This window comes from Onychostruthus taczanowskii, unplaced genomic scaffold (genome assembly GCF_017590055.1).
Source record: "Onychostruthus taczanowskii isolate IOZ18803 unplaced genomic scaffold, ASM1759005v1 scaffold35, whole genome shotgun sequence".
NCBI classification, from domain to species: domain Eukaryota; kingdom Metazoa; phylum Chordata; class Aves; order Passeriformes; family Passeridae; genus Onychostruthus; species Onychostruthus taczanowskii.
Genome location: NW_024500905.1, coordinates 884,090 through 1,172,447, shown reverse-complemented (window position 1 = coordinate 1,172,447; position 288,358 = coordinate 884,090). Strand labels below are relative to the sequence as shown.

The 288,358-nt window shown below is 39.2% G+C and overlaps 7 protein-coding genes across 12 annotated transcripts; 2 read left to right on the top strand and 5 right to left on the bottom strand.

Moving 5' to 3' along the window:
* Positions 1–87,036: 87,036 nt before the first annotated feature.
* KCNC2 (potassium voltage-gated channel subfamily C member 2) lies at positions 87,037–185,227 on the bottom strand. Of its 5 annotated transcripts, none has more exons than XM_041411277.1 (4): positions 184,595–185,227; positions 95,530–96,460; positions 92,958–93,125; positions 87,037–87,146 (listed from the first exon to the last, which is right to left on the bottom strand). In XM_041411277.1, exons 1-4 carry the CDS (start codon positions 185,225–185,227, stop codon positions 87,037–87,039), a joined length of 1,842 nt encoding a protein of 613 aa, XP_041267211.1. The 5 variants fall into 5 exon arrangements, with proteins under 5 accessions (XP_041267211.1, XP_041267212.1, XP_041267214.1 ...); XM_041411278.1 differs by lacking the exon at positions 87,037–87,146 and adding an exon at positions 88,216–88,277; XM_041411276.1 differs by lacking the exon at positions 87,037–87,146 and adding an exon at positions 88,966–89,102.
* Positions 185,228–203,619: 18,392 nt separating this feature from the next.
* Positions 203,620–226,191, bottom strand: LOC121339509 (calcyphosin-2-like). Its single transcript, XM_041411328.1, is given in 16 exon segments — positions 203,620–204,899; positions 206,155–206,251; positions 207,311–207,430; positions 207,971–208,125; positions 208,572–208,648; positions 210,530–210,581; positions 210,584–210,641; positions 211,879–211,972; positions 213,718–213,792; positions 214,896–215,015; positions 217,351–217,418; positions 220,791–220,910; positions 223,219–223,374; positions 223,823–223,957; positions 224,216–224,333; positions 226,085–226,191. Coding segments are annotated over 14 exon segments (1,404 nt in total). The 5' UTR covers positions 223,859–223,957; positions 224,216–224,333; positions 226,085–226,191; the 3' UTR covers positions 203,620–204,723.
* On the bottom strand, positions 225,882–231,013 carry LOC121339508 (calcyphosin-2-like). The gene is made up of 5 exons (XM_041411327.1): positions 230,917–231,013; positions 230,260–230,371; positions 227,905–227,951; positions 226,320–226,365; positions 225,882–226,195 (listed from the first exon to the last, which is right to left on the bottom strand). Exons 2-5 carry the CDS (start codon positions 230,335–230,337, stop codon positions 226,055–226,057), a joined length of 312 nt encoding a protein of 103 aa, XP_041267261.1. The 5' UTR covers positions 230,338–230,371; positions 230,917–231,013; the 3' UTR covers positions 225,882–226,054.
* Positions 231,014–232,884: 1,871 nt separating this feature from the next.
* Positions 232,885–240,758, bottom strand: CCDC107 (coiled-coil domain containing 107). The gene is made up of 6 exons (XM_041411326.1): positions 240,558–240,758; positions 237,881–238,086; positions 236,639–236,705; positions 235,400–235,490; positions 234,176–234,285; positions 232,885–233,564 (listed from the first exon to the last, which is right to left on the bottom strand). The coding sequence occupies exons 1-6, from the start codon at positions 240,724–240,726 to the stop codon at positions 233,275–233,277; spliced, it is 933 nt and encodes a 310-aa protein (XP_041267260.1). The 5' UTR covers positions 240,727–240,758; the 3' UTR covers positions 232,885–233,274.
* A 5,471-nt stretch (positions 240,759–246,229) lies between these two features.
* LOC121339496 (glioma pathogenesis-related protein 1-like) lies at positions 246,230–252,766 on the top strand. Its single transcript, XM_041411307.1, has 6 exons — positions 246,230–246,480; positions 248,611–248,856; positions 249,291–249,403; positions 250,172–250,254; positions 251,987–252,013; positions 252,098–252,766. Exons 1-6 carry the CDS (start codon positions 246,280–246,282, stop codon positions 252,322–252,324), a joined length of 897 nt encoding a protein of 298 aa, XP_041267241.1. The 5' UTR covers positions 246,230–246,279; the 3' UTR covers positions 252,325–252,766.
* Positions 252,767–254,277: 1,511 nt separating this feature from the next.
* Positions 254,278–263,911, top strand: LOC121339485 (glioma pathogenesis-related protein 1-like). The gene is made up of 6 exons (XM_041411294.1): positions 254,278–254,629; positions 258,584–258,829; positions 259,857–259,966; positions 261,701–261,783; positions 262,906–262,932; positions 263,016–263,911. Exons 1-6 carry the CDS (start codon positions 254,450–254,452, stop codon positions 263,165–263,167), a joined length of 798 nt encoding a protein of 265 aa, XP_041267228.1. The 5' UTR covers positions 254,278–254,449; the 3' UTR covers positions 263,168–263,911.
* A 1,784-nt stretch (positions 263,912–265,695) lies between these two features.
* KRR1 (KRR1 small subunit processome component homolog) lies at positions 265,696–270,390 on the bottom strand. 2 transcript variants are annotated; one of them, XM_041411340.1, is made up of 10 exons: positions 270,275–270,390; positions 269,724–269,902; positions 269,130–269,264; positions 268,735–268,860; positions 268,557–268,640; positions 267,909–267,965; positions 267,257–267,427; positions 267,011–267,088; positions 266,794–266,887; positions 265,696–266,338 (listed from the first exon to the last, which is right to left on the bottom strand). In XM_041411340.1, the coding sequence occupies exons 1-10, from the start codon at positions 270,366–270,368 to the stop codon at positions 266,196–266,198; spliced, it is 1,161 nt and encodes a 386-aa protein (XP_041267274.1). In that variant the 5' UTR covers positions 270,369–270,390; the 3' UTR covers positions 265,696–266,195. The 2 variants fall into 2 exon arrangements, with proteins under 2 accessions (XP_041267274.1, XP_041267275.1); XM_041411341.1 differs by having other exon boundaries at positions 269,724–269,899.
* Positions 270,391–288,358: the final 17,968 nt, after the last annotated feature.

The following is a 288,358-nucleotide window of genomic DNA, read 5'->3' as shown; positions in this document are numbered from 1 at the left end:
ACCTACAGCGATTGGTGCTTTTAGTCCAGATAATTTCTGATCTTATGGTTGGATGTCCCATATGAATCTGGCATTGTTTATTACCAAGTGTTCTTTGTTCATTTGTTCTTTGTTTCTCTCTAAGAGCAAAGTGTCTCTTCTAACTGCAAAGTGACAGTGTACAGGTGGTCTCAAAAAATATGTAAAACTGTATGTAAAAATAATGTGAAAATACTAGTCTTTGGTTCATGGTGGTAGAATCTGTAATTTATTATGATGGGTGAAATTAAAGCATTCCTATATATAAATAATATAATGTCACCGTTTTTAAAACCGATCAAGGTGAAAGAAGAATTAAATAATATATCATGTACATGTGTCACTAACAAAAGTGTTGCAAAATGCAAATCAGCTACTATGTTTGCATTATGTAAGGTCATAAATTTTTCATTTATTTCAGTAACTTCAATTATGCAGTACTTGATGAATGCCTGTAAGGAAAAGTTACTACTAACTAGAACAAAACCAAAACCTTTTAAAGAAATCATAGTTCTTTGTTTCCCGGTAGGGTTCAAAAGCAACAGAATTTGCACAACAAACAAGGATAAAAGTACAGGCCTTTCCCATAGCGTTATTACGCTGATATCTAAAACACCATACAGATTTTAGGAACTGGCAGCTGTGGAGTTTGTGCATGCATGAGAGACAGATGGAGATGATCAGCTGTAACGTCTCCAAAGGGGCTTTTGTGGTGCCTCAGACCAGTGAATCATGAAATGAGAAATGTTTGTGTGACAGAGCCCAGGAGCTCCATATGAGATGAAAGCAAGGACCATCAAGTGAGTATTCTGCAGCCTGACACAGAATAAGAGACATTCACTTGACTGATACTTTTTTAAAAGAGGTTCCAAAGAGCTTGGTAGTTTCACATTTCACAATTTTCTGCACAAAACTGTTTCCGTTCAGTTTCAGTTACTGCAGTGGTAATATTAAATGTGAGTCAAAAGACTGAAGTGATACATCTGTTATGACATATAAAATAAACATTTTTACATTTAACTTTGAGCTATAAAATGATACTATATAATAGCCTCAAAGTAAAAAAAAAATATTACTTACAGGCTGAAAATCAAGATTATACATGCTATTTTATGATCTAAACTGGGCCTGAAAGTTGCATCTAGTTTTGGTCTTAAAAATCTTTTCTGTATGTTTATTTTACACAAACAGTGTGACTGAAGCATTTAATATCTCTCAAGGTCTTCATCTTCCTCCTCTACTAAGCAAGCACCTTCCTGATCTGGTCCTGGTAGTGCCCACAAACATTTCAGTTTCAGTGCAACTCTTCTAACTCTTACAATATTATTTTTGTTCTCAAAGCAGGGCAGACCAATTTATGGTGGATAAATGTGGGAAACATAGTAAAAGCAGGAAGACTTATAGGAAGTTGTAGAAGTAGGCCTCAGAAACAGAGAGAGTAGAGGACTTAGAGCTGTAAAGTCTGAAAGTAGAAAAGTTACAATAGTATAGAAAGTAAGGACTTGGGGCAGAGATGCCATGGTGAGTCATCAGTGGCCCCAGTCTTTTGTTATCAGTATGGCAATGATGATCATTTCCTGCTCATTCCTGGGGTCATTTGGCACTTCTTTTATCTACTTGCTAACATAATATGCACCTTGCTTTTTCTTCATTGGTTTGTAATTCCACATTATATCTACATTTACTATTTATGTTTTCTTTTACGTATATTAACTGCCTGGTTCTGGTTGCCAGCTTTGAAAATGCTTTTGACAGTGTCATCCTATACCATCCCATACCTCTCTACTCTTCTACACAGCATCTTGAGTACCCAGTTTCAATCTTCCCATTTGCATCAAGGCGTATGGGAGAGGCTCTACTGAAGTCACTGTTTTCTGTCTGAGAACCTTCAGCCTTCAAGTTACCCTGAGTTTCCTTGATTTCAGGAAGTTCAGCACTTATTTCCTAACTTCTTATTTCTAACCTCGATATTTCAGAAGCATAATTGAGGAATTCACTGTACAGGGGAAAAGAAGACACAAATTAATCTGTGCAAAAAGCCCATCAGCACCATCTGCAGTTGATTCCTGCCTGATCATTCAGCAATACAACTTACACACTACAGCTGGATGCCCTTATTTGAACCCTCAGAAGGTGTAAGTCACAGTCTTCCCTACTTGAAACCTAATTAATCATAAGAGTTTTGGGGCAATTGCCAGTCAGTCAATATTGTGAGTTTGATTTAGATTTTTTTCCTGTGAATTTGTAAAATAATTCAACTCTTTCAGAACTCTGATTCCTTAGTGCCTCAAGGACAAATCACAGGCACAGGTGAAATTCCTCTCCACTCACAGCTTACATAGCACTTTTGCTTAGAGAAAGGACTCTGTGAGCACTCATAATTTTATTTCAGTGTAATACCAATTTTTTCATTTTACTTTCCCTGGAAGCATGATGTCACCAGCTATTTTATGGGTGTTCAAGGCTGGCCTTTTTTTCTAAAGGAAATGCTTTATCATTTCTTCATTTGCTCTAAGCTCATCATTCTTGTTATGCTAATGTATGTTTCAAAGTATATATATTAATAACCCCTACATTTTCTCTGTCAGATAACATTATTTAAGTTCCATTTCTTAAATTCCCAAAATTATTTTTCTACCATTTTCACGTTTGTGGATTCCATTTGCCTGCTTATTACTCTTCATACAATATCGTGGCTATTTTTTTCCTAAATTACCCTTAACAAAAAAAGTGAAGACAATGTTTAAGTTGATATAATAAAAGGTTGTGATGAACACCAACTGCTTCATGAGCAAAACCTTTTGAGGTAAATTTAAAAAGTCAACAGCTTACATCAAGCTTCTTATGTTATCATATTTGGACATGTCAGCCTGCATTTTTGTCCGAACATCTTTGAAAATCTTCTGCTTCTGTCATGTTGTTCTAAAGATAGGTGCAATAGTAACAAAACCTTATTTGATTAAATAATTAAATTCTTGTCAGCCATAATTAAGCACTAGCTCTTAACAGAACTCTAATTATTTCTGCTTAGATTTCTCAGGTCACATAAAATACTCTTGCTTCTAAAACATGCAGCAACTCTTAATCTAATTTTTAACACTTAATCTAATCCTGTGTTTTTTCACCCTGCTGTTCTAAACCAATTCATCATTATCAATGGCAGCCACAATGCCAAGCATCCTATTCCTGTATCATTTTGGGACCCTTTCCCTACTGCCACAGGAATCTCACAGAACAAAAGAACCAGTTCAACAGGTTGAACTGGTTTTTAGGAGCTTTTTAGCAGCCTTTAGCAGCATTGTCCAAGACAGAAGGTAAGTTTCACCTCCCAACACTGCCACATTTCGTTCCTTCCTTTACAGTATTTTTCATACAGATCTTTTACAGTGACCACTCAGATTCTGAATTCAACGAAAGAGGAAAACTTTGGAAAACATTTTGTTTATTATAATGCAGAACACCAGCTCGATTCACAGACCTTGTATAAAATAATGGAAAACCAGTGTGATCTATACTTCAGTTCAGCCCAGAGAAGTTGTGGACGCCCCATCCCTGGAGGTGTTCAAGGCATAGCTGGTGTTCCTGCAGGTAGCTGGAGCTTGATAATTATTAAGATCTCTTCCAACCCAAACCATTCTATGATTCTATGATATGTTTAAATGAGATATTTTCATGTTCATACATGTAACAAATTCCTCTTAGCTTGAATTAAATTTCCCTTATGGGTAAACCTGCTTTCAGACTGTTCAATAGCATCAGACATAGATAGAGATCCGAAAAAAAACCCAAAAACCCCCGGTTTTTGTGAAAAAAAAAAAAAATAAAGACACACTAAATTTTCATCTACCATTGGAATCTAATTTCTGAAAATACTGAAGATCTCCAAAATGAAAACAAGGTCCAGTTTCATCTTAGTCTGGAAATTACTCAGTTCCAAAATTATGCCAAAAAGCAGTCACTGGTCGCTGAAAAATAATTGTCTGTGAGTAAAACCTTTCTCTTAATAAATTAATATTGTACAGCCTGTACAAAATTAATATATTTATTCCATTTGTGTCTTACTCAAAAAAAAAGTCACAAAATAGAAAGTGGGTTTATTTTATTTATTTGGACTGACTTCAGGTCTCAAAGGATGACTTTGGAGACTTTCAATACCATACAACATCCAAACAAAATAATGTTATTCATGATTGCATTGCATTTTATTTTTTTAAAAAGTGACACACCATTGGCTTACTTCATCAGATTTCTTCTGTTCATCCCTTTATATATAAAAAGGAATGAACTTTAAAAAGATGAAAAGAAAAGCTTTTACACAAGCTACACTGCTTATTTCTGCCCATTGGCCTGATAAGCTATTTCAAGATAGTCTTTCAATCAGTTTTAGAAGTCAAATGGGATAAAGTGCAATTTCACGGATCGTATCCAGATAAAAATAAATACACAGAAGCTAGGATCCCTATCTGACCACATTTTATCAGCTTGAACAGCAAAGAGATTTTGGGTGTAAAGGCACCTTGATAAAGATGACTGATCAATTCAGACTTCATAAAACAGGACTCTTTTCAGAACATGACACTTTCAGTACTACAACCAAAACCAATGCTCCAACAGTTTTTATAATACATCTTCTTTGGGGGAAAAGAAAAAAAACAAGATTGCTTGAGATTTTCAACATCATGAAAAACATTGGCTCATTCTTCAGTAGATGGAATAGATGGAATATAATACAGATGGAATATAAAATTGAAAAGCCAAAGCAGAAAGAATTCTGTAGTTAAAGCACAGATGGATAGAGATAACAAAATGCTGTTCCCTCAACTATGAAACCACTCTTTTGTTGATTGGAAGTGTTACAGTTATGATGAATCATGAGTCAATCCCAGGAAGCAAGCTGAGCAGGCATGAGTTTAAAGTTGGATTTCAAATTCTCCTGTAGCTAAAAAAGCACACATTGCAAAGCTTCACACATCTCCTACTGCATATTATTTTGACTGGGTTGTGAACCTGTAGGCCAGGATCATTTGCTTCTTCTAGAGGTCTGTTTATCTTCACGAACAACTGTCAGTTTTCTTTACAGTGTGCTGTCCTGAACTTATCAGCAAATGACCATGATAACATGACCAGATTATTTACATGTACTATTTCTTCTTCTTCTCTCAGAAACTTAATAAACCATTGTGGTTACTACTTATGAATATTGTATGACTATTACACTAGAAATACTGTTCAGGCTGCTGAATATCTCATACATGTAAAAAAAAAAAAAATAAAAATAAAAAAATAAAAAAAATTAAAGCTCACTATGCTTAGACTTTCAGTCCAGATGGCACAGATTAAATCACATGCTCTTTTACGACACATTAGTCATAAGGCAGAGACATGCAAAATATATGGTGAAAGCCTAATCTTTATGGGTAAGAAATGGCCACCAAAAAGATAACTAAAAATTAGGGCAAATTTCCATAAGCTGAAGTGATGGGTTTTTCTTAAAATTTAACTTCCAATAAAAGAATTCATTTTTGTATGGTCTGCTTTTCGAGTTGTCATTTCTCTAATCTGAGCATGAATGCTGACCCATCCATTTGGAAGAAAGAGTAGAAATTATTGCTGAATTCAATAAGTAGTTGCTTCCCATCATGTATAGGGTAGCTAGGATTGGAGCTTTGCTGAGCTCCTCTTGCAGGCCCTAATCCCAGTACTGTGACTCCAAGAGCTTCAAAGGCAGATCAGTGATTCAGACAAGTTCCTACCCATCATGTGCTAGACCTAAGATGAAAAAATCCTGACACTGGAACAAGCAGCTGATATGTTTCAAGAGTTTCAGAAGAATTTGATTAGCTGGGCTAAAGCACTTACCTTTAGGAAGGAAAACTGGCACTTTGATTCATGTGTGCAGGCTTGGGAGGACTTTGATTATGTTTAATTAGATCAATAAAACAAGATTTAGTCACGAACTACTGCAGAACATTTTTGGTATTTTGGATATTTTGGCTTCATTACCCTTTTTTCCCCCTTCTCTCTTCCACTCCTTATAAATGTTGAATGATTCTCCATTCATTTTGCTAAAATGAAGCTGTGCTGTTTGTTATTCTCCTCTGTCTTTTCTAAATATATTGAAATGCTAAACCTGCAGGAGGAAATGTCATTTGGAAAGAGAAAATTCTTACAGAGGGTGCAAGAAAAACACCATTGTGTTCTCTTTTATTTTGTCATTCCGCTTCATTTTTTATCTTTGTTTTATCTTCTTTTCTTATGGAGATACACACAAAACTTTTGTAAATAGCTTCAGTAAACCATTCATTCCTGGGCTAGACCAGCACCAGAGGTAAATCAGGAGACTGAGAAAGTTGTGAAGGATATCAGAGGGCAGAACCAAACCAGGAACCAGTTGGAAGGAGAAAGATTAAAGTTTCTTTCAGAAACATAGTCTGGATCATGCTGGAGAAGAACCTGGTAGACATGGATATTTTTAATGGAAAAACATGACTTTTTCAGAAGTTAATATTATGATGAGGCACTGGAAAATGTTTTCAAGAAAAGTAATGGATGCCCCATCCTTGGAAGTGTTTAAGGCTAGGTCGGATGAAGCTCTGAGCAACTTGGTATAGTGGAGGGTGTCCCTGTCCTTGACAGGGAGTTTGGAACTATGTGATCTTTAAGGTCTCTTCAATAGAGGCTGTTCTATGACATGTTTCTATGTTATATTTTAAAACTGATGCATGAGTCCAGGCTCATGGGATGGTTTGTCAGGTACTGCCCTGGGAGTGTCTGCAGAAGATTCAAGAGAAGAGTTGCAGAAGAGTTCAAATGGACTTCCTCAGTGACAAGTAATTTTTCTGTTCCTTAGGAAAACCTGTGTTCTAGAAGTAAAATTGCCAGACAAGATACCTAAATTTAAAGAGAAAAATGGTGCATAAAGGTGCTTTTCAGCAGCAGACTCTACCACAGGACTACAAGGACCCAATACTGTAGGAATTCTGTTTGAGCATTAAAAGGATGGGCTGAACCCAGACCTGTGTGAGATGAATGCTGTGATCATAGGCTACTCAGTGCTCAAACCACAGAGATCCATCAGACAGACAGCTGTCCCTCTGTCCGGGAATAGCACTGAACAATTCACTGCAGCAGTGCCAAAGCTGTTTGAAAATAATCTCCTGAGGCAAAGTTTAGGGATAGCTGCACATATTGCCATGTTGGTGGTTATCATCAGGAGCTGAGGAGCTTATGAAAGCTGAGAAACCCTCCTGCCACTCCTCTTCCACAGGCTGTTGGGTAGATATAAAAGCAGAGAAGATGCTTTGTAAAGCCAGAGTAGGTATGAATTTTCTTTTCTGACCAAGTGAGCCACCCTGTGGTATAAAGCTCTAGTACGCATTGTCATTGAAATTATTATTTTCTCATTGAAATGAAATCATTTTATGAACAGTTCTGGGACAAGAGTAGTTTAGAATGAAATAAATGTATTTGCCAGCAAGTTTTTGCAGCAGAAAAAGGCACTTGCCATTTATTATATATATATATATATATATATATATATACATATTTCCCAGGCAGCACAGCTCTCCAGCTATTCCCAAGATATAAACTTGGTGAACCTTTAAGTGTTACATTACCAAAATATGAGAAAGAAAAGACATGTCTCATGTACATAGAGGCTATATTCTATTTTTAGAGTTATATTGAGGTAAATCAAAAGTCAGCCCAGTGAAGAAAATTGCTCTCAGATATACTCGTATTAACCTGAAAACAGAGCACAGCCCTTGAAATGCAGTTATATAATGTCTGGAGAACAGATTCTGGTGGAATAAATCATCTCTGAAATGCTACCAGATAATTAAGCTGGAGTCAAAGCCCAAAACTAGAGCTCATTGCTGCACGTTAATTTAGTAAAAGAGATTATTCATGCTTTGGGTGTTACCTTTTCATTTGGGAAAAGCAGGTATGTCCTTAAGGAAGTTTTGACTGGATTTCACTTGTTTATTTTAAATTGAAAATCCTCAAGAGGAGCCAAGAGAACTTGATAGCTGATAAACATCTGAGACCAAGGGGGAAACATCACAACGTATCATCAATATTTTTAGCTCCCCATGAATGATTTACATTCCCCTGCACTGTCATATATCTTCAAAAGAACATATCAAAACTGGAGAGCAGTGCACTTGGTTCATGTAAAGTTAAATTTGCTGCAAAAAGCCCTATGAATTCAAAGCTCGGAGATCAAGTTCTGATTTCCAATGTTGAGGACAGATTTGCAGTCTGGCTTTGAAAAGTTTCACTGAGTCTGGGGAATTTTAAGGTTCTGTGATGGCACGAGTACAGACAAGTCCCCACTGAGCTCTGGTGCACAAAACATTAAAACAGAGCACAGGTCTCTGCGAGTGACTGGCACAAATATCTGATGCTTTCTGTGGCCTAAGCACAGGGGAGCTAAGCCTCTGCCATCAGGGGACTGGCACGCCATCCCAGATCAAGAGATGGCTAGCACTCAACTCTCCCAAAGAAAGCTGGGGCCACTGGTTTTCAGGTCTGTCTGGGCAATCCCACTTAGTGTATGTTGTAAGCAATAGCAATAGGGGGTTTTTTCCTACTTTTTTTTTCTTTGTAACTTTCCATATAGGAGGAAGTTAAGAATACTGAATGGCAAAATCCTATCTTTTTATAGCAAAAGCTATTCTTAGCTGTTTGGTGAGAGGACAACTGAAATTCAATAATATGCCCAAAATCACGGAGTACATTTCAGAAATTGACTCCAAAGTTCTTAGTAAACAGCATACTGATGACTTGCCCTTGACATGTTCTTACCTATTGCAGTGCAGACTGAATCAAGGCTATTTTCACCAGTGGATCATCATTGCTCATTATAGTTACTGCAAAGTTGTGGGTTTGGAATCTATCAGAGAATATATAAATAGACCAGGAATGCATATTGACGAAGGCATGAGCATGCAATGTTTTACAGAGTCCATGCAGAAAGAGAACTTGATTACAGAAGTGTTTTGAAATTGTTCAATATTTAAGAATTTTTTTGTGGGTTTTCCTTTTACCCGGTCTTGATTCAGTTGCTGAAGTGCTGCAGGTAACTTCCAGTCACTGAGCATTTAAATAAAAAAAACAAGCATCATCATCATCTCTTCTGTCCTGTGAGCTCAGAGACCCTCTGCTTCAATAGATGGCCAGTCAAGGGCGGGCGAGCACTCTCAGACCTGGAAGTAAGAGTTTTCCTTCTGCTAGGTACATGGGGTCCACAGAATATTTTCTATAAATGCATGTTTCCATGTGTGCATGTAAAATCTACAAAGCAAATAGCATAATGTAGTATAATCCTCATCCTGCCTTCATTGTTGCAGGACTTTAGAGAATAACTGCTAAAAATGGAAGGAGAACGAGCAATCATCTGAGAACAAACAAACTATTTATTAAAAATGCAGTGAAAAATAGCTTTAATATTCAGCACAGCTTAATGAATTGAAGACACTTTTCTACTCAGTCCTTACCAAGCTGGAACATTTTTTTCTTTGCAGCTAAATGAAAGTCCTTCATTCTTTTTAGAAAGCTGTTGAATAGAATGACATGGTAATATCAGTATGAGTTACACTGGCTTTTGTTATAATATGGCTGTCATACACAAAGTTACAGTGGCATTTAACAAGATAAATTTACTCTCTATAGAAGGAATTTTGGCTAAATCATATTCAGCAAGGAAGAACTCACAAATGATGCCCCTTTTAATTAAAAGACAAAATGTTCTCAGATCAGGCTGGTCTTAATACGGCTGTGTCAGAGAAAAATAGTCTGGCTATTATTTAGATGACTCATCAAAATGTTTTCTTACTATTTACTTCTGTTTCACGAAATTTTTAAGGAAAAATATTTTCAGAATATTCAATAAATTTGATTAATATATCTGAGATTTTTTTCTCTGATGCTTATCTTCTCTTATAGCCGCTGATACAGCAGTATACAGTTCTGCAGCCCCCTTCACCACTAGGCTTAACCTTCACTGAAGTAACCAGAGAAAGTGGCACCAGGACTAGGACTGGAGATGTGAATCATCATCCAGATATTCAATTTTTTCCCTCATTGTGGTGACTATCAGTAAAAGGTAGTTACTAGCCCATGTCTACAGCATTTAGGTGATGCAAAGCCATGAGTACAGGCATTTGTCCTGAACACACTAGTATGACCACTGAGTTAAGGAAAAAAGTGAAAGAGACTATTTAGATTAGTGTCATTCATGAATATTTTGAAACAATTTTTTTTTCAGGATTTGGTTAATGTCTCATGATGCTATTTAAGACTGATGCGCCTTCTAAACAGGTTTCTCATTACACATTACATGGAAATGACAAAAGATCTCACTACTTTTGGAATAGAGAGTAATTTGTCTCCTTGACATTCCAGAGCTGCAGCCATGCAGAAAACTTTGAACCTCGCTATAAGCCCAAGAACTTCCTTTGTGTTTTTGTGAATGCAAGTGAGCAAATCTATTATATGCTTTTTTTAAACTGCAATCCTCTCCAGAGTTCGGCATTTGCTCCAGCTAGGATTTGTCATCATGTTCCATCAGGTACTTTCCTCTCCTTTAAAAATACCCTCAAATGTTCACTCATCTTTAATCACAATAAATTGGTCTTGTACTTAATTGGTTTTACAACTAAGATGAAAAATGAACTACTGTCCAGAAGGACAATGTCAAAAATAAGCCAAGTTGTGGTTCTCAACTGTTTTGTTAAGGGCTTTGCAAGTTGTGGTTCTCAACAGTTTTGTTAAGGGCATAAATTCTTAGTGTAGGAAGAGAGAAAATTGTATTGAATAATATAAAATTAGGTATGCTTCTATAACAAAATTGGAAAAGCATACAAAATCTTTGCATCAGTAAGTTAAGGCTAAGATTTTCTAACAGCAGGTTTGGTCTGGTGTTTCTTGATGATGGCTACAGAATTTTGTTTCAGAAACAGCACTAAGACATGATGTTCCTCTACCCCTTTATTTTACCAGATTCTGACTGGGCAAACAACAATCCCTGTCAGCTGCAAAGTAAGAAAGTAATATTGTGTTTCCAGTTGAATGATTCAATACTCTGCAGAGTGGAGACCACAGTAATGTCACACATTAACACTTACAGGGAACTAGACAATAGTAATTTGTTTCACTTTTTTACCAAGGACAGTTTGGGACAGTTAGATTTATGAAGCCATAATAAAATATTGACCATGTCAGTGGTGGAATTACATTCATTTCACTTTCTTGCTCTTTCTCCCGTACTTATTTTTAGTGCTGTTCAAAATATCTTCCTATGTATCTGTACAGAGCTGTAAAATAAATATATTGACTTAAATGAATGATTTAAAATGTAATTTATAATTCGCTCATAATTTCAAATGATAATAACATATTTCCTCAGAGACCTTACTCAAGTAAAGAATAAATGATAGAGTTCTTATATTTTCCCTCTCCTTCCAGAAGTTTTCGGTAGCTTACTTCAAAAAGCCTAATTTTGGCATACTGTGGGATATTCTTACTATTGTAGCCCCATTCCTCCCTGAATTCCCTGCCCTTCTGTTTTGCTTCCTTGTTTGTCGCAATGCTCACCCGCTGGAGGTGAGAATTTGCTATCTTCTGACTGAAGAACATTGCTACTAGACAAGGAGAGCAATGGTGGTGTCCTTTCTGCAGGAATGTGTTCATCCTGCCATTTCTGCCAGCACAAAAATGGCAGTCCTGACTTCTCTATTACAGAGCTGCACACACTTTTGATTGTCTTCCATAAGGGAGGGGAAAACAGCAGCTGTGCCCCACAAGGGATGAAGTGTGTATCCCAGCGTGGAACAGCTGTTCCCTGACTATGCCTACTTTCTGTGGCATAAACCTGTGATGGCAGATCTACCCCACGTGAATATAAATCCACAGGGGTAATAAGTGCTCCATCTTGCTGAGCTTGCTGTCTGACCAGGAGTTCTCCTTCAGATGGAGGGAAAGCAATAATGCACAGCCTGTTCCAAGGGAAGGGATGCCTTTGGCCCATAGCTGTGCTACACAGCTGTGCTACTTTGGCCCATAGCTGTGCCACCTGTGCCTCCACCTGAGGAGGGTGAAGAAATTGTCTGCTTTTCACCTGGGGCTCAGTCTTGTGTGCCTCTTTATTCAGGTTCCTGAACTCTCCCACAGCCTGGGATGTCAGCTGGCTGCGGAGCTGGGCTATCACAGGTACCACCATCTTCTCTCCTGGGGTATTGCCAAATCTGGAGGTGATGGAGGTGGCTCTTTCAGCTATGGGGTGCACCTTACTGGAAGAAAGTTCAGATGCACATTAATATCTGAGCCTGACATTAGAGGTGCAAAAGCAGGTATTTTTTACATGATGGGATCTCATGACACTTCTGTAGCATGACAGTGAAATCCATCTTCCTTAATGCAAACCATTAGCAATGTATGTCTTTTTGGCACATTCAGAATGGGGAAGGGTGCTCTGGGCCAGCTACGAGAGTATTTGGTGCCTAAAAGAAGAAAGGCTGAGCAGATTCATCATGGAAAACTCTTGACTTGCTTCTGGCAAGACTGATGATAATTTTTTGCACAAAGAAAAATTAATGGATCTGTCTGAGTTCAGAATGAATTAGAAGAGAGATACAAGCATGCATAGAACTTTTCAAAAGTCTTCAGTAGTTTAGAAGACAACACTTTGTCCACGTCTCAGGCTATTACTCCATCTCTGCTGCTGGACTGTGTGTACTTAATAAAGTAAGTAATTTATTAAGTACAAACATCAAGATGATTGTGTTGTCTGCTTTCCATCAGCGTTGTAGGAAAGAGTTACAGGTTGGTACCTCTATAATAATATGTTGAATAATTTCATTCAGCTTTTCAAGTTATCCCAGATGCTTATCAGAGATGTAAGGGGAGACATTACATGGTTCGTCATCATCCTAGATACCAATTTCTCAGTTTCATACGAATATCTCACTTTGGGAGAGGGAGAAGGTTCCTATTTATTCTGTGCAAACCCTTCAATTTGAAGGAAAACTCTCTCAATTCTGTAACACTTTTTTCATATTTCACCTCCCTGTGAAGCCACTGCCACATAACCTATTTTTTAAATCTACTTTTTAAGTGTTTTGTAACTGTTTCCTTTCATTGCAAACTTCATTTTTTGTCCTTTGCCTCTCAACATTCATGTCACGTTAGAACTGGTGGAACAGCCCACAGGGCAAGCCAGCCACAGGCACTAACTATCTAAAGGAGGCTTCAGTGCTTCTCACCATAAGCTTTCTCACCTCCTTGAAATATCTAATGCAGTAGAGTTCAGCAATAGACAGAGTTAAGAAAGAACTCTGGTGAAAATGGTGTTGAGGCTTTATATAAGTGCTGGGATGAGAAAGAACCATTGGTCTTCATTAAGAGATCAGCTGGGAATGCAGCCTTGGAGTTGTCCTGTCCCTGCCCTTGACAGATCTTTACCCTTGGATGTTGGGGGGGGGGAGGGACACAGAGTAACTTGCTGGGGGCTCCCCCATCTCTGCGAGACCCACAGGAGGTTTCTGTGAACAGAATTTTAAGACTGCTCCTTCCTTTACAACTGGTGCACAGCTCAAAACAAACAAAGCCCAGCTGTTACCTCTTGAAATATTATGTGTTCTAAAAATATATAGATGTGTGATGACAGTGAGATGAAGTTTTGATTGAATATGAATACATTGTCTCTGATTCACCTAACTGAAAAAATTATTTATTAAATTTTAAATGCAAGATGCAGGGATTCAATCTGTTACAGAAACAGTGAAAGTCAGAAAGGAATGACAAATGTCATAACCTCACCTACAGAATGAGGTTGCAGTCCCTTCAAAATGAGGCATCCTACTCTGGAAAATTGTATTCAGACAACATTCATGCTTAAATATGAAACGATTTTATTTTATGGTATTTCTAGGCATAAGTCTTTTTTACATAAAGATCACCTGCATTTTCACTAGTTTCATCTATGCTACCATGATGTCACATTCTGAAGGCTTGAAAAGGTCTCTTCCAATCACACCTGATAGGTTTTGGGCATCTGAGAAAGAGCACTCCAGTCCTGTGGCTTCAGAAAGCTGCACAGCTCCATCCCTCCAGGCAGGTGTTTCTGCTCTTTCCAGATGAACTGAAGACAGATGGAATTTGACAGTGTTTTCCCTTCAGTTGCTTCCAAAGGAAAATTAGCTAGCTTTGTCTTTTGGTTCATGTAGTCACAATGACACAATGACAAACAATTGACAGCCAGAGGTATTTTCCCACACTAAATCCACAGATCTGCCAGAAAACACTACTGAAACAAAAGCAATAATAAGGAAATAAATTCCCAAGGGCCTGTGAAAATAGAGTGTTTTGTAAAAATTACTGCATTTTTTTATCTGTGTCATTAATGGCAAATGCAAAGCTAATCATGGTATTGGTACAAAACACTAAGTTAATAATAGGGAGCCCACAGGGCCTTTTTGCTAATATTGCTGTGCCACAGCTATGTTCAAGCTAGACAAGAAAAGAGATTAATTCCAACTGTACAAATGGTTAGTTAAAAAAGCTGTAGCATGGGGATGAAATGAGTGAGTTCTACAAAGTTCTTCCTACAGCATGTCCAGCTTTTTTTAAGGACTCAATGGATTTATAGTAAGAAGGCCACAAAGGAAAATGTTACAGAAATGAATTTGCAAACTCAGAGAGGAAAGGTATTAGTAATACTACTGTGTCTAAGAAATTCACTACTTGGCATATCTGTATTAAATAGCCTCAGCCTATAGTAGTGTAATGTGATGGAAAAGAAATATTCAGGCTGATGTAAGAGACTGCTAATATAACCTTCATGCTGGCCCTTCCTTTCCCAAGTATACAGTAATACAATTTCTGCTCTCTGCAGCCACAGAATAATGAAACTCTTGCAAACTTTCTCTCTCGACCAAAAACAGTGAAGAAAGCAAATTTTGCATTCTCCTGAGCTTGGGAGCATGTCATATCTATTTACTAGTGTCCCATTGTATTTCTTGCTCTTATTTTAGTCCACATCAAAGGGAAATAGCAGCTCAGTCTTATTATTCCGAATGTCTATTGATCTAAGGTCCTTAGGGGCAAACCTTTCAAGCACAATTGTCGTATGGTTTTGTTTTCTGACGTCTATAGGTAGATATCAGATTTAGGATAGCATGCAGCTGTCCAAGAGTATTTTAATGTGATAATACTAGAGCATCCAACTACTTAGAAGAAAACACTCTAAAAATTACCTCCAAAAAAATAAGACCACTTAAGACTTGCTAGGTTTTTTTCAATCCAACTCACCATATTTATTTTTAAGTTCAAAACAAGACAAGAGAGTGAAAAAACAGATGGATATACAGGAGCATTTTTATTCCTGTGTATACAGGGATTTATGACGTGCTCATCAGTACCTCTGTGGGCATGCATAAAAAAATCCAGTCAGAACAGGACTGACAGTTTACTGCTTGTGTTACTTCACATGTTTCAGAAACTCCACTGAGTCTCCTGAAGTCACAATTTTACAGACCTTCAGCAAAGAAAACTGAACCAACATAAGCACTTACACAGGTTTTTGTCTTTGTCAGAAATCAAGGGGTGAATAAGGTGCAAAAACCTCCATTACCAGCTTTCTGCAGATGTAAATATCATTAGTATTTCACTAAATGGATGGTTTCTTACTGGATTGCATAAAAATAATTCCTTTAAAGACGTTTTTGCCCACTTCTTTTAAATAATGTGCAATACACACTGGCTATGCAGTAAGATCATTACAAAGGTAATTTCTTTCTGCAGCAGTATAAAAATTTTATTGGATCGATAGCTGCTGAAGTATTGAAAGCAGTCATAAATTTTTATGGCATTAACAGAATTCAGTAATTTGTCACTCAAATGGGTCCAAATGAACAAGGTCTATGAAACTCTATTTGACAGTTCAAAAGCTATTGAAATAATGTACGTAATTTTGAAAGAAATAGTTGGGTAGGTTTATCTCAAACCATAATTTCTACATCAATAAAATCAGAAAATAGCTTTCTGCAAAAGACTGACAGACTTGGTTCCTGGCTGCCACATTACCCCATGGCCTGTGTGTCGAGTTCTGGCTAATATGCTTTGCTACTGAATGAAATATAAAAGTCTTTGCTCCCTTGGAAACACAGATTCTTAAGCTCTTTTAGCCTTGCAAAAAATGGAAGTATTGACCATAAAGTAAATTATTTCTCTTTCTCTGGAAAAAGCTATGAGAAAGAAAATATCAAACAGTTCTTCCCTCAGTTTGCTTCATAGGGGTTATTTTGAGCTACCCATTAACTTCTGAGACATTTTCATCTTTATGATTTACCAATCAGCCATGAAACAGAGTAAAATGAGATATCTTTTATTTATCTTAAATTGCATACCTTTGTCTCCACAAGATTTTCATTCAGGTAATTTTGTTCCTTTTTTCAGTTGCTGGGCTTTTTCTGTTTGTTATTGGTTTTTGGAATAACAAAATCTGATATGACAACGAAGAAGGAAGAATAATATTTTTAAAAAACCCTTCACCAAAACTTAATTAAATTATTCAAGTAAAGTTTGTGGTTTGTTTTGGGATTTTTTTTCCTCTACCTAGGTAAATACATTTTTTAATAGAAGACAACTACAACATTTCCTCATCTTTAAAAAAGCCACAAATTATTTCCAGATTATTTAGTATAATTTTTATTAAGACTTTGGAAGCAACTCTATTTTTTAACATGATGATATCTTTTCAGACCTTTGCTACACTTTAAGCCTTTTGTTTCATTGACAGGATAGAAACCAGAAGGAAACAGGTCTGAACACAAAGTGTTTTATGAGGAGGTTTTATGATACTGCCATTTGACTTCCTGCTGCAGCAGGGAAACAGTGCCAGAGCCCATTTTGTACTGTGGTTTCTATTAGCTCTGTTGGTGCTAGCACAACCAAGAGTCAAATTCATTCCTGAAAACACAAACAAAAACAGACACTGTAGCTGTGACTCTCCATCTTAACAAGCCTGATCTGCACCAGCCCTCCAGACATCGCATCAAATTCGTGCATCACACCGCACAAGCTTCTGCGTGAGCTTAGGCATTCCTTGATGCTGGTATGTTATCAATCCTCCTCACCCCCAATAGCCAGAGACCTGGGGGTTAATCAAAGCATTTCTCTATCCTGGTGACCCTGTCTGCAAAAACCACCCTGGAAGTTGCTGATCCATCATTTTGTACCACAGTACTACCAAACTCCACAGAGTTCATGCCACTGTGCACTGCAGAAAGAACAAAGGTTTTCAGCTCATGAGATAAAAGTCAAATGTGCCAACTTTATTTAGGTTGCACTGTTACTTCTACTCTCAAACACATGCAGATGAAAACTAAATCTGGAAGTGCATGCTCCAAAATGTCAGAAAGACAGACACATGGTCAGCAGAAGCTTTGTCAACGTGCACACTGGCATAAGAACTACAAACCAAAGGATGTTCTCTAAATTTATATCTGGTTATCCGAGACCAAACCCCCTGGCTGATCTCAAAAGTCATTTTCTACAGAGTGGATTGAAATGGTATGCTAAATCTTGCGCATGAGATGAATGTGAAATTAGCTGTGAAAGGAGATAAATTACTTTATTATATTATTCTATTTATAGAAATGAAAAGCCACAGAAGGTTTGGTTTGCTTGATTTACTAAACAGCTCTGCATGAACTAAAGCTACTCTGAGGATAATATAAGTAAACAAGTGTACTTAAAGAGAATGACCATCTTTATATACCCTGGCATAAGAAATAATCTCCAGGGAAAAAAACAAAAAAAAAAAAAAAAAAAAAAAAAAACCCACTAAGGGAAAAGGTTTTGTGTCATCTTTTCAGAAAACCTTTTTCCCTTAAGAGAAATTTTTTTCGTCCTCTTTTCTTGAAAGTCCATTTCTAGTGCTCTTGAAAAGCAACTCAATTATCATGAATCAGTTCATTTGTTGAAATGATACTTGCATCAGGTTTTGTATATTTCACTACATCTAGTGGTTTTGAACACCAATTTATTAATCATGTTAAATCTACAGATAAAACTAATTTGAAAACATGAAAAATCAATATTTTAAAGTTTCTAAAATCCATTCTAATCTGTATACTGAGAGAAAACATTCCTATAGAGAATGAGAGGAGGATCTTTAAATCTTTTCAATATATTTAATTATATTCAATTAATTAGGAAGAAAACAATTTAATGGCAGAACATTAGACTAATTCCTAATATAATGCAGTGAAGCATATGAAACTAATATGCTTTACTGAATCTTACATTACATAAGATGCATCATAAAAAAGTCATGTCTAGCCTTTTTTGAACTTTCATTACTTTCTGAAACTCAGAAGAATAGCTGAATTGGGTTAAATTAACTCTGCTTGCTCAAATCAAATACAGATAGACATATAGGACATAGAAATGTCCAGTAATTAATGAAATACTTTTCTATATTTTCTATTTTATTATGATGTTTTCTTCAAATAAGACCTAAATTTATTATAATAAATGTATTTTTACATTTTATCACTTAACATCAGAGGCTTCAGCAGAGATTGTTCTATTCTAAAGAAAGCAATAGAGAGGAACAGCTCTTAGTGAATAGAACTGTAAGCAATATTCAGTCATTTAGTATCTCTCTTTTATCCCCACTGGAGTTGGCCTTAAAAGAACAACAAAAATTTATTTATGAAGCATCAAGAGTTTAACTGAGATTGGGAAACTAATATGTGCCATAAAACTTGTACCTCTATTAATCTCATGACTCCTAGAAGTCCAGAGACTTATTAATTGTATTTCCTAGGAATATATTTTGAAGGTGTTTTGTATTGCTTGAATATCAGGAGTCAGAGAACAATCACCTTTGTGTGGAAATTTTTTACTCAATTTTGCCACTTATGTCTCTTCCTATAAGCTCATGTGTTTCTGTGCTCTGCTTTCATCCTCTTTACAGTATCTTCAAGCTGTTCCTTAACATGCAAAGTCTTCCTCAGCCAAACACACAAGTCTATATTAATAAATATAGATGAATATGAATCTTTCAGTGAACATCTAGCACAGAGCAAACACCTCCATCACTCGAAACATTTTCCCAGTTATTCCCACTACAGACATGGTAATTGCCACTCCATCAGACCATCTCTACTACCCCATTGTTGATCAGGCTGCTACCAGCAGTATCGCAAAAAATACACCCTTGAACAACCATGTAGTTGTAAGTCATATAGATACACAAACATGTCAGTGAATCACAGTATCATCATATCCTCATAAACAAACTCAGGAGGTGCTGGATGAGTGGACAGTGAGGTGGATTGAGAACTGGAAGATCCCATAGGGCTATAATCAGTGACACAAGGTCTAACTGGAGGCCTGTCACTAGTGATGACCCCCAAGGTTCAATACTGGGTCAAACATTGTTTAACTTATTCATCAATGACTTGGATGAAGGACCAGATGCCTCTTCAGCAAGTTTACTGACAACATAGAGCTGGAATGACTGGCCAATACCCCAGAGGGCTGTGAGCTCTTCAGAAGGACCTCGACTTCAGAAGGACAGGTTGAATAGATGGGATGGGCAGAAAAGTACTTTATGAAATTAAAAAATGGCAAACACAGGGTCCTTCCCCTGGGGAAGGATAATTCCATGCACCAGCACAGGCTGTGGACCAATCTGCTGGGACACAGCTCTGAGGAGAGGACCTGTGAGTCCTGGTGGGCAACAAGCTGCCCATAAGCCAGCAGTGCCCTTGTGCCCATGAAGGCCAAGAGCCAGAGACTGCACACTGGAGTGGATTGTCCAGCAAGGTTGTGGATGTTCAAGATATTCAGGATATTCAAGACCCATCTAGATCCAATCCTCTGCAATATGCTCTAGGATGACCCTGCTTGAGCAGGGAGGTTAGACCAGCTGACCCACTGTTCCTTCCAGCCTTACCCATTCTGTGATTCTGTGAAACTAGAAGTTATTTAATGTGCGAGAACCAGGATACTGCATGCAATGCCATTTCCTATGAGAAGAATTGAGATATCAAACAATATCTCCATAATATTTCTCTAGCAAAAAAGAGATCACATTCTCAGCTGAATCTCTTCATTCCTCATATTCAAAGGCAGCACCAATTACTTTCCAAATATAAGTGTAGGAGCTAGGATTCCTAGCCATTTTCCTATAACAATCAAGGACCAGAAAAAATCCTAAACACCAAATTCTTTTTCTCCCAATTCCCAGCTTTAAAATATGTGATATGTAGCATGGCTGTAGACTACTCAAATGTAATGCAAAATACAGAACTTGTGGTTTACCTGGCCCAGACTAACACTTGTTTGTAAGTACAGAATAGCGCATCAAAAACCGATGAGCATTGTGCACAGTTTATTATGTGTCCTGAATATTTTTAGTACAGTTTCAGTTCCAAATCAAATGATCAAGAAAGTGTAGCTATTCATGGGTATGCTTGTTTTCCTTTTCACAGATGACAATTGCTCAGTATGATCAGCTTTTTCCCAATGCAAAGCCTTTGTGGAACAGATTCTTACCCTGGGCCTCTGCTGAAAGATGTGTAACAGCTGCTGAAGAGGTCCCTGCATCTTTAAGTTTTGAGAAACACACATATTTTCATAGAATCATAGAACCACAGAATGGTTTGTATTGGAAGGGATCTTTAAAGATCATCTGGATTCAAGCCACCTGCCATGACTAATGGACCCTCCACTAGAACAGGTTGATCAATAATCATTATTTTCTTGCTGTGAAATAAATTAGACCCACAGGACTCTGACTATAATGGCACTGCCAGCAGGGTATCAGCTCGTGTAGAAAGGACTTATTCTTCTGCTCTACCACCAAGCACAGGATCCCCCTCGAGGCAAGATACCTGCAGTACAGCTGCCTGTGGGCTGCCATCCCTCAGGATATGCCAGGCACCAGCCAGATAAATCTTTGGAATGGTCCAAAACAGTTTCAGAGAGCTCAATATCTACTAAATAATCACAGGCCAGTGCTGACCCATCCTTTATCCCAATTTCATTGCACTAAACACAGCCTATATACCACCCATACCAATGCAACAAAATAATTTGGAGTCTGGTTTAGATAATAAACTTCCCTTCCACCTAATGCTGAGGAGCAGATCTGCTTTACTTCCTACAGATTAGTACAGGAAATTCTTCCAATTGCAAGATGTTTTGAGGACTGAGTGACTAGATGTAACAAGGCCGTGGTGAAGAACAACAGCTTAGTTAGGAGTGAGTAGATTATGACTGACAAGCAAAGGAAGGAAGAAAATGGGACACTGCCTGAGAGGAAGGGTTGAGATGAGTATAAAAAAAAAAAAAGTAAAAGGTCAAAGAAAGAAAAGGAGTAAAGTGAAAAAGGAAATAAAGAGAACCAGAAAATAATAAAAAACACAGGGGAGATGTCAGCTGAAGGGGAATGTGCTGTAAATAAAAAAAGTCTGGAAGCACGTAATGAATAAAATAATGTATTCAAAAGACCAGGACTTGCAGAGCTTCTCTGAGTTGAATTTCGTGTTTCCAGGTCCTAAAATAGGAATAACCTGGGTTAAGAGATGAAGGAAATGATGGTGCTGCTTATCTGTGGTACTATTTAGACACATTTGCTGGCACAATTATCCTCCATTTTAAGATTATGGCTGAGCCCATCATTCATTCCCATAATTTTCACGGATAGCCATAAACAGCCATACAGGTGAAGTGCTTTGTTGCATGCAGGCACCTTACTAGAAATATTGGGCCTGTGTTCAGGGGGGAAGCACTACAGCATGGCCACATAAAACCCACTTAGGAGCAGGACTTCCTATTTGTGCTGCACCCATGGCCAATCTCATCCATGCAAGCTGGTGTTCCTGGTGCACACACCACAAGGACCACAGCCCACCATTTCTCATGGTTTCTACATAAAATTACGTATTACTGTTTCCTGGACTGCCAGAATATTTGGTGGCACAAAGTGAGGCTTTCCTCCTGCTACACCATACACAGCTTTTCAGTCCATGAAGTTCACAGGTAAACCCTATGTGTCAGGACTAAATATAGATTTCATTGCTGCATGCTCTCATCTGCTGCTTTCATTTCTTGCATTGCTCACTTGAGTTTCCTGATTAATTATCAAAATTGGCTTCAGGCATGAGTTGTGCTTTAAAACAACCTGATCAACTCATCAAAAAGGATATAAAGACTTTTCACTAGAGCAAATTTTTCTAATTGGGTCACAGTCTTTTTTTTTTCTCTACATGACATGTCACAAAAAAATGTCCAATTGGTTTAAAACCCTTAATCCTTGAAAAGTGTTTTACCTCCTATGCTGATTTTCATGAAAGTTGTAACATAGAAAAAAAATCAGTGATACAGATGTTTTGCATAAGTCTGTGTTACATGTGTAAGTGCTTTTCCCCGCTCTTGGATGTGACATCACCCCTGAGCTCACATAGGTCTTTGTCATTGCATAACATGCTCTGCAGTCCTGAACTCCTGTGCAGAGAACCTTCTCTTAACTGTTCACATTTGAATAATATACATTTTATATTACATCATATACAACTGAAGATTTTGCTACAGCTATGGGACTAGTGAAAATCAGAAGCTGCAGGACTGTTTCACATAGGTCCCTGGAGCAACTTGAACATTAACTGAGGCAACATCTCCATTCTTGTTACTAGCACCTTGCTACACATAGCATCATCATACTGAGGTTGGGTTAATGAATTATTTAATGAAGCTGCTGTAATTATGATGGAAGGAACCAGACTAGATCTATATTTCTTGAACACCTTGCCTTTGGGCAGGTTTTTGCCCCTTCATGAAGTACTAAGGAAGGAAAGCGCGCAGTTTGTCCTTGGTATAAAGGCCTCAGAAGTGTTTGCCTGGTGTGTCTTGTTTACCATTTAAGATTGGAAGACAATTTTCTCTCAATTACTTGGTATAAAGGCCTCAGAAGTGTTTGCCTGGTGTGTCTTGTTTACCATTTAAGACAATTTTCTCTCAATTCTGTTGTTGTTCATGTAAAACAGCATAGCTGTGGCTTTTAAATTTATACTTAAAGTCTGAGTTTTTCCCAGGCTACTGTGAGCATTTTGTGGCCTGTGCTGAGCAGGGATGTGAGGAAGGGGTGTTCTGCGGAGCGTTCATCTGAGCATCTGCTGCAAATTTGTCTGTGGCAGAAGGACAAATTCAGGGCTTGTGTAGGATGGTTTGTGTTAAATTGCGTTCTTCTGAGTGCCTTATGTAATGCACTTCCATCATAAGGGGAGGAGAGACACAAGACAGTACATGAACATGTGACCAAGAGCAATTACTTTAACAAAAGTGGTATCTGGCTCAATAGAGGTCGCACCTTTGGGATGCATTTGAAGCATTTTCACCATAAAACAGCAAAATATAACTCAGACATCCAGCAGAGCTGACAACACCTGACCTGCATGAAAACTATGATTTGTCAACTATTTTTCTGTCTTGGTCTCTATGACCCTAAGGCAGGTTCAAGCAGAACTCTTTTCTTGGAGTTCATGAACCACACAGTCCCTGGTCCTCAAAGCTGCCCTCACGCCTTTGCAGCAGGAGCTGGCGCAGCAGGCAGTTTTTCGGTGACTGCCTCAAGCGTGCAGGCAAGGCAAATGAAGGAAGGGATGGGAGAGGCCTTGATGAATTCAGAAAGCAGCAAACCACAATAATGTGGCTTTTGCTGTAACATATTATTTCCTTTCCCTTTCTTCCCATTTTCTCAGTGCCACTTACTTCTTCTTGCCTCCCTGCTCACATTATCATCAAAGAATAAGAGCAAATTGGAGGGGAGGCAGAGGAAGGCAGCAATAATGCCAGTAAGCTGTAGGAGTCCTGGGAGGAGTCTCAGTGAATCCTGTTCCCACGGTTGTCCCGTTTGTATAAATGAGAAGGTCCATCAGACCTGCCTCTTTTTTTCTTGGGTTTCTTTTTTTCCTGTTCATTTTAGGTTGAAATTTGAATCTGGAATGATCATGTTGATCAGGAAATACTTCATAATTAATTCAAAAACATAACAGTAGAGGAGAGTGAAAAAGAGCATCTTTTATTAATTGATAACCTGAGGCTACCTGACTCCCTGTAAGATAATACGTGAATCAGTGGAATAAGCCCCAGCAAGCACAACAGAGAGATTCATTAGTCGGGGAAACAGTCATTATCCAGCTGTTGTCCTGCCACTGAATCTTGTAATGAATTGTTCAAACTTCTAAATTAATTGAAAAGAAAGTGTAATACAGAGACCAAGAAGTCAGAGACATTTCTGAATTGTTAAATGTGCAAATGCAAACATAAAATACACAATTGCTCCATCTTTTACCTTTCCTTTGTCACATTATTTTTCCTCTGCCATCTTTGTGATCTTCTCCACTGTCTCAAACCAGTGTCATGGTTACATAGAGGCTGTTGCTTTTCAAGGCCTGCTGATGGATGTCCTTTGAACACCAGGGACCCTGTACCCAGTGAGGTTATACCAAACAGGCTGCACACCCTGCAAGCCAGGCACATGTTGAGGGGCAGGAGAAAGAGTGCCATACCATGGGAAAACCACCATATCATCCTTCAGTGCCCATCCTCTACTCCAACTGAAACTGCCCCATTTCAGAGTAGCATGTTCTAAGACTGTAAATAGACCAATAGCTTTATTTCTCCTTCAGAAAAATTGCATGAATATGTTCAGCCATAGTTTATCCCTAGGCAAAAGGATTACAGTACTAAAAGAGAGTAATTCAAATCAATGTGAACAAACCTCAGTAGAATTTAGTCTCTTATGAGAACATTAACATAACAACAAGCACACTACAAATAATTTAGATTATAATTCAGGCTATTAAGGAAACATGTACAGTATTTAAGCACATCTGTATACTTACACCTACAAGCTGCTGGTTTTCTTATGTCTGTGAGGAATATTACCATTTTCCAATCTTTGCATAACACCTGCTTCTAGAGCTTGTGCAAGGGCAGCCAGGGGCCCAAATGCTGATGATATCTTTGTCCCTAATGGAGAATCAGGAAGCACATTATTCCAGTTTGCTGCTGGCAGGAGAAAGGGCATACCTAGATTTAGATACATATCTTCCAGACAGAACAAAAGCTCCTTGCAAAAACAAAACTTTCTTTTCTAAGTAAATATTATTTCACTTTCTATCTGGCTACAGCACTGTGGAAAATGTTTCATTAAGACAGACAGTGAATTGTTACTCTCCCTCTGTCAACACAAAGACAGTTATGCAGCCTGATTCCACAGAGAAGAGATGTGAGCTAAGCATGATAATGCTGATATAGATACTACATATAAGCTTAAGTAATTTGAGAGGGGAATTTAATAAGCAAGGCCGGTTGCCAGCTTGGTTAGCAGATGTGTGCCTTGAGTGCTAATGGGACAATAATTACTGAATGCAAGCGTAGGGCACAAGGAGGCTGTATCACCACTCAGCAAATGTGAGCGGTATTTACCAGGCATGAAGGCAGTCTTGATGTCTTTGAAATCAGAATATGAAACAGAAAACAGGAATTAACCTGATCTCAATGTGCTGATACTCTGTTCTCCTCCTTTGCTTTGCTAGAGCAAAGCAAACTGGAGAAACATTTACAGTGTTAGTTCACCTCTGTGGATTAGTGGTCCTGCTCCCTGGATTGTGAGAAGGCAGATCTTGAAAACAAAGAAAAATAGGTTTTGACAACTGGAGAAATTACTTTTATACAGCCTTGGTTTCAACGGTGCTACAATAATAACTTCATTTGATGTCCAAATTTGACTGGGGATCAAGAAATATCTGATTTTTTTCCACTGGCCAAAAAAATTTGTAATACTTTCTTGATTTAACTGAAAGGGCTGCTCTAATGGATTGTACTTTATTGTCTAGGGGTGTCCTCAACACTGGTATCAGGGAAATGTGTCCCCTTATATATTCAGACAGCAGGAAAATGCTGATTTCAGGAAGCTGCAAGTTGCTAATGACAAGCCAACTCTGCTTTGCTTTACTACATGGTTACAGTTTGGTCTTCTTCATCATGCCCCTAATTAAATACTTTGGGAGTGCAAAGTGAGAAATCCAGGTAAGCAATATGAGCACCTCCAGGTCAGCAAACAAGTGTTATTTATACCATCAGCACTTGCAGAACTGAACCCAAAATTATCAAAGAACTCCTGCAAGAAAAGCAGATAGCAAACCTGAATTTGTCTCTGTCTCAGAAACTGAGTACATTCCCTTCATAACAATGTGAAAAACAAGATGATCTATCCTGTTGCTCACAGAGACTCAGAACAGTGAGGGCTGCAGGCCCACCCAAAATGACACTCCAGTAGCAAAACAGAGCAGCAGGTGCTGGGTCCTGGCACAATTATGGGGCAGCTAGAAGGAACCTTAGGTCCTGAGGCTGGTAAACAGCAGTGTGAGACTGGGCACTAATGGACAGTTAACACCTCACTACTAAACACAAATATTGACAGTTTTGATTTTATTGGAATTCACTTTATGTATGTGTTTTTTGCTCATGGCATAAGAATGCACAGGACTTAGGACCTAAATTTCCTTGTAGCAGTGATTTCAGCTCTAATTAACTATTATCTCTTAAGCTTTGACGTTGACACAATTTTTGATTCTCAGACTTTCTTTAGAACAACATGTTTTGCTGGCATCACAGTGCAATTTTTGAAAGTTCTGTCTTTTGTAAGAAGTAAAATGCATTTTAACTCACTTCTGAATGTACACATTCAGTGGTTTTTCGCTCGAATCATGAAAATAATTTAAACCATTATCAGTTTTGATGCAGAGAAAGTAAGCAACCTATTCACAATCTTTTCTATACTCATATTAAAATATTAGCACAATTAAATGGTTAATAAAAAAAATATTTTCCAAAATTAATACCAAGCTATATTTACTCATTCTGAGCAGATTTTTTTTAGCAGGAATACAGTAAGTCACTCTTAACTGTTTTTCTAGCCTAGGCAGGTCATCACAGCGCTATTAAAAAAAAAAAAAACACACATGCTCAGAATTCTATTTCTTTCTTTCTTTTTTTTCCTGAGTAGACCTGTAGTAATTGAATTTCTTCATTACTCCTTCTACATTGTTCTAGGTTAAACAAACTAAGGTGGTTAAAATTAAATGGAGCAAGTAATTGTTAAAGCACTAGTATCAGCAGAAATTAACACTTTCACTGTACAGCATATCTCTCCCACCACTGCAGGAGAGCTTGAAGTCTGCTGTTGTACAGAACAGCTATGAAATTTGATGCCTGACACAATTACAATTATGCTTCAAACAGTGGGTGCTTTTGATGTATTCAAAATGGACAACAGCCTCCACAGAACACTAAAGGCCTTTCGGCAAGAAATCAGGTGATGTGCGATGTGTAAACCACTCTGTTTGAAAGGACTTTAATGCGCCAAAAGGTTATTCTTAATTCTCCCTTTACTAAAATGGTGAACACTTTCTCCCTAGGAGAGTGTTCAGACTCTTCATGTGAAAATCTCACTCAGACCTTACATTGGAGAATCTCTCTTGGACAGTCTTTATTTCCTACATTTCAGGCAGAAAATGCCTTCACAAATGCTTTGTCAGAGGTTCATTTATGAACCTCTTACCTCAATGTGTAAGAAAATTTAAAAATCACGGGTTCAGATTATCCATGGAGATTTTGCAGGTTTCTTACAACTTGCATTGGATGCTTTAGAGAAGGGCAGACTGCAGCACCCACATCCAGAGCAAACACCACCACCCTCACAGGCTCTCCAGGGTGCTCCAGCTGCTGTACTCCCCAGCAGTCACAGCCATGAGTCAGTGGATTAAATTTCCATAGTAGCAATCTGGGACTAGCACAGATGTTGCAGGTCCTGCCACTCTGTACACAAATTGGTTTTGGCTCTAATCCTTGTGTTGTGTTCTGCTGCCCTGGTCCTAGAGATAGCCAAGGGAAGGATCAGGTCTGCAGACTTGACGATGTTGGGACAAGAAAGCATAGGAATACTTTGATACAAGGCTTTTCTACTCTTTCTTTCTCATTTTTCCATCTCCATACATCTCCACTGGATACACAAGATAGCATCTATATCTCATTATTTATTGCTGTCTCATCTATTCAAAGAGAAACAAACAAACCAAACAAAAACAAAAAAAAAACAAACAACCCAAGTCTCAATTTACCCCTAATTTCTGAACTGAGGAAAAAGACTGCTTAGGAGTTTAGTCTGTTCTTTTGATCGACTGGACACTGGATCTTTCCAGGACACATGCCAGCTTCTCTTTATCTGTACTCTCCTATTTGTGAGAGCCCTGTGACCTTGGATGCTACAGGACTGAGAGTACTTCTGTGACGGCTTCACCTTTTTCAAGTACTTTACAAGCTATGTATATCAAATAGCATAACAAAGCACCAAAAATAGCACATCCTAAATCAGAGACGGCGTTTACCAAGGACTGAACACAGCGAAGCATTTTTGTTCCTCTGATAAATGATCATTGACTTCCTCTGATCAATTATCTTTTTCTTTTGATCCAGAACCCATAAAATGCACTAAATAACAGTATCATTGGAGAGTCTCTACTGTTTAAAAGGTTTTTTTTTTTTTTCATTTGGTTTTATCCTGCTGGAAAATATATAAACACACATAATGAGGTTGTCAGCTGCAAAAAATTCAAGTTCTGTTCATGGGACAGCAGGTCAAAGGTCATCTCCAAAAGCAAAAATGTTGCTCCTCACTGAAAAGGTACTTGGGAACTTTAGATATCAATCTTAAAAAAAAAAAAAAAAAAAAAAAAAAAAAAAAAAGGGAATATTTAGATACTCAAAGCATTCCTCGGAGCAACTCAGTACTAGATAATTTTGTCTCTGAAGAACTGAAACAATATATTTATTTAGTGATGACTAAATATAAAGATCATAAACATTAGCAGGAGTAGGCAACCGAAGCCCAGGTTTTATCACTTCCAAATGAGTGCCCCAACCACAAATATTAAGAACTGTGCCCCTTGTTATTTGCATCCATTCATATGATGTACTGTAATGAACAACACATGAAGCAATTAAGCAGAAGGAGAGGGGGTTATAATGCTGCTGTTTATATCATGCTTTTGGAAGATGGTAAACATGAAAGTAAATACTAATGCAGAAGGAAAAAACTAATGGAAATTCAATCTCCTGCATCCCACTATCATGCCTGACCTATTAGCTCATAAAGAGGCATCACCAGAAAAAGGCCTAGGACACTCATTTTGTGATGTCTTATGGATCCTGAGTGAGGTGCTAGAATAAAGGCTCTTAGATACAATCTCTTCATGCTTTTCCTCCTTTCTGGCTAATGCAAATCTGCACTCCTGTGATGGCTCCCCTGGGCTCCTCCCTAGCTTGGGAAATGTCCAGCCACACCTGGCTCTGAGGGGCAATGGGTGCTGATGCAGGGCCAAATGCCTAAAATAAAGATGTTACAATAAAAAGTATTGCCTTATCCATTCTTCTTAATGGATAGAGCTCTCAGGCATAGATCCCAGTTCCCCAGATAATTTATCACCTTAAAAATTCAGGTACTTCAGAGTGCAGCAACTGTAAAGGAACTCCTTCCCAGGAAAGAAGGTACTTTGCCTCTTATTTATTTGGGGTGCCACTGAAAAGGGTTGAGGCTACAGTAAGTGATAGTGGGAGCTTGCTACCATAGAGGAACTGGTTTACATCTAAAAGCCTTTATTTTAGGATTTTAAATGGAGATGAAAAAGGCTTAGTCACAGAGTTATTTATTTTCCATTTTCAGGGAAAATGCGCAAAGTGAGAACCTTAAGTGCTGCTACTCCTGTGGCCTAAGACTTCAATCCCAAGAATAAATAACTTTCCAAATTTATTATTGCACAAATTTTTCACATTATTGGCTCCAATGGATCTAGTGGTTTTTTTGAAAGCTCATGGACATTTATCACCTTTCATCATAAGAGAAAGCAAAAAAAAACCCAGATTTTGAGACAATTTTCTCTTTAATATCATATCAAATGACAAAATTCTGTTTTATTTCCATGACCTAATTGTCCACTGCTTTTGTATTATATTCAGCTTTTTAGTATTGTTTTTAATGTGATTTTAGAAGACAACATCGGGAAAAAAAGTATAGAAGAATATTATTTAAAAAGACATCTGGTTTTTCCTGACTTAAGTACATTAATGACTGAAGAGATACAAAGATATATGCATAGACATAATTTGTATACTTTTATATATAATCACACTGTTAATGTTCAAGTAATAAATGCACACAATCACATTGAGCATACTTCAGTTAGTATTTAGAAGCAGAAGAAATTATGCTTGGTCTAAACAATATTCCCTGTCCATCCAATAGCCAGGAGGGTTGTACGTCAGGATAAGCAAACATGTCTCATTAGACTATTTCCAGATTTTTCCAAAATTGGTTTACTAAATACACGTGAAGACGGTGTCACTTGCTCAGATCAATGGAGAATGTGAATATTGTCAGACACCTGGCACGTGGACTCAGTTTTTCACAAGTGCCCAGCTGAGTGCTGATTTGCTGTCCATACCACAGTGGGAATCCCAGCACATCTGTAAAGCTGCCAGCTTCTTCAGCATTCCTGAACAGCTCTGGAGAGGGGCAGAGAGATGCCAAGTATCTGCACATGGGCCCTAGCCAGCAGCCAAGCATAGGGAAGAACTGAGCCCATAATTCAAACAAGTGCACAGTCACAGAAAGGCCTCTCACTGGCAGCAAGCCCAGCACTGCTCACCCTGCAGCAAGAGGGATGTTTCCCAGACAGCTGCAAACCCAGCCTCCATAGGGTCAAGTGTGACACCAGACTCTGTGGGTCCTTCCAACACTCCAGGAGGGAAGGCAAGAAAGGAAAAAAAAACAGAACAATTTTCCATTCTTTCATCTCAGATCCATTTCTCATTTTTTCCCTCTCTTCTTTTTACTTCCCAGACTAGACTTCTATGACATGCAAGGTGGACAGCTTTTATTGCTACATCACTGAAAGGCTTCTGGTTCAGGTTTCTAGAATAAGTGAGCACAGCTCAGCAAAATTTAATTGAATTTTGCTGAAGTTTGTGGACAAAAACTTCAGTGCTGTCTTTGGACCTAATAAAATATCCCAGCATGCCCTCTGTTGTGACCACTGCATCTTAGATCACATCACCATGGGATGCCCCTTCTTCCATCCCTACTCTATATACCACTGGATTTCAGTAACTGATCATGCCTTCAATAGCAGAGTTCAAATATATTCACGTGCTCAAAGTCAGCTGAACCTATTGACACTATAATGGATTTTTTAAGAAGAAAATGATATTTTATGTTCTTCTGTTGCATTAATAAATTCTGGTGTTCTGTGGTTGGTCTGAGATGATACACAGGCAGTAAGTGATCTAGCTAAGCAAATCATATTATGGTGTCTAAATTATTAAAAGGAAAATGTAGCTATTGGCATCATTTAAATAGTTATCTGCTGCTATGTTTCATTTCTATGAGAGGAAGTTATTTTTATGCTCTACTGAAGAAAGTTAGGACAGCTTTCTGTTCCCTTAAAATGTGAAGACACTCCAACATATGATCAACAACCACTGTATGTAGAGGGACATAAAGCAATGAGGGTTTCTGATTACCCCACTTGTACAGTAATTTCTGAGGTCAGCTCAGAGACAGGCCACTGTAAAGGTCCTGGTAGATTTGCTGTTGACCTCTGTGTGCAGCATTGCAATGGGTAGGCATGGGAAGGCAGTACTGGGAACATTTTAGCTCCTAAAGCTCAGATGAGAAAATCAGTCTCCTGCTGCCTGTACCAAGAGCAGTCATCATTCTACAGTTTTGCTCTCTTTTAGGTGTCCTTCCAAATATGTGAAGTTAAGAACCATAAAATACTGTCAGGCACAACTAAGAGAATAACATCTGTGAGCTGAATCCAAAGAAGGAACCTTGGCTGGCTGACCTCAGAGGTGTAAACACAGAGCTCAAATGTTTACAGCACCTCTGCCAGCTTCTGAGAAGCCAGGGAGCTAATAAGGAAAACACCAATTACTTGGTATTGCTAAGGGTCTTCATGTTCCTCACAGCCAACTTTAGGAAGCAAAACTAATTCCTTGTATTTTTTTTTTAAGATAAGGACTTGGATTTATCATTTTCTTGACTCCAGCAGACAGTTCAGCAACATTAGTCCCAAAGGAATGAATAAGATGGGATAATTTTCTGCAAGTGCCTGTGACTTGAAGGACTAATAAGCAAGAAAAGTACTCAAATGCTCTAACATGTCCACAGCACTTCCCAATTGCCTTCTCCAGCAGCTAGATTTCATGAATTCCCGTTTATGGCCCCTCGTAGCTGGGTTTTTAAGGGCTGCATTGTGAGTACTGCTAGGTGGTTACAACTTTAAAAGATGTTGTGATATGTCACATTGCAACACCTAGATCCTCTCTATGGATTGTGTGAAATTTGTGTTACAGCCTTCAAGTGGTTCAACAGCTCTACCTCTGCAATCCAAAATCCCTGTGAAGGAATGTCCTTCTCTCCATGCTTGCTGGCTGAATTCCTTCTACCTGTCCCTGTTCTTTGTGTTGAGCTGCTCCCATCTCCTCTCTATCCTGAACACTTCTTCCACAGGATTAAACTTATTAGAAAACCTAAGATGTGCTTATTGTGAAGAAGTCATGTATGGCATTGTCCTATTAGTTAGTTCAGCTTCAGAGCCTATTTGACTGCAGATTTATAGAAGGGTTGAATAGCCCATACGTCTTGTTAAGAAATGGGATGACTTCTTGTTGATGGAGAGAGAATATAATGAACATGGAAATTACTCTTAATTTCTCCTTTTATTTCTGTGAACTAATTTGTGATGACCATTCCAATATGAATGTAGTAAGAAGTTTCCTGTCAGCTCCATCATGGAAGTAGCTAATATCAGGGGAATGATGCTGGGGCTGTAGGAGCACAAGTACAACCTACTCAATTGTCACAGTGTCTCTTCCATAAGGAACCAAAGCATATAAACGTTATTTCCCAAAAAAGTAATTCAGCTGTCACAAGGTACAAGGGACATTTAAAAGGTCATCATGAGAGCTAAGAAAAGAAAACTGAGGCAGTACTGCATTCAGAATACTTTTAGGCATCCAAGGACAAGTTAGGAGCCTAAATGGATCCTTGGATCTGGGCCTTAGAATGCTGAAAACAAAGGTGAGGAAGAAGATAGGATTGTAACTGGGCAAGTTGAATAAAGAAGCCTTATTTTGACCTAGAATATGCAAGAGCATGCTTGCAGGCAGTGGGACAGGAGCCAGTAGAGTTGAAGGTGAGGCTGAGATAATGAGAACAGAAATAAAGGAGGAAGGAGAGCTTGAAATAGCAGGGAGTGAAGAGATGAGAGGCAGATAATAGTCCACAGACCTCAGAACTGGAGACAAGCTGTGACAGGAAAGGGGAAATTAGTGGTGGGGGAAGGGGAAAAAGGAAGGGGAGAGGCAGAAACTCTAGTGTTAAAGACTCATTTTTTAAGAGATGGTGGAGTTGTGTGAGATGGAGGCAATACAGTCTAGCAGCAATTATGGAAATATTGTCAATGAAAACTATAAGTAACACTTTTCAGACAAGATACTTGCTCATAACACTGTATCAAAACATAATCTCTATCACCATCATTGGAAATAATAGTGGAAGAAAATTCACTCTGAATATCTGACATGTGACACAAAAACGTGTTCAGAGATGTTTACCTACAAAAGGTATTGAAAGCTTTCTTCCTACAGATTATTGATATAGCCTCTTTTACCTACTCCCTATTTCCTTCCTTCCAGACCTTTTTTTCTCTCTCATTCTTTTAAAAGTTGCCCCTCCCTTATTGTCAGAAATCCATGTTATTCCATTCAGTGTTGACACTGTAGTAATTTCCTGTCAAAATACCTCAGGGCCAACTGCGAAGAGCACAGGGGTGACTGCCCAGTGTTGTGTCACACCAGGCAGGTGTCTCAAATCATCGTTCAAATTCAGTGATTCTCACACTTATAATTCACTCAGGCACTTCCAAAAACCTAATGTCCTCATCTTTTTCTATCAGTATTCACGCTGTGAGGATTATAAATGTTTTTGAAAACATTCTGTTCTCTTTTCTTTTTATTCAATGTATTTAAGTTGAGCAATTTGTCCACTGACTTTGAGTACAAATTTTACTTCCTTTCAGCATATAAAGTTACACTGATATGAAAATAGGAGTCTGTTCTTCCCACTTCTCCCAAGGACCACATATTCCCAGGCATGGAGGCATTTGAACTTCTCATTTATATGAATTGGATTTTTTTTTTCTTAACATAAACAAAAACAAAATTTCTTTTTTTTTTCCTTATGAAATATTTACAGTCCTTCTCTGTATCTTTACCAAAAAGGTTGACTAATAAGTATTTCCTTTATTTTTTAAAAAAAAGGTATTTTATATGGAAAACTTGACTATAAACTGATTCCCAGTGAAATTATTCACCATCAAATAGAGCATTAGAAATTTTAAACATAAATTCTATTTTGCCAGATCCTGTTGCAACCTCAGTTGAGACCATGATAGCTAAATGAGCTTCCAGAAGCTAAACAGAAATATAACTCTTGAAGGTCACAAGCCTGATGAAACCAGGGTTTACACACAGAATATCCAACTTACTCCTAGGAAAGACTATGTTAAAAAGCAGGGTTCCTCTGGCTGTGAAAATAAAGTGGAATGAGACAAAAAATAAAAAACCACAAAAAAAACATGTGAAGAATGTAGTACCTCTGACATACACCAGGGATTGAAACAGTGGATGTGGAATCCTGGCTTCTGTCAGATTGGATGTTGACTTCAGTGACTTGAGGCTTTTCTCTGCATCTGTACCACAAGGTAGGGAAAATAAAGCATCTGCCTGATGCTTTGAATTGTTCTCTTTCAAGTTGTGTTTTGTTTGCTACTTCTTTGATCTTTGCATCAATTGCTTGTTCAATTGAAGCTGCTTCTCTTTTGTTTTGTTCCATAATCAACAGTATCCAGTCGCTGGAGGGCTCAGCAGAGAGAGAGAGAGAGCAAGGCCAGCAGCTGGGCACCTGCTCCTCCTGGGCACTGCAGAGGGCTCAGAGAAGCTTGTGAGGCTTCCAAAGTCATGAGGAGTAAAGATAAACATCATGCAACTCTTATGGTAGGGAAAGAGGCTTGAGGACATTATGGAGAACCAACAATATCAGATGGCACTACTTCACAAAATACAGTATGAGAGTGCGGGTCCCAGCACAGTGCCCGTGCAAGAAAGCCTCTCTTATCCCAGGGCAAGGCAGTGTGGGAGCTGTGCTGTTGTCTCAGACCACATTGCATGGAACAAATGCCAGAAATGCAAGCAGCTGCCTTTACCCAGAGCCATGGATAGCTGGCAGGAGGTCACTGCACCCAGGAGGTGCATGGAGCCACGGGCCAGCTCTTCCAGCCTGGACACGTGGGAGCGGTGGGCAGCAGCCACAGGCAGGCACTGCGGCAGGGCTGCCCCTGTCCGACACAGGCAGCAGGATGGGGAGATGTGCAGGAACCCATGCACAGCTGGAGAGTGTTGCACGGCAGACATCAGGAACAGGATAGGGAGAAATGAAATAGCCACCTTGCATTTGAAGGAATGGAATGGAATGGAATGGAATGGAATGGAATGGAATGGAATGGAATGGAATGGAATGAAGCTGAAAAGGTTTGGTTGAGCCTGTACATGAAGAAAAGTCTTTAGACAGTTAAGGACATAGGTACAATGATTTTTCTAGGACAGTAATTGCAGCCTAGTTCCCAGAGACCATTCAAAAGTGGCAGAGGGCCCTTTGTTATGACTTAAGCTAATGGGCAAGATGTTTTAGGAAGGGTTTGTGCCCACATGAGCAGCAGCTTGGACTCTGAAATTCATCAAGAGTTTTCTGTGCCCTTCTACAGATCCCTGCCCTACCACAACAACCTTCTTTAATAACATTGGCTAAAGTGCATCAATCCCTATTTAGTCTTTACATGATAATGAGCCTAAATAGGCAATCTGGTATTTACCTAAAGCTCCCACTGATTTCAGTGGCAGCTGGGATTGCTCAGCAGCTCTGAAAATCAGGCTACTTATATTTAGCTATATAAATATGGAGTTAGAAATATAATTTTAGGTGCTCAAATTTGAAAATTTTGACCCTAATATTCAACACCAATTCATTTTCCATCACTTTCAGCAAAATTTTGAGGAAAAAATTAGAACGTTATGAACAAATGATGAAATTATATTTTGTTCTCAAATGATTGCATATATCACTTTGATGATTTTTAAAAATAGCTGGAGCTTCCAAACCAGTGCATTCAAATTAGCCATATACACTGGTTATATTAAGGAAAAATATCCAGCATGCAAAAGTTTTATTTTCTAGTTTAACTTCAGAAAATTTTAATTTATTTTCTGTAGAATACAAGTTTGACCAGAGCTCCAGGCAGAGCTGGCATATCCATTGCTTTCAAACAGTAAATATATTATTATGATTTATTGCTCCCAGGAATTATGGTACCAATCATAATGTAATACATGTTCTTGGTCTAATGCATCTTTTTTTTTTTCCTCTAGTGACTTAATTGCATTATTGTTCAGAGAATATTTTTTATACAATAATCTAACTGAATAGCTGAGGCCCTCTTCTTCACCCCTACGGCTTCACAGAGATTTCATATAAAGGCCCTGAAACAGGGATAGCCTTCTGTAAATGAGTTAGTTGTGCTGCAGTGCAATTTTCATTTGGTTCTCCCATGCTTCACAAACTGAGGATAAAAAAAACTATGTCTTTTTCCAATTCTTTCTTAATAAATGGGTACAAAGTATGGCAACATCCTAAAAATTGCTCCCAGTGAAGAAACACCTTATTTATTTGATTGGAATACCTCATGTCACCTAACAGACATATGAGTCCCTCAAAAGCCCCTGAATTGTTGTGGCTGCAAAAACAGTTCACTACCAGTCTGCTGCCAGAGGTTCCTTCTGTGCTGTCTGGTGGGACTTTGTACGTGGACCTTATCTGCTGGGCCTGCAGGCTTAGTGATGGTGCATGGACCCTGTCTGTTTATTCTTCATGTTTAAGATTACTGTACGTTTTCGCCATGCAATGAGCACTAAAGGTACCCAACCTGGCTTTCTTTAAAAGTCATACATTTGCAGGCAAGAGTATGCCATTACCTTGCCTTGGTAAGGTAACTTACCCTGGCTGTAAACCCTCGTGTATCACTGTAAACCAAATCCTGATCAGAGCTTTTCATGAAGCCCTGGATACATGCTCAGTCATGCAGTCACAGTCATGAAAGTGGTGCACATATCCAGAAAGGAAGAGCTAAATATGGCTGGGGATGAATGGGAATTGAGGGAGAGAGGGAGAGAGATGGTCTGTATGTTAAGAGCCTTGGTTTTCTGTTCAGAGAGGCAGGATAGCCCAAAGTCTGTCTTGTGAAATGGGAAGAGAGCAAGGCAAAGATGGGATTAGTTTCAGCTATGTATCCAAATACACACAAATCTTTATCCACACCAATCCGAGCTCAAAGACCTTCAGCTGTTCCCTCAGTTACTAACAATTGCCAGGTTCAGATTTCTAAGGTCGCATTTTAAAGAAATACATAATCTATCTTTTGCAGTGGGTGAGGCAGTGAGAGAGGAGTTTATATTTTAGCTTAAACTAAATTAACTCCTTCACATGGAATTTTTTGGCAAAGCTGAGTTTTTTGTTAGCAACCCTGTAATATTTGATGTACAAAATACTTTTCTTTGGGTTTTTCTGTCTTTCTCCTGTTTTCAGTGTTGGAGCTGTACAGAACCTCTAACACTAATTCATTTAACAAATAAAGAGAGCTCTGACCTCTCCACTTAGCATATTTAAGAGGTAATCTCCCTACAAATATGGCACAGGAAATAAATTTATAGAAAACAGGTTTATGCTGAAATCACATTGAAAGAGGTATAGAAATTATGCAAGTGTTTTTCACTGAGAACATACAAAAAAAAAAAAAATGAAATGCATGTATCTGCCTCCCAAACACATTCAGTGTAGGATTACCAACAGCAGAAAAGTGATCCCAGTATGAATATTTCATCTGTGATATCTTCTCTCTTGGAAAGAAATCTCTTATTCTTGATGACATTTTTTTTTTTCAGATGTATATTTAGAGAATAAATATGAACATGTAGTTCTAAATGAGAAAAGTAAAATTTATCTGAATCTGCCCTACTTGCATGGGTGTATATGCTATTTTTATGAGCAGTAGACAAAGTACTTATGCAGTATGAGACTTTTGCTCTGTAGGTCCATATAATCACAATACTCTTGAAAGAGGAATGAACATATTCTTGAAAGAGGCAAGTATTCTGGTGGCCCACAGGAATGAAACAGCAGACTTGCAAATACTGAAGTTATAGGACTGCTCAAAGACCTCAATTTTTCCTTTTCTATTTACAGAGAGACAAAAGTCATGCACTTAACTACTCCTTACAGCTTTTTCTGCCTTCTACAAGCTGCCAGACTGCAGTCAGCTGCCAGTAGTGTAAATGACAAGAGCATTCATGTTACAACCTTAGGCCAAGATTACAAACTCATTTTATGAATTCCCCAGACATGCTGATTACAGCCACAATTCAGTTTCAATTGTTTTCAACACACATGCCGCAAGTGCCGTAAAAACTACATTGCCACTCAATCACCTCTGCACCCCTACTGGCATCAATCAAAGTTTTATTTGTACCCATCTCCAACAACGAGATGAGCAAAGGGGAGACAGCAAACCAATTCCATTTGATGTGGCTGTGCCAGTCATATGTGTGAAGCTGTAGTCTTGCTTCTCCAGCACAGGTACACAGTAAGAAATGCCAGAGTAGGTGAGCCAGTCATTAACTCTCTCAATTCAAGTCTAATTAGATCCTCAAAGAGCATATAGGGTTTTAAGTTAAGGGTTTTATCCCAATGGAAACAAACCTTACTAAGTATATATAGGAAGAAATGTGTGTGCAGAGATGACCAAAATTTATCCTCAAGACATGACCATCAGAAACATTTAGCTCAAGCTCTGTTTCTTAATCAACCTGTAAAATTGTCCATTTACTGAGAAAGCTTTTAAATCAAGACAGCAGAAATGTTAACTGCAACCACAAAAGCTCCAGAAATAATTTTCTCAATGACAAATCATTTTAGACCATTCATCTTTTTACCACCCAGCACGCAACACACAGAAAATTTCAAATTGCAGCCCTCAATGCCAAAGCAGCATAAGGGCTAAGCAGTATCCTGCTTTTCTTTGCTGCCTACCCAGCAGAGTTTCTAACAATTGCTTTAAACATCTTCAGAGGCATTTTGGCACAGCCAGGGCAGAGCTGGGACAGCACAATACTTTCAAAGCTTTCTAGCCAAGAGCAAAGTTTCATTCCATCAGCTGTTCCTCTTTGGAATGAAAAGGGATTTTGCTGACAAGCCAAATGCTGGTTGCAGTGGCTGCTGCTGAATTCCTTACAATGGGATTGATTGTGTGTGTTGAAATACGTTTGAATTTCAGCAGAAAGGAGTAAAGATGTATAAGAATACTAGTGTTAGGCTTTCTGCTATTGAAAGAGCAGCTAGTGAGGAGCAGCTGTGGTTATCTAAAAACACTCATGCATGGAAGAACAATTTTTGTTTCAAAACCTGAAAGAAAATCTAATGATGAATCATAGGCAGGCTATAAATAAAACATGACTATGGATTTGCAGACCCAGAAACCATCTCATTAGAGAATGTTGGGTTTAGGATCAAATTACCTTTTTTTTTTTTTTTTTTTTTTTTTTTTAAATCTATCAGGATCGTTTTGGAATAATTACTTCTATGATGTCAAATCCTTGTAATGCACAGTGAAGTTTGTAGCAAGACATGTGACAAGCATTAAGGTTAAGCAAATGAGCCTGGCTAAATATCTGTTAATCAGCATGACTCACCAGCCTGTTACACATTCCCAAGTTTACATCTTCTTTCTATTATAGATAATAAAGGAGGGAAGAATAGAATTACAAATCCTCAGCCTTCTTTGTGCTGGAAAGATGAACAGTTTCCTGAGCCTCATTTCTAGTCTGAAAAGTCAAATATACTTTTTGTGTCTGAAGAATGGGAAAGATTAGGGAAAAACATAACAGTAGGTTGATGACTAGTTTTAATAATTAATGGCAGTTATAGTTAGCAATAGCACCCATTCTTCGCAGAATCACAGAATCATCAAGACTGGAAGAGACCTTCAAGACCATCTAGTCCAGCCATCAGTCCAGCACACCATAATCATGCCTAAACCATGTTCCCTAGGGCCACATCCAGACACTTCTTGAACACTTCCAGAGCCTTCCAACTCCACCACCTCCCTGGGCATCATATTGCAATGCGTAACTATTCTTTCAGTTAAAAAATGTTTCCTAATATCTAATTTGAACCTTCACTGGTGCAACTTAAGGCCATTTCCTCTCATGCTTTCATCTGAGATGTGACAAGAGAGATTGTCCCCCACCTCACTACAACCTCCTTTACAGTAGTTGTAGAGAGCAGAGGTTCTTCTAAGCCTTCTCATCTCCAGGTGGAACAACCTCAGCTCCCTCCAACTCTTCTAAAAAGATGAGTGATCTAGACCCTTCACCAGCTTCATTGCTCTTCTTTGGACATGCTCCAGAACCTCAATGTCCTTTTTGAAGTGAGGGGCCCAAACTTAAACACAGGATTTGAGTTGTGGCCTCACCAGCGCCAGTCAAGAGAGACAATCACTGCCCTGGTCCTGCTGACCACAGTACTCTTGATACAGGCCAGGATGCCATTGGCTTTTTTTGCCACCTGGGCACACTGCAAGCTCATATGCAGCTGTAAAACAGCACCCTCAGGTCCTTTTTCCCTCAGGCAGCTTTCCAGCCACTCCATCCCCAGACAGTAGTCCTGCGTGGGGTTGTTACAATCCAAGTGCAGGATCTGGCACTTCACCTTCTTGACCCTCATACAATGGTCCTGGGGTGGACAAGCCCTTCAATCCAGCCTGTCCAGATTCCTCTGCAGAGCCTTTCCACCATCCATCAGAACACTCCTGCACAGCATCTGCACTGCAGACTGACTGAGAGTGCCCTAAATCCCCTCACCCAAGTAGCTGATAAAGATATATGAAACAGGACTGCCCCCAGTACTGAACCTTGGGGAACCCAACTGGTGACTGGTCTTCAGCCAGGTTTAGTTCCATTAATTGCCACTCTCTGGGCCTGGCCATCCAGACAGTTTTTCACCGAGCAAAGGGTACACCTTGGGCTTCCAATTTCTCCAGGAAAATATTGTGGGAGACAGTGTCAGGCCTCCATGAAGTTTAGTTAGACAACATCCATAGCCTTTCCCTCATAAGTAGGGCACTTTGTCATAGAAGGAGATCAGGTTGGACAAGGACCTGCCTTTTACAAACTCATGTTGGCTGGACCTGATCTCCTGGTTGTCCTGCATATGCTACACCATGACATTCAGAATGACCATCTCCATGAACTTCCCTGGTACAGAGCTCAGGTTGACAGGCCTATAGTTCCTCAGGTTGTTTTCTGACGCTTCTTGTAGATAGGCATCACAGTTGCCAATTTCCAGTCAACTGGCACTTATCCATTTAACCAGAACTGCTGGTAATTGATTGAAAGTGCCTTGGCAAACTCTTTCACCAGCCTCTTAATTATTCCGGGGTGCCTCTTTCTAGAGAATATAAAGTTATCCTCCATATACTTGTGGAGAATCATAAAAATTGGGATGGGTGGAACCTGAAATTCATCAGACTTTATGGGATTTGGTAGCTGAATGGTAAATGACTGAATTCTCATTCACTGCATGCATTCTAGCTTTGTATGGGACTCAGAAACAAGAGACTCAGAAATAATTTAATGATGTTTTGAAGACAGGCTTTTATTAGTGCTTTCCACCATAATTTGCATAGACACCTTATTGCCCTCAAGATGCCTCCAAAGTCTTCAATATAGTACGCAGGTGCTGCAATCTGTGTATTCAGGCTTTACTGCAGGCACAAGGTAGTTGCAAATAACCAGAAATGTGCTCAGATATCACATTTTATTTGAAAGGAAAAATTTAAGCCAGAAAATAAAGTTTTGTTCTCAATTTCTTTGATAGTCCAGTCTTACTTTAACTGGTACATTCAGTAATGAAGTGTAGCAGTAAAAGCATAACAGGTTGACATCAGCCGGTTTTGGTTTTTTATAGGTGAGTTCAGGTATATTTTCTCCCAAAGAGGTTCCTTACTGTCATATGCAACCTTTTCACTTTTCCTGGTTCTAAAGATGATATTGTCTGTAAAAGAGGACAATAAGTCTTTGTTAAACTGAATTGAAAATGTGGATAACTGCAGAACATTTAATATATAAACTATTTATATTTAATTTGCCATTTTATCAAATGTGCAGACACATGTTTATTCAGCTAAGAAAGATTTCAACTGAGCTCTATTATTATGGGGTTTTTTTTGATAAAAAAGATAAATATTTTTCAGTACTTTGTATGTCAACAAGTGAGGTTGATTGAACTTGTTATCAATTAAATTCCATTAAAATAAAGATATTTCATATTGATACATCCGTTTTCTTTGTTTTCAAACATCATAGCCTTTATATGCTTCCTTTCAAAGGGAATAGAAACTTTCTGGTTTGAAATAAATGGTGGAACTACATTTAAAGATTTCTCTGTAGATAAATTTGGCTTCTTCCCAGTTCTCCTGCACTGTAAGGCTGTCATGTAGGCTTCCTCCTGTGTAAGCAGTGTAATCCCTGTGCCACAGTAGGTAATACATTCTCAGCTACAACCTCTCCTCTGTGCCTGGGGTATCTCCACTGAGAAGAGTTTGCAGCTCAGGAGCAGTAACCAGTGTGTGAGCTGAATGCTTAAGCTCTTGTGAGGGATCAATAGACAAGGGATGCTCTTATTCTGATTCAGAAATCTTCTCTTCCTGGGCACACACCTATTGTATTAGAGAAACTTTATGTCCCCAGCAACCTTACTGAACTGACATGGACTTTTTGGTACTGCAGGACTCTGCTGTCTGTCAGCGCTAATGACTGGGTGGTCAAGCAGCCTCAGTAATGGCATTTTCTCTTAGCCAGCTATTAAATTATTAAACTGTTTATGAAAACTTCTTTAGGGTTTGAATGTCTCCTTTCTCCTGTTGTTCAATTCTGTTTATTCAAACCCTCACTGAGAGAGTTTCCAAATGCACTGATAAGTTGATGTTTCTTCATCTCTTCCTTCTCTCTCTGATTATTTGCAGCTACAACCAGAAGCTGATGGCATAAAACTGCTTATGTTGTCATATGAAGCATAAGTGAGATATATAGCATACACTTTTCAACTAAAAAAAATTCAGGTTTTGCTCCATTGGGATCCTATACAGCATTCAGATTCTATCTACTTGCTTGCCATATGGACAAACCCTGTTTAAAGAGATGCCATCTGTTGAGCTATATGCAGACATGTGCTCATACTTTCTATTTTAAGAATTTTGTCCCAATTTTTAATGTTGTTTTTCCTTTGGTGTTGGATTGGTCACCTGATCAGTTATAGTAGGTTTTATAAATTAGTCAGATGCTGGGTACATTTCACCAGCATCCTGGTGAAACAACCCTTGTCTGAAGCCTGATGCACTTGGCTCCTGGCAAGACTGGGAGGGCTGTGGGCTCTTGTGCCCTGGGCTATTCCCAGAGGTGGGTCTCCACTGACACACGCTGCCTGCTGGCACTCACACACCTCGGATACTGGGACTTGCTGTGGTCACAATAACAAACAAATCTCCTGATTTAGGTAAGCCACGAGAAGACCAGATTAGTGGTCTATGTTCAGAATTTGTTTCGTGTGCCAAGGTGGGTATTATACAGGTGGACCAGTCCCTAAAATTAAAAAAAAAACAAAAGTGACCATGAGTGATCCACAGCATGGATCAGTTCTAGGTCCTGAAGACACAAGGCATAACACTCAATAATGAGTTTTCCCTTGAATAAAAGCTAGCACTGATCTCTGTTGTGAACCTCCCAATTATTTCAAAAGGAGCTGATATTTTACCTGTTATTTCATCAAAACTTACCAGAAAAAAAATACTGGCCTCTTGCTGTTTTAAAAATATCATTCAACTGAGCTCCCAGATGTCCCATGACAGAATTTCTATTAAACTGCAGGCTGAGCAGGACTTAACACAGTTTAGGACAAGCCTTTCATGCTTTTTCATGTTGTTATTTTTGGAAAATAGGCCGTCAACAGGGACATGTCATTTTCTCAGTCAGTCTTAGAGGAGGCAGTCAATGAAACAATTGATGATCACGACACAAATTCAAAGATAATTAAATGCTAAGGGAAAGGATTTTACTTGATAGATATGATTTGCTGCCATCAGCACAAAGACAAAAGTCAGGATATCTGTGTAAAGAAAGAAAGCTAGGTTGGAGGGAGACAGCAGCATTACAAAGATATCTAGGAACAAACACGTCCAGTTAACAAGAATGGCAACCTGTTCAAAAACCTCCAGTCACATTTCTTCAGTGAGAAGAAACAAATAAACAAATGTAAAAGATAAAATACATTAATAGTTCTTTCTAAGTGGAAACTGTATGAAAGCATCCATACTGCAATGAATATTACATTGCTCGATTCTGAATACATTCAGATAATCTGGGGACAGCAATTCTTCTAGAATGATGGTGGGTCAGCAGTAGGATATCACTTATTCTTTTGCATGAACACAAGTTTCTGGGTGGAGTCGCTGAGATATTTAGGAGTCTACATGGATCAGGAACAAAATACCCAAAGGGAAGCTTAAATGCCACAATGCACTTATAACCTCTTGAATAATAAGATGGCTTTCTGGCCCTCCTAAATTGAGTAAAATCTTTGGATGATCTATCAGCTTGAATATTACTAGAAAAAAGAAAAGCAGCAATATGTTCTTTGTTTTGTATTTCAGGTCTATGAATTCTCAGACTCTTTGTATGAAATTTTTTCTGTCCAAATATTTGGACTTTTCAACAATCAATCCATAATTTTGAAGCATTTTAAGGAGTTAAACAATTTCTTAATAATGCTGGAGTTTTACTGTGATTTAGGGGGAAAAAAAAAAAAGAAAATTATGTGCATATATTGACTTTGCCGCCTTTTCTTTTAAATGCCTGTTTTCAGTGTCATGTTAAATCTTTCAAAAGCATATAAACCAGAGATCTAGGATTATAGTGTTCATATGTTTTGAGAAACATGTCTCATCATCTTTATACAAAAAATTCCAAGAAAAATTATTTAGGTCACTAAAAAGTACAGACTTTGTGCTTAGTTCTGATATGTAACTATGTAACATGGTTGCAAAATATTACCGGGAAATAATATTGTGGTGTCATATTTCTGAGAGTAAAAAGTAGCAAGACACTGACAAATGTTATGCACAGCTCCATAAATTAAAACACGATAATTTTGCCCTGCTATAATAATGAGGAAGATGACTAGAGTTAAGTGGCTGATTAAGAATCAATTTCCTTAAACTTGGGAGATCTCAGGCAGGCATTTAAGTTTTCACCCAGTGTCAGCTGCTCCTGGAGTGCAGGAGAAACCAACGTGGGCACAAGCTGGGTGACCATGTGTCCTGTCACACACCAGCATGGCATGGACACATGGACAGGCTTCCCACAGCCGACTGAGAGAAAGGGCTCCCTGACTCTAGAGGCTTCCGTATTCCCCTTTCAGGGTCACATCTGGTATTCTTATGATTGATTAGGATGGAGCTTTGTAAAGCACATTTGGGGCACATTTGCCCCATCTGTAGATCTTCACCCAGTGCAGTTACTCCATGTATATACCTCCTCATAATTACATATCTGAAATCTTTCAAAGAAATTACCCTGTTTCCAAAACACATTTCCACAGTGTGAAGTTTTGCAGGCTGCAGAAGGACAGTTCCCTAGATGACTGGGATTTCATAGAGAAGAGATTAATACATTTTAGTCTTAAAACATGCTCCTGGATTCACTGCTCTTTTGAGATTTCCCCACCTGTTGCCATGGTTTCCAGTGACAGTTAAATCTTTGTCTTCTATTTCTCTTTTTCAAATATATCTTTTTAAAGACAGGTTTATGGTTCCTTGTTCTGGACATTCCTGTGGGGTCCAGAGAGTCTCTTGGACTCCTCTCCAGACACACTTAGCTAACTAAATTTTGTCCTAGTGAGGCTTCTGCACACAACACAAGCATCTATATTTTTAACAGTGGCTATATTTTTAGCACTGCTGTTCGTGCTGAAATACATTGCTGAAAAATAAAATTTTGGATCAGGACAGCTCTGTCTGAAGCAGAATGAAAATTTCATTGACCCTTGCCAAAACCATGTACCTATCCTGGGCCCAGCATGCTACTTCACTCCCTTGTCACGGAATCCAGGAAAACCAGCATAGAACAGAATGGTTTCTCCCCTCTTCAAATTACTTTATCCTGTATCACTCATTATAAACTCACAGTGAGTCAAACTATCTTTTTTGCCTTAAGAATTTTCTGCATTAATTTCACAAAGAATTAGGCAAGATGAATATCAAGGTTTATTGGCAGAGAGAGCTCAGCCTACAGAATTCTCACTGAACAGATAATAAATCTTCCTTCTCATCAGAATGATCTCAAATTCCCTATAGTTACAAACATTCAGTATAAGCAAGGTCAAAATATAGCTGACTCCCTTTGCCAGTTTCTTTTTTGGAAAACATTGCCAATTAGAAACTGGATTGAAAGTTTCATAAAGGTGTTATTTACCCACTGACAGGGGGCCCAGCCATATTGAATTCAGAAATTAGTACTAGAGAAATCACACCAGCTAGAAACTCACAACAGCATCAGATAGTCCCCAGACATATTTCTTTTCCTATTTTAAAAATATATTAATATATGAAAATAGAGAATAAAAATTATCTATATAGAAGTAACAAAAGTTGGGTGAAAAAAGGTAAACTGGTGTTGGTCCACATAATGTGCATTCCCACATCAGTTTCCTGTTCAGGGCACCAAAGTGTAACATCTATTCAAGGGCAGATTGATTTACAACTTTAAATAGGATGTTTTACAGAAGCTAGGAGGTAAAATAAGTACAAATAGACAAGGTTTGTTATCAAAAAGACAGGGAAATGGAAAAGGTAGGGGTGAGGTCAGAACCTGTTGTGAAGACCACATGTCTTCAAGAATAAACACATTTTAAAAAAGGTTCTATAAACAAATGGTTTGAGATCAAACGTTCAGAAATGCAAATATACTTATCTGACCTGTTCACACTTAAAAAAAAACAGAAAAAAAATCACACATGCCTGTCAAAAACAGGCATTTTTTTCAGGGCATGTTAACTTATCCGGTGGAGAGGATATATTTGATTGACAGGACTGAAAGAAGAAGGCTGAAGTGTTGCTGATACTTTTTGCACTCAAACATCTGTATTAAATTAAGTTTTTCTCTCTTTTTGTCAACAAGCTGGCGGGGAGCACACAACATGTCAGCTCTGTAACACCAGCACCACTGTCGGAAAAGCCCAGAATGAATGTTTGTTTCTGTGAATAGGTGTCTCTAACAAGAGAAAATATAATACAGTACAGTTATTGTATTTGCGGGGTGCCTCAGTGTTAGAAGGAAGGAATGATGAATCTGACTCCATGTTCTCAGAAGGCTAATTTATTATTTTATGATACTATATTTTGTTAAAGAATACTAAACTATACTATACTAAAAAATACAGAAAGGATACTTACTGAATGCTAAAAAGGTAATAATGAAAACTCGTGACTCTCTCCAGAGTCCCGACACAGCTTGGTACTGATTGGCCATTGAGACAAAACAACTCCCAGCAAAAACCAATAAAACAATCACCTGTTGGTAAACAATCTCCAAACACATTTCAAAGCAGCAAAACATAGGAGAAGCAAATGAGATAATTATTGTTTTCCCTTTTCTCTGAGGCTTCTCAGCTTCCCAGGAGAAAAATGCTGAGTGAAGGGATTTTTCAGAAAATATTAATGTGACAACCAGTCTTGAAGAGAATCAACAGGTGATGTGTATAATTTTGACACTTAGGCCTTATAATCAGCAATTTCTGGCTCTGTCCAGATATTAGCTGGCAAGAAGGCATATCCACAGTCTCAGTCACAGATGCCTGCACTCCTAGTACCAGGAATCCCATTCCCACAATGTTTTCAAGCAAGTGCTCCGTTCCCTGCCGCCTGGCTGGTTAATGATGGAAACAGCACACGCACCATATGTTTGCTGAAACATTTCAGAATAGCTGTGTTGGTCCTGGCCTAAAACAAGGAATGAAAAGCCATGGCAGAAATGTAAAAGAGCCACCCAAAAAGCTTGTTTTAAAAGAAACCTTACTTTGGATTCTTTACCTTTACAGCAGGTTGTTGAACTAGGTCTTGTGCAATCACCTTGTGTGTCTAATCTGGATGCTTCTGTCCATTTTTACTCTGTCCTAATGCCTACAGAACTACTTTCTGCTCCCAGGAGTACCCAGCTGCAACTAAACCTAGAGAACACCAGGTTTTGAATATTATGTTCTCATAGCACCTGCAAGACTGCATTCTTAGGCTCCAGTCCAGTGCACTGAATACCTTTGCACCTGACAGCAGTCGGTGAACACTTTCGGCAAGGTGTTCCTGTTCTCAAAACATCACACCATGGTCAACACTTAAGAGAAAGTCAGCACAAGGGGTTTTGCTCATTCTCAGTGAGAAATGGATAAAGAAGGATCACAAGGAATGCAGCCCTGTGAGTTTGGTGGGAGTCCTGGCAGAAAATGGAATAGGCACAGCTGAGAGAAGGTTACCACATTTGCTATGTAACCATCGTGACTAGAGAGGAGGAGACTTCTGTGACAACAACCAAGAAGGCTACTGCATCTTGTTTCTGAACAGAAAACTTGCTCTGCCCTCGATGGCAAAGGGGATTAAAAGGATGGCCTGAGATAAATGATCTGTCAGTCAGGATATTTTAAACAGAACCTTTTTTCCTGATGTAGTGTTATATACACCCACCATGACATGTTTTTAATACATATCAGTACTGACAGCCTTTCATTTAGGAAATAAATACAATGATATAGAAAAGCCCAGTTTTAACATTTTTGAAAAGCTGTTTTAATGTAAAAAATTATTATAATATTTCTTGAAAAGATGAAATCAGAAATTAAATGTTTTGTCTCCCCAAACCAAAAGCAAAAATCCAGTTGATTTATTACAGTTTTTGAAAAGGCTGTTGCTCTTCTGTTACTTCAGAGCAAGTGAAAAATCAGAAAACTAGAATTTTGAATGTAAAATACATTCCCAATTCAATTATTCATCTTACAATGCAAATCTGACAGCCAGTTGAGTTCGTGCATACATTAGCATAGGTTTTCACATATTCTGCACATACATCTGGAAATACTTTGATATTGCCAAAGCTGTCTCACCTTCTCATAGACTATTCTAATCTTCCCTCATTAAATATCTGGGAAAAGGAAATATTGAATTTTAGTTATCTCTCCCATGTATTAGATAACATATGTGGAATTTTACTGTATTTTTCAAAGCAACATTGTACACTTGGATTCTTTTTTTCTTTTTCTTCCCTAGAAAAGGCACATGAAGTTAATTTATAATAATAAGGGTAAATGTTCCTTTGGTGGGTTAGCCTTGGCTAACACCCACCAGATGCTTGCTCACACCACCCCCTTGGTGATGTGGGGGAGAAAATAAGAAGAAGAAAAAAAACCTCATCAGTTAAAATGCAGGGAGTTCACTTACCAGTTACTGTCAAAACAGACTCAACTTTGGGAAAATTAACTGAAATATTAAAAAAAAAAAAACCCCAACCCAAAAAGCAAACTACCAAACCCCAAAACCTAATTGCTAATACTAGTAATGGAAAACAAAAATGCAAATATTTAAAAACTTTTCCGTCCCCTTTTCTCAGACTTAGGTTCTCTCCACCCTCGTCTGCATTGCTGCAAGCATCACAGGGCTGGGTTATTTTGGTCAGTACACAGCAGTTGCTCTCTCTGTTCCCTCCTTCTCATATTTTTCCTTTGCTGCAGTATGGATCCTTCACAGGCTGCAAGGGATATCTGCTCTGGCACCTGGAGCATCTCCTCCTCCTCCTCCTGCTCATATGATGTTTTGTGTTCTCTCTGCTTTTTCTCACAATTTTGTTCCTTCCTCCTCTCCCTGTGGCGTTCTGCCCTTTTTTAGACATGTTTTTCCAGAGGAACCAACAGCTTGGCCATGTTTAGTCAGAAGGTCTGTTGGAGTCTGTTGGGATGGGTTGTGTAGCCCCTGATCTCTTCTCACAGAGGCCACCTCTCCAGCCCCCCCACGTTGACACTAACACACAATAATGACTCATTTCAATTTGAGCTGTCATATTCATGAGATTCAGCTCACTTAACTTTCACCATTTAGAGGTTTGAATACAAAAGATGTTTTTCTGTATGATAAGGATGACATCTTCACAAACAATCTACCTCATCTTTCTGAAGCGTTCATTTCGTCCTTTAGAGCTTTCTGTGTCTTGAAATGAGGAAACCACAGACACTGCACCTTTGTTCAGTATTGGTTGAGATGAATCCCCTCCCTCAGCACAGCTAATTATCCAAACTCTCCTTCTCACTAGGAGAGAGCATATAAAGAGCAGTTATGGACTCCAAAGATGGGAATTGTCTCATTTCAGCTGGGGAATGATCTTATTTTTAGTGATCAAAAGCCTAGACACATGGTGAAAGCTTGTCATCTGATCTCCATTACCGCTGATGGAGGAGAGTCAGGCACATTTAAACCCCTGTCTTTACATGGAAGGCATGACCTTCCTGAAGTATGAACTCTTTCCCTTGTCTGTAGAGGGGATCTTGGTGACTGAGATGACTAAAGACGTCTTCATCAGATACGTCATCCTTCAATTTCAAGACCATATGCTGAAATTAATGTGCAGTTCTCATTCTATATCAGTCTTTGTAGTTTATCTGAATGTTATTATTAACAGAAGAGTCTGATAGGTGAAAAATAAAAGCATTTAGTAGAAACAAAATTAGAAATGGAAAGGCAGCTAAAAAGCTGGTATTCTTCAGGCTGTAGGCTCACAGCAAGCCATCATGTCCTTCTGCAAGAAAGATAGATGAGAGCAGCCACTCTTCGAACCACTGAGCAAAAAAACCTCATCCTGAGGAACCAGAATAATTTACAAACTGCAACTCTGTCTTTCCTTAATCACTAGTCTTTACATGCAGCAGCTAAATTGATTTGGCGCTCTAGAATTTAGACATTCTATCATTCTCTCGTAATTAGTTTAATATACCTGACTAATACTTGAATCCCAAAATAGAATTATTGGTGTGTATCTGTGACAAGAGCACCTGGAAGACCTTTTCAAGGGATTCACTACTAAAAAAAGATACCAAATCTGTACCTGAGGCTCTTTCTTCTTCTACGCAGATATTCTACCATCATATTTAATAACCTACCGAGAGTTTTGATGAGGACATGTGTTAAATACTCCAAAGTTTTCTTGTCAGTGAACATTAAGGCCCTCTGTTGAGTTAGCCAATACCTGATGACACAGCTTTCACACTTTCAGAACAAAGTGTTGAGTTGCCCCAATTTCAATTATAGTTGATAATGATAAATGGCAAAGTACTTGTTACCAAATGTTCCTTCTGAAGAGACAAACCCACAAAGCCTGCCATCCCAATGCCTGCTCAGTTGATTTTAACTCTTTTCTTTATGTCAAGCAAGTTTCCATGAACTGGTTTTCAACATGTTTACACTGTATGTTGAACGATGTATTATCTTTTAGTAAAGCTTCTGTTATTCCCCCAGGATTTAATACCACACTTCCTAAATTCTGTCTCTTATTAGCAAGAGCTACAATTTTCACAACTCAGTTTTTTTGTTTTTCTCTACGAACAAATACTCTTCTACCTGTAAGATACAGCAGTGTTTTTCCCTATTGCTCTATGAATGCCTGTCTCACTATACATCTGAGGTAATCTAACATGTTTCAAGTCTAAGATCACACAGCCACTCCAGCTAATGAATTTTTGACATTTCATCTGTGGTGTTATACTAATTAAAGGTGAAGAATATTTTAAACAATAAAAAACCTGAAAGCTACTTCAGCAGGTGTGAAATTTCTAAAGGTTTGTACAATTTATCTCTTACAATTTATTTCTTGGACTCTCCTGTGGTTGATACTGAGTGCACCAAGTGGTGAAATTAGTGTTCATTCCCTCATAGGTATCTGCTTCTGAAAAAAAACATACAGGCTCCACTCCATTTAAAAATATCTTCTATTCCACAGCCAAAGAATGTGTCAAAATCTTGGCTTATGCATTTGTTTTTTCAGGTTATGTAAAATACTGCTCCCTACACAGTGCCCAGGACGGTTCCTATGCCTTAGTGTATGGGGCCTGCCAGTGACCAGCAGGGCTGTGCAAATCATGGGTGGAAACATAGTGAATGGTTTTTTTTCCCCATCTGATTCTCTCTCTACCAGTGACCTTCAAGAATGTACAAATGAAAGTTGGAAGACCAGTGACTGCTTTTTTCCTTCTTTTCTCGTGATGGTTCTCCTTCTTGACTCACTCCATGGTTACAGTTAGATGCACAATCTCTTTTTACTTCTTATTACACAGCATTTCTGTAGGCTGATAAACAGCTGTTGGATATTTTCTATGCCAAAGAAGATCACAGCAGTGATAGGGAGAGTGTAATTCTTACAAAATAAATGAGACATTATGTAAATAAAACACTTTTAAAGCCTCCAGGCTGCAAGGTGCTATCCAAATAAGTATCACCCACACCCTCATGTGCTGCTAAAAAAAATCAGGGTTAAGTGTCAGTTTAGATGTGCATTTCAATGAGGGTTAATAGCTCCACAATAAATGACTCATGCAAAAGCATTTGTTTGGGGGCAAGGCAAGAAACACATGAATTTCATCTCCAAGAGAGAGGTGTTTGGGGGGATTATTTTACACATAAGCCTGATGCTTGAGCAAAAGGACTTAGAATTGTCTGCATGATTGAAAAAGCATATCCAAGTAGCTTAAAGTTATTTTTTTCAAATACTTTTTCCAAAATACAATTTAAATAAGGTGGCAAAGCTGTAGCTCTCCTTAGAGAATGAGGCATAGGATCCAGTATTTTTCCTTTGAACCCGCATGCAGTTATGTGCTCTTTCTTAAATCTTCCAACTTTCCTTTTTTCTTTTTTGGTTCTCCCTGAGTGGCTTTCTCATTCTTATGTAAGGATTTTACTTTTTTGGTGATTGTAAACACTATATACTTCAATAGTAAGTGATCGGGCAGGCAGAACAGAATATCAGTGTTGCAATGGAGGCAGCAATGATTGCCCCCCTTTGAAAATAATTTTGCATGTAATGGCTTACATAGATGCCATGTAAGAATTTAGAGGCATATCCTGGAAACACAGGCCAAGCTGTAAAATATTTTTAAATATGTGGCTGTTGGTCCTGTTTGTTAGATGCCAACAATATGAACAGTTTCAAGGCATAATGAAAAAAACCCGTACTCTGAAGACCTGGTAAGAAGAGATACAGTCAGGAGGAGAATCCAAGTGCTGGGTGTCATCTGAGTAACAACTGCAAAAAAGGCCTTTACTTCCTTTCCTTTTTTGACTAATACAAGCAGGTTATCATGATGATGGAAGACTTAAATATATATAATAATTTACAAAAATATGTCTGTGGTACCTTTGAAGGGCTTTGATAATTCCATCATCTTCAAAGGAAGCAAAATATTATTCATTTCTATGAGTTACACAGAGTGTAACCATGAGGTATAGCAGAAGTGAGATTATGCAACTTGGTGAAAAAGTATAACGGTTCTACTAAGGAAGCAGATTATATTTAAAGCCATCATGAGCTTAAAGGAAAAGCAATCCTGTGTTCAGCATGGTCTAAGGGCTGCTACTGAGCAAAGCACAGGCCAGGAGAAACTCTCACACAGTAGGAATAGGCTGGAACAATTAATCAGCAGGATAAGTTTTTGTTATTGCTATTTTCATGGGAATGTATTGCACAGAGACCTGAAATAGCTCTTCATGGCACTCTGCCCATCAGACATGCTGCCACAGACATCTGCAAGGTTTGCTTTCCAGGAGGGCACTAACATTGAGAGCAGACATTAGTGAGCTGTTAACGTTTTCCCCTGAAATAATATAACCCAGCCACGTCTTTTTGCTAAGGAAGCATTTATGTTTCTGCAAAATGTGCTTCTTATCACCCAGGTGGAAAGCAGCTTTGCCATAAAGGACCTGGGTGACACGGTGGACACCAAGCTGAAGATGAGCCAGCCGCGTGCTGTTTCTGAAAATGTGATTAAGAGTGTCTTGGACTTCATTAGCAGAAGTGCTGCTAGCAGGCTGAGAGAGGTGATTGTTCCCTCCTACAGCACTAGTGAGGCCAAACCTAGAGTTCTCAGTCCAGTTCCTGGCTCCTCAGTACACAAGAAACACGGACCTACTGGAGAGAGCCCAGCAATGAGCTACAAAAACAAGACAAACCTGGAATGACAACTGACAACTGAGTAGCTTTGCCCAAATCCCATCATATTTCATAATAGCAAGAGTGCTATTTTTGGGAATTAAAAATAACTTTTTACTTAACGTTTTATTTAAAAAAAAAAATAGAATTGTCTGACTGAAAAGCCTCCAGACTTGCAGGGAAGAGGCAGGTAGGGGAGGCAGGTATGAATATCTGAAGGAGTTAATAATTTTGACAGGGGTATTAACTATTAAGGCACAGGTTTGAAATAAAAAGGAGAAGTGGGACCATGGTTTGCAGTATGACTGCAGTTTTAGCTTACCAGTCTGGGCTCTGGTCCACCAGCTCCCTGGTGCTCCTGCCTCGGCTCGAAGTCTCGAAGAAAAACACCATAATATTCCAGGTTGCTTGCAGAAGAACAGGAATATCAAAACAAACTTTTAATCTGTTCTGATGTTTGCTACTTCTGGGAGAAGAAAGCACTTCGTTCACAGTTAGAAATATGAGTGGAATCAAACAGCTTACCTCTGAAATCCTTCAGAACAATTACTACTGGGGCTTGTTAGATGGTGACCTTAATTTCCAGGAGGAGGAACAACACTGTAGAAATGTAGAAATGCAACATGCAGTGTTGCATTGATCTGCCTTGCAAATTTGAATTTTCCTTCTCATCCTCATTTATATTGCCATTGTCTGCTGGTGTCATGAGTCCTGATTTAGAATCTTGCTGACTATGCCAAATTGTATTAGGTGAGTGATCTAGATCACTGAAAGAATTCCTTTTAAAGAGACTAGCAAAAAGTGGTTTTAAGATCATGCTGCAATGATTTAACAAATTCTGATGGCAAGGTTCACTCCATTTCCTACTACGTGGAAGAAACACACAATGAAAATCAGTCATAATCAAGCTAGAATGATTTACACAGAGACCAGAGATGTAAAAGCTTCAATGCCCACTGTGTTACTCCACTTCTTTGTGCGTTTACTAGAGAGGTTCTTGGCCCAGCTACAGAACATGGCTTTGCCTCCTTTGGAGCTTGTATCAAAATACACTGGCTTGGTCAAGGGATTGAGTGCATCCATCACAGAAATTGTGCTTCATTAATACTCAGACAGTCCTGTCCATCTTTAAGGAAAGCTGACACTACAGACTGATTTAATTCATTCACTAAAGACAGAAAAAAAGTGATAAATCCTTCGTAACAGCCTTCCTCTTGAGCTTTTAACTCTGTTCTAGCACTGGAAATAAGTACTGCGTGCATCAAATAAGGGGGTTTTTGTATTGGATCATAGTGAGAAACTTGCAATTAAAATAGATTCATGAACATTTAGGAAGTGCAGACAAATCACATGTACAAATTTAATACCTCTTCCTTGGCAATGCAGCTTGGGTTTGTAAACTGGTCCCAAAAACCCGCTTCAAACACTTCAGCAGTACTTTATTGCCTCCTTCCTTTAAATAAAAGAACTAAACCTAAAGTTTTTAATAACATTATCTTCAATGAGACATCACAATTTTTTTCACATTACATTTTATGTACTTAAAACCACTTAAAATTAACCAACCAAAGATTTTTGGCAGTAGAATTCTAATGAGCAATACCAACGACTTGCATGTCAATTATTTTTTAATTTATAGGTTATTTTATATGGTTTTAAAAGCTTGGTTAGCTGGCAAGTTAAATTAAGACCATTTCAAATCAAAGCATTTTATTTCAGTTAGAATTAATTACAGTCAAGACAACATATCTAACATGATAGAGGGAAAAAGCCTAGATCAAGCACTTAAATGGCATTTCTTCATTAAATCAAAATAATTTTATTCCATTCCATTATTTATCCCATAATTTTATTCTATTATTCCAAAAGAAATATTTCCCCCATTTACTCTAGGATCATCTCCTTTATTTAAAAAAAAAAGTGAGTTCCTATCTTGGTAAAGAAATTGAATGCTTCATATGGTCTGCCTGTATAGAGGTGATGTAATTTTGTTCACTCTTCTCTTTTTGGAAAGGAAATATATTTATGAACATGTTTCAAAATATCAAAAGATGCATGTCACATCTAATTTAATAATATTATTTTTTATTGTCAATGGCCAGGTTGCTGAATAGTAAAGCAAATTGACAATGCTGTATTGAATTGCCTTATTTTATCATGAGGAATGTTTTCTATTTTGAAGTATTTACCCTCAGAATAGTTAGAGTCTGACAACACTGCTGGTTATATTAAGTAGAGCATTCCACCAATTAGGGCACCTAAAATATCTGAATCAAGGGTTTGGAATTTGTGAGGCTTTACTTTGGTTGGAACATTTTGACTAAGATGGCCATGTAGGCCATTTTGGAGGTCCTCCAGCCAACCCCAACTCCAAGTACCAAACCAGACATGCATTTGAGGACTGGCCGAACACTGATATCCCCTATTACAAAAGCAGACTATTCTTGCTTTGAATAGGAAAAACCAGAAAGACTAAAAAAAATGTACTAGAAATCACTCATTCACTTTTACTGCTTATTTAAAAGAGCAGGCACCCTGCAGGTCTATTTTTCTACCTTGTGGACGGTTTGGGAAGGCTCAAGAATTTCTGTAGACAACTTCAATTCTTAAAGCAAGGACAAAAGTCTCTCAGCACAGTCCAAGATTAATCCAAACAGAGAGTTCTCTCTGATCCACTTTCTGAGGACTATACCACCCTTGAGCAGTCTAGAGAGAAAAATCAGAAAATATAGACAGCTCAAGAGGAAAAAAAATGCTGGGTGATCTGATTAAGTTGTCCTTCCTCAGTTCTGCTCATCACCTAGCATCCAAAACAAGCATTTGCATTTAGAAGCCCTACAGCCTGTGGCTTTACTTTATGAGTTGCTTTTGCCATTTGTTTCAATACTAGAGTACTTTATTCCCCAAAAGTGCAGCGTTCATATATGCTATTTTGCAAGGGTGGCCTGCAGTCAATTTCCATCCATTAAGACAAGCGCTGTCACTCAGTGTGGAATGCACATTTCCAGCTTGTCATACAAATGAGCCAAGGGTGAAAGGAAAATAGTGGAAAAAATACAGCACCATAACAGAAAATTATGACTTATGACCTGATGAGATCAAAATATGTAGACTAAAATTGAAAAATCCTTTCAGAATAGTCGCAATTAAATGAATTTGATTGATGTATATGAACACCAGTCTTGTGTTAAGAGTCTTGGTTTTCAGTCACCATCAGGAAGGACACGTTTGTTTATTATTTTCCTCAAATGGAAGAATTACGTAGACTAACCCTTTAAATTTGTTTTAGGATATTATCATTAGTATTACAATAATATCTGCAGCCCATTATACGCCATTGGATTGGGTTTGAATGGCCAAGTTTTGGTAGCATGTGGGCTACAGTGGTGCCTCCCATGAGAAGCTACCAGAAGCCTCTTCCATGTCCGTCAGAGCCCATCTCTCACAGCTCCAAACACAGATGTGCCACTGGTCATGGCTGAACCAATTAGAAATGGTGATAACACCTCTGTGATAACAGATTTAAGAAGAAAGAAAAAAGTTATTGCACAGTTGTAGTTGTGGCTAGAGATGAGCAGAGTAAGAACACATGAGAGGAACAACCCTGCAGACACCACAATCAGTGGAGAAGGAGGGGCAGGAGGTGCTCCAGGCACCAGAGCTGAGATTCCTCTGCAGACCCTGGTACAGACCACGGTGATGCAGCTGTGTCCCTGCAGCCCATGGAGACCCACAGGGATGCAGAGATGCACCTGCAGCCCGTGCAGGACACCCACACCAGAGCAGGTGGATGCCTGAGAGGAGGCTGTCACCCTGTGGGAAGCCCATGGAGAGAGGATCCTTAGCTGGAGAAGCCTTTCCTTGCAGAACTGCACCCTGTGGAAGAGTGACCCATGCTGCTGCAGTCTGGAGAGGACTGCTTCCCATGGGATGGACTCCTGTTGCAGCTGTACATGGAGAACTGCCTTCCACGGGAGGTACCCCATAGCGGAACAGGGCAATGACTCCCCTCCCTGAGCAGCAGGAAAAACAACAGGTCATAACCCCCATTCCCTTCTCCCTGTGCTGCTGGGAAAGGAGGTAGAGCTGGGAAGGAGGGACAGGCAGGGGAAAGTGGTATGGTTTTTTTTTTTACTTCTCATTATTCTGCTCTGATTTTGTTAGCAAAAAATTCAGTTTATATATCTAAATCAAGCCTGTTTTGTCCATGACTGTATTTGATAAGTGATCTCTCCTGGCCCTTATCTCAATCCATGAACCCTTATTCCTTCCTATTTTCTCTTCCTTGCCAAGCTGCAGAGGGAAGTGTGAGAGTGGCTTTGGTGGGTGCCTGGCATCCAGCCAGGGTCAACCCACTAAAACCATCTATTCCTCTGTATGAATACTGATAAACCTGGAACACTGTAGGAATTCACTATACCTCGGATTGAGGAAAATCTCATTGGTTCTCAGTTTCACCAGTCCATATGTCACTCAGAAAAAAAAAAATATTATTTGTGTTAGGCCTGCACTGCATTTAAAAATTCTGTGCCTATAGCTTGGTCTTTTACACCACGGCCAAGACCTACCTTTATGAAGATGCCTTTGTACAACCCAGTGAAAGTATTCTCTCAGGTGGTGGTACAGCCAGTACAGAAGTGTTTTGAGCTAAAGGAGTAAGAAAGGAATTTGTACTTATAAGAAGGATTATGCAGTTATGAACGTAGGAAAAACATTAACTTAAATATCATGACTCAATACTTTACGTGTGTATATATGTGTGAGTTTAAAACAGATTCAGTGATGGCTTTTGGAGCGATTCCTCTAGTGACTACTGCTGTGGTTGTCACTCATCTTGTTTGTGACAGATGAGACATATCAGAAACCTCTTATGTTGTTACAAATAATTTTGATGTTGGCTGTGAAGACAGCTCACTTGCTGGAGAGCACTCTGGTTGGATACGTGGGTTCCAGAAGAGATGGAAGCTGAGCCCTGGGGCAGTGACACTCCTGCACTTAGAACAAGCACACAGTGTGAGACAAACTGTTCAAATCTCTTTTTGAGAAAGATGGATTTACCAAGAAATGTTCTTCCACAATCTCAAGATTTTAGATCTCCTTGAAGAAAAGACTAATTTCCCAAAGCGTCTTTCAGAAGCATCTTCAATAAAAGACAAGGCAACCAACAGATAAATATTTGCAGATGCTGGAACTTAATGAGCTACAGGGAAAATACATACAATCCCTGCTGAGTTTTCCTGACTGGAATATAAAAGGTGTGAGAAAATGCTTTATTTCAGGCATCCAAAATCATCTTGTAAGAAAATACACTTCAGCTCAGTCTAAAAAAGTCTGCTATATCATCAAAAACTACTTATTAACTGAAATATATGGATAGAGACCTTCTCTCTGGGTTGCAGCGTAGTACAATGCCTTAATATTTTGGGTGTCTTTTGGTAACTTCTTCTGAAATCATAGACTAAACAGACTGTCTATTTAATACCTACCCCTCTGTCTGTTTAATACCTAGCCGCAAAGAAAAATGGGAAAATCCACAGGTGCATAATAGGGAAGAATTATCACATTTAGTATTTTTAAGACATCATTCAAGTGGTTTGGATTCTGATTAATGAATTCTGAATATTTGGCTAAGTTAACCCCAGGGCTTAGACATTCCTTCATGTAGCAATGGGCAATGACTCCAATTATCATTGCTTCTCTTTATCATGTGTCTTATTCCAGTAGGAGAATAAGCAGTAGAAAAGATATGTGATCACTGCTTTAGCAAAGTCAGACATCTCAGAGTCCAGGTCAGGCCACCAGACTTCACAGAAACGATTGGCAAGTGCTTACATGGACACAGACTGCACTGCAGGCACAAGAAATACCATCAGGGAGACTGGAACAAGCAGCCAGTGTGTGCCAGGCTCAGAAAGCACCTATTCCCCCTGCTGTGTTGATGCAGTTGTAAGCCCAAAGAGAAGCATGCAAAGAAATAAAAGCAGGATACCATAATTTGCATGAGGTTTATTTATCCTGATGCTGACCTCCCTGCCATTAGGCTGAGGAAGGATACAGAAAACAATATTCAGAAGGCAGCTCGTTTGTGAAAATAATCTGGTTACATATGATCCTCCAGTTAATGAAATGCAGAGCATTAATTTAATACTCTGTAGTGTACCATCATAACTACATGGTAGTAAACAAGGCTGCATTTCTTAATGCTGATAAAAAAAGCAGTGGAAATTTTAGCATCTGAATCTGCGCTGAACAATGTCATGTTCCAAGATGCACTTCAGAGCTGGACAAGAAAACTGCTTCTGCTTAAGAAAAATATCGTTCTTTTCTAGTTCCAAACAGCCATTGACTGGATGATTCAAAACCAGTTTATTAGAAAACATTTAACACATCTTTAGGTATTTCTATTATTTTCAGTCAGCTAGGTAAGACTGATTTCCCAGTGCATCAGGACTAGTGAATTATACTCTAGTAACATTCAATGTAAAAGCTGAAAATGAAACACTGAAAGTCATGCAGAGTTCACCAACAGAGAGAGATCGACATCCAAACAGTTGCATATAGTGGGCATGAGAAACTTTTTGCCATTACCTGCATGACTTCAGCACTGCAGTTGTGAAACAGTTGTGAAGTGTTTTCCATGAATGAATTTAACTGTAATGATGGTTGATAAGGTTGGACACCTAGCTGTCACCATCTTAAAGTCAGACATCTGGTCTAAGGTACACATTCCTGTTCTTTAAATGCAATAACATGACATCTGAAAGCAAGTCATCCCATTTAGCTTTCAATTCTTTTCTTAGAGATGGCATGAATAGGAGGTGCCTATGTCTCTCCATCGCCTCTAAGGAGCATCTTGATAAGTGGCCATTCTCATTCTAGTATTATTTAATTAATGATTAAGGACTGTTTTACTTGCTTAGTTTTGAATGTCATCACAAGCTTGATGACTTGTTTTGGGTTTGATTTGGTTTTGTTAATTTGTTTCTTTTTGTGTTTTTTTTGGTTTTGTTTTTTTTTTTTTTTTTTTTCTGAAAGGAACATATATGATGGCCTTTGAAAATTCACAGTTAAATTTTGTTAAAATTGAATATAATTATATCCTTCAGTAATGGGAAGCACTTTTTCTAATAGATAGCAATAAAATATAATTTTCAAGGCTGATGAAGTACATGGACTGAAAGACAGCTATTCGAACTTCATTATTGTGAGAACACTATTATTATCTATGCATGACTAGTATTTTGATTTTAGATCCAGGCTAAATAAAACTTACTAAGGGAATGAGGACATGTAAAATGAATGGTTGGCTACCACAACTAGTTTAACAGTAAGATGAAAAGTAATACAAAAATTAGTGTTATAAGTCCAAAATAAGAATTGCAAACTCTCTTATGTCCTGCCATATAGGAGAATAGGTCTGCAACACATATTTCAAGAACTTAATCAGGAAAAACTGCCCAAGTTTCTGCCTGGGGTTAAAATGCAGAGTCATCGTTTCACAGCATGACTTGAAATTTTGGTAAACCACAGAAGTAATCTGTCATATTTCATCTTGTCACAAATATTTTTGCTATGACCTTATAAGCATGAGGAACGTTTGAAGAGCAACGAAGGGGAAGACTTACTTTGTAGCCAGTCCAATTTAGACTTGACTTAGTACATTCCCCAAACCCATGTATGCAAGTTGGTTGCAAGTATAAACTATAGAAGAGACAGCCCCAACTTCCTCCTCACCTTCTCTTTAGCCTTTGTAAATGCTTCTTTTCAGTCTAGTAAACTTTGGATTTCCTTATGTATGTGTTCAGCAAACATAGCAAAAAGGTCAGCAGCTGGATAAAAAGACTATCATTAATAAATGCCGTGCAAAAGGGAGTGTGAGTTCACTTTACTTTTCAGAAATAAGAGTGAAGATCTTTGTCCATGCCAAGTCTACAATGTGAAGAAGGGTGTGAGAAGGCCCTGCAGACCCCAAGTGGAGAACAGCCCTTCTGGCCAGGGCAGTTCTCCTGTGCAGTGCCCATCACAGGGACTGTGGCTCTCCTTGCCTTGTGGCTCTTCTTGGTGCTCCATCCTGCAAACCTCAGCCCAGACAGGTGATGGCTTAGCTTCTCTCCATGCTGAAAGAGCTCATGATAATGGTACCTAGTTAAAAACTGGGCACACTGGTGGAGTTTGATGCAAGAGAACCAATTCTGTCAACTGGAATGTCACAGTTTCACTGGACAGATAAGCTTGATAGACAAACAACCTCCTGAAATCTCCTGAAATATTGTTTTTGACCTCTCCAACAGCACCCTCTATGATGTGTGCTTGCAAACCAGTAATTGCTTTCAGCTATAGAATAAAATTTGCTGAGTTTTTTAGTTAAGTTAGAAGCTACGCATTTTACTAAGGTTACTTGCCTACTTTATTAATTATGATTCTTTCTTGAAAGGTACAAGCTTTGAAAACTTCAGCTAATTTGTTTACTACCAGATACCACAACTTTTCTTCAAAACATGCTAGCTTGTTGTGACTTACCAAAGAAATAATGTGTGACCCTCCTTCTTCTTAAAAAAATTGTAACATGGACTGTTTACTATTACAGTCTGTCTTCTGCCTAAAAGCACCCAGATGAGTGAGGGATCCTCATCTAGACAGGAAAAAATGAGGCTTTTCTGTGGCTTTGCTTCTTTAAGTGGCCCAAATACTCTCCCTGTAAAACTAGAAACAGTAGATCTAGTAAGAGGCTCAATTTTAAGTCCAACTTCTTCCACTTGAAAGGAAAATCGAACAGCATTGTGCCTTCCTAAATCAACTGGCTACAGAAGTTGTTGTCTAAGGTGTCTCCATGTTGACATCTGGGAAACAGTGAAACTGAGGACTCAGTGGCTTCAAAAAATAGTAGATGACCAACTTTTTGCTGATTTTCTGTAAGTTTACATTTGATCTAGCACTAACTGCTAGATTAGCAGTTAGTTAGATTAGAGCTTTCTTTTGTCTCTGAAATTTATATAAAGGTTTTGCTCATGATACCCTAAAGCAATTTACAAAGAAGACCTGAACCCACATCTCTCTTTTCACAGATATAGCAAATTAAGGCACAAGTTACTTGGACTGTGCAACTGAACAGCTCAATCCTGACACAAGCTTCCTGAGCATTTGAGATGATCTGATTATCCAAACCTGAGAAACAGAGTTAGCAGTGCTACAAGTTATGACCCCGTGTCTGGAAACCAGACCACTCACCTGAGGCACAGTATCTGCCCATAATCTGTGCACAGCCCATTGCCATGCTCAATAAAACAACTTAACTGGCTGGCACTGAGCATGCTGGGGTTGGGAGGGTCAATACTTCCAGCTGAAAGTGCAGAAGCTCAATTAAAGGCAGTAACGTCATGGCTAGGGGCTTCTTGGTCTTCCTCTGCTCCAGATGCACTGTGGTTTCAGCACTCAGAGTACTGCCTGTCCCCATGCTCTGCTCCCACCTCTGCCCTGCCATGGATAGCACAGTGCACCACCAGGTCCCTTTCTTATTATTAACACTGCAAGTTCCGGTGCATATTTTAGGTTGTTGCCAACGTCCTGGATAAGGGCAAACACCCTCCCTTTCCTAGCCAGGCTTTTCTGGCAAGATTCAGCTCTAGACACATAAATGCAGGTAATCTACATTCAAGCTGGGTGCCAATTTATCTTATTTCCCAATATAGCCAGTGAAGAAAAGACAAACAGTGGTGCCTAGGCTGCAGGATACATTTTCAAATGGATTTAACTGCTTCAACTTAGCCTTCTGGTACCATCTGAGATGGCCTTGGGTATCTGCCTTGCCTCCAGCAGTCGCTACAGGTGACCTGAGGTCCCCTGTAGGTCCTGCGACATATCTGACAGCCCAATAGAGATGTCTAGATTCCTCAAAGGCATTGTAAATGACATCTGAATCATGCCTTGTGTTTTCTTTGGAGATAACTGAATCATTCTCTAGGCTCCACTAACTGCTGACTAGTTCTAAATCCACCAGCGTGGGAGTTCCAGCACCCCACTCATATGCAAATGTCACATGAAACCCAGGTTTCTGCTGCCTTGTCTAACTCTCACTGCTCTGTTATCTTTACTGAGACACGTACTTGGACTTTTCTTAATTTATTCTGCTGTTCTGCCAATTAGCAGTCAAGTATGGCTTTATTTTTAAATAAATTTCAGGCTTCTTACAAATATTTCTTCCAAAGATTAATAGGGCCATTGGAGCTATTAGAAGCTGTGCCAATAGCTTGCTAGGATTTCACTTACAAAGCCTCCACATTTTCTTCTCAGATAAAGGCTCTCTCTCGATGTCTTAGTTCAAGAGGTCTGCATGCTCTGGTGAGCTATAAAAGCCTGCTTTTCAGTCCTAATACTCTTACCTCCCACCTCTTCTTTTTCAAATTGAAAGATGAAAAATCTTCATAGTGTCTATAGGGGCCTGGATTTTTTTCTGTTTCACAATCACTAAGTTTGTGTGGCTCCTTTCCATCCCCCGTTCCTGGGTCAGGATGCTACTGTGTACACCAGGGCCTAAGTCCTTGCTTGAAACTGAAGGAAATGCAGCATGGGACCCATATCACCATTTCTGCCCATCCTGACTTGAAGGCTTAGCTCCATGGCAGAGTATTGAATAGAGGACCTGGGACTGTGTCACTGCAGTTGGACATCCAGGGCTGAGGCAGAGCCTGAGCTGTTGATGTTGATGGCCTCTCCCACCTCTGTGCTGTTTTTTTCTTGATAAACTCTGCAAAGGTTAGCAGTTTTTCTGTTTTGTTTTTTCATCTAAGTCATTTGCTTCCCTTAATTTGGAGGCAGTATCTTCCCTGGCTGCTCTTACTGTCTTTTAGCAGTAGAAGATCTGGAAATGGATGACCATGAAAGCAAAATGTGTTATTGGAATGCATGTTATTCCCCAGGTACTCAATGCACAAATCCAAGTGAGGGCAAAGTCAGGTCAAACTTCCAGCTAGAGAGAGCACCAAAAGAAAAGGAAGAGGCACAACCCTGCTTCTACTCCTGCATCCAGCTCCAGCATAAGGGTAGCATTTCTGAAAACAAAAATGGGGTTTTATAATTGGGAAATCATTCTCCTTGCCCAACCCTTTCAGATCCAAAGTGAAAGCTGAGTGAAAATAGCCAGAAACACTAAGGCAGGGAAGAAGTGTTCAAAAAGGGAGAGTAAAATTCTTATCCTATCAACAACAGCAGCAGAGAGAGGAAAACACTAGGTTGAATAAAGGTGTCTTTTTTGAGGATGGTGATGCTTTCCATGCTCAGTAGGTCACAGGACTCTCTCAGTGATGTGGAAGCTGCCATTTCCTTGGCCTTTATCACTCTCTGACCTAGATTTAGGGAAATAGAAAGGCACTGAATGGTGGGCAGCCATTCCAACCATTTCTAAGGGCCCAAACCAACATGGCTCAAGCAGGAAGCAGGAAAGGAGTGTCCTACCAGCATGAAGTAGGTTAGAAGGGAGAAGTTAGGCAGAAGGGAGGTTACAAGGTCAAACACAATTCTTGAGGGTCCTCAAGCACTGTCTCAGCAGAAAGGTCTGTATGTGGAAAGACAAGGACCAGAGATGGGGTTCAGAACTGCAAAGCTGCTCTAGTCTTTCTGCAGTGAGAGGGTCTCTACTACACCTCTCATGGGGAAAGCAGGCACCTTTATCTCTGTAAAGGGCAAGTGACCTCTGTGAGGCTCTGTTACCCAGAGCCCCTAGGGCCACTTAGCACACCCCTGAGCTGAGTTACAGCCTCTGGGGAGGAGCAAAGCTACTTTGTACTCAGAAGGAGATTTTGAAGTTTACTAAGAATTTTGCAGTACTTGCCCTCCAGCATAAGCAAATCTCCCTTTTCCCTCTTGAGTACCAGATGTTGCCTGCTACCATTTCTCCTATTTCCAGGGCACAGGCAGATCTCATTAAAACCATCTCTATACTCCTTACAGGCATGGTGGGTTGATGTGGGCTAAATGTCTGGTGCCCACCAAAGCTGCTCTATCACTGCCCTTCTCAGTTGGACAAGGGAGAGAAAATACAATGAAAGACACTTGAGCTGAGGTAAGGACAGGGAAAGATCACTCACTGATTACTGTAATGGGCAAAGCAGACTCGACTTGGGGAAATTAGTTGAATTTATTACTAATCAAAATCAGAGCAGTATAATAAGAATCAAAACGAATCCCAGGAACACCTTTCTCTGACCCCTCTCCTGCTTCCTGGGTTTAAGTTTGTTCTCGATTCTCAATGTTCTTCCTCACAGCAGCACAGGGACATGGTGAGAATGGGGCTATGGTCAGTTCATCACACGTTCTTTCTGCCACTGCTTCTTCCTCAGGGAAAGGAGTCCTTATTCACTGACCTTGGTGTCTGCACAGTTGTTTCTCTCACCTGTTCTCACGCCACTCTTCTCTGGCCACTATTACTTCTGAGCAACAACTTCTTTTTTCTTTCTTTTTTCCCCTCATAAACATGTAATCACAGAGGTGTTGCTAACACTTCTGGTTGGCTTGGCCTTATTCTGTGGCAGGTCTAGCTTGGAGCAGGTTGGCACTGGCTCTGTCAGAGTCAGTGGAAGTTTCTGGCAGCTTTTCACGGAAGCCACTCCTGTAGCCCCACAACTACCAGTACCCTGCCACGCAAGCCCATTACCACAAGAAAAGGGGCATATGGAAGGTTTGGGGCAAAGGGAGATCTACAGGCTCTGAGGGAAACAGAGCATGTGCTGTTGTGACTATACCCCTTGTCTATCTCTCCTTGCCTTCTAATGGACGAGGAAATCCCTCTGGATGCCACTTGCAACACATCATTCTTGAGGTTAAGCTCAAAAATGAGTATCCAGAAAGCTTCCACTACTTCATTTATTTTTTACAAGATGAGTGGATTCAATTTCTGGGGACAATGTGACTTCAGTTAGAGGTCTTTAATTCCATCAACAGTTTTTCCTTTAAAATCATTGGACATAATCCTAGTGATTTTTGGAGCCCACAGCATATTTTTTATTCTTCCATCACCAAAGAGATTCATAAGATCTGATTCTGAGGCTGGAGGTGGAAGTGCAGAGCTTAGCAGTAAGTTGAGCTCCCTATGACATACCCTGTGTAAGCAGCCCTGTCATTGTTCATAATTTTTTCTCAACACAATTTGCAAGAGAAATGACAGTAATCTACATTTCCTCTAAAACTATTATCATTCTGCTATGGCACTAAAATTCATCTGCCCTCAAGAAATGTTTCAATAGGAACCTCCATGTATAATACATGTTTTGAATTTATTATTAATACACTTCAATCTGAATCGCAAATTCAACATGATGTCTGACTTTTTTCAAACTCGTTCTGTTCCATGTCAGCTCTTATAACATATTCCTCATCATAGCATCTGAACAACAGACAGTGCATTAAGTGATGGACTTAAAAATCAGTCACACGCTGTTTAGCTTCTCAGCTTTGCCCCAGAGGTAGAAGTCTGGACCATGTGGAACATTCTGTTTTGAGGGGATTTTTGGTTTGGCCTGATGAATGTTTTCTTTTAAAATATTCGTATTTGAGCCACCTCAAAGCAATGGTTTTTAACATCAGAGTATGTGATGGTCAAGTTAGTGACAGCCCTTAGTCCCTGCACGAATAGCTTCACAGTCTTGGCTTAGTCAGGCCCACACCCAGGACTGACAGCCTTCACCACTGTGGTAAAGCACCAGCATCCCTCAACAGTTACCAGCTTTGCTCTTGACCCCAGCATGTCAGGACACTTTGTGGATGGGCACAGGCTCAAAATAAAGATTAAAGTCTAACAATTAGCTACAAGCCGTAAGAGCTAACATCCTGTGCATGCAGAGCTGTGGCTGGTACCCCTGTCTGGCTGCAGCACAGCGCCCGTGGAGCTCTGAGTCAGCCGTGTGCAGCTCACAGGTTTGCATTTATCCTCAGGCTACCCCACAGCCACAGAGACTGGAGCAAATCCCCAGGTGAGGGATCCTGCAGTGATGACACACATCACTCCATACACAAGCCCTGGAGAGAGGCAGGGCTTTGTTAGGACATTGCCAGCATCCCTCTTACAGACAGCAGTGCACGGTCTCATGCGCACACAGCCACTGCCAGGCTGCATCAGGTTTTCCCACCACGGAAAATGGTTCCTAAAGCTTCTTTGGTCCCTTCCCAGCACTACCCATTTGCTTCCACGGAGAGGAGTTTTAATAGCCCTGTTACCACCTGGAGAGGATAACAGCTGTGCCACAGAACATGCAGAGCCAGTGGGACTGTTAAGGGATTTCAACAAACCCCTTTGGGAAGCTGAGAAACAGGGGGAAATGAAGCCAAGAAGCAATCACAGTGCCACACATTTCCTTTTGCAGGAAATCTAAGGAGCTATAGGGAATTGTAGACTTTAGAAATGGTTATCCCTCTTCAGGAGCACAGGATATTTTGCTGCTGATGTAAATATTCCATTTATGACTGTAATCTTGATATCCAGCTCCTGTGTGTTGTTCAAAAGGCACCCCTCAGACTACTTCCTCAGGCAGTCAGTAAAATAGTAAAAATCCCACAAGTCACGATTTGCTACAGAAGCACAGACACTACAAGCTATACAGCAGCTGGAAGGAGTCCATAAAATACATCAAAGCATCCCTTTTGAAGTTCTTTAAGAACATGAATGGCAAGCTAGTGCTGAACAACTTTGCATCCAACCATGGCAAATGTGAGATTGCTTTACTTGAAAGGAACAATCTAGCCAAATTTTCTTTCAAACCTCTGAAAAGGAAAAAAAAAATTCATGTGAGTAAGCATTTCAGAAGAATGAGTCTGAGCCAAATAATCATCATCCTGACATTCATAAAACTCACTTTATTATAAAGACATCAGCACATATTACAATACTAATGCAGCTATAATAACTGGGGAACAGATTGAGCCAAACATCTCCCAGCAAGTCAGAAGCAAACCTGGCAAGACAACTCAAGCACTCTAACTTGCAGGCTTCTTGTGTATCACTCTAACTTGCAGGCTACATGTCCCCTTTTAAAGAGCTGTGTTGCCATCTCTGCACTATACAAAGTGTTACAAAACAGGCTGCAAACCCCAGAAACCAAGGAGAGAAAAGCAGTTTGCACCCTAAGAGTCTGATTGCTTTCTGTAGAGGTGGGCCCATCAAAGGGCACCCAGGTTATATCTACCTGCAGGACAGACACCTTCCAGGACCCCCTCCTCATCAGGTCTGTGCAAACTGAGCCAAGAACTCATCTGAGGCAAGGCATCATGAACAGATAGGAAGTCGAACTAAGAAGGAAAGCAAGAAGGAAAAAATACTACCAGTAAGGTAATAGTGCATTTACCACAGTGGACTGTGAAAGGGTATACAGAAAAGCAGATCCTGGGCAACAGATAATTGATAAGTATGGAATACAGAGTAGATTTTAAAAGGCTGCATTCCACTAACAGGGTTAAATTCAGAATTGTACTCTGAACAAGGTAGACAAAGCACAGCACCAGCTCTTACTTAGCTGCTGTAAAACTGTTTCTAAGGAAAGAGATGAACCAGTGATCACAGCAGCAAGCCTGATACCCTGTGAGTTTCCCTTATGACTGTCTGAGTTACGTGCTTTCCATGCCTGTGAATCCCTAATGCCCAGCCAGCCAGCCATTCCCCAAAATAGGCTAGCCTGATCACCTCTTTTCTCCAAGCTAAATTTCTGTTCATGAAAGCCAGCTGTCACTCAGGTGCTCCCATTAAATTTGCAGTTCAAAATGGTGTGAGTGTTTAAAAAATTTACCAATGTTCTATTTGTGGGAAATAGCTCTGTGATATTCTAAGGAATTGTATTTTAGTTTATAAATATTTGATTAATGCAGCTTCTGAAATATTACCTTATCAGCTTTTTCTCTATGATACACATAGATTATCTTAAAATCTTATCAAGATTTTAAGATCAAAATATGTAGAGAGTGCAATGTCTTTCTTTAGAGAGCATAACGTGGGGGCAAGGAAGCTCAGGGAAGTCTGAAAGGATGGATACTCAAGGACAGGGGTCACCCACTTCCATGTGCACAAAGGAAACTTATGGTTCTCAAGATTTGACAACATTTCCTCCATCTACAATTCTGAGCACATGAAGCCCTCATTGCAAAACTGGGGAAGGGTTGCAGCCTCCCAGCTGCTGCTCTACCAAAGACAAAGAAAGCAGCTGGCACACCCAAGTCAGCTGTGCAGGAAGCTGTACAGATTTACTTCTGGTAGTGCTGGAAAACTAGACCCCTTTGGGATTAGGCATCATTAAGTGATGTCTTAGAGGCTCTGGGTGTTGGATGTACATGCTGATGGTGGAGGGGGCAATTCAGGTGAGTACCCAACTCCTTTCATGCCCCTGAGCTACAGGTGAGACCAGAGAGGGGTATGGAACAACACCCTCAGGCAGTGGGTTTCATAAACTGTGGCCAAAGGTATGAGATTTCCCAAAGAAAAATTTTGTTGGACAAAACCTCACCTATAATTATGTAAATGAATAACCCAAAGATGTGCAGTCTCCAGAGTCATTCAATATTTAATGCTGCTATTTTCAGGTTAATTTATGCTGGTTGTTTGGGACTTTGTTCCTGCTCTCTGACTATCACTAAGCAGAGGTGACAGTCACCTTTGAAAGACAGATTCAGTTTGAAGCTGCCAGAATTTTCCTGAACTGGTTAAAGATTTCCAGCAGATATTTGTGAATGATTAGAAGGAGCTGAGTCACCTTACTGAAGAATTAGAAAAGAAAATAATCTTTAAGTAGTTTCTCACAGAAATACCTTACAAGATCTTAATCTGCTCAAAGGGCATTACTTTGAAATCTGGATTTTGATCATAAAGGTGATTCACTAAGACACTCAAAGACATGGTTTAAGCACATCTGAAGTCAATGGATCTTGCATAAGTGCATGCATTCGAGTGTACCTACTTACTCGGCCAGGAAGGGATCATTTCTCAGAATGAATAGCCCTGACATTCATCCCGGTGGTCTGCAGTCATGACCAAGAGTTTCTGGCAGAAACATGCACAGTGAAAAGCACTTACACATTCAATCTCAGAAGCAGGTTGCCTTACATTGGAGACAGTTAAATGATGGATATGCCAAAACTTTACAAAAAATGATAAAGCAGACAGCATCCAGATGGGCTGCAAAAAACTGATAAACTACTTGGGGTCAGGACTGCTGTGCAGAAAAAAAAAATCCATGGTGGAAAAATGCAGAGGTTAAAAGATTAAAATTCTGGTGCCCTCACTAGAAGGTGTGTCACCCAGGAGAGGAAGGATGCCAAAGACTCTAAATATTAGAGAAGTGAGGAGTCTGGGGCTGATTTCCCTGCACGGCTTGCCAGCATTACGAGCAATTACAAGGCAGAGGCTTTAAGTGGACTTGGGATGAAAATCTAAGCAAGAGTTCAAGAAGCTGAAGGAGTCCTGAAGTTTTGTGACAGCAGAACACAGTGACAATGACACAGTAAATGATAGTGAGAGGTTGTAGAAATTCTATCAGGTGCTGGAGAACATGTAATTGCATTATGCCAGTCTCATGAACAGGCTAATCAACCCATGTTGACTGATTTCATTAGATCTTGGGAACGCCACATAATGCTTTAAACACCAAGATGTGCTTTGTAAATAAACTCTCAGCTTTCCATGGAGAACTGGACATCTTTTACAACACTGAGAAGAAAATCTGAGATCAGAATGTTTCTGGATACTTAAACATACCGATAACGAAGACCTTTGCAAATCATATTAAAAATACTGGGGCACTTCCTAGCAGAAAGGTACTACCAGGAAATGACCGAAGCATTCCCACTTCCAAAGGGCAGTACTGCCTCCTGCATTCCAGACAGGGGAGAGTTGAAAGTGCAAGAGGGGCCCAGTGGTCACAGATACCTGTACTTCAAGTGCAGCAAACAAGGACCAGTACAAGATTCTGTACTGTCTGATGAAAATGGAGCCAGAGCTCAGATCAAAAGGGTGAGGCTTGGCAGAAGGAAACTGAAGCAATTAGCATCCTTATTAAATGCTACCTGGGCTGTGTTCTCAGCCCCTTGCACCAGTGAGAGGCAGAGCTTTCAGTAGTGGAATTTCTTTGATTTTTCTTTAGAAAGAGAATGGTGCATCATTTCTAAATGCTTACAGGGGGGAAAAAAGCATTTAGAAGGCTCTGTGAGGGTCATTTAGGGATTGAAAAATTTCAGAAGGGAACCAGACATATTTTAGATTAACCTTAGTTGATCTCAGATGAACTGTAGCATTATGGAATGTCTAAAGGTTTTTCAATGTGGCAAAATACAAGACAAGACAAGTGAAATAACCCATGTTGGTGGTACAGAGAAGGCAAAAATTTTGCTGCCTGGAGCAAAGTAAGCATCAATTTGTTTAATCTGGTGGGAAAAATGCTTCTTGTTTATAAATATTTTTCTAAAATAGCAGACACTCCTTTCTAGTCTGAACACATGCTTTCAAATATTTTGCATGAGTCATCACATATTTTGTAATGCATTTATTAGACTCATACCCATGAGCATTTTTGAATTGACAAATACTTTTGTCATTGAATATTACTGGAGCCTCCATTTAATTTGAGTGAAACCTATCTCTACACAGACTATGATATGAGCTCAACACACTATTTTAATTATTACAAAAGAACAAGCAAGGTTTAGTATTGTGAATATTTACTGCACTGCGCTTTGACAGAAAAAATTGTGTATGTACATGACTGTAGAAAAACTAACTTTCAATTCCCACATAGTAATTTTTATTACAGAAATCCAAGTCTAGTAAGGGATGTGATTGTTATAATCAATCACAGACAGACGAAACATGGATCACTCACAGACACCATGGACTCCACACTCACAATAAGCCATATTCAGATGTGCTTTCACATGTTAGACAGTATTCCCAAATGCTATCAATATGAACATTTTTGGAGGAGGAGTAATCTTACAAGAAGAGAAGAAAAATATTAAGGTCCAGAATTTATGCCTAAGTTTTAATTCATAGACTTTAAATACATTAAAATAATACTTTTTTTTTTCCCCAGGATCCATTCCCAGAAATAATTTTCTGTATCTATTTATATCATCAAAAGCAGTAAAAAAAGACTAAACTTTCTAGTTTAGTCCTGAATTATTGTGTTGCCATTTATTCTTTTACTGTTTTTCACTTTCAGAGTTGGGCAGATAATCTAGATTTCCATTCATAGTTAGATTTCTAGGACATTCATCTTTTCAGGAGCAGACGTTGGATGAGTGGATTACAGCAAAAATTTGAGACTCAGCATGTAATTTTTCTCTTGCATCTTTGCTGTTTTTTCCTGGTCTGCACAAAGACACCTTCATACTTCAAAAATGCCTACTCTTGGCATACTACATATTAACCAGTGGCTTCTGATATCTTTACATGATGGCATTCACTATGACTTTTTCCATGAATTCCATTATTCTTAATCTTAAGGTTCAATCTTCTATTATAACTAATAAATAGTTATTCCATCTTGCATTAGTACTCTTCATACTTGTGCAATTTCAAAAGATAATTTCACAGGATCACTCTGGTTTGAAAATACGAAAGCAGATGCCATTTTGATGCTTTTTTGAGAAAAAGGAAAAAATGTGCTTGAGGCCAATCTGCAAACCAGTGTGCACTTCCATGTGAGTTTTCTGGAAAAGTCATATTTCTAAACTTATCTTGCTGCTGGTGAGGCATACATGAAATGTGGGTAGAAGCTCAAAGGCTGTGTGTAAAGCAATATGGAGCATTCACAGCCCATCAGTCTGACTGATTCTATCAAAACCATTTATATCTTTCCTCTGGTGGCCCAGAGAGCTACATTTGTAAGTGTCTTCCATGCTGAGAGGCAGAGTGAGACATAAAATCACATAAACTGAAGAAAGATTATTGTCCTTGTACTTCTCCTTTTTCTTATTTCTTAGTTGTTCTTTCTGCAATTCAACTTTCCCCTGACCATGAGCATGATTCAACAGTCGGGGTCTTCTCACACCTGCAGTTAGAGGCCAAAGAAGGAAAGGAACCATGGGCATCCCATGTCAAAGGCAGGGATGGACCTTATTCTGACGTATGTTGCAACTGGTCTCCAAGTTTTCTGGTCAGTGGGCTGGGGCCAATTCTCTCCACTGGCCAGGAGTCACCAGGTTTCTCCTTCATCAAACTGCAAATGAAGTCTTGCTGTAGCCAATTTACATGACACAATCTTCATAAAGAACAAGCTGCACTGAGATTTGAGTAAGATCAACAGAAAAGCAAATCTTTCTAACATTTTTCGCAAGTCCCCAGGTGGAGGGCTGGGGTTTACCTTTTTTCTCTTTTGACCCCAGACTACATTGACAGGTTTGTTGATATTATTCCATGGGAACAACCCCACCTATGGTAGATTTGAGGTTTTTGTTCTGCCTTGTCAAGTGCTCCCCTCATCTTTCACCCCACCTGTCACTGAGCAGGGGGCAAACACTGTGTACTCTCATGGTTCTCATACCACTTTCATCTGCAAAGTCAATTCTTTAGTTTGAAACTGTGCTTCCAATCCTACTTGGCAGGAAGAAATATCTCCCCTAAAATGAGATTGGCTATGATATGAATAGAAGAACATAAGAGAAATTCTGTATTCATGTCAATTAGGAGTGTTTGAATAGTCTTTGTAGCATTTGGGTGAGGTTGAATATTTTAATGACTACTGGGGTGTTCTTGTGAACATGTTTGCTTATGTTACACATTTGCAGCAGAATAACTCTCTCTGCAGCACTCACTGGCTTCTCAGATCCATCCTGCGTGGAGGCTCAGTGTGACAAGAGACATTTAACCTCTGCATGCTGAAACAGGACTGATGTGCTGTTCCTCTTCAGAATGTGCACGTGCTTGTAAAGGATACCGTGTCAGAAGCAGCTTACCCAGAAACTAAAGCAGATTCAGCAAATGTGTCTTAAGGACAGCTGAACATGGTCTCAATGAAAAGGACTAATAGATATGGAATCTGAAAGTAACTTTGTTAAAACAGAGATATGACAAAGACTTTTTACACAAGGTACTTCTTTTGGTTTTCCATCATAACTTGTTAAAATTTGTTCATGGTAATACCACCTTACAATGACATTCATTACATGTTTGATACAAAACGGGGGAAGACAAAAGCTTAAGACCCTTAACTCTGAACAGGACCCACACAACACAACTGCTGCCATAATCTCTTTACTATTGTCCAGTAAAAACATTGTGTTTTTACTTCTCCACATGCTAGAAGTACAAAGTTAGTTCTAGAGAATCTGTATCTCTCCAACATGGAGTCTCTGCACTCCACAAGAGAAAATAATATTTTGATAGTGTTAATAAAAAGTTTTAAAAGATTTCTACTTTTTATTGAGATGGGAAAAAACTAACCCACTGTGATGAGGATGAGAAAAACACAGTATCAGTAATTTGAGATTATTATTAAAGAGATTTACTTTTGTTATTACTTTAGTTTAATTGTTTGTAAATAGTTAAACTTTTTGATTAATGACTGAGGAAACAAAATTTAAGGAAGTGCACTAATGGACATTCATTAAACTATATGAATTTTTCCAAAGTATTTTTTTTCTGGGATTTCCTCAACAACATTATTTTAGGACAACTATTATATTAAAGAATTTTTCTACAGATATGCAGTACTGCTTTGTAAGTATAACAGTACTGCTTTGTAAGTATAATTTTTCATCTTTGTTACTTTTTTATCAATCTTTTTTCTTAAGGAAAAAAGAAAAAAGAGAGTGCTGGTAAATAAATTTGTAATCCAGGTCCACAGAAGAGGGCTTCCAAATGCAAAATGAATGTGTCTGAATTAAACCCAGTGGAAGGCTGCAAAGTGCCCTTCCAAATGCAGAATGAATGTGTCTGAATTAAAGCCAGTGGAAGGCTGTAAAGTGCCCGTACACTGAGGGAAAGGAGCCTGTGGGGATGTTGCCCAAGAGACAGCATGGTGAGAGAGCATGTCCTGACCACTAAACACCTTTCCCCACAGGTGAAAGCCAGCCTGCCAGAGCTTTGCTGGCTCGAGGCACAAACCCAGATTCGAACTTCTGACAGAGTTGTGTCTTCTCTGTGCTTTCCAGGCAGCTCTGTATGATGTGATGGTAACCAGTGGCACAACACACTAGCCCAGATAGCCCTGAAAATTCAGTGCTGATCTCCAAAACGTGCAGTCCATCTGCACACATATTGCTCACTGCAAGCAGACTCACAAGCCTTAACTGCAGCAAATCTGATGAAAAAGATAACATTCCCTTTCTTGCAGGGGGAGGAGAGGATGATGACAGGTTTGGGTTTTTTTGCCTGCTAGTATATCATGACTGGGAATTAGTGGTCTCTGGCAGTGCCTCAGCACTCACAGGCTCTGTGTAGATTTCTCACCTGCAGCTCAGTGTGTGGAGCCCCTTCCCAGTTATCAGCCACCCTCCCAAGCCACCTGTGACCAAAGAGATGAGCTGCTTCTTCACAGCACATGTGCCTACAAGGAAGGGCCTTTTCCAAGGCTGTGAGTAATGTTTATCCAAGTCCCAGCTTCTCCCTGCATTGAACCTCATACACAAAGCCCCTTTCAAAAGCTCTTGGGATCCCTCCTTGAATATTTAACAATAAGTCTGTTCTCCATGAAGCTCCAGCATGCCAGTGAAAGGATAGAATTCTCCTTTAGTTTTGCTTAGAATCCTTTGTGGGGGGAAGATGGTAATTAGTATTATTTTGTACTGTAATTTATTGGATGTTATGTAAAATTTATTCGGAAACACTGGTGATCTTGTAATCCAATGAGGCTAAAGACCACATGCAGTTGTGTGAAGCCAGTACTTGCATTTCAATATCAGCTGCTGTGCTTTTGATGTCTCCTTAAAACTGCCTTAAGTTGGTCTTGAAAGAGAAAATAGTGTTGCAAGAAAAGGAAAAAAATTGAGTTCCTACATAGACACTAAATTCAATAATTAAGCCTAATTGGATGTTAAAACATCCAAGCAAAACAAACAAGCCCTCTTATCACCTTAAACACAACCATAAGCAGGTTCTGGGAGTATATGTAAATTGGAAAAACTCATGTGATAAAGACAGTTTAATAAGTAAAATAAAAACTAACAAAATAGAAAAATAAAGCCAAGAAAAAAAAGTCATGGAAAAAAACCCAAAAATATTGCTCATCACCAGCTGACCAATGTTGTCAGACTCCAAGCAACAGTAGCCCTGGAGAGCTCCCTCCCTCACAAGATTTACTGCTGAGCATCATGTCATATCGTAGTCTTGGACATTCCTTTGGCCAGCTGGGGTCCCAGCTGTATCCCCTCACAACCTTTTGTGCACACTCATCCTGGCCACTGGCAAGGTAGTCTGGGAAGCAGAAATGGCTTTGAATCCTGTGTAAGCACTGTTCAGCAAGAGCTAAAACGTGGGTGTGTTATCAGCACTGTTTTGTTTGAAGATCCAAAAAATATCCCACATGAGCTGCTATGAAGAAAATTAACACAATCCCAGCCAAAACCAGTGGAATCCCTTAAGCAAAATGCATGATGACAACTTCATCTCTAACACCCAGGCCTCTAGAGTCCACACCAAGCCCACAGAGCCATCTAGCAAACCCTGACCACACCACGTTGGGCTGGTTGTGGTGACAAACATATTGGCACCACCTTCATTGTGACAATGCAGTACATAGAGCATCAGGAATAAAAGTGCATTAGGACCAGAAATGCTGAGTTGTTTCTCAGTTTCCAGCTGCTGAGGATGCATGGGGTGCAAGATGGCTCAGGAAGAAGAGAACCAGGTGGCTGTAATGATGTCTAGGAAAGGAGGATTTCATAACTAGAGCACCCAAGGAGCAAATGCTTGTCTGTGCATGCATCCTGGGGGATGCTCTGCGCATTCCCTCAGTGTGTAGGAGCCAAGTCAAGCCCTAAAAGAGAAAACAAGAGGACTGGGGAGGAGCGAGATAGAACGTTGTGGCAAAGGGGCCAATGTCTCTGGCTGTGAGCAGGAGAGGACGCGCAGAGGGTGATGCTGCATCCCACCAAGGTGTCCCATTCTTGTGCCTGGGCAGGTCTCCCTACTGACCTGTCCCTCTGCAGTGCCTGCTTCCCTGTGCAGCACAGCTCATCCCCTCCAGCCCACTCACTCCCTGAGCCCCAGCATATGAGGACTAGCAGGATTTGGCCACTGAGACTGATTTAGGGTAGACTGTTTCAAGCTCTCACAGCATGGTCTCCATCCAACAGATCCCTTGGGTCTTGGTGCAGACAGGTCAGTGCATAGACACAGGGACCATCCGGTCCACTTCTGTCCTCCTCCCACCAGGACCTGCATAATCCAAATCTATCCACCTACTCAGTGAGCAAAAACACGAACTCCTCTATCTCTGAAAATAAAATCACCTACAGCTGAGCTCCCAAAGGCACGCTCCCACAGAGAGATTTGGAGCAGATCCCCTGCCTCCCACTGCCTTGTGCCATGTGGTACAATTTGCAGCTTGTACCAAGCACATGATATTGTTAAACACCAAGATGTGCATGATACAAATATTTCTGTGATGATGTGGCTACTCTGCAAAGCCATGGAGGCAAAAGGGAATGCAGAGGGGGCTGTGGCATGTTTGGCACTCACTGCACAGCCCCGCTTCCCTGCCAGTAGCCCAGAGAGTGAAGCCCACCACAAAGGGAGAACACATCCTTGTGAAATCCTCGGGAGAAAGGGACATAGATACATGCTGCAGCACAGCAGCGAGGTGGCTGTCACATAATACTGCCTCTTGGACAGGTAGCATGTTTCATCTGACTAGCTAAAACTTTTGTCAGGAATTGTACAGCTTGGTATCAAGGTTTGGATACTGCTACACTCACCCCACACACCACTGGGTCCCAACCAAGGCAGCTGGCTCCAGGGTTTAAATCAGATCCAGAACCCAAAAGGGTGTTGGCAGTGCTGCTGGCAGTGCAGCTGTAACACCAGAGCTGTGCCCTGCAGAGGACAGCCACACTGCTCAGTGCACTGGGCTGGGCTTTTTAGGAAGGCAGAAAATTAAATTCCAGTGCTGGCCACAGACAGATGCTTGCACCTCTCTGCTCTCTGTGCTGAAACTCCTATGTGGAATCAGACAGCTGCAGTTCCAACCCCTTCCTTTAGCTTAGGCACAGTAGTGACAGCCCCACTGAGACAAAGCCAGACCCACAAATTTCCCCAGGGACCCACTGTGAACTACAGACCATAACCTGGAGCATATCTGTTGCTAAGCATATGCATGCCTGCCCTGCCAACTGTTACAAAACATCTCATCTGAAAACTTGGACAAGCATATAACATAGTTTGTTTAGTATTTTTTAAAAGACACAGGCTATGCAGGAACGATTGAATAAAAAAATTACCTGTTACTGCCTAAACATTTAAACACAGATAAGTGAAACAGGCTTCCTAGTAATAAGGAAAATAGAAGTCTAGAAATTATGCCCTAGTTGAAGGGTACTGAGGATTATGAATAAAACTTATCTCAGAGCTTATGTCTAGGAGTAGAATATAAAAACTTTTAAGTTACTTCTTGTACTCTTGTACCTACCTTTGAGAAATGTTTAATTCCTGATATTAATTTAGCTAATGCACCTATTTTTGTTATATTTATATTTGGATGTGAAGGAAATTCACTATTACAGTAAGTTTTAAAAAGGGGTAGAAAGAATCATGTAATTATTTTTGATAACTTATGATATATATTCAGCACTCCAATCATTCTGCTCAGTACTATCATATTGATTGGTAAATTAATAGTTCAGTGAATATGTGGTTGGAAAATCTAATTTCTGAATTTGGTTTCTAAGCACTCATCTCTTTCTGTTTTTTTGGCATGTTCATCTGCAGTGGCCTAGGCACTGGACATATTCCAGTTGCAAACTGCTTTTCACTGACAGCTGTGCTGCTTTTTAGACAGCATTTTGTGGTTCCAGAATTTAATGTTTCCAACTGTGGCAGCTATATAAAAGATGCTGCAGAGAACTGCTAATTCATTCCAAGCTGGGCTGTACCTATCGGCAAAAGACAACATCTCCAACAAGTTTTAGCTGGCTTAAAAATAAATGTCAGTCCTGTGCTCCTCTGTCCTTGTGATTCGGGTCCAAGTTCACTTACCTTTTCTCTTCCCTGCAGCTCCCATGCAGGCTGCAGCTGCACAGTAATGAGGAGACAGGCAAAGGAGCCATGGGGGTAAGTCTTGAATAAAGGATGGGCAGCGTTGAAGCTAGGAAAACTGCAGAAGAGAGAGCGCAGTGAAGGCACATGCAAAGAAAACAAGGGAATAATCTACACAGTGGGTTCAGTAGCCTGCAGAAGGAAAAAAAATAAAAGCAAACTGGTAATATGAACTCTGCTTAAAGCTTCTAATATAGCCAAATGCTCTTCCACTAAGAGTTCTTGAAGTACACTGGGAGTTCACATGATAGGATGGTTTCACCAGAGATTTCCTGCAACAGTAAAAAATGAGGAGCAAGCTCAGGAGTCAGTGTGGGAACATGCTCATCCCATGTGCACCTGAGCATGAGCTGCCTCCCAGGCAGGCTCTGGTTGGACACTCCTTTCTCAGAAGAACACAAGTGCTGAAAATGAAACTGTTTCTGAGGCAGTGGAGGGGAAATGTCCATGTCTTGGCACTGCACATCTGCAAGAGCAAGCAAAACACTGTGAGAGGCACTGGAGCAGGGCCATTTTACTTCATGTTACAGCCCCTGCATGAGGAGAGAGACAGATCTGGATATTTTTCTGTCAACAGACACTCACAAAGATCAATTTATCAATTTGACCCATAATAAAAGAGGCATGTAAGAGAAAGGTAAAATCAGTTTCCAGACATGAACCATCCATCTTCTTTATCTCTGGAAAAAAAAAAAAAAAACCAAGCAGCTTGCTAAGAGTTTGCACCAGGTGTGCACAGAGCAGAGGTGCTGCCAAACACTCCGCAGTTGTAGATGATGTGTAGATGTGGCACTTAAAGCTAGTCTAGTACTGGACTTGGACTTGCTGTGTAATCAGTTGGATTCAATGATCTTAAGGTCTTTTCCAACCTAAAATATTCTATGATTCTATGATATTGGTGATAAATGTCCTGGAAATGCCCATGCCATAAGCCAGTTCCTTCCCAAGACCTAGTCTTGCTTAAGTAAGCCAAGGGCAGTTTTGCAATGTTAGAGAGGTTATTTGACATTAGGACCTTGTTCAGATAATGTTCTGTATTGAGGAAACACTCTAGTAATTACAAATGAAACTATTAAATTTGTGCACGTGTTCTTCTCTGAGCACAGTTCTCATGCTCTTAAGGTCTCTAATTGCTCCATTACTCAGAGATTTAAAGCATAGTTCTCAAAGTTGAAGTAGAAGTTATAAACAGCAGTAACTATATAAATTTTGTTGCCGTGATTTCCAAACAAAACTAAGAGGAGTTTCAGAAATGTAAGACTTACAGTCAATGTTATGACACTGACATAGGGAAAGCTGTGTATTTTTATTTCTATGTGTTCACTGCTTTACGTGGCAGATTTCATAAGAATTTAAGAAAACCATTTTGTTCAGTGCTCCCTCTGCCCCCCTTTCCAGTATTCCAGTTCAGAAAAAAACCTATTTTTGTGCTAGAAAAATGCAAAAATTGCATGTAAACACTGGCATCATCTGAAGACAATCAGACTGCCAAACTTCATTGTACCAAAAACATTCAAAGGCATGAAGAAAATAAGATTTTCGCAAAACCTTGGTGCTGCATTTAGTCACAAGCAAGGAAATCCCTGTAAGGAACTGAAAATCCTTTCTATATTTAGCATCAGCTTAATAGGATAATGTAGCTACAGTTTAGTATTCTTCAGATTGATGGAGTTTTGCATTGTTTCACTGAAAAGGCCAGGCTTCTTCAATAACTCTGATCTTGCTACTTTTGCAAATAAGCTGTCATAAGGTCAAGGAGAACAACTTCCACTTTCCACTTTTAGTAGTTCATTGTCTTATTCAAGTCTAGTACTGCTCTGAGGAGGCCAACAAAAAATTGTCTGTTTTCCGTGTTTTAAAATAGGTGCCCATACCATTCTGCAAAACAAAGTTGTTAAGCTGCAGTCATCTTTTACAGCTTCAGTATTTCCCAGGGACTATCTCTTTCTGCATAGTGCAATTCATGTTTACAATCCTATGAGTCAGAATTACTACACTTGAAAAAGACCTCTAAGATCATTGAGTCCAGCTGTTAACCCAGCACTGCCTTGTTCACCATATCCACCAGTGCCACATCTATATGTCTTTTAAATACCTCCAGGGATGGTGATCCCACCACTTCCCAGGGAAGCCAGTTCCAAATCCAATTTAGCTCTCTGACTAGCTCTAGTATCTTATCTCAAAATCCCATTTGAGGAGAAAACTGAGAGGTTCATGTGATAGGAAAATGCAGCAATGCTCTAACCAGATGCAGAACATAAAAAGAACACATCCTAAAAGTTTCAGAATAGCCTAGCTGTGCCCTGGGTTTAAACTGATCGCCAGTCTTCCGCCTGCAAATAATACAGGAGATATTAAATTAAATGCATAACATTTTTTGTGCCAAATTTTCAGAAAGTGTCCACCTCCAACTTAATTTTTTTAAAATATGCTAGAATATTGCCATCTGCAAATGTGAAGCTGTGAAAGCATGAATCTGAAATCTGTCAGCTGTTCATCAACATGCTGGTAATAAAAAAATGCAAGTGACAGAGGACTGGGTTTTGGGGAGGAGGTTGTGCAGGGTGAGGGAATCGTGCCTGTTTGCCAGAAGGCAATGAGAAGCTGCACCTAGACCAAACTCGGGATGCTTCTGCAGGCTGTGCTGCAGAGCCAGGAGCTCTGCACCACTCACGCCTGGCTGGAGAGCATCCCAGCCTTCCCAGGAGACAGCATGTGACAGATCCCTGACTCTGGGGCTAGTAATCAGACACCTCTGCAATTTCAATATGTCCCAGGGATATTCACTGAAGTAGGAGAGAAATGCTCATAATGGCACACCAGCTAGGTACCCAACACCCAGCACTAACATGTCAGTACTTGCTCGCAAGCCAACTCTTGAATTTTAAAACCCACCATTGTTAAAATAACTTTTCTCTTAGGAATTTAAATAAATAAAGTTTATTTCCAAGAGGAAGATATGTATTATAAAAATATTAATAATTCTGATAAATTTGACCTGGTAGAAACCTTTCTGCTTTTTTTTGTAATTTCTTCTCACTCAGTCAGTATTCAAAGGCTCTATTATGGAATTGTTCAAGCCATTGCTTGTAATACAGCATATTAATAAATTAATTTTCTCTTTCTAATAGCAGTTTTCCATTCCAATTTCCTTTATCTGACTCCTGCTCTCTTTCATATAGTTAATTCATTCATGACTTTTAAAATTCATATTTCACATAACTATGCTGGCAAGTTTGCTCATATTAGACTGATCCCTCTCCCCTACAGTTTTCAGTTACCCATCTGAAGAGATTCCTGAAACTTCCCTCTCTTTTAGAAGCTTTAATTCAATCCAGACCTTTTATAAGAGAACTTTTATGAATATCAATTTTTTCAAACATGAGAAAGCCCCCTTATTATACAGGATTATATTAATTATCATTAGCTGCATGCTTCTTAGCAATTCTGGCACCAGTTTGCAGTACACACCTAAAAAAACTCATAATGCAATGTCTCAAAATTTGCTGCAACAACACTTTCTCAGTGCTGAATGAGGCTTCATAAGAACAATAGCTGCCTTCAAAGTCCAAACATCCCATAATCTGCTCATCTCCAAAATACATCACAGCTTTTGATCTCTGCACAAACCCTGATGTTGTATTAGCTCATCTTTCAAAAGGATGCTCATTTTTGACATCTTGGCTTCACAATTTTAAAAGACGAATGAGTAACAGTTTCACCTAAATTGTCTTAGCAGATGCATTGCTTGTAAATTCACAGCTGTTTTCTAGTTTTGACTTCTAACCCTTAAGTAATACTTAAACGAGAATTGAATAATTTTTTAGACTCCTAAGTCAAGCCCAGAGATGGCCACGAGCACCCTTTGGTGGGCATTTGATACCCAGAATACCCACACAGCATCTTCCTGCTTGCAACAAAACTCCTCTCTCCTGGTGCAATTTTGCTTCTCATCATTGCATCTACTTTCCTTTAAAAGATGGGCAGAAATGGAAGTGAATGAGAACTTGCATCCCAATCTTTACATTGTATCTGAGACACTGCAGTACCCTGAAGAGTGAGGTTTAGGTTCAAAGCCTTCCTCAGCCTGAGAAAATTAAACCTTGGTGTCCCACCACTCATAAAAATGCCCTTTCACCCCTTTCTGGGCCCAGAAATAGGTGAGGAACAGAAGGGTGCTGGTGGTTAAGTCAACTTTTTCCTCTTAGAATAGTCAGAGTTGGGTTGTAGTTTCAAAACACATCAAGAGTTACCAGACTTACCATCAGCTCGTCCTCCAGGTATGTTTTAAAAGAAAGCACTTAAACATGGGCTTGGTTCTCTAGTAGAAAAATAATACCGAGTCCAGGATATTCTGGACTCAAAGTCCAGTGTTGGTGGAGATCCATCCAGCTCCTTATCATCCAGAGACAGTGGAAGATGTCAGACACCATCTGGCCATCAGAGTTTCCCATAACCTTGACCAACAAAATGTACCCCCTTGCTGCATCCCATTTGGGGATCATCACTGTCCCTGTGTAGCACTGAGGAAAGCCAGGCACCTCTCTCTCGGTGCTTGGGGCAGACATCACCCTGGGTAATGGGCTGGCTGTGAGCCTTGTGCTGGCTAACCACTACACCTCTTCTTCCCTTGGGTACAGCTCACAATCACATTACAGGCAACTCTTAACCCTTGGGCAAACAGCACAGTGAGCTTTACTGACATAACGTTGTAACGCATTTTCTAAAATTGAACACATGTTTTCTTATCCTGTTTTCTGGAACCTCTCTTACATTACAGCACATATGCCAAAACACTGTGTTACAGCCTATCAGATAATTTGTAAAACTGTACTAGCTACCTCACTGCTCTCAGACAATCTGCTTGTGTATTTGGGGATTTCTGGTTGCCACAAATACAGCATATTAGAAGCTTTAAGCAACCATTTATCACCTCCTTTTTTAGGTTTGACTTCACACCAGGATGCAACAAAACTCCCATCAGACTTAAAATACCTAGCCTGACAGAAATTTCTACATGAGGCACAGGTCATTAACAAGCTGATAAATTTTCAATTGTTGCAGAAGCCAGCTCATGCTAGCTTTTGAGTTAGCTCCTCAGGCATTGCAGGAGGCTGGTTTGAGAACTGGGATGGCCAGTAGCAGGCAGGGGACCGATACAGCTAAAGAAAGCTCATGAGCCAGTTCAGAAGATATGTTCCAAGTTCCTCCCCAGGTCTTTTGCCTTTTATTCTCCAATTCAGGTATTACATTTCCACTGGTTTCCACCAGGATTGTGCATGCACCTTGACATGTTCACAGAAGTTCCACGATACAGAGTTTCGCAACTGGGACAGGTCCCTACAATCGGGACACCAGGGTGACAAAACAGATTCTGGAGAATTTCCCACTGAATAGGATGGAGAGAACATAATTACCACATCGTAACACTACAATGTCTCATAAACATAGAATAGACTAGACCCATTTACCACAAAAATCACAGAAAATAACTTATCAAAGAATATATATTTTATGTAAAATATACATTTGTAGAATATAATTTTAATACAATTTTTATATTTAATGATGTTGGGTTTGCAACACTTTGAATTAAAAAAAAAAAAACCACAAAATATTCTTGCTGCCAGAGTTTTATTTCTGATAATACTTATAGTTTGAGGTAACAATGAAAGAAGACTGTGTGCTGTGAACAAAGTCAGTGATGTTTGTCTGCAGTCACATGTATGTTATCAAAGTGAAAAGTAAACTTAGGACTTGGCATGTACACTACAATTCATAACAATTTAGGTCATGGCAAACTGAGAAAGCAAGGACTTATGTAAACCTACTCTGTTCAAATTTGTGACTTTTGCAATATATGCCATTAGTATGACAGAAGTCAAGACAGATGTAGTTTACATCACTATCATTATTAAGTGTGTGTCTTTGTATGATCCACAGCACAGCTTACTGCAGGAACCAGGAATAATAAACACAGGGGTGGGGGTCTTTGCATGGAACCTTAGCAATGATGACATGAATTCAGCTTTCCTTGATATAGATAAAAACTGATTTTCCATGCACACACGTTTTATTTACACTGACTCTTCAACAGTGACTAGTCACCCCTTTCTCTGGCAGCAGTAATTATGAGCGGTCTTTCATCTTCTTTAACAAGCTCTGCTTCGCACGCAAAGTCTCAGTGACCTCCTCAAGGTGTGAGTCGTTTATCAGGGCCCATTCAGCAGCAGCAGTCTCTTTCCAGTACAGTCCTTGGTATGGCTAAATTCCATTGTCCCTTTTTCAGCAGTCAAAAATCCATGATAAATTCTGTACAACACTGTAGTTAATATAACAGCAGCACCAGATATTATATTAATTCATTTGCTAAAAGCTGTTTGCAATTATCTCTCTATTGACAATATTTTACCAAAAGTAAATCAATGTACATCTCTAAATATCAGAAATGTATACTTTGATAACTACATTATTGTACAAGAATTCTGACATGCAGGTCATGCTATTGGGCTTGGCTATATACAGAACATGTTACATGGTCAACAATAAATTTAATTTCTTTTCCTAACAAAAATAAAACACGACAGTCAGGTATTATTCAACAATTTCAAGGATCACTTAAGATTTCAGTCATTATGGTCTTCCCCATGTAGTTCTAAAACTCTACAGTTTAAGGGTAATTTTTCCTCACCAGCCCAGAACCTCAAATTTGCCATTGCATTTGTCCTGTTGCATAAACAGAGGTTAGTATGGAATGAAAAAGCCACTAGAGGAGATACAGTTTCAAAATTGTAATGAATGCTGGTTGCTGGGAGGAAGATTGATGCAATAGGCAACCGGTCAGTGCTGAAAAGCCATTCAAAAAACCTTAGGAGTGCACACGAGTTAGTCTAGATGATACTAACTGCACTTGAAAAATGGGTATATTTCTATCTATACATGGATGTATAGTCCATACAAAAAAAAGAGAAAAGGAGAAAAAGTGTTCTTAGTTCACCTTAAAAGAGGGGGGCATATTAACAGTATCTCTGTGCTTTAATGGAGACAGATGGAGAATACAAGGAGACAGGTTGCAAAACAGACAGACAAACAACACATAGGACAAAGCACCTCAAAAAACATTGAATGAAGAAATTTTTGAAGCCCACTAGCCAGAGGTATAAGGCTGGTCAAAAACCCGACTTGAGAACTACTACCCTCTTACAATGGTAAAAAAAAAAAAAAAAGCCCCCGATAATTGTTTCAATTTTACTTGGTACTCGGCTTCTGAAAATGTTGAAGAACCCTGGAGTAAAGAAAATACTACAGTACCAAGCAGCACTTGCTAGCTTAGAATTGCAAGTCTGGATGGCGTTTACCTTTCTTGCATGTTTTGTGCCTTCCCCAAGCCATTAAGAAAGAGATCTGGCTTCTGCTTGCGTGTAACCAGTAATGACAACCTCTTTGCAGTTATCTGTGTGCAAACAACCGGAGACATCAGAACTCTGATACAGCAATCCAGCACCGAAATAAGTTAATCGCAAAATAAAGTCGTTTATAAACAAGTAGATAGTTAAAAAAATAAAGGAAAAAGTTAAACACAGAAAAACAATCCCACATGCAGACCAGTTTATCAGTGCTTTCATTTCAGCAGGATGGTAACAAAGTGAGAACATACATCCAGAGCCCTCTGTGGTCTCCACGATCCGCAACACTGCTTGTCAGGTGATGGAGACAGGATGGTCCATGCAAATGAGCAGACCCTTCAGAGCAGACATCTTCAGAATGGATTAGAGTCACAAGAAATGGAGGTTCAATGGAGTGACTGATAATTACTTGGAAGCACATTATTTTAAGTAAATCTCCCTGAAAATATGCTTATTTATTGAATATATGGACAAAAGCATCCACTAACTGTCCTTTTATTGCCACAGGAAAGTAGGACAATATAGTAGATAAAAGAAGAAATGCTACCTGAAGTAATCTTTAAAAGCCAAGGCAAAAATCTTCAGGTACCCAAGTGGCTTTTCTTACTACTGAGAGTTGTATCATGCAGGAGTTAGACCATATTGGTGGAGCCTATGCTTAATGCTACATTTATTTCCAGTATGTGGTAAACAGTATTTGATTTAATACTATGTAGCCGATTGATGCCATCTGGTTTACAAGATGGAAGGGATGGGAGACCGAGAGCGCCTTAGAGGACAAGGTGAGCTGTAGGGTGATGTTACTGGAGACAGTCGCAGAGCATTGCCTGTCAAGCCAGCTATGTTGTTTAAACTTCGAGATTTTTCATAGCCTTGTATGAGAAAATGCACAGACATCAGTTGAATTCAGCCAAAAAAATAGACAAAGACAAACAGTACAATGTAATGTAACCCAAGGAGCTATCAGGGACTCAGAGGGAATCTGCCTGCAAAAGAACTCAGTGCTGAGACACATTACTACCAAAAGATACTAATAAATAAAATTATTTACAAATTAATGCATCCACTTTTTCCCAAAAAATTAAACAGACCACCAGACAAGAGGTCTGACCTGCTATTCCACATCCCATCTTGCACTTAGTATCACACTGTGGGCTTCAGCGTGGTTGCACAGAGAGCAAGAGAAGTGATCCCACCAGAGTGACTGAGCTATCTGGCTAAGCATAATCAAAAACCCATTAAGACAGACTACAGAAACTGTCAGAATTACATAAGCTCTGCTGCATTCAATTCCAAATAAAGTAAAATTTTTTTCTTTAAAATAAATAAACCAGAAACCAGATAAATTTTATATAGTATGTGCAAATCAGTTTTGCAGAGGACTGAATGATAATATAGAAGCTTTATCTTCAAAAATATTAACCCTTAGGCTTTGCTTCTAATTTTGAAGTCTAAGAAGACAGCAAAGTTTGACGTACTTGTAAATGCCGCCTCAATGGCAAATGTAAAACATTGAATTTGTGCTTCTTTTCCAGATGATTTGAATAAAAGCAACAGTATTAATCCATATAGGCAAGTAGTAAATTATTAATCATTAAATGAGGCAACCACATGATGATTCACAATTTGAAGGGAACATTGCACTTGCAGATATTTCTGTTCACACACACTGTGAGCTCTAGCTACCTACTTTTTGCTACTGTGGATTGTTTTCACTTTGTAGAGGCTATGCTGTAAACCAACAAAAAACCATTGCTATTCACTGCATCTCTATCTTCATATTCAGCTATTTTCAGCAGCTGCTGAACAACCCCATTTGTTAGGAAACAGACCTGCTTGTTGGCCTGAAGGTACCAGCAAGGAAATACAAAAAAGATTAAGCCAGGCAGGACCTTGCTCCTGAAGTACATGGGTACATGCTTCAGTGCAAGCATCAGAAGTCTCACTGATTTCAGTGGTACTCCTTATTTCCTTGAAGACAAGTATTTGTCAGGTTAAAATATTCAGGTCTAAATTGCTTATAGGGAAATAATGAGACTTTTTTCCCCAGAAACTTTAAAATACCAATGACAGTAAAGCTAAACACCACATGGAATGTCAGCAAACTTTTTTTTTTTTTTTCCTGATTAAAACAGTTACTGGCTCCAATTCCAGGTCTCTAGGTAACAGACAATTAATGACATCTTTAGGAAAAATCATATCTTAGGCTCTCCGCTCACAACAATTAACACTTTTTTTACCCTGGAATCTGCATACCATAAAACTATATTTAAAGCAAATGTACAACCTCATGTCTGCTAAAACATTGTGCAATGTTCTCTCCAGATGGCAAGGGCAGGCTAGACTGTGATGCTACACAGAATTCTGACACATTTCTGAAACAGCCTCCAGTTTCTGAGTTTCTATCAGTATTTACCCAGACTAGAAATAATTATTTTTGAAAAGGGAATTAAAGAGAAGCACAATGCTAGTGTATACATTTAAACTCCCTGTAAACATAAAGCTTATTAAAAATAAATCAAAATAATCAGGTAGCTTTTTCACATAGAAACTAGGAAAGTAGTTTTTAAGATTATTTTCTTGCTACTCTTCTAATGATAAAAGGAAAGAACTGAGAGAGGAAGATGGTAAAGATCATAAATAAAGTAGAAACTCCTAAAAAATGAAAACCAGATACACAAGATGAATAGTGAGAGATGCATGATCCAAAACCAGTACTTTTCAGGTATTTTAGTGGATCAGCTCTGAATCAGTATCATCTTGGAGATGGAGATGCAAAAAAGCTCAGAATAAATTATAATTGAACAACCAAGAATCAACCAAGGAACAAACCAAACAAGAAGAATGTACCAAAAGAAGGAAAGAAAGAAAGGGTAAAATAAAATGTAAAAGTAGTAGACTTGATGTGTGAATGACATTCAAGCATTCAAACCCATTTGTATATTACTTGAAGATATTTTCTGCTTATGGATTAACTTCCCCACTCTGTATAAAATACATTCCAAAGCCAGTGACTAAAACATTTCAGCCTCAACTAAGATTATCATCAGAGCCAGGCAAATAGCATATTTCTCATCAAAAAACTGTCCATTCTGACCTCAAGCCCCAGTTTTCTAGTAAAAACTACAAAACCTACAAAAACTACAAAAAAAATTTATTTTAAATCTAGATTAACAAATCAAAATGTTCCAGGATAAAATAGTCTTTACTGTTATATAAATATGTCTTTAGTAGCTGATGGGTAACTTCTTTTATTATTTCTGATCTGCTCTAATCATGGTTACCACCATAACTTGCTGAGTGAAGTCAAAAAGCTGATCATGCAAGATGCCATGGTACTCTACCTTATCCAGATGTTCTTGACCTCCTCAAAGACTCTTAGCATTAGAGATATTTTAAATAATCCTAGTTGTTGAGAAGACAGTGAAATATATGCTCAGTGAAAAATGCCAGTAAATTTGTGCAAAAACATGCTTGCAATGATTTTTCATTTAAGCTAAACCTTATATACAGGAGTACGTAAAATGCCCGAGCATAGAGTCATACTCCACAAGTGCCATACATGTGGAACTGGTTGCATATCTGCCTTCACAGGTTTAGCCTACTGAGCTTATGCTTTGAAGTGCAAAAAGAGCATTGGCAGAACAACCCAAGAGAATTCCTTTAGATATATGGCTGCTGGGACAGCTATGTTTGCTATACACCAAGAAAGTTTGAAAAAAAAATAATAAAAAAAAAAGGCAGAAAAATCTTGGACAAAAATATTTGTCCAGTGCCACATGGCTACTTCAGATGATCTCTGAGGTGAACAACTACACTTCACTCAGGAATGCAAAATCTGTCTGAATGTTACAAGTCAGAGGAATATAATTTGCTAAGAAACAAAAGCAGTTCTTATCTAAGGAAATGGGAAGACTACCACAGGCATGCTGATCTTAGGGCTGTTTCCTGATGCTAGGTTTGCAGCCACAGGCAGATGTGGCCTACTGGGGTAGAAACAATCAGTCATGTGGGAGATACAAGCACAAAACAGTTTTGCAAACTCCACCTGGGCACTCCCATCCTACTGAGAAGCAAGTAATCAGATTTGAGGAGGCTAAATAACTAGAAAGGCATTTTTAACACCTTGCAAGGTCAAGCATTGTTTTACTACATAGCTGAATTACAGCTGGGGGTAATCTTTTAGTATCAGGCGGTAATCTTTTAGTATCAGTGGTGTACTGCCAAGGAATAAAAATATTTTTTGGCATTATAGGCTCAAAATTTTGTTTGAAAGAAATCTAAATAGCATCTCAGGATATGCCTTTTTGTGTTCAGAAATGTTGCTTACTTCTGACATGTCAACCTTTAAAGTGTATTCAGCTGTCAATTTTATTAAGAGAGGACCACAGTTATAATATGATTAATGTGTCTTTTAGAATGACAAGTTATATTGAGTGATGAGGGGTTGAATGAGCAAGGTCTGAATTGCAGGCTTTTCCACTAGAGATTATGGACAAATGAAGACACAAGTGAAATGAAGGTCCAACATCAAGCACGTTTTTTGAGGACTAAAGGGGATGAGTGTTTCTAAAAGGAAAAGAATGACTAGGAGTAAAAGAAAAAAAGGTACATTGTGAGTACAGTCTTTCCTCTTAGAGCATTGTGCACATCATTTTACTCTAAGATTGTTTTTCACAAGCACATTGCTGAGTAACCTTTTATGATCTAATGAAAGAAGTCCATACCTTTCCTGATCCCTCCATCAGTAGCACACGTGTAATCACCTGTTGTCAGTAGGAAACATGTTCCCCCTCTTCTGTTTTTGTCTCTTGTACTAGAACGTCTGATGGGAGGGAGCCTTTCACCAGGTGAGAGTGGCTGCTCACTTCCTGCACTGTCTTCACCTGATAACACTGGTTAAAGCACCATGCCCATTTACAGACAATAATGAATGAGGAAATGAGACATCACAAAGAGCTTACGCTGAATGCCAGATATTCCCATCACTCAAAAAGTAGATATAAAGTAAATCATTAGAAGAAAACAAGATTGCAATTCATCATTAATCAGTACAAAATGGCAAAAGATATACGTTTTGTTCAAGAATAAATGATCTTTCAACTTTTCTGTTCTTATTCTAAAGATTGTATAAAATTAGATTAAACTAACATGAACTAAGAAATAGTCAAACCAAGGCTCAGTTATTCACCTACTCTGGACTGTAACTTGTCAGAATACAGTCAGCCTTGGATATTTCAAACACTTATTTACTATTTTGGCTATCATTTTTGCTAAAGAAGAGGTTGTGTTAGGCATTTTTGTTTAGAATATATAGTTTAATGTTTTAAAGACAAGCCCTCACCCAGGAGGATTATATTTTCAATATTTGGCACTGTACACTGTTTATTAACACACTTAGCTTTCAATTCCATATTTATTACACTTGCACTGCTTGTCATCATAAGTACCCAACTTTAAACGCTGTCTTGGTCTCTTTACTTTATTTTGTCAAATGGCAAAACTTGTACCTCTCCTGATTTGTCACTCCCAAAGGACTCTCTTTTAAAATTATCTACCATTTCAAATTCACTTTGGCAACACTTCAGGAAAAAAAAATCTCTTCTTACTACAGCACATAATTTCAGCTTTACCTTTGCATATAAACCTGAGCATGTTTTTTTGCTGAACTGGGAATGCAAAGGGCAGAATTCAGCCTTGAAGTTTTGCACATAATTCATAGTGACTCTAATAACATTCTCTACCAGAAATAAAGCTACAGTGTGTGATGTAAGCAGTGGCACTACTGACAAGGAAGATAACACTTTAAAATGGCTCCTTCTTGCATGTCTGCTTTCTCTCTAACTTCAAGGATTATAACCCCTTGTAAATAAGCTGTAGACACAAAAAAAAAAAAAAAGTGTCTCTTAGTGAGAGATATAGTGATCACACTGAGCCATCTCCACTCAGAATACCTTTGGTAGAACCTGATGGCATGAAAAAGCTGTTATCACCCACAATTTAGAGATGCTATCTCAAAGTGGGTATCAGTCAAAGCACTGAAAACCTAACTATATTTTACTGTCAGTCAGAGTCTTTTCAAGCATTTCCATCCTTTTAAATACATTTAAGGTGTTCAAAAAACTGTATTAATTTGTGAACAGTAACTCGGAGTGTGAAACCGAGCTTCTTTGAACATAAAGCTATTCAGTAACAGAGCAAAAGACCGAAGAAGGATATTGTTCAGAGATGGATTTTCCAGACTCTTCTTTTTAAAATCTATATTTCAATTACTGAATTACACCAGTCATTAGTGGTTTTCCTCTTATTATTCTTTAGCAGCTTTACAGCTGGAGTCTCATGACTGGTATGTGAGCTTTTAAATAGATTGTGTTTGGCTTAAGAATAAATACACTTAAGAAACAAAAAAAATATTCTTGCTGCTAAACTATTTAATTATACTGAGATGTAAAATTTACTCTTTAATTGCAACAGATTTGGAACATGGAGCAATGGCTTGGAGGGACTGAGGCTGTCATTTGATATGCAATTTCATTGAGTAAAGCACAAAATACTCCTTATTCATCATTTGGAAATCTAACAAATAAGGTAATAGAAATCACAAAAATCAATTGTAATAGCAATGATGGTGCTAAGGGCTGTCATTTTCTTTTTTCTTGACAAGATTTACATCAGCTATGCTAGTATAATTTAATGAATAGTAAATATCATGCAATGTCTCATCTAACACAGATGAAGGAGATTCTTTTAGCCAGGGAAGCAGAATGCCAAATGGAAAGAAAACTAGAAAGAAAATTTCTTCCTATTTCCTTTGAGTGCTGGGCTTTGGATGTAAAGCACCTGCTCCTTTTAAATGACTGCTTCTTTGTAGGATCTTGCTTAACAGGCCACGATGTGGCACAGGCAAAGCTGACACAAGAGACAGACACTGAGGCAAAACACCATGGAGTCCAACAGGGTGGGACACGGTGGCTGCTCAAATAGTCACAGTCATGCAGAAAAACAAGAAACATCCATACAACGCAACAAACAACAGGCAAAAGAAAAGGTTGATATCATCAGCAGGAAAGCATTCTCAACAGAGCAAGCAAAACTGTATAGACCAGCTACATAGAGGTTTGGGAACATCACTATACCTATTTTTGTCCTCTATGAGACTGACACACGCAAATGTTGGAGGGGAGAAGGGTGGGAGCTACATCTTCTCCTGGCAGAAAGACTGGCTGCTTTCTGACCCCTACCAAACATACTGGTCTATAAAGTGTTTTCAGAGGACATGCATTTCCAGTGGGGTCCTACCTGATGATCTGTTGTGTTCCATCAGCTGGTTGTCCTTGCCCAGGCAGATGTCTCCCTGTGTGCTATTGCAGGCCATGTTCAAGTCTGTCTTGCAGAAGGTGGGTGAGCTGGCTTGAGGAGCAGGAGGGATGTGCTTCTTTCGCTTCCTTGGCAGTTTCTGCTTTGCCATGGCCAGGGAGTAGTACATCCCAAAATTGTTAACTATCACAGGCACGGGCATGGCTATGGTGAGCACTCCCGCCAGCGCACACAGGGCTCCCACCAGCATGCCTGACCAAGTCCGTGGATACATATCCCCATATCCCAGGGTGGTCATGGTGACTACAGCCCACCAGAAGCCGATAGGGATGTTTTTGAACTGTGTGTGTTCACTCGCTGACGGGTCATTAGGCTGGGCTCCCACCCGCTCTGCGTAGTAGATCATAGTGGCAAATATCAAAACACCAAGTGCCAGGAATATTATCAGCAGCAGAAATTCATTGGTGCTGGCTCGCAGAGTGTGGCCCAGCACCCTGAGGCCCACGAAGTGCCGGGTGAGCTTGAAAATCCGGAGGATCCTGACGAACCTTACCACCCTGAGGAAACCAAGCACGTCCTTAGCAGCTTTGGAGGAGAGCCCACTCAGGCCCACTTCTAGGTAAAAGGGCAGGATGGCCACAAAGTCAATGATATTCAAGAGGTTTTTGACGAATTCAAGTTTGTTGGGAGAAAAAATAACACGTACTAAAAATTCAAATGTAAACCATACCACGCAGACTCCTTCCACGTATGTCAGTGCAGGATCTGTCTCAATCTCATACTGTAACACAGCTTCTGTCCCGTTGATGACCTGCTCAGTTTTGTTTATAATAGTGTTGAAAGCCTCATGTGTTTCCAGGCAGAAGGTTGTGATTGAAACTAAGATGAAGAATAAAGAGGCAAAAGCGATGAACTGAAACACAAAGAGATAAAAGAGACATCAGAACCACACAGGTCTTCACATTAATACAAATGATGTCTGCGTTGATAGTAAAACTTTTACTCATTCTTCCCCAAATGGCTGACAAATTCATACACATAAAAATTTCACCTAGACCAGAGAAGAGCAGCAGGTTAGGAGTCCAGGAGCAGGAAAAGTCTTGGCAAGGGATTTGACAATCAATGACAAAAATCCAACTCATTAAGAAAGTGGCAACAAACTCTTTCATCTGTACTAAACTGTCTGAATTTGATTCAGTGGTCAAGATTCCTTTCAAGCAGTCCCCATACACACCAACCACAGCAGTACTTACACATGTCCAGCTCTCACACAGTGGAATGTGTGGCCCCACCCTAACAGTCTTGAGATTATGGTTCAGAACTCACACCTGTCCTGAACAGCACCTCACAGGGATCTAGGAGCAGATCCAAACTCTAAGTTTCCTTTAGATTTTCAATGATTTACAAATACAGGATATTTACTGATAGAAAATGCCTTCTGTGTTACAGGTAGAGTTGGTTGCATAGCCTATTATGTTTGTAGTCATCCATCACTGATTCTCTCGGGCATCACTAAAAGTAAGCTTTGCAGAACCTCACACACTATGGTGGCAGATTTGTCCCATTCTTAGGATCCACAATCCTGCTAACCAGGTTACAAATTCAGGGCAATCCAAACAAAAAGGGAAATACAAATTCAGTTCTAATAGAGGCACATGAATTGATAAAATACAGGTAAATTCCCTGAAAACAGCCATCACAAAAGATTATTTAGGACTTAAAAAGTACAGACTGACTGATCTTCAACTCAGCCATCACAGTCAAGCATTGAATAACAGAGATCATCCAGGACAGGATCTCAAAAATTAACACTGAGCCAAACAGCTAGAGCAGGAGACAGATTTTCTTACACTGAGGAATATACACCAAATGAAAAGGTGTTTTGAGGTCAGCTGCTCCTTTGCTACAATAGTCAACTTCTTTTCAATGACATTACAACCATATTAGCTAGCATTGAAACAGCAGTGGTGTGGTACATAAATAAGAATAGCTTTTATGTTGAATTTGCGTCTTAATAAACATTTTATATCCAATATTATCCTGGGGTAAAAAAGCCTTTCGGAGACATGAAGATTTTTGAAAGTGTTAGGGGCCCAAGGAGCAAAAAGATGCCGAAACAGGTTAAAAATATGTGGTATCTAGCTGCCACACTGAAACCTTGAATGCCACTGGAGAAATTCTAGTTCAAGGCAGAAAAAATAGCAGCCATAAGCCACTTTAATCCAGGATACACCATTGTGGAAAAACTAGTTTTGTGTACTTCAAATATCAATGACTGAATTTAGTATTAGCATTCATATTTAGTGTTTTGTGCCACAGGAACTTATTTGGGCTCATACAATACGGAATGCTGGTATTTTTCTAACATGGAACACTTGTTAGACAATAAAATATTGTCTCCACAACCTGTAAAGAGAATTCCTTTTATTCTGGAAACAAGCTTAAATTTGCAGTGCAGGTCGGCAAATTTATTACATTCAGATTCACGAGATGGATCTATGAAAAATACCATATAACTACCGATATCAGATATTTGCAGGTTATTTATGGCTTCCTTTCCCCAGTCAAGGAAAGAAAAGTTATTACACCATACCCTACAATTGCAAACACTCTAAATCTGTTACTTTTCAAAAAGTACTGACTCAGAGACTGAACTGAACACTTATCATCCAGTCTGGACTTCTAGCCACAAGCTAAGCTAGCAATCTTACACTCTCTGATTTTTACTGAACAGGCTTTTCTGCCTTTGCCTTAACTACAAAACTGCTGCATGCTCATAGCTCACAGCACCTGACACCAACATACACAAAAGAGCCTCAGTCTTGTGTGAAACAACTAGAGTCAGCAAATAAAACCACATTTATAAAACCTAAGTGAACTAATCTCAGCAGATCTTTGCAAAACTTCTCCACAAGAAGGATAGAGAATGTATCATACTCTAAGCCACTGCTGGGCTAAGAATGACCCTTGGGTGATCTCCTAGAGCATCCTCCAGAATCGTTCTACATAGTCAAGGACGGAAAAAGCAAACAAATCTTTGGAGGCTGTCACTGAAGCTAGGTCAGCACTGTAGTTTGTAATTTGGGAGGGAACTTTTGACAGACAAAATACTGGGCAACTTTTTCAACAGCAACACTGGTGATTTCAGACAACAGTGGTTTTTTTTTTTTTGTCTGAAAATAAAAGAAAACTACATTCAGCTAACCAAAGTAAGATTTACCAACAACTAAATAATTTGCCAACAACTCAGATATAACAAGGATTAACTGTGCATTAAGCAGTGCAATGAACCCAACAGTATGTAAATAATTACCACTTTTTCTGGACTGTATTTCAGAGTCCATTCAGGTTCAGAAACCTTCTAAAAATGCCAAATACCAAGAGAATAACTATAGGTAGAACTGCCTGACAAGCTATTTATTACTGCTTTGCTTAACATTGACACTGCATTGACATTGGACTTGGTAAGGCAGACTGAAATTTTTAGCTGTGCACCTACATTCAGTGTTTTATTATCCCTAAAGGAAGAAGACATTCAGTCATGCCCAAAATCTGTCCTAAAGAAAATCATGTTTCAGAGGTTAGAACAAAGACAAGAAAACACTATCAATCTGGTGACAGATTTCTTGGTAACCCTGCAAAAAGCACTCATAGAAATGTAAGACAATAAGATGTACACATTTCGCTATGCATATGCATGCCATCACTGATTTTGAGCAAAGACACACATTCCTTTTATCTCTCATTGCATTTGGTCTTAAACTGCCAGCTCCTTGGATCAGGACAGAGCTTGCACAGCACCTAGCAAGATGAAGCTTCACACAAAGAGACCTACAAAGTTATTGCAAAAATCAGAGGATTCAGAGAACATGCAAGAAGCAAATGCAAAGGCAGGAACATTCTATCAGTCAAACAAAAAATGCTTAGGGATTAACCTTATATTAATAAAGGTGCTTTGTTAGTATTGTGTTACATATCAGGCAATGTGTTGAAAAGTTTTTCATACACAACTGTAATGAAGTCATGTGTTAGCCATATTTTATGCTTTCCTTCTTCTTCATCCTAATTCCAGCTTCTCTAAACTAATTAGCCTCTAAAATACATAAATTTTTGTCATGTGGGCAAGCACAACATTTCAGAAAAAGAACAGATTCGAACTCATAGATTCTCTGGTGGATGTGACCAACCAAGTCCTCTTCCTCAGTCCTGCAAACTTTCTGTTTGTTTCCTTTTTACTTTTATGAAGCATGAAAATCTAAAAGGAGTTAGCCTGATCATTATTTCAGAAAGGTTATAGCAAGAGGCAATTTTCTGTTTGAATCATTAGCAACCTTTTACTGTGAAAAGTTTTGAAAACTTTGGTTTTGACTAGCTGCAAGACAAGCTCAGCCTTGGTATAGAGCAAAACATCTTATTCACCCCCTTTTTCAGACCAAAGATTGCAGCCCTAAAGCATTTTTTGAGAGTCTTCAAAAAAAAAAAAAAACAACTGGAGAAAACTTTTCAAATAATATTCAAGTGATATTCAGTCATTGATATTGACATCATTGATATTCATCAATATTCAATCATGATCTTTTCTTCATTTCTTAAAAAGGGTTGGTTTTTTTGTTTTTTTTAAAAGTAATTGCTTTTTGTATGTTTCAATGGACATTTTAAAAAAATTAACTTTCTTCATTTAGATTTTCTTTTTTTTTCCTGAAGGAACCATCTTTCTAACTGACAGAATCATTGTAGACACACTCTGGGGCCACCATTTTTTGTATCGTGTATTTGTTGTATTGTGTATTTGGGGCCACCATTCATTAGTAGGTTTATGGTTTGATTTGTGATTTGGTGGTTTTCCTTGGTGCTGTTTTTCCTTTTGTCTCCGCCTTTTCCCAGTTATTTCGTCATCTAGTTTCTATTTCTCCAAACTTTACCCGTTTATTGAAACTGTTTTTCCTCCCTTGGAAGTTTATTGGTTCACTACTGTTATTCCCGCCTAGGTTTTTCACTCCCAACTCTCCCGATTTGTTGAAAGATGTGACTTTCCCTGACTTTCTCCCGAGATACAAGTCTTTGTTTGCCCCTTGAACGGGGCCCAGGAGAGGAAAAAGGGGAAGTTTGCCATCAAATAAAGTTTCCCTGGGACCCATGTGCGCTGTGTGTGTTTTATATTGTGCCGAAACAATTGACAACTGGGATTCAATGGAGCTCCAGAGGGAAAAACTGCCGCCCCCCTCTCTTGTCATCAGCTAGCCGGGGAAAGAGAAGCGGCAACCATTTTTGAAATTGCAATTAACATAAATTGAATTAATAAAAAGTTCAGTCCATTTCTGCCAGAAGAGAGCAGTTAAAAGTTACAAATATATTCAGTATGTAATATACAGCACGTAGAGCATTCCTCATGAAGCGGTTAAAGCTCTCAGCAGGCTGCTGATTCCCTCTGCTCACAGTCTGAAGGCAGTGTGCACCCAATTTTGTTCTTGTGTGTCAGCATCACATGTTCAGACAGTAGAGATTCCATCTCTCAGCTTGTCTAGCTGACAGGACCACCAGCCAAGCTCTGTTGCTAAGTTCTACTAATGTTCACAGTAAGTGGATTAATCATCTAGAACTCAATTTTCAATGAAGCACATAAATCTAGAGGGTGAGGTGCCTGCAGATAACTTCTTGGAAGTAGAAAACTTTATGATTCTTACTTTGAATACAGTGTTTCACGGGGGACTGAGTAGCTCAGAGTTTAAAGCAATTTCAAAATTGACAACCAATTCTAGAACACCAAATTGAGCAGTCTGTGGATTAGCTGAACTTTTGTGAGTCCAAAGTCATGTTTTACCTTGCACATAGCTTCTTAAGCACCTGGAAAAATTAAGATCACAAAAAATTGTGGTGCAAATGACCTGACAACAGTCTTAGCTCATACGCCATGTCTGGATTTCCCAGTATAGGAAAAGGCACAAGGTCAGAGGATGCTGTGGCTCACATCTGACCCACACATACACATTTCCTTTCCAAGCAAACCCAGACACGGGACTGGTTGTTGTCCCGGGATGGAGCCAGAGCCTTTCTGAGCCATTCTAAGGCTCAACAGCTTAGACAGAGCCCGAACAAAGCAATAGCAGAGCTGGAAATTGACCCTCACACTCAGGGGTATTATACATATTCATAAAATCAGACCAACCCTAGTCCATATTTAAAATAAGCTTCTTCTGTCCATCCCATGCCCTTAAATAGGGAAATATTTCTACACAATTATTTAGTGCTCCAAGATGGACAGGTCATAGTCAGTGAAGAGGTTAATGCACAGAAGTGTTAATAGCCATAGTCATCCTTACTTCTTGCTTCACATTTAAGTTTTGAATAACATCTCTCACCACATTTCAGTGTTTTCCCAAAAAATGTTTGTGTCTTGTGTGGATACAACTTGTTCTGGGGTTTGAGCTCAACACTTCCTCTTTCAACTCCCCTCACTGTGTAATGTATATTTTCTATCATGAGCACTTAAAAGCAGGTTTTAAAATCATTTAGTTTGAGTTACATTCCAGGACACAGAAGGTTTGCCCTTGACATACTTGACAATGGAAAAAGAAAATGACTGAATATTTAATAAGCCCTTGAAAATCAAACACTTAATATTCTCTAATGAAGGTACAGAATTGCCTTTAAAGAACTAAGATTAAAACGCCGCTTTAAATAAATTTCTTCACAGGCACATTATGAGATTTAATACATGTGTGTTGCTAGAACTTAAAACAATTTTTAAAAATCAATATTCCTCCCCACCACACTCACAGACTAAAAATACAACTATAAAGCATCCAAGAAAAGAGACTGTGATTTGTTTTTTTTTAAAGAAATTAACTCTGATGGCTTGCTCACTATTATAACCAAAATCCTGCTTTCATTACAAAAGGTAACAGTTTACTGAACAACTTAATTTTTTTCTGACCAAAACAAGCATAGAGAAGTTTCCACTCATGGATTCTTTGCTTTCCCAGATCTTTCATGTTAACCAGAATCTTCAAAACTGGGTAACTGGGTAACTTCTGTGGAATAAATAAAAGGAAAGCAGTATTTTTTATAGTATTATACTCATTTTGATAAATTAAAAAAGTCCAAACTTTGGAGATTTAAAAATTATTCCCAGTGATGTCTGTTCACATCTGTTAGTTTAAGCCTTGTCTTTTCATATTTCAGAATATAAAACAAATTATTTGAAAAAAATAACTGATTCAGTTTCTTCCTCATACTAACCCTCTGACCACAGAAAGTAAGTTGATCTATGCATTACATGCACCCACCCTCACTGGCTGCAAGAATTTAGTCATATATATGCATTGCAAAATTTTATTTCACAAATTTTCTTCATGTATTTTAAGATTCATAGAGCTATTTCTTAGGCTAAAACGGTTAATAGTTGTTATACCAAAATTGTATACTCCTATCATAAACATCATAAACTGAATTTTTTTTTTTTTTTTTTTTTTTTTTTTTTTTTGTCTCTCTCAAAGTTCAGAAAAGAAAAGTACTTTTTCCTGTAAATGTTCCATAATTTTTTCCTGTAATATTCTCCAGAAGCCTTTTTTATTCTTTCAGGAATTCAAACTGTCAGTTCTTGAAATCCCCCTAGCTCTGCATGGGGATTGAATGAGACCCAGTCAAACAGGGAACAGAGCCAAAATCACATACTGTTTCTAATCAGTCCTAACTAACTTGCAATGCTGATTTTTTTAATCTAGTTTTATAGCTGCTTAGTCATATAAAACCAAAGTCTCAAAAAATCCCATAAAAAATCCAATAAATTTGAGGTATTTGGGCATTCATGAGAATATGACTCAACTGTGAATGTTACTTAGGCAGAACAAGAAGCTGCATTTGAAAGCACATAGCATGCTTCACTCAAAGTAGCAACTAACCTTGGCAATGAAATCACAGAATTAGATACCACTTCCAGCTTTAAAGAGAGTTCTTTTTGTTTAGATTTGACAGATTGTCCTCATTTCTGATTTCAACATGATAGATTTTTTTCCCTCTGTTTAAATTCCATCTGGCTATCAGGAGACTGTTAAAATCATAATGTGATTTCAGAACAAGCTCTTGTGATAAACTTATCTCTCTATATGGTTCTGTGTGGCAGAACTTGAACATTAATGTGCATTTTACATAAACCCAAATACCTCACCAAACATACCATCAGTCTCTTCACGACTCTTTTTCTCAAAGCTGCTATTCTTCCTTAGCTGTAAGTTGCCTTTGGAAAACTATCATTTCAAGAAAAACTAAAAAAAAAAGGCAAAAGTCACAAGTTTTTATGGCATGATGCATTTTCAGTGCACTGTATCTGGATATACTTAGTAAGAAAACAAATACCATCAAAAACTACTAACCAAACTGTTGACATTTAAACCACAAACTCAAGTCAAACATACTATCAACTTCACCACTCATAAATCATAATCTCTCACATTATTTCTCTCCAAAGATTAAGGAACTCATACAGACATAGCATTTTAAATAAACCATCAAAGGACAAACAAAAACAGTACATAAAGTATCAGGCACTAAGACCAATTTTATGTCTAAAAATCTGTAAAGCATTCTCCTTCTGGGGAATAATGTGGAATGTCAGAATTAAAGTGGGGTTTTTTTAATGTTTATATGAAGATTTAACATCCATAACTTAGCATCCTAATTGGGAAAATCTGGCCATCATAATATCTCAACCAACATCAAGCCACAGTTAGAACAGTTCCTGCCAATATTTTTGTTTTCATCCCACAAAAGATAGGTCTACTCCTCAAATCCCCAGTACAGCTCTACCTCATTTGTACCCTCTCCTGCTAACAACATTTGGCATTCAATTTAGCAGTTAAACTGCTGCTGTTACAATTCTACACAATGTCATAATTGATTGAAGAAAAACCTGCATGTCAATACATTTTTATTGGTACACTGTCTAAGAACAGCCTATAGCTAATGTCCAATGTGTAGGCTACTATCTGTATGTAGTAGTGAGAACACAAATGTTTTCTTTCTTGCTCGTTCTTTTCTCATTTGTTATAGTTTTAAAAAAACTCTTGTTTTTCATTACCAGCTGGAGCACAAATAAAAAGGTTATTAATGCATCCTTTCATATTTAGAAATCCAGGCACAAAAGTAAGTCACTCTAACTAAGCTGTTGGGTAAATCAGCAGTCTAACACCAGTTTGACCCAGATACATGTCTGACTCAATAAACCTTAGTCACATCTACATTTTAAAGCAGATCATAAACAAAATAAGAGTTACAAATCATTCTGCATTTTAATTGATATATATCTTTCTAAAGAATTCAAAACAATTTACAAAGCTACCCTGATTTAGACATATGTTCTCCTGCTCAGCATGGAAATTTTTTTCCTCTGCCAAGTAGCTGGAAAGAAGACTTGAGAAAGAATTTCAGTGGCAGGACCACACCTCATGCAGTGGGATTCCCGGGGACAGGACTGATCTGCTGCCCAGGACACTCCCTCGTACTCCATCCCTCAATGCCTGCCATCCAAGAAGATTACTAATTTCCTAAGTGACCACTGTTGTTTCCCACTAGGCAAATCAAAATCATCTGACTTTGTTGTCCCATGGAGCAGCTAAGTAAAATATGACATACCAACACACAACACACATTCCACTGCATGCTGTTGCCTCTTGGAGACTCAGCAGAAATCCTTGAACAGCAATTACACTGCCTCCAGAAGCTTCCGTTTCCATTCACTTGAATTTATGAAGCTTCCTTCACTTGTGATTTTTCTGAGCTGTGACTGTTGCAGCAATGGTTTTGGTTTAACAGCTAGCTGTGTGCATTATTTTAACTAGACTTGGCATTTATATTCTAGCAATCATTTTTTAAAAAGGCACAACAAGGCTCACTTTGCCCTTGCCTAACTGAAAAGGTCTGCATGGCTATGTGGCTTGATAAGCAAACCACTGCCACTCATTCATTAAACATTGCTGTAAATCAAACAGGCAAAATATTTAGAGCAGCTGCAAAAATGCAATGGATGTTCTTCCCAGAGTCAAAGCAAAGGTGAGAAAAAGAGGAATTCACAGCTTGTATTCTGGCCTGGTATGACATTCAGAGGTTTCTTATTACTAAAAGAGCACATTGCAAAATGTGCTAAAATTGTCTGAAGGGAAGAAGAATGCAGATTTTGAAGCGTGCATTTCAGCCAATCCCAAATTTACATAATGTGTCAAATTAGCCTCTCTGTTTGCTTTGTTGCCCTTCTCCAGGCTACCCGCTGTTCACATCATTACAGGAAAGATTAGGCTCTGGGACCTGGCAACTTGAAATACTACACAGGCAGTATCTCTCTTTCTGCACTTGATTTATCATGAGATGTTCTCGTTTGACTCAATGGGTCAAAACTGGAAAAAAATCTTCAGTATAATACTATTTATTATTAATAGACTTTTACACCCATACAGACAAATGGAGAAAAGAGAGACATTCTTAATATAAATTAATGAAAATTCTATTATAATGTAGTTTGCCTAGTACATAAATGTCACATCCATTAAAATCACAGAAACATTTTCATCTATATCACCTCCATCTCACTTAAGCACTCAGGCTCATTTATGTCTATGTTTCCTCTCCCTGAAAACAAGTCTGATGGCCTAATTTAAAATTACACTTGGGCGAATTCAGAAGAGATTTTGAGGCTCGACGTCCATTAAGATTTGTCATAGACCCCATCCCAGCTTTCATCAGAGAAGCCTTTTAACCAACTCATGTAACCTCTTTTTTTATCCTGAAGCTAATCAAAACAGTCTGGAATTACTTACCAGTTTTCCAGGCCTGTATCTCTCCTGTACAACATAAAAGACTTCTACTTCCACTGCTGGAATGAAAACTACTAAACTACTTAAAAATTGAAGGGATAGCCATTTCTCAGCTACTCAAAAGTGTATGCAAAGTCCTCAAACCACTGATTAACAGGTCTCATCTGACTGTAAGCTTTTCCTTCCATAAACTATTCAAGTAGCACTGGGTTAGTTTTTCATACCTGCACCACAGCAAAAAAAATGGATTTTATAGTAACTAGTACCTTTGCTTCATGACTGCAACTTAGTTATGGGAAAGCAAAACTATAAGGAATAGGATACCCAGACTGTGGTATTGCCTAACCCTTAGTTGCTTGGTGGGACAGTCCTAATGATGAGCTTCCAAGAGAGCAGGCTTTGTGGAGTAATCCAGGCTTAATAAAAGCAAATCATGAACACAGAAACTTCAGCCTGTGGCTTGCTACAGGAACTGCCACAGTTGCAATGCTGTACAGAAAACCTCTCTGCCATTTGCACAGGCAGGGTAGCCAGCAGCAGGAGCAGTTTAACTGACTCGTGGCAGAGCACACAGTTCCAAGACTCAGCAGCCTCCAGCTACCTGGTTCTACTTTGAAAATCCTCTAGGAAGTACAGATTTTTTTTTTTTTCCCCTCATATGTCAAGATTTTGACCCTTTCTGCATTTCCAACTCCAATATATCCCTGCCCTGGTACTTTCTCTTCCTGTCCTTCCTTCTCTTTCTCAGCCCCGGTTCTGTTCCTCAGGTTCACTGCTGGATCCCAGACTTCCTTCCTCTCTTCTTCTGAACAACCTGCTCTTACCTTATTTGTATATCCATATCCTATACCTCTAATCATTCTTTACTTCCATATGCAGCTCTCTTTCCAGAGCAGATGTGCCTCTGCTCTTCCAGGCCCCAGACTCAGCCTTCACCTCACACACTACCTGGCTATTTGTCCCAGGCTGTTTGCTCAGTTACTTAGTTTGCTCAGCTTGTTAGTCTCAATCTCTTTATCTTTCTACCTTGCTCCACATTTCTGGACCTTCAAGCCCTTGCCCTTTGACATAAGTAACAACCACTTGCCTATTTTTCCATCTCCAAAAGTAAGAGAGCTTCCTTCTGCTCCAGTGATGATACCACTCCGTGGTCCCCTGGTCCAGCCACCCACTGTTATGTATCTTTTCTCCTCATCTCGCAACCTCATCAGGATTTTTATGCCAGCCTACATTCCCTGTGCAGTTTCTGTGACTTTTATATTTGTATCTGAAGGGCACATGTGCCTGGAAACTCATCTGATTTTTCCAACTGAATTACTGGTCTAATGAAAGGTATTTTTTCTTTCAAACCTGCTTTGACTTTGAGATCAAGACTTCCTCCCCGGCATCAACTAAATTCCAGGAAAATGGAAAGGAGCATATATGCTAACCCTAATTTTAAAAATCTACCTTCTAATAAAATTAGAACACCTCCTTTTCAGAGAAATATTTATATATATCTATAGTTAAATCACTGGACAATGTATAAAATAGGAACAGTGTCTCATCTTTACCCTTTTCCTAGGCCAGACAGGACAGCGTACTTGCAACTCCTCCATGATCTCACATGACCCTCTGAAAAGTCTCAATATTTTTTTTAAATAAATATTTGAGATACCTAAATCAATGCACCTTAACACTCTGATACAGCTGAAAGAGTACCAGAAGTACTTGGAGAAGAATTTCAGGTCAGAAGGGTGTTTTTATGAGAGAGGGAAGGGTAAGACTGCTGAAACTCCTGAGCTTGATGTATGTGAGTATGTTTCAAGTTCACAACACAATCACATAGATCAAAGCTAAATTTAGAGACCATGAATTATTCATTGCAACTGTAGTCTGCTAGGCTTATCTGAACCCTGAAGAACCAAGCATATCACCCCAGACAACAGTAGTTCACATGTTTTTTTCAGACCTACCTTTTGGCTCCACAGTGCAAAAAATTGCATCGGTCAACCAGTTATCCAGAATCTTGTTGAAGGTTTTTTGAAAGATAGGTAAATAACTATATGTAGCTTACTTCCCCTTTTTAATATATTAAAATTCCATTTAAACTTGTTTCCAGGAATGCAGAAGTGACAGCTCAATTGAGCAGAGAAAGCAAATGTAAGAAAGAGAAAAGCCATAAGTGCAACAGTTATTAGGGTACTCAGACAATTGTGACATTCAGATTTCATTCTCTGTTCAAAGCAGACACTTGAACTGAGATGAATGATAGTTCAAGTCTCTCCTCTAAGAACCTGGGAAAAGCATATGAAAGAGATTACACAAGTTTATGAGAGGGATTATATGACACTGGGCCTGTGATAAGAGAGGATTGGACTCAGAGGCCCAAGAGGGTCCCCCAGCCCCTTGCCCCCATGAATATTTCCAAATCCAATTTACACATCTATTTAATACATAGATTATATTCTAAGCTATTGCCATTGCAAGTATTAGCAACGACTCTGTGAATAGCACTATTTCAAATGTGTTCCTGTTATTTAGCTTAAGCATTCTCTTAGAGCTTCATCACCAGTTTGCCCAAGGAACTGACATTAATACTTATACTCAGGGCTGGACTAATCAGCACAAGGACAAATACCAGCAACGCTGTGCATCATCCTGCTGAAGACGCCTCTATTCAAGAGCGTGTTGTTGATGAGCAGAAACTTGCTAGCAGCAGTGGGGGACCATACAGGACTTACTTTGTGACCTCAGGAAAACCCAGGAATGAATTCCTGTGTCAGACCTGTCAAGCCACCATGGCATATATATTTCTTCACAACCACTTTCTGATATGGACAAGAGTATTTATCCCAATCCAGTAGGGTTCAGAAGAAGCCTTCCCAAAATGCCAGGGAAAGCTACTGTCTGTCTACTGCTTATGACAACTCATGTCTTTCAGAGGTATAACAGCTATTCAGAAAGTAAATATCTTTAGCCTTATCCTTCTGATTAGAAATGCCACTTATTTTTTAACTTACATTATTAGTTTACTTAGGAAAAAATCAATACTGACATACACACAGCGGACCCATTCCAGGATCTTTTAATTATATTCTCTACGCAAAGGAGTGTGGGAAGTAATATAAACGTAATATAATAAAAAATTTGGATGTTCTGGATGTCCAAAATTCACATACAGTAAAGCAGTCAGCATTAAGAAGTACTCCAATTACCATGTATGTGTCACAGTGAACACACCTTTGAGTTGGCTGGGGGAGATGTTTTTCTGTGCAACTATGGTTCTGGGAAAGCTAAAGGCAAAGAACTCTGCACTGGTTATCTTTACAATGGGCTGGTATTTTCATTTATTTATTTATTTATTTACTTATTTTATTTATCATTTGGGCTGGTGTCTTTCCAATGATTATCACAGCAATGAAAGGCAACATTTGCAGCATTCAGTGGAAACTTTGCATTAAGGGAACTCTCTAGAGAGCATTTCTGTGGTGAAACCAGAATTAAGAGATCAGGCAGTGGAGGAGATCTTTGACATGTCTGGAGATCTTGCTGATGGTTATGCACAAAGGGGACTATGGGAGAATGAATTGCCACTGCTGCCTCTACCAGGCAGATTATGCTCACTAGAGACCTTTTGTGAATGTAATCTGCAGAAAGGGGTGGCACGCAATGCTGTACTGAGGCACACTTTGCATTTCTATTTCCAATTTAAGCTCTACATGCGATACTTACTACTGGCACTTTCCTTTCAAGACTAGTTACATCTGCCTGCATACTTCTCTTTAAAAAAAGAGCAGGTTACTTGTACATGGAATTAGAAGTGTTGTCCCTGGTGAAATATGCATGTGACATACCAGCAGAAGTTGGTCACTGGTGGTGTTTATAAGGCAAACCAAAAAATTAGCAGGATGCCAGTGTACTTACCAGCCTCCTAAATCCACTTCTTGACCATTAACACTCTTGGTTCCTTAAGATGTCCTTTCAGAACTATAAAAAAACTGCATTAAAACATTAGCTGTGGAGTTTTTCGGGAGGGGGGGGAGGTGTTTTTTGATTTCTTGGGCAGTTGATGATCATTAAAATAGTTTAAAGCTTATCACTTGCAGTGCTCAGGATTACTTTGCCAAGCAAGAGCAGAGACACATTAATAGACTATGTAACAAACCAGGAAGACTGGGAAACAGAAGAAAACTTAAATTCATCAAAGGATTCTTTCTAGTTTGCAGCACATAGCAGAGAGTATTCCATTTTAGGAACAAAAGGCTGATTCTTCGGTTACTAAAGGAGATGCTATAATATAAATGTTAGCCCAGGTAGTCAGAAATTTCCCCTGCCCTGACAGATGAATAGTTCAGAACAAAATCATTCAAGATTTTGTGTGCAAGATTTACCAAGTATTCTATGTTTACAATTATATTTGCAGTACAGGTTACTTATACACCACTGTGTTTGACCTGCAGTTTTACATCAGGCTGCTCTGGGGCATGTCTCTCAGTGCAATTATTAATTTGGCCCCTGGGGAGAGACAGGGGTTGTGCCAGGTGAGCAAGGTACCAAGGTTGAGAGTAACATCTCCACCCAACAAATGGAAGAATCTTGTGACTAAGGGAATTTTTAGCACTGCAATAAATACATTCATCTGATTTCACAGCAGTAGTGACTCCCATGTGTGAACCCAGTCTTCTCTGGAGGAAAACAATGAAAATAGAAGTTACTTTCTAAACCAGTAAATAAAGTCACCTATACTGAATATTTTTCATCCCTAGCTCAAGTACTCCAGAAAGATCCATGATGCCACTTGTACTGTGTGGTCTCGGATTTTGAATCCCATGTGTCCATAATGCCTCCTGATCCTGAGCTCAATTCCATCCCACCACAGCAAGAGCAGCCAGCTCTCAGGCCACAACACTGTTATAGATTGTCCCAGTACCAAAAAAAGGACTATTTCTAGCTTCCTCATATAGAACAGAGACGAAAACCATCAAAGTTCAGATAAAAATAATCTGTCTCCCACATCTATGCAGTCTGGTTGCTTCCAAGACCTTCAGGCCTCTCACTTCTCTGTCACTGCATTCATTTAATCTAGAAATGAAAACTCCATAAACTGTGAATGACATCCACTTATAAGTGAGGGTGTTTGGGTAAGTCACTGTGCTTCGGTTTGATTTTTTTTTGCCTTGGTCCTTCACCATCATTCATGTGAAGTTGAACCCTCGATTTCTGCATCAGTACCACCCCAAGTGGACATAAAAGCAGTGTCTGGTGAAAGCCAATAGCAATTCCAGTACATTTCCAGCTTACTGTGAACGTTTGGAAGGACAGCACTCGGCATGGCATGCAGGACCTTTCACTGCCAAGCTCTTGTGTGGAGACAAAGCTTCTGTCTCAGGCAATACAATAGATGCCCTCCAAACCTACAGACATGAATAACACTCTTCTAGTAATATCTTTCTTTATGCTGAATGTGGACATTGATACAGACTTAATGCATGAATAAGGCACTTAAATTTCAAAACTTTCTGTGGCAGTGGATCTTCCAAGAACACTGAAAACTGTCAAACTTCTTCCTCCCATAAGTCTCAATATATTTCTGGGTGGGAGGACATAAAGAAGTGTTATACAATATCTGGAAATTTTCCAGTTTGAAAAATCATAATGTCTGGTCAACTCCCTTAGTTCTAACACATCATCTGCACATTGCTACTTCAATTTCTAGAATAATGTAATCCAAGAGATGAAAAGCTGTTATCATTAAGACAAGAACTGCTCATGACATTTTCATTGGGGATTCCAGTCTCATCAGGAGAGAATTTAATTTCTTCTCTCCCCTGTCTCACCCCCCACAAAAGAGGTGTCCCACAAAAAAAAACCCAGTATCCAGGAATCCAGATGATCATGAGGGTGATGAAAGACCATGTTAAAATCAATGTGTGCCCAAACTGCAGCCTTTCAAAGTGAGAAGTCCACCCAGATGAGAAGTCCACCCTTCCCTGCTTTCCAAAGGGCTAAACAAACTTCAAACCCCAAAACTTATTAAAAAAAGTTTTTGTTTTCCAGGCAGCCAGAAGCATTATTTTATCCCAATTCCCAGTGAGTTAAAGTTTTCTCACTGTAACACCCCAACAACATGTTCTCTCTCATTCTTTTCCTCTCCATCTCTTCTTTCTGCACCAAGCACCATCTGAAGTGACAGACAGGCAGACAATGCACCAGCCTTTTCAAATCCTACTGGGAAGCACATGTGAAAGAGAAGAATCAGAACCATCCAAAACCACACACAAAATATAATAGCAAGCAATTAATTAACCTGTCAAGAGAGAAGCAGACATTATTGTTCTGATGAGCTTTTTAGATTGTGGGTTGTTTCCTCTTGCCAGGTGCAGATGCAGTGATAGCAGGGGGGAACTCAAAAAATACTATACTGCCAGTCCAGAATAAAATCTGGCCTTCAGACAAATGGCCTGGCCAGGCACTCAACTCAACTCAATACCAGAGCTTTGCTCCAGAAGAAATCAGACAAAGCAAGGGTGAGCTTTTTGTATGGGTTTGGGGATTTTATTTTCAATTTTGCACTGCTGATACTATTTCTATTGAAAAAAAAAAAAAAAAAAAAAAGCTATCTGGAACTCAAATGGAACCAAATATATGTAGCTATTTAGGCTCAACCCTATGAAATACTGAGCACCTCCTGCAGTGGAAACAGCTCTCACTTTTACCCACATTAACATACACAGTTTTCTCTTTTGGTCCAATCTGTAAAAGCTTTCTGAGATTCAGAAAATTCTCTATGTTACAGGAGGTACATCAGTACCAAGATTAAGAGGGTTTGTTGAATGTGGCCATTACACAAGTCTCTTTATTGTGAGGCCCTTCTTGTTCATAAGTTCACTGTAGTTTTTTCATAAGGTAAATGAGTAGGAAACAGCTAATCTTTCAGGTACAGATAATTGTGGTACAAAGTGCAGATTCAGTGGTTGGGGGAGGGTTGATTTTGGTTTTGGTTTTTTTTAGATTTCAGCCATAAAATTTCAGCTGAATCTCAATATCAATAGGCATCCTGAGGAAGAGATACACAATATAGCCTCATAAAATATCCCAAAAGCTAGAAAATTATGGATATCAAGAGCTTGGGAAGCAATAAATATTGCTTCTTTTAGCAGACTACCAATATGGAACAGATTATGAGAGTACTTTTGGAAAAACAGGGTTATGACCCAACTAAAATATATGTCAGGACAACTAAGATGGAGTTTTGATCACTGAATATAGATCTACATTTTGAAATACAGGAAGTTTTATTTCCCATGTCACACGTAGGGATTTCATCAACATTTTGGCTATCAAATCCTATCAAGTCTTGTAATGCTTCAGATATGAAGTCTGAAAATGCATGCTTCAAAACTTCATATTAATAGTTTATTTCAAATGTATGAAAAATTAGGCAAGATATGACCAGAAAAAGCATTCAAATGTCTATTTCTAAGTCCCTTTCCATCTACCACTGGCTAACAATCCAAATACTCAGATGTTAGAAACTGAGGATGAAGCCTGGGAAGGCTTTTGTGTGCTTGAAGATAGACCTGCCCACTCTAGATGAACCGACCACCAGTATATTGCCTTATCCACTGTCACAAATCCATGACCACACTGAACAACTAGAAGAAGAAAACATAAAGTCACTACCTATACTGGTTGAGTTAAAGTATTTTTTATTTTATTTTACTTAATCTGATAATAGTACTGTCTGAAGACAGGATTATATTTGTTTTCTGCTGCTCTCTGTTACTGAAATATGCACATTGCAAGAGGTTAAAGAGGCCACGGTGTGACATTACTATAACTGATTTGACTGTGAGATTCTTGAACTTTCCAAGGAAAGAATATAAGGTAGGTGGAAAATTTCCAAGCAAAATGAGTCAAATTCTGTGTAGATAGAGCCAAATATTAAAACATTTTGGTGGTTTCTTGGCTGCAAAAATGACAAAGCAAAAAATTGGCTCATGCAATACAGGGTCGACTTCCATTTATGAACAGATGTACACAGACATCAGAAACAGCCCATGTGAAAACTTGGGTCCATGAAAGAACATAGAAGGTAATAAGGCAAGTCACATGCCGGAGCAAAAGAACTTTTACCAGTTGAATGTGCATTTACAAGGCACACAAGGGAGGCAGGAGGCCATTAGGTGAGACAGTGTGGTATACATGCATCCACATTATAGCACAGCAAGAGCATGAACAGGCAAGGACACCTTTCCTAGTTTCCTTCAAATCCAGGCTGCCTGTAATGCTCCCAGTATCAATGACACTCTTCCAAATATATAAGCTGATTCAGGCTTGTAGTTCTTTAGTGCCCGATCATCACCATACAAGACGTGATTGCAAATGCAGCTGCACTGGTGAAATAACAAAATAGTACAACACAATGAAGTTTCATGCTGTTGGAATGGAGAACACAAACAAACCAAATCTCATAGAAATGCGGAAATGAGAGAGTAAGCCAAAAAAATTAACCTAGGCTGGCAATGTCAGACCACATGGGACAGTGACTGCAATTCAGAGTTTGCAATGAGGCACATGCTTAAGAATCTTGCTAAGACAGCAATAAGGACATCGATTTTGGTAATGTGATGCTGACTCCATGTGCCCATGTATGCATAAGTTGTGCAATGTGCACAGACTGCTGCTGTACTAATCGGCAGCTACGAGGTGCAATGAAGTTATAGAGAAGCTATAAAACAAAACCTGACATCCATTGCTCAGAACAGGGACTTTAGGGTCTTTATTTTACTCCAAATAAATTTGGAAAAGCATGCAATTTCAAAGTACCCAACAAATATATTCAGTATAGGCTTGTAAGATAGGCAGACACACAGCAAGATCCTGATCTCTGTGACAGGGTATGTGAGAAAGCTCCAATTCTCCCAGGTCCCATTAAATATCTCCACTAAGCTAATGGCATGGTAGAAGTGTTCATTGAACTAAATCTGGATGATATGTATGCATCAAGCCTTTGGAATCTTTACATACCAAGCAGCCAAGTTTAAAGTACTCAGTTGTCACTGTAAACCAGGCATGAGTGGATAGATTGGTGCAACAGAAAACATCAGTAAAAAAAAACTTACCCATCTGTCCCGAAGGCACTTCTGAGACTATGGCACTGCCTTTTTAAAGATTACTAGCTGGAATGACTTGTAGGAGACAAAGAGCTGATGCTATTTCCAAACATTATTTTCAAAAAGTGAGTCCTAATTTCTAAGAATAGTGCTAATAATTATGCCACATAATGTAACTCAGTACAAATGAAAAAATAAACACAGCCTTATTCAACCTCTGGTGATATTCTTATCTTAGATGCAACAGAAGTTGACAAAATGCCAGCAGAAATGTTTTGAATTAAAGGCTGATTAGAAGCCTCATTTTGATCTTCAGCATGAATTTACTCTAAACCTCAGGCTAGACTTGAGAGCTGTTATCATATGTGGGCTAACTAGTTCATGGAGGAGACAGAAGGAATTCCCAAGTTAGGAGTGAAAGGAAGGCTCACATACTCGATACAGAAATTTTTTTTTTTCAGTTCAATGTCCTCTTATTTATTTTTTTATTAAGTTATGTGCAAATAGGGTAATTTATTTTGGAGGCTTGCTGCCACCATGCAGTACTGAAGGAGCACTTCTTCAGAATTTCCTGTTTCTCAGATACATGTAATTTGGACAGTTGGTCTAAATCACAGATAAAAAACACAGTGAGGCAAAGGTTTAAATTTTCTGAAGGTCTTCCTGTTCTGCATGTGTAAGTATTCTTGTGTGTGTTTGAATATTCTGTGCAGTTCTAACATATCTTAGATTTTCAGCCTACATTCCTACTAAGGAGAAAATTCTAAGAAATTAAGAAAATGTAAGAACCAAGAAAAGGTAATAACACATTTCACATTCTGACTCTTGTAACAGAGATTTTCTTATCACAGAAAGACAAAATAAACCCTAGCCTTCAAAAGTTTATTTTCTCAACCTGGTGGATTCAAGGAAAAAGTAAAGAAGAAGGAAGAACCCACCAGTCTCTCCAAAAGCAACACTAGATATTGGAATGAAACATTAAAATAGGAGTCAGTCTACATGAGGGAACATGTCAACAAGTGGGAACTGGAGGGTACCTTTAAATGAGCTGTTCTTAACCCAGCAGTGTAGAAGTACACCACAAATAACTGTAATTATTTTTCTTAGAGCTGGCCTTCAGTCAGATGATTATTTAGTTTTACCCCTGGGAGAAGTATCCTGATTCCTCAAGTAGACAGCCTGGTTAAGGAAAAATGGGACATGGACCGAACATATGTTCTGATCACTAGTACCTATTTAACATAATTAGTCCTTCACACATGTTTTGGCAGTCACTTGTGCCACAATCAAAACCAAGCTTTCCTTAAACATCAACCACCTTCCACAGAAAGACTGGGTTTAGATGTGTAGTTTAGACTCAGACTACTAACTGTGTGTCGATGAGATCAGACACTTTTAGCATTGCACAGGCATGTCTGCAGGTGGTGAATTAACACTGAAAATCCATGAGGAAGGAGCTGATCACAATTACCATAACTGGAAAACACTGAATACAAGAAGTGTTTCCTTCTGTCGGTGTAACAGTTTTGGGAATTGCTCTTGAACCTTTGGTAACAAAGGACAGAGAGAAAGAGCTGCTTATTAGAAGACAGGATCTCTCCCTGGCAAATATACATAACTGAAAATATGCCATAGCTACAGGCTGCTCTCTAACTTCGTCAGCATGCTAGATCCTCAATTCAGGATGGTTTTAGAGTACATCTAAAGAAAGACCATATTTTCACCAGGAACATTAAAAAATCATCTTGTCATTAACCTGATCATGCAATAGGCAATTAATTTGTTTGCTTTCCTAATGAAAAGGTAAATAAATATGCCATAAACATTCAATCTGCAATCTTTCTCACTTGCCAGTACATAGCTGGTTTCTCATAGCAACAACAGCTGTGCCATTGTCAGCAACAGGCCACTTGAGTTACTGCAAGCCTGGACTAGTTCCACTGAGTGTAACAGTCCTGTATCTTCAGTTCTTCATCATAGCTGTGCCCCTGGTGCCAGCTGGAAAGGCTGGTTCATGGTGGTTCAGCAAGCCAAAGGGCAGCCCTGGGCATAAGGTCCTAGTCCCTAGTGGGACATCCCAGTCCCTCTCACCTTCTCTGGCTCACCTCCCTTGGATGCTGCTTCTGCAGCATCCCTATGCAGCAAGTGGAGACAAAAACAGATAGCTACACGTGCTCCAGAAACCACTGAGCAGAAATAGCTATGCAATAAAAAACAAGGGCAACAGAAACCCAGGCTGGTTCAGCAATTTCAGAAGTCCAGATTCAAAGTGGTGTGTCAGGAGCAGCATCTGACCCACCATCAGCTCACTGTGATGATATTAAATCTTTTATCTTTGTAGCCCCTACTACATTCTTCTTTTTGGCTATCAGTCATGTAAGGTACCTGATTTCATTCTGCAGATTATCAGGCCATTTATTGGTAAAACAACTTTCTGCCCATGACCTTTTCCTTAATATCTAGTTGACCTTGGTCAAACACCCAATTAAAGATTCATCCTTCCTTCATCAGAAAACTGTTTCTATACCATGTTTTCAGCATAATAGCACATCAGTCAAGATGCCAGAAGTCACTAAATGCAGGTTTCATGCTCCACACTAGGTAGCTGTTTATAGCTGCCTACAAATTTCACAGCAACTAATAATGCATGACAGCAGCTAAATAGGAGGAAAACTATAACAATATGAACTATAATGAACATTTTATTGCAGCTTACATTGCCAGTGTCTGGAATTCTGGAAATATTACTGATCAAAACACTATTATTCCAAATAATTGCACACAACACAGCGAATTATTCCCTCGTAATATTTGACTGTAAAAGAAACTGTCTAGACAAACTACACACAGCATTCCAGAAGACACGGATTTAATCAGAAATCAATCAGAATATATATCCTTTGAATTTAATAGTGAAGAACTGTCAGTGCAAGCTGAAAATTTCCCAAGTTAGATTTCACCATAGTTACTAGCCTGTTAGAAGAATACAAAATATGATCTTAAAAATCCCTGTAACCAATTGACTACATGTGTCAACTTGCCTTGAAAGATTAACTTAATTATGTAGAAAGGGGGAACCAGAGCTTGTAGGATTGTCGGGATTTAAAACTCTTTGATGCATGTTTCTTAAGTGCTGAAATAGGGCAGTTGAAACCACATATAATACTATGAAAATGTGCTTTGAAATTCTTTGAAAATATGAAGTGCTACATAGCTGCTATTACAATTACTGTATCTAAAATGTCCATGCACAAACTATCTTTGAATGGCAAATGCCACAAAATCCTTAACCAGGCTGGAAGTTATCTCAAAGGGGTGTTTTTAAGGATGTTTTCTAACATCTTGTAAGTTCCTGCTATTATAGAAATAATAAATCTCATCAAACTTAGTGGAAAATACACTTGCATTGCAAATCTAGCACTTGCCTATTTTTCTCAATTGGCATCTATGTGCCAATTCCTTCCAAGCTAAAAACCTCTACCTTTCTCAGGTTCCTAAGTTAATAAGGCCAAATTCAGAGGTAATAGTCACATGTGAGGTAATGTGACCATGTGACTTACAGTCCTCAAAACTATCAAAAAACTATGATATAAAAGAATCTCCTTGTCTGTCCTCTGAGCCTAGAGGTGCACAAAACTACCAGCTGACTCCTTGTTGTGCCTTCATAATTTTCTAGGAAACATACACGTTCTCCTTATTCAGAGCTGCCCCACTTGGGGAATTTTAAGGTCAATGTTCTCCTTAAGCTCACTGGGGCTCCAGAAAATAGACATTCTCTGACATTTACAATGAGTCTGCACAGAATTCCTACCTTCTAGCCTCTTTTTATAGTCAACAGAGAGAGTGGGGCAATTCTAAGTTACCATTCATCTGGCCCATGAAGAGGTCTCCTTTAGAACAGAAGCCCAGGGCATGAGAGTGGACATTTGACTGTGGATTATGGAAGTAGATCAGTCTGAACAACTCTGTGCACACCAACACTTAAGAAAATGCCTCCCATTTTCACTTCTAATGCACTTGGGATACAAATACCACTGAAACAACCTGAGGTTACTTCATATTACAACAGACAGAGAGCAGATTTCTTAAGACAAAGACTGACAGTGACAGCAATTGTACTTAGAACTGTTAGGCTTCAGTTACTCTAGTTTTGAGGAGAGGGTGAGTACAGATGTAAAGTATACATAACATGAGGAGAATCTGATACAGAGAATATGAGATTTTATATTGGAGAGAAGATTCAAAATGTTTACAGACTTGTAAAATTTCATTAAAAAAAAAAAATCAGTGAGATTACTTTACCTCTGAAATAATTTCATTATGACCAGACAGCATCACATTCTTCAGATATCTTTAAAAGTCCATTATTTTTTTTAATTTCAAATCAAAATGTTTGCCTCAGATCCTGAAACATAACAGAATAATTTCTCTTTGTTGCATCTCAGACTATAGTTATACAGAAGCTATAAGAGTATGTCCCATGAAATTTCTGCTAAATTAGGCATTAAAGGAAACTGTAATAGAGCAGATTTTCAAATACTTTTTAAGAGCAGATTTTCAAATACTTTTCCCCAATGTATTGTTAAAGCCTGATCAGAAGAAATTTTTAGCAAGAGAATGACATTGCAATTTCATCAGGAAACAAAGTGTAACATCTTATTTTGATCTTGAGATACAGTCTATTTGGTTGAATGACTAGCCAGTTCTTTCTGTTTAAAAGCAGGTATACAACCTAGGGTAGAGAAACAATCAGTTATTAATAAGTCTACAAATGAACTTTTATCTTAGGGCAACAATGCACTGTAATGAACAAACCCTCTTATTTTAAATACAAATTGAGAAATATTTTGCTCTAGAGAAACAGTGCATAGGAAAGTGTAAGAGAAAAATATCTTTGATACAGTATGATTTAAAGAGTGCTTATAACCCCAGGGACCAGCGATATTTCCTGTTACACCAGCAAAATTCTATTTAACAGAGGCAAACCCATTAAACCAGGGGTTTCCTGGCTATTGTTCAAGCTAGATATCATGACTAGAAGAACATGAGTTCTGAAGGTCTCCCCAGAGACCTACCAACAAGACTGGATTTTCAGAGATCACTTCATTGGAAATTCAAAGGTGTCTTAACACACACACTCATGTGAAACCTCTCAGAAGACGTCAGGGCTGAGAGTGGGCTCTTCAGAGGCACTGAGCGCTGCTGAGAGCAAGAGTGAGTGCACCACAACACACCTTTTCCACAAACATTAGCAAACCATCACAGCACACCTCTTTTGCATCTTTGCTTTAAAAATTAAGGAACTGACACTTGATAAGGTGAAATGAGTTTACTAACAGGAGGTTGGAGTGAGTTTCCCTCCCATCCCATGCTACACGGACAGGTGTAGTCCCCTCGCTAGTCACATCAATTTTCAGAAAATGTCTCTAATTCACTAAAACTGCCATTACATTTTCTGGTTTACCCAAATCCAGTCTAATCTGGTTATTTCCCACTATGACTACAGAACTACTAACAAAGTAATTCTCCCTCATGTTCCCAAGGTAGAATGCCACTAATTCAAAGATAAGAAAAGTAATTATAGACCAAGCAATTTCTTTTATGAGAAAAAAACAAAAAAAAAACCACTTTATTTTTCAAAAAGATTCTTCATGTTTTCTCCATTGTATCAATGCTTTGAAGATATACAAGGCTACATAGCTGCTATTGCAATAATTGTATCTAAAAATAAGCTATTAGGGTATCATAGGAAAACTAATTTAGAAAATAATAATATACCACCATACTCTAGCTCTATAAAAAATGCACTCTTGAATGTTTTTATGAATTTGTTTCACAAAATACACATACATAGCCAGGACACAGAGAGGCTCCCTTCAAAATATCTCATAAATGAGTCAATAATATTCACAACCAAGGTCCTGTTTCCTAGATGTGGTATCATTACTACATTTCCCTAAGTTAGATATATTTTACTGTAACATATTTTCAATTTCTTGTTTCAGAACTTTATATGAATGTAACAACAGCAAAAATAAAGAGATTAATAGAAAAGAGTAACCACTTTAATATACTCACAACAGGTGGATGATTATTCTGTTGCTTGGTGAATTTTCCTGTGTAAGAAATAGCAACAGGTATAAACTAACATAAGCAGATTTATAAGCACTGAGTGCAAGCATTAACTGAAATAATTTCTGGATTGAAAACTTAAGTTTTCAGATTGCTGATTTTTGGAATTGCTGATAAATGCATCTATTTATACTCTTAGGTTTTCAGCATATGACAGAAAACTTTGACTTGTTGCCTGGCAGATGCACCTTTAGCCTCTATGTTCTCTTTTTTGTTCTGGAACATATGAAAAAATAATAATAATGAAAGTTCAAAAGAAGCAAAAATGCACTCTTTAAATCTTCAAAGCTTAGAAATTATTAGCAACAAGGAATTAGAAGCATTTAAATTAATGAAATTCAAGTAAAAATAAAAAAATATTGACAGCCTTTGAAGACAATATTTAACTTCATTCTCTAACAAATAAATATGGTTTTCATATAATCAAAAAGTATCTGTGATACTTTCCTTTTTATTTTTACATCCTTAGCCTACACATATAAACACTGCATCTTCCTATGGAATTATGAACGCAAGACAAAGCAAGGCAAAACAAAAATCTAATCCTCCTTGGTCAAAGAGGAAAATCAAAGCAAAATTCAGTACCTGATTAATTCCTTTCCCTATTGCTTCAGAAGTAATAATGAAAAAGAAAGCAAGCACTCTGTTCTCTCGTTTGATTCTACCAGTGAGCCTCCCAAGTGGAAAGGACATTTGACTCATGAACCAATGCCTTGGGAGTTCTCAGAATTCTTAAAGTATTTAGTTGCCTTACTCTCCTTGTCCTTCATCCCTAGACATCACATAATGTTAAAAAACTGCCTGAGTCCTAACAGATAGGTTTACATGGGAGTTGAACTGCTACAGTTTTCATTTTTTTGCCATTCACATACCAAACAGGGATTAATTATCAATATGCTGTAGAGACCTAGAAGCAACTTCAGTTTAGGGAAGGAAATGGTGGTGCAACATTGTTTGGTTTCACTTTTAAATTTGCTTTCAGATAATGAAAATTTCTTCAGTGGCATTCTCATTTCAACTGTAAAGTTAAGTTCCCATACATTTAAAATTCCATTATTTTTTTTTCTCTCCAAGAAGGCTTATCTTTACCTCCCTTGTATGGACTGTGTCCACCTGCTTACAAATATTTAACAGTAATTAATTCCATATAAAACCAGGTGCCTTCCTTCGGCAGATCAAAAAATTATCAAACTGTGGTTGCCCTTGAGATATTATACATCAAAGAGGCTCTTCAAGCATGCTAAATGAATAAAGATCAGAATGTTCAGCTCACATTTCACATGAAGAGTTATGATATTTGCAGCATGCTTCATTGGCCTACTTATTATTACCATTCTCAGGGTTTGTGGAGTTGAAGGTGGCATTTCTGACTCACCACCAGAACCAGCAGGAAGCCAATGGAAAGGAAGAATTCCATTAAACATGCTATCATACAACGTAAAACAGCATTCCTCCCCTTGTTTCATCTGCCACCACTCAGTTAGAGGGCTATACTTCCCTGTTCAAAGCTCAGAAGATGATCATGACAAAGCCCTCCCTGAACCTTTTCAGTATTTTCCACCTCTGCAAGTCAAAAGGGCAAATTTATTTGTTGCTCCACAGGCAATTTCTCCTCACCTTCAGGCACCTCCCTCTTAAAACATGGAGGCGGGGAGAGAGTAGAGGAGATTGAAACAATAAATTTCCCTAACATTCAACAGAAACCTGTTCTTTATACAGTCCTCTCCAGAACTGTATTTTCCTTGCAGGTCTTCTCAATGAAACACTGGGACTAGATAGTCAAGGAGCTGTGAAGAGTTAAAAGAAGGTCAGAGAAGCCAGTAAGAAGGAAAAATGCAGCAAAAGAGGCACTGTCATGGAGCCGGAGGGTGTAACTATTAGTACAAGTCCAGGACTGACATTTTGAAAGTTCGTGCCATGAGCAGTCAGCAGCTTGGGTAGTGAAAAGCACGTCCCATGAGACAAGGACACAGGAGGTGAGGCACACTTCAGCCCACAGAACACCCACATGATTGCCCATGATGCGTCAGCATCTGGCCTTCAGAGTGGGTGAATAAGATAATTTAGCAGCAAGGTTTACACTTTACAGTGGGTGTTTCACAGCATGAGAACAACATGGGCATGACACCAACTGGAATCCCTTATACAAGACATGACGAAAGTCAGGACATTGCCACTCTGAGAATGTCCATTTGACTAAGGGGCTGAAACTGAAGATGTTATATGGGCAAAAGAAGTGAAAGAAAAAATTAAAAGGAGGAAGGGAAATGTTTTTGCCATTGACTATGAAGGTTACATATAAGAATACCATTTAGAAAGAGTTTCAAAGGACAACAGATGTTTTTTGCACAATTTCAATTCTACTGGACTCTATTGTGGATATATCATTTAATTATTGTCCCATTTGTCATGTAAACAAGGAATAAAAGAAGATATTCGAATACTTGCTTTGATTGCATTTCCTTTTTGGTATTGAAATGGTTGCTTTACATAATTTCATACTCCAGTTGACTCACTATGATACTCATTATGAAAACTATGAAATAATGAGTTATAGAAAACACACATTTCTGCAACAGTCTCCTAGGACACATGCTTGGGGCTAGCCATAAAATCACCTTTCTGTTTAGAAGGCTTTGGCCTTGAATACTTTCTTCTAAATTATTTAAGGCATTGACATACACACAGCCACAAGGATTAGAAAGTTATGTCTCCATTCTTTCCCCATACCCTCTCTGTGTAAAAATACATAATATGTATTTGAAGTGACAGTATGTATAGCATCTCAAACTAAATCATTGCAAATTACCATCTTTGTATAGACATGCATAAAGGCATATTTCTCACTTCCAAATAAACTTCTTCTGAATGTTCCAATACAATATTTGCAATCCTAAAACAGCATCCCTTTCTATATGAAACAATTTTCTCTCTATGCCTCTACTGCATTAAGACTACTCCTACAGTTAAAAAAGGAGAAAGCAAAGAAGAAATGCTGCTGGCTGATCTGAGTTATCAAAGAATATTAACCAGTATGGAGTCATAATTTCACCTATTAAGTAGCTCCTATGTACCCTCTGCAAACCACAGAGTCAAAAGCAGTCTTCCTTCCTAGCAACATATATCATAATATGCAAAGAAGTCTGATATTGGATATGGAGAAGAAAAGAGGAAGCGGCATAGTTTTCTTCACCTCCTTCTGACTATGTGGGAAAAGTTGAATCTGCTGGCTCTCCGCTGTGCTTGAGCAGGGAAGGGCGCATTGACCATCCCCTCACCTTGGACAGCATCTGAAAGCCACAGTTTATTTTTAAACACTTTAATAATAGAAGGCTGAAATAACCTTCTGAGGTCTGAGCCGGATCCAGCATGCACATCTGATGGCACGATAACTCACACAGCCTGCACAGCTAGTCAGAGACACTTTGAAATAAACTTGATTGAAGTCACCAGCCAAGTGCTAGGTGCATTTTGAAGGCAAACCCCTCAGGCTGTGTTTTCTCACTTCTCCTCTGCCCAAAGCACCGGCTCAGTGAGCAGGCTCTGAAGCAGCTGCAGCCAAAGCACAGTGACTATTAATTATGAACACCAAAAGCCATCACAACAGCCAGGGGACGAGAAAAACCTCAGAAGTCTCACGCAAGAGGAGCTGCTAAAGAAGAAACACAAAATAGCTTTAGGTTACATTATTTCCTCTCAAAAACCATACCGAGAGCAGATACCACTGAACCACTGAAGGTAAAACAAATAAAAGCAAGAAAAAGATCCCATCTGTGCTCAGGTCATTGGTAGCAACTTGGTTCGCACAAGATACATGACACTACACATTTTGTGAGCAAAGGAAGGCTTGTTAAAAAAAAAAATTCCATAATTACAGCCACAAAGCAGGGAAATTCATACTTGGGGCTCCTTTGCTGTTTTATAAAACATGTGGTCACCAGTTAACTTTCAGCCAATTCCTTCTGTACAGAAAAGAGAATTATCAAGGAATCACTCATTCCCTTCACATACAGCATAAGGTTCCTCAGATGATCCTTTGAATTTGACAGTGTTTTCATCACAAACACTGCTTTTCTGACTTAAATTTTCCCAGCTCACGCACTTCTAAAGTCATTCATTTGCAAAACCAAATCACAGCACAGCTGCACAAAGCTTTGTGGCAAAACTGCAAAGGGAGCAAAGTCAGAGGGAAAATGATGGGTCCATGACAAAGCAGGAGTGCCATAGGCCAATATCGCATATGGCTTTCTCTGATAAACCCTTGGCTGTGGCTGGTTATTGAAATGCCTCAATTTGGGTGATGAAATCTCCTCTCTTCCCCCACAACTTTGTGATTAAAGGTGGAAAATAACAGCAACCTAAGGGCAAATAAGAGTTGCTGCATTAAGAAGCAGCTCCTCTCTCACTGAAGCCAGCCTGGGCCTTTCCACTGCAACAAGCATCCTCAAACACCCAGTGATCAACAAAAAAATGATCCATTTTCAGCAATAAAACTTCCAGCAATATTTACCAGAATAATCAATCTGCCACAGAATGAACCATAATAGCTTTGCAAAATACTGAGCATGTTATATTCCCTATATTGACAAGGATGCTAAACACTGTGTTACCCCCTACAACAAGCACTTAAAGCCAGTGAGAAATTATAACTGTCAAAAGGAATATGACAGAACAGCATTAATGAACAAACAAATGTAACCAGACTCTTCTTCCCTCCAGGATAAACCTGATATCATTGTGACCAGGAGTCACGGAGGTCTTAGTCCTGATTTAATGCAGTAAAAAAATCATTATCTTACCAGGCTCTAGTCAGAAGAGATGGAAGGACAGAAAGCCACAAACAAAATCACCCTGAAAACTGCACAGGACATCATACAGCGATCTACAAAGGACAATTATCTTTCCCACTGCTTCATGAAAGGTATCTTTCCTTAGGTCTACATGTGGGGAGATAATGCAAACTCACACAGCTCCTTTGGGTTTCAGTGCTAGTTGTTAACACTCAACACACTCAAACCGGAGGCCTTCAAATGGGAGATGGACAGCAAAAGCTGCATCTTTTTAATTTTACTTCACACCGCTTCCAGCATCTAAGGCAACACCTTAAAGGTTGTTGATTTGCCTTAGCTGTACAACTGAAGATGGGACAGAGGAAATACTTTTTTCCCTTGCTAATGAAATTCAGTAAAGACTTCATTTGCATCAAACTGACTTTTCATTGATGAATAAAGAGGGAATATTTTAAAAATCCAGCTCAAACAGCTTATTCCAGCAATGGAAAGTGACAGCATATGCACACATATAATCACATGGGAAATAATAATAGTACATCCCAGTGCACTGCAGAGCATAAGAAAGCCAACTGCCTAAGGGATATGTCAAGAATGATTTATTTGTATACAGGGCTCTCTTTCCATGTGTCACTGCCTGATTTCTTCAACAGAATCGCCAAACTTTGGTAGAAAACAGCTATAGTTTCTTCCCCTTATAATTTTAAAATAATTTAAATAGTCCTTTAAGAGAAATATAGGATCTTCTTCAGCAGCTGAAGAACTGGAGGGAGCTGTTTAAACTACTTTGTTTCTAACTTACATTCACATATGTAATACAATAAAATGTTTTGATTCTATTAAAAATACCAGTATTTTTATTTGAAAAACACATTGCAAATTCAGAAATTGATGGAGGGCTTTTCTTTTCTCTCCTGTACTTGTTATCTCATGTGACTTACTGTCTCAATATTTTCCAGCTTTTGCAATGTGATTGTTTTGCTTCTGTATATTTATTATATCATTTCAAACCAATCAGATGAATGGGTAATGTATCCATGCATAATAGTTAAAAAATTAATATCTTCTCACAAGACTACTCTCTCATTACTATCTTCTTTTACTTCTTTGTTTCCCTCATCCTCCATTGCAATTTCCCTGAAAAGTTTAAAGGAACCAGAATCTACTGGACAAGGAATTGAAAAACAGGCAACATGAGGAGTGGTAACATCTGGCTTTCCCTGTAATAATTCCTTCTGGAAGTGGGTGGTTAGTCAGAACTTTGACAAAGATTTAGCAACACTATCTGCAGAATGAATTTTATGCAATGCACAGGAGCGAGGTGCTTATGAAATAATGGTACCTCATTCAGTCATCTGACAGATGAGAGAATATTGTTTTCAAATGTCCAGTAGCATTAATACCTGAAATTGTCAGAATTCCTCCAAAGGCAAAGGCATTGCTCCTGAAAACGGTCGTAAGTGTTCCCATTACATCTTCCTGTGCTCTACCAGTCACCAAAGCCCTTAAAAACACAATCAATTTCTAGACTTACTGAAATTTTCTTGTTACTTTTGGGAAAATGAGGACAGAAATTATATATACACAGACTCATAAAATGACATAACGTTGATCACATGTTGATCTAGTCAATATAGATTAATAGAAGTGTTCAATTCTTAACAGCACACAGCATTTTTAAACAGACTGCATTTAGTATTCTCATTGATGATCTGCCTACATTGTGCCAGAGATACAAGCAAACTATTGCTATTGTTTCCTTGACAGCATCAAAATTGTCATCCAAGGAGTTTGTGGTCAATAGGAAAGAGAAAATTTGATGAGGTGAGACTCACATGTGTCTGAGTCCAAGGGAAGGAGCACTAGTGCTCCTCTGTGAAGTGAGTCAGGTAATCACACAAGGAATTACAGTCCAAGTACATGCAGTGAGCACACAAGGTATATGCTGCAGCACTGAGCATAGTTTATCCATGTGGAAGCTGCAGAGTTCCCAGATCAGAATTTAAAGGCTTGATCAGCAAGGGAGGAGGTGTGACTTACCTAAAAGAACATCTAAAGGCCAAAGAAGTGCAGCAGAGGAGGGCACCATCATGGCACTGTTCAGAGAGGCAGTGCCAGGACATTGTTCCCTGGATGTGAAATGTATTGAAAGGTAGAAGTGGGAATCTCTGCATGAACACCCACATCCAAAGTACTTCTAACTTGCCTTCAACATATATGATGCAGTGTGATTAGGCAGTGACATATTCATTAAAGCAGTAACTATCATTGCCATTCTCCACGCTACACCACAGAAAAGAAACTAAAGATATAAACAGTCATTCAGGTTTACTGATGAGCTAGAGTTGTGCAGGGCAAATGATTTCAGTTTCCCTACAGAAAAAAATATACTGCATTCATTTTTCATCAGACAATTTGCATAAAGAACAACAAAAGTATAAACAATAATAATGTATTTTATTTTCAGAATGTTGTGGCCACAAGCTTTCCTTGCAAATTTCATAACCTGAGTTATTTTCCACCCATATCAGATAAATGAGACAGGGATGACTATGCATTGCACAAATTGCTCTAGATAAACCTCTAGAACAAACTATATGTTCTGAGCTAATGCTTTTTAATCACAGGCCTGCATCAGCAGCTAGGAAAAGTCACTCAGCTGCAGATAATGACTGGGATAGGTGTCAGGAGACAGTCCCCAAAAGTCACCTTGCTTCTTGGACTGCAGAGGCTGAGCTGAAGACAGTGAGAAAACCTTCCCCAAGCCCCTTAACAATGTGTGAGATACTGAAACCAGCAGCAATTTATTTCTGCCAGGTTCCTGATGCTCTGCAGCCTCACAACAGTCAGGATGGGGTATGTTTTGCCTCCTTTCCATATGCCCAAATAACCTGAAAATGTTAACTGAAAGCTTGAAAATAAAATAGATGCATGCAGCTGTCCTAAACATGAAAACATCACAGAGATTATGCCAAGGGTTAGCACTATAAATGTACCACAGTCAGGATGCAATCAGGCACAGGTTTGCTTTATTCATAACTGAAATGTCACCACACCATGCAAATTTGAATATATGATGAAGAGAGAGGTAGTGTGTGCAGCATTAGTTATGCTTAATAAGTCATATCCCACTCTTCTTAAGCTGTTTTTAAGAAGCTAGGGAGACAAATCTGTTCATCTTGATATTTGACTGCTACTAAGCAGACATTAAGGATTTGTAAATACTCATAAATACTGCAGTTAACAGTTTCTCTAAATATTTTCATGAATTGCCGCCAATTCAGCAGAGAAGGGTTCAGAACCTACAATTCAATTACTACTAAATTCTTTATCTCTGTAACTACCACAACTCATTCAAAAGTTAAGATGTGCACATCCAGATCATTACCTAAATGACTTCTAGGCTTTACATTCAGTTTCTCTGTTTTTTAATTTGCACTGTCCTTGTACTTTTAAGGGCTTTTTATTTCCCTGATAAATATGAAATATTTCAGATAAGAAAGAAAAGCCTGTATAAAAGAGACATTTCTTCAGAGACAAGCAAATGTACAAATCTCACCATTTTATGACTTCTACTACATAGGAAGATGCAAATTAACATATCATTTTCATAAAGTACTTGTGAAAATAAAAAGAGGAAATGGCCAATTTTTAAGAAAGTCCTTGTAAAATTTGCCTTATTCAGAAAAAGCAAAGTAAAAACCTCAATAAATTGCTTAATACACATCTTAAATATATGAACTCCAAGGATTCCTACCTTCTGCTATTAAAACATTTGTGGTAGTACTGAGCTTTAATTGCAATGACAGCAGAATTTCACAAAGTCTGAAGTGACAAGTCCCTGCCCCAAGAGTTTTTAACATAATTCAAATCCAAGAAATTAGTAATGGCTTAATTGCTTCAAAATTTTAGATGAATATATCCATTTGATGTAAGCATGTGACAAATTTCTGAAAAAGCTTAGAGAAAGTGCTATTTAGTTAATTCATTATAAAAATGTGTGTGCAGTTATTGCTACTTGCATCAAGTTGGATAGCCAACAAGCCTTAATTAGTTGCAATTTTCACAGAGCATGATCTGCAGGGACATTGGAGTCATTTTACATTACAGCAATTAATCTGTTAAGCCCTGTAGCTTTATGCTTAAAAGGTACACTGTATCTACTACTCAAGCAGAATGGAAGGAGATTGCATGGATTATGTGAAATTAAAACAGTTAGAGTAGCTGATCCTTTCTCTCTCTTTAAAATATACCAAAATTACATATAAGTATATACATATTATAATTTGTGTATTATAAATAAATATTATAAATAAATATATGTATTACATAGAATTTATATACACACAACCACTCACTCATTGACAAAGACAACATTCCTTGCACTTTCAATGAAGAAGAATGTGGGTTCTCCATGCTCATTCTGAAAAGATATTCCTAGAACCTGTTTACATGAAGGTTGGCACTATGGAAACTTGCCTTCCTCCAAGGTACTTAAAAGTAGGCTTTCTCTGCAGTCAGGTAAAGCAAGGCTTTGACAGTGCTCTAACACAGCATTTAACCAACAGGTCCTGCCAACCAGTTTTTTCCTTCTCATTCTTAGACCTCATCACTGAAATGATACTAGAAGAGTAAATCTGGAATGATTACTCTCTCCTTTATTCTTATAACTAATTTTATGTGGAATCCAAAGAGAGGACAATTAGCACACACAGCATACGGTAGTCATTAATGATTAATTTTAGATGCCTAATCCGTAGATATTTAAATCTAGGTTGTCTTTATAGACAGTGGAGAGAAAAAAGCATTCTTGGAAGATGCAGTATCTCAGCCCAAAGATTTTTCTATGCCATTGCAGCAGGGTCACAGTACATGTAAACTGTTTGACATACTCAGTTCTACAGAGAAAAGCTGGGAGAAGTGGGAAGCTTTGATGGAGACATCCTTTGTGTGTGAAAGGTACACAAAGACAAGTGCAAGAAGAAGCTGATGTGAAGGAACAAACTAAAGCAATTCCAGGAGAAATTTTACACCTTATTCAGCATGAAGTCCTCAAAATCAGTAGGTAACCATGGAATTGTTCCCACACTGATTTATTTTCGTCTGAAAACAAAGGACAGGAGGTCAGTGATAGTTTTCTTAGGCGATTAAGAAGAGGGAGAGTACACCTGGAAGCTCAGCAACCCAGTTTAGTTTCTGGTTGGATACACCACATGGCTATTTCACAAAGAAATAGAAAATACTTGTTGTTAAAACATGGAAGTGCTCACAGTCCCATTTTTTTCCACAGCACTTGGGCAAGGAGAGGAAATTATTCCTTAATTCCTGCAGTATTTTTCCTACAGAGTAAAAACATTGTCACTAAGTTCAATTAAGTTTACTCAGACTATGTGTATTTTCTTAGTCTTTTTTGCCCCTGGATAATGAAATAGTTGGACCCCTACAAACTCATGTTCCTAATGATTCTTACCAAAAATATCAGCAGAGTCAAAACAGACATTTTCATGGGCTATGAAAAAATCATCATTGAACCATTTTCCCAAATTGATTGTATATATTTTTGTACATCAACTCCTACATCTCTTTAGGCTGTCTGACTGATACTTGGCTTTGCACTAGCACTTCACTCCAAAACACCACTAATTTTTCAAAAGACTTGAGATTGTATGAGCCTGCACAGAGATGGACACATATTCTAATAAATACTCATTGAAATAATTCCTATAAATTTGTCTTTAAAGTGTTTCTTAGGAACAAAAGCAGCTGAAATGAAAATTATGAAGTCTACATTTATACATCTTTAACAGGTCTTTAATTCAGTTTCAATGTTTAGATATTTAGATGTGAAATCTGTCATGTAATCTGCATAGTCTATAGGCTTATCTGAACTAAGTATTTGGCATGGCAGACAGCCTCAGAAATATTAAGATGGTTATTCGCACATAACATTTACAGCTCATTAAATAAAATTTACAGAAGAGACAGAAAGTCACAGCTTCCATGCATAGTCCAAGCTTGAGCCTTGGAGCAGAATTTCTGCTAAAAGTAGCACTACCCTGCCTGTCCTTGTTTTCTTATTAGAAAGATTTTCTAGCTAGCAGAAATCCCCAACCATCATGTGTTTTCACTTTAAGCTCAGATTTTCACAGGCAACATCTCACTTTGAGTCTAACTTTAGCCAAGGGTTACCTTCTCTGTGTTCCAGGCAATCTTTGATTATTTACCACAAGGTTTCAGGCAGCATCTTTCCTCCAGCACTTACTGTCCTTATGTAGTGTAGACAATTAACATTTGCTTAAGGGACTTCAAGAGAGCACTCAGTTGTCCCCTTTTGCAGTAGACAACAGTTCAACTAAATATCAGCCCTCAGGAAAGCTTCATAAAAGTAAATCCTAACTAAAACTTTTTTCAAAAGAAAAAAAAAAAACATCCAGTTTGGTTTATAGGCTTAACAGTGTTTTAAAGGAGTCTTTCCTGTCTGCATAGAAGGCTCCTTCACACCATGTGGCTGAAGGTGGAGCTGGGAATTTTTCTGAAAATGGATCCAGGAATTTGCTTTAACATTTCCTGAAACTGTAATTTCCGGACACAAAATGGTTCTCCCTTTTTCCTCCCCCATAAGGTTTCCTCAAGAAGGAAAGCCAGTGTTAAACAAAGAAGGGAAGTGACTGCAGAGAGGGTTAGCAGCAGCTGGAATGACTAGCATGCAAAAGGCTGCTGAGAAGCCATGGGGAAAAGCCTAATTGCTGCAAATAGGTTTTAATTTGAATGAACAGGGTCTAAACCTCAAGTGTAAAACATGGCAGGTTCTTCCAGCTAAGGAGTCATGCACACACCCAAGTGACTGACCTTCTAGCCGGGATAGGTAGGACTATACTAAGGAACAGGATGACTTCAGGTCAAAGTAGTAGCACAACAGCCAAGCTCAAACCAGGAGTAGGAAAGTAGATACTAAAGTCTGCATTTTTCATGGTATAAATCCAGGTAGGCTAATATATATCCTTGGCTGTTTGAATATAAATCTGGTTGCACATAATACAAGGGAAAAAACCCAGTATGTTAGGAGAAACACAAATACTTTTGTCAAACATCATTCTGAAGTAGGGATGCCTTCAGGAAAGCAATATGCTGGATGAGGAATGCTGGATGAGGAACCAAGAGCAGAATTACTCTTTCACAGGCTTTGGAGAGAGACAGCATTTCAAGAAGGAGATTCTTATCCTTTGGAAACTCTTGGAAACTCTTTCCATGGACTGTGGTGAGAGTGCAAATACTAACTAAATACAGAGAGATAATGTTTAGATGGATTAGGCCAGGCAAAGAGAATGGTTTACTCATTGACCATTTCTACCACCAGTACAAAGAGTAGCACATGTCACTGACCCACATACACAACACTGGACAATTTATGCCACTGCAGGAAAGAAATTGTGGATAGCCCCCAGCTACAAGCCATGTAATATGAGAAATTAGGAATTAAATATCTACAAGAGAAATTTCCACTTAGTTTTATTTTGAACCTGTGTGTATGTGCATCATCATGACATCATCATCATCATCACCACTGTCCCAAAGAGATTTACAAGAGGTTTATGCATGTGACATTCCAATGAACATACCTGCCTCTGCCAAATAAACGAGCGTAGAGCATCAGGAATAGCTCCTGGAAGTTGTAATGAGGGTAGAACATGAACTATCAGAAGGTCTACAGGACAAAAGTCAGCGCTATTTTTTTTTTTTTTCTGGGAAGCACAATTAAAATTAGTAAGTTCTTTAGAGTTCCATCTACCTAACTAAGCACTGTTTCCCACTCGTGTACAGACTCTAATACAAAGCCTGTTTATGCTTGGCCTACTGGTTAGGTACAACTACACCACATTGTATACAGAACTCCACTGGGACCTACTCAAAGTGAGCAGAGGACTTTCTCAGGGAAGTTCTTTCTGAAAGGTTTCATAGGTTTAGAAGTACCATGAACAATTCAGTTTGTTTCCTAATCTTCACCCTAGAGAATCCAGGAGACCTGGTAACTCCCTTCAGAAGCCAAGCTGCTGGAACTTCAAAAAAACCAGACACATCCTGATTCCCCATGAGGTTAACAGAAACATGGTGAAATCACTGGCTCTCCAGCATAGGTAACACCCTGAGATAGCACCAAATGTTGTTCAATCCATTAGGAACAAAAAGGAAGAAAGATAATTGAAAGCCCAGATGTCTTTCAAGCTCAGTGTGAATCTGTTACTGTAATTCTGAAAGAGTAGGCGAAAGATGTTTTACAAGCCTGACATAAATTGCTCAGAATAATCCTACTCCCATTCATAAAAAATTCTTGTTTTCTATTTCCAATAGCTGTCACCCAGATATCTGCCTCCTAATTTTTGCATTTAAATAATGGGGGGGAAAGAGCTTTATGAGAAAGCTGAAAATCTTCCCCTGATGGATTTCTTCTAATTTTCTCTAGAGATACATCAAAAAATGTAACTAGAGGCAACTGCCTATGAGTTTAGATTATCATTCAGTTAATTTTCCATGCATATTCATACTAGATCATGCATATGGTGTTTCAAATTTTTCTGCCTTCTAAAGGCTATGTTTATGTAACACAATATAAAATCAGTATGGTTTAACCTACACTTTATAACTACCATTTTTAAGGACAGGGTCTCTAGAAAGCATTTTAACTTGTATGATTTTCCATTTAAGTCATTGTTTTCAAAAGAAAATTCATATAAGAAACCACATATAACTAGCTAATAAAAACTATTCTAATCAGACAAAGACTTTTATGTGAAAACAAAGATTTTCATGTGCAAATAATCCTTTTTTTCTTTTTTTCAGGAACTATAGCTTTTCAAATTTCCATTTTGAAAAGCCAACTTGAAGCTCACTTGTTATGGTTCTTTTCCAAAGTCACAGGACAAAAATAAAAATTTTTAAAGCCAAAGTTTGAGGAATTTAATTTTTTCTTGTCTCGATATTTAACACATTCCTGCACAGTTAGATTTAAGTAAGAATAAAGTAAATAATTTATTTCTAATAATTTTTACATAATTGAAACAAATGTCCACAGTTCTAAGAGTGGAAGGAACAGAGACAATTAAATATTGTAATTTATTAAGTCATAGACCTTCAAAACACCATCTTTAGCCTATTACCTACACCATAATTCTTTACTTGATTCTGATTTAGTTGCAGTGAGCAACTTAGCTCTGATGAGACAGCTTTTTGCATCTATGAAGCAACCACTTTTATCTGGGCAGGACTGTGGAATAGCTTTTGAGGTTGCCCTTCAAAAAGTGTAAGAACAAACAAGTAAAGCAGGTAAGACAAGTAGCTAGGGAAAAGCCTGAGATACATTTGATCAATTTTTTCTTTAAGAGTTGACAATGTGGAAATATACAAAGCTACAGATATGTAGGGATGCCTTGTGAAGGACTGAGATTAGTGTGTCAACAGATCTAATAATCAACATCACAGCTTCTTTCCTCAAATTAAAAAAAAAAAAAAAAAAAAAAAAAAAAAGATTGGCATATTCACTTTGATTACGCCATGAGGCTGGGCCAAGTCACTTGACTGAATAATTCCTATCATTCCTATTCTATACATTGTAACAGATGTGGACTGTATAACCTAAAACTCATTCAAAGTCACAGCCAGGCACGAGGGAGGCATCCTTTCTGGCATAAAGGTACAATATAGAATCATGGAAACATTTAGGTTGGAAGATACCTCTAAGATCATTGAGTCAAACCATTAACCCAGTACAGCCCAAGTCCTCCAACAAACCATGTCCTCAAGTGCCACACCTACACCTCTTTTAAAAGCCTCCAGGGATGGTGACAATCACCTCACTGGGCCACCTGTTCTGGTGCTTGACAATCCATTCATGGAAAAAAAATTCCTGGTATCCAATCTAAACCTCCTCTGCCACCACTTGAGGCCATTTCCTCTTGTTGTATCATCAGTTGCCTAGAGAGGAGACCAACTCCGGCTCGGCTACAACTTCCTTTCAAGTAGTTACAGAGAGCTATAAGGTCTCCCCTGATCCTCCTTTTGTCCAGGCTAAACAACCCCAGTTCCCTCAGCCACTCCTCATCAGATTTGTGCTCCAGACCCCTCCCCAGCTCTGTTGCCCTTCTATGGACTTGCTCCAGCACCTCAATGGTTTTCTCGTACAGAGGGGCCCAAAACTGAGCACAGGACTCGAGATGCAGCCTCACCAGTGCTGAGTACAGGAGAAAAAGGTGGAATGAATTTGGTTACTGCTTGGTACACTGATTTTGTGCTAGGAAGGCCTGCACTTTCAAAGGTTGCTCATTCCTCTCTCTTATATAATACCTTGCAAACAAGTCTCTTGAGTTCTTGCAAACTTGGAAAGAAACATCAGAAGAGTTTTCTTTCTGGATCCCAAATAACATTCTCCTTTCACCTGTTTTATGTATCCCTATTTCTTAGCACAGCAAAATTAGTAACTACAATAATATGTTAGGGATAAAATTTTCAAACATAAGGTGCTTGTCTACCTTGATAAAAGCCTATCATTTGATTAAAAGAAGGTTGATCCTGGTACTTTCAGTATTTTTTCCTGGATGAAAAACTAATCTGGTTTCAGATTTTTCTTGTCTGTATTTGTTCCCAGAGAGGTTACTCACGGCAAAGACAGTATCTTCCTGATGACTGATTTTCCACCAGAAAAATACACATGGTATTTAATTTTCTTTTCACTAAGGCAATAAATCCTTAGAGACATTTTAGTAAGTAACATGCATCTGATTAATTCAGTATTCACTTATTTTTATCTGTTTGTTTCATTTGCACAGACTGGCTCTTAAATATTTTACCATGGGACAATAAATGTTCTAATCCAGAATAAATAAAAACCAATGGTATGCTCAATCCTAACGGGATAGTTATTTTATTAAATATAGTGTTTCTTTCCAGTAGAAAAATATTACTAACTTAAGACAGTTGTATTGAAGGATATTTACTTTTCACCATCTGCTCTAATGTGAAATTAAACCAGATCCAAATTTCAAAGCCAAACACTTTTTTCAATCATCTTAACCAAAGAACTTCAGCTCCCTATTAACCCAAACAAATGATCTCTGAAGAACTCTGAAAGCATTTCTAAAATCAAACAGGTAGGATAGCCAAGAAGGACAGACCATCCATAAAAAATCAGTGAAAATTAGTTAATTCAGGGGTTTCCAAATAAGCTTTTTTAGTTCAAACTATCAGCATTTCTAAGTTTTACTTTCTTTGAAAATCTAAAATAGTTTGTATTTTTAGATAATGTCTGAAAATTATTGCTATTACACATTTCTGATAGGAATTCCACATTCTTTCAGTGTTGGAATTAACTAAATATAGACTTTGCAAGTGGTCTCTCTTATGTGATATGAAAATTACATTAATTTCTATTTTTTTCCACTATTTTTTATGACTTATAAAAGTTATTACTTACAAAAATGAGGCACTCAATAGCATTTTGCTCTAGATATAAAAGTAAGTGGCATGGTAATCAAGTAATTTAAATAAGGTAAATTCTCAGGTTGAAAGAAATTGCAGTAGTTTTCATCTGACATATCCACTGCTCTCTAAAAACTCTGTGGGCTTGAATTAGCTAAGCTTTCCTGTACACGTTTATCATGCCATTTTACAGACCTGGAAACAAAAACATACAAAAATATTAAATGATTTCTAAAATCTTCTGCTAGAGCTGCAAATAAATCATTCCTGATTCTTATTTCTGTGTCTCAGTTATAAGCAATTTCCTTTTCCTTCTAAAATATTTTTTCATTAATATAAATACCAGGTTTTTTTAAATGTTCTGCCTTGCTTCTCTTTCACTGTTAACATCCCAGTTCACCACTAGCTTTATCATTTCTCTGTTTAGGGAGACAGGAGTAAAAAACAACAGAACTATTTGATTTTTAAAAATGAGCCTGAATTGCATTAGCCTCACCAAAACCTCACAATTCAGTGATTGGAAGTAAATTGTCTCAGAGTGCAGGGGAATAGAATATTTTATGAACATAAAGCCGAATATTTTAATATAGCTTGTATTTGAAGATTTGGCATTACTGCATATCTTTACTAACTAGTAAGTCAGCAACAGCTAGATCTAGAGGTCATTAGTACATGCCAAATTTATCAAACTTCACCTACCACTTCTGTCTAAAGAATAATTAGTCAATATACATCTATTTAGACTATTTTGCCTTACCATAAAAATCCTTTACAGTGATATTTGTAACCCATTTATTGCCTTTATCTATATGGAAGGTGCTTTTGAAGAAATGAAAATGTCAAAAAGCACTTATTTGAAGCCATTACATTGAAACTACTTGATTCTATAGGGATAAAGACAGTGTAGTGCAGTCATGGATTTTTTTGAGGTCACATTTAAGAATGGATTAATTTTATTTTACTAAAGACAAGACCAGATCCAGAACACTTCTACATGTGGCCTGACACCACTGAAACCAAAGGCAAAGACTGGTCTGTCTGTTAAAGAAGGCTGGGTGTTCTCACTGAAAACACAAAAGCAATAGTAGTAGCAGTTGTATCATCATCATTATTATCATTTTTGCTGGTTTTTTACTGTTATTTACACTATAAATCTGTAACACTGATCAGTATATTTTCACCTTCCTTTATACATTCCAGAGAGGGCTTAAACTATGCCAGGCTTAAACCTTATGTGTCTGCATCTCGTTAGAGTCATTTTTCTGGACACGTGAAGTTAAGACTAGCCTTACAAATTAGTCTTATGTTTTTCAAAGAAATATGTTTCTTTTCTGTATGGAAATAAAATCTTTTTCATAGATGAGATTAAATATTGGTAGACAAGGTACTGTTCATGTGTAATTTTTCTTTCAGCTATAGGAGCATATAAAAATGCTATCCACAGATCAAAAAAAAACCTAGTAAATTATGCACCATACAGACATTTGAGAACAGCATCTTGCTTTGATACACAGGAGGGATCTTTAATAGACCAGATCACAGTAAAAAAAATTGATTGTAAAGGTAAAGCAGCAGTAATGAAACAAAAAGTCTGCATTTCTCCTTGGCCAAAAATCTCAATACCAAAAGTATAATTTAAGAACTCCATTCATACTTAGATCATCAAATCTCTTAATTGCTAAAGGAGATGCTCCAAAGAAATGCAACTGATTGAGCAATTATATGCACTATAATGAGCAAGCAGAAGGGAGGAGGAGAATTTGCTTGGGCTGCTTGAACTTCTGCATGCCCTGACTTTTGAAGTGTGCAAGCCTCATGACTTTCTTCTGCAATCGCACACAGCAGTAGCTCTGAGCATCCCTCTAGGGCTTGTGGAGCCCTTTGAAGCATCGGTGTGGGTTACCTGCTCAAGCCTCGTCAACGGGTACAAAAAATCTCTGTTAAAGCATCACCACCAGGACTGCTGAATCTTTAGGTGCTCCACCTTCCCAGGTCAGTTTTTAATGTAAAGGCATAGTTGTGGACAGGAGTACCATATATATAATGAAGGTATCTGCTTTTCTGCTCCTGAAAATTACAGAGGGATGTCATCGCAGGGTGGCAGGAGCCCCTGCTGCTATACACAACACAAGCTCTGGGAGAAGAGTGTGTCCAGCCACTGGCCATCTCATGAGCTTTATTCCCATTTCATTGGCTGCTGGAGCTCCCCTGCAAGGAGCAGCACCTCCAACAAGGAGGTGACACAGCCATGCCTAGTTGGACACGCTCTTCTCCCAGAGCTTGTGTTGTGTGTAGCAGCAGGGATGTGATGGCATCCCGCTGTGATTTTCAGAAGCAGAAAAGCAGATCCCTTCAGCTCCTTGATTTTTAGAAACCTGTTGGTGCATGGCACTATTAATAATTATTTCTGAACAATCTTACAAATCACAGTGTATCTCCAAAATTGGCAACTGAAAATAAGTTATCTGCTGCTACGCACAGACTTTACCAGAACAACTTAACAAATTTCATCTTGCAGATCGAGATGACAGGAGCTTACCCTTTTACTCATCTGATCTTGTTAAGAGTTGCTGGTCAGGTCTTCCCCTCCAGCTCAGCACCTGTACTGGGGAAGCTCTCCTCAGAAACACCTGTGAAAATATTCTCACAAAAGATAACTAAAGCTGAAGCAGGAGTAGATTTTTTGTTTTAGGTAAGTGTTCCTCACAGTCGAGATCTTAAGCTGTGCAGTATTTCATGGTATTAACTTCGTCATTTTTCCTGTTGCTACGAAAAACACATTTTTTTACCTCTATATCTGACCATATACCATGAATTTTCACAGTCCAAGCTCACAGGTAAATTTTCTATATGGACTCAGGAGACAGGCCAGAAAGTCACCCTTCCCCTCACCTGAAAGGATTTCAGTTTAGCCTGCACACCTGGTGTCAAAGGTTTTCAAACTTAATATGAGATATCACTTATCTACTTAAGCAGTTTTTAAAAGACACTTTGAAGACGTTATATGCTTTTCATAGCTGGAAACCCTGACCCTACACCAGCAAAGAAAACTAAAAATAGCATTTGTTACTCTTGCTGTCTAAAAATAGAAACCTCTTACTATCACAAAACTCACACTTATTCAAAAAAAAAAGTCTAGATTCCTCAAATATTTATATTTCCATCTTTGTAACTACTGTGTATTTTTGTATGTATATATGAAATTTTTTACATTTCATGCATATAACCTGGCTTCCTCGTGTAAGCATAAACCTTTTACAGCACTCTCCTTTGCCAGGGAAATTAATGTGCTTGATAAAATTTGCCTTCTGTGCAGTGCAAATTAGTTTAGTACTTACCAGTATGGAGTGATTTTGACAAAAATATAAGCAACTAAAAAAAATGGAATTGCAATGAAAAAATAACAGACATAACTGTAGTCTACAGCTATGAGTTGTTTTGGTTCTCATTGTGTTCAAAGAACCTGAAATGATTCTTTGTGCTCCAAAAAACTATAGTGTTTGCTGGTAAATGAAAAGAAGGCATTAAAAAAGCTGCAATAAGAAAATACTGAAAAGAAAGTGAGGCACTGTAGACCAGAACGAGGGGAAGAGCTAATTATTGAACATGTCTGAGTAAGTCATAAATTCTTCAATATTTTGTCTGTCTATTCTATATTTTTTTCCTAAATGGAGAAACATATATTGCTGGCTTTAAAAGAGGGACGGAAATGTGAAAATGAGAACTGACATCTAATTGACTTACTGGAACTGAATTGTAAAACAAAGACAGAAGAGAGCAATTCTTCTTTCCAATTAGAAAAAAAAAGGTCTGATCTCATGGCTATTTCAGCTCAATAGTAAATATGGCTGAGATGGGAGCAAGTCATATCCTTTTTTTTAAATTATTTTTCCCAAAAAATTCCAAATGGAAAGTTTCCAGGTGGTACAGTTACAGGTGCAACATAAGAACTAGCCAGCTATATCTACTTTGGGTTTTTTTTCTTTGTATGCTCCCTTTCCACTTTTGCTCTGGCAAAGTAAATCATTCATCATTAAAAAATATCATATATACTGATGTCATAACCCAAACTCTGGTTTTATGGCTCTTCACAGAATTATAGGAACATCCATGGAAACAATATATATAGAGTTTGGGACAAAACAGGAAGTCAAAGCCAGCTTCCAAGTTACTTTCTACAAAAGTCCACCCAAGTTTAAATATGCACAGAAATACTCTATTTTCTCTCGCAGAATTAAGTGCAAATTCTCTCCACAAACTGTCCATTAAAGAGGATCAACATGATAAATTATCACAACATTATTTTCAACATGCTATGTGCAGCTGAAGAGAAGGGATTTGAATAAAATATCTGTCTCAGCTTTAATTACAGTGTCATTTCCTGAAAGCTGTAATAAGGTTCATTTCTGCAAAGCAGTTTTCCATTTTTCCCCTTACTTATTTTATCTCAACAGCAAATGCACAATTAAAATTTTCCTAGAATCAGACCGAATGTTTCATGTTACAGAAAGATTTAACAAATCCTATTAATCATTTCCTAGGTGAAAATTAAAAGGGAAAAGAATAAGAAGAAAACAAACAAATTCAACATAAAAGAAGAAGCTGTTCCACTGTAACTGTTGGAAGAGAACAGGTTTATTTTAAATATTCTGAAAGTACTGGAAATATAAATTTTTTCTAACTATAAATGTTGCAAAATCACTTGGAATTAAGGTACTTCTGTATCTGGCACCCAAGGAGAGCTAACTACGTTAGCAGAATGGTTCGCATGACTATATCGGATGTTTCATCCACCTTTTTATCCTAAACCCCTTGCAAATAGCAAGTGAAAAAGGCTTTGAAATATTCCACTCATTTTAGGAAGATCTAAGTCTGAATCACCAAGCTTATGTTTTGGTTGAAGGTCCTCCTTCAACCAGTACCAACCAGAGAAAACCACTAGAATTTTGGCTCTTTTCTCATGTCAAGATTAGAGGGCTACATCCCTTGAAACAAACTGAATAAACAAAGACAATACAGAATTTGAGGCTGAGCATGAACTTAAGCCCCAGGCTAACATGACTAAAGAGAATTCAAAACTTAGGCATTACAGTATAGACTGCCACAGACTACTGAAAAATGTATCACACCCAATAAGATGGTGTGGATATATTTAGTATTAAATTCAAGGCACCAATAGAAGAATACAGGTGGTCTTGATGCCTGAAGCTGATTTACTGAGTTTGGAAAGCAGTAAAAGAGATTTGCATTATATACAGAAAAAGAAAACATAGCTGACTTGTAGCTTTCTGCCTCCTAGCAAAGCCAAAAGAGGAGGGAAAAAACTAGATTTTTCAAGGTGGATTAAAAAGAGCCAGAAGAAAGGCTTGGCAGCAAAACATAAATAATGCAAGCATGAGCAAAGAAGACTTTGTGTCACTGTTAGAAACAGAGAGGAGGTTAAGGAGGAGTCTAGGCTTGGGGGAAATTCTGTAGCTGTTTGCTGAAGTGTGTACAGAATTGTTTATAGTGTACAGACTGTATTGGATGTTGATACTGGGTGCTATCTGACTGTGTGGTCCATAGTTCTGCTCCAGAGGGCCAACTCTGCAGACCCTGAACTGGTGTCCTTGTACTCCCAAACTCCTTAACACAAAATCTGCTCTCTCAGGTAAGGGAGATCAAGTGTAAACTGTAATGGAAAACATTTTTATTTCTGATGCATTAAGCATTTGATGAAGCAAAGTTAAACTAAAAATTAAATTTACTGTTCCCTGCACCCATCATCTGGGACACGTAGTCACAAACTGTTCAAATAAAAGTTCTTCTACTGCTTCATCAAATTGAATAGAGGTTTTTTTCCCTAAAGCACAATGTGGCACAGTAACTAATAAACATCACAAAACTGCACAAAACCTCTTACTAGCTAATTTATTGCTCCTGGGGAAAATCTACATGCAACAAACATTTTTATATGCATGGTTATTTTCTATTTATATTTAGGTTTTGACTAAATACAATAATCACATTTTAAATGGCCTGTTATGAAAAGAAGGATTTACCATATTGTGTCACTGTCAACACAGAGCAGTAAACCTCTTAAGTACCCAAAATTCAGCCCTTGTCTCCTGCCCTGTTGAAGCACTGTTCTGCAGCACTCTTGAGGCAGGCATCATTGCTCTCTGATGACTCTCACCCACAGGATGTGAGAAATATCAAAGTTTCAATAATATTTTTTAATCAAGACAAAGTCAATCAGTAATTATGACTGAAAATTTTGAACACTACAGCAACCTAATGCTTGTGAACAAAACAAAATCCTCTTGCTGTAGGAAATATCTTAGCTGTTGATAACTACAGTACTACTGTATAATGGCCAATGTGGAATATTATCCTGCTGGGTTTAGATTACTGCTAACATAGCTGCAACTTGAAAATAAGGAGATAACTTGCAAAAGAGCAGCAAAGAGGTTAGAATCATTTAGGTTAGAACCATTTAGGTTGGAAAAGACCTCTAAGATCATTGAATCCAACCATTAGCCTAACACTGGAGTTCATCACTAAACCATGTCCCTAAATGCCACATCTACACCTGTTTTAAATGCCTCCAGGGATGGTGACTCAACCACTTCCTCAGGCAGCTGTTTCCAATGCTTAACAACCCTTCTGGTGAAGAAATTTTTCCTAACATCCAATCTAAATCTCCCCTGGCACAACTTGAGGCCATTTCCTCTCGTTCTATCATTGGCTGCCTAGAGGAGAGACTGACTCCCACTTGGCTACAACCTCCTTTCAGGTAGTTGCAGAGAGCAGTAAGATCTCTCCTGAATATCCTTTTCTTCAGGTTAAACAGCCCCAGCTTTCTCAGTTGCTCCTCATCAAACTTGTGTTCCAGACCCTCCCCAACTCCACTGCCCTCCTCTGGATTCGCTCCAACACCTCAGTGTCTTATAGTGAGCAGCCCAAAACTGGACACAGACTCAAGGTGTGGCTTCAACCATGTTGGCACTGTAACAAGGAGAAAACTGCCATGACCCTGCTGGCCACACTATTTCTGACACAAGCCCCAATACCACTGGACTTCTTGATTACATGCGCACACACTGGCTCACGTTCAGCTGCTGTTGACCCACACCCCCCAGGTCCTTTTCCACCAGGCTGGTTTCCAGCCACTTTGTCCCAGGCCTGTTTGCTGCATGCAGTTGTTGTGACCCAAGAGCAAGACTTGCTACTTCCCCTGCTCAAGCCTCATGCAGCTGGCCTTGCCCCATCTGCTGACCCTACCCTGCAGCAGATCAACACTCCCATTCAACTTGGTATCATCTGCAAAGTAACTGAGGGTGCACTTGATCCATCCCCTCATTCAGACCATCAGTAAAGATATTAAACAGGTCTGACCCCAACATTGAGCTCTGGGCAGCCCCACTAGTGACTGGTTACCAGCTGGAGGTATCTCCATTCACCACCACTCCCTGAGCTTGGCCATCCAGCCAGTTTTTTATCCAGCAAACAGTGCACCTGTCCAAGCCCTTAGCAATCCATTTCTCCAGAAAGATGCTGTGAGAAATGCTGTCAAAGACTTTAGCAAAGTCCAAGTTGACAACATCCACAACCTTTCCCTCATCCATTCAGTGGGTCACTTTTTCATAGAAGGAGATTGGGTTGGCCAAGCAGGACCTTGCCTTTCATTCACCCATGCTGGCTGGGCCTGACCCCATTTGTCCTGCACATGCTGTGTGATGGCACTCAAGAGGATCTGCTCCATGACCTTCCCTGGCACTGGGGTCAGGCTGACAGGCCTGTCATTCCTCAGATCATCCTTAAAGCCCTTCTTGTAGATGGGCAACACAGTTGCCGACTTGTGCTGGTTCTACAACAGTTCGTAGGGATTTCTTAATATATATTTAACTGGAGTATTGGGAACATTGGGAATATTGGGAATATTGGGATTTTTTAAAATATATTTAACTGGAATTTTCTCATGCATAATCTCTTACTAACTGGACAAAAATGGATCCATCTTGGTTCCAATCTATGCTATATTGCAAAGTAAACAACAGTTCTATTGTCCTGTTTCAGATCAGTCATTACTTTTCCTTCTGTTCTGGCCACAGAATGCTTTCATTACTTATTTGCAGAGTTTCAGAGCTCTATTGTTGGAAAAGCAATAACCAGGTCATCCAACATTTCTCCCAAATATAGCACTGACGTACACAGTGAACATGGTATAAAGGCCACCATGGTCAGTGGCAATGTTGGAAACAATTTAGATCATCAGCTTTGTTCTTCACTGCTGAATGTTCATTTGGGAGCACAGCATCAGGAGCAAGGCATGCAAATTACCCAAACAAGGTGCACCAACTTTGTCTGAAAGCCAGCCACAGGGAGAGGAAGCTGTGACTATGACCAGACAATCTTTCAAACCCTGCTGAAGCTCAGCCCAGCCTGGTGGTTGATATTCAGCTGAGCTCCTCTGCTTTTTATTCGGACAGTGCCCATTTCTGGCAGATGGCAGTTTACATAATGATGACAAATGTGAGTGAGCAGCTGTCATCAGTGCTCATCATTTATGCATCCTGCAGTATCAGCAGTAAAATACTCTCCTTCTGAAGGGGGGAAAATATTTCAAATCCCCAAAATCAACACCTAAAGTCACTCTCTCTGGCATAAAAATAGCAACAGGAAATAGTAATCACCAGAAAGTAGTCACTGGAGAACCAGGAAAAAGATATCCTTGACTATTTTGGGACCACTTGTCCTCTCCCATGGCTTATCAATCCCATAGAAAAAAAAAAAAAATGTAAGTATCTTCATTTCATTTCAAAGCAAAGCTTTTCATCTTAGCTCTAAATACCTTCCTAAATCATTTTGCAAGATGTGGATGACAAATAGACAAATTATTCTTCCTTGCAACTATTATTTTTCAGTCATAATAACATCTCTCCTGGTGGTAATACACAGGTAACTGTGAACATTGTCTTTGATGCCTGCAGGAAAGGGCATCTGCCTTTGCCCTCAGCAGTGGAGGAAATGGTTTTTCATTCAGGCTCCCTCCTAACAGCCACATTTCAGCATTTGCTACAGCTTTGCAATCACACCAAGGTCAATGAACTGGCACTAGTGTATATAAAAGCTAATCTTTGTTCATCTTTTCATTTCTGACTCTCCTGCACCATGAAGAAGAGGATCTATAAAACTAACCACTAAACATTAATTTGCTAATACCTACCTCTCCTGTTTCTCTTTGTGTACTGGTTCTCTTCATTAAGTTTACATGGCTGTTAACTCTTCATGTTTACAAGAAAACTCACAGTAATTTAACAGATTCATTCTGCCATCTTAATTACTGCCTTTTACTACACTACCAGAGAATCTGTAATACAGTTCCTCATACTTTAAGGTAACTACTTTAAAATTGGGTTGTGCAGTGTCCTTCAAAACCAAAACTGAATATGATTTTTAAAAGAATCTTGCCTCAAAATTTGTCCAGCTACAAAAAAGATACACATTTCCTGTCTGTATGCAAAGTAAATAAAGTTAGGCAACGCCCAAATAACACACCTGTCATCTGCTGCCTCCTATCTTTTCCAGTTCGTTCCTTTAAAATAAAATTTTTAAAAAAGGCATTGAATCTTCATGGGAAGATATTCTGTCTCTCAGAACATTAAAATATGGAATTTCCACAAACTTCAAGCCAAAATGGGTTCTGACTCAATACAATCTGCAAAATTTAAAGTGGTGCCAATACACTTCACATATTTCTCTCATTTTCTTCTTTCATCATCCATTAGCATGCAATATGAAACTCTGCTTTCTAATTATATTTCTCAACAAAGAGTTGCTTCTGATATCAAATTCCATGAAAAAGTGCTTTCTTTCAGCTGAGAAAAAAGGTTTTAGACCTAAATTTATGACCATTCTTTTTTGGTTTGGGTGTTTTTTGTTTTCATTCCAAACCTAGTCTGATTCTAGATTTTCCAGCTGAAAGCCACAATGAAGAACAGGTGAACTTGAAAGCACAGTTAGCAAATTGAAACAATTGCAGTCCATCTACACACTGTCTACTACCCAGCTAAACCACAAAAGACACTGGCTCATTTGTCCATTAAAATGCAGGAACTTGATAAACTATAATTTTGCGTAATTCATAAGCAAACAAATTCCATCTGTCTTACCTTCAGAGACAGTGTTGATTAGGGGGCATGAATGCAATGAAGTAATACCCAGTGGTACTCTGCTGGTATAAACATATGCTGAGGAAAAAGCCTAAAGGCTTTGAAGAGTTGCAAAGTTTCAAACTTATGTGCAAAAAGAAAAGCAATCAGGACTTGAAAGTCAAGGAGTTCCTGTCCAGCTTGAAATACCATTACAGAACATTTAATCCTCATGACCACCCTTGCATGAAAGGTAGGCACACATGCATAGGGGAAAAAAAAAAAAACAAGAAAAGGCAAGACTGCAAATGGGAAAACGTAGTCACTTTGTGTCTTTCTAATTGCAATTCTCATCTTTCCTGATAGATCTGCAAAGCTTAGGTCCCTTCAAGGGAGGCAGGTGCGGCCCATTTGCGCAGCCTTCTTTAGACTATGCAAATTGGAAGAAAGGCAGCAGGTTCACTGAGTTTCCTGTTCCAAATTCAGTTCAATAGGCTGTCACAAAACCTTCTCTTCTCTCCTCCAAGTGCTCTCTGTGTAAACAAACACATTTATTACACACAAGGCACAGGCACAAGCTATCCTGAACTGTTCTCAAGCATACACTAACCAGTGTTTCAAATCCTCAGTTTCAAATGGGGAGCTATGGATATTGTAGGTATTTTCTGTGTGTTTTGGCTTACTCCTTTTAAGGGATAACACAATTAGAATACTATTAAATTAGAATACTCCAGCTGGTATAAACTCTCTCTTCCACTGATTTCTGCCTCCTTCAACAGCCATCAATTGTGCAGGTGCTCTTGGCTGTGCTACTGCACGTGTTCTGCTCCAAGGGACAACTTTGGAATTTGACACCAGTTGTTAGCTCTTCCATTCTTTTTAAAAGACATATGATAGCCCCTTACAGAAGATGTCCTGGCCACCTCAGAACTACACCTGCAGACTGATAGCCTGGTTTCAGCACCTGCACTAAATAAATGTTGGCAGCTGCTGAAAGGTTTCCTTTACTCTGCCTCCAACAACGCTGCATACAGATAATTTCTTTATTATTTCTGAGCAATCATTCCATTCTAGATACCATGCATGTGACTTGACATCTCGGGAACTTGTACTAGCATGTTCAGTTACCTTCCCTGATATCTTGCCACAGAAAAGAGAACTCTGATTAACAAAGAGAAATGAGAGTGAGATGTAAGCTAGGCAGAATGATGGGTGGGGGGAGGGAGGGAGACAGAGGGAAGAAATAAAACATTTTTTTAAAAAAATTGGGGCAGAGTGCAACATAATCAATAGTCCTTGGAAAGCAAAAGAAGACATAAAACAGTATTTTAAAACTGCATTACAATAATATGAACAGACCTCTGTCAACAAATGGAAAAATAAATTCTAGCATAGTGACAAAGTAATTTCCCAGACAAAAATTAGTATGTATTTCCCCTATCATGCCTATACACTTGAAGGAAAATCTGTATGTCAGCAAATTTTACCAGCCTAAAACTTTCTTCCTCCAGATCAAACAATATGATCCATCACAGCAGCACTCTGCACCACAGGTAGGAAGAAGTCTTTTCTCTGACTTGTCTAGATGATCTACATAATTAAATTCATAGCAATTGATATCAACCTACTATCTCTGTTGTTACTGTTTCTCATCTGACAAGGGCTTACACAGCCAAAGCCTTTCCTATTTCTTCCTTCTGTGCCTTCTGATCTCACATAAGATATTATTTCTACCTGTAAATCATGTTTCTCTTCAATCTGTATTCTAGCTGAACTACAACAGCCTGAACACCAGAACTAGGACAAACAGCTTATATAGGGCAGCTCACTTCTCTCCAGCTAGTTGCTGTCAAAAAAACCATTTGCCAGCATCCCAGGTTTCTGCTTCCCCCCTCAGTTCAGAATGTTACAGAACATTACAGTCCGCAGCAGCAAAAAAGGTTCAAACTGTATCTTCATATTGAAATTCAGCATTATAGTTTCAGAACTCCCTTTGTTTTTATTTGTCACAAACTGCCCCAAGACTAAAGAAACAGTCATGCTCTGCATCTTAGCTCTCATCTTCACAAAGGGAAACACCAGCTGGTGAGGTCTGCCTCAGCAGCAAGTACTACTAAGTTGATGGGAATAATTTTAGAAGCGTTTTGGGAGATAAATGCTGATTCATCCATATGAAAACAAAGCACACACTAATAAAAGCAATAAACAACAACCACAACAACAACAAAAAGTTTTATATGTTTGCTACATAGTTACTTTTCATCTCACAGAATTAAATATTCATGGACTTTCCAAAGCTAGCTGCCTACTACTTGGAAAAACTGTTAAATATGTAGCAGGATGATACGCTGTGTGAGCTTCATACACTTACATATTCAATTTTTTATATGATGGCTTTAGGATTTTCATGTATTTCACAGTTTTCTGCACCTTGGTTCTTTGCCAATGACTGTCACAAAAGGCATTATATCACATGGAAAACAGACAAAGAAGGCTGGTGAATTTCCTCTGTCTTTCCAACTCAAGCAGAAACACTGCTAAAAGCATCAGAATTTATGTAAGACAGCAGGGCAAAATGCAACTAAGGAAAGCATTTCTTTGGAAGGGAATAAATATTGTAAAGTAAAAAATAAAAACCACATGAGGAAATGTAAGCTGAGATTAAAATTTTAGCAAACATTTAGCTTGAAAAACTTACAGAATTAAATATCTTCATCCTAATTCCGATGTGAATTTCAATTGTATGAGGAATACAGGAGAAGTCTGTGCTTCTCCCATTACTATCTGTTATCTACCCATACGTGAAGTCCATGGAAAGTACTTTAAATAAACTGGTTATCCTATCAGTGTCCAGACTGACCTCTGGCCCCAAGGAAGGCCCAAGAAGACCTGGCCCCACCTCTGACCCCAGTGAAGGACCAGCCTCGGGGCGCTTCCCACGACATCTGCGTGTGCAGCCCCTGCAAGCTCACACCAGCTCACAGCACACTTCTGCTCCAGCCCAGGAGCCACTGCCATGCTGCCTCCTACACCCCAAACAGAGCAAGAGGTGACAGCTCCCAGGAGTTTTACAGTCAGATGGCATGGTGGCAAATTGCAAACCTTCTGAAGGCAGCAGCTTTATTTCTAAACAGAGCCAGGACCGGTGCTCCATTCAGAAGGTTTTGAAGCAGTATTTTATTTCTCTTGACAAAAGAAAATTTCTATAATAAACCCTCCCATAGCGTTTATTATAGAAATATCCATCACAGACAGGTGATCAATACCATTTAGGTAAACAATTCCTTCACTCATGTACATAAAAGAGCAATCATTAGTCAACTCTTTTAACAGCTGCAGCCTAAGTAATGGCAAGAGAAATTTAAATAACTCATTAAACATGGGAACCTGACAATATGTTTGAATAAAACACCTACTGAAAGAAAAGGTACAATATTTGTGGACTATATCAACATGAAGTAAATTAGCAAATTCTTAAAGGGACTGAATATGAAATCAATTAAAAAACCAAATACTCCACACTGATGGAAAAAGTATCTTGAATCACTTTTGTAGGTACTTCCTACACATGAAAGTTGCAGCTTTTTAGAACTGAAAAGAATGAGATCTTTTTCTGGTTGTACTTTTCCATAAATAAAGTTTTGCACAAAGCAATGTTCTGCATTGTACTCTCCACTCACAAAAAAAGACATTAACAATATTAATGAGATCATAAAAATCAAATACTCAGAAGACAGAAATGCCAGACTCACTTGCTCCAGCTCCATTCACAGGAACAGAACATGTTACCTCCACCATCAAACCTAAACCCAGAGGTCAAGTGGGCAAGTGTCACTATTGCAGGCAAGTAAACAGATATTTTAATATTTTTTTTAAGATGTGATCCCATGCTGCTGCTAACAAACATTTTACCATACTATTTAAAAGAAAACAAACCCTTTACAAACCAAAAACCTCCCACTTCTGTCCTAGAAGAGACCTAAAAATCAAAGGAACTGACCCAGACCCCATTCTACAGTGGAATTAAGATGACAACACACCAACCAACCAACTCTTGACTTTCAAACCTGGGTGAAAATGCTCCCCTACCTTTAATAGTGCTGACATGTCTGAGCATGTGAACGTGACACGGTTCAGGGATCAATGACATCTTGGTACTTCTCATAGCATCAACACATACCACCAGTTTTTCCTACCTACCTACTTGCAGACACTTGTATGCTTAAAAAAGGAAAAAATAAAAAAAGAAAAATGAGAAAAAAAGAAAAAATAAAAAAAGAGAAAAAACAAAAGAAAGAAAAAGAAAAAGAAAAAGAAAAAGAAAAAGAAAAAGAAAAAGAAAAAGAAAAAGAAAAAGAAAAAGAAAAAGAAAAAGAAAAAGAAAGAAAAAAGAGAAAAAGGGAAAAAGGGAAAAAAGAGAAAACCCCTGAGAAGACAGGATATACACCAGAAGGCCCAGAGACAATTCCAGTAAGCTGTGGGCAATGACTCATACACAAAGGATAGAAATAAGCACTGTCAATAGCAGTCATATCTCCTTTGGGGGTATCATCAAGCTGGACACCCATGAACTCAGACTAGCTGGCTCCATTTCTAGCAATGTTATCACCCAAGTCCATCCATAAATTTACCAAGTTCTACGTTAAATAATTTTTTTCTTTGTTGTTGGACAGAATGAGTTCTAGTTTCAGCAAAGCCTCAACTAGCCTAAATGAACACTGATTTTGCCACTAGAGTCCGCAAAAAAAGCTGTAATGCATAAAGACAGTGACCAAAAAAAGGAAGACAAAGATATATAGTTTCTCCTGGCATCTGAGCATTTCTCCCTTTTAAGCACTGCAACCCATGGCTGTCCTCTTCATGAAAGATTCCCAGCTACCCCCAGATGAGCAGATATTCAGGAAGGCCTAGTCTTGCTGACTTCCTCATAAACAGAAAGTCTTCACTCTCCTCTCAGCATTTACACACATGCATGTACAGTCCTGACCTGCCACAAGGGAATATGTTGAAGTGTAAGGGCTGTTTTCAATCTGCTTCTGGTACCTCTGCTCTTTGGAGTCATTTGCTGTAATCCCAAATCCTGACACAGTTATAATCAAACAGCAGGCAGTTTAAAGGACCAGATTTTCAGGCTCAGCAATCAGACTGGTTATAATCCAAGGCAATGCTTCATGATATCTAATCACATATTCTGCAGCTTCTGAAGAGAGGGAATTTTTATTTCCCAAAAGAACTGTAATTATCCTTCACAAAGCCAGCAGAGTTCTTACAGTACAACAGCTGCAGTGTCCTGCTGCCTTAACTCTTGGACAGTCTGAGTGTATACATTCTTTTCAGGGAAGAATTATCTCAAAGCATGTATGTCCCACTAGAGCACCAAAAATTATTTATATGAAGGCTCATGCCCCTATACAAATCTGCAGGCTTAAAACAAGCAGACCATGATATTTCTACCTAATTCTGCTATTTCCTCTTTAAGTAATTATCAAACCATGATTTCTATTTATCTGAAAAGCAAGTACACAAATTTTATTCATAATGCTGTTGGAGATGCAGAACAATTTCGTGAATAAATATTTTTCTTTTAGCAGAGAACATGAACTAGTTAAATCAGCAAACCATGCATTTGAATGTCTTAATAACAGAACTATTTGTTTTACACTAAACTGGCCTCAAATTTAATATTTAGTAGGAATGAAACTGTGGCTGTTTCTCTTAACTTAAGCACTTAGAGGAGAAAAGCCCTCACACCAGCCTTTTATCCTTTCACCATAATGCAAAGCCTTCCAGAGGAAAGCCAGTGTAGGGAAAGCTGGGGCTGCATGTTGGGGTGAGGCAACACAGCAACCCACAGGACTCACACAAGCTTTGAACCCAAGCCAAAGTCATCAAGAGCTTTCTGTCAGAACAAATCAATTAAAACCAAACCTTGTTATTAATACACCTTGTCCACGATACTTCTGGGCAGAAAGAATGTAGTGACATCCTGAAAAACATGACTTATAAAGAGAAGCTCTGACATATCTTAAATTGTTTGAGGACACAAGTAGCAATATGATTGCTAAATAAGCTTTGAAGAACTGTTGTAGCAGCTTAGGAACAAGGGTAGAGAGTAGTGGTAGAGTGATTAATGCCACCAAAAAAAAGTTGTCCAGACTTGATTTTTTTCTGACGATCACAGGTGACCAAAAGATCATACAAGAGATCAAAAGGCCTGAGCTTTGGGAACAGACACTTGCAGTCTCTGAGCCCAGTCTGCTTCAAATTGTTAAAATTTTCTACATTACAGGGAAATGGCTCAGCAGCAGAAACTATAAACAAAAACATTTCTTATTAATCCAAGAGGGGTTTTTATTGCTAGTGTGCTCATGGTTCAAGCAGATTTATTAAAATGTTTGCCACTATAAAACAGGAGATTTCACATGCATTGCTCAGAGTAGGCAATTATAAACTCATGAAGGCTAAACAAGCTTTAACAGAGAAAAATGCTCTCACCCTTTGGTATAGCAGACAAGATTAGTAAGATTCTTCCCCATGTTGTGAAGTAAACATCTGGACTTTTTCTTTTCCGTGCTGTATTTCTTCCTTGCTGAAAGTAAAATACCCCAGTATTCCACCAGCTGAAAACTATAACCAGCTGCTTGTGCAATAAGATAGTGCTGCTTCCTCTGAAACAGAATTTTACCTTTCTTCTAATATACCCAGTGTTTGTTTATTTTTAATCAAATGAGTGATAATTTATTTTAAACAGTGAAAAATCACCAAAATGCAACACTAGTAAATCACACCAAATGGAACATTAAGAATACTGATTTCCCATATGGTCTTAGAAAAAAACTAGATCTTTATCTTAGTACTTTAAACCTCTCCATACAAAAAAACTTGATGCAGTTAATCACAATGATTCAAGGCAAGTTTAGGGAGGTCCCAGCTCAGTCATGCATCAGTGAAAATGAATGATGACAAAAGCCTGACTCTTCTCATGTCTGCCCAGAGACAGGACAAAAGAAGCTGGCACAAACTGGACTATAGGAAATTATGTTTAATGCAAGAAAAATGCATTTTACTGCAAGAATGGTCAAGCACTGGCACAGGGTGCCCAGAGAGGTTCTAGAGTCCTTTGATATACTCCATCAGGATACATTACTGAGCAACAAGTTCCAGGCTGCCCTGCTTTAAGCATGGTTTGGGATTAGACAATTTCCAGAAACCCCTTCCAACCTCAACCGTTCTGTGATTTGATTGGAATTTATTTGGATCATTGATTACTGTAGTATGTGTGCCATGACCCCAGCCCTCCTGCTAGCCTAAACAGTGAAGCCAATAAGCAAGCTTATTGGCTCAACTCTGACTTAAAAGCACCTTCATGACCTTAACTGGGCCAGAACTGTAAATTCTGTGTTACAGAAGAGCTGTGTTACATGAGGAAAATGAAAAAAAAATGTGTGGCTCGAACTCCTAGAAATGTTAGAAGAAAATAAATACATAACCAGTATTGCAAAAATACTTATTTTATCATCAAATTATATAAGTAACTATCAAGACAAGAAGTAAGAGCATGCAATCAAAATCCTAATCACGTCTAGGAAATACCTCCATCACTGTGACAGGGACATTTAACAAGAAGTTCATACTACACCTAGAATTGTTCAGAGTCTCATAAACAGCATCCATCCATATTTTGGCTTCCATCCCACACTAAATTAATTTCTAAAGGTTTGCAGATATACCCAGCAGAACTCCATGCCAAACTCTTAAGCAAGTGCCCCTCATGCACTTTATTTTGGACTAGTATAAAATAATCAGTTCATGACCCGTAAAATTGACAAAATTAAAATATTCTCCCAAGCCTATTTTCCACAGAATAGTCAAAAGAATAAATATTTTTCAACATCATGATCCATAAGCAAAAACCTAAGAACATGAATGTCTATCAAAAGTTTAGCCTTGGAATTCTTGCATACAAAATTGAGACTTTTTTACTGCTTAATAAAGGATAATGATACTGAGGGGGAAAAAATCCTGAAAAAAAAGTAATAAGAGCTTTCTGATGCATTCAGTAAATAAAAAAGAGAGATTCTATTATGTGAAAACAGAGTTTCTCCACTAAACTAACAACTATCTATTACATCCAATTTACAGCCATTTATAAGATGAGTGATAAATGACTATTGACCTCTGTCAAGCAGAAATGACAGAGCAGTTTAATAAGCTGAAACATTATTGGCATTCAATACAATTTGGCACAAATTCTGTGTTTTCTCCTTTGAAAACCACAACTCTGAATCATGGAGAACATCAGCAAAAAGAAGCTGTAATATCATTTAATTCTTCTTTTGGAATAAAATAAGTCACATGTGACAGCAGTTTTATTCGTTGCATGCAAGAAAAGGACAATCAGGCAACACTTCTCTTAACTCCAGAACTGTGGATGCAATAGATCCATGACTTCCCTTCTCAAATATTTCATTCTCAAACATTTCAGTGCTGAAAAATTCAAACCTATTCCCAATATTTGCATCTGATCCAGACCCAAAAAAATACAACTACCACAAATCAGAAACTCATGCTGCATTCAGAACATAAGCAAATAAAACATGAATAATAATGTGATCCCTCCTGCAATTTCACTGGAGGTAGTACTCTTTTAACATGTTTCACAGGCCTAAAAATAATCTAAAAAATGGGCCAAGAGGAATCTCATGCAGTTCAACAAAACCAAGGTCTAGATGATGCATTTGGGATGGAGCATCCCTCCTATTAAGAAAGGCTAAGAGAATTGAGTTTGTTCAGCCTGGAAAACAAAGACTTCCAGGCGACCTAAATGCAGCCTTCCAGTACCTAAAGGGAGCCCACATGAAAGATGGAGATTATTTACAACTGCAAGGACTGACACGAAAAAGTGCAATGGTTTTAAACAGGAAGAGATGTTTAGGCTGGAAATCACATAAAAATTCTTGACTGTAAGAGTGGTGAGGCCCCAGAACAAGTAGCCCAGAGAAGTTGTGAATGCCCCATCCCTGAAAGTGTTTCAGCTGGATGACACTCTGAGCAACCTGGTCCATGGCAGGAGCACTGGTACTAGATTATCTTTAAGATCCCTTCCAACACAAACCCTTCTATCACTGTGATATTGGGAAGACCACACCATTTGCCTCTACACCAACAGAGGACATTCAGTACTCCCTATGTTTGGACCTAACCTCAGCTTTGTCTGCTAATGAAAACCTAACAGGCTCTAGGCTTGAAGATCATGATTAATAACACTAACTTACAAAAAGGGCTTCTCCAAGACTTTTACCAATTCCAATAATCCCATCAGCTTCAACACGTCAGACGTTCTTACTTTGCCTTATAAAAGCTCTGTGGCATCCCAACTGACATTCAAATGTGACAGTTTTCATTTTCTGTTGTGTCTTGACACACTTGGCACTTTGCATTTAACATTTCCACCACACGGGAAAAGGACTCTGGCATGGCTGATCAAATATATCATGGCACAGCAATTTGCCCTTTCTCTCTCTCTCTCTCTACTCCCTTGGCACTTCATCTGCTATTAAAAAAAAAGATACTTTGGAAAACCCCAAATACCTGATCTGTTATGGTGGAAGTTTAATTAGAGCTAAACTAATTTGAAAATGCCAGCAGTATCTTTTTTTGAAGAGTATTTAGGTATACTCAATTTAATAATAACATGACATGAAGTAAGTAATGAAATTATGACCGTGGGAGTAAAAATTGTTTTAAAAGAAAGACTATTACTCATACTAAATACCACATGTTTAAGTGACTGGCATTGCGCTAATAATTATAGTAGTTATCACTCTTCATTGAAGAGAAAATATATTCAGATTACTAGCTCTATTTAACACAGCAAAAAGAAAGACGGATTTAACAAATGTTATTGTGGAGTTGGGGTAGTCATCTGCCAGCCTCTATTCCCATCATTAGTAGCCAACTTGTCTTGAAGTCACTAAAAATATGGCTAAGTAAATTGTTATTCACCCTAACACACTTGATAAAACCCCCAATAGATATAAACAGAGACAATTTAAGAAAAATGCATTTTTCATTTCTTTTTGTTCTTCTCACCTTATTCTATCTGTTCCAAATTAAGAAAAATTAAACATTTATTCTAGTTTCCATTGTTTTATGACAAGTAGAGTTTCCATATAGAATAGATGGACATAAAAAACCCTGCTGTTTGAAGTTCTATTTATTATCAGTAATAGGTAAGCTATAAGTGCCTTTACCTTGGCAGACTTCTTCAAATAATCATTTACCATGATTAACCTGGTTTCCTCTGGATTGAAAGATCTCTCTAGTGCTTTTCCCACTTTCCCATTAGACTGCTTGGTACTCTTTAAATGCCAAAAACTCATGATCAAAAGGATGACTGCCTTGGATGTATCCTGAAACTATACAGAGAGCAAAATACCCATTTCTACTAAGAAAATTAATTCAAGTCTGTTGTAAAGAAAAACCCTATTGATTGCAGCCAATGCAATCTTGTATTCACTGGTGCAAGATTAGATTCTTCCAAAAAGAGTGTCAGTTTATAATCATACTAGAAATGCTATGAAGCAGATTCTGTCTAGTACTCCTAGAAAATTGGCCTGGAACTGCCTGTTACTTCTGGGATGGCCAGAAGGAAGAGCAGAGGTGCTGCATTTGGCCCTCTCAACTACACAGACATTTTCCAACTACTCTTTATGCTCTTTCCATACCTCAGCTACTACTGCTTCTCCTTCTCTGAATAAGTCTCCTTAACACAGAACAACCATGAGGTTAATTTTGCTCCATGATGTATACTCTGGAGAGTCAGTTCAAAAAGATCCTTATGTGGGTCATTGCTCACCCCTCTCTCTACTGTTGGTTCAATGGTATACAATATCCAGATTTACCTGGCCAATTAATAATTTTTAAGGCAGCCGAATCAGCCAGTAAAACAGGACATAAAGGTCATGTTTCAAAGCCCCAGGCAGAAGACCACAAGCTGAATTATCACACTATCCATTTCTGCATAGCTGTCAAAACAATCCTGGCACTACTCAAACTCTGGGCTCATTTGAGAAATCCACATATCTGGTCGTACAGGTATCAGGGGCTACCTGGTCTTTTCAGGGCTTCTTTCCTCCCCCTTCCCTTTTAATTGAATTATTTGCAGCTTTGATCATTCAAAGACCTCGTTAACCTTAAATATCCAAGACATGTGCATTCATTAGTTTAGCATTTCTTTCTCCTTTTAGCAGAATTGCTCTGAAAGGAATATTTCTACAACACTGTGAGTACCAAGGAAACATGCTGTTGTATCTCTCCAACGAAAACCTTTCAGTAACATCAAGAATGTAGCACTCCTGGTAAAACATCTGCTGAAGACAGTTAACCTTGACAGTGCTGTGAGTAAAAATATTAGTAACAAAGTGAGCCTACATGGTGGGCATATGTGTCTGTTGATGTCCCTGCACAGGAGGCCTTCTCCTCAGACTCTGTCCATCTTCTTTACTTTGTCAAACAGATCACTGAACTGAGTTAACTCATATTTCAAAGCATACTACAGTGACTGAGAAACAGCACTCAGTATAGCAAACATAAGGACTGGGAAAAAATCTGTTAATAATAATAAAAAATTAAAATACTTCAGGATTAGGATTTTTTTAGTAGTTATTCCTTCACACAACACAGCTCTTATGTCATGCTATTGCAAAAGGCTCCTTGCACAGGGAACACATAGCAGTACAATCCTCTTGTACGAAACTGCCAGCAAGTTGTACAAACCCTTTCTCCTCAAAAGCTTATTTACGTGCAACCAGTAACTACTCTTGCAAAGAACAGTTCTGGTCTAAATTTCTGACTCAATCAGAACTTTTTCACCTTGGTGAAAAATTACCATTTATTTGAAATAGTAGTTCTCCTGCTTTGAGTTTTAAAGTGAAACAGTCATTCAACCTTTGGAAACGGGATTGGGACTGATGAGCTTCACCAACGAAGCCAAGTCAAAACTGAGTATTGTGTAAAAGACTCCATAACACTTGTAAAGAGAGAGCACACAGGCTGGAGTTCCTAGTTTTCCCATGTACAGGAAAGGAAAATTCCCCACTGTAGGTCTACAAAGTTCTCTAGGAGAGAAAGATTCACCCAGGTCTGCAAGCTGCCAAAACACCAGCCAGGTGGGACTCGGCAGCAGAATCTCACACCACTGGCCCAGATAACTCAGCCCCCGCAGGACAGCTGCCATTGACAGGGCAGGGACAAGCCTACACACTTGTACAACAGCTCAGTGACACCTGGACAACAGCACTAACACAAACTCTTCGCGTAAAGAACATCCATCATGGCACACATTACAGGAGCATGTAAGATTAAATTTTGGATAGGCATTCTAGATAGCAGAGATGCCCTCTAAAGCTGGGGATTTTTTTGGATTGCAGTGGGGTTTTCTCCCAGGGGTGTCTGTAAGGATAACACTTACTTCTTGAAGAGGAAAAGCCCTTCCCTTGCCTGCACGCAGTCATACTCCATTAATTCAGCATTGCTGCTGTAACAGCGACGTTGTGATTTCTCATATTGAAACTTCTGTCATTCTCCTCCACTGAGAAGACTCTGAATTGATAACATTTATTTGTATCATATTTATACCCAGGAATTCCATTCCCTTTCTGTTGGCAATTGGGCTATTTTGTTAAAATTCACTTATTAATTCAGCAGAACAAAGCTTACCTTAGTAAGTTATGCACATTAATAGCAGTCTATTATCCATGTCGCCTTCTTATGAATCAATTAAGTTTAATGTCCAAACTTCAAAATGAGCAGAAGAGACATATTTCTGCATAATGAACTCTGAGAAAAATTCAACAGATGTTCATAAATTCTCACTACGTCTATCTACACAAGCTTTTAATGAAATATATTCATGTTTATATAAAACATCTCATCTATATTTTTCTAAAATTTGCCTCTACTTGAGCCTGAGATTTAATGAACTCATCAAGACCACCAACCATACCAGGTTTTGAGCTCTTTTTTAAATGCTTTGCACATCTCTTACTTCTATTGAAATTCTTAGCCCAGATTTCCACTTTTCCTTTTCCAGGACAACTATTATTCTGAAATTAATGAACCTTCTCCTGACAGCTATGCAGAAGTTGTCTGAAGTGCACGTGGCTCAGATGTCCTGGTACACGTTTTGGGCAGCCTGAACCCACACCACCAACTTCTGTGACCCGAGCAATCTGTTGGTTTGGCTTTGGGTGTTTGACATCCAAGCTTGGTTTGCCCTTTAATGCTGCTACTGTAGAAGTCCTCCAGAGAGCTCTAAATTCTGCCTGCTTTCTTCTTGGTTCCCCAGAAAGCCTAAACGCCTACCCAGAGACAGTCACTTCAACAACAAAAATAATGGACTTTTCAGTTTGAGGAACACAGAAAAAGTAAACATTGAAAGAGATCAGTCCATAATGGATATTTTTCTGGTTTTATTTGGGGTTTAGTTTTTTGGGGTTTTTTTTTTGGTTTTTTTTGGTTTTTTTTTCTCAATATCAAAGTATTAAAACCTGTCTTATCTTTTTTTCTGATTTTTAGTGAGATTTCTACTGAATATGACATTTCAGGATTAGTAGCTGATTAAAAAAAAATAAAAAATGCTGCCCCTTCCCATTATTTCTCCTTCCCCAGATCTAAATTATCTAACAACAACACAAAATTTATTAATATATTCTATCTCCTCTAACCTGCAGTTTGGACAAACTTATTACTAGCCAAGTAATAATAATTACCCAGCATTTCAGCTGCCTTTCATGCATTTGAATGTACTTCCACCTATAAAAGACACTCACTACTGGTAACATTACAGCCCTGATTCAGGAAAGTATTTAAGAGCATAAAAAAGGCATTGTTGTGCATAAGCACTAACAACAAAAGGCACAACATAAGAAGGCATGACAAATTCGGAAGAAGAAACAGTTGAACAAATATAAAATATATGGGTGATAAAGTCTGGTTGATGTCAAGGTTTTGGAAGGTATTTCAGAAGGTTTCTGTTATTATTTTCAAGTCTTTCAGAACCTATTTTCAGATCTTATTTCAGGTAAAAATCATGCTACCATTTTCCATAAGAAGACAGATCTCAATTAAGATGAAGTATTGTTGGCACAGGCACAGACTATAAAGGTTTATATTTTCCCTGCACTTATTTAGATCCCTTACTGGATTATTTATAAACTCGTGCAAGTCTTTCATATGGATTCTAGATACAGAGGTACAAATTGGCTGGCATCTTCTCTTTTGCTGAACAGGCTTATAAATCTTTATTTGTGTGACAGAAATCATAAATTATGACTCTGAATTTGATGTGGCCAAAACAATAGGATGCTGCACCTCCTTAGTCACCTTTCAGACTCATAAAAAAGCCTAAAGCTTGCTTTGTGACTAGAAACCCCGGAGCAGGAATTCATGACTGCCCATAGAGACTGCAGAGCAAAAATGTTCCAACCTCCCAGCCAGCTCTTCCTGGTGAGCTATTGCTCTCTTCAACATCACTATTTTTACACAGTTATTTAAATATGAACACAAATAACTTCAGTCTCCATTCTGATTCTATAACTCTCTTAGCTCACAACACTTCTCTCACAGGAGTCATAGGGAACTGCTTTTGCCACTTTGTGCTTTTAGCAGCTATACAGATCGACAACATGGAGTAAGAACGCATTAAAAAAATTATTCAAAACAACACAAAACCCTAACCTATAATTTGAGACCACTCTCTTATTCTACATACCACTGGCAAATGCACATTTCTCAGATTTATGTGTCTAGAAATATATAATCTCCTAATTATTAACATTTTTTACCATTTTTAAAACTCTAACAAAATACTCTTGCAATTAAGAATAAAATATGAAACAAATGTGGATGGGAATGAAATATGGTTTTTCTCATCCAAAACAATTATTCATTTATTCTATAACTGTCCAGCTACAGAACTGCAATTTGAACTTTAAATCCTAAAGTGTGTTGGTAACTCCATAGAATGTGGAAAGTTGCAAGGAGACAAGAGCAAATCCTTGGTGTTTCTTGCTTATGGCTTCAGCTCAGTATCATCAGAATCTGTTCTGATTAAAATAAAGCACTGAACTACAATTAAAATAAACCTATACTAAATCCTTCCAGCTCCAATTTAATCCTACTATATTTTGCTCTCCTTGGTATGGGCACAGGAAAAGCTATGATGAAAAGATATTATACAGGAATTCAGGCAATGATCAAATTATTTATGCGGAAGATGCAATGAGCCTGGCCCACCCAATGTCACAAACATCCTGGGAAGAAAAGCAGCATCACTAAACTATTCCTGTTCCTGGATGACAGCCACTAAGTCCTTGTGAGGTGGAACTTTGCTGTTGGCCCTGAAGAACCACTCAGAAGGGGCTCACCAGAAGGAGGAGCGCACTAATGCACTGGCAAAGCTCAAGGGACAGAGCTTTCTGTAACCTCAGGAGAGAGGAATACCTCCCTCCTGTGGGAGGTGTTTTTACAGCCCAGGGTAATATAAACAGGTATTTTTTTATTCTTCTCTTGTTTTGTTTTTTTTTTCTTTTTCTTTTTTTTTTGTCTGTCAGCTATTGCTGAAAGGGAGTCATCAAGAAATATTTATACAGCTATTCAATTAAAGACACAGTTTTTGTGCCTACTAAGACAATTCTATCTTACAGAAAAACAACAAAACCTTGTAGACTACATGCAAAAGTGTTCTACAGTGTTGTCTTCACAATACTAGAATTTCACAATTTAATTAATGAAAGCATTACTTTTTATTATATCAGTCTATCTGAATATTTAGTTTTAATCTAAGTCCTTAAGTTACAATCTTTTGAAGTTAATGGACTTACATTTTTTATAAGATTACATAACGAGCAAAGTAAGTTTTTCTTTTAATGTGTTAATCAGTTAAAGGATTAATCATGTTGATACTTATTTGGTCAAATCAGGGCTTCAGCATCCACTGAAGCAAATGAGATAGTTCATGCCTCTTGACATTAATGTTTACCTTGCCTGACTCCTGACTAAACAAAATATTACTATGGACCCAGAATTAAATATAAGCTCTGCAACAGCCAAACCTTGGAATTTTGCATGTCCTCAGGTCAAAATCATGAAACAGTAATTTCTCAAAGTCAGATCTTGCAGTAAGCATAAACATTTAAAAATGTAATAATTCTTACTTTACTTGGGAACAAACTTAATTAAAGAAATACATCAGTATGAAGTTAATGTACCACGTAAGCACTCACCATCCAGTAAAGCAGCAAACCTGGTTCTCACAACTCATCTAATTTGCTAGAAACTATAATACAAATAGGAAACAAAAGATGTTCAACTGCTGCTGAGCAGCTACCAATTACATGAACAGGTTAGGGACCCACTGGCAACAACTGTTGCTTTGAAATCTAAATCAAGGATTTTTTTTTTCATATTTATGACATTTACAATGACATGTAGACAAGCAATCTCTTTCTAGTAAACTAGGAGACAGTCTTCTCTGAAATGGATGAAGTCATAAACTGCAGTTAAAAAAATAAATGTCGGCTTCCAGCTTCTGGAAAAACAAAGCTGCAACAGGGAGCTGTTCTTCAGAAGCAGTTTTTACATGATAGTTTGTTTATTTATTCTGGCAGCATTTGGAGGGCAGTTCTTGGTCTTTGACAGAAAGTCTGCATTTGTACTCTACTCTGACACTGCTGAACACTACACAGGAAACTGTCCATACAGACCAGTGTGCACATTAGTAAACCTCAATAAAAAGTCAGCTTGGATGGATGCAAATCATTCCGATGCTCACAGCAGTGTAGAGAAAGCAGCTTAATATGTGTAATGAGAAAACCAAGATCATCTTTACAGCACCACCTTGTTATTCTTCATTTAATTGCTGAATCTGTTCCTTTCATCTACTCAATGAAAGATACAAGAATATTTTCACTTCCCACAGAGGTAGAATAGATATAATCTAATGAAAGGGAAACCCTTTTAGCACAAAATAATACACAGTATTCCCAAATGAAAACAAGTCCCAGTGCACATTGGGATCCTTGCTTTTCACACCAGATACTGAATCCATTGCAAAGTTTTCAAGAAAATATAGGGACATGAGAAACTAGTAACTACTTACCAATATGTCTTTACCATGCAATGGAGTTTGGTGAACAAACTGTAAAGGCAACAACAGCCCTTACAGTCTTAGTGAATAGTATCACCCAGCAGTACAATCTTGAGTCTTAAATATACACATAGGATGGTTTAACTGCTAAACAGAGAATTTTAGCATTCCCTAATTCAGGATGATAACTGTACAATTTTAATAGGTACCTTTTACTGCAATTTCTACATTCAAAGGCTATATATTGTGAGTATGCATATGACCCACAAGAAAGTATGTGTCCATTACCTACAACGACAAGAAGATCTTCTGAAGATTTTGGTGTTTCTGTTCCCCATGGAGAAAAATAGAGGAAATTATATAAAAGCTGCAATTGTATAACCTACTAGCCCACTCAACAAAGAGGGCCACATTCATTTCTTCAAAATGAACAGGGATACACTGCAGTGCAAATGAGACAGCTAATGAAGAAGAGGGCAATAGGCAAAAATATAGTTTATTGTATCAAAAAGTTACCCAATAGTTTCTTGTATCAAAAATTAAAAGAGCAGAATGAGAATTTACAGTCAGGGGATTATTCCAGCTTCATAAAATAAAACGAAACTAAACTGAGCTACCATGATGCTGCATAAGCACATAGTGCCTTCCACTTGAACATCACTCCAGCACTGCTGAGCAGGTGTGTGCCTACTGCAGCCTCCTCTCAGGCTTCCTGCTGAGCCCCTGCTTTACTTTCCTTTGAACAGAGACTATTTACATACCTTTTAGAGTCAAAACATGCTCTTGTCCATTTTGATTGTGACTGCCATTCTTTCATGTAGAAAAACAACTTTTATGGTTGCTGGTGTTTTGGTCTGTCTCTTACTCTGTCACCAAAAAAGGCCTGGAAAACAAAACCATGGACTCCACAGGTCTATCCCAGCAGCTGTCCATGGCAGCCCTCTCAGTACTGCTCTCACTGTCCCACAAATCACAGGGAAACAGACCTCACCCTGTGATCCTCCTGGATGCAATCCACCACAAAAACACAAGCCTGATACTTACTACAAGAATTTCCCTGCTGATTCTGAACAAATCCCAGCCTCGTGTAAATCCTCCCACGTGATGCAGCCATCCCAGCCTCTGCTCCCTGGCTTGGAAACGCAGAAGTTGGAGTGCGCCGAGGGGAATGGAAATCACTAATATTGAAGTAGTAGATTTAGAGGTCTGCCCCAACAGGGGTCATTCAGCCAAAGCACATCCCAAGATAATTCAATGGCTCTGTTGTGCATTTGGGGGGGCATGGCAAACAAGGAGGGAATTCAGCATGAATGTGAAGAGTGAAAAAAAATCAATTGGTGGTTATGTGATGTTATAAATTGCAATAAAGTGTGCTGGCAGCTGTCACAGTTCCTCCACATTAACATTAAGAAGAAATGCTAGCTAGAATGGAATAAAGATGATTTTACTGACTTGATGAAAAAAGATCATCCAAGCTCTCTAAAATACACTAGACTTTGATGAGGTCACAAACTCGACAGTGAATTGCATTAGGAACTCATTACTCTCCCTACCAGGGCTCATGCTGTGCAATCCAAAACACACAGAAGCCAAATATGTGCAGACATATGGCAACAACAGCCTGCATATATATGGAATCTACAGCTGGAAGAGGCTACAGCAAGGACTGGAAAAATAAAAGTACTAAACATAAGCAGTGAGTATCTCAGAAGCAGCTAAGAGTCAGTTCAACCTGATTTCAGTCAAATACTTTAATTTCAAGAAAACCATTTCTGGTTACATGTCTGTATTTCAGACATCTCAGGCAGTCAGAACCAGAACTGATAGTTCAAGGCACACAACAGTAGTTTCCTAGAATATCTTATGAGGGTCAGAACACCTTAATATCGCAAGTGACCTTTACAGAAATCACAGAGAAATTTCACCAGTTTAGCTAAACTGATTTGCAAAGTAACTTATTTACATCAGAGACAGCCTCCAGTACATTCTGTTACGTGTAGGAAAGTGGATTTGGAAGCCAAACTAAGCTGAATGAGTACTGGGCACTCTTTAACTTATTGAAGCATAGTCATAGAAGCTTGCTACATGGATTTAGGCAAATCGGCTTTAGCTAACAATTGAGTTAGATCAGTGCCAATTCTACATTTAGGCCACAAATACAATTTTCACTTTGCACATTGCTTAGCTCAAACTAGTAGAGCTTATGGGGAAAAAATGCAGTCCAATGAAGTAGAGAGCACAATTGCCTATTTCAGTCACACAAACAGCAGGATTATATCTAAAACACTCAAAAGAGAGTTCACTGTGTCCAAATGAATGTATCTCAGCTATTTTCAATCGCCTAGGCCTGTACCTCAAATTATTAAAAAGATGGGGAACTTAGATTCCTAATGTTATATGCACTGAATTACATCTCCAGACCATGAAACTGAGAAATTATATACCACAATATTTGAGAGCTTTTCAGGCAGACTTTGTGTAGAGGATTCTGTAACAGGGATACAACACATATGCAGACAGGATTAAAAACTAGATGCAGTTGTCTCTGCAGTTTTAAGATTGTTAAGTCTAACTGTGTTTGAAAAGAAAATAATATAGTTCATTATACTTAACAGTGAGCCTATCTATAGAGATTTATGGCTTTTTTTAACAATCCTCAATAAAATAGAAAAAGAAGGAGTATGGACTTTGCCCATTTATTCTGTATTACAGAATCAGATATCTGAACTCATGAGATATACCACTACTCCACAGATATAAAACCCACACTTACACGAAGAAACCTTGCTGATGAGTCTTTCTACAGAGGAGCAAAGAGTTACCTAAATTTAGAGAGTCCTCAAATAATAAGGAGAAACAAAGGGAAAAAGCAAGTAGAAAAATAAGTGAATTAGAAAAAGTACAAAATAGCCTAAAGAAAATCAGTTTGTTCCAAAATGTAACAAATTCATGAAATAAGGATGATGACGATGATTCATACATGTTAATTACAAAAAAAAAAAAAAAAAAAAAAAAACTAAGAAAAATCTAAATTTAGTGGAGAAGTAGAGTTGTCTCTAACTCTGCACATCTATGCAGAGTTTTCCTTTCCACACAATTATCAGTAAGGTATTCTAAAGTGAACCTCTGATGAAAGGTGTCATAAAATCATCATTCACACAACCAGTTTTCATATGTTTCATTGTTCCACTTCTTCCTGTTTGTTCCAAAATAATTCAAATTTTCATGAAGTAGTCTGATTATAAACACAGATAAAGCAAATTACCAAGACTGTCTGACTCTTTAATCGCCATCACTTATAATTCAGGAAAAGGGCTATTACAAATCTCCAAGCTTTGTTTTTGATTTTTAAAGTTCTTCCTCTCCCTGGGTCTTCATCTTAATTGAATGGACATATAAGTCTAATAACCTAGTAATAAAAATTATAAAAATGTAGTCTTTTTGGTTTTGGGGTTTTTTTTTTGGTAAACTTAAAATGTGGCAGTAAGAAATTTTTTTCTATACAGTGTTTGTGATTTTTAATGTATTTTTATATTCACAGCGACATAGAAGAGGCGATTTGCTTCATCGTTCACTAGGCACACATCTCTAATTCGGATACTGTGTAAAGAAGCCATGCTTCTTAGTGGAAGTCCTTTGTTTGGCTGTAGGAGTCTCACTTTATTTTCAAGGGGAATTTCAGAGTGAACTGCTTCTGCTATGTGCCACAAAAAGTGGAATCATCATTCTTAGCATCAATGTTCTTTCAACAAAAGCCGTAAAATAGGTTGTGAGATTGAGAAAAAGCCTTCATTTGAGTATATCAGCTCAGAATGTATAAGACAGTTCCTTTAGGATAATTTTATTCAAGGTCATTTTGTAAAAACTAATGAGTTTGAAATTAAAAATAAAACTCTATGCCACTTAGTGGTTTTCCTGAGTTTAAAATATTAAACATTTATCTTATTAGCCTCTCTTCTTCCTACATGACCCATTTTTTACTTTGCTGTGAACTGAAATAAAAAACAACTCTGTGTTCAGTTTTCTTGAAATTCACCATTTAGATAATAATCTTAATATTGCTACATACAAGTACTTAACTCAGATAGTTTATCTAACACAGTTAGACCTCAATGCCACATAGGTTATATATTTAACTTCAAAATCTCTTATGTAAAAAGTAAAGTGACAGATACTGCACAACAGGCACCATGTTTAATAGAGAGTTATTAAGCACAGCATCAGGATTGTGAGCTATGGACTCTCCAGAAAATAAAAAGCAAATGCATATACAAGATCCCATTCTAAAGCTTACAGAGGTACACAGAAGCTTTGCCATTCAGATAAATCTTTAGAGAGATACATGGTAAACACAGAGATTTAATATATGGCTTTTCAAAAGTAAAAAACCAACTGTTTAATTAAACCTAAGACTGTAGCTTTGTACAAATGGACACTGAGGTTTCTCCCTGCCCTTCTCCTTTCTCTTCCCCTGCCAATACTTTAATCAGCTGACGAATTCCCAAGGACTGTGATAAATGCAAATATTCCACCCTACAAAACTGTTAACATGTATTATTTCTTCCCTAGGCAGCAGAATAAAACAAATCCAGAAGCAACTATAACCAACACAAGCTACGTTTCAGGGCATCACCAGTTCCTAATTTCGGGAGCTTTACTTAATTTATAGTCTTCAAACAAAACACCCCTCCCCAACAGGCCTTTTCTTTTCTCACTCTTGACCTTTATTTTTATTTAACTGCCATTTCAAATGCACCACTTTTCTTTAGAATCCCCCAATTAGATTTCTCCTCTAAGATCCTCTCTCCTCAAGATCTTTATGTACTTTTTGCAGATTGGTTTCCTATTTATAGACACACTTCCATCCTCTAGCACATTTAATTTACCAGTCTGACAACACTCACTTTGTCCAGTATTCCCTGCACATTCCAGGAAATCCTTTCCTGACTCAGAGATTGCCAGACTAATGCAGGAAGCAGTGTACTTCTTTTAAGCACAAAAAGCCTTGACTCAACAGAACAGTACTATGATCTCCAATCTTCACTAAAAGCAAGGTGAGTATTTATCTAGGTAAGTCTTGAAAATTTGTCCATTTATTAGGGTTTTCACTCTAATAAATACCACAGGAGTGAAGGAGAGCCTTCTTAACAACTAAGTTTAAAATGCACTGCAAATCATTATCATGGCTACCAGCCAGTAGCTTTTTCAGGGTCAAACTAGTCACTCCTGCCAGCAATTTGCAACGACAACTAGAAACACACAGAACTATTTTTGCATATTAAACTCCTATTATGGAAGGTTTGGGGATTTTTAAGATATGCAGTGAACAGGAAACCAGATCTGTCCTTAACCTCCTGGCTCAGAACCAGCCTTGCCAAACTCAGAACACACACCATCAGCACAGTATATGAACAAAAGAGAAAGTGCTTGTGACAGACATGAAGTTACAGTGCTATAAATTTTCTTTTGACAAATACTTTACAGTTGGTTTACTGACTGGGAATGTGCACTGAATTCTAAGTGAAATGTCACATGTTGGTTAAAATTTTGGCATTACTCTGTATTAGGCATCAATGCTGAAATCCAGCCCTGTATTACACAGACATTACCAACACACTAGAAAAGAGTTTTCAAACCTCAAAAGCCTCAGGAGAAATCCCCACAATACAGCCATTCTGTCAAAAATACAGGCAGCCATCATTTCAGGTAGGAAAAGAAACTGGGCTCACTTGTTTATCCTGCATCTTGTTTGTTCCAAAGCAATTAACTGAATGAAGAAATCACTTGCCTGCCCACGATCACAGCAGACTTAGGGCTTGCCAACTGCCGTCTTCTGGAACTCATTCAGCCAACACTGTCACACGCTTTAAGCACATCCTCAAATCTTGGCCAGATACAACTGAATGTTAGTTTTGTTTTGCTTTGTTACTCCCCAACCGAAAAAACCACAGTTAAACTATTAATGAATTTCCTGTAATAATAGCTTCCTTAAAATGTATTTCCTGATATAGTAACTCAGTATAGCTTCTTCTTGTGAGGGAAAAGAGAAAAAAAATCAAAATATTAGTGTCCCCCAGGAGTGTTCAAAACAACACTTCAATTTTGATGGCAATGCTCTTCCTCTTCATGACTTTCACATTAGATAATTTCCATTTCTGATCAATAAGCAAAATGATTGTCATTGTTTCACAATAAACTGGTAAATAACATGTTACACATATAGCTCATGAAAATGCATTCACCATATATAGGACAAATTCATCCATCTCTACAGAGAGAACTTACAGCTCTTGTGCATGAAAAGCAGGACACAAAGATGGATGTTATTTCAGAATTAAGGATTAATTTCTGTTGAAAAACTCTCATACCAAAATTTACAGTAATTCAACACTGCTGTAAGCTTAGCCAATACTGAGCTATATAATTAAGTACAAACTATTAACCTATTAAAATGCACCAAAGAATAGCAACTAGCTTTCAGTAACCAATGCAAATGCTCCTGAAATACAAAATTAGGTGCTACTGTAAGTACTGATGACACTGACCATGCCCTTGGAATCTTACCCTCTTTTTTTTTAAAGCCTGATGAAATGCATCCCCTAGAAAGCAGCTGCAGAACACAATCAACAATCAACATGAGCTCATTCAATATATTTATCATTCTAATATACTGCAACACATTTATCATTCTAATATACTGCAGATCAAATTGACAGCAGAGCCAACTGTAAAGACTGAGTAACATTTTTCACTTTGAGCCTTTACATTCTGTTGTGCTAGAACTTAACTGCGGGGGCCAAATACCAAAGGTCTTCGCAGACATTCAGTGAACAATATCAAATTCTGCAAACATTTTATTTACTAAAATTGTGGAAGAAAAATTATAGCAGACCAGTATGTGTCAACCTTCTCCTTAACTCATGATTTTAAAGGTCTTTTGCACTGTTCTATGATTTTAATTCAATCTCCTTGGGTTTACATCCAACTAAGCAACTAACATGACTGAAGAGTTTTTTCTCCATGTAGACTTTGCCTCAAAATTGCCACTGTTTTCTTACTGAAATCAAAATCGGGTTTTTCCTGTATTCTTCAGGTGTAGGATATAAGCCTTCTTCTCTGAATACACTCTTCCAACTCTGCTCTGCAAACACTATTATCAATACATTGAGCATTTCCTCTCATACTCATTACTGCACACATTCAAATTACTACACAGTCCCCTTTTACTTCTACCATAGAGCCACTGAAAGAAAAAAAAAAAAAAACAACAGAAAAATAAAAAAGAAAAGAGGGGCTGGTAAATGATTATGTATGCTTACATTTTCAGGCACAGAAACCAGCAAACAATCCCCAACCTTCTTTAAAAATTACCTTAACTCTCATTTACACTATATTTTACAGTCACAAACAAAAATTCAATTCCTTCTTTTTTAGAAACTCTGTTATTTGAGCACTAATTGTTTTTTAATTTATTTGTTTTTATTTTGTAAGGTAAGAGAGCAGTTGTATCTTCTCAGTTTTCAGTGAAGGGTGAAACACAGCAGACATAAACCTGGATTTCCGGAACTCCCTAGCTAGCACTTTAGTTCCTGATCCCTCTTCCATCTCAATATCCATCCAAGCCTGACCAATGAGTTCATTGTCACATAATCCCTACACCATTCCCAGATTTCACTGTATTATGACATTCTGCATCTTCTGCTTAAATGTTGGTTTCGTAGTTTTATGCTTCTCATTGGTCAATAATCCTCATAAGAAGCAAAGATGTATGAACTTAACTTGAACTGATCCTCTATTCCTTTCAAAAAAAAAAAAAAAAACCTAAGTGAAAAAAAGATTAATAATAAAACAGACTGTAATACTTCAAAGATGAAAAATCACTGTGTGTGTTATCAGCATGACCTGATGTAATCACTGCCAAATCTGATTTTATTTAATATATCCCCTTACTAAAGCTGAAGGAGGGAAAACTGCATCCCTGGGAGACATGGCTTTCTTAAATTGTCTTATAAAATATCGTAAAGAATGTATGTTTTGACAAAGAAGAATAACTTTATTCCGCCCTGAGAGTCACTAATGAGATGGCAGTTCACAGAAAATAAGATGTCTCAAGTTACGTAACTCCAGGTTTCTCCCACGTTCAGTGAGATAAAATTTATAACAAATGGAACACTACTCCTTTTATCAAACATGATTTATTACTGTATGGCAATATTGTAATATAGATGCATATCTAGTAAGATTGATCCCTCACAGCCTAAAAAAGCAAAATACTCATACAATCCACAAAACTCTACTCAAACTTATAGCCAGGAATTAAACATGTAAAAGCAAGAACACTGAATTAATAATGAAATAGAGGATGCAGCCTTGTTCATTAAAATCTTCAAGGACAAATTGGGAAATAAAAAAAAATGGAAAGAAAATCTTACTGGCTATCATAATTACAGGTTAGAAACACTTATGTATTAGTTTGTTTATAAATGTATGGGTGTGTCTGTGCACATACACACATCTATACATACACCAAATACTTGCATCCACATTTGTATATATATGGATAAGAACACCTGAAGTCTGAAAGCATTAGGATCCCAAACATCCTTCCGCCCGTCTCATACTCACATTTCACTCCATTTTCACATTTCTTCAGTGCACACAATTGTCACACTACTTGCCTGAACAGTAGAATTGCAGTGAAAAATTTAGGTCACACACTTTCCTTTAGCCTCCACTTTTTTGAAGACTTTTCCAACCACAGACAAGGCTTGGGTTTCTGGAGGCAACATATTACGCACCCTGTGATTACAAAACTGTAACAATTACCTTGTTATTCTAAAATTGCTTTGCCAGTAAACAAACAAAATACGATGTGCAAAGTTTGTTCACTATAATTACTAACAGACACCTCCTGATCCTTATTTGCAAGGAGCATACAACGAGCAGCAGTACAAAACAGGACTTTAATATTTCTTCATATTTTAGAAAATTAGCTTTTCATATTTGAAGAAAGCAGGTATCTTTTTAAAGAGTAATGCCTTCATCTGACAAATCTGTCAGGACTGCATTGCAAGAGAGGTTGCTCTAATGAAATACAAACCAAACTACATCTTCACTTCTATACAGACTAATGGGTACATTTCTGCTACCAAATACTAAATTTAAATGTATTTCAATTGTTGAGAATACAAAGTCATTGAAATTTTGCAGAGCTTTCATTTCAGTAAGTGAGGCAAGCTATCACACTTTCAAAGAAAAACTGCTAACACAGCTACTAAAGTAGTAGCTGCAATAGATAGCTATCCACAGCTATCATTGCACTTCAAGCCATAGCAAAATGGTAAATTTTAATGCAAAAACATTGGAAAGGGCATTGATTCAGAAGTACCAGAATAGCTAGTCATTGGCTCAGTGACAGTGCAAGATGCTGAATGCAATGCAGGCAGCAGAAGAGTGAAAAAGCAAGTAAGAAACAGTTCTGAGAGCCTTCAATGATAGTACTAAGGGACACTTACTGCTGTCACAGTTCCTGGATAGCGGTGCAGACAGTACCTACTTACCATAGCTGTTTCCAAAATGTCATGATCTAGTCATTAGACAAGTAATTTTGAAAAGATCGAAAGATCAAAGCTCCCATCTCAATAAAAGACTAAGGAAATGGCAATTGAAGCAAGAAGTTTAGGTAGACAAACCCACAGTTCATAAAAACCCAGCATCATTCATCCTTAAAACAGTGAACATAGCCAAAATAAACACACATACAACCTGAAATATCTTTGTCAGTTTTGAGGTTTGGCTGGCAACATGTGACAAACCAAGATAATGAAAACACGTTCTTTGCTTCAGTCCATAACAGCTCTTTTTTTTTCCTCCAAGACATAATTTTCCCTATTATTAAATATTTGTTTTCATTTTTAATTCCCCCATTTCATTTTTTCTGCTATCAAAGCACCAACTTTAAAAATGCAATGACTAACCAAGGAGACCTTGTAGCTGCAATGCATCAAACTAGTTTTGTTGACCATTCACAGGTCACTGCACTATTAGCTTCACATGCCTGTTTTGGAGACAAATGACAACCACAGGCCATTTCTTTTCCAAGCTGTACAGGTATATCACCTAGGCAATCAGGAAAATAGCTCTGTCTTGCTGTCAAGAGTCTCAATTCTCAAATTTGAAACTATATTCAAACAGTCTCTAATACAGCCAGCAATAAAATTCACTGGCCAAAGGATTAAGATGCCTAAAGAATTTAAATCAATTTAGCATACAGTATTACATGATAATGAAGAGATAATGAGTTATACAGCAAAGGTGATGTTCAACACTACAGTGAAATCCTACCCTGTTTGATTTTTACCCTAAAAAAAAGTTGATGTCATTTATTATATGTCTTTTACTATATATGCTTTTGTTTTTAAACGATGAAAATATGAAACACCATCATTACTAAATAAAAGGACTTGATTTTCCATTGTAAGGGAAAGAAGGTAAGGTTGGAAAACCAGAACTTACTTCTTTAGAATAGGATGGATTCTTTCAGTTGGAAGGGTCCTACAACAATCATCAAGTCCAACTGCTTGACCACTTCACAGCTGAATCCACAGTTAAAACATGGTTTTAAGGGCATTGCCCAAATTTCTCTTAAACACTGACAGTCTTGCGACATTGACCACTTCTCTAGGAAGCCCGTTCCAGTGCGTGACCACCCTCTCAGTAAAGAAATGGTTCCTAGCATCCAGCCTAAACTTCTGACACAGCTTTGAACCATTCCCACATCCTATTACTGGGTACCAGGAGATCAGCACCTCCCTCTCCACCTTCCCTTCTCAGAAAGCTGTAGAAAGTCCTAACTCCATCTCAACCGAGTTATTTACAATTTTTTACAATAATTTTGCAGACCAAGGGAAGAATGTCCAAGGTGAAATTCAGATGTGCTTGTGCATCAATTACATCCTAAAATTCAAATGAAAATCTGATGGTAGGTATCAGATCTAGAACTACAAATGCAAGAAAATTTATTTCCCAAATGAGATCAGAAACGAGGAAGACAAATAAGGTTCTTCTCCAAACCATATCTGGATTAAACTTAGACTACTTAGAAAAATTCCTGTCACAAAAAAGACCTGTGTAATACTTTTGATGATACTAATACAAATATGAAAATTATCTCTTTCAGCTTTTAACAATTATCCTGTGAAAATGATAATACTCCTGAAACCAATTATTAAACATAATTGTCATTCATATTAGTAGGATTACCAATTACAACCAATAAAGACTACTGATCACTTGAAAAGTTCAGAGAATTTTTAAATACAAGTAAAAACAAGGACTATTGAGGACATCTCCTTTGATATTGTTACTGCACAGGCTTTATATAAAATAATAATTACTACATATTTTATTATCCTCAATCTTATAGTTCAGAGCATAAAAAAGCCTAATATATTTTGTGAATGTTCACAATCTGAGAAATTACTTAGGCCAAGAGGAATGTGACTAGAAGGCACTGTTATTCCCCCACCCCTTAAGAGTGCCCAGCAGCAGCAGGGTGCTGCTGGGGATGGTTAAACTCTTGCTCAGGGCTGAGCAGGCACCAACACAGTTCCCTTGCAAAACTGTCAGGGAATCAGCCTGTGCTCTGCATTATAGCTACAACATGTACCCAGCACTTCACAGCACTGTTCCGTAGCCCCCTCTTTCAACTCTACTACATTTCATCTTCTCCAATGCAATTGTCTCTGCCATTAACTGAGTTTCACCATTTGATTTCTGTTGCTCTGAAATCCCAGGTACTATCAGATCCCTAATATTGGAATAGCCTTGTGCTTTTATCAAAGCAAGCACTTTTATGGGGTGAAAGTCATTGCAAAAGAAGAATTATTTCTCTTAGGATAATAATTAAACAGTTTAAAAGAAGTTTACTGCTATATATCTACTATATCTTTAGTACTCTAAAAATTATCCAAACCAAATGCACAATCTTCAAGGGATATTTACCCTTTTATAAAAAATAGGCAGAGTGGAAAAATGTAATTCTCTATGCTATACACTAATGAAAATGTAAACACTTTAAACTATACTTATTTAAAACTACGCTTATTTCAGAAACAAGCTTAGATCACATTGCGTGTCATACTTCATGCATATTAATAAACTCTACCACACTATTCTGCATTGGGCTAAGAGATTGTACTCTGTTTACAGCCTTTTGCTGGAATATATCAAAGAACCAATATCTAAGTTTCACCTAGAAACACTAAGAAACTACAAAAGGCTGTCTGTAACAAGACAGAACTGAATTATCACAGTACTGTAATACCTAAACCTACTGGTAAAAAGACCAAAACCACAGCAACACCTCAGAATTTTCAACTTAAAAGCAGCAGGGGGAATAAGAATACACTACTATAATACATAATTATATGATTTGATTTTTAAGCTTCAAGCTACCACTTCAGTCAGGAAATCTGTAAAGCAAATCACGAATCACAAGACATTGTATTTCATGTGATTAGACGGCATTCTATTTCTAACACTTCCGATTAACAGATGGAAGTGGAGTTTTTCTTAGTTTTTCTTTCAAAACTGCTTTAGTCATCATACAGTACCAACAAAGATGCTAATTAAACAAATTAGTAGAACAAAACAAAAAACATGTGATTCATGTTCATTCTCTACAGCTATTTCTATAGCATCTGATAAAATTACCATTTAGTTATACCAACATATACATGTTATATGCATACCGCTACAGGGGAAAACATGTACCAGGTCATCAGTACAACTCTGATCATGTTGATAAATATCACCAAGCTAAATTTATACTACTATGTCCTTGCACATTACCCCAGCTGAATATTTCGTTCACCAGAAGAAATTATTTCTGACGTGTGAAATATCCTCATGTTTCAGCCCTCGCGTCAGGGAGAAAGCTCTTTGGAAGTTAGAGCACACGTAAGACTGAACATAGCTCCCCTATTTCCTCACTGCATAAAATCATTGAATAGCCTTGCTTAGAATTTCTTTAAAATAAAATTTTTATTCCTATGCAATTACTGATTTATACTGGAAAAGTGCTTGTGAAAGAAAAGGAGTATGTAAAGGAACTGTATAACTACAAGAAATACACTAAGTAGACTGACAGCTGATAGCTTGATAACTTGATATTCTGAATATTACTACACCCATATTTTATTTGCCTAACTAATTTACTCACAATATCAAAAAAAAAAAAAAAAACCTGCAGAAATCCCCACAACTTTTTACACTGAATCGGAACGCTTATGTCAACCACGCTAACAGAAGTGAGGTCTAAAGAAAAGTTTAGTAAAGAGAATTAAAAGTTAACAAACTACCTCCATTGGGTGCTAAATATAGAGAGCATAAACCCTCTCCTTCCAGTCATGGCTGAAGGAAACTTTCCTTCCCTAAGATGAGCCACGAATCTGAATCACAGGACGAGCAGGAACTATCTCCGGAAAAACAAACAGCGCTGAAACAGCACTTAATCATGAGAAGAACTTGTTTCTTCCATCTTAAAACTACTGGAAATAACTTTTATAAGAGATTATTAAAACATTATTTATAGAGGGAGCCTTTCCTCTTCTCTTATTCTTGTACCCCAGCTGCAAGGCACCTTCATAAGAAGAGAAATATCACGTTCTGCCAATGATCACTAAGGGAGAGAAGGATAGGCAAATTTTGCACCAACTTCTCCTATAGTATATTAAAGTCCCTGCAGTGAAGGATATTAATCCAGGATATGGAATTTGTCTGAGTTCTGAACTTTTTTGGTTATGGCTTAACACAAATTCACCAAATAAAGAAGAAATGCTGATTTCTTCACAGGGTATTGATTGATATATGTACTTTGGACTAAATACCAAACACTTAAGAATAAATGGACCTTGAAGATACCAGTTTTCTTGCATCACTTATTTCGTATTCTGACTGCATCACATGATGTGCATGATAACGTGATTCCTCATCTGACAGTAGCACTGAAACCTATACAATATTCATCCCAAGTTGTGAGCTATTCCTCCCACCACCATCTTAATCAGTTTGAGAATAAATTCTCATCCTCAAAGTAAAGCATTTAAGAATTTTATCACTGTAAACAAACATGACAAATACTACATTCTATATTAACTACATAAAAAAGAGAACATTGTCTGCCAGATTTCTCAATTTGAAATATTTCTCACACTGTTACTATATTTAGCTGTGTCTAATTAGCTGATTTCCACTTCCAGTTACACCAAAGCAAATTCAACCTAAGTCCATTAACCAAATTATTTTAGAGCCACTGAAGGACAATCTGGCTGTATGCACATGCACATACCTAATAGCATCTATTTCTGAAATGATAGGGCAGATCATCTCTGGGTCATTTATGTCAGAGCCATGACAAAATCCTTTTCCCAGATGAATAAGTGACAGTGAGAAGGCTGTTTTTAATGGGAAGAGGAAGCGAAGAGCTGGCTTGTTTCCATGGAAACACTAGCAGCATCAGGCAGAACAGCTGTAGAGGAAGAGGCAGAAGTTAGGAAGGAAGAAATCTTGCTGATTTTACCTCACTGATGTCAGTACCATCAGAAACCATCTACACTTAAGGTAGATCAAGCTAGTTGATTATACATCATGTATTAAGCTAGAATTTCCAATAAGGACCTTTATAAGCCAGCATGCCAGAAGTAAATTAATAAAAATTACTTACAATGCGATTTAGGCAGCCCATGTATGCATGAAGCTACAGAGTGTATGAATATCTGTAATAGTTATGCACTATGACTTTTGTCATTAGAAACACATCTTGGTGTGTCTTTAAAAAAGACACCTCCCATGGCATAAATGCTTCAAGCAGAATGACTGCTTCTCACTAATTCAATGTAATTGACTATTTCTCACATATAATTAAATCCAGTGCTTTGATTACCAACAAAAGGAATACCCTCTTTGAAGCATCAACCTTAACTATTTTCTTTGTGCCGTTTTCACACAGATGTCTGCCTAACTAATAATTGAATGGTAAAATCTGAAGTATGCCTGCTTTCCTTGTTGAATAAAAGACAGAGTAAAGATTTACATTTATGTGTTAAAGGGCTTCCTATCAGTTAAGAAAGCTAACCTTTGCTATTCACTATTAATCTACAAACATATATTCTGACATCAATGTACCTCCACCACTCCATTCACAGTATTTCAGACTGATGCAGCAGTGTTATTTCCACCAAAAATAAAACCTGTCTTGCATCAGAACAGGCAAAGCCCTAAAAATATAACTCACTTCAGTCATTCACCGTAGTACATGACAGGCTTCCTAAATCAAGGCTTTCTTGACAGGTATCAAAACAGATATCTAGGTACCTGGAGAAAACATAAGCAAGCCACCAAATAAAGACCTAAGTTATCTTTGTTAAGAATGCTCTCCAACATAATTTCTGCATCTTTAGCCTCTCGAGGGAATCTATAAAATCATATTTTTCCCCTCTCCCATCCCACTCATTTCAGCTGATTCTTTACCTCACTGAATGCCCAAAGCTAGATGCAACGGGTCACTGAAAGGAATCTCTGACAATTTAACATCATATAAAGCAGTAGAGGGGAGTGATATTTTTTTCCCTCCAAAAATATTACCCACTGCTCAAATACAGCTCCCCATATCACTATGAAGCAGCATCAGTATTTTTAAGAATACTTGCAGGATGTATCTTGATGCCTCGACTGCAAGGTTTTTGTGCAGTTTGCATTTTGTGCAAGGTTTATTTGCATTGCAGTGAATATTTACTTACAGCAAACTTGACAAATACCTGCTAATTAGGATTTATATTTCCTTGTAAACCAAGTAATGATGATCTTTCCTAGAGATAAAAACCATAGCAAAGGGGCTGTGTAAGTTGCCTTCAGCTGCTACAAACAGCAGTGCCAGCTCAAGTGTCCTGGGCCATGCTGACTCCTGCACTGCTTAACTACCCCACGTGGCAGGTGGTGCCCCTTACTCACGAACAAATTTACAGTCTTCCCAAAACATTAAGGATATATAGCTATGGACTTGATGAATTTCAGGGTCATTTTTGCATTCCTGCACTCAGTACAGGAGTAATCCATAATCCTTAGGAAAAATCAATGACAAATACTAATTACTTCTTTAAACAGCATCATTTTTCAACTATTGTTCAAAAGTAAAAAGGCTTTAGAGGTAATTACTTTGAAATATGATATCTGGGATGAGCACTGGCATTCCAGGTCCTGCTGGACATCTGCAGACACTTTTTGAACTCAGCACTTAATATTGCCTCTTGTGCTTTCTTACAAACTACTTAGATCTATTTTTGCACTTTACTAAAGCAAACAAATACCTGGCACTTAGGAGCCACTGGACACCAAAATCACTTACAGACATTAACCAACAAAACAGCGCACAGGTTTTAGTCAGATAAGAATTAGGTGTCTGTTTCAGAGAGGTTTAAACCAATGCACAAAGATTCAGTCGCCCAGCGCTCCTCCTCCTATGACAGCACCTTATGCCAGTAGATTTCCATATCTACATTAACAGCATTGTGTCAAACAGCCTTTTGTGAATGATCATTCTATTATGCGTGGAGTGAAAGGAGTACGGCTGCACTCTTTAATTTCATTTCACGGTCTATGAAATCCAAAATGGTAATATGAAGACAGAAATGACATTCAGACCTAACTCCTGAACTTGGGAAACAAAGGGAAGTGTTGCAGATTTCAAAGCAATCAAATATACATGGACTATATTTCATATTTAGAAGCCCCATGTTTAGTAGATGTCGCTATCTGACTATCAAATTGCATGTACGAAAAGTTGCATTTTTTAGAATCTCAGCTAAAGTAAACCTTCTTGTCAACAAACTAGTTCCACTATTTATATAACATCACTGAATGGTCTTGCTAGAATAATCTTGTATGTGCACTATCCCCAAAGAGGTTACCATGGCAACTTATATTTGAATTTCTATAAATTTCTATTTTTAGAGATCACAGTTTCAAATAAAGAAAATCACAGATATTAAGTACCATTTCATTAACAGAAAATATCCCATTTTTATCAGCATCATAATTCCCAAAAAAGACACTAGTGAACCTAAATCAGTAATGCTATAAGAAAATAATTACCACAGTTCTTAGGAAAGTTTATCACTAAGCAGCCCCACCATAATCTCGGTGTATGAGTCAGTAACTAACACTGTGAGGCAAAGACTGATGTTCGCAGAGTTTTGTCTTCATTTCACTCAAATGTTTTTAGAGTTAGTCATCGTCATAAAACAAGAGTGCATTTGCCAGAATACTGAGAAAATAAGGGTTCTTGTTTCAGGTGTGGAAAAACATAATGTCTCGGTTCCAAACTAAGGCTACCATCACCTTAAATTACTGTGTTCAAGAGTGCTTACTCAGTGCATGCGACTCCTTAAATACAAATTCACTTTAATGCTTTAAAACTCACCAGAAATTCTTGAAGTTGCCTCCCTACCTGAAAGATCAAGTATAGCTCTTCAGAAAATGAAAATACAGATTTAGACACTGCCTTATTCTGGCTGCCTGGGTTTGAAATCAGAATAAAGTCTTTAAAACCAGTTAAGTTATTAAAAGGTAAATACTCTATCTTCTAAGAGATTAATATTGCCATGCTGCAATTTCCTACTACAGTGTTAATTACAGTATTCATTTTGCAAACTTGAAATATCTTCACCCAAGCCACTAATGGTTCAGGATGACCCAGTACAGATGGAAAATTTGCAATGCAAGTGCCTACAGCTTCTGTCAAAGACTGGACTGAAAATCCAACTTCAACTCCAAGGCACAACAGCATGCCTACCTTCCTACTTCTCCTGGTATCTTCCATTTAACATTTACTCAGTACTCCTCAGTTCCCCAGCAAAGTTGAGCATGAAGATTCTCTGTCATAAAAGCTGCAGTTTTGACACTGTCAGCAACTTTCCACAAGACAGTCAGGGAAAGAAAACCTGCAGGGCAATCACCACACACACTACAGTCTGTCAGGTAACTGACAGCCAAATTTCCTTTAGGATCCCAACAGCTGAGATGCGAGATGCGGGTATGTCACTGAGGAGCAAAGATAGACACTTCTGGTAGCTTTTCTTCAGAACCCATTCTTTATTAAAAACATACTTTAAGAATCAACTGGAGCCAGGTGTTGAGGGAAAACATACTGGTAGGCAACCTTCAAAAACATAAACAATGTTGGCACTCAGTAAGTGACAGTAATAAGTGTGATTTACTTCATTTTGTATGTTTTACTTTCTGTTTAACTTACTTCAATAAGCTCATAGGGTGAGCGGGCAGAAACTGCATCATGCCATGGGGTACAATCCCAGAAGTCACTAAACTATACACTTAAGTGCACATCTGTGAGACTGCCAGCAGAATCAGTGGAACTGATTAGGAGATTACACCCACCATAACCTCACTTTCTGCAGAATGAAGTTCAGCTCTGAATACTTTGTGGAAATCCTGATAAAGATGCCACAAAATACTTATTGCCATTTTATAATCAAGCATTTCCTGTTACAAGTCCTTTGTCTTGTATTGCAGGGAGGAATTGCTGGTGGTTGCTGTTCTGGTTAAATTAGAGACACCACTGCATATTTCTCTCAAAGGAATTACAACCATTTGTTTGCTCCAAAGCCCTGAGTTAGAAAGCAAACCCTCATCACCACTGACAACTGCAATGAAAAAACAGAACTAAAATCCAACTCATCAAAGTATAAAGTAGTGAGCATAAAAACCTAAAATCCCTATGTAAGTAAAAGGAAGTCGGTCTGATAACTTACTGTCTTGTCCCCAGTCCCTCAGTCAATGAGCCAGCCAGGGTCACCCTGAGAAATCAACGGAGGATGAGCCAGGGTGACCCCCTGTCACATTTACTTTGTTGAACAGGGATCACCTACCAGTGCAGACAGAGCAAAGCCCAGAACGGACTGAGGTCGCTCTTCTGTGTCACTGTCACCACCTGACCCCAAACCTGAGACCTCAGACCAGCTGCCCTGGCCCCAAATACACATTCATGCAGGTGCTCAGGGAGTATGAGGGTGCCTTGGGGCTGTTCCTGCTCACACCCACACACAAAGAGGTCCACCAGTGAGTCACCCCCTCCACACACAGTCCAGGGGGTGATTATGGCTCCCTTGCAGGCTTTTCGGGGCACAACTCCCACCTCACCCCCGTACACTCCCACGGGAAGGATGGCAGCGGGACCCCCGTGCTGCCTGGCATTGCCTGCAGATGTGCAGGGGACAAGCACCCGCCACCCCCCGTGGACCGATGTCGCCCCTTGCAGTGGCCCACCAAAGCATCACTTCTTCAGGCACACCCCAAGCGGGACTTGCTTCCCCGTGATGCCGGCTCCCGCTCGGGGGCCCCAGCAGCCCCTCGGCGTCCCAAGCGCCCGCTGGGAGCGCCGGCCGGCGGCGCTTACCCTGGCGGCACGGGAGGAGTAAGGGTCCTCGAAGAGCGCCCAGACACGGGGCTGCAGCCGCCGCCAGCGCCCGCCCTTGCCCTCGGCGGCCGCCCCCACGTCCTCGATGCCCAGTCTCTTGGCGGCCAAGTCGTCGTCGTCGCCGTCGGGGGGCGGCTCGCCCGTCAGCAGGTCGGGTGCCTCGAAGATGTCGAGGGCCTCCTCGGCGTCGCGGTGCTGGCGGTAGGTCATCCAGCAGCAGGGCTCCACGTCGGTCTCGTCGATGCCCCAAAAGGCCAGCTCCTCCTCGAAGAGCGGCCCGCAGACGTCGGCGGGGCAGTGCAGCTTGCCGGTGCGGTAGTAGTTGAGTACATAGGCGAAGACCCCCGGGTGCCGGTCGAAGAAAAACTCGCTGGCGCCGCCGCTGCCCCGGGGGCTGCAGCCGCTGCCGGGCTCGGGGCAGCCGCCCGCAGGAGGCGGCGGCGGGTTGGGGGGCGGCGGCGGCTCCTCGCCGCCCGGGGACTCGCTCTGGGACTCGCAGGCGAGCAGAGCCAGGCGGGTCCCCGGCAGGGTCTTCAGGGTGCTGCGGTAGGTCTCGTGCCGCGTGCCCCCCACGTTGAGGATCACCCTCTCGTTGTCCTCGAGCTTCCCCATCGCTCCGGGTGGGACATGACTGGGGAGAGCGCGGGAGGCGGCGGCGGGGATCGGGAGGGGGGCGCGCCGGTCGCTGGGCGGGGGGCAGCCGGTCGCCGGGAGGTCCGTGGGGAACGAGCTTCTGCCTTAAACGCAAACAGAAGACATCGAGGAGAATCCCCACAAGCACCACCGTAGGAGGACCGTTCCCCGCGGTCACGGCCTGTCCCGGACCCCTCCCAAGATCTCCCGCGGACCCGCACTCCGGGGAGAGCCCTCCCGGCCCGCCCCGCCACGCACCGCCGGCCAGCTCCGCACGCTCCTCCGCAAAGGGCTGTGCCGCCTGCCCGCTCCGGGCACAGCTCCGGGCTGTCTCCCGCTTCCCCTGGAAGCAGGCTACCGAAATGGCACTGCTGCCGCTTCGACCCCGTATGGATCCTCCACCGTCCCCACCCCCTTCTCCTTCGCGGAGCTGTGTGAACCGAGCTGATGGAACATAAAGTGTACGGTTAATTATTTAATGGGCATCTATCTTTTATTGTCCTAACAGCTTAACGAGGGGGAAAAAAAAGAAGGCTTCGATATTTTTTCTCTTCCTCCCCACCCCCACTGTGGCAGGGAGGAAAGGGTTGCTTTTTGGGAAGAAATACAGAGCACCCCACCAGCGCAGGCAGCAGTCATACTCTAGGAAAAGCTATCTGTGTGGAGCTCGGCTCTCTACTTTCTCAGACAAATCAGGAAGGCGAGCGCGCATCTCGCGGAAGGGCAGGTGGGATCAGCGCCGCCGCGGGTGCCTCCCGCTCCCCGCCAGCCCCGCGCTCCCTCCCGCCGCCCCGCCGCTACCTTTGCCGGAGAAGCGACAGCGGCTTCTGCTCCCGGGCGGGCTCCGGCCCCAGCCGCGCTCCGTGCCGCCCTGCCTGGCGAGACTACTTGTTGTCGCTTCGGGTGTTTCTCCGCCTTCAGGTGGCTGTTTCACCTCCCTCCATGCTCAACTCCGACAGGCGTAACAGCGGCTCCCGCCGCCCGCGCGGAGATCCCGCTCTCCTCATTTTACAGGAGGGATGCGGCCGTTCCACGTCGGGGCTGGGAGCGGGGACCACCGGCGGAGCGCAGAGCCATGAGCGGGGACGGGCACGGCCGTAATTCCAGCGGTGCTCCAGGAAGACGAACCCCCAAGGTGAAATCGTACCTCATTTGGGGCCGCAGCTCCGCCCCGGGGCGGGGGCAGGGGCCGCCGAGCCAGCCCTATACACCCCTCCGGTCCCGCGCTACCAGCCTGGGGGGCGCGGGGAGGCGACAGGAAAAACAGGCGCTGCATCTTTCCGAAAAAGACACCACCTCCGCTCCTGATGCATGGACACTTGGTTCACTTAAGTAAAACACGCGGGAAGGGAGCCGGGCTGAGAATAGCTCTTTTTCGGAGAAATGCAGAAAAATCAGCCGTAGCTACAGGTGGCTGCGGAGAGGAGCTGCTCGGCGCCCAGGCGAGGGTCACGGAGCGCCCGCAGAGCCCCGGCGGGCGGGGAAGGGAAGGCGAGGAGCCGGGGCACCGCGGCAGCGGCGGGGTTTGGGGGAACCCCCGACTCGGGGGAGCCCCAGAGCCAGCTCTTGCGCCGGCCGGCAGCTCGGTTTGGGGATCTGGCTTAAGGAGAGGGCATCCAGTTTCCATGTCGGCTAAGAAAAATAAAGAGCAGTGGGTGCACTTCAGACTTCGTGCGCTGCATAGGTGTGAGGTTGGGTGTGGCAGAGGGGATGGAACTTGAGAGTCCCCAATAATATGGGGAAAACCAGTGCCCGTGCACTGTAATATATGAGAGAGTCCCAGATCTCTGCCTCCAAGCCAGCTGAGTTGTTTTCTACAGCCTACACTGCTGCCTGGTTTCATCTGAGTTGGTCAAAGGGAAAGAAGCTTCCAGTCCCAAAGAGAAGATAAACAACATGAGAAGTGATCCCTCTTCCCGCTTTCTCAAAAGAAAAAAAAAAGTTCCTCCACGCAAAGGGTATTCCCTGGCCTGAAGGAGGGCAATGAGTGGAATAATGGTATCTGAAACATCCTCTTTCCGCATCAGAGCCTTCGGCTGGGCACTTGCTGGCGTCTGGAGGGCAAAGCTGTGCTGGAAGCAATGCTCTGAGGACACTCTGCTTAGACCAGATTGCTTTAACCCAGATCTGTCTATATGTGGCATCCATGATGTAAACACAGGCTCCCAATGCAGCAGCAACTTTAAGAAATGGGTTTTGGAAGCTTTCTCCAGATGTACGTTTTGAAGTTCCTAAAAAAAAAAAGGAGTAAAATCTATCCTGCCAAAGCAGATGTAATCAGTTAGTGAAAATCCTTGGAACCAAAGTTAATATTCAATTACATAGTTGTAAATGCAGTGGAAAAGATTCTACTATCCTAATGCCACCTATGGCCTCTCGTGCCATCCTTGATTTTCTTTGTAGTTAGGATTTTTCTGAAAAGGGGACAGAGAAGGAGTGAGTAAGACAAAAGGAATATTCATTGTCTTCTCTCTGACCTATAAGAGGTTTTTGGAGAAATGCAATACATTAAAGCTCTGCAGCATTCATCCATTATGGAAAACCATAGGGTGGCAGTAGCTGCCAAAACACTACACAAACTGTATCATCACAGAGTACCAGGACTTCCTTCTGAACTGTCAACATCTGCTCAAGTCCCGCATCTGTGCCCAAGTTAAGAAGATTACCCCTCCAAAAAAAAAAAAAAAAAAAAAACAAAAAAAACAAAAAGCAAAAAAAAAACCAGCACAGAAAACAAAAAGCAAAAGTCCCAACAATAACCAAATCAACAAACCCCCCAAACCCAGCCCTGCTAACCACCCCCCCAAAAAATCCCTCACAACCCACCCAAAATCCTAAGAAACCTGAGACTAACAAGGATGGCATCTCATAAACAAAATCTTTACAGTCATTCCTGTAATGCCATTGCCATGAAAAAGGCATTTATTATGAGCAACCGGTTGAGACTTCAGACTTATGAAGCACGTAGGGGGTTTTATTGCATGGTAGAAATAAGCAACAGAAAGAATTTTTCTAATTGGTAAGAAAAGGAATGGTCTCTTCCGGAATAAAATAGTCCTTCAGTCATATTAAAAAAATTCACATTCTACAACTTGCCTGTTACTAAATATAATGCTGTTAATTTCTCTGTGTGTCATTCTTCCTTGTAATTTCATCATGTGGCAGACTTCTCAATGAAGGATGAAATTATGTTAGATGTTGACTTTCCAGAGCTGAAATTTTCTTGAATCACAATATCTTACATAGACATAGTGGCATTTTTGAATTAATTTCCTCCTTACAAGAGTCTGACCTGAATTTTTGCACTCCTCACTGCTTCCAGTAAGAGTGAAAGCATGAGACATATGTAAGAGAGAGAAATGCTTCTGCTGAGTGAGCCTTACCATGAAATATGTCTGCAAAGGAGAAAAAAGAAATCCCAAAACCCAAAAACTATTTACATACATGCTCAAACATACTCATTTAAAAGACAAGTGAAAACATTTCTGTAGCTCAAAATTTGGGGCCTTATTTGAGGAGCTGAGTGATCCTGAGCAATGCACAACTGATTTTTCCTGCTGGCTAATAATTCATTTACAAAGGGAAAGGTCCTATGCTACGGTTTTCACCAGCAAAGCAATAAAATTAGATACAATGATCACTGTGAGAAAACCAGGGCAAATGAGCATTTCATTTACTAGGAGCAATCATTCTTTGTGCAAGCTTGAGTACTGCAATGCAAACTAACTCATTGGGTTACCAGCTGTCTAACAACAGGAGTAAATGGAAGTAGGGACTTGCGCAAAAGAAAAGCAAATTTGAGGAAAAGTGCAGTGTACCTCAGCTAAAGTCATTCTCTGAATCACCTTCTGGAGGAGGTCTGTCCCTGTTAACTAGTGGGTCCCTGGGAAGGAGAACCTGGCCAGACAACATCTGCCATCCTGAGGAGGACTTGGAGGGTTGAAGCCACCAAGTTTTTCTAGTGCAGATCACTATTTAATATTGTTCATATGGTGTTGAAGTGGTAAACAAAAAATAATCAATTTTATAATAGAAAATTATAACTGAAGACAGTGCAAGGATAAAATATTATCTATTTATATCAATTTATATAAATAATTAAGTAAATTAATTATTTTAATTATCCATTGTCATTAACATTTTATTAAGCCTCTACTTGTTTTTTATTGTATTTTGTTATTTTCCATTATTTTTTATAATCATTTCTACTAATTACAATTACATGTACTAATTCGTTCCACATCTTGCAGAACATGGCAGCCACATTATACTGAAGTACACTGATGATTAGTCAGAATCTTACTCTGGAATTGCAAAAAACCCTGAATTAATAGATTAAATAAATATCTCTGAAATAGAACTGTAAGGAGACATGGCATAGTTAAGTTGGACGAAGCTCAAAATAAAGCTAGCAGAAAGATGTCATTATTTTTAAATTCCAGTGCTGGATTGCATTTTTTAAGGCAGTTGAGATATAAGCTTGGTTTGATCAATAACATAGAATTATTGAAAAATGTCTTATTGCAGAAAAATATGAATAAAAATAAGATTGGACAAGACAGACGTACAAAATGCGAAAGCTGTGATGAAGTCAGCCTACTCTTAGTCCCACACTAGCACACAGGATCTCTCCATATGAGAGGCTTTATACAGACAGGTGTGCTTCATATGCTTTCTCCTAAATTTCAGCTCCCTGTGAAATTCTGGGGAATGTGGTATCTCTCATTAAAAAAGGAAAACCTGGCAAAAGTTATTGTATATTACACTTATTGAGGAAATTAAAAATAGTGAACACAAGACTGGGGTCTCCTGAGAAGAGTTGATGACACAATAGAAAAAAGTACAGGTGAGCACTAATTGCATTGCCTAATTAGGAATTCCCAGTATGATCCAGGCTATATGGTTAAATCTTTGCCTTCCCTAGTGGTGGGGATGGAATTCTAAAATGTATGTACATTAAAAATAGCTTTGGGCTTCTCTCTTCAAAAGAAAGGCAGAGGTTGGTGTGTTCAAGGGTGAAAATCCTCTGCCTCAGGATTGTTTTGCCTGGGATGCTACAAGAACACACATAGGCAAGTGCAGCTTTTCCAATAGATCGCCTCCTCCAGGCTCATAGGCGTTCAGATCCAAGGTACCTGTTCTCACAGGTACCTGCTCTCACCTGGTGAAACTCTCCCTTAGAAACTGTCACCATTCCACTGTTCCTTTAGATCAGGGTAAATAGCATGGCCTTTGTCCAGTGTCAACCTCACCAGAATCTTCAAGTCACTGCCTTTTTCCTTCATGACCCTAGGGTGTCCTTTGCCCCCCCAGTACTAATGCCAGAGGTATTAGCAATGCAAGATGGTGGAAGGCAAGATTACTCACCTGTTTCTGCTGTGATTCAAGTGCCTTTGTCAGTGCTGATTCACATTTGTGGGATGCAGATTTTCTCAAGAGCTTTAGGATATTACATTCTGCTTATAAAAGGAGATATTGCCTCAGGCTCTGTCCACACTTACACTTTTTAATGTCCAGTGCTAAAATAGTTGAAATTAATTTTTTATCTATCCTGAAAATTTCCTTCGATTTCAGGGAAAGGTCAGTGATGTGTTTTTCTCATTCGTAACTAGCCAGCACATGAAGCCACTTCTAAGGGCCTGGCACCTCTCAGCAAGACAGTGTCTTTGTAAAGACTCATTAGGCAGTGAGAGCAGTACTGAGCTCCTCCACAGCCATTTACTCCTCAGTTCAAGTGTAAATACATGGACTGAGCTTCTTCCAGGTGCTCTTAGTACTTAAAGAGACTGAAAGAAACGGGTTTTGGAATGTCCTCATCAAGCATACAGAGACCCAAGAGACAGGAAAATGAGTGCACTACCTCCAACAGCTCTTGGGTACAAGCTTTCCTCATTCAAAAGGAATAAAGTTTTCAGTTTCTTTTTGGAGAACGCAGAGAGATGGAAAATGGGGAAATGCCAAAGCCATGTATCTTGTCTTACAACATGGCCAGCAGAGCCAAGGTAGCCTCCACGAGCTTGGAGGAGTTTCTGTTTCCTGGCAGTGTAATGAAAATTTTGGGAAATTCTACTCTAAAATTTCTGTGATTTTCTATTTTTTATCCCTCTCATTAATTTTAACTGAAGTTTTTGGGCAACACATAAATAATAAAACTTTGTGTCGGTATAATGAGGGCCTCATCTGGTTGCAAGTGTTAAGCATTCATATAGTATAAATAATAAACAATCACCTAGATTTCAGGACAATTAGGTTTCTTCAGCTACAGAAGTGCATGCTCTGAAAGAACTAAACTTATCCAAACAGAAGTGCCTTATAATCTAATTTTAGAAGTCTCTTGAGAACAAAGACCAAAAAATCCCAAACCAACCACAACCACAACAACCCTAAACATAAAAACATCTGTAACACACTTTGCCCTGACACATCTGGCAGTTTCATTTCATTGGCGAAGACTGTATTAAGAAACAGCCAGTTTATAGAGGACTGTGTATGTACCACTAAACAACCTTGTAAAGAAATTTAAAGTGATATTTAGTTTCTAAGCCTTTGAAGTGATCAAACTGACTTGGACATATTTTGACTTGTAGGGAAAAAATTGGAAAAGAGACCTTTACACTTTTATTTTGGTAAATTAAATTATCTATCATCCAGCATACACTCTATCCCCTACCTAATTAATATTCAGTTATTGAACAGCTAGTCTGTGTTTTTAAAAGATTAGGTCTATTCAATAAAATATTCTGGAAGCAGTCATGTTTCAGTTAATGCTAACTTTTACTAACCTTCTAAAATCAGTTCAAATCTGATACATAATCTATATATGACAGTCATTTATTTGAGGAAGTCAGCACACCCTCCCTCGCATGCTACCAAAAGCAATGGAAGCACACTATAAGGACTACAGAGGTTTTCAGGTGACTGGCATTGTTACACCTAGTTTCTGTGTTTCACCGAAGTTCAACTGGAAACCTCATCTATCATCTTCCTCCATCCATGACTAGCAATCTCCATTCTTTTCATCAATATTTAGGAAGAGACCATAAACAAATGCCTCAAGAATGCAGGCATATGCTTTAATAGATCATCTTCTGAAGATGCTAGCACTGATGATCATTGAGGCAACCCTGAAGCAGCAGCAATTTAATTGATTATCAGTGTATAGAAGATACTTTGTAATAATAATTTTCTACTATTGATTCAAAGTTTAATAATTTTGTTTTGCAACACTTTTTTCTTCTCAATGTGAATAGCTATACTTTATAGCTATTCACGTATAGTGAATAGCCCTGAACTCCAAGAGTTCAAGGCACAGAAGTGTCCCACAGAGCATCACTGACTGAGGCAGGCAGATTTTAAATCAGATGCCTGAGCAGTGTGGGAAGCAAGGAGGTTTCTTCTTAGTTTCTGCAGTCTCATATGGCAGACCCAATCTCAGTGCATGCAAGCTTGATTAATTTTGACTGCCTCCATTCAGCTGCAGTCAAGTTTTTCCTCTCCTAATTTTTTTTTGTGCTGCTTTGCAGACAAGATTGCCCAAATCTGGACTGAGCTGTCTACTGCCATGGAAACAGAACAGCATTCTCAGGAGATAAACACTGCATCTCCTCTGCTTGTGCTTTGGTCTTGCTTGCCAAAGTTAGAGGTGCTGCCACAGATTTCTGCTATGACCCATAAACTGGAACCATTACCCCACCAGATGGGGGAGAGCCAGATAGGAATCACCAGATCCACTGCAGGTAGCATCATCAGCATTTCCTCCTCAGAGACGAGGTGCCAGTGAGACTTAAAGAGCTGTGCAAGGTCATGCTGAGGTGGGAAGCCTTGGCAGAAACAGCCTAACTAACTGTGAGTTAGTAGCCCTTCTTAGTATTAGGAAAATAATACCAGGTTGTAAAGCTGCAGGTTTCTCTATGTCTTTGAACAAGTCAGGTTATATACTTAGTCACAGAGTAAAACCACATTGGTCACAATTACTGTTACACTTAGCTGTCACAGAACATGCCATGTCCATGCTGATCTGGTAAACTTTTTAGCAATATTCAATTCCCTTGAAATCTTTTCTCAATTTATTTCGAACTGCAATGAAGAAGTATGCCTTCCTAAAAAGAAAAAAAAAAAAATAAAAAAGAGCTGGTTTGGACCAAGGTGGGGTAGGTGCAGGCTCAGGGGCTGCTGTTACAGCAAATACTGCTGAGCACACTACCTGGGTCTGGGACAGGAGGTACAACACAACCAACAAAACACCAGCCACAGCCACCTATCTGTCCTGGGCACGTGGGTGTGAGTGGAGATGTGGAGAGATGGGCCTGGACTGAAGGAATGGGGCCATCAGGGCATAAGCAGTCTTATCTGAGGCCCTGCACACCTCCTGCAGTAGGAACCCAGAACACAGACAGGTGTTAGGTCCTGGACTGATCTGATCTGTCCATAGAAATGGGAAATGGGGATCAACCTCTAACATCTGTGTCCAGGAAGAGTGAATACCCATTTCACTTTTGCTGGTCACTATAGCTGTGGTAATTTCCATAAACTTTTACATATTCAAAAAGAGAATGATATATGCCTTAAAGCTCTGGAAGGCTCTGCTTTTTCTTTGGAATAAGCACACAACATAAAGAGTATGACAACACAACAGAGGTACCCTAAAGCAGCACACACCTGTCAGAGAATAACCAAGACTCTGCCACAACTCTCATGACACCTTTTCTTGAGAATGGGCTGCTGTAAAACCTCCATTTCCCTACAACTTGAAAGCACACAGGCTAAAATGTTCTGAAAGTTTGATATCCCTTTTTAAGAAGACATTTTCACTAGAAGATCCCCGCTCATGTGCAGCAGCATGGGTACAAAATTCCTACCAGCTTCTTGTGGGAATTTAAGGTGCCAGTTTTGTAACTTTCACCCTTCTACTTAGCTTGCAATTTGGCCTTTAAGAGGACTGGCAGAGAAGTAAATCAGCTGTAGTTGGGAAAACCATTTAAATGTGCAAGACAGCTGCTAGCAAGGTGTGCACAGGGAAGCCCCTTGCAGTCATTGTGTTCCACTCAGGTTCTCATCTGCTTTTTCTCAAGATCAAGGTTCACAACAGCACACAAACAAAGCCAACAAAATCCTCCCTATTAGATTTTTTGCAAATGTTGACTGTCAAAATGGAAGAAGTACTCTCATATCATGAAATAATTGTTTTTTTTATAAAACTATGCAGCCAGGAAATATCACATGGGAGATTCAAAGGCCCTCCCTAAAAAATAATAGCTTCTAAAGATCCACTTGCAAATTGCCTAAACAAATAAAATCCTTGTAATATTTTTAATCCCTACCTGTCTAGGGACCTATCTTAGTTTTCCTGCTAGACTATGCAGAGTTGAAGATTTGCTATGACTTTTCAGTAGTCTTTTCATACCATAAATTGCTGCCATAGGTACTTGTTAAGCAAGATGCAATTTGAGATGCTTGCTATTACATTAAAAGTGAGCTGTTTGTATCATTAACAGTATTCCCTGTCTCCCATCCTCATGTCTTCCTGGTCTCATATTTTTTCCAACTCATATTTTACATTTTCTGAGGCAAGGATTATATCCCAATGTAGTAGTGTGCATTGTGTCTTGCTCAGGCCATGACACATCTTTTAGGTTCTTCAAAGCTAGAAAGCACATTAACGAAACAGTCACTGGCATGTCCCAGCTCAAAGAGATTCAGCAGCAAAGGGGAGGCAGAGTAGAAGAAAAAATGCAAAAAGAGATGCTTTGAAAGCAGAGCTGCTGACTTAAATATACCTTTAAATTTCTCCCACTACTGTGACTAAAAGATTGGTACTCCTCCTCCATAAAAGGAAGCTCTAATTTAAAATCTAGCAGTATCATAATTAATATGAATATTATGCTAATCTTGGGGGGGGGGGGGGGAAGGACTACTGCTTATCAGGTTCATTTACGTGTTCTAATAACTCCTTGGCTTAGGCTTTTAATATTAATTTTTAAAATTTCTTAGGAGGTTCCATGTGCCAGCTCCCACCCTACAGGCACCCAGCCCTTCCCTTAGGCAAAATGCATTCAAGACGGGCAAGAAGTCCTATGGTTCATCATCTCTCCTAAAGGGCAAATCATCTCCATCATCCTGTTTTGGTGACAGGGCAATCAGCTGCAGGTATAGAGTGGACATAAAGCATTTCCAGAAGCACAGATATGACACCAGCCTCCATTTACATTTTATTAGATCACCAAACTGACACCTACCATGCCAATTCTTGTTTGATGCTTCTGAAGACTTTTTATCAAGATGGATATTAGAAACCAACAATTAAAACTCAATCTAAACTGATGTTGTCCTCATTCTGGGTTGATTTTTTTAAAAACCATCTTATTTCTATCTTTAAATTGCTCATAGATATGTTAAGAATTCACAGCCTACATTCATGCTGCTATCAAATAGTCTCTACAGTCCAAGATTACAATTCAATATAACAAATTATCAAAAAGAAGTTGAAATGCAAAGGAACAGTTTGTAGTCCGTGTTTATTTGGAACTAATACAGCTGCAGTTTTTAGTACTCCTTTCATTTTAGTGAGAGAAAAATGCAATTAAGCAAAGAATACTAAAAAGTTAGTAATCTTGACATAATCCTGACTAGCATCTAAAGCTACCTTGTGGACTGCTCCTTCAAGGTGAAAGGCAGTTCACAGTTTTATGTATTATTTATGGTAGCAACTTCCCAGGGGAGGAGGAGGAAGGCACTGCAGACATTAATACAGTAGCAAGTTGACAAGGGGGCTGAAGAAAAATCTCACCTGGAAACAGCAGTCCTCCGCTATGTTTACTGAACAAAAACTTTCACTTCACCTGGTTAGAGGCAGCCTAACTTAAGCAAAAGAAGAAAAGAGAGGAGAAGGAAATAATAGACACCCTACATCTTGAACATTGTTGTAGAGAAACAGCCTTTGGCTCGTCGTACCTGCATTTCTGTGCATCGGACTGCAACAAGGATTACTACACATCTCAATATCTAATAAAGATATTTCAGTGGACACAAAGTATTTTCCACAGATTCCATTTCCATATGGTATCAAAAATAAGCAATGGTAAAACCTACCCTAATAAATACCTGCACACATAATCATATTACATGTATTAAATGCATAAGAGACTATTTACATACGGTGCATGACAAAAGCTGCTGTTAAACACCTTACATTTTGGTTTGGTTTCCTTTTACCTTTACCCCTGCTCTTAAAAAAAAAAAAAGATTAAAAAAATAAAATTGTACAGTACTTCTTTATTTTCCATTAAATATTCCATATTTATGCTGTGGATTTCACTAACAGGTTTCCTATGAAGCTAACCTGGGAAGGAGAAATAATACTTCTAGTCAGGTAAAGTTGATGCAAACCTGTTAGGAGCCTGAAAAAAAAACATAAGCACAAAGCTCCCACAAAACTGAAACACTCACACCAGATTTTCCAGCAAGAACATCTCCCCATATCTCAAAGCATGGTAGCATTCACCGTTTCACTTCAAGTGAAATGACACAAGAAAAATCAGTTCTTGAGAAGAAAATTTGTGAGTTAAAACCACAATGTCAGCAAGACTTAATAAAATCAGGTTGTGAAAGGAAGGAGAGAGGGAGGAAAGACATCTGATATAAAAGTAAGATCTATAATGCAAGTACCTCACTGGCAAGACCTTAGCCAGAGCACTCTGCCTCATGTAGAACATTGAATTCAACACAAGCAAAGTACCCATTGGCACTTATGGAAGAAAAATGAGAATGGTCTTCAATCTGTCCTGTTAATGCAATTTTCCTAAACAGCCATATTTAGCAGACTTCAGATCAAAGGGGATGTAATACCAGTTTTCAAAGCTGTTACATAAGGGAAGGACGGGCTAGCAGAAACTGTAATCAGCTTAAACTATAGCAAGAAATATTCAGGTCAATCAGCAGGCAACTTGTACCAGCAATAGAACAGATTACCTGGGAATGTGGTGGAGTCTCCTTCACAAGTGAGGAAGCAGCACAACTGGGTTTTTTTTTCAGATAATACAGAATAATGGAGTAGACAACCTTGTAAAATCTCTTCCAGACAGATCTCGTCCTTCTTTATGTGAAGGAAGAGTATTTACATGGACCAATACTACAAGGCAAGCTTTGCTTTATGACTGGTGCTCCAGAAGGAAGAGGGAAGTCAAAAGAATGAATGAACAAAAAATATTAAAGACTAGGAATGCCATTGCAGGTACTATTTGCTTTTATCTGCCCTGTCTCCTATCCTTTTCCCCAGAGAATTTTCTTGCTGGATGTTAGTTCATATTTTGATTTATTTCTGAACATATTTTAGCATTATGGCTGTTACTGAAGAAGCTAATTTCCAAGAAGGATCCTCCCAAAAGAAAAGTTTGGAGGCATACCAAGATAAAACTAGAAAAAGAACTTAGAAATCACATAGTCTTAAACAAGGGGGAAAGTATCAAAAAATAAACACTAAAACACTAAGAATATGGAAAATTAATTATCTGGCACTGGCAACTGATTCCCTTCTAACTGCACTGGTTTTAATAAATAAATAACTGAATTTTTGGAGTGCCTATTTCCTGTGGTTATGTGGATCTATGTAACAGTAATAACTAGAACAGATACCTCTCAAAAGCACATTAAACCTGTAAAAAGCAGGATATCTTGGTTTAAACTGTGCTGCTACATCAGGCACTTGAAAAATGATTGTTCTAAGGGAAAAATAAAAGCACTGGTTTAACTTTTGTTGCTGTTTCCTTTGGTCATGAAACATTGAGAATGGAGAATTCAAGAATGTCTAGAAGATGAAAACAACTGCAGTATTCACAACTGAAGCCTGCAGTTAATCACTGCATCTGCAAGGCAAATGCTATTGTCAAAAGAAATTACTTCAGGGGAATAATTTTACCACTGTGAGTGCAGGATTTAATTCATGCCAAGACAAATCATAGGATCCCAGAATTAGACACAGGACTGCTTAAATGTTCACTTACTCAACACAAGTTGTAAGGAAAAAGGAATGTTCCTTCAAGATACATCTCCGAAGCTGATTATTTTAGCTTCCACTGATATTAACCTGTGCTTTACTATAGCAGAAGGGGGTTCCCCTGTGTGAAGTGTACAGCAGTGTAAAGCAGTTATCACCCAAGGCATGCTCGTCCCAAAGCAAGTTTTGTGACTCCTCATCTGGGCCACCCAGGGTGCTGAGGATCTCACCTCAGCCCCCAGCCACCATTAAGGTTAGTGCTAGGGTTTACAGAGTTACAAAGCCTACAGCTCCAGGGATACCTGGGCTGGAAAAGGCATGCCAAGGGGAGCACAGCTTAGCACGAGCATTGCTCCTTTCACATCTTTCTAATTTGGGCCTCCCACATTCCTGAGGTCCTCAGGCTCAAGCCCAAGCTGCCGCTACGATTAGGGTTGACTGTGGTTGACTGCACTGGAACAGACTGCTAGAGAGGCTATGGAGTCTTCCTCAATGGAGAGATTCGTATAAGGTGTGGCATAAACCAGAAATATGTGGAAAAATAGAGGATAGAGTGTTCAAGGCCAGGCTGGATTGGGCTTTGAGCAGCCTGGTCTGGTGGAAAGTGTCCCTGCCCAAGGCAGAGGGTGTGAGAGACTGAATGTTACGGCTGATGTGTGATGTGATTCAACATTGTTATGAAGGACTTTTTGCCCATTCTGGCAAAAATGTAAAAAGAAGCTCTGACCACTGAAGCCCACCCCTCCCCAATGTCCCCTGACAGGAACTTGCACTGTGAGTTAAGCAACCTTAGGGAACTTGGGATAAGGTAAAGATGACATTATTGTCCAATAATCTCAGGTCTAGGCAGAAGTAAACAAGGCTGAGGGAGAAGAATGCATCCACAAAGAAAGGCAGCTCCACCTCTGCCACCCACCAGGGCAGCCCTTCTCACAGTGCTGGTGCCTGCTGACCTCAGCTGTCCCAGAGGAGAACCTCTCAGGTTTTTGCCTACTGGGAAGGAGTCCACCAAAGAGATTCTTTGAGATGACTCAAAAGGGCAGTTTGAAAGCTGTGTTGAGTGTCTAGAGGGAGAATTCTCATTAGTTAGATACCTAGAGAGCACGCCTTCTTAAAAACCATTTTTCCTTCCTTTTTCAGAATTCTTCAGGTTCCTTTTTTCTCCTAAAACTGGGAGTGGAATTTACAGAAAAAGGTCAGAAGACAGGAGTTAAAAAAAAACCAAAAACATACACAAGCCAGCAAAAGCTGTTAAAATATTAAACATCTTTCATTAAAATGGAGCAAAATATTAAACCACAAAGAAATGGCTATTACTTTTCTTATCTCGGAGCTGCTTCTCTGGAGAGACTGGACACACTAAAGTCTGACATTGGCAGCAAATACTGATGCTGAAGTTTCAGTACACATATCCAATTAATTCCACCCAATATGTAACACATGAGAGAGGAGGAAAAAAATACCCAGAAAAGAGGTCATCAGATACTACAAATTCCAGGTAAACACAACAGATGCTCTAATAAACATTAAGAAACCTGTGATAAACATCTATTTTTTTTTCAAAGCTATTTTTCATCGACATAAGGTCTCAAGTTTCTCACAGTCAAAAAGGGACACCACAAGAGTACAGGAGTCACAAAAATATTTCATAGTCATCATGCAAGTAATGTCTTACCACATTTCTTTACTAAGTACCTTCCAATCTGGTTAGTATTTTGAAATGTCCCCTGTGAAACAAATAGCCTAAGTAGACATCTCACTGGAGATGTCTGATGGTTACAACAGAGTAGTTCTTACTCAGCTTCTCAAAGACAAGATGGTTAAAAACATGAAAAGCAAGTACTGAATTGTCTCAGTTTCTGAATTGCTAAGTATGAAGAAGGATAAACTATTAGAGTAATAGCAAGGAAAAGAAAAAGATTTTTCTGCCTTCTTTTTTTCTGCCACAGAAACTCACCTGTTTTCTTCAACACGTCAGAAATCAGTTCTAGGCTTTTTACTATGTAGAGATAGCATGCTCAAAACCAAACCAAACCAAAAATAAAACTACAAAAAGAAACAAAAACAAACAAATAAAACACAAAAAACCCGTCACACAATAAAAAAAAAAAATGCACAAACAAAAACCAAAATAACCAATAACCAAAAACCAAATAACCAATGGCCAGAAAAACAAAAACCCAAACTCCAAAAGTAAACAGCACATCCCTACAAACACGCAGTGGTTGACACATTTTTAATATTTTTGTTTTTCTGGACACAAAGATGCACACAATTTGATCACCTTGGAAGAGAAGTGAGTTTTTGAGGGTGAATCAGTAAAAATGCATCCTCTCAGCAACAAAGCCAAGCCTGATGTGAGAATGCTGTGTTTCCATTAGCAGACAAAGTGAAGCTACTGCGGGTTTGCTCTTTGTGTGCCTATGCTTCGATTTTTCAAAGTGCTCTTAAACATTCCAGCTTACAGTGTCAGTGCATATTCATTTAATGAAGTAGCTACAGACCTTAAGAACAAGGAGTTAAATCACTTAGCTAATTTCTACTTGTCCTCTGAGAGACTGCACATCTAATAGGACAAAATACATTCACACCATAATGCACTTCTGATGTTCTCAACTACAGCAAATTGCTATATCTTTTTAGCAGAAGTGTAAATCATGGTGGCATGAAGACAACTAGTTTATTAAGCAGTGAGTTTCAGTGAAGAATCTTCTTTGAGAACGCCACTTAAACTAAGAACACACTCTAATTTGGAAAACATGGGCAATTCTTAAAACGATAGCAAATGTAGAAAGTTTATTTGAAATGCATTTAAAGGCAGTAAACCCAGTAGATACTTCCAGATAGTTTTAAAGCTACAAAGCATTGATTAAAGAAAAGGATTCAGGTTCATTAAATGTTCACAAGTAAATAAGAGCAAGTCAGAACACAATTAATCAGGCCATTGAGACAACTCTTAATGAAAAATCAGATACCACAGACTTTGGTTTGAATAGTTATTGTGTTTTTCTACTCACAGTAAGCATGGTGGGCAAATCTTGGGAAGAATTTGGTTTGAATTCTTTGCCACCATCTGAAGTTTAGACAATGAGAAACTGTGGGCAGATAAGATTGACTTTTATGAATGACATTAAAAATTCATCATAGACATCACATCTGATGAGGCAACAACTGACCACAGGATCAGTAAGGCTGGAAAAGACAGTCAAGATCTGAGTCCAACCTTTGACCAAACACTACCATGTGCTGCTAAGTCATTTATTGAACACTTACAGGGATGGTTACTCCACCACCTCTCTGTGTAGCCTGTTCCAATGCTTGATCACCCTTGCAGTGAAAATTTTTCCTGATGTGTAATCTTAACCTCCCCTCATTGCAGCTTGAGGCCATTTCTTCTTGTCCTGTTGCTGGTTACCTGGGAGAAGAGGCCAATCCTCACCTGCTACAGCCTCCTTTGAGGTGGTTATAGAGAGCAGTAAGGTCTCTTCTGAGCCTCCTTTTCTCCAGGCTAAACAACCAGAGTTCCCTCAGCTGCCCCTCATATGACTTATTCTTTAGACCCTTCATCAGCGCTGTTGCCCATCTCTGGACATGCTCCAGCTCCTTCTCGTAGTGAGGGACCCAGAACTGGTGAGGTGTGGCCTCACCAGTGCCCAGTACAAGGGAACAGTGGCTGCTCTGGTCCTGTCAGCCACACTATGGCTGATACAGGCCAGGATGCCACTGACCTTCTTGGCCACCTGGGCACACGCTGGCTCATGTTTGTTTGCTGCCAACCAGCACCCCCAGGCCCTTTTCCAGCAGGCCACTTTCCAGTATCTCTGTCCCCAGCCTGTAGTGCTGCATGGAGCTGTTGTGACCCAAATGTAGGACCTGGCATTCAGCCTTGGTGCCCAAGTGTAGGATCTCACAGAACTGACCTCAGCCCATCGATCCAGCCCAGATCCTTCTGCAGAGCTTTCCTACCCTCCAGTGGATCAATACTCCCACACAGTCTGCAAACTTACGAAGGGGGCACTTGATTCTCTCTTCTCATAAAGGTATTAAAAGGACTATCCCCACTGCTGAGCCCTGGGGAAAACCACCAGTGACCGGTCACCAGCTGGATGTAGCTCCGTTCACCACCACTCTCTTGGACCCAGCCATCCAGCCAGTTTTTTACCCAGCAAACAGTGCACCTGTCCAAGCCATGAGCAGCCAGTCTCTCCAGGAAAATGCTGTGGAAAATGGTGTCAAAGATTTACTGAAGTCCAGGTAGACAACTCCCAAAGCCTTTCCCTCATCCACTAGGCAGGTCACTTGATCATAAAAGGAGATCAAGCTGGTCAAGCAGGACCTGTGTAAATGACCTTATAGTTAATAGAAATTACATAGCTAGCAGGTTTCACATAATTAACACAGTATTGCTTTCATTTTCAGGAAAATTTTGACCTTTAGAATTTATCTTAGATTATCCTGTTAGGGATCAGTCTTCAGATAAAAAAAAACAATGCAGGACTACCAAAGCTATGTTCTTATAACAGCACCCGATTTCCATGATAACAACAAAATAAATTTGCAGTAGATATGACTTATACAGCTTCTTCTGACAAGCAGACCCACTTAGGATACATCTATTTGTCTTGAATTCTTCCATTCCATAGGAAAATGTGGAACTATTTTCCTAAAAGCTTCACAATAAATTTAAACATTGCATAAAGAAATATGTCAATACCTCATTTCACAATCACATTCATTCATTAAATTGAGCTACAGTTTTATCTGTTGGTACAATTCTCCTAAGTGAAAAAGTCTAAATAGAGCATGATTCTTTAAAAAACTAACAAAAATGTGACTTGGCATTTTTCAGCTATTTGAGTGGACACGTTAATGAGCAGATCCCTCTACAACCAGCTAAAGTTCCCCTCCTCAGAATCACCTGCCCTTCTCAGAATCACCAGTTCCAAGAATACTAATTAACAAAACCTTTCCAGTGAGAGAAATTCCAGCAGGAATGGGGAACAAGAAAATCATAATGAGTCAGAATTTTTGCTTAGAATACACATTGACAAAATCTGCTTTTCCCTGTAAAAAACATACAGACTTATGCAGCCCCAAAAAACCCCCCAAGATCTCTCATTTGAGGATTTAGAATAGACCCTCCAATACTTGTTACATTTGAGACCACAGTCAAACAATCCAGACATAAAAACACACAACTTATTAGAACAAGGAAGTATTACATCTAGACTATGCTAGTCAGCCACAGGGGACCAGAGTCCCTCATTTCAGCATCCGTTCCAGCACTGCCCTTTAATTCTTATGAACACAAATTCTGTCTCAGAGGAAGATTGTTTTAACAATAGAATATAAATTCAAAATTAGGAACACAAGCTTAGAGGAAAATTATATTTTTTAATTGCATAGGCTTAAGCAATGCAGTTCAACATACAGTTAATTTCAGTGACAGGTATATGAAAATCAAAGTCTCTCATTAACTGTGTATTTTTATTTCTTAACACAAAGAATTTTACAGAATTGGCAAGATGTATTACATTGAAAAGTGTACCTGTCAGAACATCTGAAATAGCAAAGAATATTTTAATTTATAATTTAATTTTTGTGGTGGCAGAGGTGGATGTTTTGGGCCTTTTTTAAATACTTTTCCGTTTTATACTTTCCTTACTATAGAAAATGCTATATATCAGTTTGGCAAAATATATAATTGCTATGTTTTAGTCAAAAAATCCCAGCAATATAAAGACAACAGATATTTAAATATAAATTATTTGTTTTGAAAACCATTTAGCAAAATACAGGAAAGGATGATATGCATTACAAAATACATGTGTGATTACTAAAACCTTTGAGATTCAATGCTCTGCTTTGGATGCGTGATCAAAATGACAAAGCAAGATCAGTCAAGAGGGTGCACAGGCCAAGGGGCTAAATGCTGTGAACATCTCTGCACTTTCAGTACAGCAGACACCCTCAAAATTGGAAAACGATGACCTGCTCTCTTTCAAGCTAAGTACCAGCATAAGAAAAAATAAGTGAGATGAAGAATGTTAAAAGAAAAGTTCTGAAGAAAAGCTACCATTCACACTTATGCAGTCAAATCTGAAGATTTTCACAATGCATCATAAAACAAAATTGTCTCTTGCACATACCCCTTCAGGCATTTTAGTATTCTAATTCACTCTTATTTTAAAATAGGAGACTTTATTTTAATATAAAAAATATGGCTTTTGGTATGGGAAACAGCCTTAATAATTTCCAGTGAAAAGACATGAACAGCATTTTTATTAGAAGAGTGGCTAGCATAACTCAACAGACACTCCATGAAATTTGCCATATATTATTCTGAAAGCATCTAAAGTTTTCTGTCCCTGAAATCAGTTTAAGACTCTAATTATAAAGTAATGTACATCAAGACTAAGTCCTCTCTTACTTAGTCACTCCTTGTTTAGAAAATGTCCCTTCTTCTTTTTTGTCATCTTCCACTCTAAATTCCCCATGAATTCCTTAAAATATTAACAAAATCATCATCACCCACAATTCCAAAACTTAATCCTTCATAGTAATCTTCAAACTCAGAATAGGACGCTTCATTGGGGTTGCTGCAGGACTCTCCTAATGCTTCTAGAAATGATGATTTAATTTCTTCTTCTGCAATTTTGCCTGTGAAAGTATATTTTTCTATTAAATACATTCTAAAGAAGATGAATATGTAGCATTTAATATACTTCAGGCAAGAAACTTTCAAATTTTAGCTTGCAAATATTTTTTTCATGAACAAATCCAATATTCTGATTTCAGAATTAAGTCATTGGCTCACTTATTACCACCTGTAGAAATTACTTTACTTTTATAGCATGGTAGAATTAAGTATCAGAAAACATGGGGTCAGCCAATTGCAATGAATTATGAGAACAGGAATTTTTTTTTCAAATGACTGCAAAAGCTGCATAATGCATTTGTAAACTAAAATTCTGAAGTTATCTTGTAAGAAAGTGTATGCGTACTCTAATAAAACTTTAAAGTTCTGGGAAAACTTTAAGATGGAAACTGGCATTTGAAAAGTGTTCTGCAATTTACATCTTTGTCCTAGCAATTTTATAAAGATAATACTTGTGAGGAAAAAAGTACAAAAAATATGTCATTACAGCATTGGAAAAAAAATCATATATTGTATCCCTAACCCACATGTGACTTCATGTGTTACCGCTAAAATCCCTGGCAATATTAAAAAAAACCTCTCTTCTACAGAAGAAAAAGAAAGGGTCATGACATCATGGAGACTTTCACAGTGACTAGTTTGTTACATGGAGGTATTGATTTTTAAAACTGAATACAAATATTTAAATTCCTATTTTTTCAATAGCAGACTTTAAACATTTCTGAAACTCCTGAAAAAATAATGAAGAAACCAGCATTTCCTCTGTACAGGATGACAAACCTGTCCCAGATATAAATTAGAGTTCCTTCTGAATAAATTATTCAAGTGCTGAATACATTCCGTGTCAGTTGGAATCCTTGCATATTTTGATGGAAAACAGTAAAGTGAAAATGAGAGTACCCTACTAAGTGAAAATCATTAATATCATATTTGCCACTGATAACTTACAGATGAAAGCTGTGAAATAACTGCTTACAGAGGTAGGGAAAAGAACTACTCTGCATACCGGCAGCTTGAAAAAGGGCACGTATTAAAATTGTGTTTATGAACTCCATTACTACTTATAGTTACGTTCTGGAGAGACTCATTTTAAGTCCTCAGATGAAGAAAGTTCCCCTTTAACAGCTCAAGCCTAAGTAAATATGAAAACAGTTTGTATTTCCAACCAGTTTCTGGATGTGCTATCTCTGCTGATAGAGATAGCAGATCCAGATTTCCGTAGTTAAGAATTTTCGTTAGTTTGTTAATGTGAATCACCTGCCAATACTAGAGGATGTTTCTTTGCACAGTAACATTTTCTGACATCTACCATAGACACAGTCCCAGTTTTGTTGAAATCTAGTTTCATGTAAGCCTATAGGGGAAAAAAAGAGTTTCATATTAGCATCTCAGGAAAAAAAAAAAAAAAGTGGAAAAAGATCAAATACACTTAACTACCTAGCACATACTTTTGGATCTTGTGCAATGGATGATGTCAATTTACCTATTTTATGTAGAGCACCACATACTAGAAAATCATTCCAGATCATGCAGTTTCATTATAATTTTACCTCAACAGTTTTCACATCAAATGTATGTCCCCTGGTCAACACAAAAAAAATTGTTTCTCTCCCTAATTTCTAGCTCATTCTTGGCATCAGAAGTTCAGCTGCTTCCCTTCTGCCTCCTCCAATTATTAAGATTCCCCATCATTCTGGCAGAAGCCTCCCCACAGCCTCTCCAGCACTGCTACAGCAGCTTCATTTGCATTTCAGTTTACTCAAAAACACATGCTCCATACATAAAGCTAGGAGAGTCAGATCCTCCATGACTGAAAACATGAAAGTATATGTCATTTTTCTTGATCTTGATATCCAGTTGCTACTCCTTTGGCTGGATTGTGATCAGTGTCTGATACTGCAAACAGCTCTACATTACAGTATAGACAAATAACAAGTGGCATTTCACATGTAACATGTCTCACAAATATGACTCTCACTGTTGGTTCAAAGGAGACAAGTATTACTGCATCCTATTTCAGGCACTGCAGGAAGAAAGTCTATACATGCAGATTTGCCAAAATTTGTCATTTGCCAGAATAAGGAAACAGGCTTCTGGAAGAGATCGTCTCAGGGTGCCAGACACTTCTTACATGGGACTGAACTATAAGAACAGCACATATGCATGAAAACTCAAAATAATAAAGGAATTAATTCTAGAATTTAAAATGAACTAATTTAACAATGGAACAGCATGCAGTCCACTAATTTACCTTTCTGTTGATAAACTGATCTGAAACTTCAAGAAGTCAATTTCCAGGTACAGAATTTAAGAAAAATAACCACAAAACCCAACAACTAAAATATGATGAGTGACTAACTGCAAAATTAGACTGCAAAATATTCACACTTAAAATATCTGCAATAAAACTTACTTTTCTTACAAATGTTTTCCTATATTCATTCATTTCTCCAAATATGGCATGAGTAAATTCTCCATAGTCGACTTTATCATTCTTGCTATCATCAAGAATAAGCCATAAGGATTCAAAGTCCTGCAATTTAAAAATATTTTGCCAAAGTTCTTCACTATATCCTGAAATAGAACAATTGCTATAATGGGAAATTATGGTATTCTCACAAAACCCCCCTAAACTTCTAGATCCAAACTCACTGAAAGATTTGTTAAAATAACACATCACTGATGGCCATAATTCACATTATTCAGTTCTGATAGCTGTGAGCTGCTTTTACAACATAATATATAAAACAAAGAAAAAAACCTAAGTAAAGAGCATAAACAAAATTATTTTTTTAAAGCCTAAAGAGAAAAAATGGGTTGCAGTCATACTTGCTTCTTCATGTCATGACGTAAAAAAAAAAGATTGCATGTTTTAAAATATATTTTTTTTTTTATTTTTAAGAACTTTACATAGAACTGAGTGCAGAAATGCCAACATACCATAGGGAAAAAAAAACCACCAAAAGAAAACATGCACAACCCAGGTATTAAACAATAGATTTAAGCATGGAAAGAAGCAATTCCATAAATTAAGAAAGATAATACCCACGTTTACAGTTTCAGCTAGACTCACCCCTTCAGGCATTTCCAAATTGAATAATTTTAGAGCTTCTTTCAAGGCTGCCTGAGACAGAAAACCATTTCTGTTCTTGTCTATTTGTCGGAAATACTTCCCTAAGCCTGTTATAACCCGAACTCCTCTTTTACTTAGTGTTTCTCTGAATATACCTGAGGATTTAGAGAAAAAAAAAGACACAGCATTTACCTGAAGTTGTCCACTTACTATGGAGACAATACAGAAGTAAAGAACACTATCTACATATGATAGCCATGCATTCAGACTCCCTTGTCTTTGATGAAAAAATGCCAGTCCAAAAGGAAATCATCAGCTATTTAACATCTGAGTGAAAATCATATAAAGTATGTCTAACAAGCAATATCTAATAAACTTTTTTCAAAGAGACCACATAAGGAAAGAAAAAAATGGCTACTGCCCTCAAACTGTAAAACTGCCTACTTCTGTGAGAACTGATTACATGCCATGATTTAACATACAAAGCAACTTTGGAACTACTTCAGAACAATACAAAAATTCCATTACGAGACACAGAATTGTTTCTTTATTCTACAAAGACAGAGAAACTAAAATTGAATGGGTTCTGGTAGATACAAACCTTGAATCTTCTTGAAAACTTCACTGTCATCCACCACTTGCCTGGAACACTCTTCCTTGAGTTCCACAGAGGAAGCTCTAAAGAAGTCACAATTAATGTTGATTGGTAAAATTACATGTAATATGACTGTATTCAAAAGAGATGTAGTAAAAAATGCCAACATACTCAACTTTATCTTCCATTCATATACTACTCTTGCAAACAAAATATCCAATTGCTTGAGCTTGATAGGGCACTCACAAAAGTCTTTGCTGACCAGCTGCAGATACACAGAAATTCTTTTCTAACAATATTAACTGGAATTGCCTCTACTAATTCATTAACCATGGATAATTTCTCCCATGCATAAACTCTCCAGAAGTTTAGTTCAATCCTAATCTCATACCACTGGAAGTGTTTGTTAAAGCAACCACATTTAACCACCAACAGGAAAATAACATGTAATACTTTTCAAATAAGTCTTACAATTATTTTAATCAGAATATTTTAAAAAATGGAAAACCATTACTGTCAAGTCTGAGCTGCTTGCCCACCAGTGTTTTGCAATGACATACTCCTGCTCCTGCTTTCTGAGGCCAAAGACTTATCTCTCTGCTATCTAGTAGGACTTTTCATCTCCACTTTGGGTACCTTCCATTATGAAGTCCCTAAAAGATCACCTAAACTGGAAAGTCAACAGGCACCTGCAGAGGACAATGTACCCCCTCTAGAACATATGTAAACCAAAAGATTCATGGTTTGTGACAGAAGGGCATAGCTGCTCCTGGGAACCTGCAGTAGACCTTTTGGACTGTAGCTGAACAGGATTTTCTGTCAGTAGAGTAATGAAGGTAAGAGAATTCAATTCAAGAGTTATGCACCAGGGAATAAACGTCATCATACAGAAGAAAAAGATAGACTGAAACTTAGTCACTAATGGAAAGAATACAGAGAGAGTATAAAAAGGAAATAATCTATTCCACCACAGGTAGTATAAAATCCAAAATTACAACTCATTGAGCAGCTCTTCTTTATGGTTCTCCTATTCAGAGATAACATTGGTTCAACTCCAAATTTCACAGGTATAAGATTAGCCACAAATGATAGAAAAAGCTGCTTTACTTGAATGATAGGGTTCTGAGATGTAAAATGTCTTACATAAACTAGCTGAAATTAAACTGTTTTGTGTTTTATTTCACTGAAACCTTGCCGAGAGGGAACAATTAGCACTAAGCATCATACAACTATACAGTTCTGGAACCAATTAAATTTGAATTTACTGTTCTATGCACTGTTAGCTTACTATAGCTCCTTTGCAAAGCTTTCAGTCTAAAGGGACTTTTAAGTGAATATTACCATATCTGAGAACAAGCTTCATGTGACTGAACAATTGCAGAAAGAAAATAATAGTCAAGTTCTGCTAACAAAGTAGTCTTTATATACTGAGCATATTTAATTGAGATTAAAATTATTCTCTTCCTAATCAAGAAGGGATCAAAGTACAAAATCTATGAAGAGAGCCCGGGAGAGCTGGAACTGTTTAGCCTGGAGAATAGAAGCCTTGAGGATCTTACCCTCAAGTACATATGAATACCTGACAGAAAGGAGTAAAGAAAACTGAGACAGGCTCTGCTCAGTGGTGCCTGTTGACAAGAGGCAATGTGCACAAACTGAAACAAAGGAGGTATATGATTTGTATATAAAAACATGTGACCTCAAACAAAGCAAAAGAACAGCTTCACATTTCAATTCTTTCTTTAAAATTACTCCTTACCATTCTAGGAAGTTACTGAACTACACAAAATCTTCTAATATCAATTACTAATTTCTCCTAACAACGACCTAAATAATATGGATTCTGCTTTTAGCAGTATAAGTAATAAGGTATTAGAAGCTGGATTTTTTCTTTCTTTTTTTTTTTTTTTTTTTTTTTGCTTCAGGAATGAAAGGTAATTTGCAAAGCAGTTATCAGCACTTACTTCAGATAATCCATAGCTGCTTCATCAATACTTATCACACGAAGGGTGAAGGGTTCTGCTTAACACTTTCTGGAAGGTTATGATCGACACTTCAGAAAGTCAGATTGGCTCCCTGTTGGTAAAGCACACAATGATTTAAAAATAGGTTGCGTATTTTATACATAGAGGGCAAGGGGAAATAAAGAAAAGCAGCAAACTAAAAGCAAAGAATGCTGAGAAGATTTAAAATATGCAGTAGCTCTAACTACTAATATCTGGGCAGGCTCGGTTTAAAACGTCTCCAAAACTCATGGATTTGGAAGGAGGAGACAGAGACACTGTTACTGTGCAAGGGTCTCAACCACTTGGACTTTGTGAGAGATCTGCATGTCTTAATGTCAGCCCAGAAAGCATGATTGCAGATGTGGAGATTCACAGACACAGCATCATTCCAAAGAGATACTGAACTCAGTGCAATACATTTTCTGGGTGACTTAATGATGCATATTTATTCACAACACATTTCTATCTGTAGGCTGCAAAAATACACATGACAATAAAATATGAAAATCTCAACAAGTAGCTTTATCTTCCATATCATAAACTAATCTATTTCATCTTCTGAATTCTTAGGTGGTTGTATAAGCAGTTAGGATAGGCATGTGATTAGACAAAACACACTAAAAATTCATGTCAACATCTTTTACTTTCTACATTTCTCACAAACATAGTTTTTCCTCTAAACTTCAGATTTGCAGGAGCATTTGAAGAATTTGGTGAAAACAGTCTGTACTTGAAAACTTGCTCAAGTATTTATACTTGAGCCAGTACAGCAGTACAGCAAGGTGCATTATGATTTTTAATCAGTCATCAGATTAGTTGATAGACAAAGCTTAACATTGTTTCATACACTTGCTCGAAAGAGCTGGTCATTTACATTTCAAACTGTAGAGTAAAAACAACCTGCAATTTCTTCATGTTTAAAAAAAATTTAATCATTGCTTCGAGTTAAAAAGGCCAGCAGACCTTGCAAAGATTATTTACTTTTCACAAGTACTTTGGTCTGCTTCAGGACTCCCTCCCGAGTGGATCACTTCGTCCAAAAAAGGTCTACACTGTCAGCAGTCTTGTGCCCTCTAGGGGGACAACTGCAAAGTACAGCTTCATCTGAAACCTACATTTGGAACCTCTAAAACGCAGGACAATAAAACAATCCAAACCTCTGAAAATCTTTAATTCAAAAATGTCACTTAAGGGGAATACTTTTGGTCTTCCCGGAAGGCTAGATTACAATTTACAATTCAAATATCCAAATATTACCTCAAAAAAGAAAAAAAAAAAAGTATTACATTCAGCAAAAGAATACTTGCAACGTAGAAGTCACTAAGATCATAAGCTTTTCCCCTTCTTTGTCCACGTTGATGTTGATAAACTCCCTTCTGAATGAAAGGCAAGGCATTTGTCCTGTGAAATAATTCAAAACTGAATTACTAAAACAATTACATTAATTTAAGCTTCTTGGATACAGTGAAATATGTTTTCTAAAACCCTTTTATAAGGTAATTCATCCCACCTGTTTTTTTCCAAACTGTCGAAATTCATACACAGTAAGGGATTTGTCACAGGCAAAGAAAAATCCAATTAACTCCCTGCAAGCATCATGACCATTTCTAGAAGGAAAATTGAAAAGCACTTTTATGTTTTTTATCTATATAAATCCAACTGAACCCAAACATAAGTAACATTTATTTTGGAATCAGAATGGTTTGAGTTGGAAAGGACCTTAAAGATCATTCAGTTCCAAAACCCCTGGCATAGGCTAGAACACCTTTCACTAGATCACTCTGCTCAGAGCTCCATCCAGTCTGGCTTTGAACACTTGCAGGCATGGGGCATCCACAGCTTCTCTGTGCAACCTGTTCCAGTGCCTCACCACACCAACAGTAAAGAATTTCTTCCTATATCTAATCTAAACCTGCCTGCTTTTACTTTGAAGCCATTCCTCCTTGTCCTATTACTGCACACCCTTTAAAAAACCCTCTCCAACTTCCCTGCAGCCTTCTGTAGGCACTGGGAGGCTGCAAGAGGGTCTCCCTGGAGCTTTTCTTTCTCCTGACTGGACAATTCCACTCTCTCAAGCTGTCTTCCTAAGAGAGGTGGACCCTCCCTCTGATGATCTTTGTGACCTTCCTGTGGGTCACTCCTAACGGATCCTTCTCAGGCTGGGGACCCCAGAGGGGGACAGAGCACTGCAGGTGGGGTCTGACGGGAGAGAAGCAGAGCGGCAAATCCCCTCCCTCGCCTTGCTGGCCTTGTTTCTCTTGGTGCAGCCCAGGACATGGCTGGTTTACTGGGTGCAAGCACACACTGCCAGATCACGATGAGCTTTTCATCCACCAGCACTCCCAAGTTCTTCTCCTCAAGGCTGCTCTCAGTATCCATTTTATTTCCAATGTTGCATGCTGTACAATTTATTTTTTTAAAGAGCTCTTTGACTATTTTCTCTAACCCACCATGAAATTCAAGTTATGGACTTGGTCACGTGTTTTAATTCAATATTCCATTCTCCATAATGCTAAAAAAAACACCTCCTGAGGCTTCATGTTTTAGTATGCCAGTGTAATTTTCACTGATTAACTAAGGATTACATACACCAGGACTACTGCATTCACTGAGGTATATGAAAGTATGTTGCTGAATATTCAGCTGTGTCTAACAAGTATACAGCTCACAGCTGCAGAAAAGCATCACTTTCAAAACTGAAAAATATGTTTATGCTACCACTACTCAAATCAGAAGAGTTTCAAAGACATTCCAAAATTTAATACATAAGGAGCTATGAACAGGTTGCAAAGCCATTACTACTTATAGTAATTGCCACATCTAAGATGAGGCCAAAATAATTTTAATCAACTGAGATGCAACAGCTAAAAGCAGTATTTCACACAGCCCCTGTGGTAACTATCCTGAGTAGAGCTATGGGTATAATGGTAACATAGCACTGCTTACAGATCTTAACATTGCACAGTGGGACTGTAAAGCCACTATCCATTAGCCACATCAAAATTTGTACTACACCTGGACACCCACACACACTTTTTTCTTTCAACATAGGGAGGAGAAACATTCAGTGCAATTAATCAGTTCAAGACAGTAATCCTCATTCACAAATTCAGAGTATTGAAAAGCCTCACAAAATTTGTGATTACCTTGATATAATCCTACTATCAAAGCATAGTTTTTTGGAGAGCATGTTCTCAGTTAGTCCTGATTTGGTCCTTATTCTGTGAAAATAATGCAACATGTTAATGATACCTATATGCTCCCAGATAAATGTTACATAAAACTCAACCATTTTCAAACAGCAAAAACCATGAAATACAGTATCCTTGGCAACTGGCTGAGGAGATGATCCTTTGTAGTTGAATTAGAAAGCAACTTAGAGCTGTACAGTGTTCTGTTATTATATAATATGAGAGTACATTCACAGAGAACATAGATATGAATGAGAAATTTTGTTTACATACACTTATGTAAAGAATTAACCTTTACCTCTACCACCCACCACACCTCCATGAACCAATGCATTCTCTTGCAAAAATACCCAGGTGGGGGCATTTTTATCCACATAAATATTTTATATTGGCTCTATTACTAGTTCCAGAAATGAAGATTTGTCTGTGTGAGGAAGGTAAGAAATTGAGACTGTTTTTTAATTTTTTTTTTCCTTTTTTTTTTTTAAATACAAAGATGACATTTGATGAGAAAGACTTAAGAACGGGATGTTAAAATGCACAAAGCAGAAATGCTTGCCTGAATGTTGACAAAAACAGAACAAAACTCAGACCTGCAGATTCATTTAATTTTACGGATCACAGTGTTTCCTCAGGTATTTTTTAAGTCCTTGGAGCGACTAGTTCAATGCTGACAGTCCAGGTAGGTAATTTAAATGCCAATAGGGTTAATTATTGCAGCAGAAATGAAAACATGAAAGAAAAGTATGATTATTGTGAAGATCTACATTAGCCTTTACAGATGCATATTTATGCAATTTATGAACCTAAGGATAGGAATCTCTGAAAGGATTGCAAGCATCCAGCCACTTGGAAAAGGCTGGCAAATCTTTGTGATGAATAATGTCAACATAAGCTTAACAATGTTCTCCCAGTTTTTATAAATTCTATTGATCAATCATAATTCACAGAGAATTCACATAAAGAGGTCCCTGTAATCTCACCAGGCAATAAAAATCACAGAAAAGCTACAAAAAAGGCCTCACGTGAAGCTCGTGGATCCAAGCCAAAAACAGAACATTTGGAAAAGCAAACAGAATTCACAGAGCTATAAAAAAATATATATAGCAGAAAATTTATTTTTATAAACTTACTTTGTTTCATGGAGGGTCCTTTTTCTAAAACGCATTGGTGCCATCCCAGCTCCCAGAAGTCCTTGAGCTTCCTTGCAAGAATCAGAACGTGTGGACTGCTCTGGATCACTTATAACAGCTCTGACCACAAAGAGCAGGGAGAATCCCTGTTACTGTCAGTATGGCTGGATTTCAGGTCTTACATGTTTTTATGCAGGAAAGAAAACACCCAAGAATAATATAGTAATACAATCTTAGAGTGATCCATTAAGCTTGCATAAATTTGTGGGCCTAATTTTTTGTTTATTTTTACAAATTCTTAAGTCTATTTCATAAAATCAAACATATGCAATAATATTCTGGCAGTGCACTGCTATGTAGTTATGTTAAATGCAGACAGATATTATTTAAAGTATATTTTATATATCTTCTATAAAATAAATCTTAGTATTATGAAGGCTTGTGGGGTCTTTCATAATTTCTATTATTTCTGTAAATATTCCATCAGTGATATTCTTTAACCATGGCTCTCCCTCCAATATCAGTGATATCAGCTACTAGCACTGGCCAGTGACATCAACTCAGAATCACAGAGTAGCCTAGGTTGGAAGGGACCTTAAAGATCATCTAGTTCCAACCCCTTGCTGTGGGCAGGACACCTTTCACTCGACCAGGTTGCTCAGAGCCCCATCCAATCTGTCATCCAACAAAACCTTTGGCAGTTCCTCCCTCAAAGTGCTAACTGCACAGCTGAGAAAAAAGGAACAGATTAACTGGGTTTTGAACATTTTGAAATTCTCTGTATCAGTTCAACAAGTAAACAAAAGAAGAGAACATTTATAAATAAATGAGATGCTTGTTATGCTATTGAAATGGTTATCAGGAGGGAAAAAAATAATTTTGCATGGCTATTATAGTTTTCTAAACTTGCTCTCTGATCCTTACAGATACATCTTTGTACACATCAGTTACACTGATTTAATTGCAAGATTTGCTCTACTAAAAAAATATTCAAAATACCTTTGTATTTCCTTAAATAGCTTTTTTTCATGCAACAGTTTTGAACTAATCTTTTCCAATTAACATCCTATTATCTGATTCCAAATTGTTTAGAAGTACTGGCAGAGTTATATTTGGAACATAAACAGAGAGATTTTTTAAATTAAAACTTCATCCTGATGCAGCTGCAGCACTACTGAATATTGTTTTGACATTATCAACAGAGGGGTTCAGAGTAGGAGAAGGAAGACATGGAAAAAATAAGGCAAAGCAGCAGAAGGAGGATAAACACAGAATGGCCATCCATGATCCAAGATGCACAAAGCTGTACATTTAATGCAACACCAGTAGTACTAAAACACTTCAACATAACCAGCATATTTTTAAGATCACCTCTGTAATAATCTTTAAAGGGATATGACACAAGCCAAGCACTTGTCTGAAAACTGGGGGTTTCAACCTTGTATAGTTCCATAATTTTAATCCTCAGGATTAAAACCGGAATTTAACATTGTGTTTCATGACAGTCTTACTTCCCCCGGGCAACCTTCTTGTCATGTCAGCTTTTAAATAGTGTAAAAGTGCTAATAGACTTTCAGACAATATAGGTAATTTAAACTGCCATTGTAACAGACACAAATAAAACCTAAAATGGTGAAGTGCAACAAAATTTCAGCCTCAAAATCTTAGGATTTGATGGGCTGGAACACCAGTGCAGATGACTCCAGAGACTGTAAACTATGCACAGAATGCAAAATAATCTAGACATAACCAGAGATAATGTCTTGTAAGTATAAAGTAACATGAAACTATATTAAACTAGCTTGCATCTTCTTATATTGTCATAACCAGGCAGCTTGCATAAAGCCCTGAATTATTAAAGCATGCTTAAAATAGAGGGATCTTTCTGCAGAGAAGCAATGCTCTCTTGAAGCTAAAGGGATAGCAATGAAGGCAGGAGACCTTACTGTACAACCTGGACCAACTCAGCTTATAATAGTGCCTTTTTCCTACATGCCAAGCATTGGTATAATACTCCTTTATGCCTGAGAGGTGTTGCTTCAGTATTAATAAAGGATTAATAAATATTAATAAAGCTAAGATTTTTAGAAAGGACAATAAATATTGAGGACAAGTAATTTATAAGATCAGGCATCCATGTATTTTCTTGAGGTGCAACAGGGCTGTTTTTGAGAGCTAATGCTATTGTACAGACCTTAAAAGAGGTTCAAGCATAAAATTAGGAATTATTTCCAGAAAAAAAAATAACATACACTTGGCACTTGGAACTGATTTTTTAAGTTGCATTAAAAAGCCTTTCACTTAAAGAATTTTTGCAAATAATACTACTACATAAGACTTCATATGATTTGAAACAAAATGATCAAAACACCTCTTAAGCAAGAAAAGACAAACACGAATGGATCTAAATTATTCTGTAGGGAAAATTGAAATTTTACATTATAAATTCATTTACCTACATAATTGATCCACCATAACTTGTTCTACAACAGCCTGTTTTCTCCTCTCTGCAGCAACATCTTCCTGCAATGAAAAACTGGCTGAGAACAAGTGAAATATATAATAGCAGGCACTTCAAATCACAAGTTACCCTTTAAGACAGCATTCAGAGGTCACAAATTTACCCATGTCACAATTAATATTTTTTTACATTTTAATAGAGTCTATTTGCATAAAAAATAGACATATAATATTCTCTGCTACACACTCAATTTGTCTGTGCATATTAGTTGTAATAAATATGAGAATTCTAGCATTTAGGTTTACAGACAAAATTCTTATTTCTGTACTGTTTCCAATACGTTCTGTAAGTACAATAGAGCCTTTGGAGAAAGGCTCTATTGTAAAAAAATTTTACACCTTAAATTTCAATTGAATATTAGGTCACTGAATGACCTAATTCTTCCATTCTGCTCTTAGACAACAGCTCTACTATGAAATTACAAAAATGCCTAGGGCAGAGGCAAACATTGAATTTGTAGCAGCTCTCACTGCAGAAGTAGTTGCTGTTGGTCCCTAAATATGAACATTCAGAGGAAACCAATCTTCTTCAGAGGTTATACATGAAACCTATTGGCAATGGGCTGTGAATCAAAAAGTCATGGAACAAACTGAACTGGAAAGGACCTACAAAGAACATCAGGTCGAAGTCCTGGCACCACACAGGACCATCCCTGAGTCACACCATGTACCCAAGAGCATTGTCCAAACTCTTCTTGAACTGTCAGGTTTGGTGCTGTGTGCACTGCCCTGGGGAGCCTGTTCTGGTGCCCAGCCACCCTCTGGGTGAAGAACCTTTTCTTAATACCCAGCCTAAATCTCTCTTGACACAACTTCAGGCCATTCCATCCTGTCCTGTCACTGGTCATGAGAGTGAAGAGATTGGTACCTGCCCCTCCTCTTCCCCTCATGAGGATGTTGAAGACCTCAGTCTCCTCCAAGCTGAACAGAACAAGTGAGGCGATCATCTGCTCCTCATACGGCTTCCCCTCAAGACCCTTCACCATCTTTGATGCCCTCCTTTGGACACTCTCTAATAGTTTAACACCTTTTTTATATTTTGGCACCCAGCACTTGAGGTGAGGCTGCCCCAGTGCAGAGCAGAGCAAGACAATCCCCTCCCTTGCCCCGCTGGGATGCTGTGCCTGATGCACCCCAGGGCAGGGCTGCCCCTCCTGGCTGCCAGGGCACTGCTGGCTCTGTTCAACTTGCCATGGACCAGGATCCCTTTCCATGGCACTGCTCTCCAACATCTCATTCCCCAGTCTGCCCTCACATCCAGGGTTGTCCCGTCCCAGGTGCAGAATTTGGCACTTTCCCTTGTTTAACTTCATGTGTTTGGTGATTGCCCAGCCCTCTGATTTGTGAAGGTCTCTCTGCAGGGCCTCCTTGCCTTCGAGAAGTCAGCAGCTCCTCCCAGTTTTATATCATATGTGAACTTATGTATCCCTTGTTCAGTATCCCTTCCAGTCCTGTGCCCAATTATTTATGAAGATTTTGGAGAGCACAGGGCCTAAGATGGAGCCCTGCAGAACCCCACTAGCAAATGTTCATCCCAAATTAGAGAAAAATCAAGAGAATTTCTACTTTAACATTTGACTTTTCAGTAATGACTATAGTAAAAGGACATATTAACTTTGTGTATTCTTGAGCAAAATTTTCACGTAGATAAAATGAAATGCCAGCAATTGAGGCAATATATACAAAATGGAATTAATACACATGCAGTTACTACTGCCAATTTTTTCCTGTATTCTACCACTATCAGAAGCTGGACCTAGGAGAACCTGAGATGGTCCTCAAAAGACAGAATGAGTCAGCCTGTGCTGACCATGAGTGCTAATGAATAAAAAAAGGGTTCTGAAGAGCTTCAGTAACACCTTGCTCAGACACCTGCTGGCTCTATTTTAAAGCATGGCAGCTATAGAATATCTTCTATTTTGTAGTTCTGCACACCTCCCTTTCTCAGGGCTTTCACTGTATTTGCTTTAGCATTGAGTAGTTACTCTAGGGATACTTCAAGACTTTTTTCCATTATCTTTAGCCAATAGTATAGATTTTTTAATTTATTCTAAAAATAAAAGCTTAAGTACTTCCACAAAAGATTTTCTTGACATGAAAATTAACACTGACCTCAGTAGAGCAACATCTGCATTCATTTCAACAAGACTAGAAATCAAATAAATCGTTGCAATGATGCAAAATTCAATGCATAGTGATGAGCAAATAAAATTAATTCAAATTACTATTTACTTTAAAACATCATAAAATTTATCATGGCTTATTATTCCATGAGAAAGTTAGAATACATAACCCTTTTCAGCAATCCCTTCAAAAACCAGTTATAAAAGCCATCACTCTACATATGGAAATACTGAATCATGCAATATCAAATCAAGGTTCTTCATCCCTGTAAATGATCCTAAATTCAAGGCCTCAGATGGGCAAGACCCCTATTGTTCAGTCCCAAAAACAGTAAAATTCACATCTATATAATAAATTAAAGAAGTGTATTGGGTACATCCATGTAAGGAAAGTTTTAATTCCCCTCTCTGCATGCTACTGAGTCCATGGTGATTTCCAGACTTTAGGGCTTCCTTCTTCCTTCAGAAAGGATCTGACTAAAGACCAGAGCAAAAGCAATTGAAAGGAGCAGCTAAGGGAGCTTGGGTTTGTTTAGTTTGCAGAACCAGCAGCTATGAGGCATTCTGAAGAGAAGTTATAAAGAAAAGAGAACCAAACTTTCTTGACAAAAGCCAAGAGTATAACAGGAGGTAAAGGTTACACACTGGGCCTTGGGAGGATTGGTGTGGACAATAGGAAGAACTTCCTCACACAGAGAATAGCATGTCACATGAAGATGTTGCTTAGAGACACTGTAGAAGCTCCATCCCTAGAGTTTAAAGACACAGGCACAGTTGTTGCTGACTTAATATAATACTAGCTGATGGAATTATGGAATCCGTGGACCACTGAATACAGGCTCAGCTAAAAGCTACAGATCAGAAGAAATCATAGAATATCCTGAGCAGGGAGAGATCCACCGGGATCATCAAAGTCCAACTTCTGACATTGAATGTATTATGTTTAGGTTCACTCAACTACCTCAGTCATTCGTAGTTGTATGAATGTATCTGTATATATTACTCATAATTCGTGTTCTCATTTATATCAGTTACTGCATAAAATACAAACACTGCAGATAAGATTTAAAAAATGCTCACTGGATTGCTCAGTTCAACTCCCATTGAGAGAAATGTTTAAACTCACATGATTTCAATGGGTGCAATTGCATACTAGACCCAAATCTCCGAAGGTATAACTTCTGTGGAACATCTGGGAAGCCATTCTCCACATCGAGGTGGTTAGCAGCACAATACCAGTCCAAATACTTACAGCTTCTGATTTCCTTATGTTGTGCTGCATATTATATGGTTTGTTTGTATAGCATTGTTGCAGGAGAGCTTTCTTATCGAGGGTTACAAAATCATAGTGTCCATCTTCAAGCTGTGTACCCTACAAAAAAATACATTCTTTTGGTAACTCAAATGTAATGAATTGTAATAAAAACAAACTAAAAAACCCACACATGTTTTCCTCAACAATTTATTTTAAAATACTACTTTCTTTTTTACTTTTTAAAATGTCTACTTCTTCTACTTCATGCTAACTAAAAGATTTTAAGTCTAGCTTTCTACAGAAACTGAACTTACAAGGAAAGATTAGAGAGCAAGATTTGTACCTTTTGAATACTTACCAGTTTTAATTTATACTGCAATAAATAATAAATTTTAAAAATCTCAAAATACTGTATTCCTACAGGCTTTGTGAAAAAAACAGCAGCAAGTCAGAGAAAGCAGACTTTAGTATCTCTGAGGATAAGACAAGAACTTGTCTGTTTTCTGTCCTGCACAGGAACAGCCAAGTGGAAGCAGAGGATTTGCTGTTAGGTATAAAGCTCAAAGCTCACTGTAGAGATACTGCTTTGTGACCAGTGAAGAAGCTAAATATAGCCTAGACAGGGAAAAGCCAAAGCATGCTACTGGTCCTAACAGACTTGTAAACCAGTCCCAGAGCATTACAGAAATGTTTTGTACATGGATAATATTAAAAAAAAGGATACAGGAAGTTTTGACAGAAACAGTTTTAGCAATCTCCTCTATGAGCACCTTTATGGAAAAGAGAAGTTGTTACAAGTTCCATGAATCAAGCAAAACAAGTGTATTGAAATATTTTTTTATTTATAAATCTAATCAGGTAGTGATGATATCTAACACACAAAAAAATGTTCTCATAGACATTATATTAAAATCTGTGAGAAGAATAACACACATGCTTCTAGTGCTTAGCAAGTATCTGGAACCCAAAATCACCAGTCCTGCTTTTTCTCTCCCAGCATACATTTGCCATCTAGTTCTTCATTTTCAGATAACTTGGCTCCTCCTGTAAGTACCCTTTAGATGGGCTTGCAGTAGTGCATATAAAGAAGTCACTCCTTGAAAAACGGATTATATGAGTGTCAGACCAGTACATCAGAGTGGAATCATTAGAAAAGGAAAAAAAAAAAAAAAAACCCACAAAAAACACAAAACACCAAACTATAACAAATCTCCAAAAGAGAAAATCTTATCTGCCACTAAACATAAAACCAAACCTCAAAATAAACTCAACTTTTTTTTCATTCACCTCTTATTCACAGAATGTTTATTAATAGGTTTTTTCAGGTGCTCCTTTATCTGATCACTAGAAGCACAACTATGAAGAGAAAGCTCTTTTAAAGCTGTCTGTGATATGTGAAACAATCTTTCTTTTGAAAAACCTTCCCTTTTCATTCTACTGAATATTAAGAAAGTAAATTCAGTAAACTCATTGTTATTCATAATTTTCTCTGAAAAGCAATGAGCACAATATGTTCTATCAACATTTGCATACTTAACTTTCCATTAGGATTCTTAAATGGTCATCTACCCTCAGCAGAATTTAGCATTCAACCAGTCCTCACAGCTGTTGCTTACTTAGGTTTCCTGCTTTCTTTTACCTACAACGATGCACCTTTCCCTGTTCAACCACTCTCCTCCACTATCTCTTCCAAACAAGATGAAAGTTGGGGTTTTTTACCCCTTTGTTTTCCAGTTTCTCTCCACTGATCTACCCTTCTTTCCACCTTAATTTGAAAACACAAAGGAAAACTGGCAGAATTAGTACCGCTTGCAGTCCAACTGTACTGAATCTGAACTGTACAACATCAAAGCAAAAAGTACAGATAATACCTTTTGTTATTTTAACCCCATATTCCTTTCCATTTTCAGTGTTAATAGTTCTCTAAGGAACAGGTTAAATCTTTCATTTCTCCTTCTTCAAGTCCTATATACAGTCCCAATTTACAGAATAGCAATTAAAGTACTTCTAGATTTAAAAAAATAAAAAAGCTTGAGTGAATTTCTGGTTTTGGAAATAACACTTTACCAAGATCTTCCTGCTGTCTCTCCTCTTCTTATAGGCTTTAAGTTCTCCCTTATCAATCATGCTAATCTTCAGGCTCAGACTAGAGGTGCACTAGGAAGGCCAGTGTTACTTTCTTTACCAGGGAACACAACCATACATAAATTCTCAGAGCACTTCAGTTTCTCTCTCTGCAACAACTGAAACAACGTTCCTACAGATTATTTCCTCCTCAACATTAGATGCTTAAATTACATGGTTTTATTTCTTTAAATAAAAACATGAAATAAATTACATACATGTGCAAACCTTTCCAAACAGTATAATTAAATAGAGATGTACATTTGCTATTTAAAAATGCAATTTCTACTTTGCCAGCTACCTTTATTGAAGTGTCTGGACACTGGAGGTGGTCTTTTTTCTTTCCTGCAATTCTCTGAGGATGTTGCTTATATTCTTCCTTCGTATCTGCTTCATACAGACCGTGCTTCGGTTTGGGTCTGTCTGTGAGGGATGACAGCTTTTCTGGTCTTGTCTTCTGCTCCAAAACAGGATGTTAAAGCAATGAGTAATCAACATAAAAGCCTCTGTCTGGTCTATTGAATGCAAATAGCGTTTTTTTAGTTCCTTTCCAGTATAATGTCTGAAACTTCTTGACACGATGCTTCAAATTAAGAAAAAATGCAAACAGGACTGCACATTCAGGCTTAATTTTCATTGAGTTCTTCAAATTCTACCATTTTTAAATCTAAAACACACTCTCAAATGGTTTTACATTACTTTTAAAAAAGAAGTCAGATTCAGTGGTTCTGCCTTATAACATCACTAAAATGGAAATTTTGACATTTGATTTTTGGATGGCTGAAAATAGACGGATGGATGTTTTTTGGTCAGGAGTTCTAATACTCTTGTATGGCCGATGAGAACTGGCACACTGTTCCTTAGAACAACATCAGCTGCACAGCTGAGTACCTTTCTAAACTTACACCCGTTTCAGAGCTCCGCACAACAGAGGCTGGCATCAGTAGAAAGGGCAGTAATGACAGAAGTCCAAGATTCCATTCTCTTCTGTCTCCCTGAATGACTAACACCTTCAATATTTAAGTTATATTCCTTCAATGCTAACAAAAAAAAAAAAAAAAAGTAAGATGGCCTTCTCTAGCATCTCTACTCAACACTTGCAACTTATCTTGCAACAACATGTTACAGTCTTGCTCTAGAAAACCATTTCTCAAAACCCAAAAAGATTTATGTTTTTGAAGAGCCAACTTTCTCCTTCAAAACAGGATTCACATCCCTTCCCTGGTTAATTCCTGAATTATAAGAGTATATTTAAATTTTTCTTCCAAAAGTGGCCTATTTTAGGAAAATTTACTTACACAGTTACTGAAGAAGCGGGAATCTATCTGGCTCAGGGAAAGCTTGGTCAGAGCCCCAGAAGCAAGAAATGCAGAAGTAAAGGCCTCTCAGAGAATGCATTAAAATATTTTAAAACAGCTAAAAAAAAAAAAAAAAAAAAGAAGATGGGGAGCAAGTCAGGCAAAAAAAAGGGAGAGAGGAAGAGAGAGAAAGGGTAAGGAAACAGAAGCTACATTCCAATACTTTAAGCGCTCAGAATTTAAGACATAATGAAGGCAGAAAGGAAGCAACAAGAGATAAAGGAAAGCAGAAAAGGGAGACAGACCCTGAGAAACAAAGCCCTACCAAACTTCTACTAGCACTCCTGCAGTTTGACAGTGTTATACACAGGAACTTTGTTTAAAAAAATGCAAAGCAAGCAGTGTAATCATAAGCATCCAGACCCGAAAAGGCCATAACAACAGAAGCATGTTTGCACTGCACATTTACAAGGCAGTAGAAAGGAAAATAACCTATCTGTACTTACATGTTTACAATTACATCTTGAGACATGTATAAACACCTAGGTATTCTAAAAACTTCTTAGTACATTATTTTAAAAAGACCATAAAAACATTTACCATTTCAGTTTTTACTTAAATGAAATTGTTTTTCAAGTACAGAAACCATTTGCTTATATAGGGAAACACAAAATAGTGATCTTGGCAGATTCACCTTGAGCTCCAGCCAATCTGGAGTTCTGCCTTTCAAGTTACTATATTATTTGTTTCAAGGAGCACAGGTTATGTACAAATTAATTTAAAATTCGTTTTCCTTCTACTTAAAATCCTGGGGGTTTTTTTAACACTCATTTGGATATTTCTTAGGTTTACATAAGTTAAATATTTTTGAAATAATGGACTTTTAATCAGTGTAATTTTAATAATTTCCCCAATAAGCTAGTTCCTGTCACATAAAAAATTATAATATATTATATTTTCAGACCATATACCATAGTACTGAACTGATAAGACTTTTTGTCAGTCTGTATTTTTTCAACTTCTTTACCTCCATTTTGTTCTGACACAATTTTCTAGACACCTATTTAAAGAAAAGCAGGAAATAAGATGTATCATGATCAAAAAAAATTTGTGACATTTAATTTGTTCACAATTAATTCAGATATAAGAATTCAAAAGAACTCTTTCCCTGCATTCAGGAAAGTGTAATAACTGAGTAATTAAATTAACTCTAAAAACTTTTATAGTGGATATTGATCCTGAACAATGTTGCACTGTACTGTAAATCAGAATATTAGCATCTAGGCTCCTGATTTTCCTTAAAAAGCATGTAAGACTAGTGGTGATTAAGTTTCTTAGTCATCCATGAGGGGAAAGATAACATGATGAGGAAATTCTAACAATAAAAAGACCATCAACAAATTAGACGTAATTCTAAAGTTTATGTCACAGATCTGTTTTAAAGAAAACAGCCCTAAGAAAAAACAAAAACATTAAATGGCTGCAAGTAACTACAAAAGTTTTCTTTTCACCAGAAGTAACTACTGTGCCACAGAAATAATACTGTTCATAAACATGTATTTTGTCTTCAGTCACACACTCACTACTACTAATCTTTGTTATTTCTATTAATATAGTTCTTAAAAAATAAGTACAACAAAAGGGTAAGTGTATCAATCAACAAAAAGCTAAGCTATGTAATAAAATATTTTTTTCTAAATATTCTAAAGAATCTCAGTAAAAAAACTTTGCTAAAAATATTTTGGACCAACAGCACCTGGAGATATGAGCTTAACCAAAAGAACTTACATAAAAAGAAAATATATGCATGCTTTTCTAAATTACTGCTAAAGGGGTATATTATGAAGATATTTGTAGTGACAGACTGACATGTTGATGCTGTGCATATGGAGTCTGTAATGACGTTCTCCACCCTGAAGATGAATCTAGCTGGCACCTATGAGAAGACCTTCCAGTGTACGGTATGTAAGAGTCCCCGTCCTAAAATCACAGGAAAAAAAGGACAAGCAATCATAATTGTTTTCTATTCAGAGTGATACTTTTATAAATTCCTGAAAAATGTGAATTCTAAAAATTTATTGAGACAAAAGTAATTTACAATTACCTCTTCATCAGAATCTCCCAGCCTCCCTAGATCTAGGCATGGCACCCTGCAGGGAGTTAAAACAATTTTAACAGCAATACATTCCCTTATGTTTTAACTACAATAAAAGCACTGCCTATTAGTTATTATTAGGTCTTTCACAAAAATTTCCACGAAACTGGATATGGCCTACTCAGCAAATCTCTATTAGCCCCTCTTGCTTCAGCTCAGCAAGGGGCCACAGAGCTTCTCTTCCCCAGCAGCAGAGTACCCTGGCAGCTGAAAAGGATCCCTCTTTACTCCCACATTGGCTTCTCTTGCCTGCCCAACAGGAGCTACCGCAACATGATCATAAATGAGGGGTGCCTTACTCTTGTCTTCTGCAGCACATCCATGTCAACATTCCTCAATAATCAGTCAACAGAGAGGCAAAAGGGAAGCAATCTCTACTTGGGATGCAAATCTTCTGACCTTTCCATAGGAGATTAACACAGTAGAAGACAACCATACCTCAGTATTTTGTTCTGCTTAAAGAAATGAAAACATCTCCAATTCACGAAAGCATCTCTGTGCCTTCTGCCTGTACTCCAGGTATATTGCAGAGCACCATGAATACATTTTTTTTTTATATTTTACCACCAATATATGCAAGCAACTCTGTTATATCTTCTTGGAATAAAAGAGTTCTTTATCTTACAGTCTTTTTTATTAGATAATGACAGACAGTACACAGAAATTGGAATGTTTTGACTTTGGTTGGAAGAATCAAAGGTCATAGTCACAGACACTTATAAAATAATTACATACATTAGCTCTAAGGCATTTCAGTAAATAAAACTGACTAAACTATCAATCATGGTCCTTGGAAGAGCAGATATTCCTCAAGTGCCAAAGTCATTATAAGGTTTTAAATTTTAAAAGCACAAACAAAATTTCCCATTACTCATAAAAACCCTTCACAACAGTTTTTCTGTAGTTTTTACTGTAATACTTCAAAAAGCAGTCAATAGCTAAAATACCATTTTTCTCTTTTGCAGATACATTAAAATATTCAAGAAAAACAATATATAAATATGTAGCTCTGAGTAACACCCTCTGAAGAGGATGGAGCCAGGTTCTTCTTGGTGGTGCCCAGCAATAGGACAAGAGGCAAAGTACAGAAACTGATGCACAGGAAGTTCCACCCAAAAAAAACTTCTTCAGCACAGGTGACTGAGCACCGGAACAGGTTGCCCAGAGAGGTTGTGGAGTCTCCCTCAGTGGAACTACTCAAAAACCATCTGTATGCAATCCTGAGCAATGTGGTCTGGGATGACCCTGCTTGAGCAGGGAGGTTGGACCAGATGGACCAGTGGGTTAGACCCAATGTGGTCTCTTCCATCTTTACCCATTCTGTAATTAAACCTCCACTCAGCCAAACATAAATCAACTTGATTCCAAAGTAAATAATACATCAAATATTCTGCTCCAAATATAAATCACAGAAAACAAACCTATGATGATAAATTTCATGGAATGTTAAGTTGCACGTCACTACAAATGCAAATGCATTGAATTAATAATATACACAATTAAACAAGCTGATCAGAAATAGAAGCAGACTTACTCTGGTGGGCGAGGACTGTGTGTAGCCTGTCTATTTGGTCTCCAACTCTAAAAGAATGACACATTATTACATACCTATGAGATCCAAATTAAAATACATAGTTCTTCATTTTCAATTTCTCCTTAAATATTTAAAATTAGAGGCTTAAAGTATCTGTCCAACATACTTGACTAAGACATTACTAACAAAGGGAAAGAAGCAAAAACTTCTCATTGAAAGCTAATTCTTACACATCATGAGACTAGCAGACTGAATATTCATCATGACAGGAAGACTTCCAGCCATTAAGAATCTAGACAGCATCCACATCAGCTATTAATAATACATTAAAAACAATGTGTGCTCCTGAGGCTTTTTACCATCACTGCTCACAAGGCTTCAGGTCACATTGTCCTTGTTGGGTGGGAACCAACCCTTAAACCAAAACCACAAGACTGACAGCCAGCTGGCTCACAAGGAGCTAGCTCAGATCCCAAAGAAACCCTGATATTTGCTGTAACTGCTTCAGCTCAGCTTTACTATAGCAGTTGTGATGACGATTAGGTAGTTCGCTTTATTTATTTTGCAAGGCTGAATAGCACACAGATCTCCAAACTCAACTGAGCAAGAACACAGCAAGAAAAGAGACTCGAGCTAAAGCATCACCTATCCCCCTATGGCATTTGAAAACAGCTAGCAGCAAATCCATAGGGCAGGCTGCTTGGGGCAAGCACAAAGTAACAATTCACCCAACTGGCCTCCCACTCTGAAAAAAAAAATTTGTTTGGGAACGTTCAGAACCAGGGCTAACATTTTTGCTTTCACACTTCTCAGCTCATAAATCTCAGCATCACAGCCTAAACTGAGCAGAATCCTATTTCCAGCAGCGCTCGAACATCCTTCACCATCTGAGAGCGAGCACAAAACTGTAACTCCTTTCCTGCCATACAGCCTTGCAGCTGCTCCCGAAGCAAAGTTCGGCAACACTACCCTCTAGTGACTCCAGAACGAGCCCGGGTAGCCAGGTTTGAGAGCCCTCCCCACGTAAGGAGCACCGCCACCCTGTGGTCACCTACCTAAGAGCATCAAGGTGTCAAAAACAAGGCATTACATCCCACATTTATCTTTTTTCTGTACTATTTTAACTGTGGTGAGGCAAAGAACACAGCTAATTCTAGATGTTAAAGCCTTAATATAATTTCTAGAAGTCAACAAATTAGGAAGAAAGCAAACAAAAAACATTGTGAACACTGGGGTGAAGCACATGATTTCAGCATAATTTTAAATTAAGATTTACTTTTGCAAACTACCAAAAATTATGTGGACTAGAGTCAAAATTTGTAGACTTAGTTGCACAAGAAAGAAAGAAAAAAGGAATGAGAGATTAGAGGGAAAAATGACATTTCTTTTCTCTTACAACCTACACTAAATGCCCCAAATGTTCTTGTTGTCCACAGAAATTTAATTTTCAAAACTTTGGTTAAAACATTAACAGTAACATTATAACATTGATGTATTAACGTTTACAAAAGGTCTTTTTTCATTCCAAATCAAACTGAAAAGAAGACCAGCAACTTGGCAGTCAAACTCCAAAAATTCCTAATAGGGTTATGCAACAAATAAGGAAGTAAAACAGGTGCTTGGGGACTGAGGGAGGATTAGCAATTAACTTTTGTTCATGGACATAAAGTACACAGTACCTGTGAGAAAAATCAACTGTTACTAACAATATTAATATTTACCTTAGCAGTAAGGAAAATAATGGCCCTCAGAATCCAAGATCATACTTGTAGGGGCTATCAAAAGCTAGCCTTAACGTTTCTACTACACTGAACCTGTGAGGGTTGCACACCTACCCTATTTTGAAGTGTAGACTACTAGGAATACCTGGAAAATATAATTTCCCTCCATACTGAACACAGAGCAGTGAGATTCATTTTTCATGTAATCTTAAAATCATGCCTTTTCAAATTATATTTTGGAGGCTGTTTTACTTTACCGCTGTCTTGCAAAACAAAAACACAGACACACCTGTTGCCAGTTTCACTAACAGCCAGAGACAGCACACAGTATATGTTCAAGCCTCTGTTGCTCTTAACTGCAAGTACTAGTTCATTCTTAAATCCCACACATTCCAATTAAGTACTGAGAGCAGCAGTTATTCTTGGATAACTATTTATATTGGAATTTCTCACCCTCCTTTGAGAAACTGTCATACTAAACTATCCCATTCCGACAAAAATAATTTCTTTAAAAGGTGTCTCCTCTATAGAATGCATTTTAACCTCAAACTAAGAACCTTCTGAAGTATGATTAAAATATTTTTCAAATGTCAAAGTAAGGAAGAAAAACAATCACAAGCCTTCCATTGACTACCTGACATTTCTTCCCCCTCAATGACAATTCAATCTTCTTTTGAGGGGATGCAGCAACTCCTCTAACTTCCAAATCCATGCAAGTTCAATGGCTGGCAGCTTTCAGAAAAAAACTGAAAACCAGAAAATACTATTGAGAAAAATGTGCAATTTTTTATCTAAGTACTTCTCGGGGGGGGGGGAAGTTACTGCATTAGAAGGAATTTTGGTATTGTCTTCAGCCAGCTATGAAATACTGTTGGTTTCTCTTTTTCACAGCCTCTTAATTTCAGACTTTTACTACTAATGCTTAACCAGATTCCCGTTCAAATTTATGTTTTTGCCTGAAGCTTAACTCCCTCTTTCCCTTACACTTATCGATACATTCTCATTCCAGTATTACTAATTTGTTACCCCTTGGCAACATCAAACCTTTTGTACTCCCCACTCACAACCGCCGCCTGGCACTCCAGCGCCCTGGGAACATTTCAGGAGGGCGGACGGGCCGTCCCGGCACGCTGCCAGCCTCCCAGAGCTCCAGGGCGACATGCCACCAAGCATTCCTGCTCTGCTGGCTTCTCCTTCCACGCAGCCAGTTTTGAACCAAGACCCCATCAACCAGACACTCCATTTTCTAACGAAAGGCTGACGGCACTGAGCAGTTACCACTCCCAGGCACCTTTTCCTTTCCCGAGCAGGAGCGGGGCTGCGGGGCGTGCTCGGAGCCCCGCACAGCGCTCCCAGGGTACGGAGGATGCCCGCGCCCGGCCAGGAGGCTCTCCCGGAATGGAGCATCCTCCCACCTGGGGGCGCGGAGGGGAGACAGCGTTCTTAATGGTTCACACGCTGAGACTGCTTTTATCAAACAGCAATGCCGTAAAAGGCGGAATAAACACTATGAGCTCAGCAGCTCCACGGAAATGATGCATTTTCCCAAGAGAGGCGCGGGACGCCGGCGGCGGGGGCTGTGTCTCCCCGGAGCGGTCCCAGGGCTCACGGCCCGCGGCCCCGCGCCGCCCCTGCCGCTACAGCAGCGCGGAGGGGCCAACCCGAGCCGGGCCTCGCACCAGAGCTGGCGGAGAGGGGATGCACAATTCCCGATTGCTCCTGCGGAAATACCCTGCCCGGGGCACGGCCGTCCCTCCCTCTGCCCGCCCTGCGGCCCCCGCGGCCCCGCAGGACAGGCGGGCGCTTACACATCACTCGGGTCCTGCTCCCGGCAAACCCCGGCAGCTGGAATCGGGACCTCGAAACTGCGGCGAGAGAGCGCACGCTGCCTGTTCGTAGCCTGGTCAGAAATACAGTGACCCCCCGAAGTAGCTCAGAGCCTTTCGGACAAGGGCTTCAAGTGCCAGCAGCATCCGAAGGCTCGCGGAGGTGAAAGGCACAGCAGTGAAGATTCAAACACTGGCCCGGCCCGAGGACACCGGCAGCCGTGCCTGCAAGGAGCAGGGCTGCCCTGCACCCTGCACACCTGGCTGCCCATCCGTGTTTCCGCAGATCAATGGCTTTGACATCAGTTCACTTTAATGTATTAGATATTTCAAAGAAAAGCCGCAATGAAACTGATTTTTTTAAGTTTCATTTGTCCTGAATGGCCAGAGCATCAGTAATTTTTTTAAATCAAATTGTATCTAAGTACCAGTTCTGACTCATCCATTCTGTCTTGGGGAGAAAAATCTGCCACCTCTTGAGAAACCCCGGCTCTGTAGTCAATCAGTTTTCCAAAGTTAGGCAAAATCTCACTTAGTGCAAAACTACTAACACACTGATGCTAAGGATGTATTTCTGGATGCTGCTACTTCCAAGCCTGTTTGATTCAATTTTAGAACAAAATGCATACCATGTGTCTACATCAGAATAAACAATTCTTTCCATTTCAGTGAGTGACAAGATAATAAATTTAGTACGTTTCCTCCCTAAAAATGAATTCACATGCTATTTTCCTGTAAGAATAAGGATGCCAGAAGAGTTCAGGCATTATAACTGGCCTACTTAAAAGCAATGCAATTATAAAACAGAAAATGTAACAGTGCCATACTATCAGACCGACCTCTAAGGTAATTCCTGTCATTAAAGGCTGTCAGTACCATAGGTGTGTGCATTAAGTGAACAAAAAAATTATTAAATATTGAAAGGGTGGACAAAAATTATTCTGGCAAAGAAAAATAATGCTTTTCCTAATACTGACCTAAAAAGGCAGCTATCAAGTTGGCATAATGTATTGAAAAAAGATCCCATGCCTCACAGTTCTTGAATGGTACATAGCAACACATCTGTTAATTCTGATGTAAAAAAAAAAAGGGTATTAAAATCAATCAAAAGGTCACATTCTATGGTATTAAAATAAATGTGAAACAGAGATACAGTACTAATGCGTATCAATCAGTTATTAGACAGCTGCTGAGTTTAACAAGTGACAAGTGGGGAAAAAAATTAAGTGATTCAGTGTAATACATTTGGGATTATGTTGACACACAAAACTAATCATTACTCAGGAGACTGAAAATTCAGACATCATTATTTTCATATAGTGTCCATGGTTAAGTTTCTCTCTCCAAATAAAGAAACTTAACTATGAATGAGTATCAAAAACTTAATGTAAACTGCTTTTCACACGCCCACAGAAAATTTTTCCACAAAGAGCTGAATTTATCAGCGCATGCTCTTTAATGAACTCAAGAAAGTCACAGTTCAAGTGGTATAATGCTTTCTAGTTACAAAACATCTATGAAACACCTATTCTTTATAGTCTCAATTAGAAGGTATTTTAATATTTTAGTGAAGCATCAGATATAATTACAGTGCATTATATACAGAGTACAGAAATATTTTTATAGGGAAAAATAAATAGAAAAAATATGTAAACATCCTGAGTAAAATTCTGCTGCCACTGAAGTCAGTTACAGAATTGTCACAGATAAGATCAAAGGCAGTATTTCACTCCTCTTTTAAAGCATATAGCAGTGCACATAACTTCATTTCAGTTTAAAGTGCATACAACATCATAAAAAGAATTCATAAGCTTTTGGAAGCTTTACATATGCAGATTCCATTCATATCTATTGCGTCTCCTCAGTCCCATCTCTTCTGATTCAATGGCATCTTTGCTTATCATTTCTTCTTCTTCTACAACATCTGGCTCCAAGTGATGTATTTCACATTCACCGCATAATTCATGCTCTTCTATTTTGTAATCATTATCAATATCCTCAAGCAAATCTTCATTACAGTCATCTTCTCTGTTGTCCGTTTCTTTCTCTTGAGAATGTTCGGCAAATGACTGAATAAGATCTTCAAGTTTCTCATCACAAATGTGCCCAAGATCTTAAAATTCCCAACAAATAATCAAAATTAAAGTTTATTGGTAAGGCTCTGAATTTCAGGGTCAGTTTAGAAGTAAAGTATTTTTTATTTTTTTTTTCTCTTTTATTAAGACTTGAATAATGCAAAAATTCCCCAAATTTCTAATGGACCAGTCTTAAAATTTAAGATTTCTTTTGGGCTACTATGCAGCTCTTGTGAGTCTCCAGCTGAAACTAAAATACAATTTGCTGTTTAGTGTTTTACACAAGCACTTCTCACAGCCTCAGATGTTCCCATTTGGAAATCCTTTGCGTAAAGTTAGTACAGTATTAACAGACTTCTTAGGAACTGATGTTCCTAAGTAGTCTGTTAGTAGTCTGTTCCTTTATCAAACCAGAATGTGACTGTGTGGTCCATCCCAGTCTTGAGCACCTATTCTTAAATAAATCATAATGTATCAAAAATTTGAAATTGGATACATCTCAAATAAGAAGAATGGTATTCCTCCAGAATAAAACTAATTCCACACAAATTACCTAAGACTCAGAAGCTGAACATTACTATAGTAAGATCTATTTATTCTTTTAAAATATAAACTACTTAATTATCTATCTCTCTGAAAATTAAATTACCTTTCATCTTGTTTTCTGATTTATCCAATCCACTTTCTTTCATCAGTCGTCTAATTGATTGGAGCTGTGTCATTATTTCATCTTTCTGCTCACAAGCTAAAGCATTGACACTAGAAAAATAAGACAAATGTTAACAGCTGAAAGATTATCTTGGAAGGGAGTGCTTGATAATAATACACTTATTGCAGTATTTCTTTCTGCATGAAGAAAATTATGGTGCACAAATACCACAGTGAAGTTTGTGAAATGTTTAGGTCAAGCTTTCCTTTGAGAACTGTCTCTTGAGAAGTGGGGAGGCCATTACATCACACAACTACTGAATGTCACTGAACTCTGACTTTGGAGTCCCAATGGCCAAGGTCGAGTAATGACTGCTGAAAGTAACAATTATCCAAAGTACTGTTATTAGTAGTACAACACTGCCCAATACAGAACTTTAGAGTTTGAAAGCTTTTGTCATTCAAGGTTTTTTAACTTCCCACCACTACTAGAAATTTGTTAGGCAAACTGGCCGGTGAATTTGCTGCTTAAGAGTTTCAGCACATATCCAGTTCAGAAGTACACTGCAAAACAATCAGAAAATTCTGCATGTTTTAACCTGTGTTTCATGAAGGATGTCAGTCTAGAAAATTAACAGCATGGATACTTTTATTTCTAGTAGATAAGTAAGGCTCTAGCTTCTTAAGAAGAGAACTCTAAAGCTACAAAGAGTTTTTATATTACTGATTCCCTTGTCATACTAAAATAGGCAAGTTCTATTTCACTGCAATACACACACTTCACAGATTCATTTCAAAACACAAAAATAAGCAGCTATACCTTGATAACTATTTTTTTCTTATAATTACATCTAAAAGAAGAAACTCATTCTGCTACCAAAATCTATTTCCCACAAGGGCTTTCAAATGCTACTGAGTTTAAGTATATTTTCATTATTAGTCTCCTTGGTCAATATTAAGGTTCATCTTGTTAAGCCACAGTAACATGATCATGTCTTCTGCATTTATGTTTGGTGAACAAGAGAAGGGAGGTGTCTGTGAAGAAATTCACAAATGGCAGAATTGGTATCACCTGCAAAAGGCTACAAAAACAGTAAGTAATCAAAGAAGGTTCCTAAAACTGTTCCTTATCAATATATAAGGATCATTTTAAAAATCTTCATTAACATTTTGGTGAATTTCAATATACAGGAAACAACAGAGAGATTTTTTTAGAAACACTCACCAGTTTGAAAGTGGATCCAACTGAGTCAATAAAGAATTTAACATTTTCTCTGTCTGTGCTAGATGTTGCTCCAGTTCTAAAAGCTGATGCTCTAACAGAAAAAAACAGAAACAAAAGCAATATAACAAAAAAAAAAAGACAGAGGTGTGGGGAAAGGGAGAGGGGGATGAGGAGAGAAAGAACATTGTAAAAAATGTCTTTACAATATCATTAGGATATTAATTTATATTTTTCGTTGGACAGATTCAAAACCAGAAAGGTTCTTTCATCTAAAAAATTTGACAATATGAAAAGGGAGTGGTGGGGTAAGAACAGAAGCCTTATTATGTGTGAACAGAAGTCCTTTCCACCCAGTAACCTATCTCCAGTAGTCACCTAACAGAGGACACGTTTGTAGAAATTGAGCAAGAATGTGGAGCTCACCTTCCCAGTCTCAAAAACTATACAGCTGCAAGACTTCCTGAGATGTAAGTACCGTATCTATACATAATATTCTTGAATGTGTTTGTCTATTCACACCTTACAAATGTATTTAATGCTTAATGCACTAGAATCAAGAGGAGTCATTCATCCTAAAATACAATTAAACTTTGAAGAAAGAAGGATGCAACACCCAAGGATGATGAGTAGGCAGTGTAGCAAAGCACTGCTAAACCTCATTACAAACATGGTGTACACAGACACCAAAAGATGCTGCCAGTTGTTTAATTCACTAAAAACGTGTCTATACAAGGGAGGAAAAGGTATGAAAACAGCATCAACTTTGAATGTTTGTGACATGTTTGTGACTTTGAATGCTGGTTTCTCATTTGGCCTAAAAATTGTAAATGGTCTCTGTAATTGTTTAGCCACACTGTTTCATTATCAAAACAGTTCAGTTCTAAACCAGATCATTATATTATTTTTAAATACTCTATTTATTTAATTATATTAAATTTAAACTGAAGAAAACTGAACAGATCTTAAGTGAAAAAAACATCAGACATTTTAGAGGCAGAGAATCATACTGCATTACTACAGCTGTTTTAAAGAGCATTACATCTGGAGAATTAAAACAAACCTCAAGCAAGCATTTTAAACATATAGAATAACAAAGTGGGTATTTGTAGATTCCTAACTGCTCTCAATAACTTGAGAGATTGTCTTCATTTAGCTAGATTGCATCAATGAAAACACATTTTGCTCCAGTAGGAAATAAGCATTTTTGTTGAATGTATGCATTCTGAATGGGTATCTTACCTGTTTCCTTTGCCTTGTCTTCTGTACTTTTTTCCTTTTTGGAGTGATTTTCTTCATGTGACTTCATCTTTAAAAAATACAACCAAGGTAAACAACTTCATCACTATTTGTGTACTAAAAACAAAACTGCATTTAGAACTTTAGTGAAAGTAAGCAGCAACCATGAAAATGTGCTACATTAATGAAACTTTTCTTCTGTGATGCCTCATACTGTGTTAAACTAACATTTCTGATTTTAAGCAAACACAACGTGACTGGCAAAAGTTCTAAAAGAAAGCAGTTGCTATTTCAAAAAGAAACAGAAGAAACCTTCTAGGTTACTGGATCCAGTCTCCTATCATTAATTACAATATAGAATTTATTTCTTTAAGTAATAAAGATACTATCATAAAAATATTTACATTTTAATCCCACAGGCCAAGTGTAAAGAATTGCAACACCCAAAATATTATTTTCATGATTTTTAAATCTTGTACTAAACTGGGTAGCTTCTATACTCATTTTGCTAAGCTGTGATATTTTTCTCATACACACAATTAACACGAACTGACTCCAGAAATGAGCATGGTGTCTCCAGTATTACTCCTGTTCATTTTTATTTTCCCTGAGGGCAAGTAACAATATTCCAGGTGCACTCTCAGCTTTGTAAGTACTGTAGTATCTCTTACTATAAATAATACATTTCAAGACTGGTTCCTTTAAAAAAAAACCCGATCATGTGCTCTCCTTTTTGAATTTACAAATGATAGAAAAGGTATCCCATAACACTAATAAAGCTGCATGTTGCAACTGCATGAGGAAATTACAAGTCCAAACAAAAGGTCAAGTCTACACACTGTTCTACCTAACTGCTAATCTAAGATCACTGCTCTGCAGGAATTGTCCGCCTCCTTCCCATACTCAGTCTCATTCTGAAGAATGAAAAGGCAGTGAAACACTGATGAGGTTACAGACTCAGGTAGCAGCACTGTTCAGGTTCTCAGATTCTCATTTGAGGCTGCAGGGTGAGTAAAATTCTCACTTCTTCAAGCATCTAAAAATACCTAAGCCAGAAGCCTTCATACAGAAGAATTAGATACGCTAAAATTTTAACTTTGGACTTCACATCCAAAGTCAAACAGAACAAGAAATGGCTTTTGGACAACCCTGTACATGGGTTCAGAATTAGAAAAACAAATAGAAAAGCCAAGAATTTACATTTGCTCCTCACTACAATAATTTAATGCTTTTCCTATGGCTTACCTTAATAAGTTTGTATGCTGCAAACATTCCCACTCCAAGAGCATACAATGGCATGAGGGTGAATGCTAACTCTCGGCCGTTTCCTCTCATTCTCTCACTTTTTATCTCTTTTTCCATTGCATTTCTCATCTGTTGAAAACTCTGGTAAGTATTACTGTCAGAATTTCCTGGATTCCGCTGAACTTGATAAACTGTCTGAGGACTACCTTAAAAATGAAATTGAGGGAAAGACAACAAAGTAAGAAATAAAACCAGGAGTCCACAACAGGAATTTAATTGTTTCCTTCTTGTGTAATCATCTTTGTTCATCACTCTTCTAAGACAGTGTGGGCAACCTTGTTTCCATTTAAAAAATTAAGAATTGTTCTTATATTAACGGAATTCACAGTTAAATCTAGGCAGCAAAAACTCTCAAGCCAAGCTTGGTTTCTTCAATGTACAATTTTTAAGCTTCTTCACAGCGACATTGGCAAACCCTCAGCAAATCACAGAAAGATAGATATAACAAGAAAAAATTTAAATTTTGAAATTAAAGCATACTCAGAGAAACTATTGATAATGCAGAAAACAGTAATCAATATTTTTTCCTTTGCACCAAAGGAACTGAGTTAATTACAAATTGAATTGTCTGGCCCCAGAAAAAAAAAAAAGTTTTATTGAAATACACTGTGCTGATGCTTTCATTATTTTGACAGTAAACTGAGGTTTACATGGATATTCCCACAGGCTGAGAAATACTGTACCTCTGCAAACCAAATATTTAGCAGGAGAAGATTATACAATAGCAAAGAACAACCTTGGAAGTCAGAAGTATTTTTGCATGTAATTTGCCTACCAGAACAGGGAGCAGATGAGAAAACAGCCAATGTCATTGTTCAACTTAGGAAACAGGTTATTTGGTAGTTAAATCAAGGGCTCATGGGACATGCACATATGGAACAGTACCATCAGCTAAAGAATGCAGATGCCTGCAGAGACAGACAGCAGGGGATTGGGGGATTGTGAAGTTTTACACTGATGTCTCAACTGAGTGCCTGGACCTAAAACTTAATGTATCAGAACTGAGTATGGGTATGGCAAGGTTCACATTCTATAAAAACTCCCAAACAAAAGAACATTATGCAAATCACTGCTTACCAATTAATACTGTAACAGTGGCATTTCAGGAACTCACAGTAACATAACTCAAGTGTGCAAACTACAGCCACAATCAGATAGAGAAAAATTAATGTTACACAAAACCTCAATGTTCTAGCTGACAGAATCAGAACTCAAGCTACCTTCATCATTCAGTGCAAATTCAGGCAGGCATTGTCCTTTCAGGACAAGTAGATTTAGACTTGCTAAACTAACTAAACTTGCACTAACTAATCTGGAAAACACAGTTTATATTAGATATATTTTTTTCCACCTTTCAGAATGTTTCATATTAATTCCTAGCTTTACGTTTACACTCACCTTTCTCCCTATTTTAAGTTCTATTTGTTTTTAAAGTAAATGAATAGTTTTACTAAAATAATTACTACCACAGATGAACAAGATTTCTACACATCATACAAGTAAGAATGTGGCAAGTGAAACACCTTCAGGGTGGAGAGGAGGAATGTTGAATCCTAGTGGAGTCCAGTGTCCTGCACCAAGTTTATCCCACAGAAGAAATGGCAAAGTGAGTTACTAGCCAACCAGGAAAAAAGAACCACCCAGAGAGGTGAGAATAGGAGATCTATTTGAAATTTATTTTATTCAGTGCTGGGCCAGTATTTCATTCCTTTCACAGGCATGTGAAGTGTTTGTTTGTTTTTTTTTTTAATTAGGATTTGGTTTTAAAATAATTTGATCTATAGGGAATATACAGCTGCCTTATAAATAAAAAATAATCAGGCAGAACAGGCCAGGCAAGAGCTTATGAAGCACAGTAAGTTTGACATCAGGTAGGAAGAACATGGCAACAGCTCAAGCCTCCATTTTTTTGCCAGCAGGGAAAAGCACAGACACATTTGGAGGACTGCACTAGCTGTCTCTTGGTTTGAGACACCTCGGAAGGCATCATCACAGAGCTACCTCACAAAAGAGGGCTTTTAGCGATTGTCAAAAACAAAGGTGTACCCTTCGACCTTCAGCTAAATCGTGACATGGCTTTACATGGCTACCACTATAGCTCCTACGAGTAGTAAACTCTGTTACCCATTCATTGATACCTTTTCTAAACAAGCATCTTGGACCCTTTTTTAATACTGCCGGAAAGATTGTGTATGACTCTGTGCATATATTTACTAACAGTAACACGCGGCTTCCTTATTGCAATTTATTTTTCGCTGTGACACCTCTCGGCTCACGTGTTCGATTGTGCCCCTGCGGGCATTGCTCGTCACACCGTTCCGCACTTCCAATTACCGGGCGCTTCCTGCACTCAGGAGTAGTTTGGTAAGACAGCAGACAGAACCAGAAGCACTGGCGAACCCGAACAGCAGAACACCGCAGGAGGTGCGGGTGTTTCAGGCGCACACAGGCCGGCTGGAAGCGGTCCGAGCAGGCCTCTCCGTCCAGACCCCGTGTACGCGCCGGACGGCTTGTAATGAATACATCCCTCTCGGCTCCCGGGGCTCCCTTCGAGCCCGCCCGAGCCCGCAGCGGCTCCCGCACGGAACCCCGGCCGCGCCATCGCCCCGGCTCCTACCTCTGCCGCGCTGACGGGGATCGTAATGGCCGGGGCCGGCCTTGCCGCCCCGCGGGGACCGGCCGGGCCGCCCGCCGCCTCCTCCCCCGAACATCCTGGGCATGACGACGAAGACGCAGAGCACCAGCACGGCCGAGACCAGCACCTGCTGCACGGCCGACAGCGCCATGGCCGCCGCCTGCCCGCCGCCCTCCCGAGGCCGGGCCGTGAGCTGTACTCCTAGCGCTGAAGGGCGTTTCCGCTGGCAAATGAAAATTTTTGCTGGAAAGGGTTAAAGAAAAGGGAAGAAGATGCAGAAAAAGCAGATGTTTGATGTTTAGTCCGCCTAGTGCCCCAAGAGGAACATGTTAGCAATGGGCAGCTAAATGATGAGCATCCTGAGCACACTTGGAGCACGCATTTATAACCAGCAAACATGTGCTTTGCTTGGGTGGGTTTTAAGCTGGATTGGCAGAAAAGGGGAGGGGTGGTGATGTGGGAAGTGATGAAGTTTGCAAAAGACACCACACACGGTTTTAAATGCTCAGGAATAGGAAACCCAGGAAAAGTTATGACTGAAAGTATGGCTTGAAACAAACCAAATTAGGGAGGAAAGAGTATCAGCAGCCAATGGAGTAAATTGTAAAGTTCAAAAAGAAACTAAGAGTGATGTGAAATGTATGAGCAGTGGTAAACCTATGCAATAAATCACAGCATCTTCTACTAGGATATAAAACTGGATGTTTTAATGGTAAACTTTTTGAAACAGTCATGACTGGAAGACAAATACAGAAGATCATTCATGTTCAGGAATCAATTGCAAAGAAGGAAGAGGCAGTAGAATGAGTTACTGGCCAGGAATTGGCACTTTTACCTCATGAAGCTGTCCTTGTACAATGCCCTGATGCATATTTACAGCCATACCATAGGAGGAGTAAATATTTGTTTCCAGAGGCTCACTTTAAAATACTTAAAATATTTGTACTATTGAATCTACAATATCTGTGCATTTTTACTTTGAATTAATTTTTATGTATCAAATCAAGATCCTTAATGACCTGTTCAACAATAAAACCCAAAAAGTTTTGTGTTTATTTAATATGCCAGTGATTCCTTGCCTGAAGACAAAACTGCATTTCAACTGTTTTCAGTTGCTAGCAAGTGCTGTTACAAAGTTAATCTTCAACAGTGAAGGGAGGAAAAACTTCTCTAATTAAATTAGTTCGTATTTCTGTGCTGCAATAGGAAACGTCAATTAAAATAAACCACAGGTACTTGCCTAAATGAGGGAAAGTATTTCTTTATGAAACTCCAGTGTTTGATATTTATCTGCTTATTGCTGACTGGTTTTATCTGATTAAGATTTTGTTGTAACACAGCATTGCACAACTATTTCACCTTCCATGCTTTGTAGACTTGGGATGCAGCTTTGGCACAAACTACAAGGGAATAGACAAATGAATGCATTTTTGAACATAGCATATACTTTAGTAAGAAGCATCTGTACCATCCTAATTTCACATCTGTTGGAGAGAATATTTGGATTGGAGATCATGAAGGTCTTGATGTTGCTGATGCCATTAAATTGGTATGGTGAGGTCAGATTTTTAATTTCCATAATGCAGAACCGTACTAAGGTTTGTGGTTGTTACATTCAAGTCAGAGTTGTCTGTGGTAAAACATCCTGGTTAGAGCCGACCATGTAAATCAGTACCATCTGTAAATAACACATGGGTGTCCATATGGGTGCAGTTGGCAGCTCACTGTCTTGTTTAACACCAAGCAGTGACTGTACTGCATTACCCTTCACTGGCTCACCTCAGTACCTTGTACAATAACTCGCTCTTCTTGTCCACAAATCAACCTCACTGAAAGCCTCACTTCTCATTTCACTGCGTGTTTACAACATTAACTTTATAAAATAATAATTTCCAGTTCTCTAGTTACCAAGCCACACAGTTCAGTATTCCATATGTCTGAAAATGCTATTCAAAGTAATAACAGTAATTGCAGAATGTCTGTGGGTATTACTTAGTAAAAATGTCGATTGAAGGATAAAATCCAGCCAATGTAACTTTTTTTCCTTACAATTCTCATAAAAAAGAAAAGAAAAAAAATCAAAACCACAATTTATTATATTCTGATTTCCCAGTGGTAATTCAGAGAAACTGAATGCTGCTGAGAAAGTAAAGGTTTCTTTTGAACACTTAATATTTTAAGTGTAATTATTCATTCCCATCTTGAAAAAATAAGCTTTGCAGTAGAATCAGTTTTATCTATGAGCAAATACATGATATTTCACTCATCTAAAACAGATGATAATTTTAATGTCAAGTAGATCTTATCTAGTAAAAGCAGCTCTTAAATTTCTTATTTCAGTGTTCAAAGATGATTCGACTGCTCTCAGTGTAAATTACAGATGAAAATACTGTATCTGTGACTTTTTTTTAAAGTAAGTTTTGAATTGTGAAATGAAAATACCAAAAGTTACCAGAATAATTTATGGAGCATTTTCCTTTCAGTTCTTTTTGTCTTTTCTCACTTATTTCTCTTAAAGTGTTAATTCTTGTTTTCTGACCCTGGTTCTGCATATAACAAAACCAAAAGCAAGGCTGGAGGATTTAAGTTTTGATGTTCATTTGGCAGTAGATTTTTTTTAGAAGGCTAGAAGCAGACAGTGTCATAGGAAAGTATTTTCCATTTTTTCTGTGGCACAATAAATTATGAAAAGTTACCTAGCAAGGTAGTTTTTACATTTAAATAATTGCAATTCAACCTTGTCTGCACAGAATTCTGGAGGGTTTTGCACATTTCTCTTAGAGTGATGTTCACATCTAAATTTTCTTTCCCTTGATTGTTTGCTCCTTTCCTGTTATACATAGTTAAGTCATATCAAAACACTTATGCATTTCAGGCAACATTTCAGAGAAAATTACAAAGGAAACTAATCACTGGAAAAAACAAGCAGTGTACATGGTTTAAACACTATGTCCATCAGAACTGATAATCTAAGACCATGCACAATCCAGGAGCAGTCATGTTCTTGAATGCTCAGACACAAAATTGAAAATGGGTAAAATTTATGAATCATAAATGGATGGGCTGTGTAGACCTGGAATATCAAAATGGTAGAAATCTCAAAAATGCATGTGAGGCTGTTACATAAAGGCCTCTGAAATGCTTAATCCTTAACCCAGTATTCAGGTAACACCATTTTAAATATTAAGATCCTTTTCCAAAAAAATGGTTATGTTTGATAAACACAACAGCTTATTTCATTTATAATTGAAGAGATGAAACTTTTGGGAATTTTTGAATCAGTTTGTCTGCCTGAGGCCTGTACCCTTCCTATTGGAGAGATACTCCAATAGTGACTAAAACAACTGTGTCTGCTTGGCTTCCAGAAATGTAATGTATGACCATCCAGGTGTTCAAGGTATAGAATTAAACATTTTTACCTGAATTCAATACAGTTTGGTTAGTCATGTCCAGAAGGTATTGGAAGAATCTCCTAAGAAAAAGCAGATGCCTAAACTGTAATGCCTGTCTTCTCTTAAGTTTGTCAGGTAAAATTTTTTGGTCTAAAAATATGCACTGCCAAAGCTTTCGCACTTAAGTTTACAGGAGTAACATCCAGATCACTTCAAAATTACAGTAAAACTATCTGCAGTCCAGCCACATACTAATGGCCGCCTCTGTTAACTGTGAAACTGTTTACAGCCTTATTAGTACAAAATAATTTTAGGATTGTTTAGCTTTTTATGAATACAAAATGGTTTCTTACAGAATAATTCTTGTGGAAATTTAATACCACCACCGTCCTGTCCTGTAATCTGTTTTCCACCCTGAGGTGCCATTGTGTAATAGCTGCAGCAATGCATGTCAGAATATTAGTTTATTCACAGCTCTGGAAGGCCAAGTGGTCTTGCAGCTGCCTAATCCTATGACTAGAATAAGAAAACCCAGCAGATCCACCCCATTTGTCCAACTGAATGTAGTAAATCAAGGTCACACCTTCTCTCCCCAACACAAAGAACAATACTCTGTGGGGAAGTTGATGATTTGAGAACAAAATTAAATGTATTTTCACAGATTCCCAGGCATCGTGGATATCTGTAATAGGTTGTAATTCACCAGTTTTTAGTCCTCTTGACTAAATAGAACATTAGGAAAAATTTTAAAATCTGAGGTTTTCTTTTTCCAGCCATTTTGAACTAAAAGCAGGCCAGAAGTGCAAAAGTGGGATGTAAACATGGGGAACTTTTCAAAATCATGAGGCTATAAACCTTCTTGCATGTACCCAGCTCATGGTGCCAAATTTCACTTGAGATCTATGGATAGGCAATGGTTTGTATTGTCCCGACTGTGCTATCCAAATGTGCTATAATGCTATAATGTGCTATCCAAATCCCAAAACTTAATTGTCGAGATCCACTGCTTAATGCTGGCAAAAGTCTAAAATTCTCTTATTGGGAAAATATAAATGCTCAAAGGCAGGCTGAACTTCTGCTTTAATTATAGATAGAGTCACTAGATGGAGCCAGAAATGCAAGAAAGCATTTTATAACCTGGACTATCCTGGACCCATCAAAATTTCCTTCTGCATAAAATCTCTGTTTTTTCCAAACACAGAATTTCAACTGCATGCATATATGAGTGCAAGATCTTTGTACTGTTAAACGGTGCAGTTTTAGTGTGATTAAGTTATTTTTTTTTTGTGCAAACTGCATGTAGTTGTAGTATAATCATGGTTTTACATTAGGTCTGACCAGGAAAACTGAGCAGGGAATGAGACCCATTAACATATTTTGCAATCTATTTGCAACAAATTTTCTCTGTAAACCTACCTAAAACTGGGTTACAAGACCTTAGCTCTTAAAACATATGTTTCTTCTTATGCTCTTGCATATTTGTACAATTTGGCTTAGGTTTAAAAAAAAAAAATTCAACCAGCTTGTAGAACAGTTGGGGAGACAATACAAATGCCAACATATACCATCCTACTGCCCTGAGAAGTGATCAGACTTGGAATGTTTTACCAGGAGTGCTAATCCTGTAGCTGCTCTCCAGGAGCACAGGAAGCTGCTCCAGTGATTTCAGGCTAGCAGGTAATTGCAAATAACAGAGAAGAGAATAAATACATACTCAAGCATAGGATTTCCAAATTTTGGTTTTTGTTACACACCAAACCAGGCCAGAATGTCTGTTCTGCAGCAGGGTGCTGTTCAGGAACCTTTTTTTTTCTTCCTGCTGAAGCACAGATTTCCTAATTTTGCTTATTTCTTGAGTAATTCTGATATGGAAGAAAATGTCCTGCAACATAATTGTAACTAAGCTGGTACGACTAAGCAATACTATTGGAAAATCAGCTGAATAGCAGATTTCTGTTTTGTCAAAGCTGCATTTTTTATGATTGATGCAGGTTTTAAGAAAGCTGTTCAGCAGCATCTCTTCAGATAAGACCAAAAATCACAGAATGGTTTGGCAGTCACCCAGGATGAAGCACACTCAAAGAAAAGGCAGAAGTATACTTGGATTGTTGCTCCTTGCTGATATGCATGGCAGGTTTCACACTTTACCTTTTGACTGCCAGCTGTGATGTCAGATAGAGTTGGACCTGATTAAGCAATTGCTCTTCACTTCCTGTTTGACACTTTCAAGTGCTTCTACACCCAGAGGACAACCTCTGAAAAACTGCTCGCTGGTATCATCTCCACCTAAGAGATTTTTCATTTTAAAAGTTATGAAAAAACACTGGAGAATTATGAAAATCACATTTTTCTTTGCTGCATTGTTCTTACTGGATTTCTTCAGTTGCTTTCATGCTTATCCACAATATCCCTTGCCTGACATAGAAGATGCAAAGTTCATTGAGGATTGTGTGAGAGCTCACAACACATTTCGATCCAAAGTGAATCCACCAGCCAGCAATATGTTTCGCATGGTAAGGTGGTCTTTGTGACCTTTTTGAAATTGTTATAGGCTGGGCTGCTGATTTAGCCCATCTTATTCTTCATTTGTACTGTGCTACTCTTTCCATTTCAGTTAATGATTTCTGTAACATATATATTGGTTCTTTGTATGAAATAGAAAATACATTAATTTGCACAGAATTGTTCAATTTTAATAATTTGAAGGGAATTTCTTTTTTTAGTACAAGATTTAGCTACTCTCAACTTCAGCCAGAGCAAAGGGCTGTATTGCAAAAAATAGTGTTCAGTTCTCGGTATGTCAACTACCTCTTTCTAAGAGATATAGTGATATATCAGGTCAGGTTTCATACATGGAAGCTGTTTGACTTTTTAAAAGTTTCTGAGTAGGCAGTCTGCAACAGGAGTTGTTGAAAATCTATCATCTCTTCTTGTTTCTTCTAATCTAGAACATGTATTGAAAAAAGGGATTTTCCAGGACATCCATTTAGATACCTAATCTTATTTGCTGTAGCAGGGTTTGAAGAGTAGGGATAGTGATACCTAGGCTGAAAAGCAGAGCTTGCTACAAATACAGTGGATATCAGAAAAGGTTATGGATAGGTCACATGTTGTTCAGTGGAATACATAAGGAAAAACGTGTATAGCTAGCTGAGGGAGGTAACTCCAGCCAGTGCATGTCACTTCTCTGAGCTCTCCAGCAGTGCTGCATAGCTGGAAAGGAAGTTAAATGCATAACCACATGCAGAGTATGAATCATTTCTACAAATGGAAACTCACGGTAAAGGAATGAGATTCAGAGTACCAGTGACTTTAATTTCTTGCCATGTTAAAAACTATGTTTAATTTAAAAAGTTAATGCACAAGAGCAAACTTACCTGCTCAGACCAAAGACGCAGCAATTCTGGAATAACAGCAGAAGAAATATATTTAAACCTCTTGAATCAAAGGTGTACTTGCAAGGTATACCAATCATGGTACTTACAGGCTATTAATGGATTTTTAATTTTTTTTTCACCCTTGAGGTCATAAAAGTTTTTATAATTTCTATTATCTCATGGCAAAGGGCTGCACAGCCTAACCACAGGTTGTGTGAAGCTATTTCCTTGTGTTTGATTTGGGCCTGTTAATGCCTACCTTCATTTAATAGTGTCTGGTAGTTGTATTGGAAGAGGGAAATTAATGTGGGTTATTTACCTATTTCACACAAGATGTCCAGATGTCTCTGATTGAAGGTGCAGAGCACTCTCTGTTGCTAAAGGAAAGTTCAAAGTTCTCTGAACTTGAAGATGATCATCATGCTCCAGGCTCTCTCTGGCCTTTCTGGTTCTAATGTACCTTTCCTGAGGTGGGGTGTTGTGCTGCACACAGCATTTAATAGGACTTCTGCAGAAGTGTGATTATATTTATGGTTTTATTCTCCATTCCTTTGCAAAGAGTTTCTAATACTTTGTTTGCTTCTTAGTCTACACTACTTTCAAGTGGTAATAGCCATCTCCAAATCTGTTATTAGGAACACAAACTCAATTTTTTCTCACATCTCTTAACTTGAATTTCCCTGTGCTGAACTTTACCTGTCAGCTTAAAATCTGCAAGTCTGCCAGACTGGTTTGTTAAATTATCACTTGTGCCCTGTTTCCTTCTCAGCCCAGCAGAGATGAGTGAGTCTTTTATTTGCTTCATCCATCTGCTGAGGAGGGAAAAGAGAAAAGAGGCAGAAGGAGCTGAAGAAGGGAGCAGCTGTGACTCTTCCTTCTGTCCTGGCCAGCAGAACAGAATTCCTATCTGGTCTGGTAATACTTGCCAAGCACAAATCCATTGACAGCCAACATCTCCCAGGCACAAATTCCCCCAAGCCCCTCCAGGTGTAGCAGCTTAAAGATTGCACTCCAGCTGTAAATGTATTAACAAGTCAGATGCAACAGGACAGAGGATAGATTGTGCACATCCTGTAATAGCTAAGGGAGAAAAAAGACAAAATGTGTTATGGGAGTAGAAATGTCAAGTGAGAGAATGAAACTGAAGGCAGGGGTGGGAAGCAGAAAAGGGGGAAAGAACTCTTAACAAGTTTCTGTTTAAAAATGTCTGAATTCAGCTAAGTCACTGCAGTGCAGGTTGTAGTAGGTTTTCTTCCTTTTCTACAGTCCTGGGATGCTGCTTTAGCTAAGACTGCCAAAGCATGGGCAAAGAAGTGCAAGTTTAACCACAATACCTACCTTGAAATGCCAGGAAAAATGCACCCCACCTTTCGCTTTGTTGGAGAAAACATCTGGACTGGCACAGCCCACATCTTCTCTGTGGAGGCAGCTCTCAGGTCCTGGTTCAATGAAGTCAGCAGCTATGATTTCAGCACCAACACATGTACTGACAAGTGTGGCCACTACACTCAGGTGAGTCTTACATGCCTGGTGCTTTATAGTCTAACATATAGTCTAATATATAGATATAGTCTAATTTCACTGAAGATCTGAGTACAGGCTTGGAACAGATTGCTTTGGAACAGGAATCACAGCAGGACTTTGCAGGCCCCAGTTTATTGTTGCGTGAGACTGGAAATTAATATTATGGGCCTCAGGGATGTCAAGTTCTACTTCCAGCGATGGTGGAAAGGGATTATCCCCTGGCAATTTCACATTTAAAGGGCATAAGATAATAAGTGCAAAAACGGCTATCAATCTGTCATTTGTCCCAACTGCCCGTCAGGTTAAGTTGCTCCTGTGTCAGCTGATTTAAGTCTCCCTGAGCTACTTCCCTTCTCCTTCTTCTCTTAATGCTGTTGCTTTGGCAGTATTTGAACAGTGCATTACTTCCCTTTGTCCTGCAGGTCGTCTGGGCAGAGAGTTACAAGGTTGGCTGTGCAGTCCACTTCTGCAGTACAGTTGAAAATTTTCCAGGACTGTTCAAAGCAGCACATTTTGTTTGTGACTATGGGCCAGCGTAAGTTAATTGTGACATTAGGTTTTTGGGGTTTTTGTGTTTGTTTGGTTTGGTTTTTGGGGTTTTGTGTTTTTTTTTTTTTTCTTGTTGTTCTTTAAATATCCCAACTGATCTGGTATCAGATGCCAACAATGATGGGTGCAGTTGTAACAAATTTCAGAATAAGCTACATCCTCATGTCACTTGTACAAGGGAAACTTCCCCTGGCCATTGGGAACAGAACCTACTGGACATAGCTGGGACTGCAGAAAATCCCATTCTAAAAAAAAGCAGGAGAGCAGATCATAGCTGACACCGCTCACCATAATGCAGATGGTGGAAAAAAAAAAATCTATTTTGACGTCAGTCTCTGCAGGAAAAGTAGGAAAGGTGTAATCTTCCCACTTCAGAAAGATTACATCTTTCTCTGGCCCTACAAGAATTTCAGACAAGACATTGCAATTTAAGAAATTAGAGGAAGACAGCCCTCTAGTTTATCTTGTACTTTGCAGTATTTCTACTTACTTTTTACAGGTCTGTTTTTTAGAATCCAGGTGATTAATGATGGGCTAGAGGCAAATTCTTGTATGCTTACAATAATACAGTATTGCCTGAGAAGTCCCATTAATTTCCAGTGGCAGGAGTCAACTGCTCCCCCTGCCATAGAGAGCTCTAATGTGATCTAAAAGGACTTTCAAACAATTGCAATGACCAGTTTTTTATTAGAGTATTCCTTCCCCTTGACAACTTTTCAATGACAGCTAACAAAGCACTATTCCTGTTTTGCAGGGGGAATTACCCAAGAAAACCATATAAAGAAGGACAACCATGCAGTAGATGCAGTAATGAGAAGTGTGTAGACAAGCTCTGTGGTAAGACCAAAGTGATCATGTAAGAAAACTGCACAGAAACAAACGTGGCATAAATAGCAATGGAAAGACAACAAGTCAATTTGCACTAAGTGCATACTGGGTCTGTAGCACACCACACAACAGTACCAGACTCTGGAAGGAATACTGTAAGAAGGAAATAATTGAAATACTTTGCAGTTGATGGCTCTCAGATGAAGAACCCAGAGTTTCTGATGCAGGGAAGTATCAGTTAGACTGTTTTCTCCCTTCTATCTGGTCAGGAAGTCAAATCCAAAATTTTAGCCCCAACAAATATTCACTGTCTAGTCCTTCCCTCTCACCAGAAATAGGAAATGTTTCTTCTGCTTTTCTGTTTGTTGGCATGTCCTAACGCATTTTCCAGACAACTGTATTTCTGAACTAATAAAAAGACTGTACCAAAAAGCACAGCTATTTCTAACTTCCACAGTTTTCTGATAAACAGCAGTGACAGCTTGTTTGTAAATCTTTTCCCTACTATGCTTGGTGTTATCAGAGTGCTGGTGGGAAATAATTAAATGAACAGTTGTAACAGAGCTCGTAAGGCTCAGTGTATGAGGGGATTTTAATTAAATCTCAAGGAGCAATTAATAAAGGACTGGTAACCCCCTTGGAGCAGGCCTGTGGCAGCTGTGGGATGTTTGGCTGGTGCTGGGAGCCAGTGCAGAGCTGAGCCAGCACAGCCCACTCCCAAACCCTGCAAAGATGCAACAATGAAAGGAGTGTGGTTGGAGTAAAAACCTCTCTGGGGAAGAGGTGTTACCTGCAAACGTGCTGCCTGGGTCTGGGAGAGAAGTGGGTGATGGTGAGGGGCTCAGCCTGCTCCCTCCTTCCTGCCTCTCCTGTAATGAGCCAGAGTGACTCTGTTCTGGGTCTGTCTCTTTGGTGTCAGTGTGTGGGCGCAGCAGGGAAACACACAGCCCATACCCTGTCACTCTGAGTCTGCTCCAAACAGCAGCAGACCTTTATGTCAATTCACCTAGCCCCAAACTGGGCAATGTTTTTAATAAACAGAGATTAAAGGGGATGCAGCAATGTCTTAAATCAAATATTAATTTTATACAGAGGTTTAATGGGGATGGTCTTTACTAGCCAGGCTCTAGACAGCTTCAGCTGTAGAAATTATTGAGCATTTGGTACTCTTATTTCCTTCTGTAATATCCTGTCTGACTCATCTTAAAGTCTCAGACTGACACATCACAGGGAAACTAGAAATATCTCAACAACTAGGGGGAGGGACAGGAGGAACAGAGAATTTAAAAGCTAAGTGCTAGATTCTACCACCAGCTTTTACCATTTTCTTCTATAGGGCAAATGAGGAATTTCAATAGGATGCACACAGGCAATCCTGGAAATGCATTGAAATTTAACAAAAAGTTCTGTGATAAATTAGTAGTTATATTTGTCTATCTGTAACTACTTAAATTTGATATATGTAACTATTTTAAATAAATTCCATGTTTTGTTGTTATTTTTTATTCCCTCATCTCCATGACACAAATTTTTCCTGATACAGCTGGTTTTTTTCTGTTTCTTTGTCAATTCAATAAAAAATATGAACTCCACACCAGCTGGGAGCCTGCTCTTGCTGGCCTGCTTCCCCAGGATGTTCTAGGCATTAACTGGCATTATGAGTGCAAAGGCTTACCTCTTTACATCAAGAACCGCCATTGAATGGTACTCACATTACTTTTCTCTTCTGATCTCTTTGCAGAAAATGCAAAACGTGAGAAGCTGATAAGTACGTATCAAATTGTTCTCAATGGCTTTCCTGTAAGTATGGCTAAGACTAAGTCTTAACACCTTTTTCTTCACTGACTTTTAGGTTATGCCAGCTGGTATCCAGACTGGGATAGACAGCCCCAGCCTCCGCAGCCCCGTCCCCCCAGGCCTCCTGTGCCATCACACGTCCCACCTGCTGAGCATCCACGACCCTCTTGTGACCAATACTGTCTCACTGTTCTAATTTTAAGGCCACTGTTTCTTGTATTGAGTGCTGGTGCTGTACTTCTAGTACAACAGCAATTTCCAAACACTTTTTTTTATGAGTAATGGTCAATTAAGAGACTGATTGTGCTCCTACTGCTGTATTACTCTCACGCAACTGGTACACCTTTAAAAAAAAACATTTGGTCGTCTTTCATTATCCCTGCAATGCTTATCCAGCATGGGAAAGGCTGCTTCTTCACTCGAGGCAAAATATAAGTGGCTGTGCATAGAAGTAATGTAATTTATTGGCAGTAGCTGCAACATGCTCCTATGAGCCTGTATGAGTCTCTTAGCTCTAGGGGTAGCTTGCTACAGGAACCACAGAGACTAGATATTACTCCATGTGCTAACAATCTTCCTGGAAGCCTGGGGCATCACGAAGACATGTCTGAAATGGCACACTGTATCCAAAAGAAGCAATAATTCATCTTCATTAACCTTCAGTTGTCCTGGACACAATTTCCCCTAGATAATGGAGATTTAACTGTATCTATTACCTTTTATGAACAGGAGTAAAGCTTGCCCTTTGCTTTATTTAGCCTATGTGTGTCAGTGTTCATTACTCTATTGTCAGTTGTACTATTCCATTCTTCTCCTCTCAGAGCTAATCCTTGTTCTCCATAAGTAGAAGAATACCAGGGAAAGTTGACAGAGTAAGGATTAAGGTGGGATGTAATGGGGAAAGCTTAATTTTAGGATGTGAGATAGTGAAAATATCTAAAATGCAGAGTAGATGTCAGCCATTGTGAGTTTTCAGATAGCAGGAAACAGAGACGGAAAATTAAATGGGCCCAGGACAGATTCTGGTTTAGAAATGGAATAGCTCAGCCTGATTTAAAAAGCCCAGACCTCTGATGGATTTAGTGTGTTTTAAGAGACATTTAGCCCTCAACCTGACCCCCACTGTTCCAGTATATGTTTGTTAGTGAGGGGAAGCCAGGAGATACTGACTGACACTAGCAATGCAGTACTATCAATATTTAAAGCTGTTTTTTTCCTCTTTTGTCTTTGCTCTAATGTTTTAAGAGCACAGTGACTCCAATTCTGAGCCACATTGCAGCATGTCATCCCACAGAATAAAAATGGGCCCCAACTGAGGTTTTTGTTAATAGATCCCTTGGGGTGGATTAGAGTGAAATGACACTGAATGACCAGTATATAAATAAATAAACAAACAAATAAGGCAGCTTTATTTTATAACAGTTTGGTTGTAGTGGAAAGGAAGAAAATGTATAAGGAAAAGAAAGAGGAAAAGCAACAGCTTTAACAGCATCTAGTTTCATCAAAAGAAAATTTATCCAAAACTTTTCTGCAATACATAGTGATTGCTATGAATAGGATTACAGGGGCCAAACAAATAGCAACAAAGAATCGTAAAGGACAGGAGAGACATTTGCCCACCATAATTAAAGAAAGAAGACAAGAAAAAAAAAAAAAAAAAAAAAAAAAAAAAAAAAGGCTGCTACAGCTCTAATGGGAACTTGTAGCTCAATTTCCTTGTTCTCATAGCACTCTTCTTGAAATATGACTTGTTTCCTGTGACTAACTTTGTATTCAATTACCATGGTTAAGGTAAGCCTAGCCCACACATCTTCCAAGCAAAATGCTGCTGGTAGAGCTAAAACCACTTTATACGGCAGAAACAGTCTGCTTTTAAAGCTGGGAGGCCAGATGTTGAGAAGCATGACTCTAAGGAAAGGGCTAATGACATTTGCAGTGCATGCCTTAAGCAAGTGCTCGGTGACGGAACTGGCTGAAGAAAACTTCCTTGATGCCTGTGGCACAAACCGCAGAAACGAACCGACTTTCAGCGCCGGCCCTGCGGGGGCAGGACCGACACTGATGCTTTCCCCGGCGGCGTTCCACTGCGGTGTGTTGCACAGAGAGTGAGCAGCAGCACAAGCACGGGCAGCGGGGTCTCCAAAAGGACACTCGAGTTCGGGCCGCTCGGCCCGCCCGCCCCGCAGCAGCCGCGACCCGCGCCCCGCTACCCCGGGCGTGCGCAGCGCCCGCCCCGAGGGCCAGGCCACGCCCCGCTGCCCTCAGGCTGCCCGGGGCTCTATAAGTAAAGGCAACCGGGCACGGAGCCTGGCGGATTTCAGTACCACCGGCTCGGGACATCTAGGGATGCCCCTAGATCCACCGTGGTGACTTTCTGCTTGAACCATCTCTTCTTCTCCCATTCTCAATGACAGGCAAATTTTCTGCTTGTTTGCTGGCTTTACTACTCTTTTGTTATTCCTCTGATTCTTATGATTCATCGACATTGCCTGATCCTCGGGATCCAAAGTTTATTCAGGAATGTGTGCAAACCCACAACTCATTGCGGTCCAAAGTGGATCCACCAGCCAGCAACATGCTCTACATGGTAAGGGAATCTTCATGACTTATATACAAATTTGTAGCATTGCGATGCTGTTTATGATTCTCAAAGATTGCTTTTGTGATCAAATGCAAAAAAAAATCAGAAAACAACCCTACAAAAACCTGGAGTCATAAGGCTCACCGCTTTTCAAAACAGAGAAGAAGGCTCTAATTATCAGGCGGCTTTATGCAATCGGATATGTGCGGTTTTGCTCTGAAATTCCCCATTCGAAGGCGCAGAAGCCCCCAGCCCAGCGGTGCTGTGTTGCGTGAGAAGCCTCCTGGTTGCGCGGCAGCTCGGCAGCCGGAGGTGTGGGGTTTGTGCCCATCTAAGCACAGCTTTCCTGCTCGAGTATCGGCGTGGGCAGATCCTGTTGCCAGACAGCGCTGCAGAGCTTTCCCTGAGCGCTCTCTGCAGGGCTCTCACCGACTGAGCCAGCAGGGCGGCAGCTCCGAGGGGCTGGGCCTGCGGGGAAAGCCAGAAGGCACCGAGCTCAGTTTCCGTTTCTGGTTGTCAGACACTAAAAGATAAGTGCCCCATTTTAGGAGGGGTAACTGCACAGTAATCAAACTTGAATTGCAAACACGACAGGAAACTTATTTAGTTTCTCTTCTAGATGCATCTTTTAGATAGCTCTCCTCAGCTGTGCATCCTGGCCTTCAGAACATGTTGCTTGAACTCTGTATTTTCTGCATTGCTTTACTGGCCCTAAACAAAAAAATATTGTTAGGATGTGTTGAAAGCGCAGTGTTCATATTTTTAAATTGTGCTTCATTTCTTCTTTTGAAAAATAAAGTACTGAAATCGGGGGAAAAAAAATAGGCAGCATAAGAAAGAGACAAATAAATTGCATCTAAACCAGAAACTGAATCATGGCAAGTTTCTTTCAAAATCCTGCAAAACTCCTAGTCTGAAATATTACCTCTTCCAGGAACTATTTGATGTGGAGATAGCAGTGCAATACATGATAAAATCTATTACAAAACTAAAAGCATTGGAATTGAAAACAGTATTTCGAGTGGCCCTTGGCACTTCAAAAAGGCAGAAAAGAAGATGGTGCTTTTATTTCACAAGGAACTTCTTTTTTGCCAAAAGTAACTGTCCATCTAGATACGTAAAAATTAAGATTGAATTCAGGGCATTCTCATATTTTGGAAAAGTAGTCTTTAAAAGAAAATGCAAAATGAAAACTCCTTTAATTGCAAGTAACAAAGCTCAGCCATTGGTATTTGTAATCCATGTATTATAAAATTAGAATGTTGATCTAAAATTTTTTTTACCTGACAAATGTGAACTCTTTTCATCCACCCAAAGCACTACTTAGTTCTGTTCTAAGGCTCCTCAAAAACAGCAGTCTCACCAGTTTCATCAGAGCTTCATAACAGTCCCCTTTGAATTAGTGCTGCCTTCCATCACTTTTCACATATTATGCATTAAATTTTTCCTCCTTAAGTCACCAAGCAACTTGTTATAAAATAAAAACTGAGAAGCAGTTCATGGGGGGAGGGGCAGAAAAAGTAAGTATTGTTTCCTTAAACAGCAGTGATATCTTTATGCAAATCTCCCTATCCTGTGCATTTTCTTCACATGCCATTTAGTCTAATCTTTCTGTTTAAGTGAAGTATTATAAGGAAATATGGAGTGTAACTGCAATTAAACTAAAAACCATTGTGAACATTTCTGTACACTGCTTTTCATCTCTCAGCCAGATTAAGCATTCACACAAAATGGAAAGTATATTTAAACTTACTATGCAACTTTAAACTTAGCATTATTCATACCTTTATCAAAGTTTAAACCTATTACTACTATAGGATGAAGGAGAGGACGGGCATGGACTCTTAAAAAGCAGAATGTGGAAAAAAAAGAGACCATGAAATGCTAAGGTGCATCCCCCACTGTTGTACTTCTTTCATGATGATCATCTCAGAGCCTTGACAGGATGTAAAATGAAGCTTCTGTCTTAACTGGCAGAGTTACCTTCCAGGACTGGAAGGTACGTTCTGTACCTTGCCAGATTTTATCCATTGTCCTTAAAAGTATCTAAGAAAATACCAACTGCTTACTTGAAAAAAGACTCCCTGCCCCAAATTTAATACTTATGTGCTGAGTTCCTATCTAAATTATTTATGTCCTAGTTTTGTGGGTGTATTTGGTTTGCACAAACAGGTTTTGAAAGCAGAGGGGTCATACAGGGATGGCTTCTCTTGAGAAGCTGCCAGAAGCTCCTTGCGTATCCCAAAGAGCCATTTCCCCACTGCTGGCCAAGGCCAAGTCCTTCAGCCTCTGTGGCAGTGCCTCTAGGATAATTCATTCAAGAAGGGGAAAGGTGCACAAGAAATTGCAGCCAGAGAAGAGTAAGCACATGTGGAAGGAGCAGCTCCGCAGACATGAAGATCAGGGCAGAAAGGGTGGGAGGGAGCGCTCCAGGCACTGGAGCAGATATTCCCCTGCAGCCCCCTGCGCAGGCCATGGTGAGGCAGGATGTGACCCTCCAGTCCATGGAGGTCCATGGAGGAACAGAGATCCACCTGCAGCCTGTGCAGGACCCCACAGTGGGGCAGGTGGAGGCCTGAAGGGGGCTGTGACCCTGTGGGAAAGCTGTGCTGGAGCAGGGTCCTGGCAGGAGCTGTGGCCCCATGGAGAGAGGAGCCCGCACTGAGCAGGTTTGCTGGCAGGACTGGTGACCCCATGGAGGACCCACTCTGGAGCAGTGTGCTCCTGCAGGACTGCACCCTGAGGGAGGGACCGTGCTGGAGCAGTTTGTGAAGAGCTATACCCCATGAGAAGGAAGAAGGAAGATAAGTTTGTGAAGGACTGTTTCGGCATGATCTTGTGGTTTTAATTATTGCTCGGTAGCATAAACAATACACATTGTTTCAGACTTAGCTATCGTACAAAAAAAGTTGCTTAGGTAGAACACAGACATAAAATCCAACAACCTACCCTTGTTAGATTCTACCAAAAAATCTACAAAAAAGTGGATTGTAAAAGACACCTTTTCCTTCATCTTTTCTGATCCATTCAAAACAATTTCCTTGGCATTTCCATCATTTGCAGAAGGAAGTAAACTATTTTAATTAATTCAGACGAGGACAAATAAAATGTTTATTTAAAACAAAAAAAACCCAAAAAAAACCCCCAAAAAACTTCAGTACAAAATAGTTCAGTGCTGGACAACTTCATTTGCATAACACAAAGTATAACTAGGACTCAAGCATACATTTGTGGTACTGTGTCTGCCAGGAGGTACAATGTTGTAATCGCTCAATCAAGGTGTGTGCACAAGAAAACCCAGCAAGAGCAGACACCACCTCCAGTGCAAACAAAAGACATTTACATAACTCAGTTGCTTAAATAGCCACTTTCTCTAAAATTGAATAGCAAGTGAATGAGTCATTGTACAAATACAAATTCAGCACTCAGGTTTCAAGCCACCAAACACAATGATGCTTACCAAAGGGTTGAGTTTAAACTGTCCCCAATATCGCAGTGTGCTTGTGAACAGACCTGTAAGCCATGGCCTTAAGCAAATATGAGGCTACACAAGACTTTTGCATTATTGGTATGGTAAGCATAACCCTCATTTTCCAGATTCCATGTAAATTCATTTTAATTTACATTAATGTTCTGTTATAGCCAGCATAGCCTTGAAAAGCTCATTATGCCACAAACACTGTATTTGGCTGATGTACAGCTCTTGATGTCCAACAAGCCAGTCAGACAAGATCATACACCACCCCAAAAATTTCCTCAAACTTAATCAGCAATTTAATTTCAAATCAGAAACAAACCTACAAGATGATCAACTATGTAGCTCTGTAAGTCTCCACAGAAGTGAAAAATGAATGAAGCAAAAGCATCTACACAATTGAGACACAGCTTTTCCTGAGAGCTGCTTTGAATTACTGCACTGCCAATATAAAAAAGTGATTTTTAAATGTCTTTATTTTGCAGAGTTGGGATCCAGATTTGGCAAAGACTGCAAAAGCTTGGGCAAAGAAATGCTTATTTAAACATAATATACACCTCAAAGAGCGAGGGAAAGTTCACCCCAAATTTGCTACTGCTGGAGAAAACATCTGGACTGGCACAGTTTCTGTCTTTACTGTGAAAGCAGCCCTCAATTCTTGGTTCCACGAGGTCGAATCCTACGATTATGACTCCAATAGCTGCAGTAGAGTATGTGGCCACTATACTCAGGTAGGCATTGCATTTCTCCATCTAAACCATGAACCAGCTTTGCCATTTTGATACAAAACCTCTACATTTCTGTTGAAGATTCAGTGAATCTTTCCAGGTTCTGTAGTCTTACTATATGTCTATGTGCACAAGATGTTCTTATGTTCCAAATTATGGAAGGAAAAGAGTCACTATGTTATTACTTTAAATGTGACAGTTTGTGGGGGTTTTTTTTGGAAGAAAACAGTGCAGCTATCAAGCAGTCAGATTAGCCAAGCAGTTGGTAAAAAACAGGCAACAGCAGTGTCTGTGGGCTGCAGTGCATGAGTGGAATGAGGTCCCAGCTCTGTCAGGCAGACTTCAAATGCCAAGGGCTGGAGAAGTACCATCATGAAAAGAGATGTCTGCAGTTCTGCAAACATCATGTGCACACTTTGTCCAGATGCTATTCCCAAAGGAAACAGGCAAAGGGAGGAGAGAGAGGATCAGTAAGTGAAGTAATGACCTTGCCGCTAGATTACCTTAGTCACGGCCATGATGTTAAAAGGCAGGAGTGCAGCCTAAACACAATCCTCCTTCTAAAGCACCAGTGCCTTCTGGCAATTTGCTTTACGTCCCCACAGGATTTAGTGAAGGGGCAGCCAGCCCTCATAAGAGCTGTAGCAGATCATGCGGCCTTTTCTGCACCGGTGTGAACTCAGCTCCCACAGCAGGAAAGACAGAAAGCTAATGGATTAGGTTGAAACAAAAGACATGAACTTCACCTTTCTTCTTTACCAGAAAGGAAAACAACCTGTTACAGCCAGTTGTGTCTTCTTTCTGCACAGTTTTAACAAATATATGGTGAATTGGGTAAAATAATCAGTCTTTTTTCAGAACAAACTATGATTTTGTGATCCATTATTGCTGCTTTTCCCTGTGAAACCTGCCAGAAGAGTCCTCCTCATCCCATTAGTATGTGATAAAACAGGGGAGAGCATTTCTTCTCCTAACTTTTCAGGTGCTGAATCAAAGCCTTTGTCACCAGTGTGTCGGTCTGTCTTTGCAGGTAGTCTGGGCTACAAGCTACAAGGTTGGTTGTGCTGTCCACTTCTGTCCCACGGTGCAACACATCTCCATACGCAACGCAGCGCACTTCGTCTGCAACTATGGGCCGCCGTAAGGTTTTTTGTTGTGAATATTTCAAAGGGTTTGGGTCCTACCCCTTCCCTTCCACAACATACAACTTTATTAGGTCAGTCCATTTAGTCCTGTTTTTTGTGGCAGGAAATAGTATCCAAAATAGAAAAGAGGTACACCTTTGTCCAATCACCTTTTTTTAATTTGCTAGATGGGGGCTATATATTCAAGACAAAAAGCAGTGGGACTGGAAGAAAGGATTAAATATAAGATGTTGACATGAAGATACTGAAGTGATCATCTGAAAGTTAATCCCTTGCTCCTAAATGCCAAGATGACCCCAGACAGTTGCCAAGGTGCAAACCCAAAGTCTGAAGATATTCCCACACGTGCCTGAGGAATTAAGCCCTTAAGTCAATGGCTTGGATAAACATTGAAATGTGCAGTGCTGGCAGCCTGCAGTCTTAGCAGCTGAGGGCTGCTTAGGAGGCTGGGGCTGCTCAAGACAAAATTTGATCCAGAGGTCCTTCATGTGCATAGTCAGTAGGATATCTGGCTAGGATGGATGTATTACTCTCTTCTCCAGCTAGTTAATGCCACCTCAATATAAATGCAGCTTTAAAAGCCTTACATGCATACCATGTTGGACCAAGGCCAGGCAGCCCCTGAACTCAAGCAAGTTTGGCATTCCTTTTGCCCATGCCTCATCCTTGGAAGAATATGTGCCCCTGACTAGATACCTTGAAATGACACAGCTACTGCTCTCCCCAGAAGCCCCACACCCAAATGTTCAGAGGGCCAAAATCCCACTGGATTTCTTGCCCTGTGTTGGCATGGGGAAGAGGAGTGGTCCCTTCACCAGCACTCAGCAAAGCAGGCAGGGGCCTCTCTGGAGAAGCAAGGCACTCTAGAGAGGGCTTTAAAGCTGGGCCCTTCTCTGCTGGGTGAGGATCACAAATGGTCAGTTGCATGCTAACAAGTGGAGTAATGTCACATCCAGCTGTTGATTTTGAGAAGCAGTAGCTTCATTGCTTTGTTTCAGCTCTGTCAAGGGCCCAGGCAAGATGCATACACAGTTTTCTCAAGTAAATGTACTCTTCAGCTTAAACCAAGCAATGAAAGCCTTGCTTTGCTGAAACTAATGAGGCTTTACCATTAAGTTTCATCTCACTGCTGAGATTTCATGCTTACCAAATCCCTCTCTGTGTTCATGGGCAGTTTGAGGCATTTGGCTATTCTTTGAGCAAAGCACTGAAGCTGTGTTTGGTGCAGTATCAGCCTGGGCAGAGATAGTTGGTCCCACTCACACCACTGGCAGAGGAGGGAGCAGAAGAGAATCCTACATCACTCCTAAAATATTAAACAACAAATGGATGAAATCACCACCTATGATTTTCCAACACCAAAGCATTCCTCTTCAAGGCTGAACACACACATACATACACAGTAACTGAACCTGCTCTTGCTTCCCTAGCCAGAGCCAGCTATGAGGTTCCAGAGTCTCCATGTACACAAATTACCCAACTCTGAGACTGCTTTAATTCCCAGGTTTGCAATACTGCTGTCTCCAAGTTCCTAAACAGGGTGTCTCATTACACCCAATCTCTTCTGTTTCACTGCATGTCTTGGGCACAGGGGACTCAGACGGTACTCTTGAAAAAACCGTCATTCTGTCAACACAAGTGAAGCAGAACTCAGGTTAAAACCCAGTTAGCAGTAGGTATTACCACCTTCCCAAGTGCTGTTTGAGAGCAGTGGTGTTTTCCTTCGCAGTGGGAATTACCCAGTGCGCCCATACAAGACGGGAGCAGCGTGCAGCGAGTGCGGTGGTGAGGAGTGTAACAATCAGCTGTGTCGTAAGTAGAAGACAACCAGACATCCTCCACAAGCACATGTAGAAAGGGAAAGAGCACACAAAAGATAGCGGCAGGAAGCAGGCACAGCACTCTCCTGTTCCTAAAAATAGGCTGAAAAACTGCAGTCAGAAGCCAAGTGGGTAGTGATGCACAAAGAGAGGGGATAAGGGCAGAAGGAGCCTGTTTTCCACCCTGGGGAGTGATGGGATGGGGTCTGCTCTTCAGGTGCTGGAGGGTGTGTTACAGGAGATATGGTGGCTGAAGTTTAGGGTGTTATTACCCCTGTCAGAAGTTACTACTTGCAGAAACAGAAAGCAGAGAATGGGATACCTGTCCTGGGGACTCCAGGTTATCCACATCTGATGTGTGAGCTGTGGCTTGAGCTGGTGCAGGTCCAAGCTAGCTTTGCCCCTGCCATGCCACTGCGGGTGGGGAGAGCAGCCATGGCACTGCCAAAGCTGCTCACTCCAATGACCATCAGCCAGGCCATCTTGCTTTCCCCTAAGCACTAGGAGAGAACAAGGCTGACATGCAAGAGCATTCATGGAGATGCAGTGCTCAACCCAAGTCTGACAGCCTTTCTTATATGCCTGTACTTAGCTTTGTAATGGCTGCATGCAGCCAGGAGGAAGGAGACCTGAAATTTCCATAAAGACAAGGCACTGTCCTGTGGCCATTGGCCTGCAGGGAGCTGAGGGTATGGTCACACCAGCACTCAACCATTAGTGAACTAAAAGGAGTGGAAAGATGCTGTTAAAACACCAGTACCTAAGGAATTTAAGGGAGTCCTGGATTCACAGAGCTGTTTTATGTTAGTTGCAGGCTCTCAAAACACAGGGCACAGGGTAATCTTGGGAAGCACACCCAGGGGGGAGTTCTCTCTACACCAGCCACTGGTGGTAGGAGTCAAATATGTGTGATAAAGCTCTCCTCACCAGAGTCCTGAGAAGGGACTTTCCAGGGCTTTCCCAGAGTCAGCAGGTCTTTTCTTTTTCCTGAGAAGAAACACATCAGCTATATTTATAAGCCCCTTGTGATGCTCACATTTCATTCCCTTTTGGTTAGAGTCAAATTGTTTCTAAATTATAAGTGTGCTTCTGTTTACTTCTTTTCTCTCTCCAGAAAATGCAGAGCGTGACAAAGTCATTGGTAAGTACCACTGGAATTACTGCTTCCTTTTCTTGCCCTTGTCACAGTTATACTTGAAAACAAGTGAATTGTTTTGTTTACAGAGAATTCCAGGTGGTATCCAGAGTGGGACCGGCCTGCGTGTGATGAGTTCTGCATCTCCATTATTGCTTTAAGATTACTACTCCTTATACTGACAATTGTGGCCACCTGGCTCTTACCAAAATATTGGTCTCTAGTACCTGCCAGTGGGTAACACACATGTAGAAGACCACAAGAGCACTTGGCTCAACTAATCTCTTCCATTCACCTAAGTTACAGGCAGCATAAACATTGTTTACATTCATAGGTGATTTAAAAGTACAGAAATAACATCTTCATTGCAGGTCATAGTTACAAGCACTAATAAGCAGCTTTCTCATTGTTCAGAACCAGTTAAAAGTTTAAATGGATTTAGATGTTAAAATTGCTTTAAAAGTTAAAAAGTTAAAATATTTTTAAAGTGGAGCAGTGTGCATGTGATCTGGTGGGTACAGGGGCACATTGTCCAGGCAGCACACTGAAGTACAGGCAGCTGCCCAACACACTTTAGGAAGGGTGCAGTGTCCAGCCCAGGAGCCAGGCTCCAGCCCACAGCCAAGGCACAGGCAGAGCATGCACCTGTCTCATTCCTATTGCACTCTTACCTTGGGCACTCCTACAGCAAGATGCAGAATGGACTGTATAATTTAAATTTTTTAAAGGAATTTTTGGATCCCTGTGAGCTCTGGCATTTTCATCCTGTGGCAGGCAGCACACTTCTCAGTCTCACGGAGCACTTGTTATTGGTACTTTGCTTTGCTTAGAATTTGTTTTTAAACTCATGGCATCTGTGCCTAAACAGTTTCAACTGCGTTTACATGGTTATGTATCACTGCAATCATTCCTGTTGTGGTTATATATATTTTTTTGAGTATAGGGGTTTTACTGCTGTTTCAAACAATAAATTGTTGTTTCTTGCTTCCTGTGTATGGCAATCATGAATTTGCAACATGACCTAAAGCTTAACTGCTGGTGCACAAAATACCCCCAGATTCAGCTCCAACTTGCGCAACACTAGAAACAATACTGGGAAAGATAGAACTCCAAATAAAGTCACACTGTGCCCATAGTTACAAGTTTGGTTCAACAGCTGCCAAAGAACAAATCTCCTGGAACCTGCACATCTGGAGCAGGCAGAAGGGAGTGGGGACAGCTGCTGTGTTCAGCTCAGTATGTCCTTTACCCGCCACAGTCACCCAGCTCAAGCAGAGTCTGGAAGCAGCAGAGCTGCCCAAACTCACAGCTGGACCACAGCAATCCCAGTCTATACTTTTGGAAGCTTCTGCACCTGTCCCTCTACACACACTGCTGTGGGGGAAATTGGGAAGTTCTCCTCACCCCTTCATTTCTGCAGTACTGTCACCACAATACCTGTCAATATTTCTGCATGCCCACTCCTGACCCTGACTCCTGATCTTACTACTGGCATGGATTTTAACAGAAAACAGTGGAACTGCGGCCCAGCATTTCTCACATTACACTTCCAGATCATTATCTGCTAGTACTGCTTATACTAGAATAATTTCAATATCACAGCATTCCTTGAATAAATAATTTTTCAAAATGCAAATATGTTTGGGGACAAAATTATGAATTTCATGCTTGATATATCTTTATATATATACATCTTTGGTGACTGCTGGAGCCTCCATAGCCAAGACAGCACACTGACAGACACTCCTGTGTGAAACCCAAGCCTCAAGTTCCATGTACTGCGAAGTCCCAACTAAAAATCAGCTGGCAACTAGCACATGGACAGCAGGACTTCATGTATGGGCACTCTCCTGCACAGGGATCTACAGCAACCATCCAGCATGGTCTCTGCCCCCCACATGGGTAATATCCTACTACTGGAAAGAGGAATGCAGGGAAAGGAACCAGATTCACTGCTGCATGTCCACGGAGCTTAAAATGAGCTCAGTAGGAGTTCTCTCCTGCTTTGTTTAATTAATGTGTGGTCTCCAGAAGAAACAGAAGCAATGCAGAGACCTTAAAGTTCAAAATGTTAACAGTTTCATTTACTTCAGCAGCTGTTAGGAAATCCTAAGACCTTCCCTTAAAAACCTGTAGGCATACCAAAATGATACGTGGGGTACAATGTGGCATCTTTCAAACAAAAAAAAGATGTGTTTTCACCTACTACATTCAAATAAAAGGCCACTAATGTAAAAGGCATTGAGCTGCATCCTTCTAGGAGAATCATTTCCACTGCATGTGTAGTGATCAAAATTCCAAACCCCAGCAAAAGCACTCAAAATCATTACATTAGTATGGCTCAATCTCCTCCTCCATACCTTTGTTTCTTTAATCTCAGATGTATGAAATAAGCAACAGCGGCTCTGCTCGTGCATTTTATTTCATCACATATCAGTTTCAGGAAACTGAAAAACCTCTAAACTTCCTTTAAAATAGGGCAAGTGCCAAAAAAAATAGGAACACATTTTTTTAAGACATTCTTGCAAGAAGGAACTAAACTAAGACTATGTGCTGCAGGGAAAGCAAAAAAAGCAGCACAATCTCTATATAAAGACACTTACTTTGCACCATTCTGTGTAAAAACCCATCAGGATAATGCTAATAAATGACAGTTTATCAATGGTATGCAATGAAGATTATGGTTTGTCTGATTTTCAGATGAAACTGTGAGTTTGTTTCCTGGACAATACATTGGAAGTTGTGCCGTAAATTAATGATTTAAGAACATTGTATTAAAATAGTTTATTAGCATCGAGACAAGACACACACAAAAAAATCAGCTTTTACAAAAATAAAAGCATTATACAGTAACAAATCTTGCCTGTTTAGCAAAAGTTATCACCACAACTTGAGGCTACTGTCTAGTAGTCTTTCACAGAATTAGACTGAGCTTTCACCTTCCCAGAGTATCTGGCCCAAATGTTTAACACTCCACATCAAACTCCTCAATGTTTCTATTCTGAAATCTTCCCTTCAGACAGGGATATTATCCAAATACATTCTCTTACTATATGAAACAACACAGTAGCACAGATTTTCTTCACCAACCTTGCCAAGCCTGTACAGCTATTGTAGGTCCACTAATTAAACTGTACTTAGGAAAAGAGAATGATCATTTACTTAAGTCTTTTCTTGTCCACATTATACTGACAGCAAAAAATCTCCCATCTTCAGAGTGCAAAAATGTTCATTATCAGAGGTGACAAGTAAACATCTTGGGTGGTGAATTACTTCTTTTTCTTTTTTTTCTTTTCATCTGTTGCCATTTTTAACTTTACTTCTTCCTCAGGGAGTGCTCCTAATTTCTTCTTCTTTGCATTCTTCACCTTTTCTTTGATCGCTTCAACATCAATCTTCTTCTCAGTGGAGGCTACACAGTAAGAAAGACAAAGATTGTTGTTTCTCCAGTGCATTACAAAAATACAACATTTGAGAACATAAGCTCTCACTCTATACATAGTGTGGTTTTACTTTAACCTTTAGAAAATGTTAGAACTATTTATCTTGAACCAAAGTTGTGATGTAAGTTTTTCAAGTAAGTACTGGTTTCTGTTTACTTGAATGTAAAAGTCATGGCAGCTTCACTGTAAAACTGAAAGGCAAAAATTTATGAAGCTGGAACAACCAAGTGAGATTGACTCTTCAACAGAGAATTGCCATTTTATAGGTATAGATGATCTTTCTACTGTCCCCGGCAAGCTCTGGGCAAGGATCCTACCATCAGGATTTTTTGCATGTGCTTTCTTTTTCCTAGGGTGTATTTGCAAAATCACTCAGCTTAGAAATTGACAACAGAAGATTTTACAACAGGAAAAAGATGGTTACCTTTCTTTGTTTTCACAGCTGGCTTTTCCTTTGGTGGGATAAAAGCTTTATTTCTTTCTTCTTGTCTTTTCTTGACTGCATCGGCTTGCTTTGCCTGAAGTTACCAATAAAAAGGTCCAACAGCAATAGAGGGCAAAAAAGGGAAAAAAAAAAAAATCAGATTCCAAGTCAAAAATCAAATGCCTTTTAACTGGACCCTGGGTTAGTACAACTTTACCTTTATCTCTTCCATTTGCTTGCGTTTCTTCTGTCTTTCTTTCAAGAAGTATTCGCCACTTGCCAATTCTTTATCAATCTGTGGAAGACAAGCAGCAAGAAGCCTTAGTTAATTAAGCATTATAAGCCAGACGTGTAGTATCAGGGAATCAGAACATGACAGAAAAAGCCTCCCCAACTCTTTCTACAAAGAACACAATTTCAGGTGTGCTATATTCCTGCATAACCAAATAAAGTTTCAACTGACCTGGCTTTCTGGCTGTGGAGGTGGGAACGGTGTGTACTCCTTCTTAGTATTTTTCTTCTTGGGCTCCTTGCGTTTCTTCAAGTTCTTCCGCTTGAATTTAGGCAAAAATCTTTCCCAACTTTGTGTCCTCAGTTCAGGATCCTTTGCTAATTCCCTTTTGATCATCAAAGTCTTCAGTAGTTTCAGAACGTCACAAAGTTATTAAAATAAAAAAAGAGTATTACAGTAGAAGCCAAGAGATCCAAACCAGAAGTTTACTAGACTTTCTTAGAGGGAATATGCTACATTTAAGCCTTCCACATCTCACTTCATTAAGAGCAGAGTGGGTAATTATGAACAGCAGAACCAGAAAGATGTCTCAAAACAGGGACAGAATGCACTGGAGAAGGTGCTTCAGTTTAAATGAGCAAGTATCAAGCCAACAATCAAAGAAGAAAGTTTCCTTTGATTTTGCAGATACTGCCATAATTGTATTATGGCAATATATCCTAGTAAAATGAAGGATATCAAAGTCAGTGGTTTTTATAAAGCAGCATACTACAGAAATTCGCAAAATAGATTACCACACAGAAACATGTAACTTTTTAACACACAACCCTCTGTGAAAAAATAGCATTTTCTTGTAAACAAAGATGCAGCGGACCACGCTAACCTTGATGTTATATATGGGATGTATATTCTTCATTGTGTCCAGAACAACTTTTCTAACCTGTATTGAATACAAAAGAAGAAGAACAGAAAGCTTATCAAGTATTTCATATGCTAATCAATTACAATATCAGCTATAAAATACTGTGCTTCCTCTGCCTACCTCTGCCACCCCGAAGTAGTAACATTTAAAATTAAGAAACATTTAGACTGGAGAAGATCTCCAAGATCATTGATTCCAGCTTTTAAAAAGCTAAAGCAGAGGGTTAATTGGAAGGAAGAGCAGTTAAAAAATGCCAATACTATTGTCATGTTTCTAATAGATTCCAGCAGGCCCCACAAACATTATTTTCATGTTACCATGGATCTTATGGTGTCATGAGGAACTTGCTTTTGACAAGCATTCTTCTCCCACTGTTAGTAAAATATACACAGATGCTTTTTTTTTTCCAAGACAGAAAGATCTTGGAGTCTAAAAAAATTCAGCAGCTAAGATGATAATACTATGGACATTCATGCAAATGTAGCTTACTAACAGCTGAAAAGTCAATGAGATACTGCCGAGGTTGCCAGATTTTGTGTATTGCCCACCCCCGAGCTGGGCACAGAAGTTTGTGTTTGCTACACAAACAGCTCGTCTACCTCATCTTACCTCTTTTAGCCCACTAAAGGGTCCAAGAGCTGAAACAGTGTTGCCTTGCACCATAATATAACAGTTTGTTAACAGTTCCAGGGCCTACAGCAAAAAAGAAATTAAATGAATATAATATGAAGACCTGACACAAATTTGGGTCTCAGTATTGTCTGGTTACTACACCTATAGGAAATACCTTCAGCGTAGATCCTTTTGGCCCAAGAAGCCGTGCTCTTCTTTTTATAAAAGTCTCTCTCTTCCTCACCAGAGAGCCTATCTTAATGATGTCACATGCAACATCATCCTGAAGGATACGAACTGCCTAAAGAGATGCAAGCAATGTCATCTGAATTCAAATGTATTACTCACAGGAGTCAAGAGAATACTTCAGTTTTTTCTTCTCTTTTTTCTTTCAGATATATTTATTTCAAGTACGTATTTTATTTTACTTGACTCACTTGGAATTACTGCATTTTTAAAATGCAGTATTTTATAAGTATTATGATAGAATTTAAGTATAACATCATGACAGAATTTAATACAAAATATAAGTACTATGATGGATAAAAACTTTCAGGATTTATTACAGACCTGCTCAAATGGAACACTTCTTGCCAGAAGTTTTATTAAGTCTCTAGCCCTAATGATTGCATATGGATCAAAAGTCTTCTTAGTGGTAGTGACAGTCATGCTTCCCTCAATTAGATCCAGCGCTGCGTTCACATACTGCAATATTTAAAAAGAAACACCAGATCAATATCATAATTCAGCTTTAGCAGTAAGCAGTTAACTAACAGAACGTTGATCTATTTTCTTGAGTGACATTTAGATTAAGAAAATTCACACACACAGAGACAAAACCCAGACTGATTATATGTCACAAGGCCCAAAGCACCACCATCTCCCTGCATTCAAGCACAGCAAAGCTGTCAGTGCCTGGATGATGAGATATTTGCTGTGGCAAATACTGTGCTGACAGCATTTGCAAAGAACTGCAAGACTGGCTACACAGTTCTTCACCAATTTTGATGACAAAAAATGACACTGCTAATGCAAAATGCAAGCACAGTAGAAATTCACAAACACAGTATGAGAAAAGCAACCTGCACTGTTTTTATTAGCTTAAGTAAGACCTGTATGTCCCAAAAGGTAAAGTGCAGTATCAAAATGGTTAAAAGTTCATACATGTTCACCCAAGGCTTTCTGGACAAGTGGCCAGCACTCTTTCAGGTAGGCTTCTCTATATTTTGGGAATAATGTTGCAAAACTGCTTTCTTCCAGCAGCCCTTTGGGATTATCCTCTCTTGTAAAGGCTGGCTCTTTCCATCCATCTGGCACAGTGAGAAGTTCAGATTCATCAACTGCTGTTAAAAAGAAAAAAAAGCTATTGTTATAAGAAGACTGATTTAACACACTGTTGAGTGCGGTTTGCATCTCTTCTGACCTTAGATAAACTACTGCTTTTAACTATGTGTAGTAAAAAAAAAAAAAAAAGAAATTCGCAGCTGAGATATGCGCTGTTGATCTGGTATATACAAGATGATTATTCAAGTATATCACACAGGAACAAGGCACAGACTGAGGCGAGGAAGCCGAGAGCGGGCACACGACAACACGGCACCGCTGCTGCCGGCCCCAAGTACCACCAGCGGCCTGCGCCCTCCGCAGCGCCCAACGGAGCCCCCGTTAGCCCGCGGCCCTCCCGGACAGCCGCCAATCCCGCATCCCGCCCTCGCCTGGCGCCGCCTTCTTCTTGTTCTTGTTCTTCTGCTTTTCTCTGTGCTTCGGGCCCGGGCCGGGCTCGGCCTGCTCCTCGGGCACGGCCGCCATGTCCGCGCGCGCCGGAAGGGGCGGGGCCGGGGCCGGGCGCTGCCGCGCGGAACTTCCGCCGCGCGTTGTGTGGGAGCGCCCGGCCGGAGGCTGCGGCCGAAAACATACAGGAATAGCCGGGTACTGCTGAGACCTCATTTTTCAGCTGAATGACTTAATGTTTAGTTGATGAATCTGGATAGTAAATGAGTAATTTAAGGTTTTTGGGGGATGCTCTGCGTCCTCCTCCCTGCCCCTTCCTGTACCTGTTTCCTTCAATGAAAGCAGAAATGTGCCGTCTCCGCTGTCTTTCATGGAGACCATGAAAAGCCAATGGGGTGAAAAACTGGAGGAGACCTTTAAGAGCAAGAACACCCTGAGGCAGGACAGTGTTGTCTTTGGCAGGTGTTCGCCGCCTCATAAAAACCTGCACTCTACGATATTTAATTACCTAAATGATGAGAAGGATGTTTCTGTCACCTGATCTATACCTGAGTAAAATACTCATTTAAAAATCAGTTTTGACCTCCCAAAAACCTTTCCTTCGGACCTTCCTTCCTGTTTTTCCTCGCCTGCTCCACCTGCCAGCCCTTTGTGCTCCCACAACGAACAAGACTTCCCAGGTCCTTTCTATCTGCTTGACATGGAGTTGGCGCAAGCCTTTAGCTATTCGTGTTAATTTCTGTCTGTCAGCATCCTTCAAGCAGCGGGCGGGAGCGGTTCCCAGAGAAGGGAAGGAAGCCGAAAGCAGGGAAGCCGCGAGTCCCTCTGCAGAGTGCTGGCGGATCTCTGGAAGGTTGGTTATCCATGCCCGCTCCCGCTAGATGGCACTGGCCGCCGCGCTGAGCGGAGCATCCGAACCGAGCTGCCTGCGGCTCCCGCGGGAGGGACAGCGCCGGGACGGAGGGAGGGATGGAGGGAGGCGGTGGGGAATGTGCTCCCTCTCCGCCCATGCAGCCCTGCCCCGCCCGGCACCGGGCTTTGGATGCCGAATGCTATTGATATTGAAAGGTTCCGTGCCCCCGGACAAGCACAGGGAAGCAAATTTGCCTTTCTCATGGAGCTCTTGGAGCTTTCTGGGTCTGCTTGCCGGGCTGGCATTCCTCAGCGCTGCAAAGCCTTGGAGCACAGGACGGGGTCGTGCCCGGCTACAGACACCCGCTCGATGCGAAGGGAGGGCTGGGGGTCCGGGGAGTGGCGCAGTGAAGTGCCTGAAGCTCACGGTGCGCGTCTCTCGCCTGAAACCTGGCCACGTGTTGTGAAAGCGCAGCAAAACAGATCTGGAAAGAGTTTGAGAGACGGTAATTAGTTTAGTTCTGCTCTTGTTTATTGTTTGATCACTCCTGTGGTGCAGCCCATCAAAAAAATCACGGGAGTGGGCTGTGGAAGGGGCATGCCCTCTGCGCTGGGCAGTGGGAGTAAGCCTCCTGGTGGGATGAGAGAGTTAGAGAGGCTGCAATCCATAGAGTGTTGAAAGTGTGAAGAGAAATTACAGGCTGCAGCCTCCAGCCTGTCAACCTCCTGAGTAGTGTGCTTGCTTGCTTGTGTGTACATCCCACACCTCTTGAGTGGCAGTGACTCGTGCCCTCTCCTGCATCCCAGCCCCTTGGCCAGCTGCTGCTCCTGGGGGTTCACCGAGCCCCCGAGCCCTTGTGCTGGAGGAGAAGTGAACGGTGTGTGGGGTAAGGGGCAAGGGACTGTGGCCTTGTGACTTCTTTTCTAACCATGGATGACCCTGTGTGATCCGGTGCTGCCCTGAAACGTCTCTGCCTGATCAAGACAGATACACTGAAAATAACAGAAAATAGAGGCAGTAATGTTAACACACTTGGAAGATGTGATTTGAGAAGGGTCCTCAGGTCCCCTCCTGTCTGATTCTTTGAAAGAGACAGTAATTTCTCATCTTCCCCCTTACCTCAGTATCTGCAGTCCGGCTGGATATAAGGAAACCACTTCCCTAAATTCCTAATAGGATCAGGATGCTCCCACAGACCTGCTCTGTTTTTCCAGACAATGGCACGTGTATATAATTTTTACTAATCACAGCTGAAATGCAATAACCAGCTACTGCTCATTCGGCAGGGTTAGGAAGCTGATGACAGGTCGCTATGGGGACAATGGCTACTGAGGGGACAGGGACTGACACTGCTGCAGCCCCACAGGAGCAGAGTCCCTGCACGCTGGTTTGGAGCTGAGCTCCCAGGCAGGAGGGACAGTGTGAGTGCCACCGCAGTGGTGGGGCACAGTTACCACAGGTGGTGATGCTGTGCTGCTGCATGCTGTAAATCCCTGCCCTCCATCACCCCTTCCCCCAGGGTCTGCATGCCCTACCAGCTCTTCCAGGAGCAACATGTTTTCCAAAAGCATCTTTCACTGGCAGCACATACCATGTTCAGTGTTCTACCCAGCCCAATGTGGGATGGAGAGATCCAGTGCTTGGGAGGACCTGGCTCAGCTCTGTGTGTGTGTGTCTATGTGCAAGTGGTTTTTTCTCTTAAAAATAAAGTGAAGGAATGAAACAGCACAACCTCTCTTACACACATTGATATGATATGATAAACAGGGCAAAGCACTGCTGTTAGAAGGAAGGTGCCTCTTTATTATGCAGCAAAGTAATTATTTCCCAGTCAGTAGATAGGACTCCAGCCACTTGGCACTTTCTTACGTGCCATTTTCCAATCCAAAAGAGCAACTTGGGATTATGTGATAATTCAAGCAATCAGATGAGCTCATGCACATGGCATTCATTTGCTAGAAACACCACACAGATCCCATTCAGCATTAGCACTCATAAATCCATGTGACACTTTTATCTATTTATAAACTTTTAACAGCAGGTTATGATTGTTGTGCAAGTAATTCTCCAGGGATTAATAAGCAGCTTTTGTTGATGGCAGCAAGAAGGGCCATTAACTGCTCTGGGACAGTCATTAATCTGTAGTAAATGCTAAGCATCTGGATCATTTCTATGTAATTAAGTAATCAATACTGCCTTTTGATTCAAATAACTGGAGAATTATATTTCAAATTTATCTTGGTTTAGGGTGTTCTTAATTCTTTTAGTTTACATCAGGGCAGGAGGCACATGGGTGACCGAGATTTTCTCCTGGTGTAACAGGCTCTTAAATTACCAGATATTTTATATAAAACCTGTCAAGTGGTCAAATAGCATTCAAACTGGCCACCAAAACCAATTCATTGGATTGGATGGAAAAAAAAAATAATCACGTGTTGTCCTCTTTCATAATAGACTACTTTCATTATTGGAATCAAATTAGGTTGCCTGACCGTGGGAGGTAGCCTGGAAGAATTAAACCAATCAAACAGAAACTTCTGCTGCCCAGCCTCCCTCAGAAAAGTCCATTTTATTTCATTCCCTGGCTAACATGACCTCTGTGCCCTCAGGTGGATGAGGTTGTGGTGTCATCTCTCTATTTCCCTCTCTCTCTTCCTTTATCTCTCTGGGCACTGGTGTGAGTCACTTCTCTGTTTTGTTTTGTACTTGTCTTTGCTGTGGAATCCATTGATCTGCAGAGGTGCTCACAGGTGATGGTATTGGTGTCACTGCAAACCTGGCCAGGCAAGAACACACCGCAGTGGGGCTGCTGCCTGCTCTTTGGTGAGCTCAGGAAATGCCCCAGCAAGCAGAGTTCATCTTTCCCTTTGACAGAGAGCAGAGAGGACAGTTCCTGCTGAACCCTAAGGGTAACAAGGAGCTGGAAAATGAGAGGACTGTAAGCCACAAATGCATGTTAAAGGGCTGGCTGGAATAGCAAAGCAAAGATAATTTGTGGCAGAAAGAAGAACCCAGCATAAGAAGGAAGAACCTATGGGTAAAAAAGACTGTAACTTTGGGAAATCACTTGCTTGCTATAAAATTGCTGTCAGTTTAGGGGCAAGAAAAGGATGAGAGCCAAACTGGGAAAGGAATTTAGTGTCGTGAAATCAAACCAGCAGGTTTAGATCAATAGGTCTTTGGTGCCTAATCATGTATTCATAGTGACTGAGAGAATGAGGCTTTTATCTTGAGTCTCTGGAAATTCTCAGAAAGCAACACTAGACCAAGGCAAGCTGCACCAAGACCTCTGAGATATACACAGGAGAGTAAAAATGAGTGAAGGTGAGTGCTGGTCAGGGGTAGAAGCTGGTTGGAAGCTGGGGAAGATGAAGCCAGGGGCTTGAGGAGGGCAGTGGAAGAAAATGCCTAAATCATTATACTGGTCCAAAGGCTCAGAGAGGAAGAGAGTCAAGTGGGGATGAGAAAGCATTTGGTCCCATCAGGTTTAGAAAGTCTCCCACATAGTGTGGAGAGCAATCACAAGTTCCCAAAGGGCCAGCAGGGACAGCTAACAGATTTCTCCAGCTCTTTCTCCAGCAGTACCCATCCTATTTAGGTAATGCCTAACATGGGCTGTGCCTGCCAGGACATTGCTGGTCTAATGCCTCTTGACTCCCCAAAGGGGCAGGTGTCCCTCATCACCTGTGGATGGTCATGGCAGTAGAGCACCAAGAGGACACCAGATGCCCAGAGGCTCATGTCTGCTGCAGCACTGAAGGGTCCCCTCTGCCAGTGCCTCTCCTGGCTCCTCCAATGGGGAAAGGGGATGATTCTTTCTGAATGGGGGCAGAAGTACCCCCAAGCCCCCATCCTCCCTAACAGAGAGCTGTGCCAGGACCCAGCCAGAGCAGCATGAGAGGATCTGCTTACTGCTCTCTGTAAACATGCAAAGAGCAAACACATTCTTAGAGGCATACAATACCCCAGAGCTGTGGATTGAAGATGAAAATTCCCCCCTGCAAACGTTTTTTAATATAATTTTAAAGTCATACCTGAGAAAACAGAGCCTGAACATGGTTTTTATTTAGGAATTTGCCTGCTCATCTGCCTTCTTCTGTAACACTCTCACAGTCTATTTTTCTCTTGCACTAGAATCTGGACATTATTATGCAGATTTCCACTATAGCAATATTACAGCAGAATAAATAGCTCTGCTATACACGAAGGGGAATCCTATTACATCTTCAGTAACTCTCAGTAAGCATTATCGCTATTATACCAATTGAAGAGACAGAAAACAATTTTTAATTAAAAATATTTATAGCAGGCATAATACCAACTGCCAGTTTCACTATCCAGTGAATGCATTTTGCAGCTGGTACTAATTCTCTCTTATTTCTATGAGGTTAGCCAATATCAGCTGTTCATTAAGCAGAGGACATTTCAGGAATATCCGTATTATATGCTGTAACTAACTAAGAAGTTCTTCCTTTGACAGATATTAGGAAATCAAGATTGCTTGGCTATGTTATTCTGGGACTTCATAATAGAGAGGTCATTTCCCAGTGATCTGAGTGGGCTGCATCATCAGTTTTATTCAAATCAATCCTACAAAACTGCTTTGCAGCAGATTAGAACATTTTAATTAGCAATATATCTTTTGTCTTCTATCTGCAGTGGAATAGGGGGTGGCAAATCGATTTCAGTACACCCTTTCTTTTACTGGGAGAGCAGCATAATCAGAAGGTGTCAGCAGAACCACAGGCAAATTAATTTTGAGATACAGAGCTTTCTACAGCCAGCCACACTGCTTCTCCTTGCACTGAGTCGGGCCAGGCTGTGTGGGCGAGTTCACTGCTGCTGTCAGAGCCAGACGCTCCGGGGGGCAGAGTCTGATAAGGCTCTCTTGGGTGAAGGGCATGACAACAACCCTCTGGCTCACCCTGAACATTCTCACACTTTCTGTGCCACAGAGCACATAAAACCTCAGTTCCTGTCCTTGTTAGATGTATGTATCTGTAAATGTGCATATTGTAGCTGTAGGTGGTGGACAGCTGTCCCTAGAAACTGTAAAAGCACCTATCTGCTGCAGCCGTAACTCAGGCTCAAAGGAAACCAGCAGGCAGAGGATGAGCCGCAGAAGAGCCCTATTCCCACATATCTTCCATCCTCCTACCTCTCTGTGCCACCGAACATGTGTCTGAAATATGGAGCTGGAACATTGCCTCCACTGGTTTTGTGTACATGGAGAGCTCTTTCCCCATAAATTCAGGGATTAATGAGAGTCAGTTTGTCCTTGGTTCACATTCGTGTGGTTCAGAGGGATTGTGGCATGCTGAAGGTTCCAGCCCATAAAATCTAATACAAACTTCTTGTTCCCTGTATTCACCCCAGGATAGCTGGCAGCCCAGTCAGTGAGGAAATCCCCTGGTGGTTTTTCAAAGGAGCAGCTGGGAACTGACAAACCAAGCAGCTCATCATAACCTGGCATGCGAATTGCTAAATCCCATATGGTTATTGTTTTTCACTTTAAAATATTAGCAGTGAGTTTCAAAACACAGAATTTAGCAAGCTGTGTTTCATCACTGAAAAGATCAAACCCTGTTTGAGTCTGTGAAGCCATTTACAACATGCTTATCCTTCCACCTGCAATAGATTTCTCAGCAATTTCCCCTGGTCTGTGTCCGCAGTGACAGCAGAGGGGCCCAGAGGAAATAGCTGGAAAGATGAATGATGTGGAGATGGGCATCTGCGAGGGGAGCAGAGGCTCTCCCAGGAGGTGATTCAGAACAAGAGTTTAATGTAGGGATGTTCTCTGAGTCATTTCCAGGGAAGCTTCCCTCTGCCCACTGCCTGCAGACTGACCTGTGAAGAGCAGCTGCTGTTGCTTAATTAGCCTTCGTGAATATTCTGCTCTTCAATCCATCTTTAAAGCTCACAACAGCCTATCATGTCTGTGTGCTGCTCTTGCTCTAGGCAAGATTGCACCACTTATCAACAGCTTCAAGAAGCTGAGATTCACCAGCAACATATGGGAATGTCCAATCTATTACATCCGTTTTCTTTTACCTACAGGGAAATAAGGATGTCAGTCAACTAAGGAACAAACTCTTTCTTCTTTGCACAGATGGCCATAAGAGCTTCCAGAACACTTTGGACTGACTGTATGGAATGCAGCAGTTTTAGGTGTGACTTTCTGAGTAGTCACAGGCTAGCTCTGATTTCAGCCATTCCCCTTGGTATTTCATGGAAGTGAGCATTGTGTATTTGAGGAAAGTGCCGTTTGGCTTCTAAAGGTAGAAAGCAAAGTTTCAGTGAAAAAAATTATACTAGTCAACCCTCTGGAAAGGCAGTCTGAACAAGGGGAGCAGCAGAGCATGAAGCATTCCTTCTTGTCTTTTTCCTTAGCTTTCCATGAAATGGCATAGAAAATTATGTCTATGGAAAGACATAATGTTATTTCTCAAAAATATTTTCTCTGGGTTAAAACAAAATTTGTAGGTTGAATAACAGTTTTCACCAGTCCTGGAAAAGGGGAGTGCATCAGTGTAGTCAGCCCTACAGTGTGCCTGAGAACCTGGGTACCCATTTCCAGAGCTGCTACCATGCTTGAAAAACCATTTTCCTTGCCTACACTGTAAATTTTCATGGACACAAACTTTTTCTAAGTATGTGTTTGTGCAGGAGGGCAATTTGAGATAATTCCATGTGAGGTACCACTGCAATGCAAACTGCTGGCTGCTCAGTCCTTAAGTCATTAAGTAATATTTATTGAGGAAGGAAATACAATGGAGCTGCTGGGTGACAAAGTAGTTGTTAAAACAACCATTCCAAATAAAATGTCAGAGACTGAAGTTTCATGGATAAAATTTCATTTTTGCATGCTACCGGGTGGAAGAAAAGAGCCCATCTGTTCTCCGAGCATTGCACATTGTTAAGCAAACTACTCGCAGCTTGGCAGATCAGAACATTAGAAGAAAAAAATTTCAGAAAAGCCAACCATAGATGAGCATGAATACAAGATGAGTCATTGAAGCTTGCCCAAAAGCAACATAAAAATGATGGTTCTTGCCAGGAAGTTATGCCAGGGTATTCTCACGGGCTTGGCTCGCCGGGACGGGCGGGCAGAGAGAGAAAGAGGCAGGGAATAGGGGAGCATTCTTCCGCTGCCGGCGCTGGCGAGGGCCGCTTGGCTGCTCGCTGTGGGGAGAATGCATGTGTTTGTCTTAGCAGACAAGGGGCACCATTATCACATACCTCAGCAGGGTTGTAGATGTCAACCAAATAATTGGTTTTATTTAGAATATGACATCTAACTGGTGAATAAAGCATTTTGGGTGTCCTGGAAAGATTTTATATACAAACCAGCTGGAATCCCATTGACAGGAAAAGCCCCTTCCTTTGCCTTTCCCCCTCCCCATTATTTTGAGTCAGACAGAGCTGGAAGGGACTGAGAGGAACTCCAAGAAGCCCATGCCTTTGAGCAATAAAGTCTACTGGTGCTAAACATCTGACACTTGTTCATTAAGAGAGACCCAGGCAAGCATTTCATCATTGAGATGAGTATTTAATACATGAATGGGTAACGAGAAAACATATTTGTGGCCAATTCAAAAGGCTGTCATACAAGGAGACTCCAAGTCTGAGCAGGTTGGGAAAGCTGCAGGGTGCTTTGGAATTCTCTCAAGTGAACTCACACTTGTAAAGCACAAAGTTGCTGCTGCAGCCTCTGAAGAAAAGTGGAAGTAGAATGGGCAGATAGTGGGGCAGGCAGCAGGTACAGGCTCCTGCCTTTAGCACAACCACAAGGTTATAGGGAAGAGGGAACCTTACACAGCTTCCCATACAAAGCATCACAGCTGCACCCATCCCAACGTTTGTCCCATCATTCCAGAGCTGCACGAGTTATGTGCTAGGGTGTTCCCAAGCTCAGAGAAAGTCCATCACGGTAGCCCCTAGTACATGTGTCTCATGAACAAAGCTGGATAGATGCATCTTCTTACTGTGGCAATCTACTACTTGTTCAAGGAAAATTATTCAAGGTAGATCTACTAAAAATAAGAACATAAAATTACTAAAGGCCTCCAATAGCTGAAGATTAAAATAAATTTCAAATGAGACCAAAAAAGGACAGAAACATTCAGTAAAGTGCTTTTTCTTGACTTTTGGAAGATGTAGGGTGCTGGCTTCTAACAAGAGTAGAGCATGTCATGCACATCCAAAATGTCCCAAAAGATAAAGGAATGATTTTTTCAGTAACTTCTTAAGTACTAGAGGCATTATGGAAAATTTTAAACAAGATGGTGATGTGCTAATTAAAAATGACAAGTAGGAAGTCACTGGTTGAAAGATTTTAATTCTGAGTGAAACTATGGCGAAGCTTGATGTGCAATTCAGTAATCAAGAAGGTGTACATTTAATCACTGAACCCATTGTTTCATAAGAACAAGCTGACTTTGTTTAATATATTTCTTACTTTTCTGGTTTATAAGTTTGTGTGAAAAAGGCAATCATGGACATGACAGACTGCTAATCCATACTTGTTGTAACAAGATAGCTGGGTGTTATCTCAGAAAAACCCCACCAGAATCAACAAAAACTCCCCACTACATAATACAGGACAGACCTGGTGGATTAAGCCCTCGGTGATTTGTTAATGACTGTGAGGAACAGTCATGAAGTGGACTGCTGTGTTTCTGAGTCAGGCAGCCTAGGACCAAGGCACTGGTTTTGTTCAGCACCTGAGAGTGATTTAAGAACCCTGCAAAGCCAGTGTGTGGAAGATGCCCAGGCAGCAAGGGAAATCTGTTATGACACAGCAGTCATGCAGAGTGAGCTGGAGCACTTGCTCAGCTCAAGGTACCCAAACGAGAAAGATGTTAACATCAGGCAATCCAAAACCACGCATCTAGGGATGAGGAGTGCTGGATCTGTGTGGCGGCAAATAGAACGCTGGAAGGAAATTACTCTGTAGAGTTTGTGAATTAAAAGAGGTCAAGAAATGCAATTGAAGTGCTCAGAACAATGCTGTGAAAAAATAAATAAAAGAGATATATGGACAAGAAAATAGTGAGCAACACAGTGATGTAAATGCTTAAATACAGCATTGGTGAGGTGATCCTGAACACCTGTGTCAAGTTAGTGACTACATTTCTTACAAAATTAAATTAACTTGCAGAAGAGACCTACTAAAGAATTGGAGCATAGGAAAATTGCCAAGAGCTCTGTAAAAAAATATAATTTGCTTGTTTGTCAAAATCTGTAGACAATGCTTCTGTATTGTCTTAAAATTCCTAGTATTAAGAAGATATTTCAGATAAATGATTCAGTGGTAATATTTAAATTATCAACAGATAATAATTATCAGGTTTAGGTAGCAGAGATAAGAAATGCATTTTTTTACACAAGTACATTTGTACACAAGTACAAGTGTGGTTAAAGAGGGGCTGAGATGTAAATTGTTTCTCCACTTCTTGATGGCATTGGCTGATGATTTGTTGCCTTTCTGGGTGATATGCTTTAGTCTAACACAAGTATTGATCTCAATATATGAACACTCAAAATTAAATTATCTGTTCCTTACATGTGATTGTGCTTAATTTCATTATTCTTTCTTGCCTTAAGGTTGGTGACCCTCCCAGTTCTCTCCCCATATCATTCCACACATTAAGGTTTGAACCATGGGAACCACAAATAAATTAGAAAAATGTAAAAACTTATAAAACACTGTGGTTAAGCAGCAGCTCTTACTTAGTATTTGAGACCATTTGCAAATCAGGAGAGAGGGGCTCAGCAAGATAGGCAAGACAGGCCAATTGCAGTACTAAGTGCTAGGATTATTAGGGTTTTGGTTACCCAACAAGCTCACTGGAACCAAAGGATACCCTGTCTCCTGGGTCAGGTGGCCCCACTTCAGCATGTGCTGGGCTGAGAATCCTGCCTAAATGTTCTCAAAGCCTTTTACTGTGAATTTGGGCTGTGTGCTGGTCCTGTTATCAGCCATAGGAGCAGGAACTGTGGTCCTGCCAAAATTAGATAAGGGTTACAGAAAAAGAGAAAAGGGCACCAGCAGATATTGCTATCAGAGTGCTTGCTTGTGCTCTCACACTGCTGGAAATCATCAGCAAATTAGGAATAAAAGGAACATGCAGGTGGTATGTTCCCAGCTGAACTCCTTTAAATGTCACAGCATTTGCATTGACACCACAGACTGCTATGTTACTAAAAAAAAAAAAAAAAGAAAAAAAAAAAAGGAGGGAGGAAGAAAGATAATATTGCAATGAAGATTGTTTTTCAAATGAGAATAATCAAAGTTATTTATCTATCCTGCAGGAATCTAAAAATTGCTATAATTGAATAATGGTCAAAAGATAATAGACTAAACAGTAACTGATAAAAACGACTTAAAACGTGTTAAATGACTTATATCAAAGAATAAATGGGAATCAGACAAAGATGTGGAAGAGTTTGATCTTTTATGTTCGTGTTTATGCATCATGTCTCAGAGCAGACCCTGCGTGATGCACAGAGACTCAGGAGTCATTGAGACTGCAAAATCAAGAGGGGTAAACACCATGGGAAATACTGGCAGCTCAGATGCAATTGTGCTCTTGAGAGCCAGCAGCATTCTACAGTCACTTGAAAGCCTCCAGAGTACTTTAGCATCTCTTGGCCTTTGGTGAGAAAAGCAGGATGGGGCTGGTTTCTGCATACAGCAATGAGATTTGGAAATGGGATGCCAAGTTGTTAAAGGGATTTTTTGAAATCTCAGCAAACCTGCCCATTTGACAATGCTCTTCATAGTTAGAATGACTCCTCTGATGCTTTGAATATCACAATGCATCATTTATTCCTTTTCATACAGGAGGAAACTTCTCTTCTTGTAACTCATGAGACTGTGTTTGGTAACAGCCAGTCTGTGACATCCCTCTGGAGAATGAGGAACCTTAGAGCAGATACCATCTCATGAATAATTCCTGTAGCACACAAGAAAGACCAGCAAGAACATTCCACATATCCCTTCAATCATGCCTTCCAGAGGGACCATAATGCTTACCTCTGCCTTGGAGAAGTAAAGCCAGGGCATACATTGCAACAGGACAAGATTGTAGTTCAGGAACATTTTCATACTGGGTCCTTAAGCTGGGAGAAGAGAGCATGACTATGCTTGCCCACTTTTACAGCAAGAGCATTTCCTCTCATGGCACTCAGTTTGACTGCCTTGCCTAGCCATCAGGTTCTGCTGCAGATTTGCTCTTCATATTATTTCACTTGCATCAGAAGACTCAAGGGTAACTGTTTTGTCCTCAAAGTTTCTCTTCACCAAAATCAATGATTTCTAGTTAAAGGAAAGAGTGAAGGCATCTTCAGAGAACAGTGCATGTGAACAGGCTCATTGTAACCAAAGGGGTTAAAATCAGTATCTTTAATTACAATATAAATTAACAGGAAGAAACTTTCCTTTAAATGGTTACTTATAATCTTGTTACATTTATTCTCCTTGATCCTTTTGCAAGGAGAGGGAGACCTTGCTGATTGCTAGCCACAAAGATGTGTTGGTTTGAAGTTGTAGTCAGTCTTTGCACAGAATTTGATTTTTTTTTTTTTTGACCTGCTATCCAGAGTGACCCATGGTGAACATGTTTAAGCCATTACATAACTTAACATACCCTGCTTAGGTCCTTCATTCTGTGTAACAGAGAACAGCAATGAAAATTGAAAAAGCTAACTCTTTTTTGCATCCTGCTGTTTCTGTATGGAAAGAGGGATTTAATAAAAGTACAGAAACTCAAAACTGTGGTAAATTGGTTTCATATGTTTCAGTTACTCTTCTCACACTACATTTTGCACTGGAAATTATTATCTTGGTTACTGAAAGCCTTATCCATAGTAATGGATTTTAAACAACTAAAGAAAAGCAAAGTGGGTATTCCTTCTGTATCTGGAGAAGTGCCTGCTGCTGCTGCTGCATCTCCTTAGTGAAACTCTGGTTCAACAAGACCAGCTCCTAGAGTTCCAACTGTCTCAAGGACTTTGAGAACAAACAAGTAGTGTTTAAATATTATCTATCAGTGTTTATTCAGTTCAAGCTATTTTAATACCCTACAATAACCTCAAAATGGACCATCATGGTTGTGAATTAAATATCAAATATATAATTACTTCAAGGAAAAAAAAAACCCTAAGTTTAAAATAATATGTGAGTTGGTCCATGTAAATTTAAATTTATATTAAATAATATTTAGTAAGAAATATGCTGCATTTTTTTTTGTCCCTCTACAGTATGAATTACAGTGCTGTGTGTACTTCCACTGCACCAGACAGAAGGCTTGTAATGAAATTGGTGACCCAGCTTGCTCAGGGAATGGAGGAACACCAGGCTTGGCTAGCAGAGAGCTGGATCCACAGTTATAGTAAAGATAGGGACCATGTGAAGGGTCCTGAATGAGTAGGGTGTGGGTATTTATCACATTGTGGGGGCAACAGCTTTCCCAGTTGTCCCACTTCTGGAGAGGGAGTGAGGTGCTTCAGGGTAATGATTCTCCCTTCCTGCCAAGTGCTGGGGCACTTCAGGGAATACTAACTGCATCCAAGGCTACTGCTACCCGCTGAGAGGCCTTATGGCCCAGGGTTTCTCTGAATCTCCGTGCCAGAAAATACTAATTCATTTATTTATCAAATCCAGGGCAGACTCACAGCTTTAGTACTGAGAAATTTTATTATATCGTCGTATTACCCTTTTGTTCCTAACATTTACAGTCCTCTTTCACCAGGTCTTTATGTTATAACTGTGCTGTAGCAGCATATGAGATGGTGAAAGCACTGTGCCATAACAGCATTTTATTCTGACTGTCATTTACCCTCAGCTGTAGCCAGAGGAGGAGTTAGACCTATACCCCATCTGGGTCATTTTATATGCATCACTGTTCTATTAGAGAAGGCTTTTTAGGTGTCCCTGCTTCTAAAACTGTCAGCTTTACTGCTGCATTCACTCAGCCTCTCCCCAAACACCAGCTTCAAAGCCTCAGTGCTTTCTGAGCACCATTGGGCTTTCAAATACAAAAAAAAAAATATTGCTTTTTGCTAAAAGATGTGCTTTGTTCCTTTTCTTGGGTAAGCAGAATGTTCCGGCAGCCTCACCACTTCATCATTAACTGCAGACCATAATTCACACCCAGCTTGGGAGAGAACTGGAGCAAGAAGAAAAATGGTTTTGCCTCCCTGCCCCTGACCCCATGCCACTGTGTTATTTGTTACAAGATTGCTAAGCCGTTCATGAGTATAAATCAGTATCATTCAAAAAAACCAGTGTCAAAGGAAACAATGAAAATCCAAGGATTTATGAATGGGAGGGATTGTCCTATGCTGCCAGACTTGGATCAATGCAAAGCTGGCAGGGGAGGCCGCTGCAACGCAATAAACACTGCCATCTGTTACCTCTGAGTTCCTGGAGCATGTAAAAGGCACCAGTGAAAATCAGCCCTGCTCTGACACGAGATACTCGGGCAGTTCCTTCCCTCCCATGAGGGCAGCAGGCAAAGCCGGTGTGTGGTGGCATTGGTGATGCTTTGTCACCACAGGGAAAGGCACCTAGGGGTGCTAGGACTGTTGGGGTCATCCTATGGTGGAAAGCCTCCAGGAGCTCTCCAGCACCATGGCTGTGGGATGTTTGTCTCCCCCACAGCACTGGTAGAGATCAGTGCCTTGGTGGCACCAGGGCCCTCCTTCTCTGCCCAGGGAGGTGCCATGTGCATCACACTAGGAAGAGCTTTGTGTATTTTTGTGTGCATAAAGCAACCATTCCCACTACAGCACCTCATCCCAGGTCTGAGGGTGATTCAGGAGAGAGTGCTAGGCAGGGGGGCTGCTTCCCTCCTCCCCAGATCCCTGCAAGAACTGATCCATCTCCAAGTGCACAGGACATGTTTACCGTGTTCTCTCACCCCTCCACAAGCATCTCCCCACTGTGGGGAATGAGGGCTGCCTGCCAGCATCTGCCATGGGAGCAAATGCCTTCCCAGATCAGCCCGACGTTGACTGCTTGGCTGAGCAGCAATGCATTGTTTCTGCACACTCGGGCATGACGTGCTTGGGATTATTTACACCCAAGATACCTGCAGCTGAGGTCTTCAACACAGAGGCACCTCAAAAAATAACTGTTGTTCTCTGCTCTGCAGAGAAATCTGTGAAGCCTAATAACAGAAACAGAAAGGGAGACACCCACATGCAAAAGCAGCCTGCTCAAAATCTACCCAGTTATTTTTGGTGCAGAGTACTACTAATGTTTGCAGACACATTTTTTTTCCACACCCTGAGTTCATGCAGAACAGGGGATAAAAGTCTGTAATAGCTCATCATTTCCATTTGCTTTATATTCAGATGACATATTTCCAAATGTAAAAACTGGGTGGACAATACTGCCTACCCACGGAACACTACTGGAAACAGTGCATGTATGCTTATCTTTGAAAGTCTGCCCTCAGGCGCTCTGTTAATTTCTTTCATTATTTTAGCTGGGCCTCTGTAAAGCCCTTCCCCTCCCAGGCACATGGTTGCTTGGAGCTGAGGCCACATGCCCCACAAACACATTGGGACCTGCTGACCATACCACAGATTCACTGGGATGCTACGGGGGACCATCTGTGCCTGATTATGAACAGCAAAGCAGCCGTCCCACAGCAGGGACAAGCATGAAGATGAACCTCTCAAAGGATTCAATTACGTAAAAGTGACTTCTATTTTGAAATCCTACAGAATTTCTATTTTGAAAATTAACTACTCAGAAAAAATGCTTTTGTTGTCTATTTGTGTCAAAATATTTGTCTCCCTCCCACCCTGTTTCCTAGTTTGCTTTGTATTTACAGGAAATATTGCATGGACTGTGACAGCACACATGTTCTGAGCAGCATTTTTCCTCAAAATCAGATTCAGTGATCATGATTAAACTGAAATGTGCCAGAGTTTCTGTTGAACATGAATAAATGGCAGTTAGCTTCTTATCTCTGAGCTTGTTAAACAAGAGTGATTAGAAATATGCAGTTGGCTGGAAAAAACCAACATGGAAACCCATGAAGCTGGTTTTCATCTAGTGAGAACTTCAGCAGGAGGAAAGTAAGACTATCAGACAAGAACAAAAAAGAAAGCTCACATTAAAATCCCTATTCATTTGCCCACTAGGTTGCAAAACATTATAAGCAATGACTGGCAGGGCTACCCTTCCTAAGCAATTGCTTATATGGTGCTATGGCCCAGCAATTATCTACTATATTAGCAGATAACTGCATTTGATCAGAGCTATTAACTAATTTAGATAATTCACATTCACATTTAGATAATTCACTACCCTGTATAAGGGAGTGAAGGGATCCACAGCACCTTGGTTTGACTGGGGACACTCTAGTTCCAAATCCCAGTGTGAAATACAGATGTTGTAGCCTGCTGGTCATACCACATGGGCAGACATTTAGAAATGCCCTTTTCCCTCCAGTGATACTGTGGTTGAGGTGGTTCCCTGAGCAGATGGGTTCATGGGATTCAGAGAGATGAGCTGCTGGCTGAAGCTTTCCCCATCCAACCCAAATCCATGTTTGCTGAGGGCTGGTAGCTGGAAGAGGGCACAACGGGGCATGTGGGGCAATGGGCAGCGAGCTGCCTGCAGCCTGTGTCACTGCTGGGGACATGTCTGAGCCAAGAACAACTACACCTGTCCAGAGATGGGCAGTCAGAGCTCAGCCTCCAAGCTGCTCAAACACTGGTGAATTTTGGGATTGGGGAATGGCTCACAAGATGCACAAGCCAACCTACTCAACAAGGTCTGTGCTGGTTTTGGTGGGGGAAGCACAGAGAAGGTGAACCAGCAGCTGCAAGGAATCCATGTGGCTGTATGCACCTTCCCAAGGCCCTTTCAGTTCCTTTTTGCTACCAGACATTAGTGGGATTTTGAAATCTGACCACTGAGAGCAGTCCCAAAGCAGAGATCATTGGCTTTTTTTACTAAACATGGGAGAGTGATGGATTTGACTCCTGCTGGGTGCTCCCCTGGTCCCAGCCCTTCAAGGGAAGAGGCCATCCTCCCCTTTTCTTTTTGTGGGTGCTGTGATCCTTCAACAGCTTGCACATGTGGTCGCTCTTAGTTTTGTCTGCCTGATTACGTGTGTTTCTTTCAGCATCTATAGAGGAATGAAGACATGTGACACAACTGTGCAGGACAGGCAGGAAGAGCTTGGATCAGACAGATGGTGTATCCTGCCAAACAGGCAGCACAGCTTCCGGCCACTGCAGAGGGAAGGGTGCAATGCTGTGGTACCCCAGGCTAGCTGGGAGCGCTGCTGTGATCCCAGTGTGTCTGACCCCTTATCGTGCCACAGCATTATTCTGGTCATGAAAGGACAGCAGTCTGTGTCTTGGGCAAAGTGTGTGATACAGCATCATCACACAAATACCCCAGAGGTGCCAGCTCAGCCTCCCTGAATGCCTTTTGTCATGGTCCTTAAGGTTTCTTATGACAATCCTGTCTCAGCTTTGGTAGCAGATAGCAAGTCTGCATCTCCAACCGTAAAAATCTACCAGAAACATCCAGGTGTGGATCATTTCCCTGACATAAAATGCTAGGTCCTTTTCTTTTTGTGCATATCCTGAAGATGTAGAGCAGGGGCCAGATTTTCACAGAATGATGATGGAGGTACAAATGTGTGGCCAAAAGGCTGGAAGCAGGCCAGAGAACAAAATATTTGACTCAGGCAAGTGGGTGCAAGGGCTTCTGGTCCTGAGTAGCTCTGATGTGGATTAGAGGATCACAGGGTGACTCAGGTAGGAAGAGACCTCAGCAGGTTGTGGGTGTAGCCCAGCCTTCCGTTCAGAGCAGAGCAGCCTGTTTGCCGTCTGCCTTTGCCTTTCCCTGTGATGCCTTTTGCCATCACAGCTGACTCTGGGGATTGTCTTGCAGCAGAAGCAAAGCAGCCAGGTCTGTGCAGTAGTGTATCCCAGCTGGGGCTGCTGTTTGCTTTCCTGGGCAGTGTGGAGCAGCACTGGACTTGATATATGAGGGGAAGGATTGCCTTCAGCCGCTGCCTCAGGCAGTGAATGACCTGAAACCACTTTGCAGTTTTCAACAGTCTTAAAATAGAGATCACTGTTTTGTTAAATATTGCACAATCTAGTATCCTTATTGATTCAATTTGAAAAAGAAACTATATATATATTTACATACAGCGTGCTGCAGAACGTTGTGGAA

Coding starts and splice junctions, on each gene's coding strand:
- KCNC2 (XM_041411276.1), bottom strand. CDS start 185,227: ATGGGGAAGCTCGAGGACAACGAGAGGGTGATCCTCAACGTGGGGGGC. Junction 96,461..184,594: donor ACTCCTCCCGTGCCGCCAGG/GTAAGCGCCGCC, acceptor TTTGTGTTTCAG/TTCATCGCTTTTGCCTCTTT. Junction 89,103..92,957: donor TGATGGAGGGATCAGGAAAG/GTATGGACTTCT, acceptor TTCTCATACAAG/GCTATGAAAAATCTCGAAGT.
- LOC121339496 (XM_041411307.1), top strand. CDS start 246,280: ATGAAAAAACACTGGAGAATTATGAAAATCACATTTTTCTTTGCTGCA. Junction 248,857..249,290: donor AGTGTGGCCACTACACTCAG/GTGAGTCTTACA, acceptor TTTGTCCTGCAG/GTCGTCTGGGCAGAGAGTTA. Junction 252,014..252,097: donor AAAACGTGAGAAGCTGATAA/GTACGTATCAAA, acceptor ACTGACTTTTAG/GTTATGCCAGCTGGTATCCA.
- CCDC107 (XM_041411326.1), bottom strand. CDS start 240,726: ATGGCGCTGTCGGCCGTGCAGCAGGTGCTGGTCTCGGCCGTGCTGGTG. Junction 238,087..240,557: donor TCCCCGTCAGCGCGGCAGAG/GTAGGAGCCGGG, acceptor TTCATTTTTAAG/GTAGTCCTCAGACAGTTTAT. Junction 234,286..235,399: donor TTGGATCCACTTTCAAACTG/GTGAGTGTTTCT, acceptor TTATTTTTCTAG/TGTCAATGCTTTAGCTTGTG.
- LOC121339508 (XM_041411327.1), bottom strand. CDS start 230,337: ATGGATTTGGAAGTTAGAGGAGTTGCTGCATCCCCTCAAAAGAAGATT. Junction 227,952..230,259: donor TGAGGGGGAAGAAATGTCAG/GTAGTCAATGGA, acceptor TCATTCTTTTAG/AGTTGGAGACCAAATAGACA. Junction 226,196..226,319: donor TGGGAGATTCTGATGAAGAG/GTAATTGTAAAT, acceptor CTGTGATTTTAG/GACGGGGACTCTTACATACC.
- KRR1 (XM_041411340.1), bottom strand. CDS start 270,368: ATGGCGGCCGTGCCCGAGGAGCAGGCCGAGCCCGGCCCGGGCCCGAAG. Junction 267,428..267,908: donor ATCCCATATATAACATCAAG/GTTAGCGTGGTC, acceptor AAACTACTGAAG/ACTTTGATGATCAAAAGGGA. Junction 267,089..267,256: donor CTCCACAGCCAGAAAGCCAG/GTCAGTTGAAAC, acceptor TGTCTTCCACAG/ATTGATAAAGAATTGGCAAG.
- LOC121339485 (XM_041411294.1), top strand. CDS start 254,450: ATGACAGGCAAATTTTCTGCTTGTTTGCTGGCTTTACTACTCTTTTGT. Junction 261,784..262,905: donor GTGTAACAATCAGCTGTGTC/GTAAGTAGAAGA, acceptor TTCTCTCTCCAG/AAAATGCAGAGCGTGACAAA. Junction 262,933..263,015: donor AGAGCGTGACAAAGTCATTG/GTAAGTACCACT, acceptor TTTTGTTTACAG/AGAATTCCAGGTGGTATCCA.